Here is a 288,358-nt window from a genome sequence, read left to right as displayed (position 1 = left end):
CCTAATACAAAGGCCTAATGGAATGAAGAAGCATCTTTCAGTGGTAGGGTGTGAGTGAGTGCATTAGGATCCAGTCCCAGGTAAAACTGTTAATTAAAAAGCAGGTTTTGGTATCATTCATGTGCAAACAAAAAGGCAGAAACATTTCATTTGTGATGGTTCCTCATCACTTGTTTAGGGAATTGTGTTGGCAATAAGAAATGGATCAGTCTTTGGAATTTGATCAGGACCTTCTTGGTTTGACACTTTATCCTGTTCTACTTTTGGTTTTTATTTGTACTTTCTGGCCATTCGTACACTTTATGTGATAATCAGCAAATTGCTTTATATTAATCTATTGTGATATAATGAGCTTTGTTAATTATCATATGGGATACATGAGAAGGAGTTCTTCAGAAAGGATTGAAAATAAGCACTCTTTTAAAGGCACATTTTAGGTGCTCATTTCCTCATTTAGCCTTATAATACGTAATATAGGCAATAATTCCAGGATGACAGTTAAAGAAAAAAGTTAAGATTATTTACTTATATAAAATAGATAATCCTAAATTTATGTAAGTTTAATGCAGCTAAGTGCATGGATAAAATAACAAGGACTCATTTCAGGTCCCTATAATTGAATTGCAACTGAATTTTATTTAAGAAACTTTGTGTTTTTAAATTTTCCTCATGAAGGAAACAAACAGAATAGCCGACTTTTTTCTCCTTTCAATCTTTTACATAAAAAATAATATACTGAGAATGTCAGGAAACAAATATTCTTTTGTTCATGACTGAAAAAAAAAACCTATAAAATAAATTTTTACTAAATGGCTGCATGTAAGACTTTGCTTTAGAGTGGGCAATTTATTGCACTAGAAATTTGTCATTCAAAATCCTGCAGAATCTGCCAGAATGCTTGTTCGCTTCTTAAAAAAATTTCTTCCATTTGGACATAATATATTGCATAAAGTGCAGGAGAACGAGAGTAAAAATGTGTTTTTTTAATGATTAAGGACTGATCTTGTTCCAGTTGAGTCAATGGCAAAACTCCATGGAATTGAGCTGAATATATGGGTGTAGATAAGATGTTGTTTACTGTGCTTTCGCTTTTTCTGAGAGCAAAATGTAAATGAAATATATTTCTTGCACAAATTAGATTATCCCAAGTCATCTGCTGACTCCTGCTTAAAACAGAGCACAGGGATCTCTACATGTTCTCCAGGAGCTGCAAGCTCTTATATCCATGGAGCCTTAAGGACACTCCTGCCACTGTGTGAATTGGCTGTTGCACTGAAACAGGAATTAACCCAGTCATGGAACAAGAGTTCATGAGATTTTGCTTGTATATATAAATGACTGTAACATTAGCAAGTTCTCCCTGCCCTCTTTCTGCTGCAGTTACAATTTTCTTTTAAAGCAACACATATTTTTGTGCAGAGTCTTGACTGGTTTTAGCACAGCTATGAGCAGGGGGAGAGCAAGGTTTTCCTCCATGTGCCACATTTGAACTGGGAAATGAGCAGAGGGAGCATGAGCTGCATCATTTGTGTGTCAGCTTACCCCTCAACAACTGGGTGGACACCGGCCAAAAGCAAAAAGAGAAGAGAAATTAACAGTCTTGAGTTGGGTTTTGCCAGCATCAGCTAGGTGATGCATGTAGTAGAGATGGACGGAGATTGTGCCAGTGGTGGAAATTATTCCTTCCAAGGAAGAAAACGGGAGCAGAGAAAGCACCGTGTCTCTGCAAGTCCTTGATTTTCCTGAAACACCTCTTTGGGAAGTAAAACTCCTAGTTTGCACATCTTAGACTTGAGACTCAACCAGTCTCTTGGAAAATGAGAAACAAGAATATGCCAAGAGGGCTCTCATTTTTGTTAACAAAACCTTTGGAAGACAAACGAACAATATCTGACAAGCTCCACCTAATTGCTTCAGTGGCACAAAACATTTATCAGCTTGTATAATGCTTTACCAGCAGAGACGGAGCTGCATGAAAAAAATAATTACGTCTGAAACAGGAGGTAGGGAACAGTGCTGCAACTGCTACAGAGCAATGTTATTAGGATGTGTGAAGGAGTACAAGGGAGTTGTTTATGATAACCTGACCAAATTATTCCTAAATTGTTGGTCGTACATTTCATCGGCCCATCAGGTATAAAGTGCAAGGCAAAGTGAATCAGTATGGTTGCCCCTTTCCCTCTCTGGCCCATCCTGGTGGGTGATAGAGCATAATGGTGTTGGTTTTGACATTATTAGATTATCCTGAAAATAAATCACTTTTGAAAAGGTGAATAATTGGACAGAGCTTAGTGCTGACAAGCAAAAGGTTGGAGGCGGAGGGGATGGCGGTGAGGGGGAGGGAGCAGGGGGGCTGTGGTGTCAGAGATGAAAACCCATTCCAAGAGGCCATCAACATCTGAGGAGCTGTAAGTCTCATTCTGGTTTGTACTTTGGCAAAGGAGTGCAGGTTTTGGTCTGATAAGTATCAAACTGCATTTATGGTTTCTGAAAGTATTTTTGATCCGGCAGAGAAATGAGACATACCTTCTCATGTAATCTAAACCGTGAAAGGTATACTCCTGCCCAATAAAATTAAAAGGTAGTAAATTTTGCCCCTATAAAAGGAAATCCCCACTTTTCCCAACATTTAGCTAATCTGTGGATTTCGCTGCCATAAGTGGTCATCAAGATAATATACTGTGGCTGGACTCTTAAAAGAGCTAGCTGATTTTATGACCATCAGCAACATCTGCAACTATGCAAACGAAGACCATGATAACAGTAATCCAACTTCATATTTTCCAGCATAGAATGAACCCCCTTTGAGACACAGGAAAGACTGGATAATTGACTAGTTATTTGATAGGTGGTTTTAATCCTTCTTCTGACACCTAAGAGACAGGGCACCATTAGACACAGGGTACCAGACTATTTGCTTGTATCCACTCCCACCAAAGACAATGGCAATATTTCAAGTGTTTGATGTGAACTTGAACTCCATGTAGACATGTCTGAAGGTTCGATGCCAATAATGGGTTGTAATTTGTCATTTTTGTGATGAAAATGTAATGAGGTCAATCTACCATTCCTGAAAAGTTTTCTGAATGTGAGTGCTGTGGTTCTGGCACTGTGTTGGCATTTAAAATGTAGATTCTCATCCTAATGCCCAGAAATTTGCAGTGTGATCATGAGTAAGTCAGGCATAGCTGCATTGCACATTATCTTCCCCTCTCAAAATGAGTGTTAGAATAGGTTTTCTTTCATCCAGTGTCTTTCTGTCCCAGCCATTCCATCTCAGCTTGGCTAGATGAGGACTTTTATAGTAATTTTATACAATATCTGACATAAAGACACAACTTGCATCCTGAATTTCTTTGGGGAAGAGTTCCCCTCCCAAGCAGCCCCATACATGTCACAGTTCCTCGCTGTGCATGCTGGTGGTGTGGAGGTGGGAACACAAGGGGCAGGATAACAGGGGTTGTCAGGGAGCTGGGTGAAACCTCCATGTCTTCTCCCAGGCTTTATAACATTTCTGAGCAAGTCCTTCTCATTCAGATAATGCATGACAGGGAATTTATGACAGGAAAACACCAACAAATGAAATGGGCCATGAGCCATCAGCTTCTAAGGCTTCACAGAAGTCCAAAATGAGCCCTCCTCTGAGGGAACTCTTATAAAGCAGTGCATTTTGCAACCCTGAACATGCTTCTTCCCCATGCCAAAGCCTATGATGGCGGAACCACTCAACGAGATCCTCACCACCCTCTTTGCCTTCTCAGCTCCGTCCCATCCTCCTCCCTGCAGTGCCGGAGTTCACGGTCTGCTCTGCTGTGATGAGTCAACTGTTTGGGTGGCTGTGCTCCCAGCCACATTTGTCATAGTGCCTGCTTTCAAAACAACGGAGAAAGATATCTCTTTTCTTGCTTTTTTTTTTTTTTAAATCAGACCATTCCCCAGGTCTGGTTTGGAGTTCAGCCACCACTACCATCGAATGGGCATGACTAAGGGGAGGTAAGCCCTGTCAAGAAAGGAAGGAATCCCTTAACACTTCTCTGCTTTTAAAGAATTCATGCCCTGGAAAAACACCCTCTTGTTAGATAAGGGGCAACCCAGAAAAGCACCATCCATGAAAAGGGGAGGGATATTTCAGGCCAGACTGCTATTCTAATAGAGCTATTCAAATTCATTATCACTGCGTGATACAATCAGTCCTATATAGTTATCAGGATTTGGAGCTGTTTTCTTTTTCTGCCACTGACAAATAGGCCAAAGTAAACCAGATCACTGATAAGACAGACCCCAGGGAAGATGTTTTGCCACACTTGATGCATGGATAGGGCTTTTTGTTCATCACTCAGATGATTTTGTCTTGCAGCATCTGTTTATTTTCCCTCCTCTTCAATTGCCCAAGTTTGAAAGCAGCCTGAAATAGAATAGGATTTATGCTATGATCTGCAAACCCTGAACTTTTTATTTAGGAGACTCAAAGACTATAAGGCCGAGAGAGGCCTTTGGTATCCTCTTGTCTGACCTCTGCTACAACCCAGGCCATTAGCTTTCTCTGATTTAATTCTTGTTTGGTCTATCTACTGGACAAACATCCAGTCCTGATTTAAGAATTGCGAGTGGTGGAGAGAATTCATCACAGCTCTCCATGAACTGTTCTTATGGTCAGTTACCCCATCTGTTAGAAAATTTCCATTGTACTTCAGTTTAGATTTGCTGAGCTTCAGTTCCCAGCCGTTGGCTCTCGTCCTTGCTGCGCCTTTGTAACCCTAGATTTCCATCAAGAGTCAGCTCAGAGAATAGGGCGGTAATTAGGCACATATATATCACTCAGAGATATTTTCAGTCAGCTTGCCTCCTGAGCAGAAATGGGGTCTGAACAGAGTCACGTAAAGGTTTTCTGAGAAATAGATTATCATTTGTTATCATTCCAAATACAACTGTTTACATTTGCTGCCTTTTGAATTACAGGCATATAATTTTCCAATACCTGTGGAAACGTAACTCCCACTAGATGCTTTTAAAGATTATTGGGTAAATTTTTAAATGAGAAATGGCCTGTTACCCAGAATTGCAGATGAATCACATTTACCATTGTTGTTAACTGAATTAAACAAAAATATTTTATTTGCAAAGAGAATTCAGGAAGTAGGAGAGGCCAAAGTGACTTCAGATATCGTACTTTTGATGTTATGAACTTATGAATTACAGTTGACAAAGGGACTTGAGATCTGTTTCTGAAAGGTGATTTCATGATATTACAGATGTTTCTCTGATGTGATGACCGCTTTCCTGAGGATGGTCTGTCAAACACTGTCCAGACCCAGAGAAGTATGAGAAGATGGCAGAGCTAGATTGGGATGATTAAACACAACCAAGTACCCATGATTTGCCTTTTTAATTGTGCTCTCTAACAGTATTATGTAACTTCACCCTTTCTAGGGGAACATCCATCAGCACTGTATCACATTTACCTCAGATGACACTTTCTGCTCTGATTACATATAGTATTTTCATTTTTGGTTACGTATAATGTTTTAATTGCCTAACTATTGTTATGGTCCCTGGCCTTTGGATTTGGCTACTGCCAGCATCTTATACATCAATAACTTCTCTCCTGAACCTTGTCCCCTTTGATCAGAAATACTCTGCTCTTTTTTTCCGTGTAATCTGGGAAATGTGGGATTATCTAGCCAACCACTGCCTGGCGACTGAGCTGGCTGATCTCCTCTGTGGGAAGGCTCCTTTCCTTCTGTCCTCAGCTGAGGTGAAGGGAAGACCAGAAAGTTTTGAGCCTGCAGTGTTTCATTCTTGTAACAGAAACTGAATTGGCACTGAGAAGAGTTTCCCAAGTATTTCTTGAGACTTAATTCTTTAAGAGTCTTTGAATGGGAAGATCTTAATGAATCTGAAAAAAGAGTGAATCAAAGATCAAAGACCAGGAGAAACAACAAAGCATGCATGCTTGATCTCTGAACTGGGTTTTGCTGTAGGCACTGGTGCACTTTCCACTGGGAGAGATGGGTCTGGAAATTGAAGACAGATTTTCAAAAGACTTTGTGGAAGAAAAGCAATAGTGAGAGTATTTAAACAGTGAAACACAACTCCATAACCCTTTATGGCACTATCTCTTCTCTTGGTCTATTTTTCTAATTCACAATGCCACAGTCTTGTGAGGGCCAGAACAGGGACAAAAGAGCCATCAGGGATCAGCTGCCTTGCCCTGGTTGCTAGACCTCTGGGGACCTAGCGTGCAGGGTAGATAGGATGTTCCATAACAGACGCAGGAATAGGCATTCAGACCTCTTTACTCCCATGCGTAGCTGTCCCCAGGCAGGAAGAGCTGCTTTCCACATTGCTCTCTTGTGTCGCTTAGTCCTGCTAGCTCATGAGGCCAGGACAGACGGTGAGTTGGATCTGGGAAGTTTTTCCCAGTGGATTATGCCACAAGCCAGTGAGGAATTGGCAAGGCATGAGAAAATGCCCTGTGCCGTGTGTCATCTCCCACGCAGAGCAAGGAGAGTAGCTGGCCTAGGAGGGAGCCGTACTGGGTTGATGCCAGCTGGGAGTTTCCCTTTGCGGATGATGAATTCCCAGTAGCTGTTTAAGATCATCTCACATGGGGGGGGGCAGGAAGCGGAGAACCTGGGCCATAGGTGGATCATGCTGACACTTCCATGAGGATAAACTGGCTACACCAGAGGCACTCCACCAGCATAACTGAGCAGACAGCTTGGTGCAAAAAGACTAAATCTACATCCAAGTGAAGACGGCAGTAAAAAGCCTATTGTCACTTTTGGGACTCAAATATTGTCCTACCACTCTAACCACTAGCATAGTTTTTCTTTCAGTGTCACTCGACAACAGCTTGGTGCTGGGGATGGAGAACATTTAAATAAAAAGCAAATATAAATTTAGCCAATTTGCAATGAAACTCTGTAGATGTTCCAGATAATGATCCTAGATCATTCACTGAGAAATATGGCACTTCCATCCATGTGATGGAGATGCAAGGACAGCTTACTTTTTAAAGTCACAGTGGGCTGGTTTGGGGTTTTTTTTGTCAGTCAAGTTGATGCAGTAGGAATTAATAGTACATGTGAACGAACAATAATAATTGTTATGCTCTGCAGTTAGATGTTCCAGTGTTTTTTGTTTATTTAATAATTTTCTGGAATAGTTCACAGACATTGGCTCCCGTTGTCCAAATATTTCATTTAGATTCAACTTTATAGCTGTCCTGAAATATAACTGGTCATCTGGCCGAAACCAGAAGGCAGCCAATTAAATTCACAGGAAAACATTAATCTGAGATGAAGAATTCAGAGCACATGTGTGCAATCATTCCTCCTTTTACGTATGCTTTCTGTTCTTCCCTTGCTCCTGCTCTCCCAGCTCCCACCCCCCGCTTCTTGTTTCACCAGTCGAAGGAGAACGTGCCAACTCTAACAGCACTGTCCGAGGGAAAGGAAAATTAACACCAGCTTTGCTTTTGTGCATTCAGGACCCAGTCCAAGAAGGCCACTAGAATGAATGTGAGTTTTTCTTCTGCTTTTACCAGGCCTGGGATCTGGCCCAAGCGTTGTATTGCTAACACATATCAGGGCAGGGTGTGAGGATGCAGGAGGCAGGAGCAGGGGCGTGGGTGGCAATGAATGAGCTGAGGGCTGGAAGGGAGGAATGAAAGGGAGAGGAAAGGCTCACGGGAACTGGTGTGGAGGAGAGGGGAAGTTGGGCAAGCTGGGAGCAGAAGCAGAGGTCTGGGACCATGAGGACATACTGTCTCTTGGGTTGGGAGCTGAGGCTGGTCTCCGTACTCCTCTGCTGTCAGTAAACATCTGTCAACACCCACTGGAAATGTGTATTTCTTGTCTCCTTCTCCCTTCTGTTTTATTCTGCAAAAAGTGTCCCGGCTCTACTGCAAACTGCAGCCGGGGAGAGATGTGCTGTGGCTGCAAGGGGGTCATGCTTTTCCAGCAGCTCAAGCTGGGGTCACCCTACTTCCACCTCCTGGCATCTCAGGACAAAACCGGAGGTGATGTTTTTCCAAGGAAGGGATTGCATCAAAAAACAAAACCAGACTTATGTCAAAAGGGCATCCAGGTGACAAAGTTAAGCATTTACCATCTGGGAAATACCATAAAGGATGGTACTTGCACTCTCATGTTGAATGATAGCTGTGCAGTACAGGATGGGGTAGTCTATGGCACTACCGCCTTAGGTGTAGCAGGTGGTTGTAAATGGGTGATAAATAAGGTGGAAGAAGATGAGAGTTAAAATGCCTAGTTAATGTTCATGGCAAAACCGATTCTACCCATTGCCTGTGCCACAATGCTCCTAAGTAACGCTGGGTCCTAGGTTTCCAAAATCAAGCACCTAGATAAGATAGATAAATAGATAATTGCGTATTCCCCCACTTGCCAGGATGCATGGTTCCTAGGCTGCACTTGCACAAGCACAGAGGTCTCAGAAAAGAGTCTTGGCATGATTTGAGCTTAAGAGGCATTAAAAAATGCTCCACACATTGGCAAATCAGATTGTGGCTGTTGCGAGGCCTGCCACTCTCCAGGCGTTCAGTTTCTCATCTTTAATTGTGAGCAGTTACATTGCCAGCTTATGGGTGACAAATTTCACTGTACGACATTTCAGTGTCTCTCAGGGTTAGAAGTGATCTGTACATGCATGGAGAGATGTTTGAGTGTAATAAAGTGCACAGATTTATATATACATATATATGTGTATGTGTATGCATATGTCATATATAGTATTCATGAACATATAGAAAAGCTATACTATCCCATCCATAAGGGTCTATGTGAAATGATGGACTCTACCATAATAATACCATGATTACATTTGGCAGTTTTTAACACCCTTATAGATGGACACAAAGAAATAAGGTTGAAAGGGAAAATATATTATCTTCTCAACACCAGAGGGAGCCCATCTGGGATATCATCCACTCGTTGGGAAAATGAGTATACTTTATTTGGAATATATCCTCCAAATATTTGTCTTTTTCTTTCTCTCTGTCTCGTATTTGTGTGTTTGTGCACACACACACGCACACACGTGCACTGAGGTTGTATCAATCATCACAGATCCACACCAGTTACGCACGCGTGTGTGTGTGTGCATGTGTGTCTCTGTGTGTGTATAACCAAAGTTGCACGACGTAGTGTGGTTTATGCTTTTTGTTTTGATTTGGTTATTTAATTCATAATTCAGTTGAGATCTGAGATACAAATGCTAAGTAGTTTTTTGGCTTGATGTCATACAAAATTTTAGCACAATGCTTTTGCTTATGGCCTCCAGCCAATGTGTATGCCTTGCACGTCATTTGTGGATGCTTTCAGGAAAGAATGTGCAGAATTGCATTTATTTTTTGGCATTATGGGTTGTATGAAAGCTACTTTAATGCTTATTCTAGGCCAGCTATTCCAAAAAAATGTAATACTACTTGAATTTTATAAACAAGAGTTTAAACAGGGCTGGTTTATGTTATTGTTACTTAAATTTTACAATGAAGAGGCAACATACTGACCATCAGAAGTCAAACTCAGCTTTTGCTTCCTAGCAAATGTATAAGTTACAGGTACGTTGAAAGCTTTTCTTACTGTTGAGCCCAATTGTTTCTGACAGAAAGCACACAAGTCACAAGCAGTATACAACTCTCAGTTAGTTAGAAGTTTTGCCGTTGGTTTCAAAGGAAGCAGCATGAAGTACAAATGTGAAGGACTATTCATAGGGCAAAGACTACCTAGCCTGTAAAAGTAAGCATTTTTGGGGCATGGGCTTCATTTTCACTGTACAGATGTGAAATGCCCATCAGTAAAAATTGACTGGTCCTCTCGGCAGTATCACATGAAAAATACAATTTTAGTAACTACATAGAAAATTGAATGTTCCAACAGTTCAAAAGGGAGATGGCTGGAGGGGTAAATGCCTTGGCTGCCTGGAGCATGAAACAAAGTTGATCCATGTTTAATACCTGACAACTAGTGTTTAGGAGCTGGGATGTGGACCTCAGTCTGGACATACCTTCTCCATTTCAGAAGCTTCCCTCAAACTGCATGGCAACTGCTGACCTGTTCCTGCAGTCCTTGTTCCTGTCACAACTGGTGGCACCAGGAGTGCAACCATTTCTGAGGAATGTCACAGCAGATGCTCGAAACGGAGGGAATTTTGGGGTAAAAGTTGTAAATATTCGACCCTCACAGCAATCTCTTCTCTAGAAAGAAAGGAGAAAAAAAATTGCTCGGGATCTTTGGGTTAAAACTCTATGATACCCCTCTATCCACAACCCAAAGTGAGCAGCACCTTCTCATCTTCAGGCTTTGGCTTGCTCAAAGGAACATTGCTGTAAAATATAACAGGCAGGGGCTGTTCTAATTTACAGCTGTCTGCAGGCTTCTTAGCAACCAGCAGGCAGGACTGCTAGCTTTCCCATATGTGTTTCTTCCTCCTTCCAATCCAGCCCTTGGCAGAAACTAAGGCTTAAAGGAAAGAAAGGGAATGGCTTGAGGTGATCCTATTCAGAGTCAGTTTGTTCTCCTTCAAGCAGCCTAGGGAGCCCGCAGCAGAAAGGAAAGCTAGTAACAGTACCAACTTGGTCTGGTGACATTGATATGAGAAATACCTGCAAAATGGCAAAAAATATTGAGAGCCAAGAAATACAGAGAGTGATGTTGTATAAAATGAAGAGCCCTTTGGACATAAGGAGTGATGAAAAGCACTGGAGTAGTGTGGACCATTTGGTTTGGAGAGCAGCAGGTCATATACTAAAATATCTATTAAACATAAGCTCTAGCAACAGCTTTAAAATGCCATCTATTCAATTGATTTTGAAGTGACTTTCAAGTGTGGATACAATTAGTTCTGTAAGAAGTAAAAATGAGGAAAGCAAACATTTTGCTTAAGTACAGCCTTCAATGACTATGGGGCTGTATAGCTGTGCTAACTCAAGGTTGTTGATTTAGAAACAAATACTGACTTTTTAAATTTTCCTGTGAATGGGTGTAAAAATCAGCTAGAATAACATCACATATACATATAAATCAGAGCACGGTATATTTAGTTATATCAGTTGAATAAATTATTGGAATATTTTTGCATAGTGTGAAAAGGACCAAGACCTCATTTTTTACCTTAAAACATTCCTGAATCCAGAAACTTTCATTTTGATTACATCATGTAGAGTATTTTTTATTATAGTTGAATGTTAAGATTGCAGAAAGAAATCTTATGGGAATGCTTGTTATTGTCTATCAACTAAGTACTTTTAATCAAAGAGGTTTGGAGTCAACAGCTAGACATTTCTGTGCTTGCTCTGAATTTCCAAGCTGGATATGCCTGACATTTTGTAGAATATTATTACCCTGATTTTTTCAGTGTTTGATGGTTTTACAGCTTCCTAGTTTCCTGTCCTCCAGACTTCTTTTCTAGGAGGCTACTGCTGCTGTCTACCTTCACACTAGCTTCTTTGAGTAAATGGATGAAATTGAATTGAATTGAATGCAATGCTATTGAATGCTACTCTATTGAATGCAATGCTACTCTATGCTAAACACTTTGCAATCTATTTCAAGAAAAGGGGAGACTTCCATCAAAAGAAGACTGAGCGATCCTCATTAGTGATGATTTTTAAGGACCTGTTGAATAAGCAAGTGTCTGGAATGAAACAGATGCAATTGAATCTGTACTTAGGCAGGAGACTGTTGCAGATGATCTCTGAGGAACCCTTTGATTCTTAAAATACTGTCTATCATTCTAAAATATAAATAAGGAGTTAAAGTCCATATTTTTTTTTTTTTTTTAAGTATCATAATTTCTAGAGTTTGGTAGCATAGCTAAAAATCTGTTCGGAGACGCATCATTCTGCTACATCGCATGTTTTTTTCTTCTTTTTGGAATAGCTGCTGAAGAAAACTTTTCACTTGATGTTTTTGTATAATGATGCTGTTGCCACCTTCATTAAATCCTCTGGAACTTTGCCAAAGGATTAACCTTTGTTAATTAAACAGTAAACAGCAGACGTCTTGCTCTCACTCAGGCTTTGCTGCTCCTTATCAGGCACTTGCAAGATGGACAGCATGGCAATACAGTCTGAGAAGGTCTGAAAGTCTCTCAATTCTGGATACGGCAGCAGTGCTAAACTACAATTTTGGAGGGGTTTATGTACCACAATAGCAATGGAGCACATAAAGAGCCTTGAAAACTTTTTGCATGAGAGTTCAAGTCATATCAAATCAGAGCAGGCCAGTGAGAGAGGATGCACTCACCATTACCAAAAGGGAGTTAACAAGTGATGAAGTCAGGAATGTGCTGATGTCTTTAAGCTGAATGAGGGGGATAAAGTGTGGGAAGTCACAGCTTCATAGGGATGAAGCCACTGTTGGGTTAATTAATTGGGGTGGGATGTCTGCACATTGAGGGGAGGAAAAGAGCTTCATTTGGTACATGTCTAAGTTTTGAGCAGCAGCTACAAAGGACTGTGGAGCTAGGGGAAGGACAGACGAAGTGTCGGGTACAGCTCAAACTGGCAGGGAGCCAAAGAAACTTGTCAGATATTTGTGAAAATAGGCTGCAGCTGCTAGGGCTAGGAGTGCTTCACCATGTAAGCAGCACACTGGGCCTGAGCGAGACCCCACAATGTCTGACAGGGTTCTCTCTGCCACAGGCCAGATGTCACACGTGCGGCCTTGGTCCTGATGACATGAAATGCCATGCAGTGGGCTTCCCACAGTGCAGCATCTCCCCTGGCCTGACAGTGGCAGGTGAAAGGACTCGGTGAGATTTCTCCTGAGGCCCTGTATGCCTATTCCTACATGCTTCCAGAATTAGAAGACATCTCTCCTCCCTGACTTTTGGCTTTGCAGCAACAACCATGAATTATGTGCCCTGATATCAAGGAGGAGTAGAGATGACTGGTTGGTTTGACCAAATAATGGTCATTCACCTTACACTCAAGCACAATTTTAAAAGGCTTTCTTGCTTATTCTTCTTTCAGTCCAATAGTCTTTCTCCTTCTTCCTCTTTCTTTTTTTCCTTTGATAATTTTCCAGATAACTTTGGAGGAGGAGAAGAGAGTATTTTCAAAACCAATTTATCTGGATATCTGACTGCCTAAATATGTATTTCAAAATTAACCTGTCCACAGGATTGTTTGGCTTAATCCTAAATGTATCATCCACCTTCAGAAAGTATATTATAATATTTGGGGGAAAAGGATAATTTTGGGAGACAAGAAGTCACCAAGATTTGGTTCAGATTGCATAATAATACCTAGAAAGCAAAAGACTTACAGATGGCATGATTTTGACTTTTAACACTTTTATATTGTAATATTTACAACTATTAATGTCCAATCTTTTATATTGTTTGTTGATTTAAGATGAAAATATTCTGAGGAAGTTCCAATGTATTCTCCTGGCCTCAGGTAAGCACCACTAAAGAACAAGTTTTATCTTGTCTTCTCTCAAAAATGCCTGTTGGTTTTCAAGAGGAAGAAGAAAGGAGAGGAAGTGTGATGGGTTGTTTTTGTTGGTTTACTCCCTAATTTAGTCCAAGATATTAAGTTAAAGCTGCATCAAGGCTTATAAAAACTTCGGTACCTGTATGCAACATTTGTTTTGTGCAAGGCTGGAGACAGCAAGTGTTCAGCATGGATGGCTCTGCCCATCCTAAGAGTTTCCATCTCTCAGTTGCCCCTGTGAGCAATTTGATAGCTACTCACCCTGTGGAGAAAGAGCAAAGTGTGCTGAAGGTGAAAGCAAGGATTCTTTTTTTCCTGTTTTAAAATACAAAGCAAGCAGAAAATAAGTCAAAGGAAGGGTTGCATTTCACACATTGGTCACATATTGCAGCTATTTATGAACATTTTATAATACCCTAAATATAAGTCAGGAACTTTACAGGCTGTGGAGATGAGTCCTGGCACTGGAATCTCAGCTGGGGTATATCACAATACCTGATTTATACCAGCTGAAAGTCTCTAGTTTTGGATGAGGCTCAGATGTTTCACCTCAACCCTTTGTCAGGCCCTGAGAGCTACTTTGTACATTTATAAACTTATCTAAATGTGACTAATGACATTTCCACATGCCCATCATTGAACATGTTCCTTCTCTCTTTCAAATCTGCTCAAGGTGGAGGAGGGGAAAATACAGGAGAGGGCTTCTTGCCTTTTTTTTTGTCTAGCCTGCTGATGGGCACAGTTAGGACAATGTGGCTGGAGCTCCTCTACCCAGCCTCAGAATGGAAAATAAAGGGCGAACGGGATGCAGAAGCATAAGAAGGGGAAATGGTTTCTTTCTTTCTTTTTTTTTTCTTTTTCTTTTCTTCTTTTTCTTTTAAGTGTCTAGTCTCCTTGAACTGAAGGACTGATGTTTTTATCTCCATTTTTCCCTCCACTCCATCATGCAAAAAGTTATTCCAAAATCACTTGGCAGCCGCAAGACAAGCTATTTCCTAACCCTCAAAATAACTCTTGTTTTGAATAGTTCCCAACTCCTTAAAAATGCATACACATGTATGTACATTTTGCATGGGAAAGAAAACTTATAGTAGAAATAAATACTCATGGTTAATGACTGTTAAAATCCTGTCACAATCATTATTAAATTTGGAGTGGTTCTGTGTGTAGAGTCCTGGGCATGAATCAATATGTATTTGTGATATAAACTGTGCAAGCACTAAGGAAATGGGCAGTCCTAATCCCAAATTTCTGCCAACTAGACAGAAAGGGTGAGTCTGTTAGACCCCCGAGTTCAAGCAGGGAAGGGAATATTTTTCCTTGCTACACACTGAAAAGGCCTTTTAAATACTTTTGGCTGGCAGCCACATAAACAGAAACACCAAAGCTGACCTACACAATACAAAATAAAATCATGGGGGTGCAGTTTGCCCAGTTTTGCCTGACAGCCTTGCTTCACTAACTAACTGAGGGTCAGCACATGTTGTTGAACACTTCTGGTACCTTTCATGTGCTCGTGAACTGCTTGAGCACAGACTTGCCGGGAAGTTTCTTCCTAGCATTGGTCAATAGTGAGCTTGGTAAGGTCATTTACACTGTAGTTGTTGCTGCTCCCTGCTGCTTTCATGAAAATGGAAACTTTGGTATTCATCTCTGAAAACTCACTAGAGGCATTACAGCAGAAGAAATTATACTAGTAAAGTAGACCTTGGAAAAGACAAGACGTCTATACTTGGTGAAACCTATGCGTTAGCAAACAAGGCTGGCTTTTTCTGAATCTATATATAGCATTTCTTGACTTTTCGAAAGAATAAAATTTATGGATAACCCTACCAGCACTTCCATAGTAGAAAATGTCTCCCCTCTTCAGGACAATAAGTGGAGAGATTCATTGCTAGAGACTGATGGCATAACAAAAACATTCTGAAATTGCACATTTCTCAACCAGTTATCGTTTACTTCTTCTCAACCTAACTCTTTCTGCTTGAAGACAGCCTAGGGATTTCCAACCTACCTTCCCCTTCAAACTGGAGCTATGAAAAGCTGTTGTTGCTCTTCTTCATCTGGGCTTGTTACTGTCTGAGTCCTATCACCATCTTCCCCTTTGTGAATCCTGAAGAATTTAAGAACTCCACATGGCTCAAGAAGAGAGAGGCTTCCACATGTGTTGGGGTCCCTTTCATAAGCACATTTAAAAATTAGCCTTATTGCTGATTTCAGCAGATCTGCAGCCTACAGACTGTTTGTGTCTAATTAGCTGCTTCCAATTCATTGATAAATAAAATGTACTTGTATTATGAAAATACTAATGACTTGCTAAGGCCAGTTCAAATTAAGAAATGATAGAAGGTATAGTTAACTAAAAGTAAAATAAAAGGACAGGAAAAGCAGTAAGTGATAAGCAAGTATTTGACTGTGATGCATCACTGGACTGGAAAAGTTGAACCATTTGACCTCTGGAGGTCTGTTCCAACCTGAATTATCCCATGATCCTAAAAATATTTGGCTTTCTCATCCTGCAGGATTGTCTCCAAAATAAAATGCTCATTTAATGTCTTCTTTTTGTCTTTCTGTAGTTCTCTGCTTGCTCTTTTCTCGTCTTGCTTTCCAGCACTACAAGTACAGCAGTAAAATCATCCCCCTTTCTACACATAACTCAGGCAAGGATTGGATACTTAAGAAAGATAACAGATTTGATGAAGAAATTCAGAAACACAAAACTGACAAATGAAATAAACAAGTTTATCTTACTTCCTTCATGGAAGCATAAAGAGGAAAGTTTCAAAGGAAACAACTTTCAAACAACAGAACATGTAAGAACATGTGATTTAAATGAGTTTACGAAGTAAGTTTTAAATATAGGCTTTTAAGTTGGCTGGATGATATCTACTCAGTTCTTTAAAGGTTCTGGACCATTTTGTTCAATGACAGGAATGATTTAACTTGATTAATAACTTTATTTTGTTAGTTAAACAAACTGAAATATAACAAAATAGTTAAAAAAAACAAAAAGAAAAATGCAACACTTAAATCCATCAACACCCAGCAAAGAAGCCCCAGACTATCACTCAATCTGGGCCATTAAAGCTAACATCAAAATAAATTAGGAATTAAGCGATGCAGCTATCAAATCAAGACCAGGCCAACTGTCTTTGAACTCTGTTCTGGTTATGATGATTTTACCTCCAGGAACCACATCAAGCAGTGGTATTACACAAAAGACACCAGGAGAGCACTCCTGATGTGCAGAATTTGGTAACTTTTCTTTTCCAGAAGCTGTCTTTTCAGAACTCCATGGACTATTAACAGAAGCCGTAAAACAAGTCCTATTTTGGTCCTTCTTAACTTGTGAAGTGTAGTTTACAGATAGAGGACCAAGGAACACAAAAGCATCATGATAAGGCATGAGAAGGCAACAGTATGTTGTGAGTGAGGGACAGGCTGAGCTGTCTCTAGTGAATGCTTAGGATGGTTTCAAATGGAGAGACCAGTCAGCCATGGACATAGATCCTTTCCAGTTCCAGCTGTGTTAAGGGAGATGGGATCTGCCTTTCCTGTCCTCCAGCTGCTCATCACCATTCTTCGCCTCGAATGGTATGCTTCTTTCAGGTCTTCTTTTGGCTCATTTTGTGTGACCACTTCCCATGAAATGGGAATGACATATATATGAAACTGCCAGTTTTATTTTGGCTGTCCTAAGTAGTTCTGGGTGAGGAGAGTTCACTGAACAGCCTGCCACCTCCTGTGTAGGACTGTGCACTGGTAGCAATGGGATGACGGCAAGGACTTGGGAATAGATTGGAACTGTCATCCCTGTAGGGAACAGCTGAAGCTGTTCTGAGGCTGAAGGAGGAGTGTCTACAGTATTATTTGTTTTGATGGGGACTTTGACTGACCCTCATATAGACCTGCAGCAATTCCACAACAAAAATTTAAGTATTTAAAAAGACTGGGAGATTTCCCAGCTAGAGATAAATCAACAGCTAAAAAGAAATCCAGAAGACAAAACAAAAAGGAAGGAGAAATATGCAGTTCATGAACTCTAGATTTCACGGCAGTTGAGATTCTCTTAGAATGTATCTTGGAGCTCTGTTCAAAAAAGGGACAATGCTGGCAAGTTCCTTCTACTAGTGGACCCACTACAAGTGAAGAAATGTTGGGCAGCTGTTGGCACAATCTCTTTAGTAACCTCTTAAACAACTTTTCCCCAGGAGGCCAATGGAGACATTCAGTGACAGCAGTGTTCCTCAGCGCAGGGGCTTCTTGGCCTTTCCCTGTTCTCTTACAAACAGCTCTCAGTGTGCTTGGTCAGATCTTCCTCCGGACCTATGGACAAATCAGTTCCAATGGGACAATGTGGGAACTACGCAACTTTATCTGGTTGGGTTCAAATGTGCTTTCCATGGTTATTGCCTATTTTGGGCAAATTCCTACTGAACCAAAACTTTGGAAGATTTTCTGTCTTTATATCAGAGCATATATGTCTGTGATCTTCCCCTCCAAATAGCAAAAATGTAGACACTGAACACTCGCGTTCCTGAAGGAGCCAAGATGGTTTTATCTGAGTGACAAGGTCCAGGGATGATAATACATTGCCAGGTTATGTAAGGTCCAGTTCACATATCCAATTAAAAAAAGGGCTTTTGTCAACAACTGACCACTTAACGTTCATTTATCAGCAAAGATAAAAGTTAGTGAACCAGAGAGCTGACAATCATCTTTCCATTTGGAAGGCAGCATTGCATCGGATAGCCGATCTTCTGGAGTCTTTCTCAGTACAGAAATGCCACTTTCAAATTTCTAAGATGAAATGCAGTTAAGAAGTAAATTTATCTCACCCTGGTGTATCATTGCTCTCACCATGCGTAATGTTCATTTCCTCTCCTGGAATCCTGATGTGCAGCAGCAGGTTACACAGCCCTGGCTTCTGTGAACCCATTGGCTTCACTTAGGATACACATCTTCATTTTCAACAATGTTGTCATGTTCCTTCCTAATCCAGGCCACTGTGTCTGCTTACTAACTAATAGGAGGTATTTCCTCAGGACAGTTCTTGTCTTCATTAGTATGTTTGCTGGTTTATCTCAGACCTGCCAAAATAAAGAATGCATAATAAATTTCAGAATAAAAGCCCTGGAGTTTTTAAAACTTCATCCTTATAATGAAGAAGTAATGTCTAGGTTTTTGACCTCTTACGTTCTCTTTTGGAGGCACAGTTTGAACATGCCAAGAACCGGAACCAAAGCAGTTGTTAACTAATAAAGATTTAGAATCATCAGACCATGAATGAGCTCCAAACATTACTTGTCATTTGCCCCTCTTGTGCCTGTCTTCCCCTCCAGGTGCCATGCTTCTGTTGTGTGCCCAACTGAATGGGTCAGGCCAAAATTTAGCCCTTAGCAATCTCAATAAAGGGTCCACTGCAAGGACCCATGTGGATAACACGATAGACAGCATTTAATCTTTTGACCGCCAAAGCTGGTACAGTCACCCTGTGTAATAAAAAAGCACTGTTAAAATAAACTAAGAAACATCAATGGGAAAACTGATATTAACTGGGACATAGGGAGCTTTAATGAGAAAATTTTAAAATAAGCTGTGACAGCTCAGTCCTGTAGTCCTATTCTAAAAGACACTCATCTCACAGCCAACGGAAACGTTACCTGATGGAGGACTGTGCACTCCAGTATGACATCAACAGCATTCTTGGTATTTATAGTCCTGTAAATTATGGATACGCAGTCATTTATCTTTCCTGGAGCAGATTCAAACCTGGCGTAAGCTTGCTAGGCTTGCAGCTGGGTAGACTTGGCCCTTTTTCTCTTGCACAGATCCTACTCCAGGAAAGCACTTAACTCTTAAGGACGAGAATAATCTGATTATTTTTGCTGGAACCTGCGCATTTGAATTTAGGCATGTATTAGACTTAAAGGGCCCCCGACAAGGATGCGATCGTTCAGTTAACTCTTACTGATAAATAAAAAATATAATTATTCCTAATTGCATCTGAAACGTTCAGCTTTGGATGCAACCATTTTCTTTTTGCTTCACACTGATACTAGCACACAAGAGCAGCTAGATGTCTCACTAGAACAAACTCTGAAAAACTTTTCCTTTCCCTGCCAAGATCAGTTAGAGACTCTTTGTTACTAACTACAGTTTTCCCCAATTCACAGCTTCAAGCTTCAGAACTTAAAAAAAAAAAAAAAAAAAGTCACCAAGAAAGCTTGTTGAATAGGGTAAAAAACAAGTGGTGCTGCCCCACTTCAGTGTAGACTGTTCCGAAAAAAATACATAGGGAAAAATCACCTATTGTCATTTGGATCGTTTGACTATTTCAGTCTGTTCTGTACAGCATGTAACACAAGGAAGTGAAAATCTCTCTGAAAGGAGAGCAGTTAGTATTTTATGTGAAACTCCATGCACTCATGATTGTACTCAGAAATATTCACCGAAATAGGACTGGAGCGTTCTGTCTTTCTATTAACTGCAATCAGTATTGCATCAGGTTTTAAACAATGGGTGCAATTATGCTACTTCTTTACAAGCTAGCCAGCTTGCTCTTATTGACCTTTAAGAAATAAATATGTGGTCATTAAACAACCTAACAACCTTCAGAAGTGGTTTCACCCCTGGAGAGTCACGCTTTAGAATGGATAATGAATAAAGAGCTTATCAGAATCTTTGTAACATATTAGAAACATTCTCCAGAATACCTATAAAATTCATTAGAGACTAATGACCTGCACTGAAGCCTGATAAGACAGAAGCTCAGGAAAGAGTTGAGAAAAACATGATCCATTAGAGTCATGGAAATCAAGGGTTTGGAGTAGAAGAGTACTAAGTATATAGATAGGGAGCATTTCTATTTGGAAAAAAAAAAGTGAAAGAAAAAAAAAAGGGTTTCTGATGGGGTACAAAAAAAATCTTAGAATTCTTAGTGCTGCAGATATCCAAGGTGAGAGCTTCAGCGCTGAATTGTATAGTCTGTAGGCTATATCTATATTGCTAAGTAAAAGAGGGTCAGGAATCCAAGCAGTTTGCACAAACTTGTGCCTGCCCCGCTCAGGGCTCGCTTGCTCTGGATTAGACAGACCACATCCACATGACATGACATAACAGTTTTATGGGTCTCCTATGGCCCTAAAATACAAATGTCCTTTTGTATATAGTTTTTCATTTCAGGAGTCCAAACTGTTTTGATGGCCACCTGGCTGGTGCTTTAGAGCATGGAAGGCAGGGCAGGAATGGTATATCCCGAGGCATTTAGGAGGGGCCCCTGGAGTGAAGAGGTGACCAACTGTACCAGGGCACAGCCCTGGAGAAAGCACACTGGGGTCATCTAAAACCAAAATTAGGGACAGAGCAAGCAATTAAGTTGTGTGGATGATCAGGGGCCTGCCCTGACCTTGTCTCCTGGCTGTTGATTAGTTCATAGCCTAGTCATCCTTTCAGAGACCAGTCACAGATGAGTGGCCTGCAATAAACTGTAAGCCTAGATCTGTAACTGAGTAAATAAGAAAGAAGTCTGGTGGGTTTCTTTTCTTTTTTGTGTGTAGCGTAATGATGCCACTGTAGAAAGGGAACATGTGCATTCCTCAGCCAGCGTGGACATGAGTGGGATTGCACTGACTGATATGAATGCAGCCTTTTCGCACTGAATATTAGGCATGGATCTAAATCTTAGGCAAGAGGGCAAGACTACATAACCTCTAAAGCTTCCTTAAAATAAGGGAACAGAGGTGGTTCACAGGTCTTGGGCTGGTGCTCCTTAAAGGAATTCACTACCTCTCCATGGTGTCAATGGAAGAAGAAAGATTTATTAGCATTGGTAATAGAAGTGTATGTCTGGAAGCAGATGGAAATGCCAGGAATGAAAGCTTATAACTGTAAAATGCATGAAAATGTAGAAATGGCAGAGAGATCATTAAAAGCACAAAGTAGTAGTGTTGATATATAACTGGAAAATAAACGTAAAAAATGCCTAATCAGTAGTATTTAAGAGGATAAACTGCAAAAAAGTTAAGAGTAATTTTTCTACGCCACTTTTAAATTAGAAAGAAAATACAGCTTGGAATCATTAGTAGTTATCTGAGTTGCTGTATTTTGTAGGGAATTGTCTGCTGTGATAACTAGATGGCATTACCTTATATGCTTTGAGGTCTCCAACCTTCAAAGATACATTTCGCTTACAAATTACTCTTTGCCACTGTAAGAGTTATTTTGGTTAGTGTTAATGAGAGCTGTTTGTATTGCAATCTATCTCTAGAACTGGGTTTTTGATAGCAATGCCAAACTTCACAATACAGGTAGTGAAAAGACAAGGTTGGCGCCATTAAGAAGCGATGAAATTACACAGAACCGAGATCCAGATGCAATTTCAAAGCCAAGTGGGTGTTGTGGTTTGGAAAACTGAAACTAAACAAACCCTCAACTAATCAAGGTTTTAATTACACCCAGTTCCCCCTGCTGTTTCCTATGTTTCTACTAGTGGTCCTGACTAGACATAGAGGTGCAGTAACTTCCCTCTGAGATTCATATCCATCAGCAGTGTTGCTACTGTCAGTCCAAATGATCAAATTTTATATCTCAGTTTCCAATTTTCCTTGCAGAGAGTGAGCGAGCCCTTCAGGTATTAATGAATTTCTTAATTTCTAGAGGTAATTTTTTTCTCTCCTAAGTAGAACCTTTCCCACAGAAAATACTAATTTTGAGAAGCAGCCATCTGTTCCTGAAATAGGAGAGGTCATTACCAGAGTATGCAGCAAATGAGAATACCCTGCAGGCACTGTGACATCAAGAGATTTCAAGCTGGTGTAACTGAGGCTCTAGCTGCATGTACACCAAACCCAAATAAGCCAGAACTACCACAGAAGCCAGCAGTCCTGCCCCTGCTGCTTAATTTAAAAAAAAAAAAAAAAAAAAAAAAAGTTTTTAATTTTGAATAGATTTCTGTTGCATCTTTGGTACAAAGAGCGAAGATGAAGAATGGGGCTGTTTTTATTTTCAGCTGCAACCTCAGCTAATGTTGGCTCAAAATGTTAAAGTGAACATAAAACAAAGGCCTCAGAAGAGGTTTTAGCCTGCTCTGTTAGAAACCAAATCAGACAAATATGTCTGAGTATAAAGGGAGTTCAAAACATTAACTTGTGCCAGTTGGACCCTTTTTTTCCCCCTTTCCTGTCACAAATACATTTACTAAATGAAAGGGCACACTTACACTGCTAGTTTTCGCAGTTATGATTAAATCTTCACACAGCTTCCAGTGGAAATCCAGGACCCGTTTCTGAGAATGTGAAGTAAACTATGTTTGCCCCAGTGTGTTGCAAAGATAAGTGGTTAATGCATTAAAGCAATGACTTTAGGGTTTGAATCAATTTTGACTTTCTTCTTCACAAACAGATATCTGCAATACAGTACAGGCGCTGCCAGTAAGTGCAGAGGTGCCTTTGGTGAGATCTGTGCGCAGTGGCATTTTTTAAGGAAAAAGTAAGACATGAATAGGAATTCCTGACAATTAGCATTTGAAGAGGTGATCAATTTTTATGCAGTAAAGTTCCCTACTGTGTCACATGCTATTTCATTTATTTCATCAGCTTGAGTAAAGCTATTTGGCTGAATTCATACCTCTAACATAAATTCTAGATACGACAGAAGAGGTATTAGCTCATTGATTTTATATTCCGTAGGTTTTTGTTTGGAAAATATGCTTTCTGATGTTGAAAGAAACAAAATGCATAAATTTCAGTTCCTAACTGTCTGATTCTTGTTTTGGCATAAACAATACTAAGAGTATACACTGGCCAAGCCATGTGACTGTCTTAAGTTGAAATATGTTCCTTGTGTGAATCCCTCTCTACTAACACAAATGGTAAGAATCTTTTGACTAGAAGAGAGCCAAAATTTATTCCTGACCTTTTTATATGATTATTGCTATAAATAGATTATATGTGACCTTTACATGTTTTAATTATCAGGATATTGAGACTGCAGTTTTAAAATCTGCTTTGTGTCCGGATGCCTGGAAGAGTCTGAATCCTGCTAAAACTTCATGGCCCCATGCATGCAGATAGCAAAGGGCCAGGATCCCAGCCCCTGGGTTCAGTTTGTGTAGCAGCTTATCCCACACGCAGCTGCACTGACACCAGCAGTAAGGGTTGCAAACCCTCATCCAAATGAGATTTGTGGATATTTTGTGGGAATTAATTAATTCGATTCTCCCATTTCTTTTATTGTTTTCAGTTTTCAGTAGTTACTATTGTGCTCATGTCACTCAAAAAATCTGTGTTCTGGAACTGCTGTTTATATTTGCAGTCTTTCAAAAGACCGCGGAACCCTAAACTCTCACTTCTCCCATGCCACAGCTGGGTACACTGGCTGCATAGCAATCCAGCCTGTTTCCAGGTTGAGGGTGTAATGGTGAAATACATTTGGCTGTAAGACAACCTCTCTTTCCCCAGTACGTCTGGTATTCATTCACGATGACAGAGATGCACACCGGCTTCAGACCCATTTTACTCTCACTTACTGGAGCAAACTTCTCAGGATTTGTACAGATGATCTGTGGACATGATTTTGTTAAGAATATTTGATGTCCAAAACCATTGGGAGAAGCAAGGACATGCTTTTGGCCATTGCTGAAGACTACTGAGTACATTTCAGGGCACCTTTACACCAGGTGCTGCAGATCCTCCAGCTGGCTACGAGAGAACTGTTACATTACCTAGAGCAGTACAACTCTGTATAATCACACTAGATGAGGTCCCCGGAGAGTATGTTTACACGATGCCATCATCTATTTAGCTGAGCTTTAAAGGATGTGGCTATACAGCTTGCAATTCTGGAGCTCACAGAGTCAGCTCTAGGGCATCTTTGTATTGACTGTGCAGGGAGGATAGCTCCTTAACTCTTTGATTAAATATAAAGCGAATTATAAACAGTAAAGGGATACTGAGATACTTTTATAAGTGAGAAATTAAATAGTCTCAAGAGTAGAGCCAGATGAATCACCGAGTCCTGATACGTACGAACACCACTCCCTGCAACCTGCTGCTCCTGCAGCACAGCTGCTTGGTCCAGCCTATCACGAGTACATGCTTAAGACTGAGAAATAGCAAAGTCTGGATTGCAGATTGTTTTGGTGCTTGTTGCAGGAGTTGCAGGGAAATGATTTAGTAGAATAACTCCACCATACATTAGTGACCTCTAAAAAGGCATTTCCTAGCCTCTGTCCCTTGAAGGACACAACCTTACCTGAGCCTGATGTCATGCGTGCCCTGTCATGTGAGAACTTATTTGGTAAGCCCAGCTCAAAAGTCAGAAAAAAGTATCATCCTTTTTGAAAAATCTACCCATATCTGGTCTAGAGATTTTCTAGTAACCCATTCTTGGGAGCAATTGCAAGTGTGAGATTGGCAGCAGAGATTTGACTGAGGTCCCAGCCACATGTAAAGCTTTCTGGCAGTTCTTTCCAATAGGTCATGAACTATCCTCTCCTTCTGTCACATATACTCACCCACATTTACATTTGGGTACAGCACAGGCCAGTATACCAATGCAAATAATTTCAAATTAAGACTCTCAGTCTTTTCTGGCTCTATGGTGTAAGTTCCAGTGCAAAATGTACAGAACACCCACGTAACCCATGGCTTTTAGATCTCAAAGTAAATGTTTTCACATAATCATGGATTGCATCCAAGCAAATGTCTGTAAGATGACATTTCTGGAAGCTTTTGCATCTTTACATTATATTTAGTTTACACAATATACTGTACAACTGGAAAAAATGGCCATATGAGCCAGACCAACATTTGACCTCTTGTAGAGTGCCTTTGAGAACAGGCTATTTCTCTACCCTCCTCTACACTAACACCTTTTACATCAGACAATTTCCAAATCAGGAATTTCTTTGAAGTTTCTGGTCTTTCTTCCATAGTTTACTTTTCAAAACATCACAAGGCCAGTGGAATTCTTGTATTCATGTGCTGGGGGCCCCCATGCAACCCAGCCTAGATCAGAGTTTCCCTCTCTTCTTTACATCCACCTTATTTTCTTCTCTCTCTGAGACAGTCCTGTTCCAGTCTGAGTCACTGGGAGTCCCCAGAGTTTCTGGGTGGAGTTGAAGCTTGGACCGCCTGGCCCTAGCATCAGGCAGCCTTTGTCCCCAAGGCACCATCCACCGTGTTTCTCAACAGAGCTCAGCACGGCCATCGCGCTGGAGGACCTTCGGTGTAAAGGGAGAGGGGATGCTTGTCCCTGTAAAGGCCCCCAGTTCTACATGAAATTCATCCAAAAACATTTAGGGGAAGGGAACCAACACATTTCTACTGGAAATGTATCAAAGGACAAAATCCAGCACCTTCTATCATCTGGCTTTCTAACACTATACATGCTGTTTCCAGGGCTTCTGTCAAAACAGGCAGCGAGCTGTGCTCTTTGTGGGAACTGCTGCGAGGAGGGCATGACAGGGGAAAATAATTTCCTTCTGAGTGCTTTCGAGTATCCCGTGGAGCCTGATCCAAAGCCCACTGCAGGCATTGGCAGTCCTGCCAGAGGGACTTTAATGCTCTTTGGATCAGGCTTCAGCCTATTCACAAATGAACAAAATGATTTTTTTTTCTGTCACTAGTTTTACAGAAACTGCTGTGGTGCCATCTGGGAAAAAGGAGAGGGAATATCTCCATTTCCTGAGCATAGGTGAAGGGATTTTTTTGCTCATTTGTTTTAAGATGCTGTGAAATCTAAAGATGCAAGAAGAGCCAGTTTTCTCTCTGATCAGATATTTGAAAGCAAAGCTTATCTTTAATTTTTAACTTTTATCTTTTTTTTTTCATTTTTCCTATATTTCTCAAATATATTGTTTAGTGAGAAGAATCAGACAGATGGGGCAGAGATCTCTGTCATTTTCAGCCTTTTTTTTTTCTGCCGTGCAGCACTCCCTAGCTTGCACAAGTCAAGATGTCTTTCTGATGAGAACTGTGACTTCTTTTGGTCAAAGGAAGAAAAGCAAGGAGAAGTAGGAAAGATGGATGAGACAGCAAGTAGCAGATATGAGAAGGTGAGTGACAAGTAAAGAAGTTAGGTTTCTAAGAAATAAATTGACTATAGTGCTTCTCAGAATAAGATGCCGAGTGCTGAATGCAAAATATGGGCTTTTTTACTTGGTTTCTACGTCAGATTTTCACATATGTTCATGCCTGCAAACTGATACTTCTTGAAATGAATGTTACCTTCCAGCATCAGTCCTTATTTTGTCCTCTGTCTGTTCGCTGCCAGACTCAGCTACTCCTTACAGAGTGGCCGGTGGGACAAGGTCCCAGGACACAAGGTGTTAGCTGTCCACATCCCCACCTGAGACACATCAGCACAGACTCCCTAAAGCGGGCTGATCCAGGTGCGTCATCCTGAGCATATGCTCAAGTGTTTTATGCCTCAGTTACAGCTCAGGACAGGGGTGGTTTAATGAAGCCCTGCGTTTCGCACAATGCAGAAGCGTAGTCTGGATGCTAATGGCATCCAGGCCTAACCTAGTCTGGTCTAATGCCACAGCGTGGGCGTAAAAGTCTGTGACCCATGTGTGCGGTTAAGTAAATTGGTACTGATGGAGTAAACGGTACTGAAATACACCCCCCTGTCTCCACCAGGATGAACCAGGCGAAGGGAGCACTTGTGCTGCTTCTTTACATGCTCCAGCTGTGCAGATAGCAAAGGCCCAGGAGCGGCCGAGAGAGAGAAGATTTGTGCTGTGAAGTGGGTTCTACAATGTCCCACGAGAGACAAGGTCAGGCGTCAAACTTCTCCTCAGGAGCAGCATAATACACTTTCTTTTCTCTACCTAATTGACTCTTTCCATGAAATTTGAATGATTATTATTTTTTATTCTCTGTGAGGCTGCTGCTCAGTCAATTTTTGTTAAAGGGCTAAGGGCAAGGGGTTGGGCAGAGGCACACGCACTTGCATATGCACCTACACAGAAAAGCAATATGTGGTGTGATGTTGTAAACCTTTTCTTAGAAAGACTGGCAAAAAATGGGATTTCGCTGCCCCAGGCTAGAGATCTAGCATCGCTCGCAGCAAATACACTCACTCCAGCAAGGAGGCAAGAGTAAAACAATAATTATGCTGTGGTTCCTCTCCAGTAAACATGCAAATTAAAAATTTGTTTGAAATTTTTAAAAAAGCAAAACCAGCAAGTCTTTTGAAGAGAACACGAGGAAGATACAATGATGTTAGCAACACTGGTCTTGGTCAAGACAGGGCTTTTAAGAAGATGGAGTATTTATAAACTGCCCTATAAACTGATAAGGCTGTATGATTTTGTGCACCATAATTGCTCTTTGCTACATCCCAGGGACCACAGGGGGAAACGTGAAGTTTCCCATCAAGCTATTTGTCAGTGTAAGTGAATGTTTAACAGGAAAATAAAATAGCTAGCAACCTTTAAAATAGGCTTAAAAAGTTTCAAGTAATGGGTGTCTTTAAAAACTTCAGGAGTGGGTTCTTTATGGGAAACCCAGAATTAAAAAAAAAAAAAAAAATGTTTGGAGTAAAGTCAAAATGTTATGAGCAGTGCTCTACAGTAATGACACATATCAGCAGTATTTGTAACCAGAAGAACAATGTGATAAATTTTAATCGCAAGGGACCAGGCTTTGTGGGAAGTGCCTAATACACAGACATCCTTTATAGGTTTCCAGTTATGACCTATGTCTAAAAGACATTTTAATGATAACTAAGGAAAGTAGATGGATTGTCTTCCCAGAGTGTTGAAGGTCCTGTTTGTTGTCATCCGCAGCTTCTATAAAGACCAGAGATTTTCAAAGGTACTCTTCTGTCCTGCTATCAGCACGCAATACCACAAGGATGGGACTATCTAAGATAAAACATGCCAGAGACATGTACTCCTCAGGATTTCCTGTGGGAGTCTGACCAAAAGAAGGCAATATTAATAAATATAAATTCTGGAACATTATTATCACCAGAACAGTGTCATGTAGTTTACCCTTGAATTCTTATAACCCCTCTAGTTTTCTCAGGCAGTTCAGGCATTTAACTGCAACTGGTCAGAGTGTTAGACCTCCCCACTGGGACAATTGTTTTCAATTACATTAAAGGCTCAAAGACTTTGATAGACATGCCAAAGCAAGGAGTTTAGCTTGCTGAACGTTTTAACTCTTTGAACTAATGTGGGATCTGGGAGTCCCCCTACCCTTGGACCTTGAAAATACTTAAAAAATAGATGCAATCTGGAAGTAGATTAGTGCCAAAAATATGTAATAGTCCTCCCTTTGAGGATGCTGTTGCCTTTTTTATTTTCTCTTTCTTGGAAGTGGTAGTTAGAGGGAGAATAACAAACACATTGTTTTTTTTGAGGAGGATGAATTAGGCCGGGGAGTGAAATCCCAGTCAACCACAACCTTCATTAAATATCTAAAGAGAATTCACCTATTTTTCAGATCTTCAGAGCTATCTTTTGTTTCTGTGCTCCTCATTAGGGGCATTTCTTGGCAGAGAAGTGAAAATACGAGTGCTTGGTGGCTGGCTTACTGGTCCTAGAAGGAAAAAGAAACACGGAACAAGAAAAAAAGTCCTTAAAATATGCTGATCTTGTGTGATTTTTTGGCCAAAGCCTGGTAGAGTATGCAGCATAGCATATAATGCCATTCTGCTTACAGAAACCTCCAGGACACCTCTTCAAGGTTTATTTTTCAGAAATTTCTCTAAATTGTTCGGATTACACAAACATTTGGGCATTCTCCACCTCTACAGACTAACACTCATGTTTGTCTAAATACGCGGTTGTTTCAGAAACACGGGCAAACGTTAGTTCTGTAACAGTCCTATCTTAACTCCGAGTTCTTATTAACATACAGGCAGTGGTGGTACTGCGATCCTGCGTGCTTTAGGATGGTTTCCACCGACTCCTGCTATCTCCACTTCCTTTCTAATGCAGGACAAATCACAAAAGGCAAATAACAAAAGGTAGTTCACATCAAGCCATGCTAACTCCATGGAACAGTAGCTTCTAGACAGGAAACACGGTTTAAAAGACAGCTGTGAGTGGGTGGATCACAGTCTAATACTATATCTCAGCTTTGTTGAAAATATCTTTCTTCATAATTTACTGGGAAAGACATGATTAAATCTCTGCACAAGAACATTTGCAACAGACTTTGTCCTACCCATTCCAAATGGAAAACTAGAGCCGGCCTTTCAGGCAACATGACATCTTTGCTGTTCAAATCAGTGTGCTGTTCTTTTTGATGAAAAGAGCAGTGGAAAGCAACTAAAAGCTTAGCCCTGAATAAATACAATACACATAAATGCTTTCAGAAAAGAGCTTTCATGATTTTTGCTTTCTCAAAGATCCTATGCACTCTGTAAAACATAAACAATACCTTGTAATGAAACACTGCTATTACAAAGTTGACATCACATCTGACTCAAAGCATGACTTCTTGATTGGGATTAAATTTAGTTTATTTGAAGGTTTTAGTATAACTCCTTAGTTATCAAGAACACAAGATAAACATAACAAACATAACATTTATCTTACAACTAAAAATGCTGATAAGTATAATTTAGATAATTAAGAAATATCTTTCTTAAATTCTTTGTATTATACATTTGAGAGCATTTTGTGTATCTAAAGGTCACTGTTATACATGTTAAGATGATCAGGTCTCCCTTGTTTATATGGGGTTTTGTACAGTGCAGAGAGGGAAAAATAATGTGAAAAAAATAACACCCTCATGCCTAAAAATCCACAAGTCAGGACCTATACATGGGAAATGCATTTTTGCATTGTCTAGTTTTCAGAATAATTTGAGAACATTCAACTTAGATTACTGAGAACAGTGCTGGAGTCTCGTGAAAATAATGCCTGGCTTCAGGTACCCTGATGGTTAAAAATGTGCAAATCCCCAAACAGCAATCTTCAGTTAGAGCTCAGTCCAGTCAGTAGCTCTGACTATCTTACTAGAGTCCTGGTTACATTCATATCTGTATTTACTCTGCAAGTTAGGAGAACTGTCATGGTGGGTAAAAATTACCTTTAATAACCCACATGTTAAGCAAATGAATGAATCTTTACACAGTGAGGAACTCAAACTAACACTCCCTGGGCCAGGACTGTATTTCTGGATGTGTTCAATGTTTCTTAAACTGTGCTACGGAATCCTAGCATTGTCAAAATACAAAAACAGAGGTACATTCTGAGATAATAATAATGAAACGTAGAAAATTTGCTCCCTGAATTGGGATTGCATGAACCCTGCACCCAAAAATGAATCACTTTACTTGGTGGTAAATATTTCCAAATTACGTAACTGCCTAAGACTTCCCTTAAGCATACAGCATCAGTTTTAATACTCATATCCCAGGAAACCTCACATCTCACCTCATCTAATTACTCAATTGTTGTTAATCCAATACATTTATCTAATGTGTTTGCTATCGTATCTGTTGCTGAATGACTAATAAAATCCTTACAATAAAGCAAGAATGACATGAGATGACATCAACGCTTTGTAGCAATATGTGAAATGTTTACTTCTCTGTCCTTTAGTTTGGATAGACTACAGTATAATTAAAACTTGTTAAATGCAGTTCAACAGTTATTCAAATGGTTCCTCCCAGGAAAGAGCCTTACTGGACCTAATTTTCCTAGTGAATGCTCAGAAGGGAAGAAAAGCTCTAAAATCCATTGTCCAAGTATATTATAATGGCTGTTTATGATTATTTTCTACTTGTTAAATCTGTAATGTAGAGAAAGAGGGCAGAAATTTGTAAGCAAGTAAATAGCACCTTGGGTGAAACTGAATTAATGGTAACATCAAGAAGTCAAATCTGCAATTACCTTCCCCTGGTTTTGAGGACATCACCAGCCTGTGAGCAAACACTGGCTAGCTTAATGCACTGTTCTTATGCTTGTGGGTCAGATCTAAGGTGATTTTTGTCTATGCCCAAAGACACTGGATGTTCTTTCTTCCTACACATACTAAAAAAAGAGAAAATATCTTATACTTTCAAGATACTAAAAAAAATATTGATAATTCAAATAAGACTGCCTATAGTAATCCATAGATCTCTACCTCTGTCATCTTTGCTGTATATGCTGAAGCATGGAACCAGACAATGAGGGGTTAAATAGTAGCGGTGCAGATGCAGCTGGGCCATGTTACACTAAAAGGACCAGCTGATGGGCATAAAAGAGGATTAGAAAAAGGAAAGAGATGAAACTGTGCTGAGTGCTGGCAGGGAGAGTCTGGATTTTTGTTTAGGAGGACTGTTGTTTAGGCTTTTGTAGGGGCTTCAGATAATAGAGGGAGTTTGGATTTCTTTGTTGGCTGCTCTCTGTGCTAATTTTTTTAATTGGTTTTAAATTCTGGAAATCTAGAAGAGCAAGAGTTGTGAAGGTGCATTGGCAAATGTATGCTTAGATGTGTAAGTGTGAGGATAAGTCTTTATTGGTAGAGTTTTCGTGGTCATAAGTGGGAGTGATAGGTGGGGTAATCTGATCTAGAAGGATTGTAGTAGTATGGGACTGGCATGTCCTTCACCAGAAAAATGATGGGGGAAAAAAAGTGGGAGATATCAACAGAAGGTCTCCAGAGTTGTGCATGGAAGAGGCTCTAGCTCTTACTCTCTCTTCTGTGTGCTTTCTTATGCCATCAAGAACCTGACAGGGGTTTTCACAACACGTAGGTGACCATCTACCTCTTCAGGTACCTATTTGCCCCTGGAATTTTAGGGGTAAAATGTAGTGAGCAGTTGAATTCAAGAACTCCTGGGTTACCTTCTCCTCTTCCATAGGAAGGAAGAAGCCTGCTGGGAACACTGAGCTATGTATTTTTGTTTGTTTGATTTGGTTTGTGGAGGTGGGGGGAGAAATAGGAAGAAATAAATAAATATGCTGTCAGGGTTCTGCTCATCCAAAGTGTAGCTATACTCATTCTTCCAAGTATTAACTGGCTTGATGAAACCCAGAGCTTTTGAGGCATATGAGTACTGCGGTGTAATGGAGATGTTCTTGACCTAGTTTGATACAGGTTATTTCAGGCCCTGCTAGCTGCTCATGAGTGGACTAGTCACAGCTTCTATGTGTTTCTTCTCAGGTGGGCTTTGCAGCTTATACCAAGCTTTGTGCCATCACAGTTATTTATTAGATCAGCATCTCTGCGCTAGGCTAAGCGCAACAGAGAATGCACTACCTTGCTTGAGCAGCAGGTTTATCTTCACCTAATTCTTGGTTTGTGGATCTAACTAGGCATGGTGGCTGGAGAGAGGTAGACTTGCTGTCCACCTGGAGGTGGTATAGTAGGGATACTGGGCTGTGGTGTTCTTGCCCATCCTGCTGTCCTTCAGCTTTAAAGTAATTCTTGTTTGTTTGTTTTTTAAAAAGACAGCCTTGTACCAGAGTTACCAGTCAGAAAGGTTTGCAGGTGGTTCAAAATCCTTAAAAAAAAAAACAACCAAAAAAACCCCCAAAACCGCACAAACCAAACAATAACCACAAAAAACCCCTAGAAAACGCTCCCAACAAAATCCTCCAGATTGAGTTTTTGCTCTTGCCCTGTGTCATTCATCAGAGAGACAGAGTGCTCACTCTATTCTGACTGAGGTTAATCTTGCCTTCAGACCAGAATTCAAAATGCCTTATCCCCTAGAGAGTCTCTGATGATGCCTGTGCAGATAGATTGTAAGTGTGCAAACCCAGTCCTTGGCAATGAGGTCAACAGGGAGCACTGGGGTGGCTGAATTCCCTTACCCCATAGCACAGGCTAGTTAGGAGTGCTCTCTGACATACTGACTTTCAGGTAATGCTCGAGAGGGATAACTTTAGCCAGATCAGGCCCTTGCAAATGGCCAGGAACAGCTCTAGCAAGAGCTTGGCTGATGGGACTCATGTTTGCAGGAACTGTCCTTGGCATTGTTTTACTAATGTAGATATAGCCATGTAATTGAGGGCACAGACTGTGGAGTCCTCATGCACTTTGTATAGCTCTGGTATTCCTTACCCTGCATAGATGCGTAACTGGGGTAAGCTAATTCATTGTAAACGAGGCTGACTTGCTTTAGCATCTCCCTCACAGCAGAAGCCGTATCTGTTGCTACATTATGCTTTTTAATTCTGGATTTATGGATGCTGTCTTTGGCAGGGTCACGGACATTGAAGGGACTGAGACAGACCACGTGTTTGCAGACAGCTACCTGCTTGTGGCACGCTGACATGAACAGTTACAGCTGACATATCCTGGACTCATGTGCATTGGCTTATTACACAGTTTGTGAGAGGTTAGAGTAATGAGCCTGTGCTTTAAATCCATCTGGAGTTTATATCCAAATTCCTTCTTGCTCTGATAACTCGGTATTTATTACAGTCCTAATAGACCTCCTGTTCTGTGGCTTCTTCCTGCAAGATCATGAGACTACATAATGGTGCTGGCAGGGGGATGTTCTCCTCCTCTAGCTCTGTTACTCTCAGCCCTTTTTTAGCTCATTCTTTGGGACTGCACTTACCGTTTTCCCACAGGACCACGTTTAATTGCTCCTTGACTGACCTTCTGCCTTGTCCCAACAACTTTGCCCCTGAGGTCATTTCACCAATTCATTATTCTCAGTGGAGGAGAAAAAAGTCCTTCCTAATGTCTAAGCTTCTCTCCCTATTATTTCAGAGTTGATTAAAAGAGAATGATTTAGTTATTTATCACCACCTTTTAAATATCAGGTAGCAAAGTATTCCCTGGAAATAATGACCTGAGAACCTTTCCACTACTCTGTACTTTGAAATTCTCTCTCTCATATACAGAAATAGGTTAGACCTGATTTTTTGACAGAGACCGAAATATCGTGCTGTGTCATTCAGCATTTTCATCTTCCTCATTGCATCATTTGCTTTAAAAACAATGGGATAGTAGACCCAATTCAAATCCATGCTCTTCACAGGAAAAAAAACCTGCTAGTTGATCATACAGATTACTGATGCTTATAGTACTCTACGGAAATTGGGTGATGCTGGCCCATGCTCTAAGAATGTTTATTAACAAACCATTAAGAAAAAAAAAATAGATAGTCCTGGCTTTAGAAATCATTTAATCATTTCTACATGAATGCTTCTCCATAAGGCCAGAGTCACCTACCTTCCCTTCTCACACACTCCCCTCCTGTTCACTGGCTTTGGGTTTGGGAGGGAGCTACATGGGCTTGCTGTTGCAGTAGACCTATAACACTTCATAAGACACTTGTAAAATAAGCACATAACATGAAGTATGACCAGAGCAAAGCACCTGCAACGTTAATGTGTTTTATGTGTGGTCTGTTTTGTCCAGCACTAGAGTTCATTTGTCTGGTGGGATGGCATCAGCTCTTTTCTTTGAGGGATTTTTCTTTCTAACTTTGCTCATTTGTGCAGCTTTCTTTTTACAAATACATCACTCATTGGAAGTTTCAAGGCAATATTTGTAAAAGGTCTTCAAAATAATGATGAACGACTCAAATGAGCATTAATAAATAAATAAATTCAGTAACAATCCATCAAGATTACAAACTAGAAGTGTATTTTGTCGAACTAATATGTGGAACACTTCACCCTGGCATAGATAAATCATGAATCAGCCAAGGGGTTAGTTAGGGCTTCCAGTTTCTGCTAGGTCAGCTTACTAAAGGCTAGCTTTCTGAAGAAGTAAGGATGTAGGAGTTATTTCATTTTTAAATCATAGTAATTGACTCTGGGGGTGAAAATAGTAGCAGAAAAAGTATAGTTTTCATTGTATCCCAGGACCTGAAAGAGGACCTGAAACTGTTCTTACATAGTATTCTCTCTCTTTTGGTGAGAAACAAAGAAGACCCAGAAAAAGAAAGGAAGGAAGGTTTCTCTCAAGTGCAGGGCTACGATCTGTAAGAAAAAGCTCTTCCTGTGAGCAAGTGAAGGGGATGGAGATTTACACTAAAATAAACAACAAAGTAGGGTCTTGTGTTGGACGTACTGACAAGGCTGCGGGCACTGGCTTTAAAATGTTTCATCCCAAGTATCCAGTGTCTCCCAGAAGGACGTGCAGTAGGAGGAAATGTGAGGTTAAGAATTCAGTGAGATTGGACAGATAGTCGAAAGGCTTGGGCAGACAGTCTGAAATTCATTACAAGAGTGTATCCCGGGGGTCACTAGAAACATCCTCTAAATACCAGTGAACTTTTCTGCAGTCCAGAGCTACAGGAGCAAGCGTGGTGAGTCATGAGACATCTCCTCCTCTGCACACATGTACCAAGGGGGAGAAAGAGGGAGATAATGATGGGTGCTCTCTGAAGTGGTTAGAAACATAGGTTCCTAATCTATTTTTAAATGTCTCCAAACTGACTAGCAAATATGATCTGACTTTCCAAATGTTGTGAACGTTCTTTAAATCATGCTTCCATTAAGTCAGGGTCATGAATACCACTCAAGTTGAATAATCAAAACTCCTCAAATTTCTACCCATTTCTTAGTAATCTAGCAGAAACACACATTTATGCACATGTACACTGATACCCTTTTAATGATTAGGAGTGAGGGAAAACACACGAATTCAGTGAAATAGAAAACCTGGAGTGAACAAAGGGTCATAGGTCAGTGATGTAAAAATCAAAGCGAAATGATTTTGCATTTCAGTAAATGCTTTGATTACCATGTCCTATCCTGTTCAGAAGGATCAGCAGAGTGACTCACTGAAAAAGGAATTAAGTGCCTTCAGATCTTTCAGATGGTACCCAATAGTGTAAGCAGACATTGTCTTGAGTAACAGAGTTTATGTGCAAATCCTGGATCAAGCATACGTGATGTCTTTGATTCTGAACACCTGCCTCAGCTTCCGTTCAAAGAGTTTTGGGTGTTTCAACTTCCTCGTGCTGTTGTTTGTAACGTTTTTCATTTGCATAAGTGTGTTACAAGTTAAAAAAGCAATTATGCCTCAGTGCTGTAGTGGCATAGGAAATATCAAAGGAAGAAATGTATTCTAAAAAATGAAATGACTGTTCTGTAGTCCGTGTTGCATATAAGCTTCAAGTCACCTGAGATTTAATCTTGAAGGCACTTTGCACAACAGCATTTCTGCCAAATGCAGTGGGACAGCTTTATCTCTGAATATAGTGTAAAATGTTAAGCATGCGCATAAGTGTTTGTAGGACTTGGGTCTAATATCAAAAAGCTCTTTTGCAGCCACAAACCTGAACAACTGTAATGGAAAATAAATTCGTATCACATTTGTTCAGGTCTGAATTGCATGCCACTTAGATTGTTCCTCTTGCAAGTCTGCCAATTTGTTGTCATCTTGTACAGGCTTTTCATTTGAAAGTTCAGTTTTGCAAGTACAAGATGTGGGAGCTAAGATGATATATTGAGGCATATAAGTAATCAGGAAAAAATGCAGTTCAGCCCATGTATTCTTTGGAAATATGTATAAATATTTACAAATTATAGAGTTAAATCCAACTCATTTTGTAAATGAAGGGATATTCTGCTTTTTTTTATGGGAAACATCAAAATCCAGGAAGCATGGGAGAGTAAGACATGAAATCTTTTCCAAGGGACATTCATAAACTCTCATAAAATCAAACATCATGCAGACTTCAACCTTTCTCCTATTTTCATTGTGTGCACGCCTACGCATCCGTGCATTTGTGGAAGCAACTTTCATACAAGAAACTTTTTTTTCTTTTTTGCATTTACCAATTACTTTGTAAACAACTTAAAGAGACTGGTGAGGGACTGCTCTGTAGAGATGATAGCACATCTGCAGCACAGGCAGTTAAAGTCAACAATTAATTAATTGTTAAGGGCTCTGTTCATCCAAACGTTTGGCTCTGTATTTACTGCATGATTCATGGCTTATGATCCCTGGTTTCCAGAGAACTCAAAGTCTGGTCCTCCATTTCAACCCTTCCCCTGCTCCCCATTTTACCCTTCCCTGCCTGCACCCAACTGCAGAAAGTGAAACTGTGTTCCTTATGGAGTAACGGTGCTTTATGGCAAACAGCCCACCCATACATCGTGCGGAGCCACCGAGCACGTCTGGCAAATGCAGGCAATGCTCTGCTGAAGCCTCTGAGACAGAGAGCCCTCCTTGCCTGGTGTCAGCAATTCACCGATAGACGAATATTTACAAAACAAATGACACACACACGGAAGCAGATGCAATCATCTTTTGTGTAGCTGGATTTTGGTAGATTAGACTTTAAGCCCTTAGCGTAAAACAGTGGCTCTCAGTTGTAGAAAACAGATTTTATATCAACCTGTATGAAGTTGTGCAGTGCTGTGGTCAAGGGAGGCTCTGACAGTCTGGGAGGCACTTTGTGTCCCAGTTTGATTCTGAGCCTCCAGATAAGAGATGTCATAGTGATGTGCTCCAGTTGCCTCCTAGGGAAAGATCTACTGTCTTCCAGTGTATATAGGATAGAGAGAGACCATTACGTTTACAGTGAAGCAAATTTATAATAGACATGGACCAAAATCTGTAGTTCTTCAGTAAATTCTTAAAGGAAGCTGTTCCTTAAATAAGGAGTGCCAAAAAATTACAGCAACAATAGCTAGAGTTAAAACGTTATTTACTCATTAATATTTTTATTATTGCTAATTTGCAAGGCTCCCTTGGAGTATAACAGCAGAGCATTAAAAGCATCTAGCAAAATAACAAGTGCCTACCACTGAATAATTAAAGTTGTCACTGAAGAAACAAAATGTAAAACCACAAACAAGCCTTGAACAAACAAGAAATAATCAATGCATGATGATAAAGGGAACCAAAATATCTGGCTCCTCTGCCAGAAAGCTTCTACAGATGTGTTCTGATGTACGATAAGAAGAAATAACATTTCGGAGTCGCAGGCCCTCAGTGAGGCTCCTGCCTTCCACTGCAGTTAAGTCACAGGGAGGCGCAGCCAGCTTCACTCCCGCTGTTGATCTCGACAGCCCTCCTGGTGAATTGCTCAGATGTTTGAGGGCTATTTCTGGTGTGTGGGGCAGAATTTGATGCAGCTTCATGAATGAAGTGGCAAAGGGAAAGCTGTGCTATTTGATGCTTCCTCGACGCACTCCCTTCATTTTCAGATCCAGGCTTCTACAAGCGGCCGCGTAACGGAGCCCAAACTTTGCCTGAGTAATCCAGTTTAGACGTCACTGATGGGGAGAGGCTAATTGTTTTGGAATATCTTTTTCATCTTGAATTTCTGTGTCTGAAAGGGACAAAGGGTCTAGCGAAAAAACTGATTAATACTATTTTGTAAATAGAAAAGTTCTTCTCACCTTTTCTTCAGATACATTCTTCCAGGCTCAGCTTGTAATTTACAACTAGTTTCCAGATGGCAAACTTCAGTAACCTGCATATCCACAGGTAACGTCCAGCTGCCATTCATCCAGGCATTCTACTGGAGGTTTCCATGAGTTAATAACAGTAACTTCATAAGGTGTTACCTAAATTCAAAATTTAATTCCTTCAGAATCAGGTGGCAGGCAGGTAGATGAAGATTCACTGCAATGATATTAAAAAAAAAAATCAGAAAAAAGAAGACATCTTGTTTGATTCATAAGACATTAATAGAGCTGACTGTGGATGCTCTACCTTTTCCGCTGCATCTGCACAGTTTTGCTTATGGCAGGACACACAAGAAGTCACTTTAAAACAAAAAAAAATACCTGGCTGGCTGCTGCAAAGATCATTTGTCAAGAGAAGAATGCTGTGGAGGGAAACTCTGACCTCTAAACCTGCAGCAACAACAAAAGCCAGTGTTTTAAAAAGTTATTTTGAAGCCTAAATAAACCTTGACAGAGTCCCCTTAAACTTCTTTTACGGTGATTAATTTCCAACTAGGGAAATATTGACTCTGAGAGAAAATGAAAATATTTCCATCTTCTTTGTCTCTAACACTGCATTATAAGATCATTTGACCTACTAGATAGAGTGGAAAATCACTATCAGTCTTGATGTTATTAAATGGATCAGGTTTCACATCTCTCTCCCTCTGTTTTCCTTTGCTTCCCCTGTATCAGTGTGTCGTCTTCCCGGCTCCCTCCCCTTCAGTCTGGCCGGAGGAGGCAGAGCCCTTGGTGTTTGCGTGTCCTGGCAGGGCAGAGCAGGGCGGCTGCCCTTTTTGTGGGATCATTGTGAGGATACAGGGGCAGTCAGAAGCTCGTGGAAGGCCATGATGAAAAAATTCGCCTTGCCCAAGATATTAAATGGACTCAGTTACGGTTACTCACCTTTGCGCTCTCTCTGTGGGGAGGAGTGGTCCATCTCAAGAAGCACAGCCATTAGTCTCATCACACACATTCCCTCCCTGTTTCCCCACAGATCTCCTCTTGTGGGCTTGACTAGATGCCACAAATGCCATAGGTATCTTGCAGAGGGTTTTTGATCACATAATGCATGCGCACATATGTATACTTCAGACTCAGATTTAATAGGAGGGTAAATAAATTACAGTCACCAGCCCCAAGTATTCCTTTTTCCCTGTCACTGATACCTTCAGATGTGAAGGATACCCGCTGAGTTGCATGGCAGGACTGCCTCCATCCTCTGAGCTGTGTTCTAAAGTGCATTCACTGTCCTCTAAAAGGTGAGGGAAGGAGGAGCAAGGTGCACCAGCTGCAGAGAGAGACAGGGACTTCCCGGCAGAGGAACAAGCTTGAACACAAGAGCTCTGTTGTTTATTACATGTCCCACTGAAAGTCGTCTTCATGAGGGAACCCATACTAAATTTCCTAGAGTGGCTACAGCCATTGCTCAAAAAATGTTCACCGCCTGTGTGTGTATCCTATTACTTGTCTGGCTTCAGACACAGAGGGAGACAGAGCATCTTCTATAGAGAATATATGTTTGATCCTTGCAGTTTCCAACAGAATTAGCCAATTCAAACAAGATGAAGAGCAATTTAAAAAAGAAAAATCAAGCTCAGATCTCTGTGTCAGAAGAAATATAGAGAAAACATCACTCAATCCCACGGAATGTCCTCCAAACTTTTCTTGGAAGCTTATGAAAGGTAAGTTGCCCATAGTTCATTGCTTTAGTAAAGGTGGTTGTAAACTTCTGTGTGTCACTGCCCTGAGGATTTACCTCACCATGCATCCTTCCAGCAGCAAACCTCTGAAGGAAAAAATTACTTGGTTTTGTATGAATCAGAAGAAACATTGAAGTTGAGGATTCTTGTAAAGGCAGGAGCTACTAGTGGTCAACAGATACTAACTGCATAATATATTCAGCCTTCCACAGCTCACACAATTAGCATCCGATTGAATTCATATGTAGATAAGTACATAGAAAAATCAATATTCTTTTGTTATAGAATCCTTCCACAGGGTGAGGCGCTGAGTTTCTTTCATGGCTAGCAACCAAAGCAAGTCTTCCTGATGCTCACTTCTTCCCAGATTCAGGTCATTAAGGTAGGGCGTGATATATGAAATCTTTCCTTTGGAGGATTTTTTTATTAGCCTCCCATCTAACAGTCTGTTCCTAGGCACTCTCATTCAATGTATAGGTGTTAAAATTGCATGTTTCTGGCTCTTTTAAAATATTTTCATGTGATTTTCTATAGATTACTTTATAATGGCACATTCACCATATTTCTCATGACTTACGATTCTTAGCTAAAGTAACAATCTTAGTGATTTGAAAAATAAAGGAAAGTTTGATGGGATTTACTGTGCAGTAGGCATCAGGAATTTAAAATGGTAACTATACACGGGAAGGAGAACAGCCAAAGCCTGCATTACTGAGAAGAACTTCTCAGCTTAGGTCCACTGATTGCAGTGCTGGTGTGCCAACTTACAGACCGTAGTCCAAAGATGCCAAATCTGTTAAATAAAAGCTGGATGAAATGAAAAGTTTACACTTTCCTGACACATATAAATGTCTGTTAAAAAAGAGCTCTTTCTTCATTTTATCAGTCTTCAGCCAACAGCTTCTGATGATTTGACTGTATGCTGCATAAGGATACCTACAGGAAGAGTTAATGAACTTGACAAAACAGAGTAAATATTTGTTTAGAATTGCAAATAGGCCCCAATCCAAGATTTTTTAGGCCTATTAGCGAGACTAAGTCCAGAGCAGAAATGTTGAGGATTGTACTTCTTATCTCTCATCCCTCCACTTCCACTGTGCTCACTCCCCTCCCTCACTTCAGGGTTCCCAAAGGTTGTTTCAGAAAAAGATTCTCTTTTCTTTTGACTTCTTATATGATGCAGGTGGTAACTTCCATCATTTCCCTTTGAAGGCAGAGGTAGTCAACCCTCAAAGAAAGCGCTGCCAGGGCTAGGATCTGGCCTGACCTCCACAAGTGGCAGTAGACACAATCCCTTCTGCTGCCAGCTGTCACTCCACCAGCTTTCAGTATTTGATATTTTGAATGAATATGACCTTCTAATACCTTTCATGAACAAGACACTGCAAGAGCCTTTCAGGTCTCATCTTGATTCACTTTAAAGCTTTCCCGTTCACATTTACAAGAATAAATAGTTTGTTTTTTTTTTTTTTTTTTCAATGAGTTTTCCCCTTTTCTCTGGAAGGGACCAGAGCCTTCTACAGGAGAGTGGGCTAGCGGACACAGCTCTGCAATGGACCCCCTCAGTGTATCTCGGTTTTGCCCTGACACAGATTAGCTAAGGACAGAAATGTTTTACCCAAAACCAATTACCACAGATTCATCTGTTTTCTGGGATAAGGTTTCCCCATAACATATGAAACTGCCAGGCAATACTGTGCCTTAGTGGGGGTTTTGAGATGAGACAGAGATGAATGAGGGCAGGGTAGTCCTGCCAGACTGTACAGGGAATCCGAAAGGAAAAGAAGGAGTTTCCTTTGTGATAAGGAAATCAGAGCATGCCCACTACAACTTATCATTCTGCCTAGTTAGAGAGGGGAGCAAGGACTGGTCAAACCAGATGGAACAATGCATATGAGGAAATACTTGGAGCCGGATGCTGAGCTGGCAGAAACCAGCATCGGTCCACTGGAGGAAACTAGTTGATTTATATCAGGCCTGGATGCAGAATTAGGATAGAGTATTCAGAGCTGAGATTTACTATTGAAAATTGACAGTTTTGTGGGGGCAGGGGAAGAAGTTCTGCCAAAAAATTCACAGAAGAAGATTGGGAGAACTTGTGCTCTGAGCAGAGCCAAACTACACACATGTTCTGCAGTTTCAGATGTGCCAAATTCTGGAGCTCTACATCTCCCATTTGCAAATGTCAAAATGCAGCAATGATGCTTTTTCTTAATTAGCTACTTACATGTTGAAAGCATTTGACAACTGATTTATCCTTACGATGGCTGATGGGTTCATTATTTTCCCTCCTCAAAACCTGATGTTTTGGTAAAAGAGTGAATTACCTGATAGGACCACACAGCAAAATGGATATGCTTGTTTGGCAACAGGATGTTTCTTCTTCTGGGCCCAATGTACAAGACCATTCCTTTAGTGAAGATGTCACACTCATGCAGAAGCCCTGCTACATTCATGAATTGTTAACACAGCCGTGGCAGCTGCAGTAAGCACCTGATGTGGAAAAGTAAGAGTAACCATCTCTCATGCATGTGTATTGCCATTGTATGTTTATTGAAATAATCTTTGTTGCTTGTTTAAAAAATTAAACACCTTTTACTGGGAGAAGTAATAAGTACTTTTCATTAGATCGTTAGAAAAGGAGCTCCTATAGCTGGAGAAAACAGAAAAGCTCTTGAACATAGAATCTTTTCTTTGGCAATGCTGAAGATGTGTTTCTGAGATAGACACAGCAGTCTCCAAGCTACATATAGGCTGGGAGTTACTGTCTTCTGAAAGTTAAAACCTGCTGCCTGCTTTCCCTCTTCACTGCATATCTCCCTTCCAATGTGTTCTGCTCCTGTCTTTACTTCTTCTCGACTACCTATTCTTCAAAGCCAGTTGGTTTTCCTTGTCCGCCTTTGTTTCTAGTATGTAGAACAGTCACACTGAAAAAAGTGTGACTTCCCTTAGGAAAAGCCATACTCCAATGTTTGCAGTCTACAGAATATTTTCTGTCCAAGAGTAAAGCATAGTTTCTCTTCCTGCCTCTTTCATAGGCAGCTTGGCTTTCCGAGAGGGTCCTTGTTGCATCTTCAGATCTGCATTTGTAGAGGCAACTGAAACTCAGAAGATACCATTCCTTTTGCAAGCCAGTTTGTCACAAATCTCTTGCAAGGACTTGTGCAGTCTGTGCACTGTGTTGTTTTGTTTTTTGTTTTTTTTTTTAACCTGCTCTGTGCTTTGTTATATTATTACTGCTATTGCCACTATTACAGGGATTGTAGAGTGCATCCTAGGGCTCTAAACCAAAATAAGGGCGCTTTTTTTTTTCAGTAGACATTGTGTAGATGAAAATCAAAAAGGCTGTTGCAGATGCAAAATACTGTAAAACTCCTTCATCTACTCAATAACAAGAGGAATAGCATGAAGCAGTAACAAAGCAAATTATTTTTTCATAATTATAATAATTGCCCTTCTTTTCTGATCACTGCTGTTGGGATATGTAAGCATTCTGGCATGAATGAGAGTGAAGAAGGATTGAATGAAGAAAACCGCAAGCTGTTCAAAGAGATGCCTATTATGTAGCAGGAAAGATGAGGAACAACGCAGCCAGCTTCACATGTCTATGGTGCTACTAACGTTGGCTAAAGAGACTGTGTTGACAAAAATAAATAAATAAGCTTAATTTTCTCCCATTTCCTTATAATTTAAAATGGAACCTAGCAGTGATGGAAGGGTTGAGGTCCACCTAAACAGTGACAACACGTCTTGCGCTATCAAGGGCACATCTCCAGTCTGGAGCTGAGGATGTTCTTTGGCACAGCAACAGGTCCTTCCAGGCAGGGCAACAAAAGGCCTGAATGACAAGACAAAACTGGAGGAGAAAGTGCAGTGTTGTGGTGTCTCCTGACCATCCTCTCTGCTTAGGAGAGGAGGATGCATGCCAAGGGGAAAGACAAGGGGAAGCTGAGTAGAGAACAGCAGGATGGGTTTCTCCTCCTCCCACTAGTAGGGGGAGCGCAGGGGAAAGCAGAAGCAACATACATAGAAGAGGAAGAATAAAAAGCCAGGGGATGTCACACAGGAGGCATAAAGTTAACAATGGGACAGATTTAAAAAAAAAAGGGAAACTGAGACCCTTGAATCCAACAGGCTTAAGAAGTCCATTACCCTGGCTACGCTGTCCTGCCCATGAGGGTGAGCCCACCATTGTCAGAGTGGCGTTCTCTGAAGCAGCTCCTCCAGCAAGGCCTTTATTTACTACTTTCTAAAACCATAAAGAACCTGAACTGTGTCATTTCTACTTGCTAATTTAACCACACTAAGTTCACAGAAAGCATTTTGTACGAGGGACATGACCTGGCTTGTTAGCACCACATGTTGTAAGATACAGAAAAGGATCTTTCATACTTCAGAAGTCTTGTTTCTCAATTGCCGGTCTCTTACTTTTTAACTTCGTTGCCGTTTTGAATGGATTTCAAAACAAATCAACAGACACATAGAGTCTTTGGTTATTTTTGGCCAGAACTGGATAAATGAATAGTCCAGAAAGTTTCTGACATTGTGCCAAATGTCTATGTGCCTAAAGTTTAAGAGTCATGTTTTCCAGGAAACCTTGAAGTTTGCCGAGATTTATGTTTTTGATATTGTCATCCATTACTGTATTCAAAGGAGTTGTCTGCATAAAGGTTGATAGAGGGCAGTCAAACCTTTTGCACTGAACAAATTATATCATTAGGTGTCTGCCTGTGGGTCAACTTGTTCTCAAGCCCCAAAAACTAAACACAGCTGAGATCTAAATCCCCTGACAAATGAAGGCTGTGAGCAAGGATCATGAATAACATATGGCAAATGGAATTTCCAAACACCGTGCTGCCATACAATATACACCTGATAAATGGTTGTCTACAGTGATGCTGTTGAAAAAGGCACTTGATGCAAGCCTCATGCATGGCAGAGAAGTATTAACAGAATTTTACAAGACATTTCAAAGCTGGCAAGGCATTTATCCAAATGTGTTGTCTGGTCCTCCCTTCCTCAAGTAAGGACAGCATCCTTGTTTTCTTGTAGACGGAAACAAAGAGAGGTAATAATTTGACTTGTCATGCCAGAAGCCTGCACGGCAAGAAGTGTTCAAATAAGAATAAAAGAATTATGGTAGGAACAAGAAAGAAAAAGAGAAGATGAAGAAAAGGACAGCAAAATATTACTCAAGATTAACTTTTAGGTGCATTTGTAGCCACAAAAAATTAAAGATTACATAGCATTATCCTAGAGAAATGGTAAACAAAAGAACCACTTTCCCAGGTCATCTAAAATGCAGCCAACTCTGGGGCAAACCTGAAGATGGACAGCACACAAAACAACTAGTTTTGGCAAAAAAAGTGTGGGATGCTGCATCTAGCCCCATCAGGGCAGCATCACAGCCTCAAAATCAGAACGTGCCACAAGGAATTTAGTCAGAACTTAGAGCAGTGTCTAAAAAGACAAGGAAGTCTTTTGACCAGAGGCAGGTTTATATCTCAGTTAAAATGGATAGGATGTTATTTTTTTGTTGTTAGGGTTTTTTTGATGGGGTTTTTTGTTTGTTTTGGTAATGATTTCTGGAGTTGTTAGCAACCTTGGTATCCTTCATAAATTTATCTCTCTGACCAGTAAGTGAGAGCTTCTCCTCAGAATAACCTGTTAAGCCATCTCTAGCCTAACTATAACTATTTGTGCACGGGGACAAATATACATATTTGTTACTGCTGGCTAGCCTCTTGAGGTGCTATGTACCCTTAATGAGGTCTGGGCAAATAATAGTAAAAATAATAAAAATATAAATTATGCAAATGGATTATTTTCAGAAAAAGTGTCCAAAAATTAACAATTTTTCATTGAATTGAAGTAATATTTTTAGCTAAGAAATTGCAGGATAATTGGGATGTTCTATTTTCAAAATTCTGTGTTCTCAGTTCTTTCTTTGGAAACAGTTTCATTTCAAACATGAACTATATATAATAATTAGAAAGTGATTAAGTAGTGCCAGGGAGCGAAAGTAGCCTGTACACCTATTGAAATTATTTTTTGCAAATATTTTTCAATTTTTCATTATAGTGATAAAAGCAGAAAATAGGAAATCCTTTCATAGTGACTCCAGATTACCATTCATTTTCTGAATATATTAATGCCCCTTGGAGAAGGTCTCTCCCTTTTTTAATAGGAGAGGAAAATAGATGGATTTACTTCTAAGCTTCATCCAGTTTATTTCATAACCCTGAAACAAACAGTTCATAAGCATGAATGAAAAAGTGGCACAAGATAGAAGTGGTGGGAAAGGGGAGGGGAATAGCTTTTCCTTAAGCCAAAATTGCCACCAAGAATGCGGGAAAAAGAATTGTGTATCCACGCGTCACCTACGCCAACCAGAACTGGCCACTTAACTAAGGTTAATGGGTTAAAACAGCGGTCATATAGCAAGAATCACCACTGCTGTGAGACCAAAGTTACAAGTAAGTCTGGCTGTTAGGTGTCAAGTTCAGCTCTCACAGATTGCCCAGTGTGGTCTGAGCGCCAAATTTTCAGATGTTCGTCCACGCACAGAATAATGCACATGTCACTCAGGGTCTGTGCTTGCTCAGACAACACCTCCATTAAGGCTTCAGAAGAGAGATTTTCCTGCCTAGAGGTCATGTGGAGTCTGTAGTCAGGCTGGTGTGTAGTTCGGGGCATGGCTAAGCACAGCACCATTCACTAAAGGCAATGTGTTAAAAAGGTAACAGTTTAAGATTCACTAATTGCATGAACCTAAGTCTGATAATTATCTTTGTTGCTGCTACTAACTTTTGCAGTTTAAACTAAAATGCATGTCTGTGCAAGTCAGAATTGCTTGGGGAAATCCTACATCTGCATTATGTAGGAAGTCAGATTAGATGATTGTAACACTTCCTTCAAGACAGAAAAATTCATTACACTATTAGATGTTTTGTTAAATTGGAGTCTAAGTGATAAGCAAAATTAATAGTTTTCTGTATTTCTCTGGGTGGTCCATCCATAACATGAGAATATTTGTGTTTCTCTGCTCTGATCTGCTCGTACATGCAATATATATGTGTGTGCGTGGACCTAATGCTGATAAATAACTAACTTTATTCTCAGTCTGATTGTTTAGACGCTCCATATAAGATTGAGGGGATATGCTTTACATATTCATTTTGTGCATAAAAGTAATTTTTAATCAAATTAGCTATTCTAGAGAAAAAAAGCAGCCCCTTGCATTTCAGCAGGGCCGTTTGCATGAGTAACCTTTGCAAAATTAGTCTCTAAATGTTGCTTAGAGTTGCAAAGAAGCTTAAGTGCTGAACATATCTTCTGTGCATGTTTCTTTTTAGCCTGTTCCTGGCTCTATACCATCACGTTTTCTTCGCAGGAAACATCTATGCTAAACATCACTGTCAATTCCAAGACAAGAGACACATTCAAAAGCACATGGAAGCTTTTTTTGTTACCATAAGTTGCCCGCAGAGGGTCCATTCATTCTGTTTGCTTGTTCCACTGTGTAATAGCTCAACTCAAGTATCAACAAGATAAGCTTTTAAAAGCAGAATATTCCCAGCTGTTGCGGTCAGGCAGCAGCAGCAGGTTCCTATCTGAGGACAGCAGAACAATCCAGTGCACCCGCAGCGATGGCAGTGTCGAGGGGAAGCATGTGTTCTCTGTACACAGTAGCGAAGGGTCCAATAGACAGCAATTAGCACCAGCAGAATGAAGATGAACGGTCATATACATAACCTTAATAAAAATGTCACAGAAGAGAAATCTCACACCATATGGATCCATGCTGAACTTTTTTTCTTTTCTTTTTTTTTTTTTTTTAAGGAGCAAGACAGCTCCATTTCTTTATAGTCTTCTGCATTAATTTCTCCCCCAAGTTTTTTGCAGCTTTCTTCTTCCATAAGCAAAATGAGGCTGCTGTTTCACATGATAAAACAAAGGAAAATTACATTTTCACTTCTATACTTTTATATACCCACTCAATCTCAGATTTCCATCAAAAGTATCTTCCACTCAACTTTAGCAATTTGAGTAGATTACTTGAATGTCATTATATATCATTTCCATTCACTTTTGAAAAGATGTCCACCAGAATTCGCAAGATTTTATTCCTGCCAAATTAGCGTAGAATGAAAGAGGGTATTGCTTGTTCTCAGGTCTGCTACTTGTACTTTGGACATGGCAAAGAATATACATTTCATTATTGTTACAAATAATAGTCTTAAAATTATGTTGGCAAAAAGGGTGTGAAGTAAGAAGCTGCTTTAATGACATCTTGGTTTTGTCATTTCCATTTTTCCACCTCAAGATAAAATCCAAAGATCAGGAAGAAAAATTATAAAGGGATGCTGGACCAGGAAGAAAATCCTTCCCCAAAAGAGTCATATTACAGTTTTGTGCTTATTCTTTTTAAGTTGTCTTTTTATTTTTCACTAATAAAAAGAGAACATTATCAACACTTTACAAGCCCCATTTAAGGTCTGAAAACGATCAGGTTTGGTTCTTTCTGCCTTTTCTCTACTCTCAGTAATAAGTCTCCTGCCCTTAGAATGTAGCTGTGAATTTTGTTGATTACATTAACAGAAGATAGGGCTGAAGAGGACCTCACGAGGTCTTCTAACCACTCCCTTGCCAGTACACAGGATCAGCTTATTCATAGCTGGAGATGTTGGTCTGAAGGCCTTCAGTGAAGGATATTCCACCATCTCCATCCTTCTCTTCCAGACAAAAAGCTGACTGATCTCTTATTTCTAAAACTAGAAAGTTATTCAAATATTAAGGGACATGAATCACCCATTTTGCAAGTAAGACTTATCTCTTTTTGTCTTATGCACATGGAGAACATATTAAGCCTTCCCTCTTTGTGATAGCCCCTTGCATACTTGCAGACTGTTGTCACGTATCCCTCTGTCTTCTCTAGATTAAACAAAATTCTTCTGTGCCATCTCCATATCCTCTGCATCCATAGCGATGTTTTCTAGGCTTCTGATTATTCTACTTGCTCACCTCTGAACTCTCTGTTTATTTGGTTTGTAGCCTTCTTGAAGTATGATGCCCAGGACTGGACACAGTACTCCAGCTGAGACTGTATCAGTGCTGCGGTAGGACAGAAGGATTATTTTACATGTCTTGCACACTATGTTTCTGCAGATACATCACATGTCTTTTGCAATAGAAAAGAACCAACTTGCTGTCTCCTAACTCTGTTGGTTCTCTAAGGAAAAGACTGACATGCCAATAAAATGACAGGCTGTGACTTGAAAACACACACGGGACAGAGAACTTGCAGAAAATGCAACCATTTTACACAGGATTCAGTCCTTCCAATACTTCAGTTATATGAAATATTTTACCCATGGGAGCGTTCCTACTGAAGTCAGTGATCATTCTCATGTGTACAAAATTTGGTAGCATAACTAATGATTGGGGCCAGGCTGTTTCAGAGAAAACACAATGAAAAAAATCCAAGCAGGAGTCTGAAATTCTCCTGCCTCTTGTGCCACCCCTTTCCTGTTAATCTAGTGTAGTATTTCTAAGGACAGGGACATGTGTGGACAGAGAGGCCCTGATCCAGGCCCTGGAAAATTTCTTCCAGGAAAGCAAATTTAACAAATCTTTATTTAGAGAATGAAAACATTATTATCTCAAGGAACAAAGCGGAGCACAGAAATACCTGCAGGAACACAAGCACAGACAAATGCTAGTATGAAATTGCATCTTCCCTCTAGTCCCCTTAGTTTAGCTTTAGTGATGACAGCAATCCACTTACAGTATGCACTAAGCTGTGACTATCTTCTTTTAACTGTGCTCACTTGTAGTCATACTGCCATATACGTCTCTAAACAGAAGGGAAATGGATGCATGCTTACAAAAATTGTCTTTGACAATTTTAAATGGAGTGAATGAGTCAGTTCTGGCTCAAAAGCCATAGAAGTCTCTCTCACTTCCCCAGCCCCTTACTACACACTCCCTCCGTGATCTGAACATTAACTCTTAGGGACTATTGACTTAACATGATTCAGTGGTGGCTGGTTTGCATCAATATTTCTAAAATCCCTCTTATTATCTTGCATATGTCAAAGTTTGATAAGAAGGAAGAAGGATGAAGCTATTTATAATTCAGAATGACTGTTACCAAAAGGTATTTAAAACCAAATCACAGTAAGTCAGAGTTTACTTTTAAATCAGGTTAAACAAAAGACACAGTTTGAAAACAATTAGTAAATCTGACAAAATTAACTTTGACCTTACAATCTTAGAAATGCCAACACAGCTTTTCTTCCAGTGTCAGTGTGCATGTGTGTCTGTGTGTGTATTTTCAGCAGTGCAGTAATTTCACGGCAAAGAGCCATACCGAGATTTAACTCTCAGGCAAGAATTATGCTTCACTCCTCAGGAGCTCCCCTTGGGGGCACGTGCTATTTCATTGTTCCGTTATGCTGGAAATCTATCTGTATGGACAAGTCAGATTAGCGTTTCATTATTCTCATTATTTTTGGTAAGCAGATATCGTCTCCCAGCCCAACCTTTCAGTAATCCTCTCTCCTCAGCTCACAGAGGAAAGCCTTTTCAGGTTTCTTTTGAATTTGTCTTAGTCTTCCTCAAAAAACACCCAGGTGAAAATGTAAACTCTCTACCTTCCACCCAGCCCGGGAAAGGAGATTGTAACACTTTGGTAAACACATAAAAGATGCACTGGTGAACATGTCAATCTGCTAAGCCAGGAGGCAATTCCCTTTCCCCCTGAATTTACCGGTCCAGCCATCGGTACCCCCTTACCAACTGCTGACTGTGCTGTCCTCTTCTTGTCCAGACCATCTGCAGCCTTCCCTGGCAGGAACAGTTTGCATATCCTCCCTTTAGAAGGAGACAGTCCTTTCTGTAGTCTGAGCAGACCCAGCAGACCAGTCTGCATCTCAGCTGAGCCAGCTCTGAGCAGCAGGTGGGACCAGAGCCCTCCTGAGGTCCCTTCCTTCCTAAGTGATCCTGTGGCTTCTTCATGGCAGCCCCTACCACCAAGCTGCCATTACACTGGGGGAGCTGAGGGAACAGCTGGGAGGTTTCTTTTGGTCATCGTGGTCTGGGGATCCTCCTCACCATCTTCCTCAACAGACTGATTGGCAGCATCCTGAGCAGGCACATGCTGCCTTGATGGTCTCTCTATTGGGATATTCCCTTTCTGATCCAATGTTTCAGTCATTCCTGCCATATAGGCTTCAGTTCTCACCACTGACTTAACTGATAGAGGCTGGAAACGTACTGTTCAGCTCTGGCTTGCTGGGGTGAAGATCTATCAACATGGTCCCCAGAGTCATAGAATCATCATAGAATCATAGAATGGTTTGGATTGGAAATGACCTTCAAAGTTCATCTAGTCCAATACCCTTGTTGTGGTCAGGGGCAACTTCTACTATATTAGGCTGCTTGAAGCCCCATCCAACATGGCCTTAAACACTTCCAGGGATGGAGCATCCATAACCTCTCTGGGCAAGCTGTTCCAGTACCTCACCACCCTCATCATAAAATTTTTTTTTTTTACATCCAATCTAAATCTGTGCTCTTTCAATTTATACCATTGCTCCTTGTCCTGCCACTACAGGCCTTGATAAAAAAATCCCTCTCCATCTTTCCTGTAGGCCCCTTCAGGTACTGGAAGGCTGCTATAAGGTCTCCCCAGAGTCTTCTTTTCTTCGGGCTGAACAAGCCCAACTCTCTCAGCCTGTCTTCACAGGAGAGGTGCTCCAGATCTCTGATCATCTTCATGGCCCTCCTCTGGACTCACTTCAACAGGTCCATGTCCTTTTTATGTCGGGCCCCCCAGAGCTGGATGCAGTACTCCAGGTGGGGTCTCACAAGAGTGGAATAGAGGGGCAGAATCACCTCCCTCAACCTGCTGGTCACACCTCTTTGGATGCAGCCCAGGATATGGTTGGCAGTCACCTGGTCTATCATAGTTTTCTTTCATTAAGCTATTTCCTTGTCCAGCCACCAGGCAGCAAAATCAGAAAACTTGCTGGTATTTCAGGGATCTTGGTTATTTGGGACCTGTTGACTATTGGATGACACACATTTTTGCTTTCTGCGGTTAGAAATTTTTAGGTGCTCAATGGAGCATCATATCCCCTTGATGCTCTTTCAGCCAGAACTATATGACATGACACCTTCTGTCAGTAGTTTTTTACTAAGGTAACACATATTTAAATTCACTTTCTCTCATGCAGAAGAACTCACCACCCACCTTCCTAGACTCTTTCACATATTCCCTCTTTCCACACTGAAGGATACCAGGCATCTACCAACTGAGCTGTCTGCCATCTGTCCCCAGCCATCTTTTTCAGGCTGTTCATAACATTTTGATGTATATTCCTTGATCATAACCCCTCCCTGTACATGCTAGTGAGATTATGGCAGGTGTCTGGACCTAGTTTGTCCATTGCTGGCTAGCAAAAGGTAAACATCCCAGCTCCATTAGTCTGAGAGCTTAATTTTTGAATACAGCATGCAATTAATGCAATCCATGAGAACAAATTGCCAACTTTGATTTGTAATTGCTTTAAAACCTGCCCTTTTATAAATGTTGCTTTAGTCCTGCTGGCAATTGTATTCCTGATCTCTTTAGATAGAAAATGGACTTTCATGTAGGTTTTAGAATAATCCAATGTGCAAGCTGTTTTTGAAGTTTATTAATCAATTTAAAGATTAACCTATTAATTTAAAATGAATTATACTTTGCTTTCAGTCCAAAACTACATTTATCCATGTAGTGACGGTCACTTATTAATGTTTTTGTTGAAAAGTACTATCCCACTTGGCTCTATTTATCTTCAGAAGACAGCTCCAGAATATGGGCTTTCATTTAAAACCAACAAAACAAAAGTCACCCTTTATGGCACTAAAAATGATTTTGAGAACCTGAACCAAATTATGATGGCTTGCCTTCCATAGCCTGGAGACAGCGTAAAACTATAGCCGTGCTGTGTGAACCACTTCATTCATCTCTGCCTTTGCTATGACTTGCTCATTTGTTATTTATTTACATGCTATAGGCCAGACTCTCTCCTGTGCCAGAGCTCCACTCAGTGCAGTTTGGAGATGGGTCATAAGGAATTCATTACAGCTCTCCCCAGTTTCGTGAGCGCTCCTGGCCTCCACACGATTTGCCTGGTTGCCAGGCAGTCCTATGTTAAGACCTTGAGCGAGGCTCTTAATGGCGCATTAACTTCAATGTGGCTTAAAGATACGCCAAAACCATGGCACATGCTTCTTTTCCTGGTGTATACAATCTTTAATGAAAGTGGCCTGATTTTGTAAAGATCCTGACAGCTAAGTTTTCTGAGCCTTCATGGTGCATGATATAGTAAAATTCAGGCCATTTTTGATGAAGATACTTAATCCAAATACCAATTCAGAATTACACATAGCTGTCTTTGGTGGAAAATAATTCACAACTCTGTTTGTTCAATGCTTGACACGACTGAGCCGGAGGCTTTCAGGAACTTTTGTAATATAAATATTACTTGCAAAGAAATGCCATAGGAAGATCCTTCCCAAGATAAAAGGTTAAATGTTATAGCAGGACGGATACCACTGCTGGAAACCCTTTTTGCCTCCCTCTCGCTTGGTAGCGAGCACCACTGCCCAGGCTTTTCCTGTACAACTGGAGGACACTAGAAGAAGAGCCTGGAGAGCGGCCGCTGCATTCTGAGCTCATCCCGCCCACTTCTGACACTCCAGAGAGATGCCTGGTCACCATGGGCTCCTTCTGTAGCTGGAGGAGAAACATATCTCCAGATAGTGACTCTGGACACTTGACTTCATCACCTACTTTAAAGGGAGCTGAAAACAGCTTAGATCCTAACATAAGGGCTTCTGTGAAGTGCCTAAGGTTAAGTGAGCGGGCTTTTTAACTATTTATCTACACGTCTGAATACACTGAATACTCTTACGGAAAGATAATGATGAATTTCCCCCCATGACTTCCTTTGTGAATTAACTTAAATGTTTATTGTCTTGATTGTTTATTGTTCCACAAATGTTAAATTATTCTTGCAACACACCTGTTCAGTGGCAGGACCTAATGGACAGATAGGGAACTGAGGCCCCAGGGGATGAAACTCATGAGTTTCCACTCATCTTCAGGGCCTAGTGCGAAACACACGAGTCCTGATTTTTCTGTTTGTTTCTTTTTTTTTCTTTTTTTTTTCTGTCACAGCGAGTCAGAAATTGCTCAGCCCACCTTTAGAGAGACCTGTGGTGTTTCCTCAAGCATGCCGTAGATGCTACGGCAGAAGTCACACGCTACCACAAAATGTGTGAAGCTAATTATCTCGGGGGTACTGTTCCTCAGTCAAATATAGCTTAATAAGCCAAGGGACTGGAAAGTTACTGTGTAATGGGGTAACTGACCTGCATAAAGATAGCCAGATGCACATGCACACACATATGTACATGTACGTAGCACTCACCCACCAGTCTCATGTACTCAGAAAGCCTTGCTAAAACACTAGCATGTATTTAGCAACCTATTACACGGTACAAGCACAGGGGAACCTAGCTGAAGTTTCATGGATCACCTTACTTTTAGCATTTTCTGCTTTCTGACTGCTTGATACTGTGACAATTTCACAAGTCTTTTTATAAAGTTCAAGTGGGGAGGCATTCCTACTTCAAATTGCAAAACCTCTGAAGTACCACACTGAGACCAATATAGTTTGATGTGTGTCTGCTTTTTGGAGACTACTTTCACTGTGTTTACTTAAGCTATTTGTGGTAACAGAGGAACAGACATAACTTGTTGCTTTTTATTTTCCTTGTGGACCACTATTAGCAGAGGATGAGATAAATTCCTTGCCAGTGGGTTTCAGAAATATTTATCTAAGGCAGTAGGATAGTAAACCTCAGTTCACTTGGTTTCCACCCCAGTCTCTGAAGTCCTCTCCTCCTGTCTGATGCTTCGCTCCTGCTAGACCCTCTCCTTTCTCCTGCATGCACCTGCCTCTTCTTCTCAGTTTTATTCTGCACACCTGCCTGGTCCAGATCTCTCAGACCTTCCTTTTTCTTCCAGTTTCTTTGCTTAAATAGTCCCCATGCACGGTGTCAGCCCCCTGCTTCCCCCCACAACCCCAACCAATTTTCTATTCATTGAGTGTCAGGCTACCTTTCCAAGATCCTTATCCAATCTTCTTGCCCAGTGAAAGCCCGAGACACTGAGTGTGTTCTGGATCCCACCTGCAGCTCAGGTCACACCAGGCATGGACCAGCATTGCTGGGGAAGTTCTGGTGTTACTGGGCAAGGTGCATGGGTCAGCTGCATCCATGGGCTGTGAAGAGGTCAAAATACTTAGTGAGAATGGATCTCTGAGAAAATTTTAGCTGCTAAAATCAAAATCTGTATTCAGTACACTTAGCCTGATTTTTCAAAGCAATAGAATATGGTTAGATTTGAGTCAAAGCAGAAAATGGTACATACCTGATTAGTGCAAAGGACCCCTTCCCTGATAAGTCTGAAGTGCCTTCTGGAAAGCATGGGGGCATTTGGAGAAGAAGTTGCCAACATTAAAAAAGAGAAAGAAAGAATGAAACAATATTTTTTTTCCCCCCTAGTTCCTGGCTCAGAAATGGCTGAAGTATTTTGCTCCATTAAGCAAATAAAGATCAGCTTGAGGCATAATAACAGTACAGTCAGGGAAAGTCTGACAAAGTTATAAGCAGCCAGACACAGAGTTAGAGATCTCACGAACATTCACGGGAGACGCACAGCTTCATCTCTCATAACAGCAAACAGGTGGGCTGTCCCCACAGGGCACAGAAACTTCCAGGTGTGTCTCAGTGTAGGTATTACTTGCTGCTGTGCAGTGACAAGTGGCATGGTGTCAGTGCATGCCAGCTCACAACCATTGGGGATCAATCAGGGCTCTCCCCACAGAGTGGGGGAACAGATTGCTTCTCCTCTTCCCCAGTCTTCCTCCCCAGGAGACTTGAGAAAATGTTATTAACAGAAGAAGTTCAGAGAGAAGGTACTGCACACTCTTGGTATGTCTCAGAAGGACACTGGGGTCCAAGAGGATCCATTCTCACTGTTTTAGGGTTTCTTGAATCACAGTAGAATTCACAATCTGAATTTCCAGTAGGAAAAATGCATGTCATCCTGGGACAAAACTGGGAACTGTGTCAGAGGCAATGTCCCTAAGCTGTCTTACAGCTTCGTATTAAATCAGTAATGCAGAACTTGTATTCAGGTGCTTCCACCTTATTTTAGCCATTTCACCTGGATGCCTATTTCTATAGCCAAAGAAGAGAAGAGGGCTCCTCCAGAGAGTCACTCAGCCTAACTCAGGCAAGCAAACAAGCTAATCCCTCAGTCCAGCACAGGCAGTCCTGCCTTACCTCCCACAGAGACCTGAGCCAGGTACATTTGTTTTTGTGGCAACACTTGTCTTTTAGAAACTTCAGTAGAGAGAACCAAATGCAAAATGTTTCTCAGGTTTACTTTTCCTGAAGGAGGCATTTGTACCTAGCCGAGCTCCTGCCATAAGAATGTGTGCCAGTCTCCACCAGCACTGCACCACTGACCATACCAGTCCTGCCTGGCTGGGTGATCTTGCAGGTATCATTAATATTTTTGAAGAATTGGTTCCTAAGGTGGGAGAGAAACACATTTGTTGCTTTGGGTGGCTTCTAGAATGTAAATCATATGGTAACCCCATGTAAATGCCTTACAGAGTTTTTAATGAACTGTATCTCATAGGTGAAAGCCAACAGCAATATTAGAAATGGTGTTTATTTTATAGCCTAGAAACTGCATTTTAAATGCTAGTATAGGTTTATATGACAGTTCTATTAAATATAAAATAGACCCATTACAAAGAAAGCCCTTTACATCTACTTTTATCTGTGTCTAAATGGCATGCCCAGCTCTGCAGTTCCTCAAATGAGACATTTTTAGAACTTTATTTATATTACAGCCATAACAAACTAGCAACTAGAAAACTATAATGGGCACAAACGGCTAATAAAAATGAGATTGTTGAAAAATACTTCTTAATAGCAATTTACAAAAGATCCTGATAAAACAGAACTGAGGCTCCGTTTTCCTGGAAGTTTGCCACCGCTGTAATCACAGCCATTTGGCAACAGGTACTCCCCCTCTTCCATCTTCTGTGACCATTTCCCTCTGAGCCTGCTGAAAGCCAAGTACCCTGAGGTTATTCCCTCTCCCTGCCATTAGTCAGTTGGTGCCTACTGATCCAGAGACACCCGTAGGGAGTCCCCTTTTCTCCTCTTCCACGGTGCACTGGGTGACCTGAAGGAGGAGGCATCTCAAGAACTTTGTCACTTACTCAGTAGAGAGCAGGGCAGCAAGGAAGGATCTGTCCCAGATGTGCAGAGGGTGCACTATTTTCTACTGAAACCTGCATCACTTCTCTGAGGAACTGATCTGTTTACATGAGTTGGCTAAGATGAGCAGGTCAAACTTTCTGTTTATAGACCAAAAACTCTTTTGCCCTGAGCTCAGTAACAGCTCCCCAGGAGAAAGACTGGGAGATGAATTCATTTCTTCTTCAGGAAAAGTTTTGTGGGATTTTGACAATGTCCATGTGGCCACTCATGTGACACAAGGGGGAAACTTCTTACCCAAGGAAAAGAGGCCTTCTTCCAGATGTGCACTTGTCTGCAGCAGACCTACTCACTAGCCAAGGGATGCAAGGGCAAGGCAGCACATTCAAGTAAAGGTCAAAGTCCTTGATCTGATCTAATTGCAGGTAGTGATGAATATCCTTGAATATAAATTGATGTCTTAACCAGTTCAGAGTTGTATCTACCTAAGGAGGAAAAGTTCCTGCTAACGAGTTTTTATAACCCATGGAAAAAAAATCAAGTTTTAGAAAAAAATGAAAAGTTTTTAGTAAAGAATCAGCAAGGGCTGAAAACATTGTACAATGCATTGGAAAGAAGATGATGATATTGAGGGGAAAAAATATATCATAGTGTCACTTAGGACATGCACTGGAAGTTGGGTGTTCATGACACTTCTTTAGGCTTATAGAATGAGAGATAGTCCAATTTCCATGCAAAGTAAGATTTAAAACAATGTGGGAAGCCACTTACCCAGCCTCCCCAAGGAGGCTGCCAGAAGCCCTAGAAATAGTACCCATGTGCCAGGAATCTCAACCCAGCTCCCTCCTGAACAGACTCACAGCTTTCTGCAGCCTCACACTCCAACTCATCCATCATGTTTTCTCCTAGTTTACTTTGCAATGAAGGCAATATATTATGTCCTTACAAATTCTTCTCACCCCAAATAGATTCAGCGGTATAGCCTGAACTGTCTGAGACTGGTGTTATGTGTGAAATAGAGCATACAGAGGTAGAAAAAGAGCTTTGATAATACAGGTACAGGTAGACATGCAGGTACAGATACAGATTCGGGTATAAATGCAAGTGACGGCTATTTGGTGCACTGCAAGGCTATATCGGTGCTGGGATTCGCAAAAGGCTCAGTTCATTGTAGCTTTGTGGTTGTCAGCATAAAGAGTTAGCCTCCAGATAGACCATTATTGGCTTTTGCACCAAAAATGAAAAAGTTGGCCAAAGACTAAACAAAAGAGACAAAAAAAATCTATTAAACTCCAAACAAAATTACAGCAGCAAAAGTGGCAGTAACTGCAGAGGCAGCATCTGTTTAGAGCTGAGCTAATCACAGTGTGCGGATTAGCCCGGCCCATGGGTAGCAGGGCTTCTACTGTAAATGTAGACAAACATTTCTTCTTTTCTTGTTTTTGTTCTGAGAGAACCAAGGAAAATAACACAAGTATTTCCCCTGAAAAATTTTAGCTAACATGAACATTGGTATAGTTTCACAGCCTGTTAACTGATCCAGTAACATAGGACCCTAGTTTATTTGAACTGATCCTAAGGGAATTAGCAAAACAGAAAGAGTAAGCAAAATTAGGGTTGCTTTAATCTCAGAGGTAGTCAGTAAGAATACTTGTGTGAGAAATACAAGTAAGATCTGACCCAAAGAAAATACATTTGGCAAATTCATGTAAACCGGAAAGTCAGTAGCAGCTATTGAGAAATCATAGTCATATTTTTAAGTTGTCCTGCTGAGGACTGCCTTTAACTACATCTCCCCTCCTCTTCTCTCTCCCCCTTCTCCCAGACTTTTGTTCAAGTACTTAATTGTGAGTAAAATATTTGTCCTGGGAAGACATCAAAGGCGCTGATTTTAGAAATTCAATTTTATATAATGCAAGACCCCTGAACTTCAGAGAAAGTTCATTTCATCAGCTATCACTAATCATCTGTAAGTCTGGTGCTCTACCAACTAAAACATAGTATTATGAATAATGGATTTTCCCCACATCTGAAGTGTAAGAATAATTACAAATACGAATACAAGCAATGATAATGCTTTGCGTGATTCTATTTTCTGATTTGGCAATGATGTGCAGAAATAAACCGCTACTTCTGCTTTAAAAAAATGGGTAGCCTGTAAAGCCAAAAAGTGTGAAACAAGTACTCAGTGAGTTTTTTGCACATCTGTTCTAGCTTTGAATCTTCCTCTTCCACTGCTTTTCATCTCCAATGTCTCACTCAAAGTATGGCATTAGAAAGCGTGGAGCACCTGCTAGCAGAGAAGAAAGGCCCTCCACTCCTACCTCCCTGGGTGCAAGGATGTTAACGCTTTAGGGAATGAGCCTTTGATGCGATTACAGCATTTTCACCTTCACCTGAAGTGGTGTGATTAGAAGACGTGATGTTCACCCTGAGCTGGAATCCGCTGCGTTCCTGCTGCTTCCAGCAATGTGGAACAGCCACTTGCTGACGGGGAAAGGAAATGTTCATGGAAACATCCATCCCTGACAGGTCAGCTTTCCTCCTCCTTTTCCAGCACAAGAAACAGTCAGATATCACTTTTTTGCAAATGCCATGCATGCATACATACAAAGCATGATCCTTCACTAGCTGATAAAATCGCATTTAGGTCAAGAGCAGCCAGGGCCAACATCCCTCAAAATAGATAGAATAGGAACCATCAAAAACAATTTAAAATTAATAAGGCCATACACTTTATTTAATGAAAGGACGGTTATACAAGACTTCTAAAAAGGAACAGTAGTGATTTAAAACACAACTTTGATCAGATGCTGCAGTTATATTTTCTATGTGTAAAAAGTAATCTCTGTCTTGGATGACAGAAATAAGAAAACGCAGTAGTGCAAGAAGGAAAATAAGTCAATACTGCAGAAATGAGCATATTGCTCAGTTCTCATCTGTGGCAAGCTGGTTTTCAAATGAAAACCAAATGACAGCTGCTCCCAGAGAAGTAAAGGCATAATTCGCAGTAAAACCAAAGGAACATTCATATATCTCTTGGAGATACCCCATGCACAGCAGAAATGAATGGCAAAATTACGTACTTGCCATTCCATGTGATGATGGCAAACCTGCCGCTGCAAGAACTGGCATTTCATTGGTCACCAAGTGCACTGAATCTGTCGTATACAGTTGCATATCTCTCTAGTCATATAATCAGTGTTTCATCGTTAATATCAGCCAGAACACATCTCCTGAGAATGAGAAACTACAGGAAGAAAATTGCACTCTGCACTCATCTCCCAAGTCAGAATTGTGCTGATACTGTTTTCCTGATCAGCTCTGGAGTGCATACTTGGTCATCTTCTACAAATTTAGAGATCTCTGTTATAAAAGCGCAGTTCAAAGTAAGAGACACGAGTGAGAGATTTTCTATTAACATTTATGCCTTTTGTTTTGTAATCCTTTTCCATTCTGAAGCTATGCAGGTAGCATGTACATCAATATTTTCAATGTTTTGCAGTTTGTGGACCCCTGAAAGTTTTCCCATGGAACTATGGATACGTGCATATAGATGACTTAAAGTATTCCTATTTGGCTACAGGTTTGTTTTTCAAAGCTACCTGTTGCAGATCCCATAGTAACCTTCTTCCCCATGGATCTTCAAGAGTTTTCTGATCTCACACTAAAGCTCAGGCTTTACACTGGTAATAACCAACAAACTTCAAAAGATTTAGATTGCATTTATTTAAGCATCATGAATCTGAATATATTCCGAAACCTTTTGTATCTGAAGTTTTTGTGGAAAGAATAGGTTGTCCCTTTTTAATTGGTTAAAAAACATCAGGGAAAATGCTATCAGTCTCCTTTTTTTTTTAAACTACAAAATACAGTAAAAAATATTCTCTGTCACTTGCAGATTGTGGAAGGTTGCAGAGACTCAGTTATCCTATCTTGCACTTCAGAATGGCTTCCAGTTGTATTATTTTTAGACACTAGAACTAAAATAAGAAGAATATTATCATATGTATACACTGATTTAGACAAACTCTCCTCCCCTTTTTAAGCTTTTCAAAAAGAGTTAGACATGAAGATCTTAGGTTAAGCATTAAGTGGATTAAGGATTAATCCAGGCCATTCTCAGATCACTTTTCAAAAATAAGAATGAGCAGATCGGAGTGAATTTTATTCTAAACACTGAAAGAGGATACCAGTTGTAACCAGTGCAAGTGATACAGAATGAAAAAGGTCAGCTACACGGTAGCTCTAAGTTCTTCCTTCTTCAGAAACTGCACTTATATTGAAAATGTATAAACATATATCATGTTTATACAGTCAAATGACTTCTCTCCTAGGAGATCATGGCTTATTTAAGGTCAGAAAGAAGTTATTAGGGAAAGAAAAAAAAGCATTCTAGAAAGAGCAAATCTCTTGACCTGGTAGCACATTTATGCGGCTGAGACTAGATTTCAGCTCTCCTGATTCAAAGCACTGTTTCTTAACTCCTAGATTGTACCAAATGGGTGCATTAGTCAATTGAGGCACCATAATGAGATGAAATCACAAAAGCTGTGCCGCGAGGATGGCCCTACAGCACTTTATGGCTGGGTCTTTAGAGCTGCATGGTTGATTCCTAAACCCAACTTGTTTGAAAGATCCAGCTTTCTGGAACATGAATAAGCTTTCTTAGAGTGGTCTTGTAGCAGTCTTCCTTTTCTGGATGTACAGAGGAACAATCTGATGATATTTTTAAAATTCTAGCTCAGTTTTCTGCTGGCTTATAGCTGAACACCATAATGCAAAATCATATAGATGGATATGACTTGAGGACCAACAGAGTGCTTGTTGGCTCTTGCTTCCACACACTTCACCTTTGTCAAACCTCTCACGTCTATTTGTCATTTCCACAATCCAGTCAGGCACTCCACTGCCGCCCTGCAGGGTAACTGTGTCGTGGCTGAGGCTCACAGCCTGCCTGACTGTACAGGCATTGCCAGCGTCTCCTTCTTCTCACCACTCCACTTTTTCACTAACGGTTTAGAAAAAAAGGAAAAAAAAAGCCTGAGTAACTAGCTGGGGAAGCTAATAAAGATCTGAACTGTTGCCTCTACTCCCAAAAGATGCAAACTAAACCACCCATTGATCTGGGAGGAACTCATTACAAAGCCAAAACCAAGCGCAACAAATCATGGAAAACATCTGCAAGTGACTTCAGATAAAATACATGATGGGAGGGTTTTCTGTGTCCCAGATAGCCCTGAATTCAACTTTAACCAAAAGCAAGGATCACTCCTGGGTGAAGACCACCACCTCAGCTTCAGTGACTTGAAGCATCAGGGGCTCAGGGCTCTTACATTAAGGTGTCATTCTCAGCGCATGCAAAAAAATTCTGCTATCCTCTGGGTCACCGAGGAATAGTGTCTCAATAGAGAGTGGCTGCTTTCTGTAAGAGTATTTTTAGAGTTCCAGAAAGAAATGTTGAAGGTAAAATGGCTGTGTACAGGGAAAGATTATATTCCAATAATCACTTCAAAGAGAATGGGGGGGAAGGCATGTTTCTAATTTCTATAGAAAAACAAAGGAAGTAATTTCTTTCAAGGTTTTTTATTTGTTTTTCAAATTGCACAGTGCTCAACTTTTAAAATAATAATCATTCTTGACAGCCATTTAATAATTGTTAGTGATCTATAGCTTTATTATAAAGTACTCATCTAATGATGTATTTCCTTTACCCTAAGGGCCAAGTACAAAGCAGAGAAATTATCTCGGTGATACTTTTAATAACTTCCTGTGGGATTGCAAACTCTGGCTGAAGCTGTCTCTGCAAAAGAGTTAATCATGTAATTTCACAGATTAGACAACACAGGGTTACTAATGAGAAACTTCAGTTCAGTGATAAACTCTTTTTTTTTCCAAGAATATTTTGAGAGGCCTGTAACCTTTGGCTGACACCCAACGAGGCTATTAGTTTAACCATGGGATGCACTACCAAATGTACAAGAGTCAGCAGAACTTTTCCTTCTGAAAATTGCTTGTAACTCTCTGTGAAGAAGCCTTCAAAAATGCAGAAGAGAGAGATGTAAGGGAAAAATCAGGCAAAAAGGGGCTGGCTTATCGGCTTCCGATAATTGGCAAGGCTTCAGCTTCCAGTTTCTTTTCAACAACGTCCGCTCACTATAGCAACCCCGGATCCCATTTAAATGTCATGCTGCCCTCTGTTCTATAAACATGTATCATCCATCACTAAATATTTAGATCTGAATTGTTGGAGCTGAGTTCTGTGCCAGGGGTAAGGGGATTAATTCCTTTCAAGGCCCTCACATGATGGATTTTTCACTGAAGTAAACATCCGAGAAGAGCTCACACTACGGCCATAAAATATATAAATAAAGTTTAAAGTTTAATTAAGTCAACATTATTTAAAGTGGTTGTCATATTTTATGGTGAACTCTTTGTGTTTATTTTGTATGACTCCTCATAAATAGTCTCTCCCCTTCAGACAAAAGGCACGGCTGGGTTAAAGTTAAGGGTCCCATGCGTGGTACGGGAAGGAGGATCTCCCGGGCTAGGGGGATCCGAAACGCACTGTATTGGGCCTTCTGCTATCTCGTGTCTTCCTAATGAGCTGAGATGTTGTGCAGACACAGGAAAAGCATGGCGGAGTTTACAACAGACGTGACACGGGGAAGTCTTTTGAGTGGCTATCTGGGCTTCGCAGAGGGAGCACCTCATCCTGCCCAGATCCCCTCATCCCCTCCAAAGGCCGCTGATGCTGGGCAGGCAGGCAGGCAGCGGGGAAGGAGATGGGGCCTCGGACGGGGCAGGTCGAAAGGGGCAGTCCCTCCCGCCTCCATCAGCAAGGGGATTGCACTGAGCACGGGGAGAGAGCTGGTGTTGCTCCTATTCCTCTCCCACCCCTTCCTTCTCCCTAAACAAGTTCCCCAACCCAACAAGGTGTACTTTTGAGAGGAAAATGATATGATGTTGTTATGTGGCCTAATCCTTTGCAACAGCAAGAGTAGTTTTAAAAGTGAAAGAAAATAAGTGGAGAAATTCATCAAAGTGATTGCTAATCAATGCTCTCCTGTAGGGAGGTCTTGTAATGCCCTGATAAGAACTTCTGGATATTTAGGTGAACCCAATGCTATAGCTCCAGGTCAAACCTGGAGAAAACTTGCATTCAACTTCTGCACTGCCTCAGCTGCTGTGGGCAGCTCCTGTCCGCACTCTCTGCCTCCCCTCCCCGTCCATACATCAGCAGTGAGTAACATCTCAGTTGAGGGGCTTGTTATTAGGGCAGACTCAAAACTGTTGTGAGATGCTCATATTCTTGAGGGACGTGTGCTGCGTAAGACTGAGACCTCTTTTTTCTCTCTTTGTCACAATCTTCTCTATCTGTGAAAGGGGACTAGAAATGTTGCCAGAAAGGTAGAGCTCAAAGACAGGACTAGTAGCAGAGGTATTAGCTGTGAGAGGAGTTTGTCGCTGATCTCCTATGTGACTGAGAAGAAGACATTTGGTATTCCTGTTTCTTACCAATAAAACTGGAATAATGCCATTTTATCTTGTTTAACCTATTTCAACTGTAAAGTTCCAGGGCTGGTCTTTTACACTGTGTACACAGTGCTCACACCAAAAATTTCCAATCTGTGGAAATAATCATCTATAGCTGTTATCATGCTGCAGACACTGAAGCAGGAGAAGAGCGTATTCCCTGTTTTGGTTCCAGTTATCCCTCTCTGAACAGCTTTTTCTGCAAACATGTGAGAATTGCCAGAAGAAACATAGGTGAACGTTATTCCTGTACCTGCTCATGCTCATTCATCCCATACCTATTTATAAAGTAAAGACGTACGCGTGTATGCATGTCTGTATATGCACACGCACACATACACTTTACTGATTCTCAAATATCCATTTTTAATCTATGAGCATGGACACGTTCATTCAAATGCAGAAGCATAGGACATGCAATCAGTTCATGAGGGGAAATTCAAGGCATGCTTTGTCCAGGCAGGGCACAGGCAGAAACGCAGACCAGACTGAACTGAATTTACCAGACATTAAATTATCTTTCTAGAAAATGAAGCCACAAACAGCCATATGATGAAAGATCCCTCTGCTTTCATTCTGTATCAGTACTGATTATGTTGCCCCAAAATCTTTAGCATTAGGTAACATGATCATGCTGAAGGTAGTATGAAGTTTAATGAGGTCTTAATCTACATGACAGGTTAAAAGCTATGAGAGTTTCTAAGGCTCTATGTGGTATAAATGGAGTGCAAGCTAATATTATTTGATAAGATACGAAGAGGCCCATCTGAAGGGAAAGCATTTTCCTACAGGCTCTGGACTTTGGTTAGAAGTGAAACTGTTAAAACTAAAAAGACATAAAGACATAAAGAAATAGAAAAAAAGAGAGGGAGAGAGGGAGAGAGAGAAAGAGAGAAAGAAGGAAGGAAGGAAGGAAGGAAGGAAGGAAGGAAGGAAGGAAGGAAGGAAGGAAGGAAGGAAGGAAGGAAGGAAGGAAGGAAGGAAGGAAGGAAGGAAGGAAGGAAAGAAGGAAGGAGAGAGAGAGAAAGAAAGGAAAGAAAGGAAGAAAGAAAGAAAGAAAAAGAAAAGAAAGAAAGAAAGAAAGAAAGAAAGAAAGAAAGAAAGAAAGAAAGAAAGAAAGAAAGAAAGAAAGAAAGAAAGAAAGAAAGAAAGAAAGAAAGAAAGAAAGAAAGAAAGAAAGAAAGAAAGAAAGAAAGAGAAAGAAAGAAAAAGAAAATTCAAAGTACAAAAAAGCAGCGCTCTATTACTCTAGAGCAAGAGAACAGTTTTGAAAAAAACAGAGAGGGAAAAATGTTTAATTTGAACCCCATTTACAAGCAGTAAGGATTTGTCAAAAACCAGTTAAGGAATGATTCCTAAAGGGGATGATGGTGGTCAAAAGTCACCAGTGCTACTTTTAATGGCATGGAGTGAAATTCAGCCTGTGCAAAGAGCTAGCACTAAGCTTTTTTTTTGTAAGCCCCATCCCCTCTGTTTGCCAGCCAACAAAGCTGCTCATGGAGTCCAAGACTTCCTTTCTGAGCTGCCAGAACTGGGAAATGGGAGACAGTTTTGATTGCACCACTATTTCACTCGCCAAAGAAGTACTGCAATGTGCAATGATATTCATGTCTCATAACAACCTTTTCTGCATTTCCCTCGAGGGGGTTCCCACCTGCGGGGCCATGAAATCACCACCCTGGGGCTCACATGCTGGAAAAGTCCCACAGAAAGGACTAAGCAGGACTGGCATGTAGGCTTTGTTTTAGTCTCACTCCCTAACATGGGGATGAACTTAGCTCCCAAGCCACTGGCTACACTTCTGACAAGGGTGTTTTACTCTATCATGCTGCCTTCCAAGGGCCAGCCAGATAAGCCATCCATAATATGCACTATTAGTGTTAAATTCTCCTCTTCTCAACTCATTTCGCTGCCTGAGTTGTCAGCTGCTTTGGTAAACAGCACAGCAGAAGCATGGTGTTTCTCCTGCTGTTGGTCTTACATATATGCATGTAAGAAGTTTGTTGCTTAGTTTGTATACCCAAGTACCTTGAAAGGTAAGTAAGTGCTTAATGAAGTGTTTATTCCGTTCCTGAAATACTAGAGGTGGGAAGCAAATAGATCAAAAGTTGTTGATATAGACAAAAATATGCATTTTCAAAGTAAAACCAAAACCAAGTACTGTTTAACTAGTATTTTTTGGGGGTGGGTGGAATTTACAGGAAAACAAATATCCTATCTCAAGGCTATTTCTGATGAGTGAAAAGGTTTCCCATTACTCCTTTCGCGGCAGGCGTTGGATAAGCCGATGCCTTGTTCAATTAAGAGCAACAGTGTCTGTTAAGAGGACAATCCCCTGGAAGGGAGGAGGGGTTCAAGTAATTGCTTTTCCTGACAGGAACACAAAGCTACCAGATGGGGAAGTGATGATTAGGCAGTCTTTTTGCCCAATTAATATTGAATTTATAGAACTGTGTGAAATAGCTCCAGTGAGGGAGACTGATGACGACTTAGAGCCCTCCGTTTGGCATAAGTGTTTGTTGGCTGTGCTGTGGACATTAGCTTTCTCTTTTTCCTTGACCAGAAATGCGATCATTGTCAAACACGCTATATATATTTGTGCAGAAATGTTTAGTTTTGACAGATCAACAGTTTTTAACAACAAAATAAAACAAAAAAGCATTTTCACTGGCAAATTCTTGAGCAGCCCTAGCAGTCAATGCTCCCAGAATTGCCTTTAAACAGACAAATCATTCCCACAAGTATGAATGTGCAGTTCCAGCTACTTTAATGGAATTTGCATGTGTATATCAAGGGGCAGAATTTGGCACTTGGTCTAAAACACATTGAGCACTTTTTAAGAGAAACTCATTTAGCAGTGATGTAAGTCTTTGCAATTTCCTTATTTTGTCTATGCAAGATTCCAGTTTTATAAAATGGTATGAATACATGAAATCTATTTATATTTGGCTTTTATAGCAGTATGCAACTGTCTAACAAGCCAGTTGAGAACATCTCAGTTAATTTATGTTTACCAAAACAGTTATCCCTCAGTTGTAATCCTTTTATTCCAGTAAAAATTATGATGATTCTCTGGACTCACATTTTTTCTGATTTCACTGCTTTCACTCCAAGGGAATTCCAGTGATTTCAGTAAGGTTACCCTGGCATACAACTGATGAAGTGAAGTAGTAAATCAGATTCTGTGGAAGAAATCCTACTCCATTGAACTCAGTGGGAATTTTGCCATTGATTTCAAGGGAGCAGCATTTTCACTGTAGCTCTATAAAATAATAACTTTTCTTTGTGTAGGTGTAAAATAAGATTAATATCTCAGTTATAGTGACCAGATATGCACAGTATAATTACTGCTTCATTTCTCCATATACAGAAATAACAGAGAAGTTTTAATCTTGATTTTTGTTTTAATTCTCACTGGTAAGTATACTTTGGGCTACAAATACTTCTGGAGAAATCATTCAAAAAGGTATAAACAAGGTAGCTTGAGTATGAACCTTATCCAAGGCATCCTGAAGTCAAAGGTTGGTGTAGCTGACCTAGATATTTCTTCAAGAGGAGTGAAAGTAAACAGTGACGTGAAGTGTTTGGCTTTTACTTGTTTTTTTGGCAAACAACCTGGCCCTGATTCACCTCTCACTTAATTGTATAAGTGCTATAAGTGATAAAAGTCAGATCTCATCATCTGGAAATAATAGAAGAATGAAAAAATACTGTTGAAATTGTAATGGGGTCTTGACCATGAGAATGCAACCTTGCAGTTCATCGGTTGAAGTGTTTCTGGTAAGGACTGGCCTTCTCCGAGGTAGTGGCAGGGGATTTTCTGGTCTACTTTGACCCTGTCTTTTTTTTACTATCTGTGACCAGGCTTGCACACAGGGGATAAGAGCAGAGAAGAGCTCATGGAGTGATTAAGAGCTCATTGAACAGGTCTACCAAAGTGCCCACTGGGGATCTTGTTTTAGAAGAAGAGACCGGAAGAGCTTGGCATCGTTTAGCAATACAATGGAACCTCAGGGACGACAAGGTTACCTTCCACAAATAGACTAACGAAGAGAGGGGAAAAAAAGACATAGGAAGAGAAGTTTAAACAGATGGAAAATATTGTCACAAGGAGTCCAGGAATTAATTTAGGCTTGAAGGCAGGTGGTGGTTTCTGGGTCAGGTTTCCATGAAGGCAGCAGATAAAAACGGGAAGGTTCAAGGTGAAGCCTGGTAAGTGTGTGCACTGACTGCGCCATTCTGTGGCACAGGACCATCCTTTTAGTCTCAAATTCCTCTGCTCTAAATCAGTAGTAGTTCTGCTGAAAAATGTTTCACAAAGGTGGTAATAAAGAAGAGTGTATCATCTCCTCCCCTATGAAAAATCTCTTTAGTGACTGCTCTGATATCTGGGTAGCCTCAGAAAACCTGTCTGCCACCAAAGGAGTGAGCAATTCCTAAGAAACAGGTATGTCCACCCTCATGCATGCTCCTCTCCTCTCTGTATCTGGGATGCCTCATATAAAAAGTGTTGACAGCTCCAGTAGGGATTTTACAAGAGATTGCCATTCATATTCCACACGGGCCAAAAGATCCACATGGGAATATTTAATATAAACAGTAATAGTTTCCCACATCTTTGTTTAGAGAATAGTCTGAGGATTTCTAAACTTTAGGATCATATTCATTCCAGAAGAATGGTTTCACTTATAGCAGTATAAATCTTTCCTTTACTTAAATGATGATTTTTTGCTTGTATCTGAATATTTAAATACAATATTCAGGTAATCAGACTGCAGTGGGTAGTACAGGTAAAACTCATCTCATTTAGTTTTACTTTACAGTGAAAGGCCTGATCTGCAGAGATGTTAGCTATCTACTATTACAGTGTGAGACCTGCCAGACTTCCAGGAAACACAATGTTGTTTGTTTGTTTTTTTTTTTTAATAAAATAAATTAGGAAAAGATTTCCCTGAGATTTCAAGATTGGACTTGCAAAGAAATCCAGGGCTGAAAAATTAAAGTTCCATTTCCAGCTGGGCTGGGCTCCTAATCACAGTGATCAGGCTGTGGAGCTTAGCACACTTGAAAACCCAGCCTTGCCGTTAAGTGCCTGGGAAGAAGCTGTTAGATACTGAGCTGTTTGGAGTGTCTGCTCTGAAGCATCCAAAAGGCCATTTCTCTCAGCTTGCCTTTGGGATATTTTAAATGCCTTTTTGGCCTAGTTAGCACTTTTAAACATTCCTAACTTCCTTAATAAAGCCTACTGTTATATCACACTTGTCACTACTAGCCATAATCTGATGCAGTGCATGCAACCTGTCTTGGAATTGCCAAATGTAGGGGAGGGAAAGAAAAGCTATATTTCTGTTAAGAGATAAAGATACAGTGTTGCTGACTTCTAGTATTCATGCGTCAGGCTCGCAGATGACTCTGAGACTGGAATACCTTTATTTCCTTCCGTTTGCCTGCTGATTTCTGAGATTTTAATGTTTGTATGTGTCAGCTCTTTCCACAGCCGTGCAGGCTTGAGTGCACCAGAAATGAATAGTTACTGGATAGTGGAGTACTGCATATTAGCTATTCATGAATCATTTCCCCACTCACACATATCTATATTCTGAGTTTCTGTTCTCATATCTGTGCACTCTGGATAAGTTTAAGCAATGCTGACACTCTCTCCTGGCACATTGGTTGAACATTTGTGTCCCATTGTGTTCCTGGAAATAGAAAGAATGGATGAAAAATAGGGTCATAAGCCACTGCAAAAAGCAGTGCCTCTTCTCTCACAGCTATAGTTAGATCCTTCTTCAGAAAATAACTAATACCTGGAGTTAACAGTAGGAAATTTTGCTAAAATTTCCAGCCCATGTGTTCTGAAAAGTGTATGAACTCAGGGAAAATTTCAAACAAAATTGAGACATCATAACCTTAGCAGCTGTATATGCCTTGGCAGGATTTTTTTAACACAGGCGGGATTTTTTTAACACATAATGTTCCTCACATTTATTTATCACTGTTTTGAGAAATGAATGATGACATAGATTGTGCTACAACCAGTTCTTCCAAAGTGGGAATTGTGCATGGTCATCCAATATAAGAGAGAAAGTCAGAAGCAGGAGAAGAGCCAAACGCTTTTCTGTTTGTACCTCATGACACCATGACAAAACCAAAAGGGAACCACTTGTTTGGAAGGCTGAGGGAGAAGGCTCTTTTACATGCTTATGTTTTCATCCTGGGAGTTAATAGAAATACACTTTCATCTCTGTGTTTGCAGCTTTAATTTACTGCTACTGGGCTCAAGTCTTTGAGGCCAGGAGGAAGAAAGCTGAGGCATTAGGACACAAAGAGCCTCTTCACTTGCCAGGTGAACTATGGAAGCTAGAACCACTTTCTTCCTTTCTACAGAAACAGTTATGTTATGTTCCCTTTGGATAGACACATGATGGCAAAGCAGCTCAGGATGACCAGTGTCTACCCTCACCAGTGCAGTCATTAAAGAGAACTAAATTTAAGTGGGTTACCTCTACCTAACATTGAACTGTAGTTAATTCTTTACAAACAAGGCATCAGTTTTTGTAAAAATGATGTTTTATATGAAGAGGACCAAAAATTCTTTCTTGAGCTTTGATACAAAGAATGCATTGATCTGATTTATCCATCTCCCAGAATTCATGAAAGACAGAATAATACAGCTTTGTGGTATTTTGTAAGAACTGACAAAAAAAAAAAAAAAGAAAAAAAAGAAAAAAAAAAAGACCAACAAGTAATCTAAGTCTAATCTAAGTTTATCAGTTAGATGGTTAGACTTATTACATAATGCCAGAGTTGGGGTAAAAGAGTTAACTTCTAATTCATTAATATTTACTTTTTCAGTAATCAAGTGTGTTATTGGTGCCAAAGGCAAAAAGCCAAAATATAAGAAAGTGTTCACCAAAGGGGCTACTTTGTAAAGCTGGGTCAGTATCAGAATTAACTGGTGTCAAACTTCCTTTCTAAAGTGAATCACAGCAAATATATTCTCTTGTTATACTTGTTTCATCATCTGAAATTGTGATTTAATTGTAGCTTGCAATGGATAAAGTATCTGAGTATTCAAGACTTCTTTCTCTTGATCATGTGCTTGATAAAAGTTTTCATAACTGGGCTTAGGTAGTTTGTTTGGTTTTATGCTTCCCTTCTGCAGCCTCTCTCCTTATTCTCCTCTCTGGCCTCTTAACAACTTTTACTCCAAGCACACCAGTATTTATGGTGTGCCCTAAAGGACAGTGCCCCTTAAAAATATATTCATAAAAGTTAGTACAGTCCTCAAGTACAATGAGTTCAAAAGAAAAACAGTCTGGAAATGAGCTTTGAGATGAATGCTTTAGAGTCATTATCTGAGGTACACTGGCAGTCTCTAATGAGACATTTGTAATTTAATTGTGTCATGGAGAGACTATAAATTTCCCCCAGAGCCCACATCCAAGTTGTTTTTATAATGAAGATAAAGTAACACACATACCAAAAATCTTTTGAATACACTATAACTTCTTCCAAAAAGATAAAGAGGGCCTATATCCTATTTATGTCACTACACTCAGTTGCGTAACAGGGCTTACAACAAGTAGGATAGAGGGCAAGACTCAGTCTATAATCATTTAATACTGTATAAGGCTTTACATTTCTCTTTTAATCACATGATAATTTTGGGGGGACCAGTTCATATCAGTACGAAAAAAGAAAAAAAAAATAACAGGATTGCGAATGGTTGTTCTACAGAATCTTTGTACGGGATTATGTTGCGTTTGATGTTTCCTCTGGGGAAGAAAATGTTCTAATACTGCATGACTAAGCCACTCCTGCGTCAGATTTCTACAGCTTTGGATAGCGAATGGTAAAGATTGTTATGCCTCAGTCAATACCAAAATGCTGCCTACTCACTCCAAGTTTCTAAATAAATTAGGACAAGCATGTCTTTCAGATATATAAATAGATTGTGCAATACACTCACTTGATCATACCGGATGAGCCCTCTGGGTCCCTCAGCTGGAATGGTGTATTTACTTCTCTTGCAGATTTAAGCAGGTTTTTTTGTGCTGTTGTTCTGTTTATTAAATTGCGCAGGGCATAATCTCCAAAGTTCCAGCTTGTTGGGACAACTTTCTCAAGCATTGAAAATGATTTAAAATAGAAGCAACTTTTAAAATCAAACTTAAACAGATATATAAGCATTCATTTTTTAGGCAAAAGTAGGACATATAACCCAGGAGTTGGAGATAGAGGGGGATGAAGAATATTTTATGTTCTAATTCTACGGCAAATATCGCAAAAATACCAAGTTCTGCAAAAATCTGCTTTTGACTGTTTTCTTCTGACTTGTTTCTGTCACTCAAGCTGGATATTTGGGAACTGTGATCTAAATATAGGCCAGGGAGTGACCATTCCTGTATTTCAATTCTGTCTTCAACATAAACTGTCTCTGCATTTTTAGGAAAAGATATCTCACACTGAGACAGCTTTTCAAAAGGCATTCTGAAATTTCTCATGAAGTCTGTAATGTCAGCCCAGGAATCTAAAGCTGCCACCCTTGTAGGTGCTGTTCACGAAGCAAGGTCTCAGATAAGAGACATGAAACTCCTCCTCAGAAGCAACTCTAATATTTCTTTTTCCCATTTTGGAACCTTTTTAAAATTTTTTTTTCACCTCCAATAAATGGATCTTTTCTTAGGCTTTCTGCCATCTGAAGGTGAATATTTTCATCAATAAACAGCAATTTGTTTAACCAAATAATCAGAAAAATAATCTCCATCTAAAATAATTTTTTATTGAAAACAAGGTTTAGCAAGATCCTTTCCAAACTCCATAGACAGTATGATAATTGTATTTATCATGTAACTATTTAGTTTGCTATTCTAGAAAGTACACACAGATTGCAGTAAGACACTACTGAAACCCGAAACAAGAGATAATTAAATCATTCTGTATAAGGGTATATGAAAACTGATCAGGAAAGATTGCAGCCATTTGACCATTTTGGTCTGATTCTTCATTGCCTAATACCTTGTGGAGTCATTTACAGGCATGCATAGGGAATATGAAACTGCGGAATGCAATCATGACTGCTGTATTTCATATTAACTTTTAGTAAAAATAGAAGAATATACATTCTAGTCAGTGCAATGTGTTAGGCTTCACATTGCAGTAGTTAAATTAAATTTTATGGCCTTAATTTTACAGGAACTTAGGTTAGACAATGCAATTACTTCTTCAGGCCTTAAAAATCTAGGAACCGTGGAGTAAATGACTGCATTGGGTTCAAGTCAATAGAGATTGAAGTTCTACTGCAGCTGGAAGGGATAGGAATTTGCAGGAAATACAGTACAGTATACACCAGGAAAGGAATGGGTTGTTTCAAATAAAAAGTTGTGTGACTTGTTGCTAATTCCAAAGGAAGACATTACAGCTTGCAGATGAGGCACGGCCTGTAAACTATTCAGGATGACTTTCTTGCTCAGAGGGTATAATTAAAAGAATGAAGCAAACTGCCAAAATCTACAATAGAAATGAATAGTGTACATCAGGTCAAAAGGGATCTGGACTTATTCTGGAAGATGAGACAGTGCACAGCTGTTAGCTTGATTTTTTAAGGGTGAAGATAATCAGTTACTATATGAATTGATTGATATTTCCTGGGCATGTTCTGTTAGGATTTAAAGTCTTCTCCTGGACCTTCATGTATCATTGTTTCTTTCTGGCAGCTGCATCCATCCAGGAGCAAATGTCTTCCATTGACTAGAAATGTATATTATAGAGTAAAATTATTGTAGTTACCAGAGAAAATACCTTGGTGCGAAGGAATTCTTGCATTTTTGCAGTGACATAATTCAGATCAAGCAAAAAAGGACCACCATTGGGAGTCTTGTCTCTCCTTTAATCATCATGACATTGCCTAGATCTGGGAATGTGTATCAAATCCCTTGCATACACATGTCCATGCAAGTAATATCCAAACAATTACATACACCTTTTGAGTCTCACTGGCTCTACAGTCTCTGTAGTGTAATGTACTGTGTAAAACCTCAGAACAAGGGACAACTGGACAGGGCTGGGGATAATCTGATCAAATGATACCGCAACTGTCCATGAATCCCACCTTGGTAAGTCACCCAGCCAAGCCTAAAAACACACTGTCATCTGAAATGGATAGAGGCAGGTGCAGGGAAAACTGAAGGGCTTTAGAAAATCTGAGGCTCACAAACTTTTTGAACGCTGTAATCCTCCCAATCATATAGTACCACTCAGACATTTCATCATCTGTAAGAGAGGGGATTACCACTTCTGTGACAATTATGAAATCACTAGAAGAACTGACGTGACTTTGAGGAGTATATTTCCACACTGCTGGCACAGAAGGTGACATGCTCTGAAGAAAGAGGTACTAGGGTGAGAAGAGATTACAAGCATTTGGATTTATTAGAAAAATTCTTGGAGCCCTCTGTATTAAGCTGAAAGGCTGCTCCATAGCATGCCCTGAGCTCCCATTATCTGGGGCTGCAAATGACTACTGCACCCTTTCAGCAAGGCTCTCTTCATGAGACACGAGCAGCAGGCAGGGAGGAGTTTGCAAGGCTGGATTGCACCCACTCTTCCCACCCTCTGTAACATGGAGGAGCAAACCACTTTCACCGTACCAAACCATGGAGGCCGAGTGTGAAAGCTGAAGTTTTTTTGGATCCTGGACAAGTTTCCTGGGACACTGACTGCATTCCGACATGAAATCTGCTTTCTCTAGAGGAGTATCACAAAGAAGGTCCAAGGCTTTCTCTGCTCTCACTAGCACTGTAGATCCAGTGCAAAGAGGCAATAGCTACTTCTGGCTTAGCCCTAAATTTACAGGGCCCTGGGAAAAGAAAAGTAGCATGTGGAGGCAGCTCCTGTGGCTAATCCTGGTGCCATGCAAACACTCTATTTGATACTCCTTTACTCAGAGGAGTGTGTAAAATTTAGGTCATATTAGTATCCTACCTATATATGGAAAAGGACCGTGGATAGCCAGTTTTGCTCCTAGGCTTTTTTCAGCATAGTCTGAGTCACCCTCATTAGATGCAGGAGCAACAGAAATAGAAACAGAAATTCTTACTGAAATAGACCCAGGGAAGTCGTCATATCCTCAGCCTTGCCTCCACTCCCTCCCAAGTTTCCCTAGGCACTGCATAAATACAGCAGGAGATTGTCCATACCTCAAAGGGGTTTTAATCTAAATATTATCAGAGATTTAATAGCAGTTCAAATGTTTCAAAATTTTCCAGCTTCACATACCACATGCATTACTTGTGGTGCAGCTCTGTTTAGAGAACTTGAATTGAGCAGGTGAAGAAGTCTATGGGGCTGGGTAGTGTGTATGGCCACTGAATGCTCTTGAGGATTGATTTTTAAGGGACTTCCTGACATGTGCAATGTGCTCCTGTCCCTATTTTTAACATCTGCCCACCAGCTCTTCGAATATAGTGTTACTGGCTGGAAGAAGCCACCTCAAAGGGGCAAAAAACACAAATTACAAATTGTGTTGTCGGTTATGAGGTGGGTAGCTGACTTGTGATTCTTACTGATGAGCATGTCTACGCCAGCTTTTAGTGAACACGGTTGGCTTGAATCAGTCAGCCTTCCTATCCTTGCCCTGTTTCCAGAATACCACCCGTAAACATGACACAACAGTATATGGGTTTCCCTGACTTTCATTTGTCATTCCTTGTGTCCACAGAGTTTAGTGAACTATCTTTTGTAGTTCAGGACTGACCCCCCACGAGACAGACGAGATCTAGATTTCCTTGGGAATGTCTGGCAAACTTACCACTAACTTGAATAGAGCTGGGATCAGTTTCTCATCACTGGGATTTTTGAGGACGTTTTGTTTGTTTGTTGGTATATTATTTGTGTTCAATATTTCGTGTTCATAGCGTATTTATGAAAAATCTTAATAGAAAATAATGCCTTGGTATGAATCTTTCAATAAGCTTTGGTGCTTTCTTCAAGATACTGTTCCTTGTTTTGAGGGAGGTCTTCAATGGAAATTGTACAAGTCTCTCTTCTGCACTGAATTTGCCAAATCAAATGAAAAAAAAAAAAACCAAACAGAAAAACTGTAAAAAAAGACACTAAAGTACTGCAAAAAGATTGAATGTTTCACTGGTCTTGCTCCTGTTTCAACTCCAAGCACTTTGGCAAATCCTCTATCTTAAACACCTGGCCCACTGCCTTGGCTGAAGAGAGATGTTTTTGTGTGTTAGGCCTCCAGGTTTCAAAATATGTTTGTGTCAGCACCAGCTGTTTTTGGTGGTTCATTGATCACACAAAAGGAAAAGATCCCACCAAGTCCTCTAAAACTTTAGAAAAACTTGCAGTGAGAGATTTCTCCAGATGTGGTTAATGCTCCTAAATGATGAGAGGGAACATCAGCATTATTTTACAGAGCTGGTATTGTGTGATAGTAGAACTTCACTTACAAAGACTAAATGGCATGGATTAATCCTAACTTGGAAGTGCTTGATTTTGGTACTCTGATATTTAGGTTTGTATTTATTTTAAAACAGGATTTTAGATTTTTATTTTTATATTTTTTTACAAAACTTCCTTGGTTGTTTTGTCCCATAATACCAGTGTATGGACAGGACAGAAAAGTGGAATAATTCTGAAAAAGCAGTCCTGGGACCATAGTCCCACTGGTCAGGGCAGTGAGATTGGAAGATCCACAAGAATGCTCTCATCTACTTTTGCTTATGAAAGGGTGATGCCCCTCCTCTTTCAATTTACAGGGGTATCTTTACTTGTCCATTTTAACCATAATCAGAGCTCCTATATTCCTACGTGGGATTTCCTGGCCTAGAAACCAGGTACAGAAGAAAATGCTTTTCCCACGAGATGTCCGATCTGCAGATAGATTATACATGTCTACTAAATCTGAGGCTTTCAAAGAATATTGGACTATGTGTTTAAGTGTAAATGAGCTGTATAGCTCAAGTGCAATTAAACTGATACTGCCGGGAGCTGTTGGAGTCACAGGGAGGGCTGGTGCATCTGATCTGCTCTTGCACTGCCAAGGAGGCCCAGGGCTCTGAAGCATGAAGCAGTTAGATAGGAAGAGTACAGATCTGCTTCCCCTGGCCTGCCAGATGCCCAGGAATCCTGAAGAAGTCTAAAATCCCCTACTATTCTTCCTAGACAACACTTGTGAGTGGTAAAACAATTTTCCTGATGACCTTGCCCGCTGCAATGCTCAGAGCCTCCCTGTTGAGCTGAATTTTTTGGGGAGCTGTGGGGCTGTGCCTCGGCTCCTTGCCTCCTCCTGTGTGAGTGGGGTTTGCAGGTTTCTCATCCTGTGGTACGAAATCTGCTGAAGCTTGTGGTACCTTCCTCGTCGCTTCTCTGGGGTGGGGATTGGGCTGGTTGTCTTCAGCATGGGAGTTTGTCCGTTTGTCAAGAACACAGGAGGGCTGCAGGAAGAAGAGCGTGGAGCTAATGTGCATTGCTTCCACATGATTGCTGGCAGATGTGACCCGTGACAAATCCTTGAAATATGGCCGTGCAGACAGAGATGGGATAGATCCAAGGGTAAAAAGCCTGTGCTGGGGAGACGCTGTGGTGTGACAGATTGCATGAGTTCAGATGTATCTCTCTTCCATCTCACATTTGCCATTGCTTACTTAGAGGAAAGCAGAACTGCCGAGGAGGATGGCTGGGCAGGGCTTGTTTCCTTGCTCCTGAAATCTATGGAGTGGGGAAACACATGCTAGTCCAAACACCAAGGCTCTCCTAACAATATGGATCATTTGAGACTGAGGAGTGGAGCTGAAATGACAGAGATAGTTTGTGCCAGAAGTGCATTTTTTGTGAATGCTGAAATCTTGACATTCCTGGCTAGCCCAGTATAAATATGGCCACCCAAGTGCTGTGGCATTATTTGAGTTCATCTGCTGAATAGCTGTTATGTGGTTTCTTTGGCAGCCCAGTGATTCCCTGAACTGACAGAAAACCATGGCCCTGCTCCCCGTGGCTGCTGAGCGGGGGCCAGCGTTACAAAAAAACCCAAACACGCCATGACCCTGCGAAAGCACATGGGCCCGTGCATCCCTGTCGGCGTGCGGCTTGCTGACAGAGCTTGAGGGCGAGTGAGCGTGTGTGTGCAGCCCGCGCCGGAGCTGGCCCCTCTCCTCCCTGCCTGCGTGGCTGCAGCGAGGCCCAACCCAGGAACCGATTTCCCTGTCCTCCCTCATAAAACACAAGCAATTTCTCACAACTGTAACCAGGGGAAGAGGCAACATATTTATATTAAGCTTGCACTTGGCTGGGTGTGCTTATGCTTTGTTTCTGAAAACTGCATTGGGCACATTAGTAGCGCAGGACAAAGTTCAGTTTGTATGATGCAAAGCGGGCTGTGCGGGGAAATGACCTGGAGGTCGATACCGAGGCTCCTCCCTGGGAACTTTTTTTTCTTTTAATATTTGAAGTTTGTTGTAATCTGGTCCCTCCCGAGGGAAATAACTTGCTCTACTCAATGCATTTTATAAGCTCCAAAGAGAAGCTCTTGCTTTGCTGAGACGACAGAGAGGAGGAACCACAATATCCCACAATGGCAAAGTAAACGTCATAACTTTCCCTTCAGATCCAAGGCAGGATTTTTCAAGAAGGGAAAGAGGAAGCTTCTTCTCTAGCAAGCTACGGCAAAATAAAATATCAACACCCTTCTTTGAAATGAAAAGAAAAAGTCAGCAGAAATGCAGTGGAGGTTGTCTGCGGGAGCTCATGGGCCCTAGCCCTCCTTCAGATGCTCACCCAAGATTTTCACACCACTCAGGAGCTTTTTAGTCTCTCCAGCCATAATATAGGAGTCCAATATCAACCCACACAGGTTTTATGGTTCGTGGATTGCACTACTGCACTGTCAAACCCCACGGTTTTACATAGCTTATAGCAGTGTAGAAACACTGGAGTGAAGGAAGCAGGGAGTTTCACAGTCTCAGCATAAAATTTCCAAACTATCAAAAGTATTTAGAAATGTAACACCCATTTACTTAGGGCCAAGTCAATTAACCTGAAAGGAGCAGTATGTCCTTGAAACTAAACCACTTCAGGCACAGAAAAAAAGATCATTTAAGCCTAGTTTAGGTGTCAGCAGTGCAGCGTGCCATTCAGAGGCACCCACCTTTGCACATAGGGCTTATACTTGTGAGTCGCTTGGGCACAAATGAAGTCTGTTACTCAGCCAGCATTTACCTGGGGCAGGGGATATATAATGCCCCACGTTAAAACCTCTGCAGGCAGGAGGGGATGTTAGCGGGGAGCCACAACGGTGCTTGTGTCCATTCTCACAGCTCCCCTGGCTGGAGCGGGGCCTGCCTTTCTACCCTCCGATTACCTTGCTCAGTCCAATCCCACAGCACTTTCTGTTTGTTTAACACTGTCCAGCAGCCTTGAGATAACCGGGATGTTGCTGAAGAGAACGGGGCCAGCTTGGGGCCAGCCTCATGGCTCTCTACCGCCAAATGAATCGCAGCCCAGGGGTACTTCAAGATGCCAGATCCCCATGCAGCCCATGCTGTCCAGCACTGGTGGGTCAGGACGCAACTGCAGGTTGCTTTCAGAGCTCTGAGACACCTGCTCGTCACCTAGCCGTTAGCAAAGTCTGGCCTAATTTGATCGTCTTAGGGCTGTGCTGGCCCCTGAAATCCTTGTCAGCGTAGAAAATGCTCTCCTTCTCAAAAGAAATTAAAATGAGTGTGTCAAAAATATCATATGTGTGATATCATATGTATGCATGCACGTATGTAAGGATATGTATAAACTTTCCCTTTGCGAGCCGTATTGGGGATGAAAAAGTTTACAGGCCCTGCAATGGAGCAGTGCCGTCAGGCGAGAAGAAAATAGGAAAGTGCAGCAGCTGCAAATCCTCATACAACATCTCACTTAAAATGTCATGTGTGCTACTTGGTTTAAATTGTCACCCCTCCAGCAACCACAAACAATGCAGAAACAGCAGATGTGTTTTCTATTTAGAATTAAACAGTTTATCTCAACCACTGTCATTGTTACAGAGGGAAAATAAATAAATATCCATGTTAATGTAAACTTCAAAAGGTACTTTCTGGCATGAATGGCTATTCTGAATCCAGATTTCACTGAGAAAACTAGGATTTGACCACAGATATTTTTTTTTTTTTCCCCCAATAAGGATGTTGGCAGCTCAGCATGTAGTAAAACTTAGACTGGTCAAAAAGATTTTTTGGCCAGATATAGCATCCAATAACTCATGTCATTTAGACTTAATGGTCCAGAAAATTTAAGTAAACATCATAAATGTCTTTTGTTATTAAACTTTCCATTCAAACATTTTGTTTAACTCTTTCTTAATGGAGAGTAAAGATGACATATATTTACCTACGTGATAATCCTAGAGTCACCTCATTGAGATTTAAAGATTTGCCACAGTCTCAGCCTAGGCAAGCTCTCAGCAAGAAAAATAATAGCTGGTGTGAGCATGTTCTTCGGAGAAGTTAAGATAATGTCGAATTTGACCTTTAGAGGTCAAGGTCAATTTATTGTACAACTCTTAGTTTTATAAGTCTATCACTTTGTACTTGTAGGGGCAAGCATCATCTTAAGCAAGAGTGACCATATGAATATTATTGGAACCTTTTTTATTTTTAAGAGGAGACACTATTTGTAAAGGGTGTTGTTGAGTGATGTGATTGAGATAGGTCTTAGGAAAATATAGTCTTTTTGTACAAAAACCAAATGTACAGCTTCACTTAGTCATCGATGCCCTTTTACATTGATGCTTAGATTTAAGATATAGATACAAAACCAAAGCAGAACACTGTCTAGTTGTGAAGGTATTTTGACTAAGTGAAACTTGATTTGTTTCCACAGCCCAAGGAAGGTTGCAAAGCTGAATATCATTGTGTTCTTCTTTGTGTGTGACATGGCCTTCCCCAATGTGTTTGATTTGCAGCCGGTATTTTCAGACCTCACCAGCCAGCTTGTTTCCAGATTTTATATTTTTACAAAGAGTTTTTTGTCTTTAGGAAAGCAAACACACACATATTCCTGTAACTCTTCCTGCCTGAAACGGGCAGAAGAAGGGTACATGTGACCAGCAATAAGCTGTAAAGCCTTAATTGCCAGTACTTAATTTATGGTCTTGTAACACGTTCAATTCAACGCTTGTTTCTCCACAACTGTCACAGTCTTGCAACTCTGCGGGACTTCTCAGTGGTTAACTAGATGTCTGCATTCAATGCGGTCACGAGGACAGGCCCTAAGTTGGTGTTAGCATTTTGGAATGGCGACAAACTGAAGAAGACACTGTGCCACACACCATTCTCCGAGGGCCCTATAAGAAAGGAGCATTTTGAGAGCTGCATAGTTTCCCAGTTTCTGGTTAAGGCCAGAAGGGATCATTAATTCATCTGGTCCAGGGGTTGACCACAAGCACACGATCGAGATTCATCAACGTGAAATCTCAGCAACCCTTTTCACACCACAGAGAGCTGATCTGATTCAGCTGTCCTGTCCTCAGACAAGATCAGTCTCCAATGTTTGGGGGGAAGGAAAAGGAAGCCCTCCCTCTGGATAAGATGGCAGGCAACTGAGACCAGTTGAGTGTTGCAAGGGGATTCCCTCCTCACCTCTCTCATCAATTGCCTCTAAACGTGAGATTAAATTGCAGCCCTTGACTGCTTTAATGTAGTGGTCAATATAATTTCTGTGTGTGAGGTACAAGCACTTTACCTACTTATTTTAGCTGTCCTGTAGTACATGCGAGTAGGAGAGTGCAGAGCTGGTTTCAAGGAATCATAGTTCTGATGTCATCACTGGTACAGGCTCGTTGCAGTAATCTGCAAAAATTAGTTACATCCTTTGGAATTAAAGCATCAAGGCTTGGCTGGGCATTGGGCATCTCTGTTGATGATTTTCTGCCAGCCTAGCCAATGTAAGCATCACAATTTCTTCTGTCTTGACTCCTCTTTTGGTTTATGTGACTTGAATATAGATCAGAAGGACTTTTCCAAATGTGGTATTGCACCTAAACAGTTTTTCCGGAGCAGCAATTCTGGATCGACATTCCTGAATAATCCCATGAGCAGAAAATTCTAACGTGCAATAGCAATAACTACGTGTGGAATTACACTGAAATAGTTACTGTGTTTAGTTTCCCACCTGCATTTGTGCCAAGCTAATTTTCAAGTGTAAATGATCCCTAAGAGGTTGCGTATTTACCCAGAGAAGGAAATGCATTCCTTTATTGTAAGACAGAACTTGTACAATTGAAGTACTATGTAATTCAAATGGAATGGACAGAAATCTGTTACTAAATGGGACCTGAAGAACTTAATGAAGTACATCACTGAACAACTAAGGCCTCTAGTTCTTAATATTGGTTTGAGTGTTCATACCCATGAGCAACCATAAAGTCTCCCAGCAACTGGGTTGTGTATTTGCATATATAACCTGATCCTCTAGTTATTGCTTGGAAATATTTTTTTATATATATAAAAAAATATATATTTTGAAATATATTTTTTTGATTTTACCTGATGTATATTAATATTATTCTGCCTCCCAGCCTTTAGTTATTGACTAAAGTGTGAGTGAAAGCAGGCCGTGGAAATTACAACTAAAGAGGCAATTTATTTATTTTTTTAAATGCTTCTGCACAATTTAAAATTGATTTGCTGTAACCTGGACACTTGAGCAGATGAATTTGAAGCCAGTATAATTTTCTTATTGCTTGCTTTTATTTTCAGACAACCTTATTTGAAATAATTTTAGGCCATCACTCTTCAGGGATCTTGAGGTCAGACCAAGAAACCTTCCAAAGCAATATGAAGTTCATACTAAAACAATGCTATCAGATAGGAAAAGTGAATGCTAATGTTATCTACATGTCAGAGAACATGCATAAGTTCTTATAGCATTGCTCTGGCAAAATGGATTTGCTTCCTTACTATGGAAATCATAGCATGATTTCAACAGAAACAAAACCAGATTCTGACTCAACTATTTTTGTTTAATAAAGGGGAAAAAAAACCCTTTTAAGAGCTAGAGTACAAGTAACAGCAAATGATCTGATTTGGTTATTTTCCTTTTGTGAGTTGCCTATGAAAATCAAATTATTTGCTGAGGATGTTTTTTCTTAGATTGTTTGCTACATTAAATTATGCAATTATTTATGCCTCATTAGAGCTTCTTTGAAGTATTTAAGCTGTGTTGATAACATTTATTCTTACAGAGATCATGCCAAAGTTTCACTGACTTGATTCAATGAATCCTCAGACTCCTGTTTCCAAGGTTGATACAATCAAATATGCAATGTACTTGATTATTCTCTGATATCTAATAAAACATCTAATATTGCCTTTACATCCTTTTCTCAGTGAAGAGGGGTAGTAATAAATTTATTCAGCAGAAAAAATCATGACCATAAAGTTGGCCAAACTTCATCTCAAATTAATTCAGTTTTATCTAAGTGTCTACACAAGCAAAATAATTGGTAGTAAGTTTGTAGCTCCCGGCAGTACTCTTTCTGTCTCAACACAGGGCATATGCCTCTATGCAGGTCAATCATGTTTTGTTGAAGTCATTCCAAATAGATAATGGTATCTGTGAGGCAGACTTTAGGGGAAAAACTACATTATTCAATTTGATCTTTTATTTATTTTATTTTTAATGATTTTACCTATATTTTAAAACAGATTGAAGTATTAGGATTCCCAAAATGCCTTCTCCAAAATCTTTCCTTTCCAGTGACCGACTGTCCTAAAGTAAAGGCAAGAACTGCTTCACCATTGCAATATTACTTCTCAGGAATCACAGGGTGAGACCTTTGCTTTCCACCTGGGAAGACAGGCTCTGCAGCCTCATGCCAATAATAAAATAAATGCTTAAAATTCTAGTTTCTTCTAAATCCTGCACCCTGACTCATCTCTTAGCCTTATCCCCAGTTTCAGCCCTCAGTATCTCCCTTTTAGGAACCCTAAACATCCTTCCAGTACAGGTCTGACAACAGCCACCGCACTCCTTACTAGCCTCTCATACCCACAGGAGTTTTGCTCAGGAAAAGAAATTTCCCTTTTATTGAAGGGAAATTTCCCTTACATCCCCATCCCTGGAAGTGTTTAAGACCAGGCTGGACGAGGCTTTGGGCAACCTGGTCTAGTGGAGGGTGTCCCTGCCCATGGCAGGGGGGTTGGAATTAGATGATCTTTAAGGTCCTTTCCAACCCAAACCATTCTATGATTCTATGATTCTATGAAATGGCTGCTCAGCCAAGGCAGAGAGAGTGGAACCCTGTGCACCTCCGAGCAGTGGGAATGAGGCAGGATAGCAGGTGTTCAGAAGCAGCAGTCACAACTTAAGAACATACTGGGTATCTGCTCCCTCCTCCTAAAAAAAAACCCCAGAGAACATAATTTGGTTCTGATTTCCCTTACAGACAACTTTAAATAAATTAATTCAGACATCTTCAGAGCTCTTTTTCCTCAGCTGATGATGAAAAACAAAAGGGTCATGACCATCTCTGTCTAACCACTTGCCCTTATCAAGGTACAATTATTGGTTTTGCAATGGAGGAAAAGGTTCCTTTTGAGAAAAGGGAAGACAAAAGAACTTGGGGGAGATGAAAGTAGGGAAGAGGAAAAAAGAAGGAAAGAGAGACTTTGAAGACTAACATTAAAAAAAAGTTCATTGTAGGTGATGAAAACCAGGGATGATGCATATGATGATGTTACTTGCCACCCTAAGAATGATATATGTTTATCAAATGATCAAATTGTTTGGTTATCAAATGATCAAATTAATTAAACTCCACTGTGGCACAGGGATACTGCTGGGATGATTGTCTTTTGTGACTTTGGCAGCTCAGGGGCATTAAGAAACCCAAGACAATACCTACATTTTCCTGAGAAGTTCTTTCACTGATGGCAAACTCTATTTTGACTGCCTAGATTGAAAATAAAAGAACTATTATCAAGATTAAACTATCACGTCTCTCAGAATGAAGGTAAGCTCTGCTTGAATTTCTTTCAAAATATAGTGGAAAGGGAAGGAAGCTCTAGCTGTGAACAGTGAAAAAAGGAGTTGCCTCAGATCTCAGTCAAGAAAGGAACGAGTTGCCTTCTCCGCCTTGGCTTTCTAGTGTCTGCTGCAGGTGAGCGGGGGTTGTTAGACACCAACTGCTGGTAATTTGCTATGGAGTTTTCTCCTTGATTTGTCATTCCCAAACCTTTTAGGGCATCTTCCGACTGATGCACTTGGCACATACTTCTGGATGCAGTTACATTTAAGAGATGACAACAGGAGCATATATAACTAGCACAGCCATAGAAATTTGTTTTACTCAGCTTACTGTATGGTCTGACTGTGCTTTTGTTCCTCAGCACCTGGCAAGCCATTGTCACTACAGGAAACATCAGTAACAGCCACATCAGTCATGACAGATTAGGTACGGTGTTAGGATGGTGTTAGCTGTCTCTGGTTTACACAGCAAAGTTGGTCTCAAACTGTATTTAGAAGTACAACTAATAAGCATGACAATGCAATTAAATATTTAGAGTGGCTGGCCTGACTGGAATTTTTTCCATAATGAAATGAATATCCGTAATCGGTTTAGTTATCTATGTGGTTCAGATTTTCATGGCTGCCGTTATCAACCATCCCATCCAGGGTATGGCCATGATCCTCAGTATGTTTTTGGTTGGGGTATTATGTGACAAACAGTGTGGTACCAGGTACCTACAAACCAAGAGCTGAGTATGGATCTGCAGTGACTTCTCTGGGACGTTCTCCTGGTCTGAAAGATGCTGTCTGTTCCTGTTTTTAACGTAAAGATGCTCTCATTAGAGACAGTAAAATCTTGGAAGAGTGAAAGAAGTGTTAATTCCCATCTTGGTTACCTCTTCAGCTTTAAGCTAGAGCATTCCAGCTGGGGTGAAAGGCCTGTTCAGTGTCCTGCCTTCAGAGCTTACTGGAACTTGTTCAGATTTTGAAAAGCTCAGGGAAAAATACTGTTTCACTGCAAATTAGACCATTGAGGGACACAAAAATGATAAGATGAACTTCTGACCTTGACTGAACTTGGAATACTTATCTCCCACACCTCTATTAATTTCCATATGTTATTATTAATTTCACCATTCCTTTATATACATAATGTTGAAAACTAAGTAGCATCATTAATTAAAAGGTAATGAAACCAATGACATTTCATACTCTGCACACAGTTATCTGCATAAGAATGACTTGTTATTTCTGTGTGCATATGAAATACAAATCATCTTTCCATCTGGGTAAAGCAGGCAGGGACTCAACAGTACAGAGCTCCTTGAATTGGCATGGAAAATGAAAAGGAAGGGAAGAGAGGCCAGAGGAAGTAGTGCGGTGTTGTTTAGTCACAGCGGCAGCAGCCATCCCACAGGAAGTATCTCTGGCCAAAAGGGAGAGGGGTTGTCCCCCTTCCACTACTCTGACCCTTGCAATGTTGCAGACCTGTCTGCAGGGTGTTAGAGCCAAGGAATATGCTGCTGAAGGAAGCCTGAGATGTTGGAGCGAAGCAGTGAATCACACACCGTGATTGCATTTGCACTGGGCAGCAATCCTGCAGGCTTGGTGCTGTCTTTGAGGGGACTGACATGATGCAGATGGGCAGCAAGCAAACAACTTTCAAAACCTCGATCTCAGCCAGCACTGCAAACTTCACTGCTCCTTCAGCTAACCATGATTTCTTCATTGCAGCTCCCTTCTGATTCAATCAGATACCGTATGCTAACCAAGCAAACAATTTCCGCTTATCACTTACTAACACAGCCAACGTTAGACACAACAGTCGGCCAGATACAGATGGCCGCTTCCAAAAAAACTCGACCATGGGCTTTGTCCCGCACTTAGAAGGAGGAGGATTCTTCAGTAATGTAGCAGGGCCAAACTAAGTCAGTGTTTGGTTTTTAAAAGGAAAGCAAAATTATGCAGATGTAGAATTTTGGGAGGCCAGATGGATTGTATCTGGAAGTGTTTATCATTTTTAATATTTTGAAACCAGATGTTGATGCACAGACATTGCTGGTTGGAGCCATAGGAAGCTGTGTTAGAAGGACACTCTCTAACCTTTGTTAAGAAATTACAATGTTTTGATCCAGTTAAGATCAACTATTAGTACAGAACTGGCCAACCACTGCTGTAAGCCGTTAAAAAAATAGGAAACAGATGCTCAATAGAAAGAAAGCTATCAGCCAGAGCATTCCTGATCTTTTTATAAAATGTAAACTTAAATACTTTATGTGTCCTTTAATGAACTGCTATGGAACAACTTTAGTAGTCAAAACATTTCACAAGATTACACAAATGCGATTTGTCATTTATTAATATTTCCACAGAAGTGGTATCCCTGGGAAAAAGGGCACAAAGGTGGCACATGCCAGGTGATAAATGTAAAGCGTTTCTGTGACAAGAACTCAACGCAGATCTGATACTCGTAAGACTGATGGCATTTTGATTGTAAGAAAGCAACAGCTTTTATCCCTCAAACAGACTGTGGCTGTGGGGGAAGGAACAGCCCTATCTACATTACATGGCAACATCTATAAATGTTAACAAGTATATGATAATTGATCATATTTGCAGGAAGGACAACCACAGCAGTGCTCAGAAACTATGAGCAGAGTGGAGATTTTGCTGCTGAAGCCTGTTCTGTTGTTTCATTGAAGGATTAACTCTGCTTTTCAGGTTTTTTCACTGTCTTGCAAAGCTGAGCAATCTGGTCCTGCCCTGTTTTCCTAGCTGAGAACGGTAATGAGTGGCAGACCCACACTAGTCCAGCACCTGCCACCCTCCTCAGAGCTGTGACTTCTGTGTCAGAGAAAGAACAGAGCTGGATAAAGACCCTGGAGTAAGTAAATTGTCTGAGTTCCCCAAGTCTTCCTTTCTTTCTGTAAAGTGAGGATAATAATGCTTCCTATCTCCTGCTACGTTGTCACTTTACTACAGAACAATAATGGCAATCTTTGCCAAGTTGCTTTGAAATTCAGTGGAGCCAAAACAGCATCCTTTCCTTCAAACCACATTATAGATTGACTTGCTACTTCGAGCAAATTGGACAGCTGGATCCTACCCTCATGGAGACAACACAAGCAAGTTAAAAATGGAAAGACATCTTGAAGGTATTTCTTAATGTGCTCTGGAAACCGAGGCAGAATGAACCTTCATTACAGGAGGGCTCTTTTGCAAAATGCTTGTGGAGAAGCACTCAATGCTGCCTGTCCTGCCCACTTTGTGCTCTGCCTGTGCTCTTGCTGGTTGGGCAATAGTCGCAAGCAGGTGATGGGATGGATGAGGCAATCTGATCTGCATTGTCCTTCTGGGTTTCCTTCATCATCTAAATGGCCTGGTAGAAAGGTAAACTCCACAGTCATAGACACATAGACTGAACATAGTATAAAGTGATTTGAGATAGATTTAGATTAAATATCAGTAGAAGGGAGTTCAGAATAAGATTATTTGTCCCCTTTCTTGGCCATATAGACTGGGCTCAGTTACCACAGTCCTTGGCCATTTGTACCTTCGGTAACTAGTCCCAAGGTAACTCAGGCCCTCCGTCCAACAGCATAATTATGGGAGGAATTGACCACCTAATGAAGGGTCTCTCAGAGCTGCTCTCTTGTTCTGAATTGTCCCAGTTGATTCACGTTTTAAAAATGCAGTTTCTCAAACAGAGCAGCAGTAGTTTGTTAAAACATTGGACTCAATTTCTGCGCGACCAAAATAACACTCCCCAAGTTCTCCTTTCCATTTAGCATGGCCTCCAGTGTTTACCATATGAATTCAGCACAACCACAAACTGGATTATATTTTTCCTTTGCCTTTTCCCCAGATTAGATGCAATTTGCACATGGGGCAAAGGGAGAGGTTACCTCCTTTGCATGTATTTTAGCAACCAAATAGTTTAGTCTTTTGTTCACAAACAAGCTGCTGCTTCTCTTCTCCCTGTCCTTGTTTTTGGAGGCTATCCCACGTTTCAGCTCATGCTAACCAGAGCTATATTACATCTGGCACTGTCCCTGTGATTGCTCAGGCAGCTGGAACAAGTTAGATATTGCATTGTTTCCTATGACTTCCCCTTGCATATCAGTTGCCATTACTCCACCTCTGCTGGAGTGCTTTTCCATCTATGTTCTCTCCTTCTGTTCTCTGCAAACTGCCAGAAGTTTTCACCATTTCTTCATTTCCACTGTGAAGCACATAGAAGGCCAAATATCCAAAGCAGATGCTAAGGAAAATATAGTATAGCTTTTGGAGCAAGGCAATACAGATTATAATAAATGCTACTGTACTACTGCATTTGGGCCTGTCCCTGTTAAATATGGGCACTTCTCTTTCCTGAGGGAGGACAACGTGAGATACTTTTCAGTCATTCTTTTTTCAGTTTACAAATCTGAACACTTCCAAACAGCGGCCTAAACCCCAGGTCCACTATTCATGTAAAGCAGAAGTGATGTTAGCAGGAAGGCTTTGGCAGACAATAACTGTGAGGGGAAGCTCCCCAAGATCCCTTTCCTTATATGAAGTGCTCACTATCCCAGGAGTGCTGGTGTGAAGCTAATAACCTTGTAAATGCAGCCTGGGTAAGCCACCTTCTCTGTATTCTCTGAGAGCTGGGAATGAATGAGACAATCGGTTCCATTTCTGTGATGAGACACAGCCACTAGTTCACGTTTCCCTGGTGCCATCAGGAGCAGGTCTCTCCTCCCCTGCCAGGCGTGCCTGCTGGCCAGAGGCTGGGCCCCAGCCCGGGTGGGCTTTGCAGCTGGTGCTGCCGCAGTTCAAGTTATCGTTGCCCTGAGGCACTTGTCTAAAAACCACTTCATGACCCCAATTCACACCTCTGGATTATGCCTGGAGCTAGCATGCAGGATGGTGGTTTTCCCTGGCAACCCCTTGAGCTGTGGGCTGGCGGATGTATTTTCTAATCACTATTGTTTATGGTTACAAAAGAAAGAAGGCATTGCATTTGATGTAGCATGGGTAACGTGGAAGATGTATACATTTTTTCATAAATTACAGATACACCCTAGCCATTAATGTCTGGTCCAGTTTGGATTACTATTGTTTATTTGTTAAGTGCCAACAATGTGCTCAGAGCTGTAGAAGACTCGAAATGAAGACAATCCCAGCCCTAAAGAACTTGGATCTGAAATTCTCCAAAAGTCAGAAGAGGGTTTAGATCAGGTGTTCCAGTTCAGGCTCATCCCCATTATGAAGTGGTGCTGAAAAAATCCAGATGCTTAATAAATAATCGCTGCGTTTTCTTGTAAAAATGTAACATTTATTGTAAATGACTAATTTTTCTAATGAATATTTTGGAAGTGACGTCCATGTGAAGAAACTATAAACTGCAATAAATTGCACAGGGGTTGCCTGATGTTTCTGGGGCTAAAGAGAATGGAAACTCTTGGCCAAGATGATGAAAAACTTTCAGACAAGCCAGGGAGTGAGTGCCGACATGGTGTAATCTTAGGCATCCATTAAAGGTTTCAGGCTACATTATCAGTGTGAGTGCTGGACGGATGTGGACTGAAGCACCAGAGCCTGTTATAGCAAATATATGTTAAGGCTGTGAGAACAGCAAAACTAATGTTTTGATATACATTGGGAACTGAGGATATCTCTCTCTTTCTAGCCATTCTTCCCGGAAAAAAAAAAAAAAAAAAAGAAAAGAAGATGCATGAGAAGAGTGACCTACCCTTTCCTGGGGAAGTACAGAGGAAGGTCAGGAAGGGAGGGGTTAACTTTCTGATGGGTATGGTAGGGCTTTAGGGCTCAGTTCTTTGCCCAAAGCACATCAGTCCTGTTACTGCATTGCTCATGTATAAGATGAAATCTGCAGCCATAGAAAAGTGTCACACAACGTACGTGTGTGTATGTGTATGCACGCACATGCGCGCGCACACACACACACATGCAGCTTTTACCTTCCCCTAAACTTGCACCTCTGTTTCTGTGGGATTCTGGGCCTCAAACACCTTGCATTTAACATGGAAAAGACTCACAGTAGTTGACAGGAGGTGCAGATTTGTTAGATGTGTAACCTGCTTTAACCAGAAACAAAGCCCTAGGTATTCTAGCCTCAAACATTCTATTCCTCATTACTACGCCTGTGACAAATAAATCCAACTGACACATGTGGCAAGATCCGAAGCCCACGGAAAATTCCCGTTGATTTCCATGCCTTTTAGATCAAACTATGACCAGCTAGAGAATTACTTAAATTTTAAATAAGAATTATTATTAAAAACAAAAATCCATTATTGTTTTGTACATGTAAGGGGAGAAAGCAAACACCTGTTCTCGGTAATTTTATTCCAAGTTTGTGTGAACATTTTGTTCAGCTCAGTTTTCCTCCCATATTCCCTTCTTTCCCCATCTCCCCAAAGTGGTCACCTCTGACGTTGCATTAACATAACTAATCTCTGGGTGGAAAAATTACATTCCATTGCGGATGTCTCTAGCCTGAAACAGGGTGAGTGACACACCTGTGTACTAGACCTACTGCATTGTTTAGCACAGATAATAAATGAGTGGACGTGATTTGTTCAAGGAATGTGTACAATTACAGGCAAATACTGTAAACTACTCAGCCTTTCCACCGGGACAGATCCTCCTGTCTTTACTCAGACAAAATTCCCACCACTTTCCTGTCTAAACACAACCTTATTTGCAGTTCAGGTTTATCGTAGGCAGTCGGAAGGGAGAAGAGAAGGGGAGAGGTGTTGCTAGCGCTGTTGTGCTGAGAAGCTGGGCTAAGGTGGAGATAAAGAGTGGAATGACCCCTGGTGCTTTGGTTGGGAATTACTGCCCTCCAGACTAGCACCAAACTGCACTGCCAGTGGCGTCCCCCAGACGGTCCGGCGCGTCGGAGCAGCGGCAGGCACAGAGGCTGCATGCACAGGCAAAGCAGACGTGCTTTTGCCTCTTTCCCAAATTCACTCTGAAAAAAGTGACAGTATTTACAAGCTTTGGGTTGCTTAATGTGGAATGGCATTTTTAACAGCTAAATGTAAAGGTGCACGAATTTCTGCTGATTTCCAGCACATCTTAGGGTTGGTTTAGAGGAGAAAATTATGCCATTGTCTCCTTTAAATGTCTTCCTCCTTCAGGAAAGGGATCCAGGTGTGTGGTTAGAGGGTGCAGGTGGGAAGAGACACAGGCAATTTACTGATTCCTGTCATCCTGCTGTTAGTGGTGGTGCCTGGTATGGCCTGTGATAGCCTACTCAATTTTCAGCTACAAGTCCTTTTGCATGTCTTCCAAGCTCCCTGTTGCATTTGGGTTTATCACCTTTGGCTCACTGTGCTTTTACATCAGCCCGTGACAGCCTGGGCAGCGCGGCACATGACCCCCTACCACTGGCTGCTAGGCTGCCTGCAGCCAGGTCTCCAAAACCCCTCTGTAACCAAAACATGAGCATGAATCAGCCTTGGGGTCCCAGGCACCTTACCCCCCGCAACATCCCCAGGAGATGCAGGTACAGAGCTATCCATCCGCCAGGAGCCCAGTGTCGGGAGATGGCAGTGTCTCCCCGCCGACGGCTGCCCCGCAGCCTCCAGCCGCGCAGAGTCTCAACCAGCAGCCGGAGCAAAGGCGGCTGTGGCAGCACAAACCATAGCCACAGCAAGCGTTCAGCCTGCTCTCCCCTGAAACATGCTCATCTGAGCGTTTGTACAACCCATGCTTGATAAGCTGGCACTGGAGGAGAAACTTGGTGGCTGGAGGCTGGGGAGCAGCAGCGGGACCAGCCTGTGGCACCTGCTGAGCTGGAGTGATCAGTCTGTGCTTTGCCACGCAACGGGGCATTGCTCCCTCTTCTCCCGCCTTCAGGCTGCCTGCCCACCCTGCTGCCACTGCCCACGGGACGGGGATGAGGGCTGGGTGCTGGAGCCCAGGGACACTCAGCTCCCTGCTTCTTACACTTACCTACGCAGGTCCAAAGACAGGCTGAAATGACTCCTCCTGAGCTCTGCACTGGTGACGCCGGTCTGCCCAAAGTCAGACCAATGCAGAAAGCTTTGGAAATTCCCTTCAGCTGGTGAGCTGAAGGCAGCAATTGCTGCTGCACAGGGCACAGAGAAGCGAGAAGCTGGCACAAGGCAGGCGGGCACACGAGCAGTACCTCCTGTCTTCTGCAGCAGGCAAAATGCAACTGGTTATAAATACGACATACAACCAGATAGATGCTTGAGCAGCACAAGTTTCACATTCCCATCCAAACCTTCCCATAGTTCGAGTACTGAGAATCACAGTTTCAGGAATCACAGCAATACCTGCTTCCCAAGCCTGTATGAAAAAAGGGGAAATGTGGACAAATAGTGTAAATATTCATGGGCTTCACTGTTCTAGACAAGAACAATCGCATAGCTGTTCACCTGTCACCCATAATGGCTTATCTCTGCTACCAGGGGCTGAATGATAGAAGAAATAACTCATGTTTTTCTGGGAGTGTTCAGTGTGAGGCAGAAAGGGAGGCTGGCGTTCTCCATCTCAACACCAGTCCATTGATGGAGAAGACAACTGCTTTGCAGCAGCACAGCAGTTCAGGAACAGCTCATGTGCCAAATGCTGCCACAATAGCTGCTATATGGATCCCAAGCCCTGATCTGTACCAGCGCCCAGCCCTGTCCCAGCTCTGGTCTGTGCTTTTCCCATCCCACTTTCACCCCCAGAGCTCTCTATGCACCTGGTTCAATCCAGCAGTGAGGAGAGGCCCCACTTCCAAACCTCTTCTTCCCCATTAGTGTCTCTCTTCCCTTAGCCAGTCCCAAGTCACATTCCCTACCCTGCATCCCCTGCACCTAGGTCCCAGGGACTCACAGTGTGAAGATGAGAGGGTCCCTTGGGACCCTCTAGTTTCTCTTTTCTCTAACAATGACAACAGAAAGGTTTCTGCAAATGTCTTTCCTTTCTTCCTGGAATTATTTTTCAAAAGCAGGAAATGTATCTCTGGATTAGTCTTTTTTTATCAGTCCCTTTTTTCTCCCCAGACTTTTCAGGACTCTTATAGATAGTCCAAATCACCTTTGAGAAAAAGAACTGGCATTTTCTGTCCAACATTAGTAATGCGTATCTACCTGAGACTCCTAGTCTGCCCAGAAAGCGAATGGGCCATTAGTGCTTCCATTAATGTTTTTTCTAGTGTCTGATGTGGTGAAGCATTTCACAAAATCCTGTGCTGGACCATTATGTTAGTAAGATCAGTTCTACTTCCAAAATGAAAAGCTGTAATCTGCTTGCCATTTGTGTCAACTTTTTTGTGCCAGGGGCTGAAGAGTGGTGAGGCCAAAGGATCAAGGGATCTGTAAAACATCCACCCCAAACTTATATGGATGTCTTCCATTGAGGTAGTTGTTGAAAAGTTTGTTATATCCTACAAATACAAATTCTATTCTATATTTCAGAACAGTTAGATTTCTGCTATTACCAGTAAGTTTCAGTCGGCTTCTGGAATAAAAAGGGCAATGGGAAAGCATGGGAACAGCTACAAATTTTTTAAAGGAACTCTGGAAGGATTGCCATTGCAACACTGTAGCCCACGTTGGTTTGGTGTTCTTTCTACCAGTTTTACCAAAATGCTGAGTAGTAGAAAAGACTTCAAGAAGTTACTATAGCTAGAAACCTTTCAAGAAGAAACTATAGCTAGAAGAGAGGCATTTGGTAGTACCTTGTTTTTCAGGAAACGACTATATGTAGCCTCACATCTTTCCTCAGCCCAACAGATGCTCTCGATCAATTGAACTGAGTTATGCTGAAAGATGTAACAGCACTGGCAAAGCCTTTTGGAGACCATCAACTACTGTGAATAATGCTGTGATGATGCCTACTATTTAAATGGCTGAGGTCCAAGGAATTTGAGGGTATCAGATACCTATGAGATTGGCCCACCAGCTCCATTTCACTTGCTTCTCCTAGAATGAATCAATACAGAGAAAATTTGTGACCTCAAATAGGTATCTAAAAGAACACAGGGTCACAGCTTGCTTAAGGTCACTGGCAATTTGTTTTGCACAAAGCCTCTCTAAAAGGAAGGGCATGGAAATGCTGATTCTTTTTCTAAGCCAGGGAGACTGCAAGAACATTTTGCAGATAGCTGAATTACCCACTCTCAATATGCTATGATCTCAGTAGAAAGGAAACTCATTCACTGCAAATACTGTGTTTTTCTCCTGGCTTCTTTGAAAATCCAGTCCTGGCTCCAGAGATCTTATGGAATATCTCCTGGGAATATCTCTATGGACAACTTGTTGCCTTGTTAAGCACAGGGTGATAAAGTTACAGAGATCCCAATCGGCCCATTTATCTCTGCCTGTTCTAACATGTTGAGAGCTGGAAAAGCCCCACACGCTGCAGTGCTAACTCTTTGGACCATGCTCCTGTCATCTCTGAAGGCTCTTTCTGTTACTTCTGTAGGCAACAATAGGTCTGGTCTGTTTTGCTGATAAATTACGTGATTCATCTGAGACATAAATTTGGCTTACAGCAGAAGCGTTTGCCTGGCTGAGAGGCATACTGTAACAAATGTACTTATTGGATTGTCTACCATCACTGAAGTCATCGTCTTCCGGCCGAGGCCAAAAGTTACGGTGCACATGTCTCCTCTCATCTCTCAAGCAAATCCACAAGACTGCTTACACAACTCTGAGAAAACTTCACTGCAGATAGCGTGCTATGGAGCTGTCACTTCTGTAATGTTACACATGTGTGATCTCAGTTTATTGGATGACCGTCAGCTTTAGAGATAACAATTCCAGGAGGTTTTCTCAAGTAACTCTCTCAGACACTGGCTACCTCTCAGTAATGTCCCATGCAGCGTAATCTTCTCTTCAAATGGCCTCCAAAACATTATTGCCACTTCCTAGGGAGATGTCCAACTAGTCCCAAAGGTGGGCTAATTCTGAAGCAAAATGAATTTTTAATTCCTCAACCCCCAAACTTGCTCAAACATTGTGAAAAGGTTATTCTTTGGCATCCCTCAAACTTAGACTGTAAGGGCCATTATCAGACAGCTGGAATTCTGTTTAAATCCCTGGATCCAATGTTCTCTATTGACCGGAAGCAGCTAGCACACACATCAATAGAAAGAGGTGATTAGCATTGCTTTTAAAAGGAAAATCCTAATGTTGAAGTAATGCAAGTGCTTGATTAGAATTAAGTAGAAGAAAGATAATTTTTAATGCACAATAGCTACAAAACAGACTAGAAAGTCTGTTAGGGATTAGCAACAAAATAAATTGTAAAAAAACTGTATGAACAGAGATACTCCATCAGGAAGGGGTGAGAAACAGTGAAATATCTAAATGTCGTTTCAACTATCCCAGGCATCTTTGCTGAATGCACAGCTATGTGTTACAGAGTATGCAAGATAATTAACCTTATGAAAGGTGGGAGTAGGAAGAAGGGCCCAGAAAAAATACAGTGCCATTGCCAAGTACTACTACCCTTTTCTGACACAACATGTCCACTTAATAGAAGTAGACAATAATTGTTGTTATTTTACTTTCCCTATATTCTACAATTCTTCCTTCCCCATATTTTTGTGCAGGCAATACCAAATAAAACTGAGAGAACAAATTCATAACAGAAAAAGATATGTTTTCAAAAGAGTTATAGCTGACCTGTAATTTTGACTGCCAAGTAGAGTTTTGAGGGAAAAAACATGACAAGTTTCAGAAAAGATTGGGATTTTAGATGAATAATAATACCAGCAATTCCATCAGTGCCAGTAGTTAGTTATAGAAGTTGCCAGCCAGCTTTCTTAAATCAGTAGCTGCTGAAAGACTGGAAGAAACTTGTTTAAGATGGGTCACAGTGTCTTCATCTTTCCTGAAAGTTTTTCCTTTTTCCTTGAAATACCTGGTACTGGTCCCTTTCAGAGACAGGCTAGACCTGAAGGACAGTTGGTCTAGTCAGATCTGATATGGCTTCTCATAAAACACACGGCACCTACCTAAGTTCTGATTAACTTTTGAAGAAAGACCAAAATGACTTCCACTTGTGAAACCTTCCAGAGAGCCTTGAAGCAGGAAAGCCCCCAAGGTAGGACAAGCTTTGAACATCTGGGCCACTGCAGACTCCAAGGAGCTGGTGAGGGAGTGCAGCTCTCACTAGTGCTGTCCCTGGGCTTTAAGCCACTGAACTGGCCTTTCACTCATCTCATTGCTAGGCTTTGTCCCTCATTTGAAATGGCTTTCTCAATGGACAGTTGATGTAATGACTTCTGTGTTTTTAAGAGCAGTAACATAAAGAGTCTTTTGCAGGGGAGATCAGTTTATCTGAAGAAATGGCTGCAAGTAGTCAAGTGGCGAGTGGCTGTTCCCACAGCTGCAGGTTTGGGACTGCTGATGGTGTTCCAAGCACCAGCTTACATCTGTAAAAAACAAGGCAGTCTTCTTTTTTTGTTCAGTCTTATTACACTGAAGAAGCTAAAAATACATGACTAAACATGGTTTTTCCAAACCAGGCATTAATGTTACGTAGCAGTGAGCTGCTGTGAAAGGGGAGGTACGTGATCAGCCATGAAAAGGCAAGCTGGACCATGAGAAAAGCTCTGCATTGGGAAGTAATCTACACACTGAAAACCAGCGAGGAACTCTGCATTAAGTACAAAGGTGGAGAAACAGGAAAGAAGGATATCAGCCAAGATCACATTACAGAGTCTGCATGCTCTGTGATTCAGTTTGCTGCTTTTAATGAAGCAAATATCAACACATTTTTTTTATTCCTGACTGTTCTAATAAATCCCAACAGTGTGACAAGAGTTCTTCTATTCATTACATTATCGTGAAATCCACAAAGGTAAAAGCTCTGAAAGTGTTGTCTCTCCATATAAAAAAGCATCATAGAGACTGATTGTCAATTTAATACTGTGAGAGTCCAGACAGAAAGTTTAATGGCAAAAAAGATGTCTGGTTACAAGGCTAGAAGTATAATGTGATGATTTATCATGACAAAATTTTTCTCGTAATATATCTCAATATTGAAATCAATGGTTACCAGAGATAAAGAGGTTCACCATCTTTTAATTCAGAACTATGCCAAAACAATGTCATCCACTTCTTTACACACTTCATCCTCTTAAAGCCATTTAAAAGGAGCTATTGTCACAGGGTCCAGTGGCTGCTTTCTATAGCCAGATGTTTTGTTTTGTGGTGTTATTGTATCACCACAGAGATCACTGCTATCGCATCAGTGCAGAGATCACTATTGCAGAGTCTTCATAGCAGAGATAGGATTCCTTTATTAACGCCAGCAGCCAGTTTGAGTGTCTGTAGCTTTGCATATTTGAATGCAGGAGCTGCTGGCTCTGAGAGCTACAGGTGCAAGAAAAGATACTAAACTCAGGATTACCAGTGGAGTTACAAGGAAGGTGGAAATTAGCCTTCAGCAAAGACAGCCAGCTGAAGTAAGTAAGGGACAACATGTTGTCCAGATGTTTTCTAGCAAAAATCACAGAGTCGAGTCTGATGGTGGTTCAGCAGGAGGGGGGACAAGAGATGGCTACCAATTACACAGCCAACAACACCGAGCTGTGTGGTGCAGTTGACATGCTGGAGGGAAGGGATGCCATCCAGATGGACCTTGACAGGCTGGAGAGGTGAGTCCGTATGAACTTCATGATGTTCAACAAGGCCAACTGTAAGGTCCTGCACATGGGTCAGGGCAATCCCAAGCACATTTACAGGCTGGGCAGAGAATGGATTGAGAGTAGCCCTGGATGAGAAGCTGGATGGTGGATGAGAAGCTCAACGTGAGCCGGCAATGTGTACTCACAGCCCAGAAGGCCAACTGTATTCTGGGCTGCATCCAAAGAAGCGTGACCAGCAGGTGAAGGAGGGGATTCTTTCCCTCTACTCTGCTCTCATGAGATCCCACCTGGAGTACTGTGTCCAGCTCTGGGGTCCCCAACATAAGAAGGACATGGATCTGTTGGAGCAAGTCCATAGGAGGGCCATGAAGCTGATCAGAGGGCTGGAGCACCTCTTCTATGAGGACAGGCTGAGAGAGTTGGGATTGTTCAGCCTGGAGAAGAGAAGGCTTGGGGAGACCTTCTAGCAGCCTTCCAGTACCAAAAGGAGGGGGCCTACAGGAAAGCTGGAGAGAGACACGTAGTGACAGGACAAGGGGTAATGGCCTTAAGCTGAAGGAGGGTAGATTTAGATTAGATGTTAGAAAGAAATTCTTCACTCTTAGAGTGGTGAGGCACTGGAACAGGTTGCCCAGAGAACCTGTGGCTGCCCCCTCCCTGGAAGTGTTCAAGACCAGGTTGGATGGGGCTTTGGGCAACCTGGTCTACTGGAGGGTGTCCCTGCCCATGGCAGGGGGTTTGGAACTAGATGATCTTTAAGGTCCCTTCCAACCCAGACCATTCTATGATTCTAATTAAATATATATATTCTACCTACCTCTGTGAAAGGGGTTGAATTACTAGATAGAAATTCAGCATGTCCTTCAGGAATTTCTCTTAAAAAACATGTTTTCATTATAGATCTACGCCAATGTCTGCACATCGAGCAGAATAGAAAAGTTCAACAAGGATAAAAGAAGTCACATGGGGCCTTGGCCAGAAAAGACTAGATATTGGATTTAGCAACAGGTAAAGGCAGAGAGATGAGGTTAGTCTGGGATGTGTGATTCATATCCTGCCATGCTGTGCTACCATAAATCACTTAGTGGCTCAGTTACCTATGTGTTAGAACAAAACAACAGCACCTTTCCACTCAGCAGGGAAGAAGCAAACTGTGCCTCTCTCCCTGAAAGCTCTTTCCCTAGGCTTCTCAGTAGTAGAGCACCACATCTCTTGGTGGGAAGACCCATGAAGGGCTTCAGCTTGTTGGGAAGCTGGAGGATTTCCTTTTTAGGGTAATTTAATACAAAGGCAAAGAAAAGAAAGGAAAGATTCTGGTTGTTAAATACCAACCGTTAAGATTCTACCTGCCTACTGTGACTGCTGTTTTCTACCGGAATTGTGAGAATAACCACGCTGGGACCCAGCAGTGAGTAAGTGTGCCAGGAGAAGGCTAAACTCACCCATGTCATTAACACCTCTGAGTAGACCTCTGTGAACATGGTGATGAGTGATGATGTATTTCAGAGCGTGGGAACAAGTGACGTGTAAGAGTGTGTTGGTTTTGCGTGGCAAGGTTTTGGTAGCGGGGGGGCTACAGGGGTGGCTTCTGTGAGAAGCTGCCAGAAGCTTCCCCTGTGTCTGATAGAGCCAATGCCAGCCAGATCCAAGACAGACCCGCCGCTGGCCAAGGCCAAGCCAATCAGCGCCTCTGTGATAACATATTTAAGAAAGAGAAAACCAGTTAGAGAGCGCTTTTGCAGCCAGAGAGAGGAGTGAGAAGATGTAAGAACATCTGCAGACACCAAGGTCAGTGCAGAAGGAGGGGGAGGAGGTGCTCCAGGCGTCGGAGCAAGATTCCCCTGCAGCCTGTGGTGAAGACCATGGTGAAGCAGGCTGTCCCCCTGCAGCCCATGGAGGGAGGATGAGGGGGTGTAGAGATTCCACCTGCAGCCTGTGGAGGACCCCACGCCAGAGCAGGTGGAGACACCTGAAGGAGGCTGTGGCCCCGTGGGAAGCCCACGCTGGAGCAAGCTCCTGGCAGGACCTGTGGATCCGTGGAGAGAGGAGCCCACACTGGAGCAGGTTTGCTGACAGGACTTGTGACCCCGTGGGGGACCCACGCTGGAGCAGTTTGCTCCTGAAGGTCTGCACCCCGTGGAGGAGACTCACGTTGGAGAAGGTCGTGAAGGACTGTCTCCCGTGAGAGGGACCCCACGCTGGAGCAGGGGAACGCTGAGAGGAGTCCTCCCCCTGAGGATGAAGAAGCGGCAGAAACACCATGTGATGAACTGACCGTAACCCCCACTCCCCGTCCCCCTGTGCCGCTGAGGGGGGCGGAGGTTTAAGCCGGGAGTGAAGTTGAGCCCGGGAAGATGGGAGGGGTGGGGGGAGGTGTTTTTAAGATTTGGTTTTATTTCTCATTCCTCTACTCTGTTTTGCTTAGTAATAAATAAGATGAATTCCCTCTCTAAGTCCGGTCTGTTTTGCTCGTGATGATAATTAGAGAATGATCTCTCCCTGTCCTTATCTCGACCCGTAGTTTTTTTTTTTTTCATTGTACCTTTTCTCCCCTGTCTAATGAAAGAGGGGAGTGATAAAGCGGCTCTGGTGGGCACCTGGCCCTCAGCCAGGGTCAACCCACCACAAAGAGTTAAACAAGGCCTTTCTCTTGCAGAGCTACATCCAGAGTGCAGCGTGTTCAGCCCAGCTGCAGTGAGGTAGGAGCTGGCTTGGGAAACCACATCTAAAACATAGCCTAGCAAGTGCTACTTGCCAGAGGGACTCTGCTGTTATCCACTTCAATGGAAATGATGGAAGCCTCCTGATTTTTTGCTGAGAGGTGCACATCTATCCACTGACTTTACAAACTAGATTAGGAGATTAAAAAACCTTGTTGTCAAGAAGAAACAATCATAAAACTGGAGGTTCCCATCACCTATGTCACTGGCCAAGACAGGACAGGTTTCTGTCCTTTAAAGGAAGGATCACAAGCAGTGTGGACACTTCTCACCTGGGGCAGTAATGTTATTTAGCACCAGGGACTTAGGTAACAAAATAGCTAGCAATGCACATGGAGCTGGGAATGGCACAGCTGAATGCCAGAAAAAATGTGACAGCCCACCTGTGCGCACTGCCCCTGCTTCAGTGGCAGCACGGGAGGCTGGCCTTCAAAATGAAGGGGGTATCAGCACCTGTGACCCAGGAGCCCAGCTACAGCCCAAGCTTTCTGCTTCCAGCTCTTTGCAGTGGGACCAGCAGCATGAAAGGGACCAGTAGCACAAAAGGGACCAGCAGCACCTCTGTGGTGGGACCAGTAGCATGAATGGGATTTGCCTGAGCAGCACAAGGGCCCTGTAGCAGCGGTACCCACCTGCCACTGGGTTTCCTTTGCTCCATCCATGCTGCCACACGCCTGGGGGCCGACTCTTTCCCTACGTGTGCCCCACTGCTGTGGCTGCCAGCAGCAAGGGGGGAGGCTGCTGCGATATGTTATTTGTGGTGAATTTGGGCTTATTGTTGCATGGCATTCCAGCAGCTAGACTCCACAGCATCTTGTGGGGAGATTGCTGCATGATGAATAGACTGAGAAAGGCCAGGCAAACGGTATTATTATAACACTACATAAATATGTTTTTTTCATTTAGCATTAAAACACCTGATTTCCTTTAACATTGTAAACATGTCACTTTATTAGGTCTGGGAGAGCTGATGAATTTAAAGTCGTTTTCAGCGAACAAGTGGCAGGCTTTCTGCTTTGTAAATGGAGGTGAAGGAAAGAAACCTCTATCATGAGAACATATGGAGGAATAAAAGGGACAGGAGAAAGCTGTTGCCTGCTATGAAATTTCCTATAGAGAGGGGAAGAGCCACCCAGGTGATATTGGTGGAAAACAGTTAGAAAATGGGGAAAATGCAGGATATAATCTCCCTGAAACAGTTGGCACAGTCTGTATGTTTTGTAGCTAATAAATTTAGCTTTCAGGAGGAAATTCAAATAAGCTGCATTTACTAGTTTTTAAGAATGAAAATGAATGCATTAATTATGTACAATGTTACCATCTGCTAAACGAGGCAGTTGTGGCCAGGGCTTGGCAATTTCTTCCCGGACATGAAGTTTAAAAACAAGGCTTTTCAACCATAAAATTACTGCCCTGTAAAAGGACAGATAAATGTCTAAGCAAGCGCCTCATTACTGTCAGAGCAATGATTTGTTGTTTCATTTTACTGTTGTGTTTTCCTGGTTATTAGAGTGAAGGTTGAGTCAGCCTTTCCATTATAAATAAACTGCTTTTAAGGAACTGCAGTTTAACCAGAGAAGAAAACTCTCTGTGAGCATTTAGGTAAAGTGAAAAAATAAAAACACTAGCAAGTGCTTGGATGCCTTTTGGGGTGAGTGGTTCTTGACTTCTTGAGGGCCCAAATTAGGTGTTGTTTTTTTCCCTCTGTGAATAGGTTCCTCCCAGCTAGAACTCCTGTTCCAGAGAACCAACTTAGTCTAAGAAGTTAGCCTAACTCAGAAATAATCAGTGAAGCACTGGGAGCTGCACTCCTTGCTCCCTTGGGGGCTGACCCCAGAGGCAATGCTGCCCAGGCCATTGCCCTCTTCCCACCGGGATGGTGGCAAGTGAGGCTGTGGTGGGCAAGGCGAGGGGCCAGGTGAGTCAGGTGGGTGCCCACCTTGAGCAGGACCTAGGCAGGTTTGGCTCTTTCCCTTCTCAACTGGCTGGGGGGCTGGGTGGCTACGCAGCCCTGTTTTGGCCACCAGGCAGTTCAACGTTGAATATGAACACATTCTTCATCAAGACTATTCAGGGCTTGCGATAAACCCCTCATTTTAGCTCCCCCTGAGTAACACGAGAAGTTGAGTTGTGCTAATTACCTTACCTCCATCAGCTGACATGTGTCAGTGGCCTGTGGTGATTGCTGAGAATAGGATCGCATTTCATAAATCAGTGTCCATATGCTGTTTGAGCGGAGCAGACCCCCACACTTGGCTCCATTCTCCTCCCTCACTCATTTTTTTTCTCCTTGTTTTGTTTTGCTTTAAGTATGAGTGATTGTGAATCAGAGATGTCATTAAGGTTTTCCAGTAAATGCCCCTTTGCATGGCTGCAGGAGTGTAACACATGCTCCAGTCATGGTTTGTACCATAAAACCATATCAAACTAAAAGATTTCCATGTGAGAAAGATAGCATTTGAAGCTGATGCACTCCTGTAGAGAAAGCATTATAGGCTGCTCATGGGATATGGTGGTGAGATAGAGGCAGAGGCCTCCCACGGCACCAAACCTCCCCAGCACAGAGACATGCAGCCTTGCTCTGGCAGGAGAGATGGTCCTGGGCATGCTGGCCAGAGCGGCAGGGACAGCCTGTGAAGACCTTGCCCTCCCTGAACAGGGCTCCTGAATAAAAGGGATGGGATCAGGTACCATAGGGATACGCCAGGCTACACCAGCAGCTCCCACACCCTGTGGCTAAATCAGGAACAAAAAAGCATTTCATTGTTGCTCTCTCATTTCCAGCCAGCAGGAATGAGTTGTGTATGGAGGGACTAAGCTGGCAGCTTGACCAGCACCTCCAGTCATGTCCGAAACGTGTCCTATGCAAAGTACTGCTGGAGGGTGACAGGTCAGGACTGTCTGAAGGAGGTGGCACAGGGAGACCCACAGAGGAGCAGGAGGGATCCTGCCACCAGAAGCAACAGCTTTTCAGCTGAAGCAGGATTCACAGAGCAATATGCACGCGTTTGTCATCACTGGGACAGCACTCTGCATGAGTGAAAGAGAATGTTCATACGTTGTTAAAAACCACACTTAGAAGGTATCCATTACATTCCCTGTTCACTACTGCCCATTCCCACCAAATAAACTGTTTATACCAGGAGAAAAATAATATATATATATATACACACAGATAAATAAATGAAAACCATCTTTTTAGCCCATTAGTGTGTTGCAATGGCAATGGATTAAATCAACTGCAGCTGATTGTTACTAAGGTTTCACAATAGCAGCTAACTATTTCCTGGAGAATTAATTTATTTAACTGTCTGCATGTGGCAGACATCATGAGGCTGTGAATTGCCATGTCCTCATGGGTTGCTAAAAGCAAACAGCTCAGTTGCCAAATGCTGGGATGGCTTTTATGGACTTGGGTGGCACTTTTCAAACAGCCTGCTAGCTTCTCTGATGACCTGGAGGCAATGCAGGGCATGAAGAGGATCTTGGGCATGTGGGCATTTCAATGGGACCTCAGGTGTGCCTGGTGTCTTAGGGCAGGCGAGTTGCTCCTCTGCAAGCCGCCTACAAATGGGCTGGGAGTGGGGCTGGGGCTGGAGATGGAATGGATGGTGTTGGGGTGGGGGATGGAGACAACATGGTGCTGAGGCAGGTGAGTGGGAGGCATGCATGATGGGCAGGAGTTGGAAAAGGTATGGCCATGCGTGTCTCAGCCAGACATCAGGAGTTAGACCTGCTGAGATCTAATCTGGCAGTTCTCCAGTGACAGCTTTCAGAGGTGCTGGGATGTCTTCCTCAGCTCTGTGTTAATTTGGGCAGCAGAAGAAAACCCTGTGTCTCCCTCTGCTCTTCTGCTTGTGGTTAGGTCTGTGCGTCTCCTCCTGCTAAGACTTGTCCTCTTCCAGCAGCCTTCTACCATTAATGAAAACCATGCAGAACTAGAGATTTGACATTGTGTTTGAGTTTTTTTGAGATACACCTCCCCTCCCACCCTATTTTGGCTGCAGGGCAGCCTCTGTGAGGAGAGGCCAGGGTTGCCCTGTGCCAGACACAGCTGGTTCTAGTCAGCTCCAACCAACCCACCACCAAGATGGCAGCACCTCCGGGAAAGCATGTGCAAGAAAGGGCAGAAAACACCGCACAGGCAGAGGAGGAAGGAACAAAAAGAGTAAGAAGCAGCAGAGGGAACGCCAAGGCCAGGTGAGGAGGAGGAGGAGCAGCTCCATGGTGGAGCAGATAACCACACTGCAGCCCATGGAAGACCCAGTGCCAGAGCAGATGGACATTCCCTGAAGGAACTGCAGACTGTGGAGAGGAGCCCACACTGGAGCAGAGGAGGAGCATGAAGAAGAAGGAGCAGCAGAGAGCAACTGCTGTGTACTAACTGGCTGTAGCTGCCATACTCCCCCATCCTGCCCCTGTTGCTCAGGGGAGGTAGAGGAGTTGGCAGTGAAGGAGTGAAGCTGGGCATGGGAATGGGGGAAGGAAAGGTGCTGGTTTAACGTTTGATTAAATATTTATTTTAAAGGGCAATAAATTAATTTTCTCCCTGTCTTCATCTCCATCCACAAGCTTTCTCATTACTGTTCTTCCTAGTTCCCCCATCCCACTGAGGGGAGGAGTGAACGAGCGGCTGGGTGGGAGTTTGGCTGCTAATGAAGGCTAACCCACTGTGCCCCCCCAAAAAAAACCCTGCAAAGAAGTCCTGCTGCTAAGATCCAAGAGTTTGCTCAGTTATCTTTGAGGCTCACAATTCTAGACACGATGTCCTTATGCTAATCCAGCAAGCTGTACTCAGTGCGTTCCCCCCAACTCCACAAAGGGATGCATTCATTCTGTATGCTTCTTCCACAAACCCCTTACATTTATTTTTGTGCATAAGCCTTACCTGCCAGTTTTCTGCTTCTGCTCCCACCCTGGAAGGACAACTCTGCTTGCCTTGCATCCTGCTGCTCTGTAAAAGCATATGGCATCTCCTGCCTGCCTGCTCTTCCAAGAGCGACAGTCGCTCCCTGCCATGCTGGTTGCCAACAGCAGCAGAGGGAAGTGTTTGCAGCGCTGCCCACCAAAGGGAAGAGGCACGTCTGGCTGGGCTGCTGCTTATGGCTGGTCCCATGCATGGATCTCGTGCTCCTGCAGCCCTGGTATCCCAGGTGGTAAGGGAAGCTGGCTGCAGGGACTGGCTCACCTCTGTGGCCCGTGTAGCATAACTGCTGGAGCCCTTTTTCCTGTGAAAGCTGTAAGGAGCTGCTGCACTTGAAAAGCTATTTGGGATCCTAGCAAATTCACAGACAGCAAAGGGCTGCAGCTGCAATGAGGTGACAGAAAGGTGTAAAACCAGACAGAAACAAGGAAACAAAGAGATCAGCCTGCAAAAACCCCATGGTCCAGAGTTGGTGGGACAGTTGGAGGGGTTAGCTGTATGGGGTAGGAGTTCAGAGCACGAAGAAGATAAATGAGGCTGTGCTGTAAAACAGGAGAGAGACACACACACTGTCCAGGGAAAATACCCTTTCTGGTTGCTGGGCTTTTCCCACGTGTTGTCAGCCTGCCCTCACCCTGCAGCCCACCAACCAACTAACCACAGCTTCTCAGCTGCTAAATCCTTTCTGGGAAGATTTCTTTTTCCAAAACCCTTTACAACGGGCACAGTGGTTTTAGTGCTGTGTAACAAGGGAGATTTTTTTTTTTTTTCATTTCTTCTTCCCTTTCCTTTCACTCCTTTTTTTTTTTTTCTTTTTCCTAATTTCAGAAATATTCCTCTTCACTACTGGGACTAAACTGGGACCTTCTTGAGTCAGAAAGCTAGAAATGAAGATCCTAACCCAGACAAGCTGAAAGCAAAGAACAGGGGCTTGATATGCCAGCTGAGATGCTCACCAGAGTCCTGCAATGGCTCAGACTTTTTTCTGGCTGATCTGGTGGGCTCCTGATTCACTCTTTCTCTAAACAGGACTAGAAATGTTCCATTCATCAACATTGGTGTGTGCAGTCCCAAAACATATTTTGGTTTCAATGAGTCAACAATTTCTAATATTTTCCAAATAGCTCCAGTTGTGGGTTGTTTTTTTTTTTTTTAATGTAGAAAAAGTGTGTGCTTCCTGGTGAAGGACACAGTTGGTTGTATAGGAGCCTAGGAAACATGAATCACTTTCCATTTGCCGCTCCTCTGCAGCACTTTATTTTCCCAGACACTGAGAGCCCAACAGAAAAATCAAGTCTTATTAACCTCCATTCTCAGCCTGATTCCTTGATATGATACAGTTCATTTAAATCCTGTCCTTTATGCTTCTCTGCTCTCTTGCTTCATAATTACTGAAGTGCATATGTGAATTTCTAATAACCCATGTTTAGATGGATGCTTGATGACTAATTCATCTGGCAAATTGAGAAACGGTGCTTTGTGCAACAAAGGATTTTCTTTGCTTTTCCACTTAAAAATCAATTTTTTCTCCCTTTTCGTCTCAACCAGAAAAAAAAGAAATCCTTCTCCATTTTTTATTAGTGGTTTCAAATCAGAGATTCAGTTCTTGGAAAATCAAGCTTTGAAATTGATAGAAAAAATAACATTCAAAAATAAACTATTGACATTCTCAGCGTTCCTCCTACTGCCTGGGCTTTTGACAACTGAAACAATTCCCCCAAGTTTATAAAAATGTGCAAAATGTTTCTGAATCCATTATTTGTTTGGAAAAAAGGAAAATGGATCAAAGAAGTCAACCTCAAACATGCATGCCCTGGAGATAATAATACATCAGCAAACAATGGATAAGACATGTAACAATTCCATTCTGAATTTCTGCTGGGTTTTCCTTGGGGATTCACTATAGGTAGTGGATAATGAGGAAGAGGTATTTTTGCATCCAAATGAGGAAGAGTTATTTCTCCAACCATAAATGCTCTCAGTATAATGATTTTACTTTAGTTCAGTGCTGTGAATTGTCATGTGCAGAGCATACTGACAGCCATTTATAACATTGAGTTTCTCAGCAATGAGAAATAAAGCTAAGACTGTGCTAAAACCCAGGCAAAAGCTTTTAAGTAAAACCCCCCAATATCTAATTTTTATTCCGATGTGAAAAGGGAAAGGTTCTGAAATCTCCCACAGTTTTAATTGGGGAAAACCATTTTGTGACTACCTAATATCTCAGTCTCCTGAAATGGTACTGAATATTGGTTCCTCTTCTGTAAAGTCACATGCAAACCCATCTGGGAGACACAAAGTTAAAACTACTGTTTTCTATGGGTCAGTCTGCTCAGTAGATGGGCCTTCTTTGTATTTTGTCTGCCATATATTTGATATATCTTCCTTTTCATTCCTAAAATTGGAGTAGAAGGCAAATGTACATACAAGAACAGTTATCTGTAGAGATTCAACATGGCTCAGTGCCAGGTCCTGCACTTGGGTCACAGCAGCCCCCTGCAATGCTACAGGCTTGGGGCAGAGTGGCTGGAAAGGTGCCTGGCGGAAAAGGACCCGGGGGTGCTGGTTGACAGCCAGCTGAATATGAGCCAGCAGTGTGCCCAGGGGGCCAAGGCCAACAGCATCCTGGTTTCTGTCAGGAATAGTGTGGCCAGCAGGGCTGGAGAAGTGATCGTCCTCCTGTACTCGGCACTGGTGAGGCCGCACCTCAAGTGCTGTGTTCAGTTTTGGGCCGCTCACTACAAGAAGAACATTGAGGTGCTGGAGCGTGTCCAGAGAAGGGCAACAAAGCTGGTGAAGGGTCTAGAGTACAAATCATATGAGGAGTGGCTGAGGGAACTGGGGTTGTTTAGCCTGGAGAGAAGGAGGCTGAGGGGAGACCTTATTGCTCTCTACAACTACCTGAAAGGAGGTTGTGGCCAGGTGGGTGTTGGTCTCTTCTCCCAAGTAACAAGTGATAGGACAAGAGGAAATGGCCTCAAGTTGCACCAGGGGAGGGTAAGATTGGATATTAGGAAAAAATTCTTCACCAAAAGGGCTGTCAAGCATTGGAACAGGTTGCCCAGGGAAGTGGTTGAGTCACCATCCCTGGAGGTATTTAAAACAGGCATAGATGTGGCACTTAGGGACATGGTTTCATGGTGGACTTGGCAGTGCTAGGTTAATGGTTGGACTTGATGATCTTAAAGGTCTTTTCCAACCTAAAGGATTCTATGATTCTGTGATCTTTTCAACAGACATGCTTTAATCTAATTCCTGGGGAAAAAAACCCAAACAATTTACATGCTGTCTCTTGTGGATGCAGCGCTGTGATTACCAAGGCTCTGCCACTTGCTATGTTGTACCCAAGATCATAATGTCATGTCTATGTGTGTTGATAGACCTGCAGTCCCACTTTTGGTTAAGCCTGTGCAAGCAGACTGTGGGGGAACTGCTTCCTTCAAGCCATGGTCATTAAGACATGAAGCACTGCTCCCAAAGACGAAGTTTCATGAGGCTCAGCTTCAACTGGAATGGCTGCTTCCCTTCAGTAGCCCAGTCTGTCTCCTGAACAACCCATGTCCATAAGAATATTAGCGTAACATTAGTAAGTGAAATGGTAAGGGAATTTAAATGGATACACTGTATGTCTAGATATCAAATTGGTTTGCTCAGTATTTGTCTGGAGGACACCACAACAAAGGTGTTTGTTAGTTGTCTCTCAGGTCTTGGTGAGGAACAGAGGGAGGTTCCCTCTAGCGGCCCCACGCAGGTGAGCCAGTCGCTACCAGACCACATGGGCACAGTGCTGCTCCAGGCATGAGCCACAAAGGCAGTACAGGCATACTTAAAAGGAGTCCAAGGTCATGCTCGGTACTCGTAAGAGACATTGTGTAGGGGGTTTCAACCACAAATCAAACATCTTACAACATGGTATAGTGCAGAAAATGACATTTCCAAGTGTATTTATTGAGAAATAGTAAAGATGTACATAATTTTACAAGCTTTTAATTTTAATTTACATTTTCTTAAATTATGTAGGCCCTAATAAACTATAATCTGCTAATACATGACAGAGACCCTTGGCTTCAATTATGTCTCCAAAATGCTGCTATTGCTGGGATTTTGGCTCATGCCACTTCAGTTCCTCTTCAGAGATATTAAATACCATATTCATTTAGAGCATATGCCTGGTATCAATCCTGTAAAGTAGAGATGACTTTTGAACCAAAACCCTGGATCTGGATACAACCTCACAGCTAAATTCTAGTCTTCCTATTGTGGGCCAAGTCTGTATTCTCCATAAACTCTGCAATTCCGATAGGCTGCAGGATTTCATCTGCCCCGAGATGAAGTGTGCTTGTATACAGGATTTTGATTCGGCCTCATCACCCTTGTCAGTGCTTACACTGGAACATACTCTGCATCTGCTTTAGATGCAAACGCTGCTTCTCACAGGTTTCTAATGAAAAGAGATCTGGGAGCTGGCTGTCACCTGTATCTTTGTGCACAATCTCCATAAGCATCTAAAAAGAAGCACCATTTTTAGTTTTTCCTGTTCTCTTTTACTGATATACTGAACAGCACGGAGTTATGTCTGTTTAAGATACTACTTTGTGATTGCGATCACGCTGTATTTGCATTCTGCAAGCTGACTATTCAAATGCCGAATGAACGTTCACGTTCTGCATTGGCTGAAAACTGCTAGAGTATCAGCAAATGGCATTATGTTCTATACTTCATTTGCCCCAAATGGTTGCAAATATGACATTGTGCTCAGTTTTGGTTATTGAGGAGAGGCTGAAGGGAAGGCAGTTTCTGATTAATATGCTGTTGAATTAAAATACACTCAATGTCAAAATGACCTGCCTTCAGTTTAATCTGCTCCGGCCCACCTGGAACAGTCTGGCGTGACTACATGTCTGCCTTGGTTATTTTCTCCTCTGTATTGTTCATGCAGGAAAATGCATCAGAGTGATTTCTCTACAAGGCAGGCATGTACTACACATTGTTATTTAAAGATACACCACATTCTTTGCTTTGCAAGAGAATATTTGTGCTCTGCAATTTTGTTTTAAAATTTTAGTATTGTGAAGGCTTTTCAGCTAAATCCTTGAATTTTATTTGGATGCACATTTTTGCAGATTATTTATTTTTATAATTAACTTCTGCTATGGTAGCACACAGACTCCAAGTTAAAATCAGAACTTCGTCATGCTCTGTAAAACTTCCCTCCTTTTGCCTCCATCTCCTCTCTTGAAGTCCAATATATTAATTGAGCCATACCTCCCACAGAGAGCTAAGCACAACTCCAATGAAGGCACTGCAAACCTTTTAGAAGCACCGATGGTTGTTGCTGGGCTGTTTTTTGTTCTTACATCTTATTAGGAAAAGAACACTGAAAAGCTGAACAAATAACTTGAGAAGTAATATTGCTTCATGCATTTAAATAACACTATGACTTGTCCAAAAAAAAAAAAAAAAAGAAAGTAAAATAAGCTAGTTCACCATACCAATTTTTTGTTTTATAAAGGCTTTTATGTTGAGATTCTCATGCAATGTTATGATGCTGGAACTTGAGAAGGTCTTTGAACAATTTTCCTATTCCAGTAGAAATACTTTTTTCCCACCTGAAAAACTACAAAAAGCTGGTACTACAGCTTTTTATGAAAAATGTACTTCCAGGCCAAATTTGACGAGACAGGTACTGTAAATATAAAGAAGGTATGCATCATTCTTACATTTTGGACACACAAATCAATCACCCAAATAGCTAGTGTATAGTGATTTCATATGTGGCAAGTCTCATGTGATGGCTTTAAACTGCCCAGTGATAACAAATTATCATTAGAGGGTTTTTTTGTGGTGACTTGTATATCCAATTCCAACAAAGAAAATCCAGCAAAGAAATCCCATTTTTATGAATTTATAGAGGAGTTTTGCCTTGGACTTTTAGTAGCTCCAGGCTTTCACCTACCAACTAACTTTCATATAACCTACAAAGTTTAAATCAACAAAGTTACTACCTGGTAACTAGACATATGGTGGCTTCACAGCACAGAGAAGGAAGGTCTTCACCTTGGTGCTGACTACAGTGCTTGTGTAGGCATCCTGGAGCGTACATTTAACATCTTCTCTTGCACACTTCTCTTCACACGTGTCAGAGCATGGCAATCTCAGGTGTTTCCATGCACAGTATTAAAAATCAAAAAGCAGTTTCTGTCTTCTGCCATGAGAGACAAACCACTTGTTGTTTCAGAGTGCTCAAGCTGCATGTGGAGCACTAGGGACCCTGTGTGCAATATGGACCTCGCTCATTTTCCAAAGCTGAAAGGTAGCATGTTCAAAACTTGCCAGGTAATTATCACTGTATGGACCATAATTATTAAAAGTAATGATGAAAATTAAGGTAATATATTTCTCAATGTTTCTTCATAAAAATCCCCTCCTTATCCTCTCCTCTAGATGCCTGACGTGCTATAGGGTTGCTCCTGTGAAATATCGTTGTAGAATCAAAACTGGGTGAGGAAAATCACGTTGACCCAAAAAAAGAAGACACATAAATGTGGAACAGAATGGAAAAGCTACCAAAATGCTGTTACATTTACCAAGTGGACTGTGCTCCTGAAATGGCCAATGTCATCATGCCAGCAATTTCAGCAGCTTGTGTTGATCCTGAATATGCTAAATGTAGCATCATTTGTGCATCTGACTGGTAAGAGATTCTTTAGTAATTTTTTGTTCCTAACAATCTTGTGTTTTATTCCCCATCTGGGCTTAACTCCACATTTTCACCTTCCAGTAATGCCACCTGCACACTTTGTCTGCTGAGTGGGAATTTGTTCTTTTATACACAGCAGATGCACTCACTGTATGGCTTTCAGTGGACTAAGTAATTCATGAATATGGCTCTTAGTTCTCTTGCTGGAGAATCAAGAAATGATGCTGAAGGTGTTAAACACTTTTTTTTTTTTTTTTTTAGTTTTCAAGGTAGCGGTCCCCAGTATCAACCTCCCAACATACTCTTAACTTTCCTCAAACAATCAGTGGAATTATTCAGAATCCAAATAAAAACACAAACTTTCCTTTATTATTTTTTCTTACTGCAACAAATACTTAAATGCTTTGGTGCAGCCCTGCTCTTTGATTTCTTTGAATTTCAAATTTGGTCATGTCAAAAATTATCACAAAGGTTTTTTTTTTTTTTTTTGTTTATCTACATAGTTTTTAACCAAAATTACATTATAACACACGAACACAGTCTTCGCTTTAAGGCACAACACATCATTATGCACATTCTGTTTGCCAAACTTATAAAAGAGACAATATTATATAACCCTCTCCCTCCCCTGCCCCCCCAAAAGAAAGAAAAATTGCATCCACTTCCAAAATCAGCTGCTAATAAAGTCACAGTAAATTATTTTCATCAATAATTTACACAAATTACAGGTCTAGACAGGATTGTCATTATACAGTCTGAGTGCATTCCAATTCAGATTTTCTGGGTTAGGTAGGCTAAAGTCTGGTTCAAACCTCAGTGCTGAGAATATATCCCATTTTGAGGAATGTTGTTGAACACCACCTTGTCGGCTGGAAAACGCATGTTGGTGCTTTGCCAGTTCGAGTCCTTTGTTCACTCCTGTCAGGGCTCACTTGGTGTGTACCAGCAACCTCCACAGTTTTAATTCATTTAAAAACGTTGCATATATAAGACCATAGAGCTTCCTTACGTAGCACTAACGTTTTAACTCCATTCAGCAATCTGAATTCTTCAATTTGGAATTTTTAATTCCAAAGATTTCTTCCCTTCTTAAGACAATTCATATGTGTAAAGCCAGAGGCATTGAATCACACATAAAAATTCAGTGTACTTGAAATATATATATATATATATAAAAAAAAGGATTGCCAACTTTAGAACACAGTTACAAATACTCTAGTTCCAGTGCTTGATGGAGAGCCAAGAGGTCCGAATGACTGGATATCCTCCAGAAAGGCATGTTGTGCTGTGTTTGTTAGAGGGGGGAAAAGGTCAGGAAAGATGAACACTGTGACACAGGGCGGTACATGACACACGAGGCTAGTCAGAATACCACCACGTATTTTACACCACTGTGTTTCTGGATTGATTTTTGCTAGTGAAGTACTGACAAAAATCAGACCAAAATAGATCTGAGCTTTATAGTTCAACTGAAGTTAAAATAATTCAATAGTCTTTCTTAACAGTTTCTTTGGAAAGAGCCGGTTATCTAGTAGGGGCTATTTGTTTATTGTTAGCATGCAAACCCATACGAAGGAGCATTAATAGGAAATCCTTTTCTGCTCCATTTATTAGACTTTGCAAAACACCAAATGATCGTTTAAAGGGCTGTAGGACTTTCATTAAAAGAGGCTTCATACACAACACTTTGAGAGAGAGTTGAATTACATTTTTCTCCATCTCGGGGGAAAAAAAGAAATCTCTCTGGATAAGAACATAACACATTTCCAGTTTAAAAAATGATCATTTGTGTTGCAGAAAGCATCAGTGTCTGTGAGAGATGCAGATATATGCACTATTCTCCTTCAGCAATTCATCAGAATAAAGCCCATACTTTCATGGTGTGTTCAGATCTATTTGTAATGTGCTATATTCATCCATCTCTCTGAGTTCTGTATCTATCCATGCAATATAGCCAACGTTAAGAAAAAAGCATGCCAAACTGGAAAGTACACAATCCAACCACCTTTGTTTAGCACAATGTATAAAAGACCCATCACCAGTACTGTACCTATATTAAGGAACCATTTGGAATGAGCATTTTGGTTCTTTGTATTTTGTTTCCATTCCAGCTACAATACTAAAAGGGCACTTTATTTTGCTACTCCTAGCACAATGGTATTTACATCACTTGTCTTGTGCAGACATTGTGAGGCAAAAATTTTCAGTTTCTGCACACTTCCAAGGTTTTACTGGGAAGTATGGTGCAAATTACTAATTTGATCTGTTTCTGAACACTGAAAACTTATCTGGTAAAATTTAGACTTGAATTATTAACATGAGAAAATTGAGTATTTCTAAAGAAACAGTTCTTTTTTAGAAACACACATTTGCGTTCTTTTTCCTTTTGCAGATATGTCTTTCTTGAAGCAAATTATACGTTCACCATATTGGCTCCAGTAAACTACAGATCTTTATCCATGTCAGCAAAAAATCTGCACAGTCCTTTAGGTTTTCTTCCACATTCTCTGTAACACTTCCCTTGAAATGTCCCTGACGTCACCATTTAAAGAAAACCACCACCCAACCATCATGTCCTATGCCTTTCTATCTCTTCTTTTTATCTTTAATTTGCTTGAAGCTAGTCAGAGATTTTCGCTGCAATCATTTTTCATTTATTTTTAAAAGAATATTGAATTTTTTTTCTTTCCAAACTGAAGTGAAGCAAATGCTAGGATCCAAATGGTTCATTTTACTCTAAGTTTTGATCTCATCATGCTCTTGTTGCCTTGCATCTGTGGACTGAAATTATTTGTCATTCTGCCATTGTGCAACACTGACAGAAATGCAAACAGAAAGGCTTGCATTAGTAGCTATGTATCACACCAACATTTCAGGAGACAGGTTACCTTTTTTGCTGCCTGTTCTTCTTCTACACCATCCCCAATTACAACATATACTACTTTTCTGCCAAACCTTTGCATTATTCGTTCAAAGCAACTTTCTTTTCCTGGAAGATAAATGAGATAAGAGTTCAGAGTGAAGTTACCTGATTAGCTGCATGTTCCTCATCTCGGCCATCTCCAATCACAACATAAGTTATGTTAGTGCCAAATCTGGAAACTATACGCTCAAAACAGCTCTCTTTGCCTGAAAAACAATGCACTACTTATTCAAGCTATCGAGTGAGTTATGGTGAAGCCCTAAAAAGGATAATTGCAGTGGTAAGACATTCTTACTACTACTTTTTTAAAGTTCCCAGCCTTGGGATTTAGAGCTAAAACTGGTGAGAAGCAAGTAATTCTCTCAGTGACACTAGGCTGCTCCAGGCAAAACTAAATATCTTTCTTAAGAGTTACAGGAAAGCCACTAAGATAAAGGAATTAGCAGTGCTGCAAAAATGAATAAGTCAGTGAATTAATAATTTGTTTCCCGATTATTGCAATTTTTTTTTTTCAAGGAAAGCAGCGATTTTACTTCTAATGTATCTGCAACAATGAGTGATGTTGCAATGGAAAAAGTATTAAAAGAACAATGAGCAATCAAAATGAAATTAGACAACAGGTTCCTGGGAGAACTTCCATGAAACATTTGGCTCTTTCAGAGAAATGTGGAAGCAAGCGGGCTAAGCCAGTAACAACAGTAAACAGGATTGAAACGGACCAAGCAAAGTCATCTACCAATCTTCTCATTATACTGCAGGTTCAGTTTTATCAACAAATGGTTGTGCTATCGATCCTAAAACTGTCCTAATATGACGATTTCACTGTTTCCACAGGCAATCTCCATATTTAATGAACCCTTTCCATTAGGAAGTTTTTCTTTGACACGCAACCTACATGTGCCCTATTGCAAAGAAATCACTTATTATCATACCTCCCAACTCAACGTAGAGTAAGATTATTTCTTTCCTCTCTGCAATAGCTTTTTCCCTTGTTTGTTATTATGTCTATCCCCACCCTAGGGGGTGATAGTCTCTTCTCACAAGCTCATGATTTCTAGATCTCTGATTCTTACTGCCCTCCTCCCGTGTTTTTTCAGCTGTCCCACAAAAAAGGGCGTATGATTAGGAAAAGCATCAAATGTATTAAGTGTTGAGTGAGGACTAGATTTCAGTGTGTGCAAGGAACAGCTGCAATTACAGTCCTGTGCTCAGCACAGTGCAGAGATCATTGTGATGAAAAGTAGAGAGAGATCTTGTACCCAACAGAGTTTGCTGTGCTCCTGACAGGGCTGTAACAGGGGCCACACTGTTCCCAGAAGGAATTCCTGGTGCAGAATTACTTTGACAGAGCCTCCAGAGACTGTGCTTCACTTCACCACCCACTTCTGTGCTGTCGGCACTATTCCTTAATGCTCCTTCCTTTGGTCCAAGTGCAATCTCAGTGACTGAGTCCAACATGTACAGGCTGTATGACAGATGACATTCATTCCAGAGGCCGCTCAGTACCATGTGGTATTTGGGATACGTTGTGCCTTGACTGAAGGTTTTAAAGTATTTGAGGTATTTGGTGATTGATTTGATGGTATTTGAGGTGATTGGCGACAGCCAACAGGGCTTCACTAAGGGCAAATTGTGCCTGACAAATCTGGTGGCCTTCTATGATGGGGTTACAGCATTGGTGGACAAGGGAAGGGCAACTGACATCATCTACCTGGACGTGTGCAAGGCATTTGACACTGTCCCACACGACATCCTTGTCTCTAAATTGGAGAGACATGGATTCGATGGATGGACCACTCGGTGGATAAGGAATTGGCTGGATGGTCGCACTCAAAGAGTTGTGGTCAACGGCTCAATGTCCAAGTGGAGAACAGCGACAAGCGGCATTCCTCAGGGGTCGGTACTGGGACCGGCACTGTTTAACATCTTTGTCGGCGACATGGACAGTGGGATCGAGTGCACCCTCAGCAAGTTTGCCGATGACACCAAGCTGTGTGGTGTGGTCAACACACTGGAGGGAAGGGATGCCATCCAGAAGGACCTTGATAGGCTTGAGAGGTGGGCCCGTGCAAACTGCATGAAGTTCAGCAAGGCCAAGTGCAAGGTCCTGCACGTGGGTCGGCGCAATCCCAAGCACAACTACAGGCTGGGCGAGGAATGGGTTGAAAGCAGCCCCGAGGAGAAGGACTTGGGGGTATCAACTGATGAGAAGCTCAACATGAGCCGGCAGTGTGCGCTTGCAGCCCAGAAAGCCAACCATGTCCTGGGCTGCATCCAAAGAGGTGTGACCAGCAGGTCGAGGGAGGTGATCCTGCCCCTCTACTCCTCTCTTGTGAGACCCCACCTGGAGTACTGCGTCCAGCTCTGGGGGCCCCAGTACAGGAGAGACATGGAGCTGTTGGAGAGAGTCCAGAGGAGGGCCACGAAGCTGATCAGAAGGCTGGAGCACCTCTACTGTGAGGACAGGCTGAGAGAGTTGGGATTGTTCAGCCTGGAGAAAAGGCAGCTCCGGGGAGATCTAATTGCGGCTTACCAGTACCTGAAGGGGCCTACAGGAAAGATGGTGAGCGACTGTTTATGAGATAGTGTAGTGACAGGACAAGGGGTAATGTGTTCAAGCTGAAGGAGGGTCGATTTAGATTAGATGTTAGAAAGAAATTCTTCACTGTGAGAGTGGTGAGGCACTGGAACAGGTTGCCCAGAGAGGTTGTGGAAGCCCCATCCCTGGAGGTGTCCAAGGCCAGGTTGGATGGGGTGTTGGGCAACGTGGTCTAGTGGAGGGTGTCCCTGCGCATGGCAGGGGGGTTGGAACTAGATGATCTTTAAGGTCCCTTCCAACCCAGACCATTCTATGATTCTATGATTTCTGTCTAGAGGACAGCTACAGCTAATTAAAGGATGACTGAGGTAATAGTTTTTCCTGGCACTGTTGGAATATGCCTTATTTTTTCACTTGTGAAAATCACTTAGGAAATATATTGTAACACTTCTGTCAATTAAGTGTCACACTCCATGTTATATAAGGTGTCATAGGTATAGAAATTAAGCATTCTTGAATGAATAATTGGTAAATCATGAAATCTCCCAAAATTATCAGTCATTGTAGGCTGTGTCAGATTCCACAGGAATGATAACTTGTCTTGGTTTACAAGAAAATTTTGGATACCATTTCCAAAACCCATGAATGTCCAAACTGTAATACACAAGAGGTACACAGTTATCAACAGAATAGGGAAGTGCCCTTGTGGCATCCATCAACACAGCCTCTGTTGGTAACAGTTGTCATGACCATCACTGACGTACTATGCTTCCAGAAAAGGCTTGTGAAGTGGTGGGCTAGCTTACATAGAGCTGAAGGTCAGAGCCGAGACTATTTTAACAGAAATTCTGCTTAGATTTGAATTCACAAAACACTCTTCTTCATTCTTTTCTGCACCTTTTATGTTTTCTGCACCACACTTAGGAGTTTGTGAGGCTTTTAATCAGTATGGGGACCATTATTCCTTCAGGCATCATTGAAAATAAGCTGAATTTGGAATTTATTGACATAAACACCTCTAAACATATGCAATGCCTAAATCTTAAAACACTGTGTCAGGGAAGCAGCTTGGAATCCATCCATTACTGGCAAAAAAATTTTGGTAGTGCAGTATAGTCAGAATAGACGAAAGAATCATTTTCTTACCTATTTTAGTTGCACTGTAAATATTTTCAATAGGAAAAGCTCCTCCTAAGCTGTATAGCAGAACTTTTGCAAGTGCTGGGATAAGCTGGGTTGTTGTCACCAATACGTTTACACAGTTACTCCTAAAATGACAGAAATAGTTTAAGTTTAAATAGTCTAAAACCATTACCCAAATGCTGATTAGGTGAACCAGCTGTGGAGACCATATTCAGGATTCCTCAACATTTACTTTCACTCACACAGCAGTTCTGCTCAGCACCTTCAATTCCAGAAAAATGTACATAAAGCTTTTGGCAAAATCCCTTAACAAATATGCAGGCCTGATTTGTAGGAAATATTCCACAGTGGTTTATATAAAACAAGTTCTTGAAGATGGGTTCACTAAACTACAGGCATTTAAGGTCACCAACTACCTCTAAAAATAGGCATTCTAATGCTTTGAAAGCTACCAGCCAAATAAAAGTGTTAGGAGAAAGTGAAAACATCATTCGTTACTCCTGTCTTGAGGGAAAATGAACATTCAGTACACATTTCTGCACAATGACATCACTTTCTTCACGTTTCAAGAGTAAGAATATTTCTGAGAAGAGGGAGAGATAAGAATAATCATGTTAATGAGCTAGCATCAAATGGTGAGGATGAAAACTTGAGTGGAGAAGTTGTGCTAGCAGTTAAACAACAGAAAACTCAGAGCCAGGCTACTTTAGGCTAGAACATAAGCATGACCATGGAACATGGAGCCAAGAGCAAATAGCTGTGATATTTCCTCCTGGTTCTTCCACAAACTCCAAGAAAGACCTCAGGCTACTATTTCTGCCTTAATGTATCTCAATTTCCTGCCAGCAACATAGAGGTGATGTTTAGATGCCTCACAGGTAGCTTCTGAAGATTTACAGCTGTACAGTTCTTTGAAGACAAGACAAAGGACTATTATTTAACAGTCTTGAGTAACAGTTTTCCAGACTCATCCACCAATGCTCAACTGGCCTTCATTACAAATGTCTTTTTGAAGACTAGCAACTTGGAAAGAAATGCAGAGCTAAACAGAATGGCTTACACAAATTTTCTACTTTTTTTTTCCTCTCAAGGTGCTTAAGACACTGTTAAATAAACAACAAGAGATAAACATATTGCAAAAGTTGTTACATTTAAAGTAAGTTTTTCATGTCTTTCCAAGTTCGTTCTTTCCACTTGACACTGAGTCTGTTCCCAGACATGTTCAGAAGGTAAGATGAATGAACATTGTTCTATTTTATGGTTTAAAACCAGAATTTTTGAGGATTTCTGATGAGATACATATTGCATGGCTGACTGAGCAGCAGCATGCTATGCTTCCTATTTCTAAGGAACAATACATTTTATGTCTCATTAATGGGAACCCAGACTTTTAACTCAGTTAAAACAGGTTTTTGTTTTTCTGAAAACTTAGATATATGCTTAAGCATAGTGACTTGTCTGGCAGGACAGAAGGAAGATGTTTTTGTGTTCTGGGATCATCTATACAGTATTCAGGTAGCACTGCGAATAGGCACAAACATTGAAGGACAGGACAGACAGACGTGGAGTTCAGAGGATGTTGCCCCAGAAGATAATAAATTAAAGGCTGGCTCAGAATTCTACAATACTCTTTCAAGGTACACAGGGACACTTATTACATTTTAGAAGACACTTCATACTCTCTTTAGTAAATGCTGGAATCACTGAAAATGAAATAACTTTCCGTGGAATTTTTCCTACGTCCTATTCAAAAGTCATATTAGGCCTGTTCTGTTCTTCAAAGACACTAAATTATTGTAACGTAAAATGTCAAAAAATAGCCATTAAAAGTCCAGAACTAGAAACTTTTTTACAGTAGACTCAAATACATACCTTGTGCTGATAATTGATAATGATTTAAGTGCATTTGTTAGCCAGGAGTCTGTCAGAGCTTCAATCTCCGCTCTTAATTGCAACCATGCATCTCTCTTAGCGGGACCCAGGAGGCCTTTTATGTAAAAGAGCAAGAAAAGAAAAAACAAAATTAAATTCTGTATTAGCTGGAATATATATATTTTATGGTCATTGTTTCTATTCTAAATTCTACTAGATCTTGAAATTGAGTAAATTGCTCTCTGTCTTTGTTTGCACTCCACTATATCAAGCAATGTCAGAGAGTATTGTAGATACTAGTAATTAGTCATCTGATTGTTTTTGTTTATTCAGCCTTCTGAATAAACTTATTTACTACGTTTCAAGTATATCTTTCAGAAATACACATTTTTTAAACCAACTCCTCACATGCATCTTACTCTCTAGTCATCAGAGGCAGCAACAAGGAGATCCATGCCATAGGTGGAGATGCAAAAAAAGAGACTTTAGAATAAACTTGCCTTTGCAGTATCTGCATATGTTTAAAACTGCCCTGCTTGTGATCTTGTATATAGGGGAACCTCAGGTTACACATATGGAAATACATTTGTTTGTTGATGGCTTACTTTTCATGTCCTGTTGTAGACAGTAATGATATAAATCCTTTTATATCATTTACAGCCCTGAAACAGCTGTACATCTTATGTTCTCATATCTCAGTTAGTCCTTAAAATCTCCTTTTGGGTATGAATGATCAGATTTTAAAAAATACCCAGCTTATTGAACATTGAAACATGAGTTCTTTGGAATCAAGCTATTTTAAATTTAGATTTGGTCCTGGAAGAGCTGGTAAGCAGGTTTCATGACCTTTAGTAGCCCTCCTCTCTTTCACACTCCATGTTCCCAAAAAGTGGTGATGACTGTCTTCAAAAATTTGAAATGAAGCAACCTAAAAATACCTAGTTTGATCCAGCCTTCTGTTGCCTTCTAACAACTATTTTGAAATAAATAGATACATATGTGATAAAAAGATTATTAAACAAGTTAAGAAGTAGAGGATGGATGCCCACTAAGGAGGGAATATATTTCAGAAGCAGGATATGTGGGAAAGAATAAAAACCTTAATACAATGGACCACATATCTGCACTCTGCCTGTGCAATGATTGTTCCTCTTAGTGTGTTTCCCTATGCTGTGCTCTTGGACTTCAGCTCTTACTAATGTCAAAGGTTTTATGAAATGCAACAGCTGTAGAATCTTAGATGGATTAGGAGAGATAAGAAAACCCAGTAAACATTTGGATAATACTGTTTCAAGTATTCTTAATGTATAAAAACTCCATTCATTACACCAATGAAAGGCAAGGCAGGGCAAGTGAAAGCCAACCATTTACTATCATCCTTTTCTTCTATTGCTTCATCCTGCAGCAAGTAAAGACTCTGAACTTCTAAGGAAAAATATATATTTCAGGTTTACATCGTTTAGAAAATGATTAAGGCAACAACTAATTCACTGTCCATATTAGTAGTACTCTTTCCAATTTCTGAGAGACTGCAGTAAGTGAACACCAAACCGTCTGGTTTTGCTGAAGGTGAGCTTTACTTTGAGTTTCAGGTTCCTTTGAAATAAATTTCAGATGAGTTGAAAAGAATGGGAGAGCGTTCACTTTGACTCCTTTCTGGTTGGGTTGGCCTCATCTTTTCCTCAACTGTGGCTGTAGCAATGCTTGAAGACTTGTAAGTACTCCCTGTTCTTGCAGCCTCTTATCAAGGGAGTCAGTTAACATATTCCCCTCCTCAGAAGAGGACTGACTGCCTCAAGTCACACACGACTCTCCAGAACAGAGTCTTTCAGTTCTGCTACTTGATTTCCTACAAGCTTGCTGGCATAGACACGAGCGAGTCCGTGAATGAAAACAGTAACAGGAAAGCTCTCAGCCCAAATGAGAATCAGATTTCTTGCTAACACAATTAAGTCTGCCAGCTACAGAGTAAACAAAAGGGACTAGTGCTATGGCACTGCTAGAGTCTTCTTGCATTGACTGGTGAAAATTGACTAGCAGGTACCCAGCAGAGAGTTTAGAAGGCAGTGTGTTGTTACCCATCAGATCATGAAAATGTAGGATGGAAACGGCCAGCCACTACCAATTTGTGCTGTGAAAACTACAGAACCTCTGTCCTAGAATAACAGCCTATTTGAAGTAAAGTGGCTCAACAAATCAGTAAAGCAGATAGAGGTGAGCTGGGTCTGAAGGAGAAAAATGGGCTCTGCGGAAGCTAAATGGAAGCCTGCTCAGTTTCCCCATCTCTGGTTCTCCTGCACAACAGCACAATGTTGGCTCTGCCATTCCAGTCAATAGCTTTCAGTAGCCCAAGGTCCAGTCACATCACTTTCCATTCACTCTGTGGCTTCCAAGGCACATTCCCTCGGTGGGAGTGCATCGCCATGCGGTTTAACCTGCGCAGCATTCTAAATTGGTTTTGACAATTAAACTCACCTCCTATGTTGTTCTTGTAAGTATTATACAACTCTTTTACTCTTCTGTAACGGAAAGCCAGCTTCCTCATCCAGTCAACCCCTCCTCTTACACCTGTTGGCAGACAAAGGTTTGCACTACTTGCAGCTGCATGGAAGCCATCAGTTGCAAAACTGTAGGTACTGCAAACACCCAAAATACAGTAAAAATAAATACAATGTATTCCTGTAAATGCTCAATTTATTTAATCTTTGAATTAAAAAAAAAAAAAAAGAAAAAATGCTGTATCTTACCTTAGGTCTTGTCCATTATCATCAGAAGAAACATCATCTATATGAACTTGATCACACTCCTGTTGAAAAAAAAAATAAATCAAATTATGAATTAGCTTATAAGAGAGTATGCTCACCATATGCTTAGTACAGAAGTTGAAGAAATGATTGGTGCGGGCCACTAACTGCACCAGGAGATGGCAGCATATGTACACTTACAGCTTCCTATCACCATCAATTTCTTTAAAACGATACAACCTTCAACTCCTTCTACACTGTATAAATGATTAGTTAAAATAGGCCTTTAGAAAAGCGATATGTAATTTTAGTGTGATTTTAGATTAAAATTATTTTAATTGAAAAACATCAACAATTACAAGTCTCGTTTATAGTGTCTTTAGCATACCAGTATTCCAAAATCACCCATTTCCCCATTTCCCCATTTCCTAAAAGCTAGTGATGATGAACCTCAACAGGCATGTAACTTCTGTTTAGTCTCTAGGAGTTTGGATGCTTATCAGATTCTTTTCTTGATTTATCCAAATCCCTTTGGCTGGAAAATCACAGATAATCAAGCAGTCCTGGAGAACTTCATTATTTCCTGGTTTCGGAAGGGATGGAAGTAACTCCAGGGAACTGAGGTGCACTGGAAAACTGAACTCCCCTCCAAGCTGTTTTTATAGTTGGATAGCTATCAAATATCCTTTTCTGCACAGTGGTTACAGCAGAAAGATAGGAAAATGCAGGGGAAGCACAATTAAATAAGTAAGCCATTCTGCAATAGTAAAGATGAACAGGGCATTCAATATTACCATTTTCTGTACTTGCTAGACTTAACAACCCAAAGAGACACCTGAAATTTGGTCTCCAGAGACTTTACTTTTTTATATTTAAAATAGCTGTTGTTAACGTAATCCTAATATAATTTATGAAAAGGTTCAAGGACCTATTTAAAAATGACTCAACTAATGTTTTCAGATAATTATCTCATCACTAAGACAAAATGAGGCTGAGCTTTTGAAATGCAGCGTTCTGTGCTTCAAAGGAGTCATCTGAGTCATCTACTTCAAATAAAGTTGCTGACAAGCAGCACTTAATTCAGACTCTCTGTGACATGCAGAAGTACGCAGTTCTAAGTTTCCAATCTCAGTTTCATACCAGTGCTAAAAGTTGTCCAGATAACAGATAAATCTGAACAGGGGAGTGATTTCCAATATGTATGCCACAAGTTCCTAGAATGTGAATTTGGGGAATTACCATTTCTTCTTTCTGTTTGCCTTGCACTGAATGAAAACTTTTACCCACATGAAGTTGTTAAAAATATAAACTGGCCATTTTTGTATAAAATAAATACATATTATTTCATTTTCAAATACATAATTTCATTGCATTGTAGAAGCAATCATATTTTAAAATTTTATGTCAAGACTAAAAGAATGAGTGGCCCAACTCAGCTAATCTGGCTTAATCCATTAAGAAAGGCATGAAAAAGCTGCATTCAAGGAACAGAAATGAAGTATTCTTCTCCCCACTGGAGAAATAAATTTTTTTGGTTCTGTCTGAGATTATCTTAAGCTGTAGAGTATTTGAAAGAAGCTGCTTTTGGATGTAAACAGCAGATGAAAAGAGAAAGAAAAGGGGAAGTGGCAGCCAAAATAAAAGATTCGTTTCTTTATCCTTATTTATTATTTACACTCCAGAAAAAAAATGCAACTATACTCCACCCAGTGTAGGACAGGAACTGAAAAATCAGACAAAAAGCCCCACTGGGACAAATTCTAACTCTATATTTTGCAATATCTGAGCAACATCTGGCTTCCTAATCACCTTCACAGATTTCCCTGGAACTGGTCAGAGCATAAGATAATTTTAAAAGTTTAAAAATCAGTCCTGTGGATTTGAAGGTGCAGTAATTAAATGGAGGGCACACAGAAGCCCTGATGGATAAGAAGGAGTGTCTGCTGCCGTTTGGGTTTTATTAAGCCTTTCAGCTACACTATTCCAGCCTTGAAAATTTCATCATTAAGTTAATAAGGAAATAATTAATATTTCATTATTAATGAAATTAATAATTTCATTATTAAGTTAAATATGAGTGGGTGGCAAAGGCTCAGCTGTTTACATTTATTTTTTTATCTCACAGTTTGTTCACTAACTCCAGGAACAGGAGATGAGCAGAACGTGCAGTTTTCTGATTCCTTGCCCCTTGTCCCTGCAGGAAGGTTCTTAAGTTTCCAGCCGCATAAGAGGATCAAACCCAACAGCACTCTCCAGCTTCCTCCTTTTCTCCCTTCCTCTTCTCCTCTCAGATCTACAGCTCACCTCCTCACCATACCGGCAATACACGTTTGCTGACCAACAACAAACTCATGCGCCCACCACTCCTTGCTTTACTTTACCTTGTTTTCTCCTTTACTTATCTACTTCAACTAAAATGCTTACATTTTACAAATTCACTTATATGGTGTAAAAAAATTTTCTGGGGAAAAAAAAAAAAAAAAAGAAAAAGCAGACTGGTTGATCTGATTTGACATAGTTCTCTACTTTTCCCAAAAGAAACGGGAATCTGGTGGCACAACACTAGATCTGAGTTTGCTTGTAAAAGAGACCAAATGGTTGCAGGGAGGAAGGAAAGCAAGCAAGCTGTCTGTGACTTTAAACGTTAAGGTGAAATACTTTTCACATCAGCCACAGTACTGGCTACACTAAAGTCACAGCGGCTCACTGTCAGTGCAAGGTCAAAACTAAGAAAGCTAAAATATATTTCCTATAACTAAAAGTACAGGAAAGGAATCTAGGTACAATAGCTGGCTTTTGCTTGAAGCAATACTAATTTAAATTATATCTGAGTGCAGTCAATTCTTTGCAGCAATTTTTAAAGCCTGAAAATTTGAGAGTACAGAATCAACAAATCATCCACAAAAATAATCCTCCTGGAATGGACAGTAATTTCATTATCCAGTAAAAACACTGACTCACCACACTGAACACAAAAATGTTATTACTGAGGGGATATTCGGCACTATGCTTTCTCAGGCTATACAGAACCCCCTTTTATGTATATGCTTCACTTTCTGTTAAAACTAGTTTGACCTGCCTCACACATTCCAAGACTTATTTAAATCCTATTTTTTATTTCTCATTTTCATTTCTAATGAGAAAAATAAAAGATGACAAAATCTTATTTAAAATATGGTAAAATATGGTATCATAAAAATGGTGATGTAGTTCAGTTTGTTTGAAATAAATACTCTTTTTTCTTCATCGTCCTGCGAGTGGAGGGGGATAATGGGAGTTGAAAGATTCTTGTCCAAATTCCTGCTTGCAATTTGTAGAAATTGGGTCTTTTGTGTGCATAGTATGCCCTACCAACATTTTTAAAAGCTGTCTTCAAATTAATGCTGAGATAGTGAGAAAAAGTTCACTTAATTCCTTACCTGGTTGAGAACAGAATGCCTTAGTCTGGATATTATTACAGAACCAAGTCCCATCTCTACGCATTGTTTAAGCACATGAACTTTCTAGAGCACCGGACTCCTATTTTCATGGCAAAACACCAACTGCCCTCCCAAGCGATACTTCTCAAGCTAACTAAAATTTATACACTGAGAATGAAATAGCTGGAGAACAGCCTAGCCTGAAATAAAAGTGCAGCTTGGCTGATTAGAACATGGGTTACTGGGTCAGCGGGGAATGTCTCAGCAGATCGGAATTTCTGCATCAGCAGTCATTGTAGTGAGACAGATTTGCATAGAGGAAGGAAAACTTTATTTTTGTATGTGATAGCTTTCAATAACTTGGTTGTTATTACTAGACCCTGGTATGTGGTGTTTGCAACCAAGAAAGATAGGGAAAAAAGAGAGCTTAAAGGACGTAGTGACTGGAGTCAGTATTACAGGAATATAGGTTCATTAATACATTACAGTTGTCATGTCTGGAGCCACAAGGTTTAGTGTGGGATGAAGATGAAAGCAAGACAGAAGGTAAGGGACCCGATGGCTCAGCATTAAAAAAGTGAGATGATGAAAGGATAAGTAATCTGTTTAGCGAATAAAGGCCTATCTCACTTCCTCCAGTAAGAACCGAAGGTCTTTTGTCTCGATGGCCATGACCATCAGCAGCTCAGCACTCACCTCCCGTCTCCTGGGGGAGAATGGAGAGAGGAAGGCAGAAAAAGAGAGATGGAGGGGGGGGGAGGGATGAGAGAGAGATCCCCAGTCAGAATTGGGGAATTCTCAGAATTCATTACACAGTCATCATGCAGATGCACTGTACTATTCAGTAATGGCCATGTGCTCTGCAAACATATTTAAACAGATTTAACCATCTGCATATTAAAGGATGCCTCTATGTACTTTGGCACAGGATGCTGTGCAATTACATCTTATTAGCTAAGAAGACAGAAACTCGTTGGTTGCCTTGCATATCCCAGAATGTGTGCATACAACTCATTTCAGAACAAGAAGTTTGGAATTTTGGTAATCTTATAAGAGAGTTGGTTTTGAAACAAAGATGAATTCTAAGCTAGAAAATACTTAATTGCACATAGAAACTAGTTTTAATCAAATCAAACTGATTTAGTTACGAGATTCTCCAAGACAGTCCCCAAGTAGTATTTTTTTATTTATCTAAAACTGAAAACTGTTTGGATACTGTTCAAGCTCTGGAATGAGCTGGAGTATGAATTTTTGGACAGGATATTAAAACCACCTTATGAAGCACATACAAAATGTGATGATCCTCCTATGACAGCTGAACCTGAGATCTACAAAGAAAATAAATAATGAGAGAAAGGAATGAAACTTCAGTGGCCATAAGCAAGAATAAAGAGGTATGGAAAGAGGGCAAAGCTCCATTTTGTTGAACTCTTCCACTTGAACTCAACACAAGATTGAAGAAAACTGGGCATATGCTACCAAATGGCTTGAAGTTCATTGAGTGCCAAATAAAATCTGAACACGCAGGGGCAAAGGTCTGCTAAAAAGAAATATAAGCAACGCTTTGGAAAAATCATTTGGAATCTATCACCGGTACGGGGCACCAGCAGGAGAACATTCATCGAATGCACTTGCATTGTCAAGTGATGACTCACTAGGATGGCAGTAAAAATCTGACTGGTGAAGGCATGTCCAGGGCTTTACTTTCTTATGTTTCTGCTGCTGGAAGGAGGAAGTGCAGCTCACGTATAGGGTGAAGTAGATCCCAGTTTCTTGACTTAAAAAGAGCTAAGAATAAATGAGATCTGCAAGGAATAACAAAAACAACCACAGCCTCGTACATTCTGCTTTTCTTATTGCCTACAGTTGATGAAGGAATAAAAGAAGTGCACATTAGAGAAATCAACCTCCCAGTGAAAGGAAATTAAATAAATTTCATTTATCCTCATTTTTTTATTCGCTCACCAGAGACCTTTCTCTGGCATTTTAAACAAAATTTCAAAGTCTTCCAACTGCCATTAGTACAAAATATCTGTCCACGGAGGGAACTCTGGGATCCACTCTGAGTAAGAAAGCAACTGATTTAGAGCAGGGGAAGGTCTGAAAAGCCCATAGTTTAGAGAACTGTTTTTCACCCCCTGTCTCTTGACACACAATGTTGTAAGACTGTCACTTTCCACGTTAACAGATCCGGACTTCCAGAGTGAAATGAAAAGTCTGTGAAGGCCAGCTGAGAAGCGTGCCTCCTGGACCGCTGTCTCTGCAGCAGTTCATCTGTCACAGTGGTCACTCCCTAGGAAGAGTTCTCTCCCTTTTCTGACCAGACATCAAATTGCACACCCTGGGTACATTGTGACAAAACATGTGGTTGTCTGGTTACCTCGCAAAGAGACATCACTGATGAGTACATCTATCATAGTCCCAGTTCTCTGATGCTGCACTCTTTGAGGTAAATAAATGAAGAATATTCTACCTTTCAGTAAGAAAGGGGGATCTGTTGCCAACAGGCTACTCAGGTATGTGAAAAGAACAGTCTCTTGTGGTCAGACAATGGCACCCACTGAAAGCAAATGTGGACAACTTCAAGAGAAAGAATGGGAGGCACATATGTCCGCCTCCTGGAAATGGCTGGAGACAGCTCTAAATCCATGGAAACTGAAAAGATGGCCACAGGACAAAGAGAGGAAAGGGTAGTTTGCAGATTCCCTCTCTCACCCAAGTTTCATGGAAGGACTCTGGTGGCACAGGAAGTTGCTGTCACCTGGCTAACCTCTCTCTGATTAGAGTATGACAAACCCAAAGTCTAGAGAGGCAGAATATGTCACGCACAACAGACACTAATGCACAGCAAAACCATTATGTTTAAAAATCCAGGTGTAATGGCGTTTATGTTCCTTTGATTCTTACCTCTAAATCATTAAAAAATAAATGTGTGTCAGCAAGATTAAAAATCATTTCTTCCATTCGCAGTCCAAGGGTCACTGCCATTGGTGGATCCTTAAAAAACAGAAATCAAGGTTAACTACTTAAATAACTTTAAGTTACATCAGAATTACTTTAAAAACTGCTGTATACAAAGTGTTTTGAAAAATTAACACTGCAAGACATTTCTCTGAAATTCTTTCAGTATTAAGCTATTTTAGTATAATACTACAAGAAGAGACTGCTGAACCTGTGTGAGAACTTCTGGGGAGCTGGGGATGTTGAAACATCAAGTTTTTTGAAAAGTCAAGGCATTTGTAACTATGCTAAACTAACAGGGAAAACCTGGTGGCCACATGTGAACCTGCATAAAGAAGGCTGTAAACAAGGAAGGAATGTCTCACAAAAGATACATGTAAGAAAATCAAGGTTTATTATAATAAGAATGCACCACATTTTTCATCCCTGAGCCTTTTATAAAAATATGTAAGTATCTTGCCTGTCAATTTGTGGGCAGAAAAAAGCTGAGTCATGGAGCAGTAACTGATTTTTCTGACCCAACACACCGAGTGAGCGGGCGCGTGGTGCTCAGCTGCCAGCTGGGGCTAAACCACGTCAGCCAGCAACAAAGGTAGGAACGAAATTACTCCATGTGACACCCAGTCCAATGCACGATTCCTCTGATCTCTTGACTTTTCTTCCCAACATTTGGGCACACAGAAGTTCTCACCGAGGTCATGCTAAACGGGTAGTCACCTCTACCAAATGATAACTTTGTAAGCAGTTATCATACAATGTGATAGGAAGGTGTGTTTTAAGAGGCCTTTTCAATTTCTAATGTCTCTGATTTATAAAAATACAAAAGGTAGTCTGAACCTATGCCCGCTTCCCCAAATTGAGTTTCACTTGGGATAAATCATCCCTGCTTTGCCTATGCTTAGGTCTATATCACTTATTTTCCACACTTCTGCTACTCCAGCATATATCCTCAAACCCTGTGCTTGGTCCTTCTCTGTCTCAGTATCTACCCTTCCATTCAGACACTTGCTGATGAATTTCCAGGCTCTCCTTTATGATTTTATTGCAAGTATTCATTCAACAAGGTGCCTGTAAGTGTTCTTCTAAGTGTTCTTCTGCGTGTTTACAATCTATGGCACAATTCTTTAGGTGGTTGACATGAATGGGAAAGCATATGTCAGTTTGTTTGTTTGTTACATCCTTTCATTTCTGATGAAATACAGGATTCCTGTCCCTGGATGAGATTCATTCAAAACGTTGCATCTGTTTGTAGGTCAGCTTCCACACTATCAAATCACTCTACCTCAGCAAGATACCACAAATCTACCGATCTGCAATAACAGTTTCTCTGAGAGCATTTAGTGTATGGTAAATGTGAGATAATTAATTTAACTTTGCTAGGCTTGCTGGGAAAGAGGTTAAGCCAATTTGCATTACCTTACATTTGTTTTAGAGTAAGAATGCACACAGACAGTTCCTGATGCTTAGCTGACACCTGGTAGTTTTCTCATTGCCTCAATCATCTGCCTGAGCTTGTGGGGTTCGGTTAACTTTTTTGTGTTTAACATACTGCAATGGACTTTTACAATAGACCTGATCCTCTTCTCATTAAAATGAGAAAAAAACCCCTATATTTCATCATTTAAACTCTGATTGACACTAGCAAGTTCTCAGAAATCCTTTCTTAAAGACCTTGAGATTCAAAGTCTAAAAGTTTACCAGCACCTGGCAACAAAATCACACAAAACCTCAAATGATCATTTGTTAGTATTAGGATCAAAGGCTTCCCAATCAGGATCAGACGTCCGCTACTCCAGGGCTTCGCAACGACAGAATAAAAGACGGCTTCTGCCCTCAAGCACTTAAAAACTGATGGTAAAATCTGAAACATAGACATATTTTGACCCTTGCTCATGAAAAAGTCAGACTTGAAGGGGAGAACAGTGTACAAGAAATTGTAATGATCCGAAGTTAGATGCAATTCTCTGGCAGTGAAAGGAAATATTTTTATGTTGACCCTTGAACTGGTCTAGACTACCTTTCAGAAGTAAAAACCAAATGCAGTGCCTAGTAACATCATCTCCTACGTCTTCTGCAGTGATGTTCACTGGATCTGAAAGTCACACGGCTGATGGCAGCAGCCAGTGCAAAGGTCAGTTTTCCAAGGGGATGATTAAGGAACGGACATTAACAGATTTGCAAAAACTCAAGTAAGATACTTGGAACACAAATCATCAAACTACGCTGGACTCATAAGATTCCTCATCAAGCCATAATGCTTTTATCAAAATGTCATCACATACAAACATGTGTTTCTCTCTCCTTTCTCTTGTGTTTTTTTCTGTGCACAGTAAATTATAATTTTTTCTTCCTAGATACAATATAATAAAGAGCATTTGCAATATGCTTCTTTACCTCAATCCTATGAACACTAAGGCATGTGCATAACTTTATGCACAGGTGGTAACTCATTATTATTTATGTGAGTTAAGTTATTCGCTGGAGTGCTTCCAAGACTGGAATCTCAGACTTTTGATTCTCAGCCTCTTTTTTCCCCTTCCTGGGTAGAAGCAGACTTAAATGCGGAAATTTGCTATAACATATTCCATTATAATCCAATTTATTTTTACAGAAACTACCAACTATGTATCACAATTTCCTGCCTTGCCTAGTATAGTTGAAAGACGTAAATGTGACAAAGCTTTTATGATTTTCTGATTAGTAGTATTTTTTAACCAACTATGCCTAACTTTATTACTGTTAAAATGAGATTTCCTATGTTCCTGTTTTGACAAAGGCATGTGTAGGATATTGCTAGGTACTATATATAAAATAAAATAAAGCAAAGAGAATTAATTTCAGCTTAGCATGAAATCAGTCTGGGATCTCCCTGTAACAACTTCTGCTAAGAAGAGTCACTGGAATTGAATTCTCAAGACATGAACAATTCTTCCTTTAATAAATTGGCCAAAACTTGCACTCCAACTGTTTAACAAGAATTAAACATCACGTTCCAGCTCTTGCCATGTTAAGTTCATTCTTTCACATACAAAAATAGACAGAGAAAGCAAATTTGTCAGAGTCTTGTGGTTTTATAATATTTAAACAATGTGGAAGAACATCCCCATCATCGTTTTACTGTCTTTCAACTTGAAGCAGAAGTTGCAGACTGACTCAAGTGGCACAAAGAACTGAGTGTTGAAAAGAAAGCAAGAAACATGTGCAGCTGATACAGATTTGAGCACAGCAAATTGAGAAACCGAATAAAAGGCAGACTGAACTTCTGCCAAAATGGTATTTTGTGCTACTCTGCACAAGCATATACAGAAGAGGAAACAATAATAAAAACAAATAATCTGGAAGTTTTCCCCAGATAATTTGCAGAATAAAGAAGCACAACTCTTTGGCTCTCAGAGGCATGATTTTAGCCAGATATCATTAGCGTGCAAAAGAGTCAAGACCAGCTACAGCACTTCTGTATACCAAAATACAAATTACTTTAGTTACGTTAGTATGAAGGCACTAAACTGGAGCCAGACTGTCTGTCTGTGTACTTCTGTACTAGACTGGTCCATCCACTGGAATGCCTCCTGGGACACTAGGTAAAAATATTCCGGAAGGACCAATATTTAAATGTTTTGACCAAAAGGAAAGCGACTGGAATAAAGCCCCAAAAGCTCAGTGTCCATTAGTGGAAGAGAGTTATTTAATATTGTATTGGAAGGTCAAGTTCCAGCACACGATGTTCAAAATCATTTAATTTCATGGAAAAATAATACAAACACATCAAACTCTTTTATATAAAATCTCAGAAAACAAATAGATCAATAGACTGTTAGGTAGATTCATTGTGACAGGAATTTGTATGCATGAAGCCTTAAAAATAAGCAAGAAAACAAGCAAAATATATGAATAATATTGAAGAATAGATTTTCAGTGGGTGACTGTCCTGAACAGACTTACAACAAAATCGATCTCTGGAAAAAGTGGAAATGTTTAAGTTAATTATGAATATTTTTAGCTTAAAGACACTTCCCTACATTATGTAGGAATCTCAGATTTAAGTTCAGCTCTCACTCTCTCATACGGGACACTTGTTTCCAGGAAAGCTTCATGTGGGTGGCAATGGAAGAAGAGAATACATCTCTTCTTAATAACTATATCTGGTGTCTGCTGAAGGAAAACTCACAAAGTCCATAGGGAGTTTCTGTTCCATGCTCTCTAGAAGGCAGTAGGAAAATGGATTCGGAGGTCTCAGACAATGAGGGAGTGAATGGAGAGGACAACTGGAGGTCATGAGAGATAGACTATTAATACAGGCGGACAAAAGCATATTTAGGAGTGAATTTGGGAATGTCATTGTGGGTGCTAATGGTGACAAAGTTTTTCTGTTTAATGACAGACAAGCAGAGAGTGAGCAATAAAAAGCTTCTGAGCCCTTTCCAGAGAAGTTTACAAGGTTAATGTGGCCTCCCTGACAACTTTCTGTCATTGGCAATGCTATCAAAAATATCAAAATGCAATCATCAAGTGTGGAATTGTTTTAATTTTTACAATTGGAAATCACATTCTCCCCCTTCCAAGACCACAAGGGACTTTCATTCTTTTTTAACCAATTGCACCTGGAGTCACAGCATTTATCTGGGCATCCTTGCTCTCTGGATTGACCTGGGAGAAATGAATGAAATATAAATGCTTGGAGGTAGACAAAACTCCAGCTTAATCAGCCTTAAATCAGCAAGAATAACTGGAATGCAATGGAACAAAGAATACACACTGTTCACAGGGAATAAGAATGTACCTCATAAACTTTTAACACATGATGACATCTCCTAACACATGTCCTGTCACATCAACAAATCCTCACTTAAGAGCTCAGCATTGTAGAAAACTGTATCTGCCAACTGGTGCTCAGCTGCAAAAACCATCACCAGCCACACAAGTCATAATGTAACAGCTCATATGCCAATGCTCATAATTTGCTACTGCAGTAAATAATTAAAAATAGAAATGTACTAGTTTTATGAAGTATGAAGCAGATGAGCAAACGAACTGAACAACGAGAAGTACTCTTACTGCTGCACGGTTTCCCTGAAACCTAACAGAGGTGTAGTGTAGTTTTTATTCTCTTTTCATGTTAGGTCTGACCAGCCCAACAAAATAACCACTACACTGAAAGTCAGACAGAAACATCCACAGGTAGAAAACAGAAATCCACAGAATATTCCTCTGGGTAATTTTTATATTTTAAATATCAAAGTGATGCATTGACCAACCTCTGGCCACATCTCTCCCACTTCAGTGGAGTTTGAAGCTATACTCTACTGGTGCTCGGATAAGAAGCAGCAATTTGCTCTGTGTTTTACATGAGATGTTTACAGCTGCATTCAACAAGTTAAATCTTTCAGCAAATCACTAGTTTTCATTTTAACATGGATATTATAACAACCCTATATAATTCTGCAATCAAATAATTATCACACCATCCAAAGTGCTGCACAAGTATATACCAACTTCAAAAGTCCTCAGGCATAAGTCAGAAATCTGTTGTTCTCTTGACAAATATATGACCTGAAACTTGCCTACTGGATCCAGGCCTTCCCACCTAATCTCTGCCAGTGAAAGTCCCCGTTGCCTGTGGGCATGTTGATTTGCCTTTCCTTTTTCTCTTCTACCCCAACCACTTGTTAAACTGTAGAAATCTTTTGAAAGAGAAAGTGTTTGCCTCCTGGTACCGCTACAGCTCTCAAGTGCTCCTGCACTCATCCCTCTACCTGGCCATAAGAGTGTGATGACCACCACCACAAGCTGCACCTCCTCTCACTGCATTCCCTGCTCAGCCTGAATTACAGCAGAGCAGAGAGATTAAAAGTCTAATTTCTGAATGTTTGGGTTTCACCCAGTTACTGTAAGAAATAGGGTAAAGAGCTAGTGGAGAAGGGGAATGGAAGTTTACATGTCAAGGAGTGGATGGGAAAGAACTGAAGGTGAATATCCTTGCCTGCCTGTGCATTCACACTAGCTCTAAACCCAGGATCCCACCCCTTGAAAATACGAAGTGAGGACCTTTAGTATAAGAAGATGCCGTCCCTTAAAGCAGTGTTCACATTAAAGACTCACATCTCATTTAGAATATTTAAATATGAGGGAAGGGAAAAACTCTGCTTTTCCTGTGAGGTTTTTTTTTGTGGTTTCTTTTTTGGGACTAACCTGATTATGTTATACAAAAATGGGCTCACAAAATACATATGGAATAACACAGTATGCACAGCTGAGCATCTGTGTGACATTACACGCCTTTATTTTTTAAAATCAGACAGCAAATCACCACAATTAAATAACCTAGTATCACCATTATTTTACACTACCCTGAAATTTTTTGCATTGGAAGTAACAATTTTATACCACCTTTCCAGGATAAAGAGCTCTCTTTAGAGCCAACACTTTTGAAAGACCTATCTGCTCACAAGATTTCCACTGAGAACCTCACAATTCATGGACTATTTACTCTCATATCAACCCAATTCTCATAACAATCCAGACTTCAGTCTGGAGTAAGATCTTGTTTACAGATGGAAATCATATGCAGAAAAGATAAGGGCCACATCTGCTAAAGAGGTCATGCACCAGAGACTGACCGAGGTCCAGCTGTGCTTTCTTTCCCTTCTCCCATGTCTAACCTCTTAGGCACTTAGGCTTAGACACATCTCACCTTAAGTTTAGGCAACGCTTCAATGACATGCAAAAGTTAAAGCCTACTCATGATAAACTCTCCCTGTATTCCCCTTCCTACTGCTCTAACCTCCTTGCAGTCAACAATATATATATTTGAGTTCCATTGGTAATTACCCGTTAACCTTCCAAAAAGTTCTTTATAAATATGGCAAAGGCAATCACTGTAGGAAGGAAAAAATCTACTACTTTTATTTTACAGTGTCTGAAAACAAACACATTTCCCTACTACTGTGGATGCCACCTATCAGTCCAAAAAAAAAAAGAGGATTTTACTTAAGAATTCCTCTCCTTCTGCTTCATAGTTGTTCATGACATTTGTTTATGGATGCTGATCTCTGCAGTATAACTACATTAATTTCACTTGCCCTTAAGATACTCCTGGTTTATACAAGCTAACTTTATCTGCTGTCAGTACTACTGGCTGTTAATATGCCATTACTGTTTCAAAGGACTCTGCATGGACTCTGCATGGAGAGTCAATTTTTGGATTTTTTCAAATATCCCCACTCATATCAAAGTGGGGAACCAAGAGGAATTAAGTTTCTGTTGCTGTCTCTAAAACAGTTTTCAACATTATCCATAGATGTTTGTGAGCTACAAATCATGCTCTGATTTTTAAAACTTTGTATTAAAGTCGACTTAGACTTTACTCATATATTATGTGAGATAGCGCATGAGATGTAAACATCCAAAGGGCAAAATCAAAACAAGGATGAAAGGAATGACTGCATCACTGGGGCAATTCAGTAATTTTGTGGCAGTCTATGGGCTACATTCTACTGATATAAATGTCCATGTTTGGCTACGTTTCTCTCTTGTTTTGATAATTCTAAGTTAGAAATGGTTCTGACAAAGTCACTGCTGTTACAGTGTTTGAAAAAGAGCAGAAGACGAGTTTTTGACAGAGTAGTGAAATGTGCACTGATCTGGCACCATGAAGCTGCAAAACAAGCAAGGCTGTTTTTTACAAAACATGAATAACTACCCTTATCTTAGCATTCCAGAAATTCAGATTTTTGTCTGGGCCTGTGAGCTTTCCTATTAGCTTTCTCTTTTAATAACCACAAAAGACTGTTGCGAAACACGGAGGACTGGCCCATCTGTGGTTATAATCCACAGATTCTTGCTTTGGACATTTCTAACCCACTGGCTGGGGAGGTTGGTGTGGAAAGCATTTATCTAATGTACTGTTTCTCACATCCTTTTCTTAAGCATATGATTCTGGCTGAGGTAAAGAGGCAGGAAACATGCTAAACAAGCCCTTTATCGGACATAGTATGGCCACGGTTATGTTCTTAAAATGAATTACCTTTGCATTAATTTCACTTGAATGGCACAACACCTAGAAAACCACATAGGTACATACCAACATTCCCCTGACCATTTTCTTCCTTCCGTACATTTGCCCTAATTTTTTGTTTTTCCCAGGCCTTTAGCTCTGCCCCTCCCGGCAGTCTGCTCCTGCTGCTATCCGCTGCTCTTGCCACTCGTCCCTTCTCCCCTTGCCTTAGCATCCATTCCCTGGGCTCCCACCACCAGCCCGGGGCGGGGGGGGGGGGGGTGTTGCTGACTCAGCAGGGGACCTCCTGCTTCTGCCCCTGCAGGCTTTGAACGCCCCTCTCTGCTCTCCTGCTTGCTGCTCCGTGACCTAAACCTCTTTTGGATCTCATTGGAGGGGAGAGGATGAGTACAACTGTCTGCTTGGGAGAGGGATTCACTCCCTGGCATTACTCATCCGAGAGCCAGCCAAGGAAACCAGAGATTCAATGGAAAAGCTGGAGTCAAAGAACAACATCTGCAACTGGCGTTGAAACCGGGCTGTCTCCTACTTGCTCATTCTGATTCATCAGTTTCCCTGTAAATTCACCCATTGCTCCAGTTTATTTCTTATTTCTTCCCCTACACATCCAAATAGTTATTTCCATTTGCCCTTTACCTCTAGTATCTCCCTGCAGCATCTCTTCCAACGTACCTCAGGAATTCATCCTTGCTCCTCTATAAACTCTTCCCTCATTTGCAGCATCTGCTTCAGCCCTGCTTCATATATTGTGCCTAGGGTCTGTGTCTCATTTCTCTCCTTGACATTTTCACATTAACCCTCTGAAAATAGGGTTTACTGTACACTTTCCCTCTACCTTCACCCAAGCCATGATGAACATGGAAGGTGAAAAACACATTAATGTACAGGGTAGATAGCTCTGATACAGTGAATCGACGCAGATTTCACGGCTCACGTACCTTGCCATACTTCTGTGCGTAGGATCCTGTAAGCAGCGAATGAAAAACTATGATTGTTTCATCCAAATCCCAAACAAATACACGCTGAAAACAGAAGTGGGCATGATATTATTAAGCAAATAACGTCAAAGTCTCACCACCATCCCACCCAGGGGGCCTAAAAGTCAACTCAGTTCTAAAGTTTAACCAGTCACTTAACTGAGCAGGTTTTCTCCAAAAATCAGCAAGAACAGCGTATCATGCATGGTAAAAAGTCAGAAGGAGAGTAATTTTTGAACTCTTCAACCATTTCTTATTTGTCCTTTAAAAAGCTTTTCAAAAACGCTGTATAACACAGATTTCAGAAACATGATAGGGGTCAAACATAATTGTTAACTTAAGGATAAGCAGTACTCTCAGATACTTCTCTGCAATTTCTGCTCTACAGCTAAAATTAAATCTTGGATAAAAGTGCTATATGCCACATATAATGTCATACAGAATTTAAATAATATTGTAGGACAAAATGGATTATTCTAACTCAAAAAAAAAAAGAAAAGAAAAGAAAATCCTTATATTGATAAGGGGTTAATTTTCACTGGTAAACTATAAAAGAGACAGGAAAATGGAAATGCAGGAAGTTACAAGTCTTTTCTTTGAATCATAGAATCATAGAGATGTGTACACATGGCACTTCGGGACATGGTTTAGTAGACATGGTGCTGTTGGGTCGATGTTTGGACTTGATGATCTTAGAGGTCTTTTCCAACCTTAAAGATTCTATGATTCTATGATCCTCTGCTGTGCCCAGAGCCAGTCAGAGAAGGCAGAGCTGTGGGGCTGGCCAGGGCTGCTCACCCCTGGTGCTGGTGTGGTGGCAGGAGGGCACGCACCGCAGCGGTGGGCAGCACGCTCCCCTGATGCCAGAGCTGGAGTGTATCACACACACACACAGGCACCCCAATTCCTCTTCCTCCTGTCACTGTAAGGCAACACACTGCTAACACAGGAGTAATAAGACTATAATTACTCCGCTGCTAAGAGGTCACCTGTGTTTTAAATCATCACCCCATATATTAGGCAGATATATTTCTTCACTAAGGCACTGATCTCGCACATACTTAAGTACAGCCATAACTTCACTGATGTAAGCTGCCTCATTGAAATCCACTGACATTACTTACAAGCACAAGGACAAACCTGTGCATAAGTATCTTAAAGGCTATGGCCAGATGATCCTGCATATTTACACTGCATTCATAAATACACGTAATTAAGCTGAGCAATATGTTTGAGATTTTCTAGTCAAAAACCTAAAAGAAAACGTGACAATTTTGAAGTCTCACAATTTTGAGGTTCCGTTGCATGGGAAACTGAAAGACACACAATCTTAGAGCTAAAAAGTGCAAGGCAGAATCACATTTACTTTTCTGCCTAACTTTGTCATAAAAAACAGAAATGTCTCACTGTACATGTATGTTAAAACAGCAACTAATATCTGTTATATTCAGTTAGCGAGACTGAGTCCATGATGTTTTCTAAAATGCCTCAAGCTATTTCCACAGCTGTAGTTTTCAGAATTTACTTTTCATCAGAAGAAACCTCCACATTATCATTCATCAATTACCACAGGCATACCTCCAAGTCACTGTCCGGTGGGGGTGATGGATTATTCTTCCGCCCTCTACCCCGAGACTTTGACCCAGAACTCCTACATGTTCTCTCATCAAGATCTTTGATTGGCGTGGAGGGGCTCTGCACTGTGTCAAACTCCCCTGTAAAGTCAACCATTCATGGCAAAATTAGTGTTGGATTTTTAAATAATAAACTTTTCTTTCTCATAGCTAGATATGTCCGTATGCGAACTCAACCACAACATGCACCTAAAAAGGTTGTATAAAATGAGTGATAACATGGTTTGTCTTATGTAGATGGAATCTGCAGATACCACGTAACTTTTGACTTTACCAAGGAAACATTATAAACCTTAGCAGAATAACAGAAAGATTAAAATGACACATATACACGTGCAGACATATACATACATACAAATACACATGAGCACATGCAAAATATTGATATATCCAAGGAAGATGTATTTTAAAAGTCACACTAATGACTTCTCAAACCATGAAGTGCCTTTTAGTTCATAGAATCATGGAATGGTTTGGGTTGGAAGGGACTTCAAAGATCATCTAGTTCCAGCCCCCCTGCTATGGGCAGGGACACCCTCCACTAGACCAGGTTGCCCAAAGCCCCATCCAACCTGGTCTTGAACACTTCCAGGGAGGGGGCAGCCACGTCTCTGGGCAACCTGTTCCAGTGCCTCACCACCCTCATAGTGAAGAATTTCTTCCTAATATCTAACCTAAATCTACTTTCAGCTTAAAGCCATTACCCCTTGTCCTATCACTACGTGCCTTTGTAAACAGTCCCTCTCCAGCTTTCTTGCAGCCCCTCTTTAGGTACTGGAAGGCTGCTATAAGGTCTCCCTGGAGCCTCCTCTTTGCCAGGCTGAGCAACCCCAACTCTCTCAGCCTGTCCTCACAGTAGAGGTGCTCCAGCCCTCTGATCAGCTTTGTGGCCTCCTCTGGACCCTCTCCAACAGGTCTATGTCCTTCTTATGTTGGGAACCCCAGAGCTGGACGCAGTACTCCAGGTGGGGTCTTACAAGAACACAGTAGAGGGGCAGGATCACCTCCCTTGACCTGCTGGTCACACCTCTTTTGATGCAGCCCAGGATATGGTTGGCTTTCTGGGCTGCATGCGCACATTGCTGGGTCATGTTGAGCTTCTCATCCACCAACACCCCCAAAAAAGTAAAAGTTAAAGTAGTTCACTTCCCACGTTTGGAGTTCAGCTAGACTTATTTCCAAGTCATGTGTTACTTCTACCAGAACACCCTTTGGCACTCAGCCATGCACCAGAAAAGCTAGTCAGCTTCCTGCTTCATCTCCTCCTCCCATGTCACCTGCTCTTTAGTAGAGTTCACTTTTTTTTTTTCACCTTACCTCTTAAATGCAATATTCCAGTTACTAACAGAAAGAGAGTGAAGTCATACTTCTTGTATTCTGATCATCTTTCTCTAAGTATCAGCTATTGTCTGCTGTCAGAGAGAAGATGTGCTAGAAGGACCTTTGATCTGGCATGGCATAATTGCTCTTAACACTCAGACCTATCCCTGACTTACCCTTTTAATCTACTTGGCCTCTGCTGGTAACAAAGGGCTTTAGAGGAGATCACAAAACAGTAGCTAAGACAGACAGACAGACTGAAGAAGGTAGGAACTTCCCTTTACAAAGTATTTTTATGCCACAGCTCAGTAAATAGAAAATATCCTTACTTCATAACACAGTACCTTCGGTGCCTCTTTAAAACTAGCAATAAATGCAGTTTGGCTAGGTTCCCAAGTGCTAAATGACATAAATTCTCCTTCATCATCTATCCTATTAACAATTTGATTTTTCTCCATTAAAGAAGGAAAGGGTACAGCTTAGATCTGACATCTACTACAGAGCTTGATTCAAGGGAGTCCTTGTGCTGCATGTAATTGTTTCTGGGTAATATTTGTTAAAAATGCTCATGATGGTACATCTGCAGAATAAATTAACACTTAGTACAAACATTTCCTAAGAATCACCTATAATGCATCTGATCTACAGCTGGAATCTGAACATTATTCATTTTTACAAAGGAGCATCACTGTGGTCACTGAAGTCCACCAGGAAACAGAGAAAGTGGCCATCAGATTGAGAAGAGTGATTTTACTGCTCCGTTCTGAACTGCAAGAACACGTCTGGAAAAATGTCTAGTTTTAGGTTCCCAAATACAAGAGAGATATGGACAAACTGGAGTTAGTCCAGGTGAGGGCCACCAAGACAGTTAAGTGGCTGAGCACACAGGAGGAAAGGCTGAGAGAGTCTTCACAGAAGTATACCGAGAAAGGACAAGAAACAACAGACAGAGATCACAGCAAGGGATATTCCTGTTAGATACAAGATAAAAATCCTTCACTTTGAGAGTGGTCAGGCCCTGGGACAGGTCTGGAGAGGCTGTGCATTCTCCATCTTTGGAGATACTGAAAACTCAATTGGACACAGCCCTGAGCAACATAATCTAAGTTGGCTCGTCCATGAGCAGGTTGGACTAAAAGACCCACAGAGGTCCCTTCCAATGTGAATGATTGAATGATTTTGTGATCTTCCCTGAGTCATTCACCTCATTCTCCCTCCACAACACAGAAGAAAACAACTCTAGTCTAGCAGGCTCTAAGAAGAAAAAATAGACTGCAGTCTCAATTAAGAGTCTGTACATAATGTAACACAATAGTTAAATTCTTAATCTCTTCCATCATTTATTTATACCTTACAGAGAACCACATACAGAAGATTATTAAAATAAATACACCAGGAAGATCTATTTATGTATCTTGACTGGAAAAATACTGTTGTAGTTCTTGGAAGAATAAGATGTAAACCCATAATGTCACATTCCTGAATGGGAGCTCTAGACATTGTGAGGAAATAATTCAAGATTCAAGGAAAGGGGAGAACAAGAAGAAAGTTAGTTCCCAAGCTGATTGGTTAGGACATTTTCCTGGAGAAGGACATATCTAAGTTCCACTGCCTTCTCCAGGGCACACTGATTTATTTGACTGAATGACCAATATATATGAAGTATAAAGGCATATTTTCATGACCCAGAATGCACATCTCTGTACCCCTAAGTGGAAGGTGATGAATCCTCCATGCAACAGATCAACAAATCAAATCTGTCTCTCGACTTCCTGGGAAAGTACTCAAATTATTCTGCTGTCACCTGGAAGAAGATACTACTACTTTTTTCTCAAACTAGGCGATGACTAGTTCAATGTCACAAAACCAATGTGCTTCTCTGCTTGCGCATAGCAGAGCCAAACTTTCAGGCAACAGCTAAGAAGAGATTTTTCAGAACTGCAGTTTGAAAATTTATTCCAGATATCATTTTAAGGAGGTCTGGATATATGCATATATAATGCATTCTATAGTATTTTCTCTTTCAGCTAAAACTCTTATTTGCCAAGAAATGATGGGAAAATTGAGCAGCAATAATAATATCTAATGAATAATGTTCCCATGCTGTTTTCACTTTGTCCCAACAGAACACAGAGAGAGTTCTTGTTGACTAATCATTTCTATTCCCAGCACGGTGTTGATGTCAGTAAGGACACTGCAGGCAGTGGAGTGATCAATAAGGTCACATTATCTTCATTCTTTCTCTGTAAATCAACAGCAAATTATACTTTGGCAAATGTACAAAATGTACAACAAGATGCTTCATAACCAGGATCCTCATGCAGCAAAAACCTACACTGGCTTCAAAAGTAGTTCTGAGAGTACAAGAGTTCTGTACAAAAACATAATTTCCTAGATTTTTCTGACAGAGTGGAAAAAATATCCCAAAACAAAACCCCAGAAATGAAAAGCCAAAAAATTAAATAAGTGAATGTTTAGATTGTTACCATAAAAGTCTTCATATTTGTAACATTTCAACATTTTACAACAAAATGAAGACTCATTTCTACAGTAATGTATTAAAACATCTGTTCTCAATGACTGTGTTTACTCTAATCAACCAAAAATAAAATATATAAAAAAGCCCTGTTCTAAATCTTCTCTGAAAGTATGCAACAACTGAAGTAAATAACTTCAATTTTCATTTAGCATTAGCCAGTACCAGTTGCCCCAGGCTTCTGTTTGGGTCAACACTATACATGATTGCTTAATTATCCATTAATGAGTACTGCAACTAATCACTGTACCTTGTAAGTTCTAGATATTTAAGGCCAACTTTATTTCATTACTGTAATCTCTAAATCAGAATGAGCAGCTGTCTCTTACTTGAACGCAAGGTATGCATCTATTTTAGAACTGCAGAAGTCAGTAGTGCATGGTTTTTTTGAACAACTGTAGGCTTAATTGCTTGATTTGCTTTTTACCAACAGCAGGCTAAAGAAGCAACTGCATTTTCTTATCCTCCATTTGCTTTAGAAATGAGGTTAATGCTGATAAAAGGAAAACTTATGAAAAATTCAGCCATGTAACATAAAAGAATGTGAGAAATTCTAGTACCAAAGAGTACTGAAAACCTTGAAACTCATGAAGAGTTCCTACTGCAGCTCGTATTAGACAGTAATTTTTATAGCAATGTTTGAAATATTTTAGCTTTTCCAATATTCAACACATGCCTAATAAATATACTTCATAGCCATCTCCCACTGGAACTATAAGCAGCATCAGAGATCCAATAAAGCATGAGGAAAATGTTAAAACCAGAACATGGAATGACCACTTTATCACAGATGTTCATACACATATTCATACACACTGGTTCATGTCCAGCATGAAGCCTTCCATGCCGTGGAGACCTCGCAGCAGCTCCAGTTAGAGGACAGGGAGCTACAGCACCACTGTTACAAAAGGAGGTGGTTTTTCATATCCAGAACATTGTTTCCCACCTCTAGTTTGATGCAAACATCCACTCCTCCCTGTTAAAGCACAGCTGTGCCACTTAACCAGGAGAAAAGAGGTGTGGGCAGTCTGCATATAGACTTTTGCACTGTTTTTCATAATGCCATCTCCTGGAGAAGCTGAAAGGGTGACTTCACTGTGGGTACCAAATTAAGAGAGACCATGGTCTGCTGCATCCCAGTAACCGAATTGGAGCTAATATCCTACAATATCACTTTGCTTAACCCTGGACATACGAAGGTGAGGTGCCTAAACATGAAGCTTTTACCTAGGCTCCCTACAGACCTATTTCCTCTGCTAGAAGTTTACCCACCCTAGATTAAATGTACTCAGGTACTCATTGAATATACTCAGATGTACTCATCTCCTGAGGCAGAATCCCTTAAGGATTCTCCTGACTTATACCAATTTGAGATGAAGTGCCCCTGGAGGTACCTATTTGTCTCACAGATACTCTGTGGTAATGAGTGCATTTTGAAAAATATCTTAATGTAGGGCAGGTACAATGCAAACAGAGAAGTCCATGGGAAGGGCAAGGAGCTGAGCCTTACGCAGATGTGGGATGGATGAACTTCTGAGCCCCTTCACACTCTCCTTATGGATAGACTTTTGTTACATATTCTTAGCAGAAAGAGCAGCCAGAAGATGGCTTCAGCATTACAAACCTCCTTTTTCCTGGCTTGTAATGTGTCATTGCTTGTTATGAGTAGCAGAAAGACTAAAGTCTGTTTCAATTTTCATCTCATTTTCTTCACTTGGTCAATAAATAAAATTGTAACTGATATTAACTCTTGATCTGATGGGGCTTTATTATGAAAACAAGAAATCCTGTATGTGTGGAGAGTACTAGAGGCTTCGATTAGTTTTTTGAATTAATAGCTAGCAGAGATGGCAGAAGAGTGAAGTGCCTTGCTGTATTTAATCTTAGGTTTTAGTTGCAGTAAGTCTTAAGGACCGAGCAATAAAGGCCTGTTAGACAGCAAGTGAACACGGTATCTGAAGTGATCTCCAAGAAACTGCACCTCACTGACGGAAATTTATTTTTACAGTGACACAGAAGGGCACAGGCATGTCATGTATTCGCAAAGTGGGTGTTGCACTCTCAGCAGAGGGTCGCATGATCAGTGCAACACTTCACAGAAATAAGGAGTGTGTGGGCAGGTTTGTAAGTTCAGATGCATAAGCTATTTAACAGGAAAACAAGTTCATATGCTTAAACAACCCACAAACAAGAAAAATCCTTACTGTTTCGTAGATGTGAAGCCTTCAATATTTTTTCAACCTGCTCAAGGACTGTAGGAGTCCCTTCTTTTCTCAATGTTATTCATTACTAAGGGAGTTTGTAATACATGGTACATTTATACAACATTTCTAGGAAACACATACGCAAAGGAGGACAATATGGGAAACACTGATTTTCTCGAATAAAAAAATGGAGGAATAACAAAGAAACAAAGAGACATACACAGAACATGCGCAATTATCAAAGCGTCAGCTGTGAGAACTCTTCACACTCTTAAAATACATGATTTGTGTCTGTTATGGATGTTCTGCAACTGCTAAATATTTCACTTGATTTCAAGTTACTTCTTAGCTTTTTCTTCCTAAATTTGCATCCTGAGACTGCTGAATAATGTTTTACACTTTCATCAAAAACCAAGGGAACGTGTATCTCCCCATATCCATTCCATACCATACCATACAGCAAACATGCATGTGCACACGCACATGCACACACACAAATGCTTTAAAAACCAGCCTGAGGAAAACAGCTGGCAAGGAAAAAATTCTACACATGCAATTAAAATTCCAACTTTTTTAGTAAATTTAAGCAGCTTATATGAAGTATGAGGCCTTGCTTATATTTTTCTATACAGTATTACCCTTCCTTTGTACAAATTCATTATTATAATACATTGGTTTTTGTACTATACTTTTCAGTGAGATGTTGCAGTTGTTAGAATGAGAATCGGGGAGATTTATGCAATGAGTTGATTTTGTGATTAAATCCCATTCCCCCCCCCCCATTCAGAGCCTAACCCAAGCCCCAGTTTGCTAGTCTTTTTATAAATGCTCGCAGCCTGCGGGTAAGGCCGACACTACCCACGGTGCTGAGTGAAGCCGGGGTCCCTGGAAGAGATCGGTCTAGCAACGCTGAGCCAGGCAGCTGGCAATCAACAACCTCTCCCACAGACACGACGCACAGCCTTAGTGGGCTGCTTAGGTTATGAATATATGACCCAATACTCAGCTAGATCTTTAAGAACTTCCTATATAATACAAGCAATATGGGAAAGTGAGCATGAATAAGCAGGCTCTGTTCACCCAGTAAGGATGCCACACTCCTCCGACTGTGGCTGTGAATTCCTAAACTCCCAAGATCGTCATAGCTCTGCACTATACTGTGCATCATTTCACATACATAGTTTTAACTTTACTTCACTTTAGTCCCATTTATATTAAATGGGGGAAAAAATTGGTGAGATGTTCAGGAACTTAGAAATCTAACATGAAAAAAAAAAAGAAGAAAGAAATCTATGTTAACATGTGTGTTTGCAGAACACATAGAATGGAGCAGATACATGACCGTGAACTGGGTTATAACGACAATGAGAAAAAAATGAAGACCTGCCATTATCCCGCAGCACTGCCCTAAGAATAGAACTGTGTAACGAAATACGGTGTTGTAGTGGATGTGCACAAGAGGGCAGAGTTGGGCAGGCAAATTCAGTCTCCAATGTCTCCTAAGAACATTCTTTTTGCAACTTCAGCTACTTCAGTGCTATTTTTTTTTAAGAGACTTGTACTAATCACCAACTGTTCTATTCTTAGTAACCTAAATTTGTGAATTAGCAAACACAACTTGTATACATTTGAATAAAGCCCATGTACTTCTGCTAGCATGATCGGGGCATATTTAAATGAACACTAGTATCTTGTTTTAAACTGTTTACAGCAGTACTTCAGATACAGTGGATACAGGAATGTTCCACTGTCAGTAATAGGAGAGCTCACTGAACTTTTCTTTCAAAATTTATTAAAGGTTTGTTACGATTTGGTTGTTTTCAATACTAACAAATCCCTACCAGGCTGCTGTAACTTTTTTCAGGCCTTCTCCTTCCACAAGCATCTCAGTCTGCAAAGATCTTTATTTAACTAACAAACAAACTAAACAACAACAAAAAAATCTTATTTTGGCTGGTTTGCATGATAAAGTTTCCTGAAAGGCATGAGCATAAAATGTCAATATTCAAAAAATATGGATATGGAAATCTGAAAGTACAGAATAAAATACAAAAATTGTTTTCACCTGAATGTAGATCTGTACCTGGTTGACTAGTCAGGCCAGGGAGAGAGTCCTGCAGCTGGTAGGTTGATGATGATGAAGTGCCATCAGCCGTGTTGTTTGAGGTCATATATGCACCATATGTTGATGCTGAGTAATACTGTGCATATTGATTTTGGCCAAAAGCTGTGTATGATGGATAATCCTAAAACACCAAATGCAGCAGAGTACTTAATTAAGTAGAGTAACGTGTGATTTTCCCATTAAGTATTTCTAAGTGTGCAATCATATGACTTTTGCAAGAATTTTGGAGGGGTAAGTTTAGATTTTTTTAAAGGATATTTAACATATTTTCATTTAAGGATATTTACTGAAAGACTACAGGGAGGTTGCTGAAGTATTTAAGTGCCAAAAGATGCAGCCAGGCTGCCACTGGGATTTTGATCACTTTCCACAAAAAATAGCATTGAACCACGGTGAGTCTAATTCAACATAACAGATCTAAATTAAAATAACATGCTATCATTGGAGTTATAAAAATCCTTTTGTAATGGACAAATTATGACAATTTGACAAAAATGTTAATATTTATACCTGTTGTGAACTACTGAAGTTTGTAGAATTTGAAACAGAGTTGTTTGCGTAAATAGTGGATGATGGTGTAAAACTAGAACCTAAAATTAAAAAAATACAATTAACTGTGAGAAATTGCTTGTGAATCAAAATAACATTTTAAATACAATATTCCATGTTAAGATATAGATGAATCAGAAGAACAAACAACTTTTATATTCTGTTTAAACAATAAAATATGGTAATGAAACTTTAAGAGAGATGAAATGCTACTTCCACGCATACAGACATACATTCCTCTTCACACCATGCAAGGAAGGTATTGGCAGTAAGTCATTACGTGGATCAAGAAAGCATTTTTCAATTTATTGCAGTGTCTCACCTCTCCTCAAATATTGTTTTTCTCTTTCACCTTCATTTCTAAGTTCTAACACTTTAGCGTCTGTTCATTTTTGAAACAAAAAAAACTTTTCAAATAATATTTTAATCACCCAGGTGTTTTTAATCGATCTGTAATGAGGCATGTCCTTGTTTTCAACACAAGTCAGATGATTCATACTGTAATTTGTAATATTTAAAAGATTAACTGCTGTATAAGAAGCTTAAAAATTACCCAGATAAAACAGGTTATCGATGATCAAAGGGAAATAAGTGAATTAATAATTGAATAATAAATGAGAAGGAGAAATTCTAACAAATTATGTTCATTCAAAGAGAAACACGTATCAAATGATGTCATACTTAGAAACAGGGAAACAAGGAAAAGTGACTTGTGTATGCTAATAAATACAATAAATGCTTCCAGTCCTGCCATGTGATTTCACCCCATAAAAAAATGAAGGTGCAAATAGGGACTGCATTGCATGACCAGATCCAAATTAACAGATGACCAGTATGAACACATACATGCGTATCAGTACTGGGAAAAGTACTTAGCCTTAGATTTTAGAGGTAAAAGTATCTGCCAATGATACGCATACTTGCTGGAGCTCACAAAAATGAATGGAAAATCTTATCATCACTATGAGGGAAGAGGGGGCTGTCGGCAGCGGTGGACGGGGCGAGCCCTGATGGCGGTGGCTACTCACCTGGCATCTGGTAAGAGTAGGGTGCTTGGCCTGGCTGTGGGGTGGAAAACCCTGGGCTGTAACTGAGGCACCCGCTCTGCAGCGGTGATTGGGTCTGCGAGAGCCCACTTTCCGTCTTGATGCCTGGCAACATTACACCCAAATCTGTATAAGAAATTAATTTTTAACTGATTCTTTAAAATATTTTCTTACAGTTGGGAAAATAACATTTGAAAAAAAAAAATTCATGCTGGCATTGCTCTTACTTCTACATAAGGTGAAGTAATAAGAGGCCAAATACCGTAAGTGGGCAAGCTGTACGGCTGTCCCGTCTGAGAGTAGGCTGTATAGACCGCTGGTTGCTGCATTCCTGAATACTGGGTTTGTCCGGCATAGGCAGACATTGTTTGAGCTGCTGGTGTAGAAAGAATGTGTGGATAGGGCCTAAATATCAGGAAAAATAGCATTACTGTGGCAACAAATACTTTGTATGTTGATTCAAGCAATAAAGTAAAGAAAAAGGCTTAAAGATGTCCAAAGGCAGTTTATTATTCTGCCAACTGTTCCTCTTCTGGGATTTATTCCATCACCCACTGAAATAAGATGAAAAACACTCTGGCTCACGTTCCCCAGGGCACGGTGAATATTTTGTGCTGTCCCATCTCTACAGTTTAGTTCTCAAGCTACTGTGCCCAACTCTAGGTGGACTGTGCCACCGCTATACGGCTTTATACGGACTTGACCCCTTTGAGCCAAGATCAGCCTGCTTAAATCAGAAAAGCTCTCATGCTTTTTTAATCCAGTGGAGGGAAACTTGGACTAGAAGAATAAAGGAAAAACAGAGGTGAACATTAAACCTACTACATGCAGCCGTCCTCTGTGTACGGTTCTGCTTCAACAGACATCTAGCCTCTTGGCTTCAATGGGAGATGGATCGTGCCCATTGAGAGCAGCATGAAAAATATTGACGGCAATACTTTGGTAACCAGATGGGCTTTAAACATTTGGAAAATATGGGCTAGGAAAATAGAATGGAAATAAAAATGGTCTTTTATTTATAAATACTGGGGTTTTATAGAAAGATTGAATAAAATCAAGTTTAAAATTTTTGCCCTCCAGAGTTGCAAAAACATACAGAGAAACATTTGTCTTGGATTGTTTGTAAGTCAAATAAGACTTTATGGACGAAAAGTTGAATAAACATACTCTGCAGAATTATGCTAACTGAAACCTGACCACTAAAAGCCATGACTAAATTTCAGATTCTAATTTTTTTTTATTTTTTCTTTCTAATTAGTTCAGTACAGTTGGCAGCAGTTACTATCAGAAAAGGATTACTCATTAATTTAGATGCCAATAAATTATTACAGTAGATTAAAAATTCTATTAAACCTTGTAATGTATTTGGCCGAAAGTATCAGATAGAGTTTGCCAAAACCTGTTTTAATTGGAATAAGGTGGACTGTTCTTAGTTCAGGCACCTATTTTCTGTATCAATAAATATTGGCTATCATGATATGAATCCAAATTTGTTAAAGAAACTTGAAAAAGCCTAATCAGCTACAGTTTCAATGTTTTCTATCAAAGTCACGGAAATCAAATACACGGAAACAATTAGATGGCACACTAGAATCAAGCACCCTTGTACACAAGACTGATGGTAGGACAAGCAAACTAACAGCCTCCCAGCTGCAGCAATTTCATATAATATCTTTGATGCTTTTTCCTAAAGTTCCCACTCCTGGATTCATGTGACTGCCCAAGAGTCTGTTTTCCTCAAAGAAAAAGTTTTCTATTCCTAACAACGCCTATTGGCTTAAAAATAAGAAAAAAAAAAAAAAAAGAGATCAAAAGCTAATCCAATTTATTTGATTTTTAAATCTTATGATACCGGAGAAGGAGGAGGAAAGGGTGGTTCATGACTGTGGAATGTTTGGAAGCGTTTGGCAACGCTGGCGCTGGGAGGGTCTGTGGCAGGGTTACCCCTCAGTTCACATCTTGCACTTGCAATTGTGATTTCTAAATATAAACTGTCTTCTGCAAAATATGTCTGTCTACATTGCCAGCACTGTTACGATGCTGATGTCTGAGAACGTAACAGTCTGATTTTTTCCTTCTGCTGTGTGCAGGTATTCACGGTTATTTCTTGTGCAGCAATACCGCGCTGCACAGAGCAGGATCTTACTCTGCAGCCATGTGAGGAAAAAAAAGTTGGAGAGAGAGCTATAATGGAGTCAGCGCTGAGGCTTAAATATTTTCCTTTCTCTCTGTCTCTTCTGCTGATGAACACTTGTTTGCAACAAACCACAGAACTGCCTACAGCCAAGGTCAATTCCCTATAAAAGACTAGAAGAGGTGCGGACACTAACTTGGAGGGATATATCTGCGGAGAGTACTGGTGCGCTGATCTTGGGCTGTAGCCGCTACTTGTTATTACTGCAAAACAGAAAACAAGAGTACAGCAGTTAGAAACATCATGAGAGCAATACCGCCTAACAGTCTGAACAGCAACATTAGCAGAGCAGCTTATTGAAATGGAGAGCTTTTCAACAAAGTAGACGTCACCTGAACTGCAACATCTTAATACTATATTAGAAAACTCCCGAATCATTCATCGTTGTACAGAACTCTCTAGTTGGTACGGGTATGTCATGCTTTTTCAGATTGACTGACATGTTTCTGAATATATTGCAGAGACTACTTCATACATAACCTGATCCATACACCACAGATCTTTCAAATTTGCAAGTTGTATTAAAATTGGTAGTTAAAAAGAATCTTGTGATTTAGCATATGGAATTGCACAGGATTGAAATAACATACACATACTTTTAAAGTCTCACATTAACAAGTTTAATTTTAATACTGGGTAGGAAAAATATATTTTGTATGGGTGTGGTTAATTTTAGTCAGCTTAGGTGATGGAAGATACCGGAGTGACTACTAGAAAAAAAATACCATTCCTTAACAACAGGCACTAACAACAATATTTTTATTTCAAAAGTAAGCATAAACAGTCCTGGCTAGTAGCCATCAAAACTGTGTATGTCTATACTATTCACAGCTGCATTCTTCCAAGAAAGCTAACAGAACAATAGTCATATCCCATTAAAATTTCATTCAGAAGCGGTGCTCACACTGGATTAATTCCAAGTGTTTGGAAGTTTCTCTTTCCTTTAGCCATCTGTCTTGACTAAGACAGATGTATTCCAAATATATGTACTCTAAAGTGTTGAACCAATCCCTTCAGAGCAAATCCATACTGGGCAAACATACAGAGTGTCTTTATTAGGCCATCTGCTGTTCATTCACTTTTCAAAAGATTAAAGTAGTACACAACGAAGCACTGGAATTTCTTTAGTCTAATCAATCATAGTTGTACTTCAAAGTGTACCCTCTTCCTGAGTTGTTCATAATGGTAGTAGAAATGAACTTTCAGAATTATGGAAGTGACAAATAGGTTTAGGTTCCTAACTATTTTATGAAACATGATGTATTTCTACATCCATGCCTAATTAACGTCTTTGAGATCTATTGCTTTGAACATATGCAGAACTTCATATTTTTAAAGCAAGTTTAAATGCATTTAGAACATGCAGGACTTAAAAGGAAAATACAGTAGAAGAAAACAATTAGCTTCTTTTTTATATGTGCAGTTGAGTATGGCTTGAAAATAAAGAATTGGATAATAATTTTTGGAACATGTGCCACCAGATTTCATAAGAGCTGCTGATTGAAAAGATATTGAGGGTTTGCCTGTGATGGAAGTCTGCTGAATTTAATTTTGTGTGGATATTCTTTTTCTTTTTTTTTTTTGAGAATGCCTTTTCGTGGTTTAAGCTCAATCTGCAGAGTGATCCACTAGGTGTGCATACAGCTATTCCCAGTGCTAGACAACCTACAGCTGTATATATCAACCTAATCAGTCCCCAGAACTCTAAAGGACGCTCTCAGTTATTTAAGGCTTGAAGAGTAATTAGTCTTCCCTGTTGTATCCCTATGACCTTTCTAAAGACAAGCAATAGCTAACAGAGTGACCTTGGTGATTCTCAGGGCAAGGAACTTTTGTGATCCATTATCGGCTTATCGATCTTCTTTGCCTTTACGGCTCCACTTTTTGTCTGATCATTTGCTGGATGACAGCTCCCTTGATTAATCAGTTTAGTTAAAGCACATTTACTATTACACCACACCTGATGTAAACTACAAAAAATGAATGACTGTTCACTTAAATCACTTGAGCTATCAAAACCTAATGTTTATCAGTAAAAACTGTCCTGCCTGCTTTTTAACTCCTTCTGCATATACCTTATTTTATAGATTCAGACAAGAAAATAAAATACTTTGGTTTGTATTTCCTTTTTTTTTTTTTTTCAATTTCCCTGATGATACTAGCAGTTGCAGGGAGGAGAGAGAAAAAGAGGCAAGTGCCCCCAAAGTAAACAGTGTACCTTTCCAACCAAAAAGCCTGTTCCTTTCACTCTTTCTCTAGTAGCTTGTCCCACTGATTTGTGCACTACATTTTAGTCTCTGAGATGTTTGAGGAACACACGGTATAAGACCTACCATAACAGAATATTATGGCTGAGTAGAGCCTGTGGACTACGCCTGTATCTCGTAGAACAGACTGGTAATTCTAAGGGTTATCAAACCTAAACAACTTTCACTGCTGGACGGCCGCCTAACCCTACTTCTGAGGACTGCTGGCAATGGAGGAGATGGTGGAGGCAGGTTGTTATGGTTTTTATAACTGCATTACTTCATATAGCTATTTATATGAATGGGGCTAAACACTGTTGCTTATATTAAAAACAAAATCAAAACATTTTCTTCTCTGAAAAACTCAACTATTTATAAGATTTCACTACCTGAATTTACCAGAGGAATGCTCTTCAGGGCAGGTATAAGGCCCTTGATTTCTCAAGTCTCACTGTGGTGCTGAGGGCATATTCCAGTCCCCACTAACATTGATTCACAGAGGCGACAGGAAGCTGACAGCCAGCTCTTACCAGTTACCCTGTTAGCTCAACCGGCCAAGGTGGCTGTGGAGAATTGAAATGACCATGGTTCTGATAGCATGTGTTGGGTTCAGTATATTAACACAGGCTGGAATTTTGTATCTGTTCATTATGCATCTGGAAAATTCTGTGCAAAGAGGTTAGGTTAAAAGGATCTAATTTAAATAACAAATCAAAAGGTCTACACACAAGGGGACCAAATGTAGCTTATACAGCAGTGGCGTTTCCTAACTTCGTCTTTATAGCTTTCAGAAATTGTTTTCTGTATCCTTTTTTGGGTGTAATAAATACTAAGTAAAAAGGATGATGAGAACTTCAAATGTCTATTGCTGCTCCATTAAAATGATAAACGGTTCTCAAATTAATCCAGCACGGTAAGCAATATAAACACAAGAATGCATGCACTCACAGAACAGCAGCTGCAGCAAATTCAGAGAGTATGAAAATGCTCAGTTCAAGGCTGTTCAGCTCTCCACATCCTGTGAATACCCACCCCAATGGGAGGCTGCTGCAGGACCACAAAGCTTCAAATCGAGTACAGCGATATTAATTACCCCCTGTCATTCTCTGAAGAAAAAGGAGGAGGAAGAGGGGTGCGCAACGTGATTCTCCACGTGGGTAACCCTTGCTAACAGGCAGAGTTTCTCCCAGGGGCAGCTCTGCAGGACGGAGGAACTGGAGCCCTGAGCGTGAGCAGCAGCCCCGAGCAGGAGCGTGCCCAACGGCCTGGGCAGGGACACTGTGGCAACTGTCACTCTAAATTCAAGACATCTATGTGCTTTATTTTTCAACTTTTCAACCAAAAACCGGGGTCCTCACAGTTACCTGTGAAGCCTAGTCTGCGTCTCCTGCTCTATACCTCGCACAGTCTGTGTGACCATCGCTTTCTGCGTTACAGCTGGTCATTAGGGACAGAGCCGGCTGCTTTACACCCCACAGGGCTTCTTCAGCCTTCTGCTCAGCTCCAGGACACGTCACGGGTTTTGATTGCCCTTGGAGCATGGAAATCAATTTTAATGGGTACAATATTTGAAGGAGAGGATTTATGCATGGCAGACTCTCAAATGGGTCTCAGCACAAGGATTTCTCTTTTCACCCATGTCTCATTTCATAAAATATTTAGTAACATACCTAAATCCTTCTCTGCTCAACAAAGGATGCTTGAGTCCTTCTGACCTATGCTTGTATAAGACAGAGTAGGTGATATCCCTATATGTCTAGGCATCCTCACGAAATGAGCTCACAGGTGCTCTGAACGCTGCAGGAAAGTACGAGCATTATCACCTTGTCACAGTTGGGAATAACACATGTATGTAACTGATTATTAAGAAAAAACAAACTGTTCAGTGTGGGGCTTTGTTATGCATTATTTGCAATTGCAGCTGGTTTGCTTGAAATGGCATCTTTCTACTAGTCCGTATTTATTGTCACTGGCAACCTACTAAACTTCCCAAACAACTAGTTCAGTTAAAAAGTCAGACAAATACTTCTTCTGGTGAATTTTTATTGTTCCTTAGCACTTCTTCCACAAAACGGAGCCAACCAAATTGTCCGATTTGCGAGTACCAGTAAAAGGCAAGTGTGAAAGTAATGGATTTACTCTCTATGACAGGCTCAGTGCATTATCAAGGCAGCTCACTCTGATGAAGAAGACTGCACGTCACCCAGACAGGCAGACTATTGATTTCCCACTGTGAATGACCATATTAATTTAATACTTGAGCTTGTGGCCTAAGCTGAAAATCAGGTTCGTATTTCTTTTGAGTACGCAGGTGGCTAACAGACAAAAATTATTGTGTAAGGCTCAAATTCATGGCGCCTTTTTTTGGAGGCACCGATTGTTTCCAAATCTCTGAAGTGTAGAGATCTCAACACTTCTTTTGAAGTCAGTGGAAGCTAACGGCTGAGTGGCACCTGGGGAAATCGAGCTGTTACTTAGCTATCTAAACCTGAACTGGAGGCTGCAATTTTTGGCACCCCATCATGAAAATGTTGCCTTAGCCATGTTTTACACATGGAATCCGACTCAGATGTCTTAAATGTATTTCAGAACCTGATAAAATTTCACCAATGATGACAAAATCATATATATGGTTGGACATTTTATAATCTGTAATCATTACTAATACAATTTTAGGATAGAGTAACAACAGAGTGAAAAACAAAAGCTAATTTTTAGCCAAGACTATTAATTTTTTTATGCAACTGGGGGTTCCCCAGTTGATGGGGTTGATGGGGTTCCTTTCAGTAGAATCATAATGAAGACAATGTTTTAATTTTTTCTAATCAGAAATACTATGCGCTTGCTTTACATCTCACAAAAGACCTTCTCTTCAGGCACTAAATTAATTCTAAATACTTTTCTGAATAACCAACTTTGGAGTATATCTGCATTTACTGATGCCTAAAAAACAATTCCAGAAACATAAACGTAATTTTTAAAGCATTTTCATGACACAGAAACATTGTGATTTCCAAAATACTTTAAATAGGGCCTGACTACCAAAGTATCAGTGTGGAGCCGTGATTCGTGGCTTCAGTGACATTTCAGTCAGGCCATCACTGAACTGGTATTTTCAGATGCAAAATTTATTCTGCCCCCTCTCCTTGTTAATATTATTATTAGCAGGATTCAGCTTAATGATTAGAAGGCAGATTATCTGTACTTTTCCACAGTTCATCACCTTTTAATAATTTATAGGAATCTACTTAAAAATTTCTGTTTGTTTGAATTTTTTAAGAAGAAGTAACTGAAACTTGTGATTATTTAAAGTACAGACTGTATTTTCACGGAAAGAAGGTAGCTTATGGCAATCTTGTCAGTGTTTAACACGCTGCTCATAGGAATAAAGAAATTAGAACTGAAATATAACCCTTAAGATTTTAAATTTTACAAATTAGAACAGCTATTACAAATACAATCCATTTTTTCTTCCTAAGATTGTACAAGACTAACACTGAGAAAAATCTACAGTACAATAATAACATTATTACTATAATATTTTTGCATACAGTAACCATCTTAGGCATCATTAAAGCTTTTTTAAGATCATAGCTCATGACAAATGTAGATTTTCATTAACAAAAATTAAAAAACTATCATTATTATTATTATTTGGTATTAAAATATTATTTTATTGTAGTTTTTTAAAGATTGCTTCCATGCAGTGAAATGTTCATTAATGAAGGTTATTAAATGCTATACTGATGCACATCTAACAATAGGTGATCTTATTATGGCTTTACCTGACCCAGTAAAAGTGTCAAGCGATCCATCTCCAGTTGTTGTTGTTGTTTCACTGCTGTTCATGGGTTCTGTTTTGACTGCAAGAAGAGACACTACATAGAAGAATAAGTAGACATGAGATTTTACTTCTAAATTTATACGGGAGTCTTCATGCCACAGTCTCGCTAGTGGTAGTCCAGCTAGAACAAGCATGCGGTGCAACAGCTTCAACCTGCGCTCCACCACCGTATTGAGACGTCCGCAATGGCCATGCATCTACACAGCTTTTTATCTGTGCATTCGTCTATCTATTGGTTTCAGCAACTGGAATATCTTCCAGGGAGATTTCAACCTAAACCTAATTGATTTTAACAATTCCCTAAGAGTAGCAGAGAGGAAGGAAACATTAGCTGTCAAGGGATGTAGCACATAACAAAAATAGTTTTGCCTGACAAGTGAAACAATAATAATAATATGGTTTCATGCTCATATAGAAGCAAATTACTTTCACAGTGCCAGCATTCTGCCTTTCCCGTTCCCCTTTTACAGAGTCTGTGAGGGGCTTTTTGAGCTAGGTCACCAGCAAGCAATTTTCCATAAATGAAGAGAGAAGTTTAAAAGAAGAAAAAAGCAAAATAACTAGAGTAGGACACAAACGACAGCCATGACAAGTCAGCTTCTAACTCAGAGGTTACCAAACATTTGGGTCCACTCTGAACTCAAATTATTACTCACAGATCATCATGCACTCTTACCATCCAAGCTATAACTGAAAGCATCACAGAGGCAATCTAGATTTTATATTTTAATATGTTACCTGAAAAAACCATCTGGCATGGACTTTTGTAACGGAGTTTGGGAATCACCCTTCTAATTGATGTGGTAAGAAACAGCAGTACAGAATACACTGCAGGTTTTATCAGATGTTTCACTGACAACGTGGAAACCACCAACATATTGTCACAATTGCTTTGCGAAGGTCAGTTCGGGGTGCGTGTGAGCATTTATCACATATATATCAGCAACCTGCTTATAGGTACCACAGGACCGGTCGCTGCCTGGGGGTGCAGAGTGAAATGTCAGTGAGGCCCTGCACGGGCCACTACCGCGGTCGTACGCCAGGTATGGAAATGCCAAGGTCACAGTATGGGATTTTTGGAGAAGCCTTTGCTGTGACAGGCGGGCTGGCAGAGCCCCCCAGCAGGTCTAACACATGCCAAGCAAAGACATTTTCTGCCAACTAGTTACCTGACGCCTCTGAGGGACATCAGCTAAGCTGACCAAAGCTCCTGTCTGCCAACATCACTGCATCCACGTTTGACTTCACGGGCAATCGTAAGGGGAGGGAGGACTTTCACGGTCTGAGCTGGCAGTGTATTTACAAACTACGGCTTAGATTCAAGTCACCTAATCTATAAACGAGGTGCATACTAATCTCCCTTTATGTCCGGTTTAGAAAGAGGGATACTCCCAGAGGGCGATTCAGTCCAAATACAGCCTGAGCTGCCCTCAAGTTCATCATCCCTCTTACAGTCTGTAGACGAACAGGTGGTGGATGATCTACATAAAGGATTTGGTTTTCTCATGGGAAACCACCGCCTACAGAACCACGCTGCCATTCCTCCCTGTGTCTGTGCGCACAACGAGGAGCTCACCGGGAGCTGCACAGCCACCCATACAGCCGCCTGCGACAGGCCCTGCCTGAGTCACCTCTCCTACGGTATCACACCCCATTTCCGGTCACACTGCTTAAGGGATCTTACTTCAGTAAATCATACGGGATGCTGCAGATGTCTACAACTGCGCAAGTGACCTACGCTGAATTCAAAGGGACAACTGCCAAGTTGGGAACATTTGAGAAATTGGGATGTATTTGTCTCCATGACAGGCAGAGTGCCCTGCAGTGTCGCCGGTGCCCCTGTGCTAAGGAAAACAAGTAGCGCTTTATTACACAAGTTATACAGTTGTATCTTCCCATTTACTGTGAGAAATTAAAGAATATTTGAATGTGTGTCTTTTAAATGTGGACTTCTTTTCACTATCGTAGCTCTTTAATTAAACTGCCACACCCATACATTCTTCCCGCAAGCGGCAGGATATTAATTCAATATGAAATCATCAGGGAAGAATTTTAGCCACATTTTTTCAAGCTGCTGTGTACTCCTTGTCATTTTGCAGGCTATTATCTTCCCATTTTTAAAAAAAGCTGTGACAAGAATTACACAAAATGAACAGAGTCATTCATAAAAGTAATCAAGCATTCCCATTTCTCTATTTAGATGAGAAAGATGTGATTTTATTTTCATCAGATCAATAAAATAAACATCAAGAAAAAGCTTATGGTCATTTGTCACAAAACAACTGCCTCCACTGAACCTCAGGGCTCTTGCTCGTGTGGAACACGTACTGTTGCCTGAAGCATGAAAAGTAACTAAATTAATTTGTTTTCTGATTACTATATAGAGATGTCTACATGTACTTCAGTAGGAGAATGAAAAAAATCATACTAAGTTGGAAAGATTTGTATTTTCCCCTCTGACAACCTTTAGTCATATTTTACTTTATAAGATGCATGTCTCTTCTCTGCAGAGTATGCACATTTACCTACACGAAAAAAACTACTTCTTTCTTAGTAACTTGTTTCTGTTCAAGAAGGTATTCCACTATTGCCCATACCGAGCTACAAACCTACGTTCAGTATTGCATCCAGAAAGACACTCCAGTATGTGCCTGTTTTATTTAACAAAAACTTCAGTAATGAATTGAGATGTTTACTTTAGAGTTGTGTCTAGTTCTGGTTAATGCCAGCTGAGAGCACTTCCATCAGCACCAATAGTCACCATCTTTTTCTCTCCCTGCCAAGCAGAAAAGGATCTAAACCAAAAGAAACTCATGTACTTAACTTGAGGAAAAACATCATATTGGCACTGTGTTTTGTTGAGAAATACATGGAGAAAGTATTTTATATGTGCTTGTTTTTAAACAGTTCTACTTCATTACATTCAGATTTTATCACAGTAAGGAATTCATCAAGGTCTTTCCTCAGTGTAGCTAGACATTTGGACTATTCCCTTTCTTTCTTTGTGTTGCATGTCATTAAACCAAGAGGGGAAAAAGCACAAAACTAACTGGAAAAAAAAAAAAAAAGAGAGAGAATTCTAACATCAGATCAAAAACCCAGGAACATTTAAAGTTGGAATCAAAATAAAAGCTGACACCAATTAAAACCACAGAATCATCCCTATGTTTCCGACATGTGAGATAAAACGTGGTTCTGACATTACTATGGCAACTGCTCTAGATGTAATACAAAGAGTAAGAGTTTGAAGCAGCATTTTGGATGAATACTTTAAAGACTATACAGTTAATATTCTATTTTTTAAAATGTGGATTAGTTTTAATATTTTTTTTTTACCTATCAAAAGAGAAAAAATGAAACGAAAAGCAATCATCTCAAGCTGGAAATACATTCAAGTGTGGCTAACAGTGAAGACTGCAAATGCTAACAGAGTAGAGCTACCACAACGGTCAGGGGCTGGGGCATATGATGTACAAGGACAGACAGAAGAAGCTGGGCTTGTTCTGTCCTAGGAAAAGGCTGAGGGGAGACCTAATTGCTGCCTGCAGCTATCGAATGGGAAGGTGGAAAGACGACAAAGAACAAAGGCACACTTTTCTCAGAAGATGCCCTGTGAAATGACAGGAGGCAACAGGCACAAGCTGCAGCAAGGGAAAAATCCAATTAGATGTAAGAGGAAAATTCTTTGCTGTGAGAGTAGTCAGGCCCTGGAGAGGCTGTGACAGCTCCACCTTGGAGATATTCAACACTCAACTAGATGATGCCTTGAGCAACATGATTTAACAGCAAAGCTGGCCCTGCTCTCAGCAGGGGTTCGTCCAGCTGGCCTCCAGGGATCCCCTCCAAACTTAATTATTCTAAGACGAACTCAGAACACAGCTCCCAAAAGGCAACAGCTTCTACAACATAAGTTCTTCACTTGATGAAAGGACTTAGCAGACCAACATGACTCTTTTTTTTTTTCCTAAAGAACCTCTCTACGTTAAGGACTGAAAATGAACACAGGGTTTTAGGGGCAAGAGATGCTACTACTATGCATGAAGCAGGACAACCAAGTGCAATAGCTATTAGAACAAACAAAAAAGCTCATGTAAAACAACAAACCACACAGCTTGTCATAGGAACAATTTTCCTCTTTCTTTTAGCAAGCCTTAGGGGTTTTCCTAGGAATATATTCAACTACAAGCACAGCTCTAAACATTCTACTGCTTACAGAAAATCAGATTTAATGTAAGTAAGGCAAGGACTTTCACATTACATTTCCTCACTATTGATAATTAGTACTTAAATTATTACCTTCCACACTTATCTGAACATGCTGAACAGTTAACTGAGGTGACTAAGTTAGCTCAGTCCTTCCTTAAACTTAAATTCTTGTAACTGAGCAGAAGCATTCACATGGAATCAGTTATTCTAGTGCAAATGATCTTTTGTGCTCATGTCTTAACTTTTTTTTGGGTAAATTCTCTCTGGATATGTGGCTTACAAATGGCAAGCTAATTCTGAGGTTTTTTTTAAAAGGAAACTTTTTGACGTCTTCGTAACGTTAGTCCAAACCTGCACAGCTTAAGCACCTCTGTAATGGCTTGTAGAGAGTCATGGTGATGCATGTTTACACCTATGATTAATCCATATGTATTGCAACAGTGTCAGATATGTGATTATCATTAATCATTATAACTCGTAACAATTAATAATACATGAGAGGAAACTCATAAATGAACAGCTTGGAAAATTTGCCCAAATGTTTGTAAAGTGGCAAGTTACATGCAGTAGCAGAATAGACATAAGCTTTAATTAATAATAAAAATAGTAGTAGGAGGAGTAGCAATAATGTCAACCTTGATTTGTGCTCAGGTAATCATGCAATGTTGTACCTAAAAATAAAAGAAAAACATATGGGCATTCTGTGGAAAATCCATTGGTCTGAATTCCAGCAATGCTGACTACTGGTAGTTCACAGCAATGTTTCTCACCACGGGGCTCTCCCAGTCTCTCAGAGAATGTAGATGGTTAAGCTAATTCTAAGTGGGTTAAATTGTCCTTGCTCATCAAATGACTTTCAAAGTATAGTAAGGTAACTATTTATATTGTAACTTCCTACCAGTTTTCTGGCTGTGGGAAAGGCCTCTGAGAAGGAGTGGGAAAAAAAAAAGGGTGGGGGGAAGAACCCCATAAAAATGTTCAAACCGCATAACAAAAGAACAGAGCAAACCAAGAGAGATGTTTCACAGCAGTCACGGAGCCACACCACCACACACATGCACTGTACCAGGGTCTCTCATACTTGTTGCAGAAGAGGGAGTGCTGCAACTCAGCAACCAGTCTGCAGTATTTAACACAGTCATGTTGTCTCCTGAGAACAGGAATGGTATAATGGTTCATTGTCCCAGTGTCTGTTCAGGGTACGTGAACAGTCTTCAAGGCAAGTTAAGTGTTTTTGCACTTTGAGCCAAGTCTTTTAATGGCACTGTATTGTTTTTATGAGTATTATTTTAACTGGTTTATTTATGCAAGTATAATATAGAGGCACCTAGTTATTAGTGTTCTTTAATGGTATACTTGAAGTTTTCCCTTCTCTTTGTGCCAGAATAAGGATTCTATTTAAAAATATAAATAGGCTGAACCTTAATAGTTGAGCCCTTCTCTACAGAGCTGTTACCCTCACATGCACATACACCTTTTATTGACATTGACAGATATTTTTTTAAATAGGTATACGTGAACAAAATGCTTTACATTGTGGCCAGAAAGAACTAACTAAAAAAATTTTCTTGGTGCCAACTGTTAAAACAGACAACAACGTATAAACTCCAAAAAGGAGGGCTGAAACTCTAGCTTGACTCATCTCCGTGGTGTCACTCTCATAGACACTAGTGGGCACAGGACTCCACCTCAGAACGTGGTACCCTGCCTCCCACTGCTCCAATTCAGCTATGGCAGAATCCTTTATCTGAAAGCATTGAAACATCTGTGTTGTAGCTGCATGGTAGTGCTGTCCCTACAGTAATAGATACAGCAGTAATAACCAGTTACTTTTGAGGAAAATATAAAAATCTCTTTATGACAAACTTTCATTACCTGCCAAGAATTGGAATTAGCATGTTCATCATGTAAAAAAATTACCTGAGCTTAATTTTTATGAACTTCTTTTGACAGAGATTTTAAATTAACCTAAATGTGTGTAGCTCAGGGTATAAGAGTAAATTATTACTCAGCAATGAAATATGATGCAGAAAATGTAATCTATTTCAAGTTACCAACAAGTATAACCAAACCTTTAACACTTTGTTCAAATCAACCATTCCAAGATTTTCCTTGTTTCACCTTTGCACAGTTCTGCCTCTTACTTCAATTGGTGCAAATTGAAGAAGTGCTGTTGGAATAAGTAGATTTACCCTAGTATGACTGCCTTTTTTTTAATAATTCTTGCTGGGTTTATAAATGGGTTTATGTTCATCCTTGAAATTATGTTAAAAAATGCATATGACTAAAAACTAGCCAAAACTTTCTATGTGCCAGCAGTGACTTATACTTACCTCCTGTTCCATTTGTTGTAACTGATGTGCTACTGAGATTAGGTTTATCCAGTTTGGAACTACCCGGCGCATCACTGCTTCCAACAAGATTATGAGGGCTGGCTAAATCTTGCATTTCCATAGACCTGTTAAAGAAGAAAGTGACAGTATTTAAATGCATTGCGATACTATCCATAATAATCTATTTTTTCCTATAACAACTTTTTTTTTTTTACATGGAGAGGTTGTAATGCAGCCAGATGAACAAAGCAACACAGGTTTCTTTAAGGTCTTCTTTGCTTTTTACCAAACCTAAGAAAGTAGCTAATAATTCCATGTGAACAGCAACAAGGGCAGTATTTTTCACTTTTCCTGTACGTATTATGAGGTAAATGACACAGGCTTATGAAACTGCTCAAAGAGCTTGTAAAAGATGTGCAGAAGGGATTGCATATACATGGATGACAGATGGAGCGATAAATGGCTAAATGCATGTATATAGGTATTTCTTAGAAGAAAACAGAGAAATGAAGTGCAAAGTCAGTCATTACACAAAAAGTCAGAACAGGAACTTCTGCCTCCCATTATCTGTACTGCAACCACTTGCAGTCACTGCATCACACTAAATCACAGGAACAGACCATACAGGTGAATGAACAGAACTTCCACGTACATCTGGAAGATTCTTCACTCTTATGAATGCATATATTCTTACTAGCTCACTTGATTTTTTAATTTTGTTCTTCTGAGTCATTTCTCAGAAAGGTGTAAAATTTCAAGTGGATTCAGACCACAGCGGATTTCAGTGTCACAGTTGTACTGGGGGACTGTGGACGGCTTTCATTCAGTGACAACAGATCTGTCTTTCTGAGACAAAGCAGACAAAGCAGACATGGAGCATTTCTTGTTAGACCGGTAATTGCAATCCAATTTGCAATGTGTGCTCGCCTTTTCCTTGCTTCATTTATAAATTAATTACACAGATTTTTTCCCCAAAGAAACATTTTTGCTATGTATAAGAAAAGTTGCCAGCCCATCTGTGACTGGAGAACCATTTACCACATGTATACTACAAAGGCCAACAAAAAGATTGTCTTACAGAGCTGTAAAAGTCCAATTGCATTGTAGAAGACTGAAATGTCTAGGAAAGAGATGAACAGTTGGGATAGTTCAGTAAGAGTAACTGCTTGATATTCTGGGTAGGGAGAGCAGTGGCAAATCGTTAAGGCAACACCCAGCATCTTTATTTATTGCAAGTTTCACTTCGAAATTGTCTGTGAAATTCTGTGCTCCACACATACTCCTGTGGGGGAAAATAACACAACCAAATAAAAACCTACCATCCTTCCATCAAATATGGGTCTGCTGTCTGATTCTATTTTTTTTTTTCTCTCCAAGATAAGGAAAAGAAAAAAAAGCCACAAAACAGCCACAGAACAAAACTGTTTCCCATTTTGTGTTCCTAATTCCATCGATCTCCTGGATGCTTTAGCTTCCTTCTCATTGCATTCATTTAACTCACGACACAGATTTAGAGCTCTCCTGTCTTGAACATCTTCCAGGAAATGTAGGAAACACTACATCTCAGCTGGGAAAATGCACCAACACCTTACCTAAAGGCACATGAAGCCCAGGCAAAGAATCTCATTTATTCCAGTAAATGTTCGAATCGAGCCTGAGATGCACCAACACTCACTGGCAGGGCAGCCCCCCCAGCAGCAGTCTGGATGAGCTGGGGAAAACTGATATTGCAGGAGGCCATGCATCAGCAGGTAAGAATTTTACAACCATATTCAAGGAAATGCAAAGGCATAAACCGATATTTGAACTGCCTTGACCCGGATTTCTTCATCTAATTGTATATACATTTCTACACATCTGTCAGCAGTGCATTATATTTATTGTCTACTGGAAATGCGATCAGTGTTAGATGAAATAAAACGAACTCAAGTGGTTTACTAGTCCGTGGATTTTTGTTTAGTAGTTTCTGTGCAAGGATAGCAGCTAAAGGTTAAAAAAAGTCTGCGAGTTCCCATCTTGTATGTATTTAAGGGAGTAGGAGAATGCTACACAAAATAAACACTGTGTGTTTCATTGCATATACAGTGTAATACTCCCCACGTGTTCACTTAGCAGGTTAAGTGTCACGATTTCCTGTTGAAGTAAGATCAGCCCAGAGATACCCTGATAGGCAGTTCTAGCTTAGAAAGTTTACATATGGGTTTTTTTCTTGTTCAGCATGAAAATCACAATAATTTCTTTTCAGACAGGCGTGTATCATGGCCACAGATCCAAATGCTTCAGCAATATTTCATAAGCAAAATCATTGATTTACCTAGCTAGCGTATTTAAGAAGTATCCATCTTAAGCACTTTTCACACTCGAATGAATCAGATTTTCTTAATTGAATCAGGTTTTCTTAATCAGAAAACTAAGTCCTCTGATTTTCATTTGCTTGGCAAAGAATATGAACAATCGAACTTTGTAAAAGGAACAGTTTTTGTTCCATAGCAGTATGAAACCTTTTGTGTAGTACAGTATTTTATTTGCCTTATATTTGTTTTCTATAGAAAATGGCATCCCAGTCCACAGACATGGTAAGTTAATTAACTAATACTATTTTAAAAGTAGTACATTTATAAACAGACATTTTTCTCTGCATGAGTAAAAGACATCTTGCACTTATTGGTAGTCCATTAAGGATAAAAAGGATATCCAAACCAATAAAAATTTTCACAAAACCATGTGTATACATTATACTTGTCCTGGGTGCTCTATCCTGTGTGAACAAGTAAGGGGATTATTTTAATATATCCCTATGTAATTTATTTATTCAAGTGTGCATGTTACCTTCTGTGTAACAGATGTCATTCAATTCACCTTTCTGGATGCATTTAGTTTACCTTTAGCCTAAAAAATTCTCAGGAAGATGTTACAGACCTACTAAAATCTTACAATTTCAGTGAATGAAGGATTCAGGAAAAATGCTTAAAAAAATGGATGAAATAATTCCAACATCTTGAATTCATTGTGTCAAACTAAATGTTTATCAGACTCCTGCTTTCACTGACTTAATCAGAAGCAGGTTTGGGTTCAGTATGTGTTTTCCTGCACTAAAAAAGTAAAAAAGATTGATCTCCAAAGGACCAATTAATACTTCTAAGTTTATGCAGTTATTTATTAAAGACTGTTTTCTAGTAAATGCAGTGTGTTTCAATTTAGGCAGAATAAAGTCTATTGTTAAAGCTGCTTAAAAAACTACATCATACAATTTTATTTTCCATTTTTTGTTTCTCAGCCAGGCATGTAACTTTTTGAGCTTTACTTTTCCCCCTCTTGCATTGTCTCAGACTACTTTCCAGAGTAATTAAGTAAAATGCTAAATTGTATCAAAAGATAAATTTTGAGAGGAAACTGATTACTTGGTAAGAAGATGTTTTAATTTTCTCTTGACTGTTTGTTTGAAGAACATTAGCATGAATCCAAGCTCCTGAGCGAAAACCTGAAAACTGGCAAGATGGATTTGTCTTTTATTCTGCTTTGGCTATACTTTAAGTCTTTGAAAATTGGTATTTGCACATGCTTAGTGGATCATTTTAGAGGCTTACTGGAAAAGCCTCTAAAACATCCCATTTGCACAGAGCAGCCTCCCAGATCCCCGTAGGCAACAACTCCAACCTGGACGCGGGCAACCCCAACAAACCGAAGCGGGTTTGTATCAAAAAGATGGCTGTGCGTGAATCCTGGGCCTTCCACGTTTTGTCCCCTGGCTTGAAGTGACATCTGTTCAAGGGTCAGCCTACGTTCAGAAACAGGTTAAGGAACAGCATCCAAAGAGAGAAATCCTCCCCCCTCTCTTTGCAACGGCAGCCGAACAGAACTTGTGATGCATCCCAGACAGCTGGAGCGCACAGCCCAGCATCATAACCCAACCGTGCGTAGGAAGGTTTAAGTATGGCTAATTATGGTTGCCCAATTTGACAACTGCATCACTGTACTTCTGTATAGCTTTTGTTTGTCTTATTTTAAAGGTGAAAAGTTCAAGCCTTGCTTCTAGGGTTGTGCTTTTAAAATTCCTGTATTTTTTTCCTTTTGTTACAAGCACGTATCCATTTGTGCACTGCTTTTCTTCGGCTGAATTAAAACCTATTTCCAGAAAATCTGAGTTGTTATAACTCTGTTACCCATTTGCATTTCCAATTACAATATTATAAATGTGGACTAGGAGCTGTGTCCTTCCACAACTCAAAACTCCATTGATCATTAATGAATTCTACAAGTAGATCAATTTAGATAATTTTCTTCTTTAAAGAGATCATGTTTTAATATGTAAACTTTTTGCTACATAACCTGCTTTTACTGTATTTCAAACTTTTTACTAACAAGTTTGAAAATATGAAAACATTTATCAAAGATTTACAGAAGAATAAATATTCTAATGTGAAAACAATGTGCTTTAAATTCTAGTCTAGATGATAGGACATTTTACAAATACTAATTCCTCATTCTGCAGCATTTGCAGTAAATCCAAAACAAAAGAGAATTGAAAGGAAGATTAGTGGAAGGCTATTTTAAATTGAATAATTTCATTTAGTTTATAAATGAACCAGAGCGAAGTTCTTTACAAGTAGTTAAAAGGATTTTTCTTTTTAAAATTATTTAAAAGGAAATTCTCTACATAATTTTCTTTAGCAGAATCTTTACTAAACTTTACATTATCTGGGGGTTTTCTTGTTAGTTTTCTCCTGCTTTTCTCACATCCCTCCTGCCGTAACCCCAGTTCTTACAGACCCCAAACTTTCTCACAGAAACCTGGAGCCTTGTCCAATTAAGATGTCAGCTACCTTGGAGCTTCTGAAATTAAAGAAACAGGGAATTTCCCTTTATTTAAAATTAACTTTTAGAGCAACATGAAAGTTGGGTAACAGATCTGTTCAGACAGCTAAATCTGTTTCCTACTGCTGTCAGCACAGCTCTCTCACCGACTACACAGTTTTGAAGAAAAGTGGGGTGGTTTGGTTTTTTTTTTTTAATTTCCCCCAGAAATTTTTTTAGCCAGATCTTTCAGCCATGTTCTGGACATGACTATTGAGCCCATCTCTCTTCCATATGCAGTCTGAACTAGCTCATACAAGCCTTTCACTCTGACAAAAAAATTAGAATGGATCCACACACACAAATGTCATTAGCCTAATAAAATCTACATAAAATCTGCAACAAATTTTAAAACAATCAATAACAGTAGATACATCATATTTATAGAGGTTATTTTTCTGTTGGTTTTTGGTTTTGTTTGGGTCGTTTTTGGGTTTTTTTTAGAAAACTATTTTATACGGTACATTCACTGTTAGGCCAGGGCTTTTTCATGTTTACTTGTATGTACACAAACTGTAAATAATGCAATTAAAAAGAAGTTACACCAACCCTTTAACAGTCCTCAAAGACGACACTGGGCAGTAATAAAGAAGGTGGAAAGAGAGGTATTCTGGATGATGGACGGGTTTCCAGGGAATACACACATGCATACAATCATCATGTACACTAACACACAGCTGCATACAGACACTTAATAATTCTTTGGTGCTAATATCCACACATACATGCATATAAGTGTATAAATACACAACTAAAAAATTTCCAACATCTTTCCACCAAAGACTTCCACAGATAGCATAACACAACACACAGCCCAAGAACACTCCTCAAATGAGTAATATTTGCAATCCTTACACTGATCCTAAAATACGGGTTCATAATGTTTTCCATTCTAGGTGCTTTTACACTGTGTACAGCAGCCTTTGTCATTTTTTGCCAGTGTAAAAGGTAATGAAGAAACAGCAAAACTGATGAGACAAATTTGTTCCATTGAGATGACTGCCCTTCTTGTTTTCCCAGGCTCATCAGCCCCTGCTGTGTATCTTCTCAAGCTTAATAGATGGCGGAAACAGCAGATCTTTTACTGTTCTAGGCACAATCTCCCAAAAGCATGCCCCTCCATCATGCGAGTTCTGGGAGCCTGTCAGGAGTTAAAAACAAATAATACTGCTGGACACTAGCAAGACCTCCTTTCCACTCTCCTTGAGGCCTCTTTTCTTGTAAAGTGATCTGATACAGTGCTAAGCAGCAGTAAAAAAATGTCATTTAAAATGGATAAGAAGCTAAGAGCAAATGCTCTGCAGACTTGTATTATTTTTTTTCTAACTGTCTAGAAAACAAGTGCTAAACTTTTTGTAACCATTTATGAGAAGGTAGATTCTAGCTACATAATTTCTATTTGTCATGGTTTTGTAAGTAGGGTGTTGACTTTCATATTAAAAAAAGTAAGAGAAAGAAGCAAAACTAATGCCACATTGGTATTCCAAAAAAATATTTCTTCTCTGTTGATCTACAACCAATGTCAGATTGAGGGTATCATCACAGGGAGGAAACCTTAGTGAAACAAAGAATTGCAACAGTGGAGTTTTCTGTCATGTTTATAAACAACAGAGCATTGAGAAATAATAAAAATATCACGAAGTTCACTTTTCTAGAACTGTACAGTAAGGACCACAGTAAAGGCCTTACGAATATGGATGAATAATTACAAGCCTGAATATCATCATGCAGCTTCCCAGTGCATGAGTTCAAGCTCACAGGGAAACAGCCTCTCCCCGGGGATTGCAATAACCGCACGGTGGAGAGGATCCTTCCAGTACAAAGCAACAATAATTTGAGGAAAGCTCAAAACTGCCCGATTTTGTTTAACAGCTTTTTAGATCTCAACAATACTGCTTATCTTGCAGCGGATGGGACTCCTTAGCCGATCCTTTGGGACATAAAGTGGCACTGGTTGTGATCGTATCTCAGTTTTGCTTTCCTGCCTATTGTCTTTCTCTTGGCTATTCAAGCTCTAATTCCAGGAGAAAAAAACCCTCATGCAGACAGTATTACTTTTCAGGAGGTGCCCGACAGGCAGCCAGTGTCGGTGCTCGGCATGCACTTGGTGCAGAGGGCTCGGCCTAGAAGGTGGGCAAGCAGGTTGGGTGACAAGGGCCAGCATTGCTCCTGAGCTGCCTCCTGATGCCGCTCACAGCTAGAGAAAAAGGATGTTTCTTTTAACAGCACGGCAGCTTCTTCCCCAACGCCCCTTCCCACTTCCCCAGTTAAACTTTTGCTATCACCCGCCCTTTTTGACGCTGTGCCACCCTGAGATTCTTTGTGCTTCCTGACAACTAGGTGTCAAGATATTTTTTGTCTTCACTAAATCTATGCTTCCCTTTTTTCCCACCGCATGAGCAAACACCGAAGGCCATAGCTTTTCTTAATCTAGCATTAAGCTACTGCTATACTAATAAGCAGATATTGCTTTACTGAAAGGGATATACGGATTTCTTCTTCATGGGTCTACTGAGAAAATATGACTAAATACTGTGAAAAATAATTGCTTACAAATTCAAGTTTATTTTTGTTGGAAAATTAAAACTGACATTTTCTTTTCCTGCCTGAGGAATAAAATGAAGGTGAAAAGGTTAGGTTTTCTCTGGTGATAATTAAACACAGCAATAAATTTAGAAGGCTTGGATTGTCATGCTGTATAATTGCTGAAAACTATTATTTGCTTAAAAGTCAGTAACTGTATGGTTTCCCTGGTTTCTGATTGACTGAGACATTTTATTTCAGTTTAATGCCATTTAATGTGGTTTCCAGAAAACCACAGAAAATCATCTATTCTAGTGCAGTTCAGCTGGCCACAAATTCACATTAAGTTATTTTCTCACTGCTTTCTGACTTTTATTGGAAATGAATGTCATTTCCCTGACACAACTAAAAGACAATATAAAATTAATTTGGATTTCCACACTTGTGGATAAAACATAGCATAATTTCTAGGAACCATTTCTAGATTCTCCCGTTGCACATGTAGTCCATTTGTCCAAAGCCAACAAGTATTAAAATGAATAGATAAAAATCAAGATGGGGGGGAGGGAACTTACGCAGTTATTTACCTCAGCATAAACTTCCAGCTCACCCTCTCTATGCTCAGGATATTTCTTCAGTTACAACACACAGGTCTACACTAGTGAAATGGGCAGGCTGTCACAGAAAAGGTAACAGGAATAACAGGATAACAGGAAGCCTTTTTTCTGTATGGCTCCCCTTCCACCTCACCCCCCCTACCCTGCACTTTGGGACTGGTTTGATTTGACGAAGGCAAACGATGGGTTTGTATGGGAAACTGTTATATTCCGATGTAATAAACTGATGCACTGAAAAAAGCAAAGCTATGCAAAGCAATCCCAGCCTTTGAGATCTCTTTTCTGGGCTATCCAAATGTGACAGCCACAGGTTTGATGTGATACAATTTTACCTTGGGGTCCATACTCCAGGCACTGGAGGAAGTATCTGGAAAAAGGTAATGTGGTGTCTGAACAGATATTTCCTGTCTTCTCAAAGAAAAAGGCAGCTGGTTGGAGAAAGCCACTCCAGGAGCCAGACAGAGAACATCTACGCTAGTAAGTGACGAGGACCAGGAACTGATGGAGTAGCAGAGAGAACGGTCGGGAGCTCAGTTCTTTTAGCCCACGTGCAGGTTGGCCCACGCTGAACATGGGCTGTGCCGGAGCGTGCCCGAGCGCCGGCGTTTGGCGCTCACCAGACCCGTGCCCAGCTCAGCCCCATCAGCAGCAATGACCCCCCGCCACAGCTCGGGCAGGGCATGGCATCTTTCACACGCTGCCACAGGTCCGCAGGCTGCATTACGCGGTTCCTAGTCCTGGTGTGAACAGAAAGTATGTACGCAGGAGGTCAAACTCGTGTTTAACCTGCTACTTAAAAAAAGGTGTCTAAAGTAGGTTTTTAAGTCATTATGTGAGCATTTAAATAAATCAAAAGTGATAATGACACTGCAGTTCCACGGGGAGCTGTCAAGTATCCAACTTACATGAAATAAAGACTACTGGTTTACAGATATGTAAGATTTAAATGCAGGTCTTTGGATCACAGGGCCACATTTTCAAAGAGCAGTTCACCCAGCAGCTCCCATTTCCCCTTCTGATCGCTTCCAGATGTGATCGGCACTTGCAAATTCTGTCGTTCTTACAACACGATGAGCTGTGTCATAAACAAATAACAAACACTTCTGCGGAGATGGCTGAAACGCACATAGCAAGCCTGTGGCCTTCCCTCCTATGCCACTACTTCTGCAGAACAACTGTTCAGAGTCCCATCCGAAAAATCTGCTGGGAATTTCAGAGTCGCTTTCTGCATCTCTGACAGGTGACCTGGTTGGAGGTAAGGAACAGGTAATAAACCCAATGACTGGAAAAATCTCACTGAGTCTTTCTTTGGTGTTTGAGCAACAAAGATTTTTTCTCATATATACAGAGGAAGGTGGAGATGATCAGCTCTGCCAATTACTAGCCTGTTGTTAATCTGTCCTTTGTAAGACATAGCCTTCGAAGCCACACTGCTTACTGCACAGAATTTCAGAACACCTCAGGGAAAACACAAGGCAGTATTCCTCATGGCATGAAGTCTGATTTTAAGTGGAACGATGAGAGGAGTTTTGAAGGGGCTGTTTAAAGCCCTGATTTCCTGTGGACAATGAGTATGGGGATGCTCTAGCACCTCTGCTCTTTAATGAGAGGAAATGCTCTCTTCCAAACCACATGTTAATGCCAGACTGAGATGGAAAGAAGTGTCAAAGCACAGAAGTTCCTCCAAATCCCTGGCACTCACCCACACATAAGAAAGAGGTTTTTCTAGAGGTAACTTCATCACTATGTTATCTTCCAACTACCTTTTTTGGAGAGAAAGTGATAGAATTCCTTAGACCCTTTCCTAGGGTGCTGGAGACCTGCTTTTGCGATGGAATAGTTCTTCCATCTAGATCTGATGTACCTCTCAAGTACTCTTCATTTTGGGCTTGTCTGTGCAGTAGCTGGAGGTACACTTTCAGCAAAGGGGAACATACTTCATTCCCTTGACCTGCTACATAAACATCACCACCAGTGGAGATGGGACAGCTGGGATACCTGGATCCAGACACTGGTGCCCAATCCATAGCTGCATTTATTAATTACACTGTAATAACATCAACTTTATTCACGTAAGACAATATTTAAGCAAATTGAAAATCAAGAAATCAAGGATGAAAGGCTGGGAATTTTGCTTCAATGGAGCCTGGACTCTATGATGTAAGTATGAAGTCATATTCTCATAACAGGAAAGCAGAGGTTGGGTTGTGTCTGACTTACTCTGAATTGAAATGTCTGTTAGATTTCAAACTAGTTATTGAAACGTGGTTTTTCTTCGTCAGGGATTGCCCAAAGGAAAAGAAGCTCTTTCAGGTGTGCTGTATTAGAGTGATCATACCTCATTTCAATGTAATTTCTTTAGCCACTACTACAGGGGCCTGCAAGTACCTCATCCATCTCCAGAAAGGATGAGTTATGATGACAGATTGGGCAGAATACAGGAGTTGCCAAAATCTTGTAGTTTTCATGCTCCATTCACATGTCACATTTTAATGCAAACATTCTGAATCTTCTTTTTTTTTTTTTTTTTTTGTGTAAATATGAAACACAGAGAGTAACTGGCAAGCAGTCTTAACACAGGAAACATTAACGCATCTCACTTTTAACAGTGAAATTCCCCTTAAAAGTTAAACCTGATCTTTACCTTGGCTCCCCAGACAAATATTCTGTAGTTTACCTCATGTGGAGCACATTATGTTTGGCTCCAAAGCAGTTCGTGTCAAAAGCAATTATTTCTATTCTCTAATCGCAGTCACAACAACGAGTTAGGTTTAGAATATAAAATAAATATATGCAACTTTCTGACTGCCTGATGCTTTAACTGCTTCAGCATCCAATCGTTCCTGTTAAGTAATAAGGTGTATCTGGGCACAACCATTCGGGATGGCGAGGTACGTCAGATGTGTTGCACACATCCCTTTTCGTTTTGTCCAGGAGAACTTATTACCTGTACACCTGAAAGAACAGGGAGATTATTGCATTTACTTTCAATAACTAAGTACATTCAAAACAATTTCTATTATTCTGCGCAAGAGAGAGAATGATGCCCTGATAAATGTACTCATGCTGGCCAACCTTTACAATTGATATCAAATGATTACATTTCATTTTGCTTCGCTGTTTAATTTCCCCAAGTCATTTTATAATTTGAGACTTAAAGCATACACATAGTTTTTACGTACCTTTTTAATTTGGGGTGAAGTAGGTGATTTTTCTAAGAGTCAATAAATACGTGTTGCTGAGGACTCAAGGGCACAATCCCCCCACTCTGAATTATCCCCCTGAGCCACACGAAGGGGCAGGTACCAGCTGCAAATGCGTAACACCTCCAGTTCCAGCCCAGCCTGCACGCCGACACCCCAGCCGCGGCGGGGGGATACCCGCCTGCCAGGGCAGAGCCACGGGAGCGGGGCACGGGCAGAGCCCCCGTGCACACTGGAAACCAGCCTCTCCCGTGGAAACTGTCCTTTATAGCTCCCTCTGCTACAAGCCCAGCTTGCACCTAATGGTTTGACCTCGCTATGACTTCTGACAGACCGCCTAGCCCTTAAAAATCATTGAATAGCCACTTCTGTCAAAGTCGTGAGGAAAAAGCAGGGCAGGAGGAACAAACCCTAAAGCGTTGTTGGTTTTTAAATTCACGCACATCTATATTACAGACTTCAGACTGTAACTTTACTGAATTGAGCACAGGCTCCCCAGTGCTTAAGAATCTGGTTGCGAGACAGAGCACTAAGATAGGAGATGATTACTTTTTATAATTCAATTATTTTTTTCTCAGCAAATTTTAAAATGTGAAACATGGTGTAATATTGAAATGCTAAGGGGGATGAATATCCTTCTCTAGTACTATTTTGAGAGAGTCATGAAAAGCACTACATCTTTGAGAGCACAGGGGTTTTTTTCTGTTTAATTTAATCTACATAATTAGAAGGAAAATAAGACATAAGCCTGAAATAACATAGGAATAAAACATGATCTTATGTCTAGTCACCTGCCAATTACTTCTACACTTAAAAGCAAATAAAATCCAAAAAACCCTTAAAAATTAAAGTGACAGAGATTCAGTCGTAAACTGAAACAGAACTAAAATGAAATTCACCAAACAGGATGGTCTCCCTCTCGGCCCTCTTCTGCGCTTGCGACACACAATAAATAATTCTGCTAAAAAGTCGATCCGTGGAATTGCTTTATTTATTTGGGCACTGTGCATGCCTTTCTCCATAGATCTGCCAAACATACCTTCCCACAGACTTGCTGCTTCAGTCCTGGGCCTCTCTTAAATGGCAGACAAGAATCCCCTATGAATTAGACTGAGACCATCACACTCATTTTCACATTTAAACAAATCCAGATTTGAACTTTGGTTTTCAAAGGTGGGCGGCTAGTGGAAGGCAAGTATATTTCATGCTTCAAGGGGAGGTAGAGTTACCTCTGCTCTACAAATGACATAAAGTAATTCCCAAAGAGATTTGACAATAATACGGACTCAGATCACAGTAAATTATATCACTTGGCAGCTAAACTGGAGAACTAAGTCCAGAATTGCCAACAAAACTCAAGGCACACGTTTGGATATATGGAAAGCTTTGCAATTTCTAACAGAAAGGAGTCTGCACAACCATCTTATGAGACCCATAAAGAACCTTATCAGCTGTAAAGGAGTGTGTAAATTCTGAGGATCAGATGAAAGTTTTTTGCCTTTTTTTTTTTTTTTAAATAAAAGCATTCAAAAGGAGAAGATAGAACAGACAGACCATCTGCAATGTAACCACATGAAAGACCCCTGGGCAAATCCAAACCCATTAGCAGAAGTGCTTGACAAATCTGCCAAAGAGCCAGATGCTGCTTACGGAGGAGTCTCTTTCTCTACTTGTCATCTGGATCCTCTGACTTCTGTTCCCAGAGGAGGACAATGATGACTGGTGCTCGGACTGAGCTGTGTGTGAAGAGAGCTGAAGTACAGAATCACTCTCTGATAAGGCTACCTTAACATAAAGAGAGGAGACCAAGTCTGAAGTATTAAAACAGTTTTAACACACGGGTGTAACGTGTGGAAGATGCAGGTGTTAGAAAACAGAGAGCAAACTTGCTATTAGTTTATTTGCATGTGGGCTCTTTTCATATGGATTTTCTTTGTTCATTCTATTCTTGTTTTCTACATTTTTTTTCCCTAATGACTGATCAGGATCTAGTAGGATGGCAAAGAGGTGATTTTTGGCACGTTAAATACTAGCACAGCACACCATGGTGTTACCTAAATGCTTACCGAGTACATAGACTGACTGATGGTATTTAAAATGTGTCTGAACAGGTTGTGAAATATCTAGCCAAGAAATTATACTTTAAAATATCTGAAGAAAAAAAAGATTCATTTAAAAAGTAACCTGTACCAATATCAGAATAGGGGATTTGGACCTAAATGGCTCATTTTTTTAACGGCTGCATTCTTCTAGGACTCTACCGAATCAGATTTGAAGTGCAAAGTAGGTGGAACCAAATACTTTTACTATTCAGTCTCACCAATGGTAAAATATATTTGGACTATCCAAGAGGTCAAAGACACAGGAACAGAGTCTGAATTAGTTCTCCTGTGTACTGCTGTAATGTGATATGACAGAGCAAAAAATAGACTGAGAGAGAAAGAACGAAACAGAGCTCCTTCTCATTGTGATTGCATGTGCTGCACTTGAAGAAGCAACACTGTCATTTTATGGCTCAAAATCCAGTTCAATTTTAGGACAAGGCTCTAATAAACTATTGGATTAAGTAAAAATACTTGCAGATATAATCTTAGGTTATCTTCTTTCATTCAAAATAGTATTTACCCTATCCCAAGACATTCCTGAAGGTTCAAAAATGTTAAATTCTGATTACTACATTATTTAATCCAGAAATATATGCACTCCTTTTCTCTTTGAAATCCAAGAAAACTTGGTATACCAAAAAGTACCATGACTTAGCAGATCAACAGATTCAGTATAAATTAGTCAGACTGTGGGGGTAGGTAGGGAGGAAGAACAGAGGGAAAGGGAAGTATAGCGAATGCTGGCTCTGAGAGTCAATGCTCACCTTTTGAAGGCCAATCACTCGGACCTTGCCCACCCGCTTTGCAGAGCAGCAATATACTCACTTTACACAGAAATTCATTTCAGCCAGGGCAATGACTGCCAGACGGACATCTTGGAACTGCTGGCAATCCGAGGGCACTTCGCAGCGAGCTAACCAACACTGGCTGGTCTATAATGCAGCGTGAGGAACGCAGGTAAAAGTGAACTTAAATACCATCTCTCTGTGCAACTGGTTATAGCTCCGGCTGTATGTTGGGCTACCAGTGCCCACACCATGATCTGACAGAAGCAAGCTGTGTCACAGGCAGCAGGGAGGACGCTGGCTCGCTCACCCGCACTGGTATCTGATCTGTCCAAAACAGATGAGTAACAACCAGGTGCACATTAAACCCCTGGGATCGCTTCGGGCCCTGCTCCCTCCATAGACCTGCAGCTCCAGCTAGAGAAAGTGGATGGGGAAGAGTGACAATACCCTTGCAAATGGACTCAAAGTTGCATTTAACTGCTGCCATCAGCATATACGTTACATTATGCCACCTGTTTATCCAGTAGTAAAGGCAGCAGAACTTATATTGCTGTCGTTTCTGCCTGGTGTAAAAATAGTTGCCATAGCTGCCCAAGTTATGCTGTGCAACAGCGCTCACGTATAAAAGGGATGATAAAGGGGATGGGAGATAGCGATGGAAGAACTGCACCACACACTGCTGTACCTGTGCTGATAAGAAGTTGTTCTGAAATGATAACTACTGGATGACATTGATTATTTCAATGTGCTTTCAAGAATCTTTGATTATAATATTCATGTTAAATTGTCTGTGTACATTTTTGTTTATAGGTTGCCATTCCTGGTTGAAAGTTATTCCTATGAGCAAGTTGGTTTCAGCGTGCTTCTTATATATGAAATCTTGGAAATTTCTGTTGCCTTGTCTTCAGTTCTTCAGTAGCCCCTTTTCTGGTTTTAGTTGTTTAGGGGTTTCTTCGTTCTTATCTGCCTTTAATACTCTAGTTATTGACACAGCTCCAGAACTTCATTTTTGCCAGCTTTTCCCAGACTTTATTGAAAGCACTAACATGCGTTTCGGTTGAAGGGCACTCACCAGCCCATTGCCTATGATGGCAGAATACAGGTAATGCTAGTTCAGCGTGTGTGAGGGTGGTTTCATGGCTGGGGGCTGCTAAATAACTTGCACTCTTGAGTAGGCTCAAAAATCACAAGGCACTTCGTCAAAACTATTAATTATACAAATATATGGGGTGGTTCCAGTCCTCCTCACAATTAAGCACAAACATTCACATAAAAAACCCCCTTTCCTTTCTCTGAAGAAGGGCACATGGAAGAAAGAATGATGAGAAAAGTTTAAAACAGATGTGGACACAGCAATATCCTGGGAGTCACCACCATTGCTCATATAATAGCAGTGTGTAAGCTAGGAATTACTCAAGATGATGGAAAATTTTCTCATAGACCAGTCCATGATAGCAAAAGGGACTAGATTTATGTCTGCTGGTTACAGGATACTCTGGTTCAAATCCCCACTCCAAGAAATATGTAAGACTTGTACCAAGTGGAATGGCTTTCATAACAGCCTAATGTTTAGGACATGTTTAAGATATGTAAGATGTGAGGTCATATCCAATGAATAAATACATATAAATACCAACTACTTTTTAACGCATGTATTTGTGTATTTGTTAAGTGAAAACTGGGAAAAAATAAGCACTCATGAAATATTTTAAGAGTAGGTGGTTCAAGCGATTATTCAATAGGATTTTAACCACTTTCAAAATACACCTAAACAAGCAGGAATGACAGCACATTTCTAGGGGCACAGCAAATAAAATAAATCCTTTAAATGTAAATTAGTACATTGCAGCACACACTTGCACAAGATTTCGTATTATCATCTCCTCTACCTCATAAATAGAAAATATTTCTACCAACAGTTAACAATAAACTCAGACCTGTTAGAATAGCATGTTTCTCTCTTTCTCAGAGACCATTATCTCATTTCCAGATGTATTAGATTTTTTCTATTTTTAAAATAGGTTTTAAATCATTAGTGGTGGTTGGTTCTTGCATTCTAGTACCACAAATTCATACTAGGAAGCTCTTATCTTTCATACTATGTGACATTAGACAAAAGGATTATATACTTGCACTTAAGGGTAACTCCAAAATCTCCAAAGTACTTCTACTAACACTTCTGTTAAAATCTTGTTTATCTTTTCCCCCCCCCCCCCAATAAGGTGATATAAATTTCCAAAAAGTGTTCAAAACTTCTTGGGTTTTGCTGCCTTTGTTTATTCCAAAGTCTGACCCACCATTGATTCAGGTTAATGGCATTCTTCACACTGACATGATCTGGCATGGGATCATCCAGAGAAAGTATTACTAATATAATAGAAAATATTTTATGCCTGATTTTAACAAAAAACCAGGAATTTGTAACAGACTTGAAATATTAAAAAATACATTCATTTTATTGTTAAAGCCACAGGGTATGTTAATATGAACTATTCAAATACTTCCCTGTGATGTCATCGGTTACCATGTGTTTGCTCTCTAAATAGATTATTGTAATTTCTGTAAACATATTGAATATATTTTTAGAACTTGTTGGGGGCTTGCTCCAGAGCCAACAAAAACCAACGGGCAGACAGTGACCAGCTTCAACAGGGCTCGGGTAATCAGAAGACTGAATTTCTAAAGTTAACGAATGAGAACATCAGCGTGCAGCTGGCAGAGAGACACCACACAGACTGCTCTAAAAATAGGAAAGACTTGCGCTGCCTGAAAACTACATGCCTGAAAAGACAAGGTACGTAGCAAGGCAACATAACTTCTTGTACCAACTGTCGTGCAATTGTCATGGATGCTGTAAGTCATTCAGTTACACGTATCTGCACAGTCATCTCACTAACTATATTATTCTGATTGACTCAAATCGTCTAAGTAGCATGCAGACTAAATACATGCACCAAACCTTTAATAAGTAACAGATTTGTATAAAACATTCTCTCGGCTTGTGTGTCCCAGAATATAGCCTTTATGAGAAATCTTATTCCACAATGTAGTTATTTTAAAACTGGAAAATTGTGATAGGTTTTTTGCCAGCCACTGTCTTGACTGAGAAGTCTGGGCTTGAATCTGCCAAGGATTTCTCTTAGGTGAAGTGTTTATATCTACAGTGGCCCCACTGACATGAATGCTATATTCTGACAGACATATGCTATCCCTCCTGTTGACTGGATTTTTTCATCCAGTTCCCAAAATTACTTGTGGCAATCTTTCATTTTCAACTTTATTTATCGTGTCTTTTTACAGCAAATTTATGTTGCTGTATCTGTTCCTCTTTATAGTTTGCCCCAAACACAAGAAATACTAGCAGCTAGTCACAAAGTGTTTTTTCCTGGCTAAAGAGTAATTTTATTATTGCATGTATTCCCTTCTGGAACTGAACAGTTTTGCAGAAAAGCAGAATCTGTAAAATCAAAATAAATGCTTTCATTGTCTTTGCTTATATTGCGTAGCTAGTTGGTCTTCCTGTAATAAATGAGCAGTGCAACAGGTGATTGCTGGTTGAGTGTGCATGGTTGCTCAGGTGAAGAGGGATACAGTAAGCTGTCTTCACAGTCAGTAGAATGAAGATCAGGCAAACGGCATCTCAGAGGTGCCTACCTTACGCATCTACTTCAGGGTGAGATGAATCTCATCTCACTCTGTCTAAATCAGAGACCTCTCAATATCTCATTTCCTCAAATGAAGCCCATATCATGTCATTATGATCTACAGATTATTCAGTGTGAGATACAGTGGAGCTACACTACTCCTGACTCAGAAAAACATTTAAATTACCCTCTAGCCAAGATAAGCTACATACAGTTCACAGACAACAAACCCTTACCTTCTAAAAAAACTTTTAAGACATGGATGAGAAGAACATGAGGGACCATAATGTGGCCAAACCCCACATATTAAAGCTTGGTAGTCTGACCTTGCCCATTTTTACTGCATAACCAACACTAATTTTTTCTATTATAATTGCTTAAACTTAAATGACAATTTCCATAGCTATTGCTGGCTTTTCTTCCTTGGCAACTCAATCGTAAAGTTCCTCATCACCATGTAACAATAAACATTTGTTGTTCATCTCTTGAACTGCAAATGAATGAGAAGGTACTGCTGGTCTCACTCTCCTAGGAGGGGGTATGCAGAGGGTCAACTGTTCAAGCAGTCACGGGAAAGGCGTGACAGCTTCATCACAGAATCTGTCAGATGCCTGTAAAGCTTGGATTTGGGTTGAGAAGTTACAATGTTAGATCTGGTAAACATGGACAATTACCTGGTATTAAAATAAAGCCAATACCTCCCTGAAAGAATTAACCATCATCATCATCATCACACTGTGAAGGTCTTGTTGAGGGAACTAGTCAGTAAAAGAGAACTCTCAGGTGTATTTCACACAGTCCGAAATGCTGAGAACAAAACACTTTTGATGCTCTGGTTGTCCAGAATAAAGTGCAGAAGACACACATTATTTTCCTTTTCATTTTTGTTAAATATACAGATGCCCATGGAAACACTGTTCAGTAATGCACTCACGCAGCATTAGCATAGCTCAGGCGCAGTAAGAATAGTGAACATCGTATTCACAACAGTGTTGCCAAATTGCAGAGGAAACAAACCTTGGTCCAGTGAACTGAATGTGAAAACCGTGGTAGCTCTTATTGGCATTCAATACCATCTATTTACTTGTGAATTCATTAATGACAGTAATAGTCTCTGGATATGTACACGCACTCTACACCCTGACAAATGAAAAAACATGAGTAGGTATCAAAAAGAGACCACTGAGAAAACGTGAAAGCTTATTTCTCATTCAGAAGTTTTAAGAGAGACTTTTAAGATGAAGAAACAGAAACAGGAATTCATATCTTTTAAATCTTACTATGCCGTGCACTTTTAAGAAGTGTGGGTGTAGAAGAACAGAACAGCAATCATCTGATGAACAGCTGCAATCTATGCTAAGGGCCTCACTGAAACCCATATTAAATTGAAATATTGGAGACCTTTTTTAAACACATAAAAAAAACCCTCTGTGTTTTTTTGGACGGCCTGTTTATCTGGCAACTGTGTCTGTGCATATGATTCAATATTTACCAGTGATCATCATCGGTGAATTGGCAGTTCAGTAATACATAGGAACAAACTTTGTCTAGCTGGTACTAACAAAATAGCTATAATGCTTCTGATTACACTCTTCTTACAGCATCTGATAAAGTCTTAGAAGGGAGGATTTGCTTAAGTGTGGCTTCTTTTCCCTTTCTTTTGCTTTTAGAAATAATTTAAAAAGTGCATAAAGGAAAAGACAAGGAAGAATTAATATAGCTTGACATATTAGATCCACAGGTTTGTAGTAATAATTACGCAACAAGAATGGAGGGCTTCTTACTCCATGGGACTTAGCTTTAACTTACCAATACAAAGATCCATTGCCCTTCTGTGAATACTCAAATAATGTCTTTTTGACACCACTATGTATTTTCACAAGTTAATTTGTCAGCTAACTTTCATTGCAAGCTTACAAACCTACCTGTTAAAAACCTTCAAGTTCTCCCTTTTTTCCCCATAGACCATGGTTTAAAGAGGGAAGGTATATGAAATACAAGGCCATTTGCCTTTACCCTTCCAGGAAAAAAAGAAACTGTGTCTCAGCTGTCAGAAATATCCCCTCATTCTTCTGCAGCCTCCTATCCTCTCCAGAGAGTGAAAAAAAACCCCATAATTTTTTTCCTATAATCAATGAGCTTTGAAGAAGCGGCAGAAGACCCTGCTAAATTTCCATTTGCAGGGACTTCCTCTCCCTCCCCTCATTTCTCTCCTATTTTATTTTATAGCCCAGAAAACCCAACAAATGTTGTCAGATCTCAATTCCTGATGCGACTTTGGTCTTAAGAGTGGAATCTCTGGCAGGCCTGGTGGGAAGAGAAGGAGGATTTGGGGGTAGCAGCGATGTGTTCATCAAGCAGTTTGTTGTCTCAAAGAAAGATGCTGCCCTGGGATGCGTGGCCAAACCGAACATGCTGTAGCTGAGTGTGAGCAGGAGTTTGGGACTCAGTATTTATCATTTTATCATTCAGAATCACATATATTCTAGTGTTTAACTTCCGCAGCAAGCAAGGTCTTGGGGTATGAGGCTGTAAGTGTAGCTTACATGTTTTAAGGCAACAAAATGCTCCCTTACTAGAATTAAAATGGCTCATTTGATTATCTGTGTAAAAAGGGAGCTTGTTAATAACTGCAAGCAAGTTAACTTTCATGCACTGCACTAGACTTGTGTGACATTAAATTTAATGTAGGAGCTGTTCAGTATACTGGGGATTGGTACCATTTTAAAGTATACCCACCATATAAGAAAGCTAAGACCAATGTATGTTTATAGGGTCTGAACACAGGAACTTCTCTTCCTAAACTTGCTAGTGAATTTGATACAGGATCAGCATGCCAGAGTTGTCACCCAGCCATGTTACTCCTGTCTCGTTCAGACCTGTAGTACGATTTCAGACCTGTAGTACGATGTTTGGCAAGTCCCAACCATGTACTGCCTCTGTCTTGCACCCCAGCGGCTCCAGAATGCTGTAAGCATTTTGCATGACTGGATGGCTATCCGGACTTGCAGGGTGAATTTGATTTTTATTACAAAATTATGAAGAAAGAATGCCATAATATTGATACAGCCACAATACCACCATGATTAGGTACAATACCACCATTTAGGTATAAATAATTTAATATCTAAATGTCTGGGGATAAAAGGAAGTATGCACAACCAGTTCACAGGGATTTGACAAAATAACTCCCAAGAAACTTTGACAGAATTTGTAAGACAAAGTCATTTGTGAATCAAAATTTGCGATAGAGAAACTGAAGAGTCATGCATGTTTCCTTTTGTGTTCACAACTCACCTATCCACCATGACTTCAATTCTTAACTACAGTTCCCTCTCCATCTGTGCAGTTTACCTGTCCATCAAGATCACAACCATTTTCTATAAATAAGTGCCGGCAATGGTCGATTTTTACTGCATGTATAGCTGGATACTTCCGGAAAACATTTTTTGATATGCTGCATAGGTTAGTAAATTTCTTTTAAAAAAATTTACTAGTCACATCTGCAGTTTGAATGTTTCTTTCTAAAAGACAAACCAAGGCCAAGCAAGACAAAGAATCTGCTGATACACACATGTCACTCCAAGAATTCTCCTGACAAAGTTCCCACACCCAATTTAATTACTTCCCTACTGTAAAAACACTTTCCATCTGCATTTATTGTAATAGTTTCAAATCCAAAACCAACAGACTATAAAGCTAGCTAAATAAATGAATGATATTGGCCTTAGGTCCCAAGCCAGGAGCTATTCTGTAAGGCTGTGTGTCTCCAGCATTCATTTTTATGCTGATGTTTCATTTTATGTGCAATGTTTTCACTTAAGCCTTGTTTAGAGAAGAATTACCTTGCCCCAGGCTTTAAAGTTTTATGTGCCGCGCGGTGCCCTCTAGCGCCGCTCCAGCCAAAGGTCTCCCAGAGATTCCTCTGCAAGACCAACGTCGCATCGCGAATCCAGATCTGACCAAAAAATCTCGCTCCAGGCTGTATACACAGCATCGCATGCAGGCCAGGAACATTAATCCCAACTGTATCTGATATATTCTCAAACTGAGGCCGTGGAGCTCAAAATGAAAAGCATTTTTCTTTGAAAACGCACCTTAAAAAAGTGAAACTACCAGATTTAGCCTCCAGATTGACTATTTGTAACGTGGGTTCCCTTTTGCACCTGGGAGAAAAAAAGTATCCTATTCCTCAGATTTAGTATGAAGAATTTAAATACAGCTCATAAAAAATTTCCTGATGTGCAGAGGTAATGACAGTACATTGTATTCTGGGTCCTCAGGTTTGTTGCAAGATTACAGTCTGATGAAACTACATCAGACTATGGACTTCATCATTTTTAAAGACTGGAGATGTAACAGTCTCATTTGTACAAGCAAGACACTTAAAACTATGCACATGCATAAGTGTTTCGCTAAGTTGGGATTCTCCCTGCCATCGAAGCACTTGGAAAGAGCTTGACCTTTATAACAAATTTTAATCCAAAGCAGCAGCACGGCAGATACATTTTTCTTTTAGAAATTATTAAATGAGGACCAAAGGGCAAAACATGCCTCCACTGAAGACCAGGGCAAAACTGCTGCTGCCTTCACTGGAATTGTATTTGGACATTGAATTTTGTATTTCCTTACACACATTCAGTTCTTGCCAAACTAAATGAAAGCATGTATTAATAACTGACATGAAAAGCTAATCGAAGGAATTCAGATGCAGCAAAGCTCAAGCCACAAGTATTACATTGGCCTTGGATATTGCAGGTGATCCCCAGAGGATCCTACTGCAACGGTGGCACAAAGGCGTAGTTAAGGATGGGATTTGGGGGCAAGCCTTGAATTACTTCGCTTTTCTGAGCTTTAATCACAATATTAGTGTGATGTCAGGTTTGTTTTGTGGCTCTTCCCTCTCAATTAAAGCTTCTGAGTTTTTGTGAATCCGAAATAGGTCTTCTAAATAGAACCAAGACAAAGACAAAAGCACTTCAAGCCACAAAACTTGAAGAAAATCATCCGCTCTTGCCCAACAGCTTACTAATCAACAGGAAGATGCACACTTGATAGCACATCTAAAACAATTACTACTTCACCTGCTCAAATTTATACATACACGTACATATATGTGCAAAACATGGAAATTAAATCCATTTTTCCATGTACATGACATTAGCAAAGACTAATTGGAAAAGTTTCTTTATAAAGAATGTACGGTCTCTTCCCAACCTAGGAGTACAATGGCATGTTTTTTATAAGTGAAAACAAAGAAGTTTTGATAAAGGTGAATTTTGCCAAATAAACTATATTATCAATAAACTTCAAGACTCTAGTACGCAGAAAAAGGATTTTAAAAAGGTCACATTTGTTCACACAGATTTCCTACACTAATTAATAGAATTTTATTTTTTTTTAAATTAAGCATGACAATTCAGCATTATGACACCATCTAAACTCAACAATTCGGATGCTAGCCTGCATCTTTAACTGGGAAAAGGGGAAAAACTCTTCCAGAGTGAAAACCATTAAAACTGATCCAACCATTCATTCTTTGCAAAAGAGGGTCTCTCGCGCTCTGATGCTACGTATCCGCAGCACAGCTCCGCCTCATGCCCCGCCACCGCCCTGCGGTCAATCGGCGTTTGCCCTCCGGTACCATACCTGGGATTCTGCGGCTCTGAACCATCTGACTCTGTACACGGTTTCTTTACCTGCAAAAGCAAATGAGTGCCAGTTACTCTCACTTGAAACACAACTTCCTCGCTCACGGTTCACGCACTTACAGGGCTTAAAGTGGATCCAGCTCTGCTCACCATGATCGCTATAAAATACTTCCCGCATTTTACAGCAGCAGTATGCAGTACTAAACAGTGTGTTTCATTATTATCCCATGAACAGCTGCCAACTGCACTTCCCCAGGCTCCATTAGTATGTAAAATGTTCGGCTAAAATAGCTTGGGAGTAGCCTAACTAGGAACAAAGAAACCAAAGAGCCAGGTTCCCCACTTCGAAACGAGAAAGCCATACTGTTCTCAGCTCGATAAAGAAATGTTTTCCCAATTGATACTGCTTCTGTTTCCTGCTAAAGCTCACAATAATAAACACCAGATTCTGAGGCAAAGCGCAGCGTTAGTGAAATAATTCATACATTAATTTTCATTTTGTGAATCTGCTAACTGTATGTTAACTGTATTTTCTAATGCATCAAAGAAGCACTTCCACACATTTGCAGTATATAACTACATAAAAAGTATTTCAACTTCCATATTAATCTCTGCAGTACATTGCTGTTAGCTAATTAAAGGTGAAAAAATCCATCACTTTCAAATAAAAATAGAAAACTGTTCTCTTGCAGACTAGGTATCTCCTTGGGATCTTCAGGATTTCCTGCAAAAATTTAATTGCACCTTCTGGTAATCTAAATTTCTTGTACTTTCAGCAGAGAAAAAAACATCTTGCTCACTTGTGTGCTAATGCAGAATCCAGGGCTGTGTGGGAGGTTTCAAAACTCCGTTTTTAAAGCCACCTAGAAACATCATAGTCACTCAGACTCGCTTGATGTGACTGACTCCATACAAAGAATGTTCTTATTACAACCAGCAAGTGTTCAGTGACAGTTTTCAGGAATAACTTGCATCAAGAGATTCTTCTATACTTTTTTGCTACTTTAAAAGCATTTCAGAGAAAAAAATTGTGACTGTGACTCACTTCTATAGAAGTCATTGGCAAAATAGTCAACAAACAACAGAAAAAGAATTAGGCTAATGCTAAGTATTTTCCCTAAATACCTCAATTGAATGCCATGCAACATCACTCAGATGTCCGAGTACAGTTCTATAAATGGTCATTTTTATTCTTCATTTGCATTCTAGATACTGAAAAAACAGTATGGTTGCATACATGGTTATTCATAGAAATCAGGTTTCAGCAGCAATAATGAAAATTTCCCAATGATGGTAACTTAAAACTGTCCTTGATATTGTAACAGGTGTTATCCAATACACCAAAAAGTAGCAAACACAAAGGATCTTCTAAATATTATGTTTTGTTTGATTTTTACTACAAAGCTTTTTTCAATCTATCCGGTTATTCAGTTTCATCACCACTGTTTTTCCTCCTCATGGGTTGTTTCTTCACTGTTCCGACTGTGCTGCTCCACAGACCTGGTAGTCGCAGTGTATCACAGAGACAGGTGATGGTGCAGAAGCTCAGCGTGAGAGACAGTGAAGGCTCATGTAACCCCAAAACTCACTCTCACAAACATTCAGATGCAAACATCGTTGCTATAGTTTTATGTGCACTACATTGTCATTAAAGTAACGTTAGATCTGCAATACAGGAAAATACTTGAGATAAAAGCACATGATTGAGTACCAAGAAAAACGCCTGCAGTGTGCATTAATATACAAAGAGAAATATTCATTCAAGTTAGTGTACTGAGTGTCAACACCACAGGTAACTGTTCAAAAAATAATTTCAAAATCATTCAAAGACACTGAAACTGCCCTTCCTTGAGCCCTACTTTCAGAAGCAGATTGTCTCAACCGAGTTACAGAAGGACTTGGACAGAAAAAGAATCTTTTCATTTTGCATATAAAATATAATTTAAAATAATAAAAATATAACGTATTTAGAACTATAAAATCGAATTATAAAATAGGAAAATATAAAATATAAACACATAACACAATTGAAATTATTTAAAAGTATAAATGCATCTAATTTATTTAAAGCCTAGTAAAGCTCCTTTTTCTTTGTTCCTTTAGCATATACTCACTTCCAGGCAATTTTTGGTATCTCCTTGCTGTTAAATTCACTGGCATTTATACATTCCTTTCCAATTCCTTTGCTGTTCGTATGGTAGCCACCAGTAGCACTGTCTGTCACATTTGCACTGGGGCTCAGATCTCACTCCCCAGGTCAGGAAGGTTCAAGCAGTGACTTTCACCAGTTGCTGAAGAGTCTGACAGTCACCCAGCACATCCCAACACCCTGATTTTGCAAAGTGATGGCAGGTCCTTTGGTGGGCAGTTACCACAGAAGCCCAGAGATAATTCACACCGACACTAATACTATTGAAGCACGTTTAACATAGACAATATAGTAAAGGCATGTATTTTCCAAGACAGGGATGAGAAGTGCTTCTTCCCTCGGATAAGCAATAGCTGGGTACTTGCAAACAAGTTGTCCTACCCCTGCTCACACTACTACTGCATCTTTGACCAACACTACCAAGTAACTGAAATGACTGAAAGTTTACGCTCTGTGTGGTGAATATTAAAAAAAAAAAAAAAAAAAAAAAGTGACAAATTTTAGTGTACCTTAAAGGGAGTAGCAGAAAAGCCAGGGACCAATTTTATCAAAAGACTCACCTCCTGTGAAATGGAACAAATGGCGGGCGGCAGGGGGAAGTGAGTATTTTGTATTCAAGAGTACTGCAATGAAAACCTTTTTTTTTTTTTTTAAATAAGAATATTTCAAGTTTTCAGCTTGATATATAGATGATGCAGTTAGTCTATGTCATTCTCTGAGGAAATGCGTAGAATAAGCACATGGTATAGACTTGTCTTTTCCTCTGAGACTAAGTGTAAACTTCATTGTGTATCTTTAGGGTCCCTTTTTGAGAGAAAAGATTTAATAAATAAAAATGTCCATACTTAATATAAAAACACTTGTCATGTAAATATTTCTCATATACATTAAGAACTTTAGTGTTTAATGTTTAATTTCTTAAAAGAGGAACAGGTATGTGATTTTCTTTCAAGTGGCCATATGGAATGAACGCCATTTCTCTTTAGGGCTACTCAAGTAGCAAAACACATTTTGTTATTCATAAAATCATGCCACCCTTGAAGGTGAACAGAAAAACACTGTGAAAACTTTTGATCAAAGACTGAATATCGCTTCCTTTGTCTTCAGCTGCACTGTTTTTCCTCTTAATCTGCCTTGCTGACTGTTTTCAAAATAATTAACTTTCACTAACACCACATTTATTTACATTCTCATGTGTTAAATGATATAAAAAGAACCTTTTTCTTTACTCCTTCTCTGTTTTCCTTTTTTTTTCCTCTCTCTGTTTACACAGGTTTTCTCACCTTTTTAGTTATATGCATGTTGTGAATCATTCACAAGAGTGGTAAGATACCAGTGCCAGTTGCAAGCTGTGCTGAAATCTCCTACCCTGGCTGCCTACTATAAAATGTTTGAAATGTTTCAGCTAAAAATCCTTAAATCGAAATTTTTGAGAAAACATGCTGTTGCGTTCCTATTTTAAAAGTCACGCCACTATGCTGCTCAGCGGCCTTAGTGCCTGCAAGTTTGGTGGCAGAATCCCAAAACTGGAATGGGGGGAGTTGGAGGTGTACCGGTACCCAGGAATCATCATCTATGTGAAACTTGATTCAGTTTATTAGCTTCTAAAAGCCCTATTGTCACACCAGTAGTGGACTCCTGTTGTAGTCTGGCTCCTGAATTTTTGAAGACCCTATCTGTATTGAATACTCTCCATTTCAAAGATGCTGGCCCTGAGTAAGACTTAGGATTACTTCTCCTGAGGGCCAGGAGCTCCCGTGACATCAGGAAAGGGACTGATGTTAGCAAAACTGTCGCTCTTCACTCTGTCAGTCCCATCTCCCGCCATGCAGGTACCCAGGCAATACCCTGAAACAGAAAACCCCTGCAGACTCAAATACAGGGAGCAACAGACGAAAAACGGGAACAAGGAGAGGGAATGGAAACTGGGGGACAAAAGAAGAAGGTGATCTGCAGGGACAAAATTAGAGGAGGGCAGGAGCCAGGTGAAAAAAATGTGGCAGACGTAGGGATGGGATGTGGACAGTGGAAGAGTACAGGGGCTGGCTGGGACGGGGCAGCACGGCACAGTTTGCTCTCCTTTCCTCTAATCAGATGTGGGACTAACACTGTAAACGCCAGCCTGAGCATTCATTAAATATCTGTGAAACTCACTAGTGGAGCCTTTAGTGACCGATCTGCCCAGGGTAACAGGCTAGTTCTGCTACACCAGCTGCACTGCAGACCTAATTAATGATCCAAGCTGGGAAACTATACTTTGAACTTACAAGATGGTGTACAAATGTTATGTTTATCCAGAATGAAGGTCTAATTTGACTCAAATTGGGGAAAAAACAGTCCATATTTTATGCAATTTCTGCCTTCATCTCTGCCCTGGTTCAGCAGATTGCAAATATGAACACTGTATTAAGTGTCTGATACTATGAGGGCACTGTGAAAAAGAGATGCATTCATTAAACACTAAAGTTCTTAATGTATATGAGAAATATTTACATGACAAGTGTTTTTATATTAAGTATGGACTTTGGATGCTTCAGGTTGAACAAATATAGACTGAGGAACATAAAAAGAAAAATCTAACTACACATTCACTGAAAAAAGGAGATATCCCCTGGAAAGCCCAGTATGTCATGTAATAAGAGCTGCACCATAATGCATAAGAGACTGGATTTCCACAGGTCATATTAATTCTGGCATTTCCTTGCTTCTGATGTTTTCCTTTGCAACATTAACATCCTTTTAACATGATTTTATTGGACCTCATTACACTAGATGTTAAACCATGAACTGGTCCTGCTCTATAAGGTGTTCTCACACATACACTCATGGCATTAAACTCATAATGCAACACAGGTGAGAAATCCCTTCTAACACTTATAATAAGCACAGCTGAAAAATCTTGTAACATCAGCAGTAAATTATTGTGGCAATGAATCTGCTGAGCTCCCTCATCTACTGCATCAAATACAGCCTTGAGCATCTCTCCCTAGTTGGTGCAACTGGGCTGAGTAGTGCCTGCAATGTTTTGGGTCTGGAGGAAGCAGCTCTGCACGGTGGAGCTACGGAACCTCTAACATCAGGAACACAAGAATGAGGAGGGAAAAGTACTCCTTGCAGACCCAAAGACATCTCAAAGCACATGTATGTGCTGGCTCAACCTGTGCTAATGTCACTTCTGACTGGTCTGGAGTGCGGGCAGAGCAAGCGCACTTCTACTGCCTGGATGCTTCCCGACAGCAAATGACCCTGGTGAAAGCTCACCGGCTTCTGCTCCCTGTCCAGGGAAAGCGACCATGTCTGTGGAGAGGATGTGGCACTCGGGGGAACAGTTTGATGGAAATACATGAGAAGAATATGGCTCAGGATGTCTGTGACACTGCTATGAGAATGAATTGTAAAGAGAAGTAACTTGTCCTTCAAATATTTTTTTAGATGCTGACTTTGACACTGTTTACATATAGTTTTATAACTATCCTGACAACAAAATCCTTAGTACAGAGACTGTCTGTACAATGCCTAGCATAACAAAGATTTCCTTTGCTACCATGACACCCCTCATTGCTACCATAAACAAATAATGACATTATCTTGACCTACAAAAACAGGGCAAGGGTTAGCTTAAAGATACGGTGCTGGGATTTAGTAACAAATTGTAGCTATTCTGAAAATGTACATGCCTTCAAACTAATTTAAAAAATATATACAAATATTACTGAGAATGCAGCAGTATTTGATGGCTAAATTCAAATAATACTATAGACATATGTCTTATGAAGACAATAACTCAGTGAAGCTTCTGCAAAAACAAAAGAAATGCTGAAGATACCTAGAGGAAGATCTGGGAAGAATTCTGAATAATCCCAAATTCTCAACTGATTTTTTAACAGTAAATCACTGTTATGCTACACTTCCATAGGTCTCGTAAGAGTTTCAGTTACTTAGGCCTATTAATAAGCTTACATAATATATATATAAGCAGTTTGTATGAAAATATAATATGAAATGAAATGAAAATGTATATAAAAACTGTAATACTATATAGTTACTCATCATCAAGTTTTAAGTAGGTTTCTCAGTCAAAAACCCAAACACTGATGCTACTGTTGAGTGAAAGACCTTGAAGCAATAGAAAATTGATTTTTTCCCCCGATTTTTCACAGTGCAGGCACTGTACATAGTGTATTTTAACTGAATCACATCCTGAAGTAGATTTATCATGTCTCAGCAGATCTGAAAGTAGTTCTAATCACAATGGAAGAATGAGCAAAACCGTGCTATAGGAATCAATTTAATTTCAAGGAGAAATCAACAGGAATTCACTAGAGTGAATTTAATTCACTATGACAGTATTTTTTTTTAATTAAAGGTTATATGAGCTAGTCCTCATGAAAACAAGTTTTCAGCTCTTCTCCTAAACTAGGTTTAGCTATTGAATAGACTCTTCCATTTTCTTAGTAATGAAATTGTTATGCCATCAACTAAAATTGACAACTCTAATCAAAACAGATAAGAGTTTTGAAAATGCTTAACTTTTTTTTTTTTTTTTTTTAAAATGCAAGTAAAGTCCAAATTACTTAAAAGGTTTGAGTATGGAAGCAGACTGCTGAAGTTGACCTTCGTAATTTATGTAGCATAGTAGATGAGACTTCATATTTAAAGACATCAGATACGTTTCCGTGTCTCTCAGAGTTGGGAGGAATAAGAACACTGTGGATGTTGAGTGGGAGCTTCCAACGTGCGGCACAGTGCAGGGCTGAGAGGACGGGACAGGACCAGGAGAAGCCATTGCTGTTCCACCATCGCTTCTTTCTGTTTTCCATGCAAACCTTTTCTAAGATAGGCACGTTCACAATGAAATGTATCATTGCTACCCTCCTGCGTCCCCCACTTCTCCCCTGACTAATACAGTAGTAACTCTGGTCTGCAACACTATGTGGTGTACATCTAACTTGCAATGAAAAATAATCCAGAGGGGATACATCTAGTATCAAATACCTGCAGTTTAGGCATCTAAATCTCTCTAGGCTTGTCACCTCGGGCTTCCTTTACATCTAACAGAAAGACACAGATGTATTTCACCTGACCAAGAGCACTCATTTTTTCTCAGAAAGAGAGGAATTATGCCAAGATGAATTGTGAATAATGGCTGCTACTCTCCACTGACCACTGAAGAGGATAGGTAGTGGGGAGATCATCAAGGAAATGGAACAGTGCTGCCAGAGAGTGAGGGAGTGCCCACTGTCCCCACGCAGCTTGTGTGTTTCACTACATCTCCCATGAAATCCTCTTTGTCTCCAACACTGACTACAGCAATGAAGAGAGATGGCTCCTGCTAAAGTTTCATGCTTTAGAGCCTCAGCTTCTTTGAACCAGTCATTGAGTAATCATTTTAAGAAGGAGCTATCACTTACGAAGCATATACTAATTTGCTAAATGCTTCTAATTTTTGAGATGACATTCGTTATCACTGCCACAACATCTTAGATTTTCCATATAAACCTCTGCAGAGAACAGTGTGGATGAAACTTCAACAGGAACCAGCCTACAGACAGACCAAGAGGTTGCAAAATGGCACTACACTTCCCTTAGGTATTATTTCACCAGGCTGGGATGACGCGTAGCGACACACTAGAGCCCTTGCTGGTATGCACAGTACATAGAAAGTAAAGTAAATAGGGATTTAATCAATCCAGGTAAATGTCTTTTTCATACTTACAAGGAGACCATGATGACTGTTTCTTTCAGGAACATTGCACAGTCTTAGCATTGACACAAGCCTTTGTGCTACTTAAATCAGAAAGATTAATCCAATATAAAACTGTGTTTCTATTCAAAAGTTTTACTGAAGGAGGTCTCATTAAGGTGCATATATAGCATGAATTGATAAAATCTGAGACAACCTTAACTCCTCAATTTTCTCGTGCGCAGGCTATCTTTGGGGTCAAAACTTTCCTTCCTTGGTACTTTCTTTCTAGTGGAAGGATTTCCTACGTGTTTGTTTTTGCAACCTGATTAATGGGTTCACTCAGTTCAGAGCTCTAAGCTTTTTTCAAGTCTTTTATACCTGCAAACATTTTTAAAACACATTTTAAATTGCCTTTGGCTCAAGTGCACTTTAAAAAAATATCAGAGGGTGTGACGGTCAAGTTATAATTTAAGTCATCGCAACCTGTAAAGTACTATCTTCTACATTTTGAAATGCATTTATACATGCACTGTGGGAAAAAAATGGCATTCTTTTTTTCTTTTTGTTTGTTTGTGTTAGATGAAAGAAGGAAATATGCCTTCCCTTAACTGGTGGGGCAGGCAGGGCAAATGCCACACCACAATAGCACTTTTTGTTTCAGCCCGGGTTACCTAATAGCTCAGAGCTCACAGAACACTTTCCCCTGCCCTGCTGGGAGGATGGGCCATCAGGCTGGCTCCCTTCCCAGAAAGAAATAAAGAAAGAAAAGTAGCTAGCTCCCCATTCAGCAGTTGCAAAGGCAGGGAAGCTCCACCAGTCCGGAGCTGGGAGCAGCTCATTTATTGTCCAAGTCAGAGTCAGGAAGAAACGCTAAAGCACTAGCACTGGAAATATCTCATTCTCTTTTTTCTCTCCCACACGGTCTTTTTCTCTCTTTCACTCCCTCTCTTTCTCTCTCTCTCTCCCTGTATTTTAAGAACACTAAAGACAAACCTGTGGGCTTTTTTTGTCTCTTCAAATCAGCAGTATGTCTCATTCCAGCTGAATCTGCAAGCATACCCTTGGTGCCTCCCTGGTATCTCCAAACTGGAAATCAGCTAGAAGATACTGTTCTTAATCTAGACATGGAAAAATGCTTCCTGTTTTTACTCCAGTTATGGTCCCATGATCTCCCCCAGATTCATTGTGATCACACCATTTGTATTAGTGTTAAGTGTTTGCTTTTTAAATCTCAGCATTCCCTGATACCACTGATTGCTTTTCAGGAGAAAAACATACTGAGATACAGGAAAAGAGCCATGCTGTGCAATGCTTTCTAGATTTAATCTTGTGATTCCCTAGCTCCACAGAAATATCATAAGCAAACTAGGTGTACCAAAACTGCTTTGGAGTTATCGTTTAATATTCAAAGGAATAGCAAGTCATCTCCCATTATATGCATAAGATTCAGTGCCCTCTCAGAAAACCTGAACTTATTTTCTTTCCTCCTGCTTTTCAAAACTAACCAGGGCCAACAAATGCAAAGAAAAAAAAGTAAACTTTGAAGCTGAAATTTAAAGCAATCAAAGTCAGGAAGTTCAAAAGTTAATATTCCTATGGCTATGTTAACTTGGCCATGTTGCAAATACATCATGCAAATACTTCAAGCTATTTTGTTAAAGGCATATAGTACTGTGCCATAGAGCATAATAAAACATGCTGTTTTCTTTTCATGTGGAAACCATCTTGTATGAGGAATAGCACAGTGTATTTCTACTGCTAATGCTGATTTCTCTACCACAAGCCAAGTATCTCTGCCACAAGGCGCCTCTCTGTTCTGAAGATGCTGGTGCCTCATTGGGACCTAGCTTTCCCTTAGCTCACCTAAGAACTTACATATTGACCTCCCCAGTAATAAAGGTCAACTTCTCTCCTTAGTCTTTTGCCTCGCCAGAAAATAATCTGTCTTTCCCCCTTAAGATCAAAGAACACTTGTCACAGCTTTGCCATCCCTCACTTAGAGAAAATTTAAACAAATGGCCTTGTCGATCATCTCATTCTTTCTGCTCTTCACTATCCTGGTTTCTACCTAAGACCATAGTGATACACAAATGCAGTAAACAACATGATCACACGTTCGTCAAATACTCATCCTCACCACAGATGATGAAATACATATATGTAAAATACTCTCGTTTAGCAGAGAAGTCCTTTTTCTCTCCCTGTACTCTTTTGTTTGTCTTCCATATCTTTTGATATAAGTATTGCTATGTGCTAAGGTTAAAGGAGATCAGCCCCCAGAAATGTGCCTTACTCCTTGTCAACAATCTCTGGTTTTGTAGCTCCACTGAGAATTCATGCCCAGGTGCTGGGACAGCCTTGACGAAGAAACATCTAAACCACCACGAGCGTCACTGTCCTCTCTGTCTTGGAGGAGCCTACTCATCAGCTGCATTCTTCATCCCAGAGCTAAAGGGACTTTAAAAACATGGATTGTGGTTTTGATCTATATTCAAAAAGTTCAGGAAATGTCATTTAGTGGAAAAAAAAAAAGACAGATCTAATGTGTTCACAATACCCTGACTTGATGTGAGCTTTGTAACTAAATAGTTTTCAAAGCACCAAAGTCTTCATAAAAGTCCAGCCCATTTAATAATGAACGAATACCTGACTCATATCATGGTCTGATACAATGGGATGGAATTTTCTGGGTACATTGAAAGCATTGTACGTGGATTCAGCTACACGACAACTTGTTTTATCAATGGTCCAAAGAAAGTTTCTAGGCTGAGACTTGAACTATTCAAGACAACACAGTAGACACAAGCTCTTCCAAGTGTAGCCTCTCGTTCACCAGTACCACTTTTACTCTTGCTCAGATACACTTTTGGCCAACTTTTCTTCACTGTTCGTCTTATCGCAAGCATATATAGCTATAGCTGTACAAGCCAGATGAGATCCATGTATTATCTGCAGTGTCTGACAGCACAATCCCTGCTGTGTGACCAGTCCAGCACATGCATGTCATACAGAATCAGAAGAAATACTGATCCTTGTAGATGTCCTTCAGAAAAGGAGAAAAACTAGTGCCGTACCACAGCTTTTCATTGCAATTTTTAGCATGTGTCTATTAAGAAGGACTCAGCTTACTTCTGTGTCTTCTCAGGAGAGATGATTGTATTCAGTGGACAGTGTCCTATGTGACACAGAGTACCAAAAATATGAGAAAATGTAACTGACAGTTACTCACAGATTAAAAAAAAGATCATCTGACCTCTTTATTAAAGCAATTCAGTTCCACATCCTGACCTGAATTCAGACCGTACATGCTCTAAAATGTCAACTTCAATTAAATGATCTTGCAACTGGCCATTGGGTAGTTTCGCTGTGATCAGGCTCAGGAAAGGGGAGGCTTGACTGTAGCTGCAGGCAAGGATGACTCCAGACTGCTGGCTACTTCAGCTCCAGTTGAACTCCAGCATGTTTGACAGAAAAAAGGAAAATTCCTGCTCTAAATGTTGTCAGGACAATTTTGCCCTTTCTGACTAAAATAATCAACAGTTGTTGATTACAAGCAGTTGTTCACTGCTCTCCTTCACAACCCTGAAAGGCAGGAGTACCTCCATGTTAGTACAGGAAGTGAGATCTGGGAACGCAAACAGGCTGTTTGTGCCTAACAGCAATAACTGCAGAAAATGACCCAGTCCCTCCTGGGCTTGCATGGGTTCCCACTGGTGCCTTGTGCTGGTTTTGGCTGGGATAGAGTTAATTTTCTTCATAGTAGTTAATATGAGGCTACGGTTTGGATTTGTGCTGAAAACAGTGTTGATAACCCAGGGATGTTTTCGTTACTGCTGAGCAGAGAGCCAAGGCCTTTGCTGCTCCTCACCCCACCCCACCAGCGAGGGGCTGGGGGTGCCCAAGGAATTGGGAGGGGACACAGCCGGGACAGCTGACCCCAGCTGACCAAAGGGATATTCCATGCCGTATGATGTCATGCTCAGCATGTAAAGCTGGGGGAAGAAGAAGGAAGGGGGGACATTCAGAGTGATGGCGTTTGTCTTCCCAAGTCACCGTTATGTGTGCTGGAGCCCGGCTTTCCTGGAGATGGCTGAACACCTGCCTGCCATGGGGAGTGGTGAATGAATTCCTTGCTTTGCTTGGCTTGTGTGCATGGCTTTTGCTTTACCTATTGAACTGTCTTTATCTCAGCCCACGAGTTTAGATGTACCAAGAGTTTCACTCTTCTGATTCTCTCCCCCATCCCACTGGAGGGAGGGAGTGAGCGAGCGGCTGCGTGGGGCTGAGCTGCCGGCTGGGGTTAAACCCTGACATGCCTTCACCTCGCTTCAGGAGAGGTGAGGGGAAGAGCAATGGCTATCGGAGGCTGTGTGTATTCAGTCCTTTAGCAAAAGGCATTCCCCAAGCTTAAGAGTTGTCAAGCCCGGGACAAGCCAACAAAGATTTAAGCTGAAGTCTAAACAGGAACGTGGTGGTTAGGCCCATTATCTTCAAGGAAATGATTCAGAATAAAGAAGTTAAGTATGTGAATATGCTTTTGTAGGATGGGGGGCTCAATTAATGCCAGAAAGCAACAGGTGGACAGAGCAAGAAGACAGGTTGTAGGGAGGATGAACAAGGTAATATGAGCAGGTAATATGAACACGATTTTAGCTCACCACCTGCCTACCCATTATCAGCTAGCAGAGTCCTGTAGGCATTGTGGAAGATGGGAATTAGTTGGAGACCATGTTAAAACAGTATTAAAATAAAATAAAATTGAATAAAAACCCCACCACCAACAAAAAACGCTGTTCTGCTCTTCCATGGTAGTTTTTCTCCTGGTAGTAGATCAAAGATATTCAGCCACAAATATCTGACTTTTCAACAGATAATATCTGTGAATCTGAACATGAACAAACAATTTGATCTATGAAAATAGCCCAAGCTGAAGTCATCAGCTAATTGTACAACTCTAGTATTTTTTGTACAATGCATTGAGGCTATTCCAATTAAAACCACCTAGTGAAAATGTATACAAATTACTATGTTACAAATTAAAAACAAAAGTGTGTTTAAAACTGAGAAAAAAGTAGAAGGAGAAGGTAATAAGCAATTGCACATCACATTCCACCTTGAAAATTACTGAGTAAATCGCCTGCACATTTACAGTGAACAGCTGTCCTTTTTCTTCAGTTTCATACATTTCTGTTCTTCCTCATTACTGAAGCTAATCTGTTTAGCATTGTAGCAATAATTTCTAGCAGCTGTTGTAACATTAATAAACAACATCAGATAACCAAAAACTTTGGCAACCTACATCTATTAGAGTAAGGATGTAAAGAATTCTTTGTAGCTCAAACTACTTGCTGGTCAAAATAAAATAATCAGTTCTTTATAGCCCATATGTTAACTTGTGAAAAAATAACTTGTTAGAGGAAAGACAAAATGACACACAATGTTGCAATATAAAAGCTCACAAACAAGTGGATATAATCCGAAGATGTATTCACATGCATTTGTATCGTCATGCAATGACATTTAGTTCGTTTCTGGTTAGTTTAGTTTTCAGTGCCTCTGGAACACTTCAATAAAAGTGAAAAAAATACTATTAAGAAATGAGTCTGTCTTTTTTTTAAAGGGCAGGAAAAAAAGAATAATAATTTCTCAGAGGCAAATCACTGATAAAATACTTTCTAATAAATGCACAGGAAAATATAATACGTGCAATGTACACATACTTGTGTATGCTAGTAAGCAGCACAGAAGCAAAATCCTATTTAGTGACACTACTTTTCATATATATTATTTACATTTAATTATTCAAATATTAATCAATAGGTAAATTCCAGTAACATTTGCAACAGAACATTCATTAATAATCCTATTAATATCATAGTGTTAAATGTCATTCAGGGAAATTCATAACAAAAGGATAAATGATTAATTTTATCTACACACAGGGATACAATATATGTTTGACTGTATACTAGTAAGAACAATAGCCACAATTAGAAAGAACATTAAAAATATTTACCATTCTTTTTTTCATTTCCTTTACCCTACAGTTCTTAACACAAGACAGAATAGCTGTATTTACAGTATAAAGCATGTAAATAAATCTCAAACCATCATTTAATAACATATTTTTCATTATTAGTCAATGGAGACAACTTCAGAGGCGGTATAGCTCTTAAAATGCCACAAGAAAGGACCACCTGATAGATCAGATTTCAGCTCACATATAAGTCAATTTTGCCTCTTTTTTCAGCTTTGAAAATTTGACTGGTTTATTCCAGTGTACTACTTTATCATAGCCAAATATTTTTTCAGATTTTTTTCTTAATACTGGTATATTAAAAATATATTTTTTAAATATTTAAAAGTATGTTTTACTTTTTAAAATGTTCTATAAACAAAATGGTCGAACTAGCTTTTCAGAAGCAATTAATTAACTGTTCTTTTTTTTGTTTGTTTGTGTTTTTTTTCAAATTCATACCATTTTGTTTGTATTTGCAGTCCTCCAGTCAATTCTTTCACTAACAGGCAATGACTTGGAATAAGGAGTTCTTCCAATATATTTTGGATGGTTTTATGCACACATCTCAAGCATTAAGTAAAAAACCTCTTTAGTTTAGGAAAGTATAACAACCAAGATTTTCTAAACTCTGAAAGCATTCAAAACAAAAAGAGACAGCTTCACAGTGAAGGATGAATTTCATCTACCAAGGTCAATGGTCAGAAATAACAATAAAGCATATTGCAACGCATCTGCAGCACTTTCTCCCACAAGCGTCTGCGCGTTCGCCCCTGTTCCAGACGAACAAGCAAGTGTCCTTTGTCTCCGGCTTCAACGTGCCGAGTCTCCTGCATCTTTTGAACCCCCCTCCCTTCTCTCCTGTCTCCCCAACCTGATCCTGGAATGTTTTGGCCACGAGGTTAAGAAAGATTCCCCCATTTATCACAACCTGCCAAGCACAACAGGGTCACAGTCCCAGCCCCAGTCCTACTGCTTAACTAATCCAGCCTCGGCACAGGCATGAAACTTCAAAGATTTTTTGCCACAGGCAAAAATTAGTCCTTATTTGCTTTAAAATCCAAGTATCAATCAAGTTAAACTGTGCTTCAGTGGAGCCAGCGTTTTGAATGTTCAGAGCAACGCGTACATTTGGTTCTTAGCTGTGATTCTAATTGAATGCAGAACTCACCTGGAATAGCAATGCAAATACTTAAAGTACAGCAAAAATCTAATCATGAGATAATTCATTTTATCTAGAAGAAAACCCTTGATAAAAAGAACTGGTCAAACATGCATGCAAACACACAGGAATAGGCTTCTGTGCATGTGTGCGAATAAATATAATACATGCGGAATCCCTGTTTATGTGAAATCACTTCAGATGATTATTTTACCCTCCGAAGGTTTTATTGTCAGTTATACCAGATGATCAGCCACAGTTATATAATTGTAAAGATCAGTTAATGACCTTTAAATATTCCTGGAATTAATTCTGAAGAACAGTCATAGATTTACTGTGAGAACACATAGGGAACTTTGCTTCAAGTATTTAGGAAGCAAATCTTTAATTAACTCTAGCTAAAATAATACTATAATAAATTCTACTATTCTGGGATATTGCCTGCCATTTTCAGTTCAATCCAATACAAACAATAAAATAACTATGCTTTTTAAATCAATCCGGGTTCTTCAACATGTATTTTTAAGTGCATCCTTTTGGGGCTAAAATGAGATTAATTTTAAAATTAGCTTTTAAAAATCCTTTTTAAAAAATCTCTATAATTGAATATTGCTTAACTGTGTATTAATTCAGGGCAATGATTAAAAATTGCATAGAGTAGAGAAATAACCATGTATGATACTAAGCTATTACATTTTCTCTTAAGCTATTACAGAAATATTTTTTTTTATTCTTCCAGCAGTATAATTGAAAATAGAGTTCATAAAAAACTAAATAAGTAGCATATTAACTAGAGCATTAAATTCTACAAACTACTCACATACCTTTTATACATAAATGTAATACAGCCATGCTCTACTTTTATTTAAAAATACGGAAACATTATGTGAAAATTTTATTCCCTTTTAAATAACATTTACTAAATAAATTTTAAAATTCAAAGTTTGAAACTTAATAAAGTGCTACTTATTTCCTATATTCTCCCAAAGTAAGTGTAACTTCAATAAAATTGAAGTGTAGCTGCTTGCAAAGAAAACAACAGAAAACAAAAGATTAAAAAGATAGGTAAGTGTGCGAATGAGACAGAGAGTATGCACTGTGGTTTTTTCACTTGCTTCCTCTATTTTACAGTAGACTCAGACATTTTATCAAACCACAATCTGTTTAAGTTTAGAAAATAACCGCAACTTCTAATTTCTGTAACAGATGAATTAGCTTCTGTGTATGCACACTCTAACATGCGTATACGTGCTTGCATGATCACACAAACCTACAGGTATTTCCCCAAAGCCAAATTCAAGTTCTTTTGCTTGATATTATCCACATTCATACAAGGTTGATGCTACTCGATTTGCTGTACCATTTAACAAGCTATACTAAGCACTTTAATAAATTTAACATTATCTTGGAAAAATGTTTTGGCAAGAACTATATTTTTTAATTCAGGAATTTAAAATGTTACTTGCTTTATATACTGTTTTGAAATTTACATTTGATATACTTTAGAAAATAAATAAATTATACTGGCAGAAAAGGTAGTGAAGACAGTTAAAAGCTGTCTAGCTGAAATGCATTTCAGAAAACAGTGAACAGCCCAAGAAAAGAAACATGTAACTGGATCCTGCTGCTTGCTGCTCACCAGACCCCAGGCACAAAATCGAAGAACTTATTGGCTGTAGTAATTTATCATACCTTTCTTCCAAACAGGTTCCCTGCACATCACGGTTCCCTACAGCAGTGAATCGCTGTTTACAGATGACCGGGACTGCGTTGCTCTTTCTTCCCTGGGACTTTTCCTTGCTGCGCTAGGATAATAAAACACTACTCCCAGAGTAAACCCCTCCCGCGTTTCCCTGAATGAAACAGACATTTAAGAAGCAGTAATCGTTATGCCAGCTCCCATCGTGGCCCTCTGAATGCAGCACGACAGCAGCACGGCTGCTCTCGCCTCGAACACGGACCCCAAGGTAGAGAAAAGCATCTGAACGCAACAGCAGCAACACGCGCACAGACTCCCTGAAGAAATAAGGTTTTAATGAGAATTTATTCTCAAAAAAAAAAAAAAAAAGGTCTATGCAATTGCAAAATGCATTAAACAGTTTGAAACAAATTCACAGTGAAGTAAGACTCAAATATAAACTCTGACAACGTTACAGACAAAGTGAACTTTGAGGGAGCAGGACTGATGCTTTAGCGTAATTACACTTCAATGTTATTTGTTCCAAACGAATGTCTAATCAACTTAGAAATGGACTAAATGGGCTTGAATGAAGTATTAGTAAATTAAATTCATTTCATTTGTACCCACAGTTTTTCTAGCTTAGGGCTAATTAATTTGAACTCAATTTACAGCTAGACACCTGTCTCAGCATACTGGCCTTGAAGCGTCTCTTACAATAATGCATTGAATAACATACCAACGAACCGCTCGCAGATTTGATAAAATGTGCCATTCACAGTATATTATAGAATGAAACATTTTATTTCTTACAGCACTTAACAAGCAACCTCCTGTCTCAAGAAAAAGCTGCTCCTGAAAGAACACGACGGATTCAGTCCTATAACCTACCTAAACTCCTGTACTCTAGAGCCACTATGAACAAATGTGTTGTTCCAAAACAAAGTTTGAAACTGCTACTACAGAAATGAAAACAAAATCTCCTTCTTGGAATAGAATCTGACTGTGCAATTAATACCCACTTATACTTCCCATTTTCTCACCAAACGACATTTGCATCAATATCGCAAATTAAAATCCATCATAACCTTACCTCAGTTGTCTCTGAAGAACAGAAATGAATTCCCCAAATGTGCAAAGTCAGTTTCCAGGACAAAAAACCCCAAACAAAACCAGTATCTGTTATGTTTAGCACTAATTAACTTCCACTATACAGTGGCTAAGGCATGCAGACAGATTTTTCAGGACCAAAAAACTTTTGCACCGGGCAGCTAGGATTTTTTAAGCTCAGAAATACTGAAGACACTTTGTTCTTCCTTGAACTGTCACAGTGAGCCCAGCGCAGTCCGGTTACTTAAGTTAACTAAGAGGAGATCTGGATAGTAAACAAGCTTGGCTCTGTCCAATGGCTTTCCACACCCTTCTGTTTATAGTAAGATGACTTGCATTCAGAGGTCACCCCATCAACAGCTCCTGTCTTTCAGTGGGTATCTAATGTGCTGCATTTGTCCCAAGGCTCTTTTAATGAAACCACCTTCCTGGTCCCTGCTCGCCTGCTGTCACTATGACACATCTGCTGCTTATTGTGCAAAGTCCTATTAAGCATTAAAATATACAGAAAAGACGTACCTGGGCAAATATTCTGCAAGTAATGCGGATTTTTACGGGTGCGAACCTTGTCTGTGAATATTGACAAAATAAAGTCTTTTTAAAGATCAAAGAAAGAATTTTGCCAGCAACATTCATCTTGTGAATAGAAGAAAATCAGGAGGATGGAAGATGGATGCCACTGTTTGATCTGGACTTTAAAAGTTTTGCAAATATTCCCCCAAAGGATAACGCATGTGCCTGTGCCAGATAATATTTACTTGAATATGTTAACATGCTGGAAACAAGAGATGAGGAGCGTCCTCGAGCTGTGCTGCAAAATGATGCAGAGCCAAGAAAAACAAGGGTCAAGTGCCAGGACCCCAGTGCAAACACCAAGTCAATTCTGGGCTGAAAGAATACATGGAACTGATGGCTCTTACAAAACACAGTAAACACGCAGCAGCGTACAGGCTCCTAGCTCTCATTTTTTAGGCGTACAACGTGCTACTGGTTACAAGGGGTTTGTGATCCACCTGGCAATTGTTATTTTCTTCATACAGCGTTGCAAACCAAAAGGACAAAGCCCAACCTTAGCTTTCATTAGCCTACTGGAAATTACTCATCTAAATTAACTGTATCTTAAAATGGGAACAAGAACCTGGTGTTTAGCATTTTTCTCCCCAAGTCCAGAGTCTCATAAAAATATGAATTGAGAACCGTTTCTAAATTTCTACGGATAGTTTTTTCCTCACTTCTAAGCCATCGGGCAGCACTAGAAAGTTCAGACCTGTCTCACATGGAGACGTGAAACTGAAGATGGCACTCTCTCCCCATGCTAACACAAACTTGACTGCTGCTCAGAAATGCTCTTTGAGTGAAAGTTACACCTGCAGCACATTTTCGGCACCAGTTTTTGTCACCACTACAGCATCGAAATGACAGATAGCAGCTTGGCTCTGTTAAAGCTAATAAAACATGATTGATGAACTGGGCTAGAAAGCCATGTCAGTTCAGATTAGGATATTTGTGCCATCATTTGACAGGTCCCACACTTTATTATTAGAATGTCCTGTCAGGACTGTAAGGGCCACTAACGCATACATCCATCCAAGTTCCTGATGCTTTTTTTGTACTTAAACCTATTTATGAAGTTTAAGTACAAAAGTTTTTCCATATGAAATCTCGCTTAATTTTCACAAAATACTCGTGCTTAGGACTACAATATACTTCCTTAAACAGGTGCCTGTCACCTGTTATTATCTCATGCACTGAAATCCAAGTAATCCTCATTTTACTGCATTATGTGGCATAATAAAGGCCCACCTCTTTGACAATGAAAACCCACTGGAGCATATATAAAGTACTGGGGAGAGCATAATCAGCTTTCAGATGTTGTTTTTGACATTAGCATTGGGCACAACCTCATTCTTAACTGCTGAAACAACTAATATCTTAGATGTGGAAGGTTGCTAATGCAAGATTACTTGCAAGCAATTAGTTTTTTCACCACCATAAAAAGGGAAACAAAGGGAAAAGCTGCCTTGGAAAACGCTGCCAAGGGAAGACTGAAAACCATGGGACATATGTGGACAGTGAGCTCTGAGGCTCAAATCCTCAGACACTGCTGAATGAACTTCAGAGAGCCTTCACAGTAGCAGATGAGGAACAAAAATTTGTCTCTTCCTCCACCAGGCATCAGGCAGAGGAAAACCAGCCTGATTTTAGACTCCGCAAGCAGTTAAGGAGCTCCGTACACAGGTGGTCTTCACTCAGCAGCTCCAAACCAGAGCAGACTCATTTGCCACCCCCTGCCACCACTGCACCTCTGTCCTTCTGTCATCTGCCACAGACTAACACGTCTCTGCTTACCAGAACGTAAGGACCAAAGAAACGACCATCAGCCTTCCTCCTTTTCCCGGTAAAGCAAGATGGTTTTGTCATTTCTCAGGCCTGGATACCTGGAGGCAAAGTACACTCCCATACACTTATCCTGTGCACACAGCAGTAGTGTCAGGAGATGATCAGAGAAAATTATTACATCTACAGCACAAACTCCTTTCTCAGGCTGACGGGGGAAACCACCGCGCCAGTGTGACTGATGAACTGCTCTGTCTGCCAGCTGAGATTACCAAGGAGGAGAGGTTTGCTACGGACACGTAAATCGGAAGTTTCTTCACGCTCCTTATTTACACCACTGTCCTAAGGACACTAACACGACAGAAAGGAAAATAGCAGGCATTAGCAAATAAAAATTGTACTCATTTGAGAAAATATGAAAGCATGGAACATTAAATATTGGGAATTTCTCAATTAGTTCTGCAAGGAAAAGTGTTTGGTTTAGGGCCACAGTAGTGAAAATTACTTCAGATACTGCTTTTCCCATTCTACCATTTGCTTTATACATTCTTGTTCACTGTTTGCCACCAATACAGAGGCTGTCAAACCAAAGAGAAAAGCTTACTAGCACACCTTTACATTTTAAGTATTGTCACAAACTAACAAACTATGCAGGGCCACATAAGCTACAGTTACTGTTATAGCAACAGCTTTGCAGACTAATAAAAATCGTAGTGGAGGTAGGAAAGATTTCTCTAACTTTTTTTTCTTTTTTCCTCTAAGTGGAGAAATTGGAGAGAAGGAAAATGCTCTATTTATATAAGCGGTAATCTCTTTTTAAGATACTAATGGGAACATATGTTTCCCTTGAATGCGTTTTTGCAGTTGCTATTTTTTTACTATCCCTCCAGATTTTATCACATGACATGAAGTACTTCTCAAGGTACATTAGAGGGAAGAACAGACAGTAGCTGCAGATTTTGTTGCTGTCGAGCAACCTTGTCTAATACATTCTGAGTGCCACCACAACCACTCCACATTTTGAGTCAATAGGGTTTTTTAAGCAATACAGTGATAAAACTGACCAAAAAAAGAGTGTAAGAAGTAGACACTTTTTGAGAAAGGGCTGCCTCTGAGATTTTAGGTTGGTCAAGAGTTTCATAACTGGAGATCAAATTCAACGCCGAATAAATATTTTAGTGGACTCTGATCTTGCATTCAAAGAGGGTTGGAAGGTGCTTTGATCAAGGGGACCGTGGCAGCCCCTGGCTCTGCCCCCGCGGGGCCTCTCCGCGTTTCCCTGGCTGCCTGATGGGCTCCGGCAGGTCACGGCTGGCCCTGGGGGTATCAACCTTCACCCATATCATGGATAATGGTATAGCGGTGCCTACAACCAACCCAGCTGTGTCAAAAAACTAACTCGCTCAACTGCTTTTACCTTTTTTTGTTAGTTCGTCTTTTTTAGTTACAAAACTGTCAGAAAGAATAAATTCCCAGATCCAAACTGCGGTGCTTTTTCAATAAATTTAAATTACATTTAAATGTACAAACCCCTCTAAGACAGTTTTGTTGTCTTGTATTTTTTTGTTTTGTTTGTTTTCTCATAGCCGTACCTGTGACAACCCCACAGACCTTATGGGAAGACAAAATTTGAATTCCTTTGAATTTCACTTCATGAAAGTGAAAGCCATGCTCCATGGCTTGTCTGTAAAATCAAGGCAGTGAAACAAATAAAAGCATTACTATTATAATACCTCTATCTATATGCAACACTGCATTTATTAGACCTTCCAGCCACCGCTAACGCTGTGTTATGTTCTGCCTAGGCACTCACCAGCCTGCAGCTCCGTAGAGCAAAGTCTGCGGTTTCCTCACCGTCCCCATCACCTTCCCTCCCCTCAGCCTTGCAGAGAGATGCTTCTCGGATACAGAGAACAATAAAAACAACAAAACAGCGGGCACCAGTTGGATTTCAGGGCATACACTTTTTTCATTATTGAAATTGCTACCAAAACCTAAAAACAGTCTGATTAAATCTTCCCCAAAAAATTGAAAAACAGATGGAAGCTAGCTAAATTCTGAGTTCAAAGAAAAAAATAGACATCTGAGTATATCAGATTTTCAAACAGTGATAACGGAAAAAGTTTATGAACATAAATAAGAATTCTATATTGTAAACATAAACTAATATCAGCAACAAACTGTACATATTACAAATCACATTCCTGAAAGAGCTTTAAAAAATTATTTTAAAAGTTCTGAGGTCGTCTTAATTTGCCTTTTGTTTTCTCAGCACTCGCATTTTCCAATTTATGTCTGCAGTCTTACATGTAACTCTGTAAGATTCAAGTATACACCTTCATGCCTTTAACCTGAAATATTAAGCCTTTAACTTGAAACATTAATGCCATTAAAAAAATAAAATCTTCATAACTGGCAACACAGTATTTTCTGCTTCAACATTTCCACCTCGATTTCTTCTACTGGTTTCAATGCATTTCTTTCCAAAAAGTACTCATTTACATCTCATTTCCACCTGCCATTTTAAGTGTCTCTGATATGAATTCTGATTTAAAACAAAGAAATAAATAAAATCGTGAACTTTTCAAAATGCACGTCAAGTTCAAGGTACAAACTTTGTGAAAGGAGTTTTCAAATAATTTCTCCTAAAGGGAAGCTGTCAAGTAACACCTTATCTTTCGAAGGCTTTCAAGGTAAAAATCACTTATAAAAGTATTAATTCAAGCCCCTGCTAATTATTATGTGTTTTTATTACCACGTTTTTTTAGGGGTCCAATCAAGATGAGTAATGTGTCAGTGATCAGTGCTGGGCACAAATATGATCTCAACACCGAAAGCTTAAAATCTTGTTTTTCTTATGGCCCTAGACAGTCAACTCCAGTATTATCTTCCAGGTTTATTTGATGACCGAATTAAAAATTTATTTAAATAAGTACAGGAGAGAATTACAGTTACGTGAAAGTTGGGAAGGAGTTTAATTTTTTGAAACAGCCCTTGAAAGCTGCAAGGGAAATAAGAGGTCGAACTGTTGGGAGTTTTTGACTTGAACTTCTGATCAGCCGACCACATTTTCAATCATTTTAACCACTATGCGTTCAAAGACCCCCAGTAAGGGAGTTCGAACATCTGACTGCTCTTAGCCAAGCCTCCTGTTCTAGGTAATATCCAGTCTGAGTAAACAAAATGCCGTCCACTCATCTCTCCCATTTTTTCAGACGGGTACGATACTCTTCACTGCTTGTACTGAGCACTTGTTTCGGGTTTTGTTCTGCCTCTGCGGCAGGACCAGCTCTCCTCTCTCGTCCCCCTCCCTCAGCACCCACGTGGCCACTTCATTCTACGTTCTCAGGAATGATGGCTTGAGGAACGGCATGATAGATTTTTCATTTAAAACAAAGGCTCTATCCTTGCTTTAACTTACTGTTTATTTTGAAAGCTGCCACTTTGAGGAGGTACTTTTGCACCGGGGCAGGCAAAAGCGGGAGCAGCAGCAACAGATCCTGACCTTTCTGGGCATGGTGCTAGGACTCGCACTGTTTATTTGTGCCTGGAGCAAAGCCGAGCGGGGCTTTTTGCATGAAGGAAAAGATGGTGTTTAGGTTCTGACTTGGGAGACAGGGGAATTAAGGAATGGCTGACTCACCCTGGAAAAGATCACCCATATATGACTCTTTTCTAGCAAATAATCTCTTTTTAGGCTATCACTTCAAGGGATTAGCAAAACCAGCAGTTTAACTGAGGTCATCTCCCTTATTGATACATAAGTATGTAAAAAAAATTCCATTGTCCTTTTTATTAAATATGAACTTTCAATGCAACATGATAAAATTTTTATACATGCATTAAAAATAAACCAGTACAAATAAGCAATTATAAAAGAAAAAAGAAATTACAAAATCCGTAATTTTGTAATTGCCTGTACAATAATTCCCTTAAACAAAACTAAATTAAAAACTCTGGTTGTGAGTGAACGAAGCTTATCTTTCATAAATTTAGGGAAGGCAGCCACTTTATATAGAAATGGGTTTCACTGTATAAAAACCTTGAAAGGGAGCCTTAAGTAAAAATATGGCATACATGAGTTACATAGGATATTACGGTGAAAATTCTTGGGCTCCTCCACGTCTGGTTATGAACATTTCAGGTAGATACCTAGCTTACCTGGGCCAGTTAACTTGGTCTTTACTGGAAACAGCTATTCTCAGGCAGTTATGAGACACTCTCTTAAAAATGTCCTTTAAAAGTTTGGACAAAAGATAAATTAATAGATTACTTTTTAATACAAAGTTTTTTTAGCTCTTTTTGTACAATTACATTTACGCTTAAAGTCACCAACATGTTAATAAAGAACCCATACTCTGAAAGTACTGCTGAGACATACTAACTCTTCCTCTCTCTATCTTTTCATCTGAAGAGACTAGTTAACAAAAAAACTCAGGTAACACACCAAAATGAACATATTTTAGCCAGCTTTCCCTGAAAGTTAGAGATTACACTCTGTTAGGCAAGTTAGTATTCCACATTTTTTAGGCGTGCATCTGTTGCTAAAATCATTCCTCAGAAACATAATTTATCATTAAATTTCTTATATACTTTCTTGATTTGGGCGAGATCTCTGTCCTTTTCCCATAATGCTTACAAAAAGTTTGTATCAAACATGGTGCTGATAAATTGGTTCCTTTGAATGTATATGTTCTTCTACTCATCAAAGGAGGACTTGCACGGAAGTTCCCATTTTTCCCTTTGTTTGTGTTGGCAGCTTTACCAGTGGGAATTACAAAGAATTTCACAGCCTGGCAAAGGGAGGAAGTGACATCTCTATATCCCCAAATTATCCAGCTTTCAGCAGCTCGCTCCTTTTTCTGCTGTGCTACACTATAGGCTTTTATTCCTTTTTCCTCCAGTGACAGCTTACTGCTTAGCTAAAATACAACCCTCCTTCTTTGTAATTGTATTAAATCCACCCTTTGCTTTAAGCTATTGCACCCTGAAGCCTGAGTCAAGTTTTTAGTCCTCTGCAACACAGAAAAAAATAGGGGCATAGTCTGTTCCTTAGAGGCGTTCATCAATTTTGTGTGGAATGCACCACAATAATCAAGAGCAGAATGTGGGTTTTGGCTTCCGCAGATAGTTTTGGCAAAATATCATTGTATTAAACTTATCGCTTGCTAAACTCTATAAGCTTTTTAAATTTGTAAAACTCCTTAAAAATCTACATTGCTTCATATGCAATAATTGTTTTTCAAACATGCAGATTTACAATTGGAAATACAATGGTATTAATGTCCACTTATGACAACACTCTCCTTTCCTGCTGTGTCAGTCTAAAACTATCTATGACATAGTAGCAAAATTTGGCCCTTGCTGTATTTTTTACCTAGTATTTCTATGTACCAAGAGGTCATTTTTGATGTATTAAGTTTCAGTTCACTGCATCCGGTTTTCTTCTCATCACACTTGCAATTCCGCTACAGTCTATGGGGTTTCACTGTTGTAAGTGAGAGCAAAATTTCGATCAGGATACAGATTTCAACACTACCCAACTCAAAAATATAGTGTTTCAGAGTTTCTACCACAACTTCAAAGGTGGATCATCTTACAAGTGACTAGTGATGGAGAGCAAAGATCCTCCATCATCATAACCAATTTCTCAGCATCAGCACAAGCATTTGGAAGAATTACACGGTTTATACATTGTGATCTCTATTTCTGGACGCAAGTACAGAAACGCAGATAAGGTGCTTTTACATGCTATTTAGATTTGCATATATAAATGAAGAATAAAATATCACAAATCAGACTATTTTGTAACATGACTCAGAAGCTTTCATAAAATCAGGTTTCTGTCACTGTCATGAGACATTAGTCACACAGTGCTTCAAAACTGATTACAAAAAAAGCAATAATTTTAAAAGCCTACAATGAGGGTTTTTTCTTGTATACCTATTAATTTATTTTCCCAGAACAGACCTCTAAAATGTTACATTATGGCCTAAATAGGGAACTTTGTATTCTGCTTCTCCAATTGGGCTTTTGATCATTTCCAGTAATCAAACAGTACGTTTTCAAGACTGAGAATAAAATGTAGAAGCTTCAATGTTTTTTCTGCGGAGGAAGAAGTGAATGGAAATACACACAAAATGAAACAAGAAAACCTAGTAACTTTTGCAGGTAAACAAAATTTCTGTCTGAACTGGGAACCAAGCACCAAACCCTAATGGAATACAGACAAAAAACATTAATGGTATTTCCTTGTAGTATGCCAAAGTGATTTTTCTCAGTTTGAAAGTAATGTGGTGATTCTGGTCATTTGCCCTACTAAGAGAGTACAGATTACCCTTTTTCTTCTCTCTCACACAGACACAACTGCATTTTGATAATTTTTTGGATACAAGAGAGTGTTTTGGAGGTACGTATTTAAGCAAAGCATTTCTTTCAAAAATATTGGCTTTTATGCCAATAAAAGTATTCAACATAACCTATTAAAAAGCATACGCATGTGCTTATTTCTTCACACGTGAATTGTTTCACTGGCTTTAATACAAGTTTAGTTCACAGTGTGCAGTTAGACATATGTGTAAATCACCACACAAATGGAATCCAAATTGAAAAAGTGTTGTTAAGGTTCTGTCAGGGATTTCAGGTCTATTCTCTTTTCCAGATTTGTAATAATTCATTGTTTTCAACGAAGAAGACATCACACTGTAGCATGTGCAATTAGAAATGAGACTTACTCCTCACACATACTTCTAGAGATCTACAAACACCTTGAGATATTATTAAAAACATTATATAGTGCATGAAAATATTGCTTCAGAGATTTGAAACAATTCAAGCACATATATATTAATTCAAAATGAATCCACTATAAATATCTTCAGTTTTAGCAAGAGTTCAAGGGAGTATTAGAAAACACTAAGGAATATTTTAAATACCTTGAGGTGCACAGCAGAGAGAGGAAATATGCAAGTTGGTAACTAAAATACCTAGCTAAAATAAAGCACAATTATTTCACTACAAGAAAAATTGCATCACATATTCAGAGTGCATGGTGTTACTGTCCGGCAAAGCCATGCAGGCAAAGTTTATGCTGATTTGGCCCAAAATTGCAACATCTGGAGAGAAGCAGGGCCCAACCCCACCTAGCGCCCCGTTACTATATGTAACCGCCGTTCTGCTCTCTGTCCCTGCTGCGAGCGCCCGAGCACTGTATTAAAAGCACTGAGGGATAAAAGGAAGTTTCAAACGCCCTCCCAAGTGTATTTTTAAAAAAATTAAATAAATGCCTGGCTGTGCCTGCACAGAAGGGCAGGGTAGAAAGAGAGTCATGAGTGAAGTCTTTCTGACAAGAGTGCCTGTTTGAGAGGGGAGCAGAGACAACTGGCAGCAGCAGAGGGAATGATGGTTTTTTCCTTCCCAGTGAGCGCTGCACTGCAGAGCTGGCCGAGAGCTCAGTTCAGAAGATATCAACCATGGTATCTCTGCCTTCAGTCTCTATTGCAAATTAGATTACCAGATTAGGTCTTTGGGTTATACAGGATACAATGACATATTTATGAAAGTGGACATTACTGATGCTTTTTAAAGTAGATGCAAGAATCACTCCACTGTCCAGTGAAGTTATGGAACACCCTGACAGGACAGGAAGTTCAATTTTACCTCTGTAGTATATGGATTTGCTGGTGTGTGAAACACAAATATTTCTATCTCACCAAAGTAAAACTACTTATTATGTGTGGATGGCCTTACTTTTCACAAAATAATTTCAGTCATACAGTCATCCATGTTCTCTAGTGGCAACGAATTCCAATTCTTTATTACGTGTTGGTAGAAAAATATTCCTTTTATTAGTTTGAAATATATTTCACTGTCTCTTCATACTCTAAATTGCAGCACTTGACTTACCGTCTCTATCCGAGTCATTATTGTATATGCATTACTGCACTCATCTGTCAACTATATTTATCACAGTCCATAAAGAAGGGTTGGGGTTTTGAATGCCTTCATTCATTTCCATTCCCCATATCTGAATTCTGTAATTCTTCATAGCAAGTTGAGCAAACAGAACTGCACACGGGGCGCGGATTTCCCTCCCTCTGTGCTTTTCTGTGGCAGCACAGAGAGATTGAGAGAGACTCAAAACTGACCACTGGGTAACCTTACTGTAGATTTTGTGTGAGGTCATTTATGCTGTCACCTGGAGTACCAACACTCCTACCTAAGTAGTATCAGGGCAGGAGAGTAGCAGGGCAGAGGGGACTACTCACATTTCAGGGAACTACAACACAACTCTACTCCACCACTTTTTGTGAACAGCCCACTTCTCAGTTTAGTCCTGAGACTCTTCAGTGTGAGACGCAGCAAACCAAGACCCGATTCACTATTGCAGAGGCCACATCTCTTCATCAGCTGACTTCTAAATTGGGTTATTCAATGGGGAGTTACAATTAGGTTGGATGACCCTGAATTTTGATTTGCTAAAGACCTACATAGTTAGATGCCTGAAGCAGTTGTGTGAACTCTCCTTTTATCATATTTAAACAGACAAAGAGTTTTGTAGTGTAACCAAAGATTTTGCTTTAGTGAAAAAGAAATTCAACACTAGGAACATTGAGCCTGATGATACTTTAGTTTTTAGTTAAACAAAATCTAAACTTCTGGTTTCTATAATAAGATTTACCATATAGACATAAAGGGAGTGACGACCACAGATTACTAGGTTAGTTTTGCAAGTTCAGAGGGACACATTGTCTCAGAGTTGATTATTGGGAAAGGAAGACAAATAGGACCTGGAGGTGCACCAAGTTTAAGAATAAACTAAACAGCTCAAAGAGGAATTCTGGGGGGATAAGTAGCTTGAAACAGCTACGATCTCAACAAAATGTAGGAAATCAAATATAAAAAAGAGCTGATGAACTGTTTCAGAAGAACATGTGTAAATGAGCAATTAACCTTGAGCATTTGGAAAACATTAACTAATGCCTTCCATTTGACACTATGTGAAAAGATCATGTAGCTTCCTACTGCATGAAACAAACTTTATGTCTTGCTTTTTCTGAATCTTTATCACATCAATCTCATCAGCATAGCAGCACAAATAAAGATGAAAACAGGGGTCCTTAAAGCTGAAGATGGAAAATGGAGTTTTTCATTACATCTCTATTTTTATGATATTACACAGATTCTTAGATTTCAGAGGGTCAATAAACCAGCTGAGGAGTTCTTCAGCAAAATTAAGTTAAGCAGAAGCCATTTTCTGAAGGTCAGAGAGCAAATTCAGATGGCTAATTAAACTCAAAGAGATTGAAAATAAGAATGAATAAAAAACATGAAAATGAAAAGGCAGAAAATAGATATTACCAAAATGTTATAGTCTGCATGATTTTAAAAATTTACCTAGAAATTTTGGGCACTAAATCGTGCATTTTTTTTGAAATTTCAGTCACTAAAACAGAGTTTTCGTAGTCACTGCTAAGTTAAATACAAGGACATACAATTAATTTCATCTACATGAAATAATTAGCGCTGAAGAGTGTGACTTAAAAAACAAAGACTAAATATTTTGATAGAACACAATTAAAATTCATTAACCTTGAGCATAAATCAGCACATCATTATGACATACAACCGGTTACCCAGAAGCTTCTTCCAGATTTTGTCTCGATCTTTAAGTTGTACAAGGTTTGAAAGTTACCAAGTTATGAAGAGTTGATTCATGACCCGATGCATGTGACTCAGTGGCCCTCCAACTTCAAGAGAAGGGTCTGAAAGTCTACCAGGGTAAGACTGAAAATTCTGCTGGGGAGGAAAGGGAGGCCTGATGTCACTCATGCAAACTATCCAAAGGTGTGGTGAATATGGCTATCTTTCTACAAGATTGTCTTGCTAAAGATACAGCCAGCTTCTTTAAAGTGTTATTATAGTATCTGGAAAGACAGCACAAATAGTTAAAGGTACCAAAATATTCCAAAAGACTTGTGTCCATCATATGGTAAAACTATCAGAGAAGCCACATTTTAAAGGACAGGTATTTCTACTATTTAAATAATTTATATTCCATTTTAAGCATTTGTAAGTTATATTTGTAATTATACAATTCTATACTAACACCAAAACTTTCTAGAATTATTGTGTGAACAGGATTTTTTTTAAAAATAGTGTTATTGAGTCATTATTATATATATAAACAAGAACTTCTCTTTTAATCTCAGACATATATAGGAAGAAAAACTTCTAAGTATAACTCAAGATTAAAAAGTAAACTACAAAATGATACTATATCCAATAGGTAATTGTTTTACAATATACAATGGATAACATGTTGGCAATTATATGTTTTTCAGATAAATGTTTTGTTTCCACCTGCACAGAAATTAGTTTTCCCACACACTTTAAGTTTCAGTTTTCTTATCAAGGGAAATCAAGTTTTTCTACCTCTAATGCAAAGGAATTCAATTAAGACATGCAAAAGCAGGGAATTTTCTCTTTTCCAATCCATATAACAAATCAAACAATAGAAGCTGAGCTTTTCTAGTTAAACTAATTTTTGAAGGTTTCTGGTACACAGAACTCCAAAGGTTCCTAAGCAGGAAGAAACCTAATTGTCAATTCAAACTCATTTTTTCAGAGGTCAGTAATTAATTTCATTTGTAACGTATGAAAATCCTCTTGTATACCTTTCAACACCTTTATGCATCCAGACAGCTTTGAAAATCTCTCCCAATATGACAGCTTGGCTCGCTTAGTAATTGTGATTAATAATTCCCTTGTATAATAAACCCTTTAGACTTGCGTGAAAATATTTTTGTTATGTATTCAAACCACTTAAAGCTGTTATATTTCAATAAAAGAAAATAAATGTTGTTTTTCTGCATTTGGGTGGAGTTCTGATTTGTATCCAAACTGCAGTTTGATCCAAATAATGAGTTCAAATTTAAATTTCTACAAAGTAACAAATGTGGTATCCTTATTTTTAACAAAATATAAACTGAGATTCAGAAGTTGAGCAAGCCCATAAAATTACTTTAAAAACTCACTTATTTCCCTAAACACTTTTTTTTTCAGGTGTCATGCAAGACAAGCCCACATTTCATGGTAATACTGACAATGTCAAGGTTTCTAGAAAAAAAAAAACAATTTTAAAATACTCATTAAAAACAAGATAAAGACCTTTTTTCTGACAGGTGACTCAAATCATGGTTAGAATTGTTTTTTAAAAACACGTTGACTGAAACAAGGCAACCCTGGGAAGTAGAATTACTCGAATTAATTCTAAGATATCTTAAACAAGAGCAAGACCACCATTATTTTGAAGGTCTGATCTTTCACCACTGAAGCCAAGAGCAGATCTACCACAAATCTCATAGGCCAGACCCAGAATGAAGAGTCTGGGGCATGTTTCTCCTTGTTAGCTGGATTTTCAGTCTCTTGACTCTTGGGATGGTAGAACAAGCCTTAAGACTGAAATGAGTAAATCTAGAATCATAAAATAGGCAAATTTATATCCACAGTCATTCACAAATTGTAGATTACATCTTTATATGTATTATCTCTGAATTCGAATTATTAAATATGCTTGAGCTTATAAAGGTGTTGCAGATACACTGAACGGTCAAGAGAGAGGCATTAGAGTAATGCAACTAAAAGGAGCACACATTAATAAGTTAGTTATCCACTTCTATAGTAACTTACACCTTCTTCTGGCACTTTGGTATGTAAATTAAAGTGACTGAAACCAATTTACATTCACATGTATACATCAGAAAGCGGCTGGAAATCTAGATTGGCTGAACTTACAAATTCGAATTTCTTGGCAAGTTAGATATCTCACCTAAAATCTCCTTATCCATTTATACATAAGGAAATGTGGACAAGCCAATTATGGAACAGACACAAACCCAATGAGATCAAAAGCAGATCATTATGCAAGGGTGATAAGCCTAACGAAAACATGGTTTCAAATGGCATATTTTAAACTCAGTGGGAGACAACTGGGGCTTCAGAACATGGAAAAAAAGTACAGGGGATAAGTCCAAATGCACAGGGTTTACATCCACTTAGAAACTGTGGGGAGCAGACAATTCTCAGCAGTTAAGGAAAGGCTAAGTTAATGGCCTGGGGGTTGTTTTGAGTTTGAGCCAAGACAATTAGTGGACTGCACAATATTATGGCTGTCCTGCCCAAAAAGACTACCAGAACGTTCTACAGAGCTGCGCTCTTCCGAGTAGATCATGTCCAACTGGCCAAGGTTTAATTTTGCAACTTAACAATGATATTAAACATTTGCCCAGATCTCAGTATGTGCTTGAAGAAAGAATGGGATGGAGTGTTAAACATATAAAGACTAGCCAGTCATCTGTCATCTATTATCTGTCATCTCAAATCTGTCATCTATTGCATGCATCTGGGAGAAGCTGGGACAGAAAATGAAAATCTTTAAAATAAATCCACAGATCACTGAAATCTTGCAATAATTCTCCCCGAAAGCTAGAAATTAATTGGATCTGCAGACAACTTTGCAAACACATACACACCCGGGTATGGGTGCACACCCACCCTCAAAAACAGACTTCCTAACATCTGCCAGGCCACCATGCCAGAAGCGAGTTTTCTCTTTTCTGACTGGATAGTATTATTTTTATGTGCAGCTGTTGAACAAAATATTCTCCATAGCCCTTGGATAATAAATCCTTTGAACACATCTAAGTGTGTGTGTGTGCATGTGTGAAATAGTGACTCTTCTTTGAATGTTTCCAGCCTGCATTATTAATACTCAGCTTGTTCCAAAGCCTACAGCAGTTACTTGGAAGACTCCTCTAAGCGTCAGTGCGCTTTGGATCAGCTCCCGGAGAAAAAAGCCAACTGGAAGTTTGATTGCAATGCAGAGACGTACGTAGGAACCCACCAAATGCAGAATAATAAACCTGGCTGCTAACACACAGTGGAACATCCTGCATTTTAACAGAACACGGTGACACGGGAGCTGACCGGCCAGCACCGGAGAGATGACAGCACTGATCTCAGTGGCTTAAAAGCAAGTGAAATGTTCCCCCATAATAAGGCACGAGGTATTCTTTCTGGAGGCACATGCAGATCCCAAATGCATACACCCTGTGCTAGCGGAGTGGGTCACGCTGCATTCCTAGATTGTGTGATCTCCCTGCAGTCTGCTTGGGAGATCACAATATTGCACGATGCTCAACGAGTTTCTCAGACATGATCCAAGCTAACATAAACTTTTCTACGGTCAACAATTCATCTTGATTTTCTAACCAAATCTCAAGCAACAAGATGATGATGAAGTCAGGATCTTCATTTCTGTGAAAGACAAAAGGGGAAGCACCAATATGTTTTGTGCTGGTATTAGAGCTAATTATGACCATACTGCAGCAAAAGGGTGCTCTGCCATTTGCAAGTCTTTGCTTTTAAGAACATAAGAAGATCTATTCAAGATTTTAAAAAAAAGCATTGAGCCCAATATCCCACCTTCAGCAGATACTGAAAATTTGTAAGAACAGGGAAATCACATAGTGATACTTCACCAAACTACTCTCCAACCCTGCAGCAATTGTTGGACTACATGAGCTGAGGGACACTAAGCAGTAGACTTCATCAGCTAATAGTGGGATCTTTAAATGTTAACTTTTTAAACTGTTAGTAAAAAAAAAAAAAGTAATTTTTTCCTTGATGTCATCCAATTCCTTTTGACCATTTCATTCTTGTTTCTTATCTTCTACCTTTATGCATGTGAGAACCTACCCTCCCCTCCCAAGCCTGCTGAATGTTCTCAAAAGCATTCCATGCAGATTGTTACTGCATGCCTTTTAGAAACGTATGAAGAGCTATTCAAGCAGATCTCCATCTCTTGAGAGAATTCTAAAACAACAGTGAGGCATGCTAACCCTTTCCTGTCTTGCTTACCATTGCGTAAAAGAGGAATTTGGGGGGTGCTAAGATCCTTACTGAATGAAAAGTTCATTTTGAATTATGTATACCAAGCAGAAACTATAGTCACTTATACTGAGAAATTGGTAAGATTATGATACATTAAATTTCAGTCTTCTGATTTTAGTAAAAAAAAAAAAAATTAGAAGTGACACGTATCAAGAAAAGGACCTTGAGTCCAATGCATGATGGCTGCAGAAGAAGGAAATCCCTCAATTTAGAAAGAGGGGTCTGTTCACGTGCTTACTCTTTCCCACATCTAATGAGGACCAAACGTGGGCTGCGCTATCAGGCTAACAGGCTAATGGTCATCTACAAACATTGCATTCATTCAGGAATTCCTGTATGTGGCAAGTCGTTACTGATACTACTCAGCATCAACAGCTCTTGTTCTAACTTTGGTCTTATTATTCTCTTGGAAGTAAAATGATTTTTCAACCATAGACAATGAAGGGAAACCAAATATTCATGGAATGCTGGAACTAAACCAAATAACAGTTCCCTCAAAAGAAATACAGATGGCAGGTAATGTGCACGGCTCAGGACGCCAAAGAAATAATCACTCTGTGAGCAGCAAAGAATAAGCTCTGGCCTTGTGGAACCAGTCTGCATTTGGGAAGTGAGAGCACAGAGGTGTCCTGCTTGTTAACAGAGGCAAAGGCAAAAGGGTTCACTCCTCATGTCAGACAGTCGCAACAAGGCTCATGGAGCGTTTGTGGCTGGTACCCATAGGGATCATTTCTCCTACGCCAGCCATGCTTCCCAGATAAACTTGTGTTACAGCCAAGCAACAGAAGTCCTTAAACACAGCATTCATAATACAGGCACTAATGTAATCCACCTGAAGATGCACATTACAGCAGAACGTGGGAGAAGCTGCATGAGTGTGAGCTCATATATGCATATAAACATAGGTGTGATAACACAGACTAGCACTTGCATACTCTGGGCACAGCTGCCATAAATTATACCTACATTACTTACCTCTAAAATACACTTATGATAATTAACTACTATAGATGAAAACAAATCCAGAATTTATTTCTGGACTAACAAAGGTCACTGGTTATATAAAGACTGAATCAAATGAAATATTAAAACATCAACAGTTACTGATTAACAGAAACAGGACTAATATTCTGCCTTGAAGTTTAAAACAGAAACCAAACTCAACAAAATAGAGATTGTGATAGCACAAAAAACCCAACACAGCTTCATGAAAAGCACTGCTCTTCTAAAGTAGGTCCTTTCACAGAAACAGAGCAGACACAGCTTCCATTTATTATTTATGGTGCCTTGTGCCCATGTCAGCTCCTGATTAATAATTAAAATTAATCTCATTAAGGCAGATTTCATTACAGGATAATTTAATTAAATGATGAATTGGCTCCCAGATGTCACCATTTGTGCCATCTCTTAAAAGATGCTGATGATGACACAGATTTACAAGGTTTTAGTCCTAACCTTAAAAGCTGTATTATTTAACAGATTTATAGCAATTTTTCACAAGCAAGGCACATAACCTGAAATATAATCCAGATAAGGTGAGACAGACACATCCAAATATAAACAAAGGTATGTATGTGTTTCTGTGTGGCATGAGGAAAGATGAGAAGGTCAGCTTCAAATTTGTTAAAAAGAACTCTAACTTTAGTACTTGTGAGGATCCTACACATCAGCAGTTAAAGCAACTTCTTCCTTGTAGCACAAAGCAGCTGAGACAGCTGCAAAAAAATATTTCAGACAGGTTTAGAGAAAATTATTCTGAATTTCCAATTTCAGTGTCTCAAGACGTAAAAGAACCAAAGGAGACAGATGAAAAGAAGACATGTTACTGGTAGCAGGAGAAGTACCATACTTCCCACTACACTTTCCATAATGCTATGCAAGTTTTCTCTTGCTAGTTAACTAAAAAAAAAAAAAAACCCCAAAACCAACAGTGGAATATCAGCTGCTAGTGAATCAGCATTATCAGAACTGGCCAGAAAGAAAGAGCTAATGAGGGCGTTTCATAAGCCACAGAGCAAACAAAACAAAAAGCAGAGAGGAAGCCAAGCAGTGACATAAAATACTGTAACAAAAAAGATTCAAAATAGTGGAAAGGCATTTTCTCTAATATTTCTCCAGTGTACCACATCTCACAGGGACAGGTGACATTCCACAAAACCTCACAGACCTTTTTAAAAGACCTCAGCATAAGCAAAAATGAAAAAAGTATGAAGCTGAATTCTAAGAGCGCACCATGCCACTGTGCGCATTTGTGGGCTAACGGTGCTATTTTTAGGCAGCTACATTTGCCTAAGGCATAACCAGCAGCCAGCTCTCCATCCACTGCATATTACCGCTTTCCCAAAACACATTTCAGTGTAAGAAATGGTGTGTGTGTGTGTGTACAGTTTAGTGTACATACGTTGAAGTTCACGATCACCAAACGATCCTTGAATGTATCAGACAGAGAGAAGGCAGCATGGCCAAAGTCCCCACTTCAAGCAGTATTCTGTTCACGCCAGAGACTGCTCCAAATAAAGATGCAAGTTCTCTGTCAGTATGGAAAAGCTTTAATACTGATACCTTCAATTAAAATAATACAAAACCACCCAGAATACTCTGAATATTGAAGCTGCACCTCCCTTAGGTGTCCCTGACCCATTCGAACCACCCGAACTCTGCTGCAGGACTGCTGTTAACGAAGCCCTCAGTGCCAGGAACACCACTGCTCCTGTCTCTGTCTGGTAACAAGCAAGGTAGCACTCGCTTATGGGTGATAAACCTGGTGGCCGATTTGATCACCAGATAATCTTACTGAACAACTACCAGTGTTACCAAAACTGTAACCAATCAGGTACCAAGGGCTAAATGTAGAAGAACGGATTTAAGTATTTAGAAGTAGAAGCTTGAGCCCTAATTTACTTTTGGGGCTCCACATACAATACATGGAGGCAGAAAATGAGACAGGTAACTAGAGTGAGACTGGAGTAGTACATGTCAACATCTAAAATTGCACTTCTCAAAACCCCTGCTTATTAGCTGTAATTCTTATTGATGTTGTACATTGTAACTCTGCTGCTGCACAAAGCCAGAAACGTCTTACATTGAAAGACCGACAACATGGTTTATCTCCATGGAGCATCATGGAATGGTGCATCTTTGGTATTCTTGCAAATATCACACATTCTGCTTTGTTCTTTATACAAACTGTAGAAAATATGTAATTCCTCTTTTTTTCTTTTTTTTTTTTTTAAAGTAAATTACAACATTACTGTGCAATTTAGGAAACTGCTTATATATACGTGTTCTAATTCATAGAAAATCTGCATGAATTTTTAAAGCATTCATATATAATTTATCTTTAAAGACTACAGAAATAAACACCTTTGTTCCATAAATCTGTTCTAACCCTCTCTTACCAACTGCAAAATTAATATGTCAGTCCTTCAACACCATCTGACTAGGCTTCCAGCAACAAACTGCTACCTGAAAAGTGAAAGACAGAAAGTCACTGTTTATTCTTGTCAGTCCCATGGTTCCATTGCACGTTGTAACATCTTCTTTTCCTTGAACTATATATTAATTATTGTGAAGAATTGGTTTCACTTACATTATTTATTTAATAGCTCATCACCAAAAAAATATATTTTGCAATGAGTTTAGAACAGCTATAATTTAGGTATATGTGTATATATATACACACATATATACACTTTAAGGGATGATTCAACAGTATTTCCATGCATATAAGCCATGGCTTATTGCAAAACTCTGTGATTTAGCAGCAGTGCTGGTTATACACATCTACAGGAAGAAACTTTTCTCCTTTCCCTAATGTCTCACCTGCCTCTGGTCTCTCCTCTCCACCAGACAGGGGAGAGGGCAGGAGGGAAAGAGGAATAACCATCTCCTTCAATAGCTGCTTTGCTCTGCTTCCGAACATGTGTGGATTATCCGAAAAATTATAGTTAAAGAGCTAATTGGTTTATATCCTTTTAAAAGGGATGTGGGCTATGTGGGTAAAAATGTACAATGTCAGGCTGTGATTCAAAATTTGAATATAATATAGAAGCCACATTCTTTCATTGCTTTTCTATCTTGATCTGTGATTTCTGGGGAAACTACAGCCCCCAAATAATATACTACAAAGTAACATGTTATTTTAATGCTATTAGGGAAAATTTACAAAAAGTAAGCCTCCCTACTTAAAATCCTTCCTCAAGATAGATAGCCATGGTCTTCGTAACCCATCATCTTTTGAACAGTAGAATATGTACCTTCTTATCAAAATTAGAATGTCTCTGCTGAAGAAACTACCTGCCAAAAAATGGAGAAAAAGTCAGATATGTTGTTATTTTCTGGAACTCAGTGCTACATCCTCCAATTTTCTTGAAGAATTACGGAGTGTTCCCTCTGGTGACTAAGCTGAGAAGACATTTTGAGGCATTATCATGGAGTTTTAAACACAATGATGCTTACACTCCAAGTTAGGGGAAAATCCATTAATCCCATTGGTTTGAACCCACATGTATCAATGGTGGATTTTGCCTACCATCTCTAGAGCTGCATACTAGTGGTTTAAGAGAGCAGCAATTACTAATTTAGTCAATTCTACTATTACTCTGGATCAAAATGGATTTGCATCATTAGTGTAACTATGTATCAGAAATTATGCTCTGGTCACTAAACTAAGGTGGAAAAGGGCTGAATTTGCTTTCTCCCACACATACCTCCTTCACTCTTGATTCCATCTATACTTGTGTTTTTCTGATGGAAAAGCCTTTTCTCCACCAAGAAATGAGAGCAACTGAACATATGCAGAAAGTACGCAAAGACACAGGGAGAAGATCTAGAAGGCCCACAGCCACCTTACCTTCAAATAGATAATTGCAATTAATGCTGGACAGAAACCATTTTATACTAATAAGAGAAAAATCAAAAGGAAGAGAGGTGCCACCTCTTAGTGGATAGATGTCACACCTGAGTGGTTTCTTGGACCAGTCAGAAGAGGACTACAGTAGCTGATGTACTATTCAGGTTGCTTTACCTGAATAACTTTGCTTTGTTACTCATTCCGTGCCCTTATCCTCTTTGAGGCAAGAGAGCAATGCTCACCAGTGACATCAAACAACACTTTTACAGAAATGAGACATACAACTGCTTTCCACCAGTTTACTGCTAGGCCCATGAACTTGAAAGGACAGAGGTGGAAGGGGAAGAGTAAAAAGACTGGAGCAGGAAGGGGAACCATTTGCTTCTGTAATTTTGCCCTGGGCTCTCAAACCTCTGTCTATTTAAAAAAGAATCTTATTTCACCTATGTTAGGAGCTTTCTATCTACTAAGGACATAGATTTCAATTGCTTTTGATGGGCTTCCTGGACTTAATTTTATGTTATACTATATATAGTTATGGGAACAGCACTGAAAAATACACTGGCTTCTTACCAATCTAAGTCTTTGAATGACTTTCCCGAAGTTTATCAATTCAGCAAATAAATGAAATTCTCTTAGCACAAATTATAACTTCATAGAATTGTACAAACTACCTCAGTTCATTAGCAGGCCAAGAAGGTAATAGATATTTATTAGTTTTGATGTTTCATCTTATAGGCAGAACATAACCCAGCATCTAATGGATGCAAAGTGAAACAATATTTTCCCCTCAAAATGCACTTTTTCTTGCATCCATTTAATAATAAAACCAGCATTTTCATCAACAGTCTTTCTGTTACTTATTCAGCAATGTTCTACAAAGGCTGTAAAAACTTAATTATGAATGAAGAGTTGGCAGTACGTCAGAGTAACACTGTTAATCTAAAGACTTAAAATATAACAACGAATATTCTTATTTCAGATTCTTTTAGTAAAATATATGCTGCCAAATGTATGTTCCACTTTGTAAGGATGAACTTACAGAATAGTAAGCCTGAAAATTTAATTCAAGAATCACTATGGTACTTTGGGAAGTTTTTTACCTAAAAATGTGGTTTTCAGTCAGGTTCTTTCCAACAAACCTTTGCCAGTTTTACAGGAGTTAGGTGAATAGGAAAGGCTTTTCCCATTTTTTGCTCAGCTGGGAACTTAGGCTTCTCCATTACCACAGTTTGATTCTAAAGCTACTTTAATTCTTAATGCCCTAATCACTTGTGCTTATTAAATTATTTAAAATGTGCTCTGAGCAACAAAGAAAAGGAGGATCTTCCTTTGCAGCTAATGAAGCAAAGGAAAGTTCTGGTTTCGCAGAACCTGAAGGGTTGAACAGGCAGCTGAGGAAAGATGCCCTTGAAAATTTTGTTTTATGCCTTTTGCCTTATTTTTCTACTTACAGAAGAGGGAAATAAAAAAAATGGGTGAAATAGTAGCAGCAGAATTGCCATCTCATTATACATTTCTTCCCAACAGGAAATCACTATTTTTCCCGATTCTGTTCATTCATAATGTCTCATGACCATCTTCATATTCAGTATTTCTTGCACCTCAAGATGTAGGTTCCAAAAGCATCACAGCATTACATTCCCTAAAGGCTGTATAGGGAATCTGCATCTTCTTTACAGTTAGGAGTCATGAAAAGCTGTAAAACAGGCAGCAGGTGGAAATACCATGAAAAGGAAAGGATCCAAAGCCCTTTCTTTGGTACCAGGGACATGAGCTACAAACAGTGGTGTCTGGCAAGGGATAAATGCCAATATGAAAATCGCACAGAGGTGGTACATGGGCATGGCAGGCAGACTGGTGATTCTGTCAACCCTTTGAGTAACATATTTTCCACAGGGTGGGAAAACAGTGTCCAAAGCTATATGTTAACAGCTGCTAACCATCTTACCTGCCAAAAATGTTCCTTAGCACGGAGATGGTAATGTTCAACCAGCCTTCAGAGACAATGATGTCCCACGTTATCACACAGAACACAGGGGTTGGGGGTGGGGTTTTGGTCACTCTCCTTTTTATATTCTTCCTTTCTGCTCCCAGGCTAAGTTTGTCTCCCAAGAGAATCGCTTTAGCAAGGTTTACGAGGTATTAAGCATTCTTCAAGAAACAAGAAAAAAACCAAGCCTACAATGTTAAGATGTCTGTCCAAGCAATGCAACAGTTAAAAAGGCTATTAACTACGCAACTGAAAGACAGCTTGGAAGAAATGGTACAACTATAAAAGGAGCATAACCACAGAGGACCACAGAACAGCTTTAAAAAAAAATAAAAAAGATAATTGACTCTACCAAAATAAAAAGCCAACTTTTTTCCACTCATCCAAAGATCCTTTTTGATTTATGCGTTTTGTAATATTTTATTCCATTGCCAAGTATAAAGAATATTTTGTGCTTCATGAATATAGAGACAAAGCTTCTTGATTCCTGTGCATTTTTTCTATTAAATACTCAACAGAGACCTCAGAGGAAACACTGGAACCTACCAGAATTCTCAGAAGTCACAAATAACATGCAAACTGCAGAGTTTATGTTATTTGAACAACCTCCCAAAACTAGACACCACACAAATCTTGAAACTTATTTGAATTTTATGTATATACAACTACTTAGGTGCGGTAAATATAATAAAATTTGTGATTTTGTGATTTGTGACCTTTTTTTTCCTTAGTAGAGAGGCAACAACACTAAATCAGCAATACATTATTACTACACATTATAGAAATTATCAAGGGTGAAATCAAATTTATTGCAGCTGTAACACTTCCAAGAGAGAACAGGAATCTGGGTCTGTGCCAAAGAACACACTTTGGGCAGTCGATCACATGATCTTCGAAATAACTAAATTAATTTTGCTGTAAAAATAAAAACTAAACCCCACTGAATATCAAAACCAAAGGGTACAAAGGTGATTTCCAGATTGAGAAGAAGGCTTTCTTTAATTTCTTTAACAGCTGCCATGGTATCTAGCTTTTTAAAATGAAATGCAAATATACTTTCTATCAATTACAACCTGTATTTATTCAAAACAAAGGGATTTAAGCGATGAATACCATAAATATAAAGCCTGATTCAGCTCACAGATGAATGTGCCTTATCAAAAACTGAAATCATCTAGAGCAGTAGGAGACTTCCAAAAAAGCAGGAATAGCAGAAAAAAACCTAGTTTGTCTTCTAATATCCACCCCCAGAAAGTCCCAGGTGGGAGATTACAGCCCACATGCCAGTTACTCTTACGGGCCCCAATTCCGAAAAGCATACCTATTCAGGAAAGCACTTAATTAAGCACATGCTTATATGCTTTTCTGAATCAGGTCCATGGTACCATAGGAAATGGGTATAACAGACATAAAATGCATGAGTAAAAGTAACCAAGAACTTAGCTCCACAACATAAGCTTTCATTTATGTACTTTTGTATTTTTAAGATATGATGCACTGCTTAAAACATAGCACAGCGAAGCATACTCCACTGTAAAATGCAGCGTGGCCAAAAGGAGACCTGAATATAACCATATCTCAGGACCCATTCAGTATCTCAGATGCCTAGTCCACTCTAAAAAGTGCTGCAAAAGGTGCAGAGTACCTTTTTTTGTGTTTTATTTTTCAGCAGATGGGTAGCTTCGTGAATATCGATATAATCGGGATAAATGGGAGGTGGCCAGAGAGCTGTTCGCCACAATGGTTTGGAGCTACTGGTGCATACCTAGTTAGAGTTAGCAAAAAACAGGGAGCGGGGAAGGAAAGAACTCTGTATGTATTGATCATGCACAGGAAAGATGAGTTCAAGAAGGTCATTCCTTCTTTTTCACTAGCAGCACTGCAGAGCAAAAATTTTCTATTTTCCATTTAATGGTGCTCCCTATGAGAAACCTGAAGATGAAAAAGAAGGTGGCCACCTGCAAGCAAGGTTGCCCAGCGGCTGCTTTGAGCAAAGCAGGAAGCTGTCTGAAGGCACACATGGGCCAGATGGATTAAGAGCCACTGGCAAGGTCTGAAAAATGCCGAGTTTTGATATGCTGTCATATCTGCATGTAATTATCAGCCAGCGGGAAAACCCTGCAGTCTGCAGTGGAGAAAACCAAGTCTAAGAATGGTAATTATGCATATCTGTGGGAATACCAGACCTCTTATTTGGTTTCAAGTAACTGTTTTGCTAAAAAAGGTTACTTTTTTCACCTAGTTCACATTGATTTTCTATCACTTAAAAATACGAAGCTGACTAAAAGTATGTAATAGCAGAACCATTCAGAACATTACATTGAGAAGCACAAAGTTTAAAAATACTCTGCTGCCTGTAAGAGATTTGATCAAAGAAATAAAAGATGAATTTAGAATCTCCCTCACTGCAAGATAACTATAATTTTAATATAGGAAAAATGAAATAAAAAGCTGCAGTTTCATTCCTTGGCAATTTTTATTAGCACTGGAAATCAGCAGAAACTTTAAAGTACTGGCCACTCTAAACTTTGGATTTAACAAGCCAGAAGCTGCACAAGCTCTCACAACATTACTAACATATTTTGCCATCAACCAGTCTGTCAAAATGCAGAGGTTTTTGTATAATTCAATTATAGAGTTATTAAACATAGTTCTGTGAAATAATCTTGAAAGCTAAAATAGCCAGGCTAATGCGATATTATTTTCTACTTACACTTACAAAAACATAACCTCATGCAATTAAACCAAAGCAATAGTTTTCAAATAGGCAGCATTCATGAACTGAGAGCCTGCTGGTCAACCCAACCCTATATAATGGAAAGGTGTATATAACCTGAGCGTACTAACAAGGCTGCAGAGGTATTTCAGGGAGGGAAGCAAGGTTCAAGTCACGGTAACATGGCAAATAAGTAGGACAAATAGATTTTATAATACATTTTATTTTTTCTTCATGATTCTCTATAACTCATTCTTTGTATCAGTTTCCCTTAATAGACGACATACATACATAGCGGGAATTTACAATTATGTGCCGGGCACACACACCCCCCCTTTACAACTCAAACAAGCATGATGAAATCTCCAAAAATTTGCTAGATTTTCTCTCATCCTTAGACTGAATTTGATCAAGTGACAAACATTTCCAGTATGAACTACAAAACACTGGCATATAAGGTACATAATACTGTGGTGGGTCTGTAGGGCTTGCTTTGGTTACCATGTATTTTGTTTCTTTGTTTACTGCTGTTTTGGGAACTAAGAATTTTCTGCTGAATTAGCAGATATTTACTGGCTTATCAAAATTTGATACTTAAAATATTAACATATTTCAGTATTTAAACAGTGACTTTTTTGCTGGAGAGTATCTGGTTTTTAAACTGATTCATAAAAAAAAATAATCTCCAAACCATTTCCACTAAATTTTATACATTAAAATATTTACACTGACAGCAAGTGTGAAAAGTGTATTTTTTTCATAAACACGGGGAGTTTTTATCCTCAAATCAGCTCTTCCCTAGCATTCAAGCAAACAATGTTAAATTTCATGTAAACGGAACAGACCACTCCAAGAAAGGGCAGGATCCACTGTAAAACTGTGGTGGCCCTAATTTTAATCTATGATTTCTTTCCTTCAAGGAGAGTTTGCAAATTACTGAAGTCCCAGGGAAGCAATAACTCTTAAGTCAAAAAGTAATACTGGTCTTAGGCACTTAGTCTGCTATTCAATATATACAGTAATAACATTTTAATAAAGATGACTACGACTATTCAAAAGAGTCTAGCGTCATATGAATGGGGGAGGTCTTTAACTGATTGTGAAAACTGTATATAATACTTTTTTCTAAAACGACACAATCAGTTCAAATTGTTTACACTGCATAATAAGTAGGATAGATTTAAATTCTAGAAGTTTAATGATTTAAAATGTACAATACCATACCAGGCAGTGTAAAATGGCTCATAATACATGGTGAATTATATACGTAATGACTGTCACTGTTGTCACAACTAGAAGACCTCTGCTGGCATAGTAACAGTTATGCTTCCCACTTAGTACACATTTTCTGCTAACTATAAATGCTTGGTTTGTTCATATTCGATACATGTAAAGATTTTGTCATTTATCCATAATTATAAAAAGAGGGGACTCTGTATTTGAATAAAATATAAGTCTTTAGAGTATCTAAATGTTGTCACAATTCAAGGACTTGATTCTTTATGAAGACAGAAAATGGATGTCATGATCTACTGGAATTATAGTATAAATTTCTTGGTAGTAAGACAGATGTTGGAAGTTTTTCAAAATGTACCGACTGGAGACAGGATCCAGGATATGCAGGTGTACAATGAGGCTACTAATGAACCTTAGGCTGCTATTCATCATAAACTGGATTCTAGAAAAATTTTTGCCTTCTCCCAAAAGATTTACTCAAATATATTTCAAGCAAAGTAAGCTTGTACTGAACAAAAAAAACCACCCCAAAAGACCATTTAAACACAGCATCCCCACCAGCCTAATTGCATTGCTAAAGCAATTCAGTTTTTTCTTCTACATAGATGATGCAGTATTTCCCATGCTTTCTTACTGTATCACCTACAACAGCTTTAGAATAGAATAGAATAGAATAGAACAGAACAGAATAATTTAGATTGGAAAAGACCCTAAAGATCATTGAGCCCAACTGTAAACCTAACACTGCCAACTCCACCACTAAACCATGTCCCTAACTGTCACATCTACTTGTCTTTTAAATACCTCCAGGGATGGTGACTCAACCACTCCCTGGGCAATCTGTTCCAGTGCTTGACAACCCTTTCGGTGAAGAAATTTTTCCTAATATCCAATCTAAACTTCCCCTGGCACAACTTGAGGCCATTTCCTCTCATCCTATCACTTGTTACTTGAGAGAAGAGACCAACACCCACCTGGCCACAACCTCCTTTCAGGTAGCTGTAGAGAGCAATAAGGTCTCCCCTCAGCCTCCTCTTCTACAGGCTAAACAACCCCAGTTCCCTCAGCTGCTCCTCATATGATTTGTGCTCTAGACCCTTCACCAGCTTCATTGCTCTCCTTTGGATACACTCCAGCACCTCAGTGTCCTTCTTGTAGTGAGGAGCCCAAATGGAACCCTTTAATATTAACTGTGCCATAGTGATTTCCATCTCTGCACCAAAAAGGCACATCTCCCTTGCTCCATGTCACTTGTGTGAGTAGTGGGTAAAGCAAGCACAGCAGTTATCTTCCATGTTCTAGTACATTCTGCTATTAAAATTATTTGTAACTAATAGCTTCCTTCAAAGGAAGTACAACAAGCACAAAGAAGCCGAAGGATGGTGGCAAGCCCACACAGCATCTACCCAGTTATGTATCCTTTCAGTGGAAGACAGTGCCAAATATTACAAACTGTGCAATACCTTTATTACACTTCTAGCATTCCCTTTTTATTAATATAGAATACTCTTGTCAGCTCCAGAAATGAGAGAATGATTTATTCTGTCATTTTCTTTCCATTTGAAAGGCAGCTACACTTTCTCTTTATTTCTAAGATGAATCTTTTCTCCATTTCCTCCTTTTAATGTGACATCATTAAGTTTATGACTCATAGGGCATTATAACCTCACAGTATGTATGATATGATGTCAAATGGGAAGCCCTGGGAATGAAGCCAAGTTCCAGTGGAGCTTATGGATGTCAAACTCACAAGCATAGCTGAGTTTGGCCTTGGGTAATTCACTCATTGGGTTTCTCTAAATGGAGGTATTTTCTTCTGGGAAAGTAGAAAAGTCACACATGCAAACTTACCAGGTGACATCAGAAACATTTATAGATAAGAAGACAGCTTAGTCTTCTCCCCCAGCTGGACTGAGCTTACTGTTGATCAAGAAATGGAAGACAATGGCAGAAACATGGTTTTGGTCTTCACATAACAGTAACCTCTTTATGCAGTCAAATGCAAAGGTCTCACCTCTGTAGCAGTAGTCATGAGACAAGATTCCTCCATAGATCTTCATCACCATCATAAAAACCTTATTCTTATGAACAGTTTTACACACAAAGCTGTGCTGCCTGCTTTGTACTGTGGCATCTGTTAAAGACCATTTTCCAACCCCAAATTTTAAGGGAAACTATTTACAATCCCCTGTGAGAGACGATTCTTATGAACTACAAGGAAGGATAGGAAAAAAATTAAAATAAAGCAGCTAGAGATGTTCCCTGCACGATCTAGTATGTCTGTGCCCCTAACGAGCTTCAAGATTTTTATAATGGTCTGATTATCTAAGATTAATTTTTTGTTATATTAACCTCAAAAGCCACCACTGAGCAGCAGCAGGGACTGATTCTACCATTCTCTCCCAGCAGACAGTAGTAAAGGGTGGGTGAATACTGGGAACAGACCAGGTTAGCTCCAAACATCAGAGGATGTTCCATGAGCCTCTCCTAGACAACATTTATTTCATTTTTCAAGTAGTAGCCAGTCATGGCACTTTGATGTTTTGTTACAACAGCAGCAATTAAAAGTATAAAACATGAAAAGCAAACACAGTTGCCTGGCGAAACCAACAGCCAAAGAGCCGTCTATGAACATTTCAACTGTATTATTCATCCCAGCGGGCAGCCATGCTGCATTTCACATTTCTACATTACTATATATACTTGATCAAAGTATCCTCACAGTTGTCATTTACACATTTGGTTACTCTTTTCCTCCATGGATGCTATTTTCCATCTTTTGCTCTCTTTCAGAATTAAAAATTTACAAGAAAAATCACACATAACATATACATTCCTATTTATACTTTCCATTAAAATTTCCTCAGTGAAAATGTAATTCTTGCAAAAACAACTGAGCTAGGTATTTGTCCTGGTTTCGGCAGGCAGCTGGCATAGTGCTGTGATTTGGATTTAGGATGAGAATAATAAGAATTTAGTCTCACCTCCGTGCCTGGTAAGATTATGGAGCAGACCCTCCTGGAGACTATGCTCAGGCACATGGAAAATAAGGAGGTGATTGGCGACAGCCAACACGGCTTCACTAAGGGCAAATCGTGCCTGACATATCTGGTGGCCTTCTATGATGGGGTTACAGCGTTGGTGGACAAGGGAAGGGCAACTGACATCATCTACCTGGACGTGTGCAAGGCATTTGACACTGTCCCGCATGACATCCTTGTCTCTAAATTGGAGAGACATGGATTCGATGGATGGACCACTCGGTGGATAAGGAATGGCTGGATGGTTGCACTCAGAGAGTTGTGGTCAACGGCTCAATGTCCAAGTGGAGAACAGTGACGAGTGGCATTCCTCAGGGGGTCGGTACTGGGACCAGCACTGTTTCACATCTTTGTCGGCGACATGGACAGTGGGATCGAGTGCACCCTCAGCAAGTTTGCTGACGACACCAAGCTGTGTGGTGTGGTCGACACGCTGGAAGGAAGGGATGCCATCCAGAGGGACCTTGGCAGGCTGGAGAGGTGGGCCCATGCGAACCGCATGAAGTTCAACAAGGCCAGGTGCAAGGTCCTGCACATGGGTCGGGGCAATCCCAAGCACAACTACAGGCTGGGCGAGGACTGGATGGAAAGCAGCCCGGAGGAGAAGGACTTGGGGGTGTGTGTTGGTTTTGCGTGGCAAGGTTTCGGTAGTGGGGGGGCTACAGGGGTGGCTTCTGTGAGAAGCTGCTAGAAGCTACCCCTGTGTCTGACAGAGCCAATGCCAGCCGGCTCCAAGACGGACCTGCCGCTGGCCAAGGCCAAGCCAATCAGCGCCTCTGTGATAACATATTTAAGAAAGAGAAAACCAGTTAGAGAGCGCTTTTTGCAGCCAGAGAGAGGAGTGAGAAGATGTAAGAAACTCTGCAGACACCAAGGTCAGTGCAGAAGGAGGGGCAGGAGGTGCTCCAGGCGCCGCAGCAAGATTCCCCTGCAGCCCGTGGTGAAGACCATGGTGAAGCAGGCTGTCCCCCTGCAGCCCATGGAGGGAGGATGAGGGGGTGTAGAGATTCCACCTGCAGCCCGTGGAGGACCCCACGCCGGAGCAGCTGGAGACACCTGAAGGAAGCTGTGACCCCGTGGGAAGCCCGCGCTGGAGCAAGCTCCTGGCAGAACCTGTGGATCCGTGGAGAGAGGAGCCCACGCTGGAGCAGGTTTGCTGACAGGACTTGTGACCCCGTGGGGGACCCACGCTGGAGCAGTTTGCTCCTGAAGGTCTGCACCCCGTGGAGGAGACTGATGTTGGAGAAGTTGGTGAAGGACTGTCTCCCATGAGAGGGACCCCACGCTGGAGCAGGGAAACAATGAGAGGAGTCCTCCCCCTGAGGATGAAGAAGCGGCAGAAACACCGCGTGATGAACTGACCATAACCCCCACTCCCCGTCCCCCTGTGCTGCTGCGGGGGATGGAGGTTGAAGCCGGGAGTGAAGTTGAGCCCGGGAAGATGGGAGGGGTGGGGGGAGGTGTTTTAAGACTTGATTTTATTTCTCATTCCTCTACTCTGTTTTGCTTAGAAATAAATAAGATGAATTCCCTCTCTAAGTTCGGTCTGTTTTGCTCGTGATGATAATTAGAGAATGATCTCTCCCTGTCCTTATCTCGACCCGTAAGTTTTTTTTTTTTTTTCATTGTACCTTTTCTCCCCTGTCTAATGAAAGAGGGGAGTGATAGAGGGGCTCTGGTGGGCACCTGGCCCTCAGCCAGGGTCAACCCACCACAGGGTGTTGGCTCATGAGAAGCTCAACGTGAGCCGGCAGTGTGCGCTTGCAGCCCAGAAAGCCAACCATGTCCTGGGCTGCATCCAAAGAGGTGTGACCAGCAGGTCGAGGGAGGTGATCCTGCCCCTCTACTCTGCTCCTGTGAGACCCCACCTGGAGTACTGCGTCCAGTTCTGGGGGCCCCAGTACAAGAGAGACATGGAGCTGCTGGAGCGAGTCCAGAGGAGGGCCACGAAGCTGATCAGAAGGCTGGAGCACCTCTCCTGTGAGGACAGGCTGAGAGCGTTGGGATTGTTCAGCCTGGAGAAAAGGCGGCTCCGGGGAGATCTGATTGCAGCTTTCCAGTACCTGAAGGGGCCTACAGGAAAGATGGTGAGGGACTGTTTATGAGATAGTGTAGTGACAGGACAAGGGGTCATGGGTTTAAGCTGAAGGAGGGTCGATTTAGATTAGATGTTAGAAAGAAATTCTTTCCTGTTAGAGCGGTGAGGCACTGGAACAGGTTGCCCAGAGAGGTTGTGGAGGCACCATCCCTGGAAGTGTTTAAGACCAGGTTGGATGGGGTGTTGGGCAACGTGGTCTAGTGGAGGGTGTCCCTGGCTGCAGCAGGGGGCTTGGAACTAGATGATCTTTGAGGTCCCTTCCAATCCAAACCATTCTATGAGTCTATGGTTCTATGAATGTTGATAACACACTGATGTTCTTAGTTGTTGCCAAGCAGTCAAGGACTTTTCAGCTCCTCATACTGCCCTACCAACAAGCAGGCTGGGGGCGCCCAAGAAGCTGGAGGGGACACAGACAAGATGGCTTATCTAAACTAGCCAAAGGGATATTCCATACCATATGACATCATGCTCTGTATATAACTGGGGGGGTGGGCCAGGAGGCAGGGCAACTTGGGGTCTTGAGGATCAACTTCAGGTGGTGAGAAATTGTGCAGTTCATCATTTGTTTTGCATATTACTATCATCATCGCTATGTTCCTTTTCTGTCCTATTAAACTGTCTGTATCTCAACCCATGAGTTTCGGGGGTTTTTTTTCTTTCTGTTTTTATTTCTCACCCCCATCCCACTGGGAGCAGGGGGGGTGAGCAAATGGCTGTGTGGTTGTTTTAGCTGCCTGCTGGGTTAAACCATGACAGTATTACAGATGGTATGAGTATTATATGTTAAAAAAATTGAGAAAAAGATTCACCTTCCACCTATGTAACTTTCCCATGTTCTATGTCTGAATGTAATTAATGAAGAAACAACATTATGTCTCAACAGTGCAGTGTACAGAATATTTGTCATATGCAAATGGGGATATGGACAACACTTTACACACCTCCTGTATGTTGAGAAAAATATTCCACATAAAACTGTCAATACTAGTGTCATTATTCTGCACTTCAGACATTCTTTCTCATCTATGCACTGCAATCCTTTTCTTTAGAGGAATTAATGTGCCACTGCTACTAGAGCCTTGCTACTGGAGAGGTGAGAATAAGTTACAGGAATTCAAAGTTGTCATACTATTTCATTAAAATAAACAACTTTGTTGATGTTTTCCATTTTAGCTGAGAGTTACAGGACAGCCTTGCCTAGAAAGACTTTTAAAATTACATTGCTTAAGCAGTGATGGCTCCAGTTAAATCCTTCCAGTCTCCAAGGGGCCAGGTAACTAGCACTGCACAGACATCGAAAAGAAACCATGCAAACCATGCACAGCCAAAACTCACAAACTGAGTCTCTTCATTTGAACGATTGCTTAAAATACTACTCATGAAGAAAAATACATGTTACTGTATTTTCTTCCGTTCACTATCATGGTGATGGCTCAACTGGAAGACAAAGAAAGTCTGCTGGAAGGATACTGGCTACTACTAATGGCAATAAAGTTTCAAACTCCAAAAAAGCTTCAAACTCCAAAAAGGGAAATGTCCATTTCCATAGAATAATAAAGGAGAGATTTCCAGTGGGGTTTATGAGCTGTGTCATTTCTTTTCTTTCTTTCTTTTTTTCTTCCTTTTCCTGAGTTTTATGGTGTACTCATTATGTTTTTTTAAAATACACTAGACGGGATTGTGAATGTTGATATTTTCTCTCATCTTTTTCTGAAACTATGCTAGCAGCAATTATAATTTTTGAGCACTGTGCAGCACTCAGCTGAAAATTTCAGATGTTTTGAAATACTGCATCGTTCCTGGTTAGACACTGCATCCTGTATTCACTAAAGGCCTCAAGAGTGTCCCTTGAGGCTGCTGGAAATCGGAGGAGGAGAGCTAGTAGGTCAGCTCCTGCTCTTAGGACATGCCAGATGGGTTTCTGTAACTGGTGATTTTAACGAAGCCACACTCCAGCCCTTTTACAACCAGCTGGCATCCTTCCTCTTCAATGCACGTCATGTTAAGTGAACCCAGACAGCAAAGACTAAAGCACTGTCCCTGGCATAATTACAGTTATTTGTTAGCTCCACGCTCTTACAGGTAAACTGGTTGAATTTGGAAGCATGATTTGCAGAGCTACAATCACGTCATATCTGCAGCACTGAGTATTATTGCAAGATCAGTTATAAATGGAAGTACATTTAGACATAACATTTTACAGAGGTCTTTTTGATGCACAGTAGGCTCTTCATAAACGTGAGAAATTCATTCATCCATGAAGGAATATGTAGTACAAACTCACTGACCATTATAGTCTGCTTTTTATCATTATGTATTTTAGCATGTAGACCACACCAAGATTTCCTTGTCTGACAAAATATACAATTTCCCATACACCACAGAAGATGAAAGTAGCAATTACAGCGATCTAAACATACCTCTTTTTCTCCTGTCTTTTTTAAGTGCTCACATAAGCTCTTTGCACAGTAGGTCTGCTTGACACCCTACTGATAGGCTTTCCACAACTGGTGAATTTTACAGCTGCATGACACAAAAATAATTATGTTGGGATCAGGCTCTATATATGTATTCAATTTTTGTAGACATAAAAAAGAAACATCAATCATTTCTGTAGCTGCATGGCTACAGAAAGTGTAAAATGTCAATATTCTAAATAATTCTAAGTCTTTTATCATTACACAGGCATTTAGATAAAAATGTAAAGCAAGTCTGTAGACTTTCCAAACCTATCAACTGCAGACAAATTCAAACGTGATTATATCTGGCAGGATGTCCTGTTAGACAGTTATTCAGAGTCTTATCACAGCTCAACACCAGGACTTTCAACAGAACTCTTGACAAGGTTAGAGTCCAAACCAGAACACATCCAACAGCATCAGAAAAGCAGCTGAAGTGTAACATTACTATTGTAATACATCTGCTACCATAGACATACTCTAAAATACAGTTTAAATTACACGATGAGATTTTCAGTAAATAGTTCAGGATAAGGTTCTCAAAATGTTAGCTAATTTTACCCTGTTTAAATGAAAATTAGATATTATTTCAACCTGGAAAGTTCAGGCCAATGTTGATTTTTCAGGGAAATCTTATCAGTATGTGTTTGCTTTTGTCAAAATTAAGTACTATTGAACTGTAGTACTAACAAGAAAGAACTGAAGAGTGATGCATCACATAACTGCCCTTGGTCCTACAGACTATTCCTCTACTGCTAATTGCATTTTGCAGTCATGTCCAGATTAAATTCAGCATCTTGCAAGAAAAATGTAACAGTTTCCTTCAATTAATTAAACTCTGGATTCCTTGTCTTAAAAGCAAGTCATGCATGAAACTCAGTATGCTATCAACTCCTTGGAAGCCTATGATCTTCACTTGTGATGCCCTGAAAAGTATGGTTTAAACTGTCATTTATTACATTTATTAATAAACATTTAAAGGCATTCCATTTGAAATAATAAAGTGATTATATGAGACCCTTTGCATCCTCAAAAATATGTGAAAAGGGGATAAAATTATCTTCATTTTTATGAATCTTTATGATTCATTTTTATGAATCTTTTATGAATGAAGTACTAAAAAAACCATGAAAACTCATTATCAAAGCTATTTAACTTGGGCAGTGAATTTGAGAACACGATAGACAAACAGTTAGGTAACAGGATAAAGAGCAGGATGTCCGGATGTCCGTAGCCCATCAAAGCTCTAGCATCACTAAAGAACCACTGCAACTACATGGAAGAGAATGTACAGAGAAAGAAATAAACTAATACAGATTATTTAGCGTAAACTGAACATGTGAATGTGCTTATGACTGGTGCTTCAGCTTAGTCTGTGTACTTAATCACTTGAAAAGGAGATAGTAGATACATAATGGAAGATGATAACCAGTAGCTCAGTGTACAAGAAACTGATTAAATGTATATAAAGGAAAACTGTGGTTGGATTCAAGCTCCTGAACAGTTAGAGCCCTGTATATAGGATCTGATTGACAGTGCACAGCACTCACTCTTGCTATCTGCTGTACTTCCCTGAGAACAGAGACTCCTGTGTCTGATGCAGTGAGGGCTAAGTGAATCAGGTTCCTGAAATAAGTGAGATTAAAAGCATCCTGGAACAGCGCATGGCGACCAGCAAGTGAGCAAGTGAAGTTCAGATGCACAAAATGGGTCAGGATCCCTGAAGGCCAATACCTGCCAGGCTGTTTAAATAAATGCAATTAGTAGGGGTTGATGTAAAACACAGGATAACAAGATAACTGAGTCTGTTAAGTAGAGAACACATTGCTCCCTCTGATGGTAAAACCTACTGAAAGGATAGAAATGCTCCACAGATTTCATTGCAGAATTATTTTAATTTCTTTATTTGAAAAATTGTCATACTATCAAGTTTACTTCATATCTGAAATAAAACAAGCTAAAACGGAGGAGAGGAAATGACAGCCCATCCCACTCAAGGAAATGCCTGAACTGCTGGGAAGCAACGTGCTGCACTCAAGGCACAGGCTACTAGAAGAATTTTAATGGCAGAGTAAGAATCTTTCAATGGGTGGAAAAAAAGAGCAAATAGAGGTTTTTCTAACTGCTCAAGGGACACTATGAGGATCTCCATTTAGTGAACAAGTTCTTTCTCACACTTGTTCCTACCTGGGCTGATAAATGCACAAATCCTATTTACTCAGAGGCTGTAAAAAGAATTCCTAAAAACGGTTTAAGCACACATTACTTGCTGCTGGTTTCTGAACTACAATCATAGTTTGACTTTTTTAAAGAAGGAATTTAGTATCGACAGTGCTGTGACCAGCAACATGAGGTTCTCAAGCTGCGGGTGTTTATTATGTAAATCTCAAACACGCTCAGGTGGCACCCCAAAGCATTTCACTACAAAGCCATGAGCGGTACCACAGGGAAGGTGACTGCGTGACAAACTGAAATTTGAAAACCTGTGCTAATTTTTTAATTAATAATTAAATAAATTAATTAAATAAATTTTAGCATTGCTAAAAAGAAGAAAACCATTCTTTTTCATTTCAGAAATAAGTGAGGTGTGCTTTAGCTCCTTCCCCTGTATACTTTGACTGAATCACATAAACAAAAATTTCATATGGCCCAGAATCAAAGACTAAAAATGTAAAGCCAAACACAGTTTAACAGAATCGGGAATGACTAAAGATTTTTTTCACGACAGAAATCCCATTAGTCACTGCTTCCACCACACACACACAAAAAAAAATCCTAAAGAGCAAAAATCGGGTTCAGTTAACATTCATTCCCCTATGTTTAACCTAAGATTCAGATTTAACATTCCAGCTCCATATTACCTTATCAAATTATATCATATATGCCTTGAAAATTCTATGATGTCCAGTATTTTCCAGACTGGAGCCTGTGGGGGCTGAGAATGGGAGGCAAAGCAAGAGAAGGAACCAAAGAAGCATTAGGGATCCACATTCACCTTTCTTCCAGGTCCTCTGAATCAGAGACACTCTCCCAAGTACCTTCCCTTGTACCTGACCTGCTAGTCAGATGTGAAGAGCATACTGAAAATGCAGATAAGAATGCCAACCTGCATACACCTGAGTTTAGCAACAAGTCCGAGTAGGACACCTGAAGGATCCCAAGAATAAAACCACTGTGTTTAGTCCCCACTTTGAAACCTATTTCGCAGCAGATTCTCTTCCTTTTGATGCTACCAAATTCTAACTTCAGCAGGTGTTTTCACAAGGAAAAAAGTAAACCCCTCACATATTCTCTATTAGCATTAAAAAAGCCTGTCAGTTGGCACTGGAAAGTAATATCTTATAAACTTCTTCCAGAAATTTGTCAGGAAAGCCACACAGCATGCTGAGCACACTAAAAGTATTACATTGGCAATACATATATAATACCATAATATGTTGGGCCTTGTTACACTGCTATTTTTATTCCTGTTAAACAATTAAAAATATATTATTGTAATGTTGCTATTTACTGTAAAGATTGTTTTTTTCCAGTGCATACCAGTGACAACTTATGTTATAAAGAACATCTGACCACAAGATTGTTCAGATCTCTGTATACAGCTTTTCCTTTCACTACAGGAAAGCACATTAAACTTTTCAGATTAGAATTTGTATCAGTCTCAAACACAGAAAGAAATGTCTTCTCTGCCTATTGCCCAGCTACAGCTCTATCCTCTACTGGTGTCAGCAAAAGAACACGCTGTCACCAACCAGCAAGTCCTACTGCATTTGAGACTCAGGCTTATCCAAAGGCACCTGTGCAAACCACTGGACTTTTTCTCTTTTTTTTTTTCTCTCTTGATTTGTTTTAAGCAACACACCTGGAAAATGGGAAAAACCTCATGACTGCACTGAAACACAAAAATTTTACTCTAAAAGTGGCCTAGGTTTTCCATGGTAAGTAAATTTTCTGTAAAAACACCCTTCAATTTCAGGTACAGGTTCTTAAACACTTAGACGACTACATATCTTTTCAGAGTATTTCTCGGCTCTGTTGTTAGTTGACAAATGACAAACACTCAGCTTATTAGTGGCTCTGGTCAACAACATTCTGGTCTGGTTTTGCCTTAAATATCATGAAACCAATGTCAGGATGCAGTTAACATATATGGACAAAGAGAGAGTTATGATAAACTAGGTCTCTTGCCACATTTAAGAAAAGGCTTGTTCAGTCAGCTCTGGCCTTGGCTGAAATAAACTTAGTTTCTCACCTAGAAGTTGCCTTTATAAGAGTAATGCTCCAACACAAACCTGACGTACCTGAGCTGCAACGGTGCTGCACGTTTGGGTGGGTGGATCTCTTGGGCTAAAGCACGGTCACGGCTGAAGTACAAGTGCTGACACGCTGCGAAGCGCGCTACAGCAACAATATTCTCATCTGTCATCAGGTGTTGCTTTCAGGAGCATGGAGGATGAACCAATCTTAAAACAAATTATTTTACTAATTAATAAATAATAAAATAAGCAACACAAGTTTTGCATTGTTTCTTCAATGCGAGCCTCTGGGACAAGTTCTACCTTAAGTTATATTACAACAAAACTGTTTCCATTCACTGTAGCCATAACATTTCAACACTCTTTAACTTTTCCTCTTTTAAGTTGCTACAGATTTAATCTAATATAAAAGAGCACAAGGATGTGACTGTGGTTTAATGGGTCTGCATGTGCTCAATGTGTTTAAGACATACTTTATAAAATAAGAAATTAGATTCTTCTTCTACTGTCATTTTATTATTTAAAAATGTAACACTTCTCCCTGTCATTCTTCTCTTTTTTAATAGGACTTTACTTGCAAGCCAACCACTCAGATACTGAGGTAGAGCTCAGAGGAAAGTTACTACTGGGAGAAGAAAGAAACCGTGACCGTTATATGATGCTGAACAAATATTAGCCATAGCCACAAATCATTCAGAAGTATTTGCTAATAAAATATTTCTGAAATTATTGCTTTTATTTTGTACTGTATTTCCAAGTCTCTTCCAGAAAACTATTTGAGCCATGCCTAACTTAAAGCGCATGAGAAATCCCATCGATTTCATTGGGCTTAATCACATCCCTTAAGTCGCACACATTCTTCAGCACACTGCTGCATCTGGACTTTTTACAATAATCAAATGAGAATAAACCAAATATATGTCCAGTGTAATCCATACTTTTCACATGAAAATGTAGACATAGTCATTTAATAGACATGAAAGCGCTGGGCTTTTAGCCTTACGAAATGAAAAGGCTGGAGAAGATTGATTGGTTGTCATATTGTCAAATATTTTGTGTGCTTTACAAAACTCTAGCCCTTTTTTTACTGAAGAAGAAAGTATTTCTGGACATGTTAACATCACCTGGACACTGTCAACATCAGAAGCCTAAGCTGATGTACAATCACTGTCCTAAGGAAATTATTATATTTTCATTTTGCATTCACAGATAGGATTGACATGGACATCCTTGGAATTTTTGTGAGTAATTCTAAGTTAACATGCAATATTAAAATCAATTTAAAGTATAGCATTTATAAACTTGGCATTTAAAATGCTTAAACATGTATCACATCTTACAAGCAAAATTCATCTGCAGAGCTTGAAATGTGTCTGTCAGATTCTCATGATTTAATATAAAGAAACACCATTTATAGGGAGAGGCAACACCTTTTATTAGACTGGTTCATATGTTTCAAATCTTATGTGTACATGCACATATGCAAACCTTAGGTGAATAAGCCTTTGTTGAAGCTCCAAAGAAGGTCTAAGTCAGCCCAGTTTTCAGGCCTTGAAAAGAAATTTTTGTACCTGCAATTTTTTTCCATTTTTTTCCTAGCAGTATTTTCTGTTAAGTCACCTCTGCTACCCCTATAGCATCAGAGCTATAACATCACTATTAATACAAAACACCATGCTCCAGGAACCCTAGAGCCCTCTGTGCAGAAGACGGTATCTATCTTGAGGGAAGTTCATGTACCTTATGGAAGTAGCAATTTTCCCAAGGAGTTTCATCCCTAAAATTCCAGTCTGGGGCCTCTCTGGAGCCAGGAATACCAGTCATATAACAAGCTATATAGTAGTTATGTGTCAGTCCTTGTCAGCACTCCAAGGACAGTATGTGACAACAGAACATACTTCTTTTATTGGTTTCCCTTGTTATTAAACACAGCCCATACAATGCCTTTCCATTTAAACCTCTGATACTGACTAAGTAACATCTTCCAGGAGACAGGTGGAGAGCTGAACCAGAGGAGACGTGACCATGCCGATGACAGGAATGTGTCTGTTTGTTTGCCAAGCCCTCTTCTCACCCCATCTTGCAGGGTTACAAGCCATGAATGTTATTCTGTCTCACTCTCTTGGATATTTTTTTAAGAGACTGTCTATTCAGCTTTTAAAGAAAAGTGTTTTCAAATCATAATTTTAATTAACACAGAAAGAAACGCACATTTCTATTATGTGTGTGTCAACAGTGAACATTTGTATCTTTGACCAATGCTAAACTGTATTTCTCCAAGGATATGCAATTCATACAACACACAGCTCAGTTTATTCCTCATCTCAAAATGCATTATCTGCTTGTCTCTTTTGGTCTGTCCCATTTGGTGAATAGGAAAAATAAAACACACACACAACCACTAATGCAGCCTGGAAAAAGCACCTTTGAATTTATCACTGGTGGATTATGGTATAGAAGTGACAGAATGCTGAAGTGGTACAAGACAAAATAGTCAGAAAAACAGTATTTATGTGTTCGCAGATGTTGTTACACCATATGTAAAGGTCTTGCAGCAGGGAAAGAACAGCAGCGATGTACCTACATCAAATTTGTTGGAATGTGAAAGATTCAGCCCTGTCAATTTTCCATACTTTCCTATTAGATTACAGACAAGGAATGATGGTATTTTACACTTTATTCTTGATCCACTGTAATTCAAAGTGGGTGATACTTTTGGATCATACACAGCAAGCCATCTCTCTGTGCCAATTTCTGTGTCTATAGATAGGGGGTAATAAAATACATAAGCAACTCTCAAAAATGCTCTGAAATATACCTTGGAAAAGACATGCTGATTTTCTTTTACTTCAACTGACTTCAAGTTATGCATTTTTCTTCAATGATTGTTTTTAGTCAAAAGCAAACAATCACTCATTAAGGCAACTATTTTTGCTTGCTAAACCCGTAATTCCTTCAGAAGGTACTCGCTTACTGGTATTTAATATATTTCATTCCTTTCGTAACGTTGAAATATTTGTGCATACTGCCAGCATTTCATGACCAGAAGCTAGCCTACATGACTTCCAGAGGTCTCTTTCAACCAACATCGCTAATTCAACAAGACAAATTGCCTGTAATATTCTGAGTCCTACAAATACTGATATCACAGAGATAAGAACCACAACATGCTATGCCACAATACAGAACAGTCTTCTAAACTGTGACTGACATTTAAAACTCAGTAAAAGAGTTTAAACTATTTTTCATTTCACTGAAACGAGCTTTAACCAAAGTTCCCAGGGCGCAAGCAGGCTGCCCACCCCGGAGGGGAGAAGACTAAATGCTGCAGGCGCAGGGCTCACGCAACAGAGAAGTAGCTACAGCTAAAAACTGAAATGCAAGGGGATCACATCTGACGCCTTCACATGTTAAAACAAAACAAAAAACAGGGAAACAACACTGTCTGAAAAGGTTGCCAGGGATTGTCCAGCTGTAAGTAGGGCATAAATGCAAGTAACAGGTATGATAGTCTGCATAATCTGATGAAAAACAAATAACTTACCCAGGGCACAATGGAGATGATTGTCCAAACGTCACAAAAATGAAAACCTGTTCAGTCAGGTTTAGTCTCACATCTGCTAGTGTCCTGTCCTACAGCACTGCAATCTATTGTTTAATTCTAGGTTAAAATGAAGTAATCTAAATATGCACGCTGTTATATAAAAGGGCCAGGGGATGAAATTACACCAGTTTCTAATAAGGCCCTTTGAAATCCTAAACTAGCAAGTTAGCAGCCAAATTATTTTTCTTGTACTAATACAGATTGAACAGCAAACAATGACTAGAAAAAAGATAAAATAAAGAGTGTAAAACCTCTGTAGTTCTCAAAATCCTATGTTTGTTTGCTATACCAAGGCACAACATAGGACTATTTAGGTGCTAAATAGTTATCGTTTTATTAACCATCTCCAAGACCAGTCTTAAAAAACTTTTGTCTCCTGATTACTGGATTCTTCATAAATACAAGATCTGTAAGGTTTCCTTCTCTCCCATTTCAAAACTAAATAGAAGAATTTTTAACATGCATCTTTTTGAAAAAGTTAGAATTTAGTAAAAATCAGTATATTTATTTTGAACTATAGCAATAATAGTAATATAAAATCTAATGTGTTTCATTATATCTTCTACTTTTTTAATCTAGTGTGTATAAAATCTATGGCAATCAATCAGAGTTATTAAAACTACAGTTTTACCTAGCTACATCTGTCTGAGTAAAATCAATTTATGTGGCTTTAAGTATTCTCTTACTTGATAAGTAGCAGCCTGCACATGGTGACAGACATCACACCAGAATATAAAAAGGGCCGTTTGGTTATTTTCTTCTGTCTGTAAAATACCTGTGCTACAGGTATTTTCTTCTATTTCTTTCAGAATACCCATAAACAAATTTCCTTCCTATGCAGGATGTACGAGCATATTCTGCATCTGAATTGGGAAAGAAAAAGAGAGTAGTGAGCTCTTTAGGACACAACCTGCCCCTGCCAAGGGTACGGTACCGCTGATAAGCCCCAGCCCAGCCCACTCCATGCCGGCTGCAGGAATTCCCTGGATCTCAATGGCACCTGATGGAACCCAGCTCTCCTCTGTGGCAGGCAGTAACTTGCATCATTTTCCTGCTGATCTTCCAAAATACAGCTATTTACCTACGTGGTTGTGTGTGAAGACAGGAAAAGCGAAGTATAGTGAACTCCACTGTGATTCTGACTCTTTTGATCACTGTACAATCTAGATTCAGACTAGACTCCCCCACCTCTGCCACATGGAACTGGGAGCGAGAAGGCAGAGGAAAGCAAGCATGACAGATTTCCTGGCACGGAGGCTCTATGGTACGACAAGCAGGCAAGGAGCCTGACTTCTGGTCAGTCGGTGCATAAGGATTTAAAATGTAGCAGGGGCGAGGAATTTACTACAAATAAAAATAGGGAAAATAAATAAATTAGTGGCATAATGCAATAAATGGTGTATATATTACATCTAATCAAGACGGCATCTCAGAAAACACAGCAGCTGCTCAATTCAGTCAAAGGCACTTCTTTAGAGGCTCAGAGAACAGGGGTGCACTTAGATTTCTGAAGCAGCATGTGGTCACACAGTCACTGCTCTGAGACAAAAGTGGAAGAGTTTATTTGTTGTAGGGCAACAGGGATGCTGTAGAACTGCTCATAACTAAGATCATATCAGTTTCACCTGACTGTGATACAGTTTAAGGACAGCAATCATAGAACCAATCGTTTCTTATTACTGTATTTTAAAAGAACAGAAGACAGGGTAACCAACAAAAACTTGAGTTAGAACAATAGTAGGGATCTCAGAATTATGGAGAAGACCGTCACAGTAAAAGCTACACGATAGTCCATCATATTCAGGAGGATGACCTACTTGCAGAAATTAGGATAATTTCTTTTCTTTAAAATAAAACTTGAAAATTAACCTCATTAACTAACCCAAGTAAATGTGCCTGGCCTCCTTTCCCAAGGATGAACTGCCCGGGGAAATGAATTCAATAAAGGAACCTCTCTACTCAGAAAACTCAACTGTCCATCAAACATACTATCCAACAGCAAGTACCTTCTAACCCATCTCGGTTGCAGAGACAGGCAGTCTTTCAAGTAACCAAGGACTAGAATATTCGGGGCAAGGTGCCAGCACAAGTTTGAGGACAGGTCTTGCATTCATGCTTATTCACACAATCTAACACGCTTGCAGCAGTGGCTAGATCCTTAGGCTCCTTGAATTTCCGTGATCTAAACCTTACGCGTCCAGCTCCCAGAGAGGAATCCTGAAGATGGAACGAAGTACCTAGGCTCCTTGAACATGTCAAGAATCAGGAATCCTGCACGATGAGCAGAAACTGCTTAGAGCTAACCAGTACAAAACACATTAACAACTACAAAACACCAGAACAGTACAAGCAGAAGGGGTATAAGGTACACATCTCCAGTTTCCTGGAGCTTAAACCACCAAAGCCTTGGCTAGAGAACGCCTCCTTCTACCCGAGATCTCTAGCCTACAGTCCTGTTGAGCGGCTTTTAAAGAAATAAGCCAGAAACACTATTTTCTTTTTAAAAACTTGGCTGTGAGAGGAGTTGAATCCTGATATAATAGTGAAAAGGCTCTTGAAGTGGGGAAATCAAGGTTCGATATCTGCTCTAGGCAGACAGGCTTCACACCACAATTCCTCTTCCCAGGACACTGCCCAACACCTGGGTGAGATCTTAGTCTGGGTGCACACCTGGATGCAGGGAGTGATAAAAGGGGACTCTTCCCACCCATTACATTGAAGTTCTGCCACTGTTCAGCAACGAGTAGGAAGAATAAACTCTTGTATCACAATTTTCTGTGACACTAACGATAGTGTAAGGACAGCAAGTCCTATCTCCATATGCAACAGGGCACAGATTTCACCTCGGTCTGTAATTTGCAAGACTTCTCGCGTATTAGCATAAAGCTCTGTAGTAACTATGAAAAATACTGCAGAAATTAGACTACGATAAGGTAGTAAAATGGCTACTAAAGTATGCATTTATCAGGCATCCAGTCGTGCAACAACATTTTAACCACTATGAAAACATATTTTTGCACTAAGCTAAACTGGCTCGTCTACTTCCTATTAATAACCCTACTATGCATACTGCACAGAATAATTGTTTCACAGACTATGAGAGAAGAACTCCTACTTAATCTTTTATGACCTTTATAAAACTTTATTAAATTATGAAGCCATGCAGCTTTTATATGTTCTAAAGTTTTGGTTGGGAACAGTTTAAATACGTAAATCTGTGCAGATGTCCTAAGTAGTGCCACCATGGTGACTTAAGACACTGTTAAGACTTTCCAGTTCTGTACTACTTTAAATTAGCAATAAAACTCTAATCCAAGATAAAGTCTCAGATAGGAGCTATCCAGTCAGGAGCAAAGTACTCCTTATTAAAGTAAATTACTGACATTTTAAAAAGACATGCAAGCTCTTCTCAGTTCCTTGCAATTGAGTTACCTATAAAGTCTCTGCTATTAAAAAAAGATATTAAAACTACTTTATTACATGGATAACCTCTTTCAGCATGTCAGAAATAGAAATATGAAATCTCTTTATTGATCTTTATTACACTGAGCCCAAGCTGGGACTCGTGGGGATCACAGTACTGACGAAGTCTGCCAGTACTAGAAATTAAGATGCTAAAAACAAAGCCAGTACTTTGGACGGCAAGCCCAGCCAACTTTAAATTTGATGGGAGCATGCTGCCTCCTCAGAACTACAGCCTGGCGGTAAGGAAGTCTGGAGAGCACATCCTTAAGGGAAAGGAAAAATTAGAAAGGAAAAAGGAGAAGAAATGTCCACCCTGTTTGTCCCAGCTACTTCATCGATGACAAGGGGAATCTCCCTCTGACACGGGACAGGGAGATACACTGCCAATTCTCACGGTCCCCTTGAAACAATTCACATATGTCATCTGCCACAATCTGACCATCTGAAATTTCTTGCTCACATTTTTGGTAACTCTTGCTTTAGCAAAACTGACAGACCATTATGGATACACATTTTGATACAATTATTTGAACAAGGCATACCACTGTGCAAGCTTTTAACATTTTATTCTTCCAGTGTACCTTAATTATATCCATCAGCCCTCCAACAATTTTAGTTCTGCAAAATCCTATATAACTATGATCTTTTACCTTCAACAGGTAAAAATGAAGATTAAAACCACTCACTTCATGTATGACCACTCATTTCATGCATGAACTAGGAAAAAGTTTGAATCTAAAAGCTCAGAAGCTTTCCCCAGATCTTACTACAATTCTCAAATCCAAAGTAAAATCCCTTCAAACACAACTTGAACAGAATTCAATTTATTCCATTCAGTTTAGCAACATTTGTACTTACTGACTGTTCACTTAGATCCTGAGAGTCTTCCATGGAGGTTATTCACCGTTCTTTCCCCCACAAGCAGAAATTATCTTCCCTTCAATTTACAGCTCAGTAGTCTAAATTAAAAATAAGAGAAAAAATTAACACGTTAGTCTGTGATCCTCACTCCTCAGGTAAATCTGCAATAAACAAACACCCTAACAGGCTGTGATTTCACTAAAATCTGCAGCAAAGTTGCCATTGACTTCTATGAAGCCTACTTTCATATAAAATGTTTCAACACCTCCAGTATTGTTTTGGGAAACTAAAATACACCGACAGAAACAGGAACACACGTAAGTAATAACTCTTTAACTCCTGCAAGAAAAAATGGTTATGAAAACAAACCAATAAAAAAGCTAAAATGTTTAATACAGGCAGCTGTTTAAGTAGACAACAAAAGATAACCCTTGGGAGAATATAGTAGAAAGACAATTATGGAATGCCGAATAAAACTGCTTAATACACATTTAATGATATCCTCTTAGTCATTAAGTGTCTGGCAGAAAAAGGTTATTATGCAATTATCAGCATGAAGTCCCCTCTCTAAGGTCCATTAAATTCCTTCAGGATTAAATAAAATACACGAAGTGCTTTATAACAAGCAGCTCCCTATAAAGTGCTAAATGACAGACATTTACCCTAATTATCTGCTATGTCTATGCCTTCTCTCATAGGGTGAATCACTCTCATCAAATATTGAGATCTTCAAAAGGAAAATTGGATTTTCTAAGAGTTCTGCAAATGAATGATTATGGTAACCTTAACTATAAAGCCACACAATTATATTACAATCTCCATTCTCAGGAAAGATCCACTTTGGAGTTATGCAAAGTTGCATAATTTAGAACAAAACAAGTGCCAGGGATATTTCATATATGCAATAATCTTAATATTATTAATCAAAGCTAGTGTTCCATTTAAAAGAAAACAAACTATACAACAGTATGTAAACACATAAATTAAGGAACCCAAACAACCTGGATTTGTTTATCAACAAGGCACCATTACCATTTATCAACAAGAAACCACTACCTGGGAGTATGTCCAATAACATAAACATATTGTGGATCTCTGTTTTAAATTTTGACCAGCAAACGTTTATACCTTATGCTACCTCCAACCATTGCTCACCTGAGCTTAAACAATGTATAGCTCTGTTGGCACTCGCAGAACACTTGAAGGGAAATGGAGCTACAAGCCATTGCACCCACATATCCCCATCCACCACCTTATGTCGCCCTGTGAATACCTCCTCTCTTAGTCTGAAGTGCCACTTGCTTGCCATATCTCCATTTACTCCCCAAAATTTCCTTGTGTTTTGCATTAGGTATTTCCTAGAACATACACACATGCACGTTTACAGCCCCAGTCTACTTTCTTTCCAGTCTCACCTTTATTTCCCCTTTTTCCTGCCACCAAATTACACTCTTCTGTTTTCCTTCCCTCTTCTCTAAGTTTCAAAAAGATTTTCATTGACATTTCATTATTTTTTGCCATGATGTTACATAAGAAAAAGACCGATTGCAAGCAAATCGTGGTGCATGTATTTCACCTTATCGGAAAGCTGAAAATAATTCCTGTTTTTCAAAATGGCTTCAGTCTCCTCTCAATTTCAGAGGGATCCAAGACATCAGCGTCTTCACCCATGATGCCTTCACCAAAACAATAACCACCTCCCATGTTTTTTTTGGTTCATATGGAGCCCACGCCCTCGTGTTTGTAAAAATCTTCTGCAGTCTTTGTCCACCAGAAATGAAAGGGGAATAGAAAAGCTTCTTTAAAACACCCACTACAGGCAAATTTCAGAGAGGAGCCTACCAAAAACAATGGGTATTTTGAGAGAAAGCAGCTCTACACGGCATTTCCTGTGGCGGCCCCTGCCAAAGGAGGCAATTCCAAACACAAAGGCAAATTTTCACAATCAATCCTAAAATATTCCATGAATAAGTTCAGCACAAAATCTGCTTTAATTTAATTAAGAGTTTGAAGTGCGTGCATGTTATTGCATTAGTAAGACTGCCTGCAGAAAGAAATGGCCAAGTGCTCAGTAGTAAAATACAAGATTGGGAACAGATTGTTTGACTGTTCCTAAGTTTACTGACTGAAAGTCAGTACCTGGTTTGCATGGAAACATACAATGCTCTGTCAGTCACTGAAGGTGATGGATCTCTCACTTTGTGTGTGAAACAACTACAACTCAACTGTGGAGCCATACCATAACAGACAGACCTATATTCATGTTTCTTTCCATATTGATCATGATCTTGGCTGGAGCACCTCTCCTGTGAGGACAGGCTGAGAGAGTTGGGATTGTTCAGCCTGGAGAAAAGAAGGCTCTGGGGAAATCTAATTGCGGCTTTCCAGTACCTGAAGGGGCCTACAGGAAAGATGGTGAGGGACTGTTTATCAGGGAGTGTAGTGACAGGACAAGGGGTAATGGGTTTAAGCTGGAGGAGGGTCGATTTAGATTAGATGTTAGGAAGAAATTCTTCACTCTGAGGGTGGTGAGGCACTGGAACAGGTTGCCCAGAGAAGCTGTGGCTGCCCCATCCCTGGAAGTGTTTAAGACCAGATTGGATGGGGCTTTGGGCAACATGGTCTAGTGGAGGGTGTCCCTGCCCATGGCAGGGGGGTTGGAACCAGATGACGTCTGAGGTCCTTTCCAACCCAAACCATTCTATGATTCTATCTTAGCCAAAGCACACTAAAATCAACAGATGGAGGTCACATTTTTCCTTAAAAAAAAAAGTGTATCAATATTTTAAATACATCCTAACCATGTAAGTCCAACAGCAGTCTTCCTATTAAGAACTGCCTATGACTCACCGACAATATGTGTGTTGTGTCCCAAAATTTAGGTGGATGTATCCACTGGAACGCATCACTTTATATGTCACCTGCATTAGTCATCTTCTAAAAAAACTGACCTTCACAAATTTTTTACTTACTTTACTGAATTGCAAGACAAAGACAAGCTTCTTTAATCTTTTCAGAAATACATGATGTGTTAAATATATCCTTTGCACGAACACGCTATATTATAATAGTTTCTAGGGCTGTGTTGTTCATCTTCACACTGCCTCAAAATTCGAATACTCTTACTGGAAATGGAGCTTTTTAAAATAAAATACAGAATTAATATTTTATCGGTATTCTATCTATCAATAGCTAAATCCTGCTACATTTTGAGCCCAGTTAAAGCAGCTGATTATAACTATAACCAACTGCTAACACAATGATTTTTATAATGGCAGTTATGCCAATTGCACTTAGACCAAATCCGTTAGGGTTTACTTTTATAAATTTGTAAAAGAGGAGAAAAACCATTAGAGAACTCAGTGATTTAAATAAGACCAACATTACTCCCTAATAAAGATATAAAATTAAAGGATAATAGTAACCTCGTGCTGTTTTATGAGGCAATAATCCAGTTACCAATTCAACCTTGTAGTTTATCCCATCAAGGGAAGCAGATTAAAAACAGAGGGAGGGAAGGCACTCTTATCCCTATTATGTTGCAAGTGTTTCTAACTGGGTTTAAATATTTTTAAAACTGTTGTTAAAAGTCTTAAACTCACAGACAAGCCAGAATGAAGAAAAAAGTCTGTTTCTGCCCTTGATCCAGTCCTCGCAGATGTGGCTTTAAAACTGATGAAGTGTTTTATGCTCCCAGATAAAAATTTTACCTTTCTAAGAAATGTCTTAATTAGGAGGATTCCTGACTTTCCTCATCAACAAATGCATTTAAATCTAATTTTTTATTTATTTATTTTTATCTGGGGGAATAAAACACTTCATCAAATTTAAACTGCAACTTCCAGGACTCGACTATGAGGAGAAACATGTGTTTCCTCCCAGAGATACACCCACAAGTTAAAAAAAATAAAAAACTACTTGAGGATCTGCTGCATGCCACTTTGTAAATGATTGAAAATGTAAGAGAGCAAGGGCATAATCTCTCCCCTTGCAATGATTTCTTCAGAAAATTAGAATTGCAACAAATAAACAACTGATTGAGGCAGTTTCATTATCTATGTGATGTCTAATAAGATCCTGTGCTGCAACTTTCATGAGCTCTAGGCAGAATGTGAAGCTTGGGGATCCACAGGTGAAAAACAGCCTTAAAGCACTTGACGTTTCCCAAGTGTATTTCAGAGGCTGCTTCAGTCAGCCAGATGGAGAGATGGAGCTCCAAGAAGAATCCATCATCTGGAAAAGGAATTTGGCCATCAGACAAAAATTTTTCACCCTTTCATTTCAACCCAAAAGCTGAGGAAAAAAGTCTTCTCTTGGTCCACTAGGAGTTGGATCCCTCAAATGAAATTGTTGGAGGTGGTGGTCCTCACTTTCTACCACAACATTTTCTTTCACACGATAATCCCCTTGTGTACATTGTCAGATTCTTTTTATTCTTTTTCAACTGAAGAACATCTACTATTGAGGTTATACCATGGTGATGCCCTGGCATGATGCTCTGGCAGCATAGTACAGGAGCTGCACGACGTCAGTCAAATTTACTATACTGTTTTTACATTTTGAAATGTGTCGACAAGAAGCCTAGAGAATAAACAGAAAGAATGCTGCTGTGGTTAACACAATTAACTCATAGCCACAAAGAAGAACTCATTTCTACCACAGTCACAGGTTGAGAGTCAAAATGTTAAATGAGAAGTTGTCACACACAGAACAATTTCTCATTTGCTAGTGCTCTACTTCAGAAACCTGTGATAGTAGAATTACTTAGTGCTTATAACTGCAACTGGATGTGCGCAGGACGTGCAGCAGTATGGCGTCAAAAAATGAGCAGAGCCTCCAGGGTCTGAACTCCTCCAGCCTCCGGAAAGCCTCTGTCTAGGTTTGCACCATTCTTACAGACCATCCAAGGAGAGTGAGGTACATTTGAGGCATGAAAGGCTATGCAAGGCAGATAATGAGAATCCGAGCAAGGAGCTAGTGCATATGCACTGCAATCTCACTAAATCAGATGATTTCATGCTAGTTGTTTCCCATGAAATTCACTTTATCTGAAAGAACTGGAGAAGGCAATAACAAACAGGCACCATCTAACATTCAATCATTTCTTACTTAGGAAAACATTCTTCTAGTTCTCTGCACGCGTATCACCTGTAGTCTCATGTGAAAAAGATAAAATATAACCTAAATTAAAAGAAAATGAAACCAAATGCTGATTTATTAGAATTTCAACTTAGCCTACATCTACAATCAAAAACTGTATTTTGAACAGTAGAAACATACTGCTTTCTCAGTCCCTACTGGTATCACATTTGGAAAAGAAGAAAGGTCCATGCCCCAGATGAGGTATGAGACTGATGTGCTTTATAACCTAGCTTTCTTCAAAAGTCAAGTGAAACTATTAGCAGACAAGTCAATAAGAAAAAAATACTAATTTAACAGTTTTAAAATAAACAAAATTATAACCGTAGGGCTTTCTAGAAACTGGACATCACTGTCTGTCCTTGTTTTGGTAGAAAAAGAAGACATGTCAGCTTTCTTATGCTATAAGGCAAAATGAAAATTCAGCTCTTAACATAATCTCAGAAAAGCTATTGCTTGATATAGTTCTCATAGTTAATTAATTTTAGCTTCATAGGCTTTTGTGTTTTCTCTTATACAAGTGCTGTATTTTCTTGAGAGGAATGTCAACCCTAATACAAACAATTCTTCTTTAGTGGAAAAATCATTAAGAAACATTATCATCTAAATATAACTTCAAGGGAGAGCAAATGACTAACAAATTTTAAATACCATAAACATAATAAATAGTTTAAAAGGCAAGCAAAGCCATCCTGACAGTATGACCTAGTCAAGGACACATACTGCTTTCCTGAGGAAAACTGGCAGGTGGAGAGAAAGTATACAGAAAATATATATATATATATTTAGCTCTCAATTTTTTCTTTTTGCATTCTTTTTAATCAGGATTCTTGCAGGAAGTAGAAGGGCTTGGGAATCTTGCATGCATGTTTAGGTTTAGCTGAGGTAACTGCTCTCCACCTCCTGATATCAGGGCAAGTGAAATGAGCCTCCTGAAAAACTATATTGCATTGTAGAAACAAATCCTGCTCCACAGTCTAGAGAATTAAAGGAAATATTGAATGTCCATCTTTCCCTTCCTCCTTGTCTAATACTTTTTTTTTACCTCAGGCCCTCATCTCTAGAGGGTTAGATATGGCTCTCTTCGCATCAGTTTGGTTTCAGTCCACTTTTAGCTTGTTGAGGAGGAGAATTTTATCCCTAGAGAAGTTTTCGAGCTTTCTGGAACCCTTTGTAGCACACCCAGGACCCACTTCTCCATCTATTAGTGACCTCCAAAATGCTGAGGTCCTTCCTTACCCCAAGCCCTTGGTCTGCAGCTGAGAGGACAGCATGCCATGCCATCTTCAGCGTACAGCTTATTTTAGCTCTGAGCATGTCCAGTGGCCCCTGGTGGAGGCAAAACCTCTTTGCTGGGTTTTGTGTTCTGCTGAGCGTCTGCCTACATCAGTTTGCATTTGCAGATGGATTGCTTAAATAGAGAAGATAAATTATTTCTTATTTTGTATTACGAGAATTACCCTAGGAGTTCATACAACTCAGACGACTTCCACAGGCTTCCGAGCACAGATGAATTTCCTGCCTACTACAACCACACACACTGTACTGCTACACATTTACAGGGAAGGAATACAGGAGGCATTTCCAGGATATGCTGAAAAGCAAACGGACCCAGCCACTTCCTCTATAAACAAGGGCCCTTGCTCTCACAGCAAAATGCACGGGTGACAGCGTAGCAGCTGGATGGAGGGGGCTGCGCAGAGCACCCTTCAGGACCTGTTCAGCACTCTCATCCCAGCACAGCATCCGGCACGGATGTGCCTAAGAACATGCATTTATCTAAACTGGCTATACAGTATATATTCTGACATATATACTGGCTATACAATATATATTCTAATGTATATAGAAACCATGTTTCTGAAATGAGTACGTTTCAAGGTGCAGTGTCAGACTTTATTAGCACAAAAAACAAACTACGAAATAAAAATAAAATCCTGGTATTCCATCATCAGGGCACTGATAACCCCAAAGCTCAGGTTCACAGAGGATTTAGGGTCTGCCTGTTATTCCAGCTGGACATGAAAGAGTGTTTGTTCCTGGTAACACAACTCAGCCATTTCCACATCTTGAGACAACAAAATTATCCATAGTGGGTTATTACATATGTTAAGAACAGGGAAGGGGTCTTTAACGGCCATCAGGTGTTTATAGTTCTGTGCTCATCCGATCTCCTCTTACCTTCTCCCTCCCCTTAAACATTACATATCTATAATTGGGACATAATTTGTTATTTCCATCTTATTTTCTGAGCATGTGAATTCATGCCAGACATTAAATAGAGCAATCAAAACAGACACGATTCATGTGACCAAACTGTAATACACTGAAAACCTCTCAAAATCAAAGTCAAATAATTGGCTTTCATGCCAGTCACTATACATTTGTTAACACATAGTCTTGCAAATTCTGCATCGTCTTTGGTGAACACTTGTATAATTGTCAGTTTAGTGCAGTTTGCTTCCTTGAACTGAGTTTCCTGAAGGATAGCATTGCATGGGTGGTATTTGTTGACACTTTATTCAAGAAAAATTAAGATGATATTCCCACTCTGCATCAAGTACTTCTAACTTAGAAACAAGTCACACCATCACAAAACCATTTGGTACTAGTCAAAAGCACACATCAAGACAAAAAAGCAGAGCAACACAGACCATGCGGTCTTTGCATCAGTTAGGTACATAAAACAGGTAAGAAATGAAAGGGTCTAGGACAAGAGATCTGCCTGCTGTCCCATTATCATCACATAACAAAACAAACAGAAAAACAAGAAAACAGAAAGACTTCTTGGCAAATGGTAAACAACTGCAAGCACTGTATCTCATTTGCTTTAGGTAAAATAATATTTCAGTGCAGCATTTGTCTCTCTTGCAAAACTGGGTACCAATTTTACAGGTACCCAAATATGGATAAAACTGACTCCCCTACTCTTCCTACCACTCCCATCCCATACCTGTTCAACAAATATGAAGGACTGGCTTTAAGAATTTCAGAGTACAGAATTATAAACCCAGCAATTCCTCCCTTCTCCTAACATTGCATCATATGCTGTGAAATTGTCGAGATTGAAACCAGAGCTGCAAATTCACTGATGCTTGAGGGCGAGAGACCTCTTCACTCATGCTTAGGTAAGGCATGCAGCTACACAGATCTCTTGTGTAGAGATCACTCATTCCAGATTAATCAATTACAGATTATTCCAGCCAGAAATAAACAAAACAAATGCTTGAGACTGTTTCTGGCCTGGTTTTGTAAACAAATATAACCTAGAACCCCTCTGTGTTCCCCTAAAAATACAGGGAAATTCATTAGCAAAAAAGTTAAAAGTATTGTTTTCAAACTAATGATTGATCAAACCCACACAATCCTTACCAAAAAGAAAGATGGTTCACAGGGAAAACAAAAAGTAATGCAAAGATGCCACAGATAGAAGCATATTCTTTTACAATTTTAATAAAAATTTTACTTTAGTTTTCCTACTAGCTGGCTGTTTCAATGTTAACAATAACTAGGGTTTTTTAGGGGGAAGGATTTTGGGGTTTACTACACAGCATATTTTAGTTAATTTCTGAGACATTTTCCCTCTCTTTTTTGTAGAAAATAGCTGAAAATAAACCAAATAAAACACTTCACCTCTTTATAAACAAGCCACTGAAAACAGGAGAAGAAAAAAAAAAAAAGGCTATGCTTGGTTAGCCAGAATATTTAAAGTGACACTGTCAAATTGAAAATATTAATTATTTATTATTTCCTCTCCTCAAAAGATATGTCAAATTTACATTTTACACATTAAAAAAATATATATATATCACCTTGTGACACAAAAATAGCATAAGGTAACAATAAAGGTTATTTCTAAAACAGAAACCCTACTTATCATTTTAGAATTTAGGAGAACCTAAAAATGAGCACATCCTCCAGGTAAAAGTAAACAGCAGTTTTATAAGGCTGCATAAATTAACCCAAAGAATCCAATCACACGTTAAAACGAAAGCCGTGACAACACAGTATCTATACATTTTTATTTGTTTTAAAAAGTCATGCCACAGTTTCAAGAGTGTATTCAGCAGTATGAGCAGGCAATGATAGCTGCTGAAGAAGTTCAAACACTCGCTGAGATTCCTAGAAACATCGCGATGAAGGAGGAAGCTCGCAGCTTCGCCCTTCCTCTTCAGCTGTCAGCTCCGTTGCCCACCCCCTGCCGGCAGCTGCCATTCCTGTTACCGCCAGTGTTTCACATACAGTTCTCAAACGGACCATTCTGAAATGCCAGAAATAAATATAAAAGTAAAGCCACCGAAAATAAACCTGGGTACTTTGGTTCTGGTCTCATAGGAGAAATGCAACCTTTTTCTTAATTAAAGTTGACAGTAACCCCTAAAGATTGCATTTGGGAAAGCGTGTCATTCTCAAGGAACTACTGAACGATGGGAAATAAAATTGTGAATGCAAAACTGTCCCAGAATAAGGAACTCCTGCTGGTGCCACCACGCTGCTCAGGTGGTTTCTGACAGAACTGAAGCACAATTATTACTCATCAAAATTAACACTGCCGCACCGTGGCCGTCAAGTTAAACAGAAACCATCAGAATGCAATTAATGAAAAGTAGCAAAATTCCTACGTGCCACCTTTGCACAGCACCATGAAAATGCTAAATATTAGAAGTGCTGTGTAGTCTACGTTTTTTATGCCGCTGATCCTCACAAGAGCTGTCTGCACTCCTTTTGGTCCCTGGCCCACCAGCACTCCCCATATGCAACTGAAATGCTGTGGAAACGTCCATGGAATGGCTCGCCATCCCACAGGCGAGTCTCCTTTACTACGAGCCAGCACCAAGTGTGCAACACAAAGTAATTGCAAAAAACAGGTATTATCAGATTTTAATTACAACAACTGCTTGGACAATGGATCCTTTATCAGATTTCTTTTCCCCCACCTAGGTATTTATTAGCCGCGCTCAAACTATGCCACATTCTCTTTTGGTAAACTAAAATCTGCTCATTCCCCAGAAGGTATGTTTCCCAATTGTTTAATTACTCCTCTGGTCTTGTATCTGAAACTTCTCCAATTTTTCCAGCTAAAAAAAGCTAAAAGAGGGCACAACTTTCCAGTACTAGCTGCACCCGTACTGTCTACACAGGTAATGTAACCGCTCTTACTCTGCCTAGTATTTTGTTTAAATAATTACTACTCCTTTTTTGGCTATGATACCATCCTGATCATTTGCTATGGCCTCCAGTTGTTTTTTTTAAATAAACCGCTGGCTTGTAGTGAAGCACATACTGTTTGCTTGTTCTCAGTTTACTGAACGAGCCAGACTACTCTTAGCAATCTGCTCGCTTCGTTATTTATTCTTCCCCCAGTCTTTGTAGTAACAGTACTGTAGTCATTACAGTCTAACAACAGAAGTGCAAGAAAGTTTGTAAGAAGAAAGATCTCTTTTATTAGGTCAGCAATTGATCTAATCAAAGGTATTACTTCTTGTAGAACTTGGTAATCTTTGTGTCACAGCTAAAATAATAAATAGGTTTTGATTTTATGACTAACCTCTGAAAGACTCTGTGTAACAGTGTCCTCTTTAAAGATTCATTAGCAAGTAAGTATTTTTGAAATGTCTGCTTTAGTTTGCTGTTTAATCCATTTTGTTTGTGCCAAGTTGATTTTGTATCTTTCAAGTTTATTCATCAAAAAGTCACGCCAACTCAAAACCCTTACAGAACTTTATTACATCACTGCTCATCTCTAGAAATCAAACTTCTACTCACATCAAAAATAATATCGCTGGTTTGGCATGATTGAGTGTTCATAAACCCGTGATGTGGTCTAGCATGCATATTTCAGTGTTATATGGGAACACCATACAAAAGGCATTTGGAACGTAATAGCATGTAAGTTAATACTTTGTGACAGTAGAGACTTAATAAAAAATAGTTGCCATAAATTAAGCACTTGTCTACAGTGACAGCTAAGTACTGGCCACTTTTGAGAAATTATACAACTTCTTTCCACAGGAATAGTGGTAAAAGAATGCAGCCCGTCACGAGCTCGGCACCCCTCGGCGATGACGTTCTCCTAGGGCAGTGACACTCTGCCTGTCCCCTGCGAGCCCAGCTTTTGGACAGAAGTGCACAGGCCTGGAAAAGTTCTATCGTCTGGTATCACACCTGCCTTCTTTCTTTGAGAACATCATAGTTGTTCCCTCCGAAGGTACCATAACTTTCCCTATTGTTTTAACCTGTACATATATCTGCAAATTATTTGCAGACACATTAGTTTTAGTTAAACCCAAACACATCAACAAAACCTTTTGGTTAAACACAAAGGGATCATTTTTGTAGACAACGTTTTCAGTCTGAAAAATTCCACCTATTCCGCAGACTTGACCCTGCACTTCAGTTAATAGAGGTGGCAGATTAGGTAACGGAGACTGTGGTTCCACAGCTATTTCTGCGGCGCCGGTGCCAGGCTGAGCAGCGCGGGTGCTGCCACTCATACCGACCTTTGCCTCGTGCCAGCACAGCTGCTTGTGAACCACAGCAAGGAACGGATCCAGCCTAGACGAGTGACCGGCAGGGGAGGGGGTAAAGGGCTGCTTAAGAAGCACTGCCACCAAACATGAAACCACAGCTTCGCGCTCGCTCTTCCGTCCTCTGCCGCAGAAAACGTATGGATGGACGTAGGAACTGCACGTTCGGTTGGTCACACGCAGCAATGAGTCACAGGCAGATTACTGCTATTACTGCGTATATGAACCAATGCCTCTAGAAAACTATGTAAAAACAGAGCAAAACGATGCCACTCTTCCTACAGATCTTACAGTCGAACTGCTGCAGGCTTTGTCCTGATCTGACAGCATCTCTTGAGCTGCAGTCCTCATCTTGGACTTCCTTCAATGCAGAGCTAAGCAAGACCCCAAAAAGCTGGGTAGTTTCACAACTATCAAGGAGTAACTCCTTCGATTTCATTTGTCTTAAGCCAAAAATCTGACTACTCAGCTACCCCTTGGAGAAATTAGACTGTAGTTTAATCACAAAGTCGGCAAACAAGCTGAATCATAACAAAGTACCTATCAAAAATTACTACGAAACACATCAGCTGGCCATTTTAGCTGAAAGACCCTACTCCTCTAATTGCAGGTGACTCCCAGCCATACTGCTAAGCAGTGAGCTCAGCACTCGGACGGTGCTTTGAACACAAAAATCCCTTCTCTGAAGGGGCAATCAACCCAATTAATATGAACATTACACCACCTCCTTCTATCACACCAGATTAGAATAAACATAAAAACAGGCGGACGAGTGGAAAAGTGCTTTAAACTTTCCACTTGGGAAACCTTCCACAGTTCCAAATCTTGCCTCAGGGTAACCTGAAAATTTTATTTTGGAGACCCTTTCCCAGAATATAATTATTCCATTTGTAAAACCTCCATATGATTCGGCCCTATTACTTTCCAGCTCCCTCGTTCTCTGCGTTAGGAAGACCAGAACAGGAACATGAGGCTGAGTTACATTGCTAGAACTTGGCAGAGGAAATGTGCATAATCTGCCTGGGCTGTGCCTGGTTTTCTGAAACCACGTCTATGCTGGGATGCTCAGGAGAGCTAGAAGAAAGACCTCACATATAGCGTGATGTCAGGATGCATAAACCGAGTGTAGAGAGGATGGTTTAGCTGCTGTCGCTTGGGAGTAAGGTAACCTTCATTTTCGGTGATTCTCTGGGAATATACTACAGTAAATAAAAAGGAACATCCAGGTGGGATTTAACATGGTAAACTGATTTCACACCTTTCATTGAATAGACTTGGCATTCACGAAATGTCCCCAAGTAAACGCAACCTGACTATTCAGAGCAACAACGTTGCCTCAAAAGAATTAAAAGAATATAGTCAATTAACAATATTTCTAACTGCATCATTTTCAGGAATACAGTTATTATAAAAGGCATTTCTGTGGTCATTTATAAAGGGCTGTAAAAAATAAGAAGATATATTCTAACATAGGAGTATGAAAATATCTTAAAATGGAAGAAAACATCAATATATGATTTGGTATTTAACCCTCCTTTCTTTTCTCTAAGTATTGCAGGATCACTCCTCGGTGCACGTGCTCTCACTTATATAAGTATACTACAAGTATACTACAATACCCTCTCAAAAAAACAGACTGCACTAAGAATAGAGGACTAGATACTCATCTGGCATAATGCAAGACCACTCCAGTAATTTCAACATTCCTACTCCAATTTGCAACAGCTAAGGATCTGGCACAAAAGATCAAGTTAAGTTTCCAATTACCTCATGCACCAGCATTGATTTCAATAGTTATATACACATAGTCATAGAGGAGAATTATTTGAAAAGTTGCAAACTCAGCTCTGCATTTCTTTTACTTTTGTGGTCTAAATCAGAATCTCCATGGTATTTTAATGTAGGTTTTTGTGGTTTAATTATATATGTGTCAAGAGCAGAATAGTTACTGGCCGCGTCTACCCAATTGAAAAAAAAGGCAGCAGTAATTCTTTACACTGTTGACAATGTCAACTTCTACTGGGTCATGTCACAACAGTAATAAATTCTAATGTTGCCAAAAATCTACTATGTATTAACTCAAATACATAAGTAAAAAGTTATCACCTATATGAAAATTAGTCTTCTACATATGAATATTTTGCAGGTTGCCTTGGGAGGTCTTTCTGCAATTTGCTGCTCCAAATTAGGAGGCAACCCTGGTGTAAAGACACAGTATTCAGTCAGCCCAGACAGACTGGGTTCTTCAGAGACAGCACTTTAATTACACACAATTAAACAGCCCTACACATAGTCCTGCAACATCACTGGCTACACTCTACTTCTGTGGACAGCTGCTTAATGAAAAATTGACATAATTTTATTTATTTTTTTTTTAATTCTAGGAAAGGGACACAGATTCCCCCAAGGAATTTAGCACAGAAAACCTCCAAAATCCTGCTTTTCAAATCCATGGTAATTGCAGTCCAAATCAGAGTTTAGTGTCTAGTACTTGAGCCTAACAGCTTAAGACCAAATATATACTAGTCTCACTGGTATATGGACCTCCGAAAGTTCTGAAGATAATCGCTCCTCATTACAATCTCCCCTTATCAGGAAGAAATTTTAAACAAATTGAAAATAAAATGCCTAAACTTTAGTATTCCTCAGACAGCCATTAGCATTTGACATTTTGCTCAAAAGTCTGACAACTAGCCTATATACAATCCTGTGAGTGAGACTGCCCAGTGACACATTTTGATATAGGATAATCAATCATCAAAGTAATTTTACTGTTTAAACATTAAAGCAAAAGATGGGCCAGCTATTTGACACATTTCTCAGGCTTAGAAACAAAAAAGGAGAAACTGCTTTAAAATAGTTTTCACCAGGGTCCCGTATTACAGGCATCCCAAAAGGAATCCTTCTGGCAGCATTACAACCTACAATGTGGACTAAAAATGTAAGTTTTATTGCCTTTTCAAATAAATTTTATTCTTTACTTGACAGATAAGTACTCTTCGTATCTGAGCTTTCACACTGCAAAGTACATCCAAGTTCCTTTAAGCGCTTCTGATTTAATGACAGATTTAATAACATTGCAACACAGAAGTGAGGACTTGGCCAAAAAACTTATTTCATAAAAATCTGATTTCTGTACAGCAACATCTAAAATGTCACCTAATACATACAAGTAAAGCAGAAAGTTTTAATGTATATCGTACAGCCTGGGGCTTCGATAGGTAAAACATCTACTGACTTTAAAAGACCATAAAGATAATCTATTTTTAATAACCATTTTTATTTAATTTTAAAAAGAGTAGCAGTTTATGCCTTCAGTAGAACCACGCTCTGAAATCTCAGGGGTGATTAAAGGGCCATGCCAAAGCTGCAAGGTTTCAAATATCAAACTATACTATTATGTCAGGGCCAGCAAGATCAATTAGCGCTTTTCAATGACAGAAAAGGTTAAGTTGGACGCACATTTACACAATATTTAAATCCAAAAAAGAAAAATAGCACATAGTAAGTTAATACCACATATTAAAAGTTTACTTATAAACCTCTCAATCGACGACCAAATACCAAAACTCTTCTTCCATTTGCACAACATAAATACTTCTTTTCCAATGCAAAATGGCAAGAAGATTATAGATACGTTAGATAGTAGAAATAACATTGGATTTTAAAATACAAAGTAAAAAACAAAGACATCTGAGTGTTTCTGCTACCAGACATGGTTTAGCACTCAACTTTCAAAAAGCTTTAAAAAGACCTGACAGACATCTGTTAGTCTGATGCCCCTGTGTTTGCATTCTTCTTCCAAATCTTGACAATACTAAAAATGAGTTATAATGAGTAAAAGTAACCCTATTCCCATGTTCAGCGGAAAGACAAATAGAAAACTACCATACAACAAAAAACACAAATTAAAAATACTATTCTGTAAAGTAACTCATCTTAAATCTGGAAATAAGTAAGTGTCCACCTTCTGCAACTAAAAGCCACACAGAAACACGCACACCAGGAAGCAACGGAACTTATGTTTCAGTTCTTAGTATCAGAAGAATACTCACTGGAAGTACAGGTATGTTAGAAGTTAATTCGATACCTGTTAATATAAGCGTTGCCGCAGTAAACATAGCCTGAACAAAGTACCATGTTATGATATCAAATAAAGTCAGTATAAAATCACAATAAAAGCGTAGACAATGAAGAAAACTTAAGGAAAAAGCACACTGTTGAAATCAGTGATTTATATTAAATGGCATTATTTTGAGTAAAAGCAAAGCAAGATTACTTTTGTTCAATGATATATTTCCAAACGTCTCTTTTTTTTTAAAGCCCATTTCTCTATTTATTTCTTCAAGGAGTGATTTGAAATATTTACTACCAGACAGTACCTAATTTTAGGTTTTAAGTGCTTTAACAGCTCTATGAAATATGATCAGCAGCTGCAATATAGAACTATGCTGAATAAACTCTCCTTATAAAAAGGGAGACCTGTTTTACCCTGAGTTCATAAAATCCTTCTTTCAAGAAAGAAAAAGATAACACAGAAAAAATTAGTCGTTGCGTCCTAGAGCGTTTGACAGAAATTCCAGGAATTTCTTTCTTCTTTCTGAATTAACTTTCATATTTAATAGAGGAAAAAGCAGTTTAAATTTTAATACTGGAAGATTGGATTGAACATAGTGTAATACCAGGTCATCAAGGAAACAGACAGGTACCTTTGCCATACCAAATGCCAGCATTTAACACTGATTAATTCTAGAACTGAAAGGTAAAAGTTGCATAAAGTTTAAAGAGTAGCTCTCAAAGCTTGCATCAGAGGCTAAAAATATGCGACAGGATACTATCTATAGCTGTATTTCTAGTTGCCTTGTTTGAAACATTTTAACTGGGAACTGCAATTAACTGGGAACCCACCAGTTTTCTACTCATTAATCTATCCCATTGGCATTATCCAAACAGCAGAATAAATTTCTATCGCCGTGTGTTGTGAAGCCATTAATAAATACAAATCCAGTAAGAGTAACTTTCAGCTAAATTTATTAGCAGTACAACCATACACACATAACAATTTATAACTGCACATGAATTATCTGAACAAAGATACAGAAAGCATTAGTCAACATACTCTTCTTTCATTTTTATTACATTTGATTGAAGAACATTAACTCTCTCAGTCACACGCTCTGATTCGGCTGGTCCTGTGTGGGGCCAGGAGTTGGACTCGATGATCCTTACGGGTCCCTTCCAACTCAGGATATTCTATGATTCCATGATTCTAACGTTTGGTAATATAAATACCACAATTTTCAAAAGAAAACAAGAAGAGCTGTTTCGGTTGTAGCCCAGCTAATGTTAGATATCAAACATACAGGAAGAATCACGGGGAAGAGAGAGAAATGTCAATCTGCATTTCCACTTTACTCACAGTATGATACATATTGTAGGTATGCAAACATTTGATATTCGGCAGCATTTTCAGGTATACTAGAAGAAAAAGTCAAACCCACAGTAATTTCATGAAACTTGTCTTTTGAGTGTTAAGAAAGTGAAACAATGATATAACCTGAGCTTTAATGTGAAGTACGCTCTTCAAATAACAAATAAACACTGAGGTCAGACCAAAAAAAATATTTACCATACAGAAAAGACGCTTGCTTTGTCTACTTTACTCTAAATCTAAACTGTTGATTACCTTATCTTAGATACATTTTCTAGTTTCAGCAAGTGAAACACGTAAAACAAAACTCAGAGAAGTGAAAATACTGGTTTCTTACTGTTCTAGCATGACTTCACGCTTAAACTCGAATCGGCCAAGGCGCTCCCTTGTCTGGTACAGCGTGCCTCCCAGGACTTGTGTCAATACCAGCTATTTCACATCGCCACTCGCCAGATAAACGTATATACCTCCGTGTGCTCCGCTTTAAATCCTGCCCGCGGGATAACGGGAAGGCAGCACCGAACCTACTTGGCTCTTAGCGGCAGTTTCATAAATGTAAATGAAACTTTAGATGCCAATTACTGATTGGCAGCGGCGCTGCCGTGGGATCCCGCTCCTCGGTGCAAAGCGCCGCGGGGCTGCTCCCCCGCGGGTGGGTGCCGGGCGGCGACCCCGGGGCACCCCGCCCGCCCCCCCCCCCCGCCGCCGCCCGGGCACGGCGCAGAGCCCCCGCGGCTCGGGGAGAAGCACCGCCGGAGCCCTGTGAAACCCAGCCGGCGGTTTTCCGCGGGTATCTGATTTTGGAAGTGTCTGTAATGACAGCCGGAGAGGCAAATTAATGGCCAACAGCCCACTGGGTTTGAACACGGAGAATCCTGTTACCTCCTCACGGATCAAGTACACACGCACGCACACACGCACACACACACGCAGAAGCTTCCCCACGTGGAAACGCTTTCAAACCAAAACACAAGACCCCGCAACGCCGGCGGAAAGGGCGGCGGGACCCCCGCGCCGGGGCTTTCCTCTGCCTCGGTCCTCCGGCGCAGCGGGGACCGCCGGCGGGGGCGGGGGCGAGGTGGGACAACCCGAAAACGCACCGTTTTGTCTTTAAACCACAAGACAAACAAGCCGGGGCGGGGGAGGGGAAAAGCAGGAGGGATCCCTCAGGGAGAGGAAACGACCGAGAACAAAAACAACGGGCAGCTCTGACCCCGCTCCTCTCGGGCACCGTGAAAAGCGGCTCTAGAAGCCCCAACGGCGGCTGCCGGCCGGGAGGCAGCCTGCCCCGTCCGCCGGCCCCCCGAACGCTGCACGCCCGCGGCGCTCCGCCCTGAGGAAGGCAGGCGGGGGGGACCCCCGAGCGCTGCCCGCGGCTGGGGCAGAGCGGGGCCCGAGGGAGGGCGGCGGAACCGACGTCCTCTGCCGCCGCCGCCGCTGCCTGCGGGTCCCGGCCGAGCTGCCTCACCCCCCCCCGCGCTGCCCGAAATCCAGCCTCGCTGGCAGAAACGAGTGTTTCGGGAAGGGGCTCGCTACCATCCCTGCGTGTTTTCATGCCGCTCTGGCCGGAGAGGTTCCCCCGCCGCCTGAAAACTTGTTTCCTCCCAGCCTCCTGTCGAGCCGCCGCCGGCCCCAGCGCCGGCCCTCACAGGGGCGGGCGGGCGGCAGGGTGACCCGGCGGCCGGCAGAGCCCTCCCGCCCGGCCTGCCTCCCGCCTCGCCCAGGCGGGCCGGCATCCCCCCGGCTACTCGCGGGGCGCAGCCCAGGCCCCCCGTTTCCGCCACTACGGGGGTGGGCGGGAGGCGCAAGCGGGGAACAGTGCGGTGGCAGCCGGCACGGCTTGCGCCTGTCTCGGAGCTTACCCCAGCAGCCGCGGTAACAGCCAGTCGAAGAGGGGTGAGGGCAAAACGGCAGAGACTGTCACCTGGACAGAGGCAGAAAGTCCGGCTGGACGGGCAAAAAATCATCCCCGTCCGCACCGGACACCAGTTTGGGGTATTTTTTGTGGCAACTAAACTCGCGTGGGGCCGGGGGGCGAAAGCCCTTCTCCGTCCCGCGACGGACGGCTCCGCTGCTCCTTGCCATCACGTTTGTTTTACAGCAACTTTTTTTTTTGTTTGTCATCGGACCGACACGAAAACAATGCTAAATAAACCCTGAACACGAACACAAGCGCACGCACACACCCATCTCCACGGACACATGCACATGCGACAGGGAACCGGCTTCCTCTGCCTTTGAGGAGAAGGGGTGGAAGGGAGACTCGGGGCCGGGGAAGTCAGAGAGACACTCACCTCCTCGCTGCCGGGATACGCCGCTACCTTTATTTTAGGGCTGCTCCTTATTTATTTATTCTCGTCCCTTCTCCGAGCCGAGGTTCCCCTTTTGCACTGTTCCTCTGGCAAAAACAGGACATCCCCTCTAGAAGTCGTCCCCCCACCCCCCTTTTCTCCACACACAAATAAAGCGCAACTCGGAGCAAAACGGGAGGGGAGACTTGGGGGGGGGGGTAGATGGAGGAGGAGGCTGGTACGGGAGAAGCCAAACACTCCTCGCACTTCAGCGAGTGCAACTAGTTGCCTCTCACGCACAGGCACGTAGAAAGTTTCCCTGGCAAGGGACGGGACTTTGCTAAGAAAAGATACCCCCCTCCCGCCCAAAAAGGTCGTCCCGGGAGCGGGAAGGTAAGGGACGAGGAGCGCAGGGGCCAGCGCAGCCCCGGGGCGCCGCTTTGCACTTGTGCCGGGAGGTGCCGCCGGGGCTGCGCCCTGTGCCGGCCCCTGCTCGGCTCGGGAGCCGGGCTGCCCCCGCTGCCCGCCGCCGCCTCCCCGGGCCGCCCCGCTCAGCACGCCTGCGCTGCCGGCCCCCGGCACACCGCGGCGGGCACGGCCCGCGTCTGCCCGCGGCTTCTCGGCTGGCCCGGCCATCGCGCACCGCCACAGTCCCGCTGTCCCCGGGCTCACAGTCCAAGGCCTGGACCCTTCACCTTCACTGCTCGCTGGCAGCTACAGCCAGTAGTGATGGGAGCAAAGAAAGAGAGGGCCCTGAAGGGCATGGGTCACGCTGTCGGCCCACGGTTGACTAACATTAATCCACTTGAGTACAAGTACCGAAGTCCACGCTTCATTTTTTCCTTTTGTTTCTTCTACAATAAACCAACACTGTAAAGAAACTTTGACTTTTTGGGAAGGTTGGGAGTATATGAATGACCAAGTATCATCAAGCGCTACATGACAGCACCTTTTGCTCGATCCTTTTATAGGATGCATTTGTCTCCTTCCTCTCAAGCTGGTCAGTGTGGATGGAGACAAAGTCCTTTCCTGCTTTGAAACTGAACGCTCTTTTCTGCTGGAAATTCAGCAGCTCTGTTTGGTCCTCTTTGCAACCTAGTGTGGGGAAGTGGAAGAAAATCCCTAATTGCTCAGTCACATTTCATACTCTTATCCTTCACCTTGTATTATCTCCTGAGTATTATTTCACTGAGGGGATTGAGTGGCTCTTGTTCAACCAGCTGCATCGCCCTCTTTCTGTCAAGTTAACTTCACTCTCCAAAGGGTGCAAGTCAAAAATTCAAAAGTTAGGCCCTATAGCTGGAGAGAGATGTGAGAGAAAAGTCTTGGTTTTCAGAAGCACTGAATGTCAAAAACGTTTGAGGTCAGCAAGTAACATGAAGGGAAAAAAAGTAGAGATTTTTGAAGATTCTTTTCTACCTGCCTTCTGTTTGCTTACTTTGCACTCGGTGATACCATTTAAAGCATAACTCTGCTCAAGCTGTCCGCCTTTGAATTTCATGATTTGCATTCAATGAATTGTATTAACGTGGCCATCTTTCTCCTAAATAATTTCAGACTTAAAATGACCAAATCTTCATGAAAACAAGTTATAAAAACCCTGCATTTGCTGTCTTGGGAGAGTCGCCACTCAGAAAGAGAACAGACTTGGAAAACTCTTTTGACCTACACAAATGCAGCTAGAAAAACATTTAAACTAAAAAAAAAAACCAAAAGCCAGCCTTCAAATTGACATAGTGTAGGACAAGCCAGAAATATGAAGTGAATTTTGAAACTGAGAGTTTAGGGAGTAACTGGCAGGGGAGAAAACTCAGATTTGCAGGAAATAATTGCGATTGACAACCCTGCCGCAGAGTAACAGTCATGACTAACGCCAGCACCCATCCTGCTAACAGGCTCCTTCTGTAGGGAAACGTGCTAACAACTCCTTCCTTTCGAGAGGACTTTTGTGAACAGCAGTGGTCTAACGTGAAGTGCTCGAACACCATAATGAAGGTTTTCTGAAGTCTGGTTTCCTTCCACTTCAGTGAAGCAAATTCCTGTTACAGGGAACAGTCCCCTAGTAACATGGGTTGTTTTAATAGACATATCAGTTTAAAGCAAGCTTTTGACCATCTGTTGCACCATCTCTTAAAATGTAAGATACAGCTGACTTGAAAAGATTATGTATGATCTTTGTTCAATGTAACATGTTTCAAATTGAGGAGGGATGGGAGAATTGCACTGCTTTTACATTGTACCCACCCAAGGCAAGTCTCCCATTAAGGGGCCTGGCCTTGCTGTCATTGAACCACGTTGCTATTTTGCTATTGATTTCGGTGAGAGGGGGCAGGGTCATGCACAAAACTAATGAGCGTTTGGCCTGAGTCACGTGTACTGAGGGAAGTCCTACAGAAACTGATCTCCTAACCAAACGGTACATTTTCACAGTGATTCATTGTAAATGTGACTTTCACAGGTAGGAATTAAATGATGATTTTGGTTAAATCGGTGTCTTTGGGCTGAAGTAAATTCCAGTGAGATCAGTGGATGTGATTTCAGAAGACGACAAATCCAAAATCTAGTGCAATATACTGAGTCATATAAATGACGCTGTGTGACCATATAGAGGCCTGCATGGAGAAGGTCATGCTAGAAATAGTCCTAACAGAGCCCAAGGAAAGGCTGTAGGATCCACTTTTACACAAGAATAGAGGAATAATACCTTATCCATTTAAAGCAACAGGGGAATGTAAGTAGGCAGGATGTAATTATCTAGATTGGTATTTGGCCAGGCACTCCTACACTTGCAAAAATTACCATAGGGTGTTTAATGACCACAAGTGCTCGGTATCCTTGGTTTTACCTCTTATATAAAGGCAGCACTTGTGATCATATACTTTATGCTGGTTCAATACTGAGTCAGCAGAAGAATGTTGCCCTGCACAAATACCAGTTCATACAGTGACTTGGAATTTCCTGGGAGGCCTTCCATGCAAATACTATAGACCCAACCCTACTTACCTTGTGAAACCTAATGAGATTACAGCCATATGGTTCCAGATAATCATGTTTGCATATGTTACTACAAACAATATGGGCTTTAGAGTCTTTATAAATAATTTTGAAATGAAACCAATCTACTTTTACATTGTATCTCAGTGATAAAAAGGGGGTTTTTGTTGCTGTTGTTTAAGCAAAGGGATTATACTTAGTTATTCTGAGAAAATCTAGTGACAGACAGCCACTATTTTGGCAATATATCATGATTTATTGAAGTGCCCACCGTATGCCGCATCCAGCTTAGGTAGCTGTTGGTTATTTTGTTTTACAAAAGCAGGGCTTTGACATATAGTTTCTTATTTTCAGGTTCAAGTATGAAATCCAAACGTGTGTTAATTAGGCAAAGTTTGTTGATCTGTATACTTAAGGTTATTATTGGTGCTTCATGGCTTTATAGTCATAAAAAGAAAGAATGAATGGGGGTTCTTTTGCCCTGGCTATCAGATTTCAGGTTTAAAAAGAAGGTGACCCACCCTTTTCAGTAATTCAACATGCAGGGTTCAGCTGTGGGTTCAAAAGCAGGTTACAACTGGCTAGTCATTGTGGACTTGAAGTGCCAACTGTGCCTTTAAGTATGTTATATAACATATTTTTTGGTTTCAGTTTTCAAGTATGCCATCATTTCAGTGTTACTTAGATTTCCATATATTTTTTTAATCCAAAAAAATCTGACCCCAATCATAAGGTTCCATGGCTCCAAATAGCTGAGCTTTTCTAATATTTTATTTTGAGTGCCCACATTCAATACTTCATCACATAGATATGTGCTGCGGGCAGTGCCAATTACGGTGCCAGGGGTGTCCTCAATTATCTTCAGTGCTCACCAGGAGAGGGCTCTGTTCTGCGTGCCTTGCCCAGGCAAAAGTCCCACTGAAATTAGTGCAAGTTTTGTCTTTAAAGCTTGCTTGAAACAAAGCTGGCTAAGTGCGAAGGAAAACCTGCATTTTGTAGCTGGCTGTGCAGGCAGAACGAGGTATGCCTGATAATTTTAAATTGCATCCTGCAAATATACCAGGATCTTTCTTTCCTTTCTGGGAGAGGCCAACTCTGCTTCCAGCAAGATACAATTTATTCATGTTTCATGGAAGTTGCATGAAGTTTCATTTAAGTAATATATGGACCCTAACCAGAGAAAATGCTGGGCTATACTTGAGGGGTTTTTTTGTTTGTTTGGTTGGTTTTTTTGGTTGGTTTTTTTGGTGTTTTTTTTTTTTTTTTTTTACAAATCATGTCTTCCCTGTCACTGTGAGACACAAAAGCTGTGTCTGCAGTGATCAAGGCTAGCACACAGATCTGTCAGCTTGCTGCTTGGCATGGGTTTGCTCTCACCAGTTAGTGTTCTCCTAAAAAATGCCCTGATGCAGTTCAGAGTGTGCTATGGGTCAAGGACCCTTCCCGGTGCTTTGACTGGTCCAGCGATACTACGCTGGAGAATAAGAGAGTTGCTAATGAGAGTTTTAGCCTGACAGAAACACTGCTCTGGCAGATGGCCTCAGGGCAGAGGAGCAATCTCCAGACCATTTCCTAGTGCAGATGTAGCCTGAAAGCCTCTCTTAGACCTCTTCCAGAGACAACATCGCGTCAGGTTGTTGGGGAGGTGGGAGAGGTGTCAGGGCTGGTGTTACCTCACCTCCAGAGCCTCTGGCACTGGGGGAGGGCTGAGGGTGTGCCCCACATCCATCCGTGTTTATTCTGGCACTAGAACCTTGTTTCAGATTTCATTTCATCACAAATAAAATAAAGAGCAATCCTTGGATGATTTATAAAAATGCAAACATTTTAATCTGTTTCATTAAACATTAGTTCTGCTGCTTAGTGTAATTCCCTTGTACTTGCTTTTTAATCAGTTTCACATTAAATGTAGTTTCATGACTTTCTGATTACTTCTAGGAATTTCAGCCATCCTTTAAACTTCTCTCTGCTTATTTATATCCATTTACAACATTCTTCAACAGAATAACTTTGAGATGGCCACCATACTACTTCTATAAATCTATTTAAAGCATCCTCAAATTCTCTGAGATATAAACCCCAGCTTTTTGAAAATAGTTTTTGGTTACATTTATAGGTAGCATAAACCAAAAATATGATATAATCATTTTACTGTCACTGATCAGAAATGGTCTGTGTAAGAGACTACGTGTGTTTATTAATAAACTATCAGGCATGTTGAGGTTTCCACTGAAGCCAATGGCAAAACATTCATCAATGTGGTTCTCAGCAGGATTGAGCTCGTTATGCAATAAACTCAAATACAGATTCATGCCAAGAACATTTACTACACTGTAACATCATATTGTTGCTGTATTGCATTATAATATAATAGCATATATTCGGTAAAGAATAATTGTTCATGAGCTTTTTCACATCTTTTAATAGAAGTAAAAATGTCATTGCCAAATGGCGCTACAAATGACATTATATATTACTGTTACACTAAAAATAACTTTGTTTCTTCCAGAAGCATGATTGAATTCAATTCTCCTAGTAGCACAAGATTAAATGAAGCTCAGGCAATTTCGCTCATTTATTTGCAGGTGTTGTACAATAAAGAAAGGAAACACGGAAAAACTACAAAATGAAAAGCAGAGATTCCAAAAAATTAGATCAAAGAGTATTTTCAGAAAACCTGTTTTATTTCAAAGTACAAGTTTCTTTCTCCTGTTAAAATGTTCTATTCAAAGACTTTAGATATTTCTGGACTTGTAAATTACAGCTCCAAAAGTATATATAGATTTAAGCTGCTAGTTTAGTTGCGGCACTGTAAAAATAGTAATAGGCAGAAAGCTGGGCACAGCATTTAGGGACCTTCATTTTCAGAAGTTATTGCAATATTGTCTTGTGTTGGGATATTCCTGAGGAGACTCTTCAGGTGTTAGTTTCTGTGAGGACCTCATCGTGAGTCTCAAAGATACTGATTAGGAATAAACTGTTTAGATTACTTTAAGGACACTTAAACAGCAGTTGCAGAGGTCTGGTTTGTACTTGGCTGTGAGTTAATCCTGAAAGCAAGCTCCTTATTAAATCATTCTTTATGCACTGAAATCTTAAGACATCCAGCAAGAGGTAAGTTTGTTCCATTCTGGCTGTGAAATAATGAATGTATTCTGAAAGAATCACTAGTGTTCTTGGCTTCTGCATTCTTCCAGTGAGTCCAGCCTGTTTATGTAATGTATTATTCATTATTAATGTAGTTATTATATTTACATTTGGTTACATATTAGCCTTTACTCAGAATGTATACATTCTGCTTGGAGGTCTTATTGCACTCTGTAAACACGGGGACAGGCACAGTCCCTGCCCCAGGGATCTTACAAGCTAGCCCCATGTAAACTGCCCAGAAGATATTGATAATATAATTTCTTCTGGCATGGTCATCCACCGGTCGAAGTCAATGGAGAGAAGCCCTTCAGTTTTAGTGTTAGCTGGAACATACCTCGATGCTATCTGTAGCTTTTGTGCGGGCATTACACAGGACTGCATATAGGATGGATCAGACCTTCAGTAGAGGAGCAGCCAATTGTTTGAGGTATGTTCTGAAACTATCAGTTCCGAATTATATGCAATATAAGAAGATGCTAATGTGAAACTATTTAAGGCCATATAGGCTTGTTTCAGCTTAACTGAACAATGTTGAGACATCAAGAGCTATGAGAGCTATCTGGGCAGCAGTCAGCTGATTTTCCCAAATCAGACAAGTAGAGATTACGTGCCTTCTCAGTTCCATTTTTGGGGGAGAAGAGCTTGTCATACAGATTGATGTGTGTGACTGAGTATCAATGCAATGGTACATACACATCTTTCTCTCTGTTATTTTGCAGTTGGGCGACAGCACTTCTGGACAGGAAAAGGACATTTTTGACAACGGTCTCCCAAGCAGTCTTGAGTAGGTTAAAATAGGAGGCAGAGAGGGTCATCAAGATAAATGTGCTCTCCTGAGCCTCTGTCCTTTCTCACCCCTCTCCCATTATATTCTTTTTTTCCTAGTAACAAATAGCTTTTTTTCTTAAAAAAAAAAAATCTAAAACCAAATGGTGTAGGTTTTGCTACAGCTCTTAAGTTGTTCTGAGACCTACAAGTGGTTACTTCAGGTCTGGTTTCAGAGCACCTTTGCTATTACAGTGAAAAAGAGAGGGTGCAGGAAAGGGGCACAAGGGATGTGCACCACAGGTGAGAACAAAGCAGTTAATGTAGCTCTCCACTCCTTGCCCTATGGTACACCTCCTCATTAAAAGACATGCAAAGTTCTCTTCCTCTTCACCTTGTGCATTAGTTGACTACGCTTGGGACTGGCTGTGGATGTAACTTATTAGCATTTGAATGACCTGTATTGCTATGTAAATGAAACTGAAGATTGAACTTCATGTAAAAAAAAAAAAAAAAACAACCACCACACCATATCCTAAAAGGTGGCAGCCTGTGTTTCATTTTCCCTGCCCCATATCCTGTTCTGGGAAAACTTTTCTCCAGCCCTGACTTAATAAAAGCATGTACACATTCTGAGTTTTTTTTTCAATATATATTTTTATTATTCACACTTTTGAAGCACAGAGAGGGACCAATTTAAAGGGCCTAAAATCTGGGGAGAGTTTTGCTCTGGAAACAATTATTTTTGTTGAGGACTATTGATGAGGTGATTACCTAAGAATTCAGTGGTAGGAAATTGAAGAGGAGGCAATTTCTGAGTTTTGAAAGATCATCAATAACAAGTGAAAACAAGTCAGGTTTCTCAGTGGATTGTTTATACAAGAGTGGTTGTTGATAAATTAACTTCAGATTGGGTATTAGAGGTACATAGTGTGCGAAGTGTAATAACAGTTTTACTGCTCAGAGCTTGTGAAGACTGCATAATTTACAGGCATTTACTCAACCTTTGCAAACAAATAGTAAAATCCTTATAGTAATCCTCATCCTCTCGTATCTTGTTAACAATGTTTTTCTGTTGTTTTTTTTTAATGTTTATCAATTTTCCTTAGGTTTTGTTTTTGCAAACAGGCAACAATTTTGAAAATAACTTCAGTCTATTATGGATGGAGTTTAATATTACCTACTTGGGGAGAGTGGAGAGGAAGAGGAATTAATAAATGAATTGTTCCATATCTTAGGTAACATAAAGCACAGGTACAATGCACAGATATGTGGTATCATGGCTTTGTTCTGACAGCGTTGTAGTTAAAGCTTGATTGGCAGCAAGAGGAGATGCAGTGTTAGTTGTGTCCATATGCAGTTAGTCATGCAAAGTCAGAGATGAATTGACTGGTAAGGAGGGGCGTGGGCAGTGCTGGAGCTCTTTCGTCGCTCTGCCAGGTTCAGCATACCCTCCGCGTGATGTGGCAGAGATGTTTTCCCACATTCCTTCCAGGTACCTTCACTTCTGAAGATGATTGGTAACAGCATTTATATCATAGTGCCAGGAGAAAAACAGGAATATTCTTGTATCAGATTTGTTTGCACCTGTTTGTATGTTTAAAAAACGTTTTGTCATGGTGACAGAGTTTCAGGAGGAAAAGATTAACAGTGGGCAAATGAAAGAGTTTGCTCAGGTATCCAGGAACCTTCTTACTTGTCCTGTTTGGTATCAGGCATAGTGCTGTAAATGAATAGTAACATCAGTTAGGATTTCTGGAAGGGAGAGGTACTGCTGAAGTAATTAATATTTTCTTAAAACCCAGAAAGGTTTGAGTCAGAGGGAGCATAAGGTTTGTTTCAGCAATTCTTCTCAAGCAGAACAATCTGGAAAAGCAAAGCAATATTACCCTAACATACAGCCATGCAACAGCCAGGAAAGATGAGTGCAGCTACTTCCCTATAGAGAAGGCAGATTTCCTCTGTCAGAAAAAAGAACCACAGAAAGAAGTTTCTCAGCCTGTATAGGTAGAAATATGGGTTGTTTTTTTTTACCCCTAATGTCACTAATATTTTGATGAAAATTAGAGCAAGGAAAAATAATCTCTGTAATTATAATTCTGGGAAGTACTTGGCGATTAGAATTCTTACAGATTTTAATGGTGGAGAAACAGGCCTAAAGAACAGACTTAAATAAGATCTTCAGCAGGAGGGAGTTCTTGGTCTGAATTCTTCTGAGGTTCTGCAGTAGCTTCAGTCTCTATTATTATCTGCTAGAAATGCCCATGGAAGGAGGAATTACACTCTTGTAACAGCTGAGTTTGGTGACATTTATAATGTCGAGATAACAAGGTGTTGACATTGGCCCGTGTTTTTCTCCCTTGTGATCATATTCTGTTTGAAGTGACTCAATATGTATCATATTTGTATTCCAAATACCACATCTGTAGTTTGTACACAAATGCTTGAGAGTTGTATTGTCCATGTCATATTTAATTTTCTAAATTAAATATATATATAATTACAGTTAAATTAGAGGTTTGAGGCAGTTTGGTAAGATTAATAGATAGCTTAGTAATACTTCATATTTGGTAGAATTTCATTTAAGATTAAGGCACCATTCTTTATGCCTTATTTTAGTTTCTTGAGAACTGCCAATTCATTTTCTCTTGCGTTTCTTTGGATTTTTTTAGTTTTAATTCTGGCATCTTCCACTCACATTGTAAAATAATTCCATTAGTATTGTCATAATGTAGAAGCTGCATTTTATTAAAAGAATACTTAACAGTGTTTTGAGATTTCCCTGGCATTTAGTCATACATCAGTGATGTAAAGTTTACTCCTTGTAACATGCATAAATATTTCTAGCACTGTTTTACAGAAGACAAGAAAATAAAGCATGAATGATTTTTTTTCAGGGAACCTTACAAAGTCTGAGTTTGACAGACCTTGCAGGGGTACAGAGCTTTGGTTACCCAGGTGCCTCGTATCATGAGGCTGTAAGCAAATCCTCTGTCTGCGGAAGAAGCAGGTGGTCAATGTTGTCAGTGAGACTTCTTCCACCGCCACAGGAATGCTAAGCTAGTATTTGCCCTAGTGCTTGAGCAAGTTGTAAATACTAAATATATGAAGAAACACACATGCCAAAAGTCAAGAAAAGAGGAAGAAGAAAACCACATGTTTTTATGTTGATTATAGTTACACTAGAAGGGTACGTTTGCAGCATTGGAAGTCTCTAATTAAAAAAAAAACAACAACTTCCATCAACTATAATACTGGCTTCGTGACCTCATGGTGGCTATCATCTGACAACATTATTCTGGAAACCAGAAATTGATTGCTACCCTCAGGTCCTATCTCACATGCCCTGTAGTAGCTGGGGTTGGGGAACCTGTGGGAAGAATACACTGCTGTCATTCAGCAGTGGTCTTTTTGGCTAATTAAAGAGGAGCACTGACAAGCTCTGAAAAGAATCCTGTCAGCCCCCATCAATTAGAACAATGCCACATATTACATGGATCCTGAGGAAAGGTTTTTAAAGAAAGAAAAAGCAAAGGTGGACAAGTAAGTTAGTCCCCACAGGGATAATGGGATGATCCTGCAGAGGCAGCTAAAGTGATGCTAAACATGATGTTGTTTTTCCCTAGCTTCCATATCAAAGCTTCATATGTATCACAGAGATTTATACAACTCAAATTAACACTGCAGCGAGAAAATAGTAGAGATTTCCTGATTTATTCTTGCTTTGGAAAATAAAATGCATATCAGTCCAGGGTGGGGCTCTGTTATATTGGGTGTTATATGACCATCTAATGAAAAGGAAAGAACTCTCCTGCAGGGCTTCAAATTTAAGGGTGTAGGAAAACAAACATAGACTAATTAAAGTACTTCCCCAGGGTGAACAATTCCTCAGTACCAGTAGCTGGAACTGAACCTGTGCCTCCTGTCAAACCATATTGACCCTGTGGTATATCCTGCACCTTAAGTATGAGAAGTATAATAAGTAGGAATTTTCGTTCTCAAAATATTGGATTATTTTTTTCTAATTTTCAGAGTTATAGGATAATCTGGATTCCCCTCCCCCAAATGCAAAATTATCTTCTGTTCTATATTCCCTCTTGAAGTGTCATGGCCCTCCAGGCTTCCTTGCTCTTACAATTGCCATTAACTACTAGCATAAATACATTGGATGAGACTGCACTTAGGGTAGAAGAAAACAAGGACCATTTGTGATACAAGCACTGCAGCTCTGTTGAACTAAATATGCTATCATCATGTTAGCAAGCAAAATGGATGGAGACAGTCGTGTACCTTTTTGCTACAAGTAGTGACTATAGCCGCATATAAATATGTATTAACTGGTTCAACAAATCACAAGGCTAAAAAAAAATTGTAATTTATATATATGAACCGGCCAGCATTTCATGGCTTGAGCCACATGCTTTAGTATGCTTCAGTGTTAGGAGAGGTAGATTGCTCCTATGATAGATCTGCATTTCAGCTGAAAGCATATAACTAAAGAAAACACAACAAATGATAAAAGACCTCTTCCTTATTCTTCTCACATACCTTCCTTGAGATACCTACCTTTTTTGAGTCAGATTGGAGACCAATGGCACAGGTCCTAAAATGAGAAACTCTCCATATCTAAGAGAGGCCTCTAAGTTAGTTAGGCCTAAGTTAGGGCGCTTGGCTCCATTCATCTTGTATTTCTGTTTGAATGATGGAGGAAAGAGGATAGAGCATTAAAAAAAATAGCAAGAGTAAAAATATGACTGCCCTGGGTTAATTTATGACTAGGGTTGGTTTGTTTGCTATTTTTCCAAAGCACTATCAACTTGCCCAAGAAACGCAAATGGTCAAGACAGCTTGTATACTCAAGAGTGCACAAGAGACTTAAGAGCTGGTGAGAACTGGCTCCTCAGCCTGACTGGCAAGGTACTTATTTGCCTTGGTTAACTGGAAGATTGTCTTCAGCATAACTTCAACTCACACGTCTGGAATTGCAGCAAAATAACTTTACCACCCTGCTGGAAGACTTGTGTAAATAGCTGCTTCTCCTGAAAATCTTGGCTGGAGTCTTTAGTTATATTGTCCCTTCCTCCCCATTATTGCTGGTACCAGATTATTTTGTTTTCTCTAATACTGACATTGATTCTGATTAAAAATGAATTTTGTATCTCAATCATCCTAGTTCTTAGAATCTAGGCTGCACTGAGAAAGGCTGTATTTGCTTCCTATACGTGCGATATTTAATATTGTGGTACATCTTCTAATCTTCTTATTGAAGCTGAGCTTTCTACCATTAAAGTTGCCTTAAACAGTCTCATTAAAAAATCCTTTTAAAGCCTTTTAAAGCCAGAAATACATAATTTTAATGTGGAAAAAACTCTTGAAAGCATACAGTCCTGATTGTTGGTTTAATCTAATTTTTCATGTGGTGAATTAATCATTTGTAATTTTATGAACACCCAAAGGTCGAGGGTGTTTTTCAGCCTCCATAAGAGTTTTCATTTTGGTTTTATGAAATATAGCAAATAACATTTACTACTAGGGCTGTTCAGCCTTTTGTTTTCTTTCTGTTTCCATCTCCACAACACATCTTATTATTTTGCCCTTCAACACAAAAAGCTGTTTAATTTCCATCCATGCACTGAAAAGTTGAACTAGAAAAGACTTTTATAAATTCTTGAGCTTCTCCTTCTTTTTTCTTCTTTATTTTAAAGTCAGAGAATTAAAAAAATACAAATAGTAAAGTCACCATGAATTGTTTAAATATGAATAAAAAAACATTTTGCTCACTTACATTTCACTTGTATGTAAAAAGTATATGCCATCTTTAAACAACTGAGAACTTGGAAGCGTTACTTGCTCGCTGTCAATAGTGTAAATAGTTCTAAATGTATACAAGTTTACAGTCAGCAAAGACCTATGGAAGCCTACAGAGCATATACTAGCTAAAGTCTCCTGTTTAACTATTAGCCTCTGGTATTGTTTTTATATCTATAAACTCAATATTAACATCATGTTTTGCCATTATTTCTCAGAAAAAAAGATTAAACCAAAGACAATGGATTTGTTTGCTAAGGCAAAATAATGGAGAATGGTTCTTTAAAATAATACTTGAATGCATAGTATACCTTATACTGTGGCTCTTGAAGTGCTTTGATATTAACTGTTTCTCAAACACTTCTGCAGTGTAGAAAAAGGTGGTCCTTTTATTTGCTTGAGTGTGCAAAAAATTGCATGTGATTAAAGGCATGACTGTGCTAAGAACTTTTCTTAGATACCTACCTTGGCCCAGTAAGTAATTTGGTAAAAATGTTGCATAAGCAGCGCCCTCCCTGTGTTCAGCCCTCCTGAAATTAGATCTCTTTCATCTTATATCACAGTGGTCTTTGCCCTGGGGCCCGGCACTGTCCCCAGCAGCCACCTTCACCAGGCCCCAGGATGCAGGAGGAGTATTTCTGGCAGAAGGTTCAGCAAGATCAGGAGATCTGAAAAGGTCTGCTGCCTTTTCTGGAGTGAGGGATAGAGCTACTGCCCTGATGACAACACTGAGACGGACAGTATTCTTTTGCCAGCTGTTTGGAGAAGGGGGTACTCGGGCCCTACAAAGTGACAGCGAACTGTGCGTTTGGAAGATGAGCAGACGCTGATCAGTAAGACAGCCTGATCTTCTACCAAAACCCAGCAGGCTTTAGCTACAGTAGCCCTTTTTCTGTGAACAGTACCCTAGATTTCAGAGGGTCTCCTCAGACTATCTTACAGAAGCATAGCAGAATCTGGCACAGAAGAGAATTTCTTTTAAATCTCCACTTCATTCCTAGATT

The 288,358-nt window shown here is 40.1% G+C and overlaps 1 protein-coding gene and 2 long non-coding RNA genes across 18 annotated transcripts; 1 reads left to right on the top strand and 2 right to left on the bottom strand.

The window, feature by feature from the left end:
* The first annotated feature begins 26,037 nt into the window (after window positions 1–26,037).
* Window positions 26,038–26,847, top strand: LOC142601277 (uncharacterized). The gene is made up of 3 exons (XR_012834879.1): window positions 26,038–26,158; window positions 26,395–26,519; window positions 26,738–26,847. It is a non-coding gene; the product is annotated as an uncharacterized LOC142601277 (long non-coding RNA).
* An 11,238-nt stretch (window positions 26,848–38,085) lies between these two features.
* Window positions 38,086–39,557, bottom strand: LOC142601276 (uncharacterized). Its single transcript, XR_012834878.1, has 3 exons — window positions 39,383–39,557; window positions 39,052–39,194; window positions 38,086–38,961 (listed from the first exon to the last, which is right to left on the bottom strand). It is a non-coding gene; the product is annotated as an uncharacterized LOC142601276 (long non-coding RNA).
* Window positions 39,558–111,573: 72,016 nt separating this feature from the next.
* On the bottom strand, window positions 111,574–275,090 carry EYA4 (EYA transcriptional coactivator and phosphatase 4). 16 transcript variants are annotated; one of them, XM_075748128.1, is made up of 21 exons: window positions 272,684–275,090; window positions 255,247–255,347; window positions 190,573–190,622; window positions 167,190–167,314; window positions 165,938–166,006; window positions 165,492–165,527; window positions 160,592–160,684; window positions 154,697–154,763; window positions 152,629–152,771; window positions 152,349–152,492; window positions 151,282–151,361; window positions 150,712–150,892; window positions 142,531–142,667; window positions 140,914–140,997; window positions 131,908–131,997; window positions 125,585–125,643; window positions 125,313–125,473; window positions 122,838–122,952; window positions 120,969–121,090; window positions 117,249–117,349; window positions 111,574–115,645 (listed from the first exon to the last, which is right to left on the bottom strand). In XM_075748128.1, exons 2-21 carry the CDS (start codon window positions 255,277–255,279, stop codon window positions 115,565–115,567), a joined length of 1,971 nt encoding a protein of 656 aa, XP_075604243.1. In that variant the 5' UTR covers window positions 255,280–255,347; window positions 272,684–275,090; the 3' UTR covers window positions 111,574–115,564. The 16 variants fall into 16 exon arrangements, with proteins under 16 accessions (XP_075604243.1, XP_075604244.1, XP_075604242.1 ...); XM_075748129.1 differs by having other exon boundaries at window positions 274,209–275,090; XM_075748127.1 differs by having other exon boundaries at window positions 274,641–275,090.
* Between the last annotated feature and the right edge of the window lie 13,268 nt (window positions 275,091–288,358).

This window comes from Balearica regulorum, chromosome 3 (genome assembly GCF_011004875.1).
Source record: "Balearica regulorum gibbericeps isolate bBalReg1 chromosome 3, bBalReg1.pri, whole genome shotgun sequence".
Classification (NCBI taxonomy): domain Eukaryota; kingdom Metazoa; phylum Chordata; class Aves; order Gruiformes; family Gruidae; genus Balearica; species Balearica regulorum.
This window is presented reverse-complemented; position numbering and strand designations above follow the sequence as displayed.

Bases quoted from the DNA above. Each gene is read 5' to 3' on its own strand.
- EYA4 (XM_075748122.1), bottom strand. From the start codon at position 209,011: ATGAATGTTGCTGGCAAAATTCTTTCTTTGATCTTTAAAAAGACTTTA. The intron at 154,764-160,591 runs GTAAAGCCATAA...TCTGTTTTGCAG, and splicing joins TGACACTTTTACTGGGTCAG to TAATAACAAGTAGCGGCTAC. The intron at 150,893-151,281 runs GTATAAATATTA...TTGGTGTTTTAG, and splicing joins ACTTCAGTAGTTCACAACAG to GATTATCCATCATACACAGC.